Source organism: Microtus oregoni, unplaced genomic scaffold, assembly GCF_018167655.1.
Source record: "Microtus oregoni isolate MIOR12 unplaced genomic scaffold, Mior012 000012F_ref0000307, whole genome shotgun sequence".
Taxonomy (NCBI): domain Eukaryota; kingdom Metazoa; phylum Chordata; class Mammalia; order Rodentia; family Cricetidae; genus Microtus; species Microtus oregoni.
This window is the reverse complement of record NW_024543071.1, coordinates 23,243,835-23,532,192: the sequence shown is the minus strand read 5'-3', so window position 1 is coordinate 23,532,192 and position 288,358 is coordinate 23,243,835. Positions and strand designations below refer to the sequence as shown.

Sequence of the window (288,358 nt, the reverse complement as noted above, 5' to 3'; positions counted from 1 at the left end):
GACTGTCCTGGAACTCACTGTAGTTCAAGCTGGCCTTGAACTCTAAGATCCCCTTGCCTCTGGCTCCTGAGTACCGAGTACCGAGATTAAAGAAAGGCATTGCTCCACCATGCTGAATTTAGTGACTTTAAATTCTTAACTTCCTGCAGTACATGACTGTGTAGTTTCAGTCTCTTTGGACCTCCACTTACCGACCTGTAAAATGGGTTGGGAATGGTTGCTGTGTGTGTGCTGAAGAGAGGGTATATGGAGGAACGATGCATGTAGCGAAGGGACAGATAGGGAAGACAGGCTTTATGGGAAACTTTCTAAGGTGTTGAAACTGCCGGGATCTAATGGAAGCTGACCACCTGCCACGAAGGTGAAAGCTGCTCTCTCAAATACAAAAGGAAAAATTAGTTTCTTGTGTTTGTCCTTCCTCATGTGGGGTGCCTGCTAAGGGCTTGCCACTTCGAAAGTGTCATTCAAGACCACTAGTTCTCAACCTTCCTTCCTAATGCTGTGACCCTTTAATACAGTTCTTCACGGTGTGGTGATCCCCACCCATAAATTATTTCTGTTGCTACTTCACAACTGTAATCTGCCTCTGTTAAGGATTGTAATGTAAATACGATCTGATATGCAGGATGGCCTTAGGTGACCCCTGTGAAAAGGTAGTTTGATCCCAAACCGCTGCTCTCGCCTGCATATTTTTGTTTGTTTGTTTGTTTTTGTTTTTTTTTTTTGAGGCAGGGTTCTCTGTAGCTTTGGAGCCTGTCCTGGAACTAGCTCTTGTAGACCAGGTTGGTCTCGAACTCACAGAGATCAGCCTACCTCTGCCTCCCGAGTCCTAGGATTAAAGACAGTAGACAAACACACACCTCACTTTGAAATAGGAAGGACCATTGTAGGGACCAACTTATTTCACCCGCTAGTTCATATCCACTGATCATCTAGGAGAAAACTGGCTACAGAGAGCTGGAGGTGCTCTCACCCTGGTCGGCAGAGCATTGGCAGTTGCTCTGGCTGCTTTAGAGAAGGCTGTCCCTCTCACTGGAGTGACTGGGGTGGGTAAACGGACATGGGGAAACCCTGCATGGTATTTTCTTTCTTGGCTCTCTAAGGCCTGGAATCCGCTCTTCCCGGACAGAACTACCGAGGGCGCCCTCTAGAGGTCTATTCCCTGCCATTACTACGTGAGGCTCTGCTTTTAGCAGTGACAAGCCGCTGCACACATACTACAGTATGTGGTGAGTGCAACCTGGGCTTGCAATATTATATTTTAAATGTGTCACAAGATTTGACGCAGGCCTTTCCTGAGCCAGTGGTGTGTGAGGGAAATGCTTCGTAGATAGGACTCACAATAGGGATATCCTCTCTGGAATATCGACTGGGCCAGCAACGTTTAGGGGAGGGTAGAGCTTTGGTATTTTCAAAGAGATTAACACTTATTGTAGAAGCGCTAATCACCGAGTGAAATAATCAAAGGCCAAGCTACGAGGTGTTAACAAGAAAGATTAGAGAATTGGGGTGTGAATATTCAAAACTGGGGCTGAGAAACCTGGGTACACAAAAGGGAAGAAAAGAAGTACAAGCAGAAGTGACCAGTTTCCCTGAAGCAGGGCTCAGGAATCGTCCTTAAAACTATTAAAGCCCCAATGCTGGCGCGCTGCTTCATTTGTATCAGGAACACGATAAATATTAGATAGGGCCACTTCTCTATTAAAGTCCCTTGTTTAAGATATTTAAGAGGACCATAGAGAGGAAGAAACAAAGCAAAACACTTCTTTAAAAAGAAAGTAGAGGCAAGCTTGGCTCGCTTATTTCTTTTAAAAATGGAGGGCTAATTTGCCTGCAGGAATTGATCACCCTTGAGTACATAGTTGCAAGAACTTTTGCAGTCAAGGATGGGGGTTGCTCAGATAATTTTTGTTTTCTTTCTGGAACGAGACAGAGTACCGGATAACCAAGGACTGAGAACTTGAAAATGAAATTAGAGCACAGGAGGAAATGGTTTGATGTCCAAGTCACCAGTGCCTACGAGAAGGTTTTCTAGGAAGCGGGTGTTTGCAGAGACACAATGAGAGGGTGGTGGGGAGGGCGGGCTCTGGAGGAGGCTTCTCTGAGCGCAGGGATATCCGAGAATGAAGTGCTAATTTGAAAAGGGTGAAAACAAAAACTGAATAAGTCCCAAGGAGAGGCTTAAATAATAATAAAAAAAGTAAATATTGTATTCAGCATAGTTAATGTGGGGGGAAAAAGGTCATTTAAATTGGCCAGAGCAGTTGGATAGTTGAGTGCTTGTCTTTTCTGTGCTGAATTGAGGAAGAAGAGGACAGGAACATTTGCTGGGCTTTCCTAGGGCTATTGGAGGGCAGGGAGGGGTAATTGCTGACCACGAGAGGAGAAGTTTCTTTGGCCAAGATTGAGAGCGGCACTAATCTATGGGTATAAACCTAAATTTTTAGAAAGCACACGGATAACATATCCTCGTAGTAAGACAACAGTAGAAGGTTCTCTCGAGGGCCAATGACCTTCCCAGCCACGGGCTTTTGACTAGGTTTACAGTTCCAACCATGAGTTCCCTGGAGTGGAGCTGGCCTCAAATCCAGTGCCAAGTGGTTGGTTGTCCCCATAACCGCCATACCGCTATGTTGTCATCCCTCCTGGACGGTCCCTCTTGTAGCGTTTGGGATTTGCTGTCGGACACCACTAAGGTTTTTCTCCCCCAGCAGCCCACACAGCACGTGGTGCTGTGAGGACCAGCCGCAGTGAGGAAGTCAGAAGCCCTTTGGACTCCTTTGTCTTTATTCTTCTCCTTAGAAGTGGCTACTGCTGTCACTGGACTGTGGCTAGGTCTGCCTGGCATATGAATGACTATGGATATCCAGAAAAGTAACTTTGGTATTTCAAAACCAGTAAAGCGAGTGCTGGGGATTTAGCTCAGGGAAGAGAGTTTACCTCGCATACTTAGTACTGCAGCAAAAGCAGCAACAACAGATCAGCCACATGTATTTTTTTTTTTTTTTTGGTTTTTCGAGACAGGGTTTCTCTGTGGCTTTGGAGCCTGTCCTGGAACTAGCTCTGTAGACCAGGCTGGTCTCAAACTCACAGAGATCCGCCTGCCTCTGCCTGAGTGCTGGGATTACAGGCATGTGCCACCATCGCCCGGCCCACATGTATTTCTTTCAGTCTGATTTTCTCGCTAACATTAGGACTTTGTGGACAGATTTGTCAGACTCATTAAAAACAAACAAACAAACCAACTTATCCTTAGCCTATCTAACCATTTCCCTATTGATGAAGATTTAGGATGCTTTTAACTTACTGCCATTATTGTGGGAAAAAAATGATCTAAGAAAGTCTTTTTCTAATGACCAAAATATCGTCATTATATCATTTTCAGAGAGGAGATGGCATGCCTGTCAGAGTTTGGAAAATTAAACAAGTTGTTGAACTGTACGACTCAGGGTTAGCGCTGCCCACTTCCCTTACTTCCTGGGAGCCACACCAAATCCCCCTGGGGTTCTTAAAGTCAATCATCATAAGTTTTCTTCACTAGGAGACACATTCGCTTTTCACAGACCCGAAACTAGAGTGGAGGCCGAATAGAAAAAGAAGAGTTTTCTGTGGCTGGAGAGAGAGAAGCTCTAGAATGAGTAATGGTGGCGTGGGGGTGGGGCTGTCGCTCACCTGGGAGACTGCTTGCTGCTTGCCTAGCTTACTCGAACACCCCCCCTCCCCCACACTGCATAAACTGGGCTGAGTGACCCAGGTGGGTAATCTCTGCATTTGGTAAGGAAAATCTGAAAATCAAGGTCTGGCTATAGAGTGAGTTCAAGGCCAGCCTGGGCTACAGGAGAATGAGATGAGAGAAGTGGGAGAGGGGGTAGGGAGGGAGGAAGTGTGTGTATGTAGGGGGGTGGGCAGGACAATACTGTGATTCCCATTTGGAAAATGCACTGGAATTTTCGTGCTTTTTAAGTCCTTGAGGTGTTTGGAAGCCTCACGATACATCCTGGCAGCTCCTTGTTGTCCTGAACCAGGTCTGTCCTCTTATCTCCTTTCTGGCTGTGTCCCATGCTGCATAGTTGCTCAATAATCCAGTCCCCCTCAGAGGAAAGCTGTCTGATAGCTCATACGTGTTGTGTTAGTCCTCTCCGGATCACTATACCGAAATTACATTATTTTAACTCAAACAAAGGTTATTTTCATCCACGCTCAGAGACCAGATCTCCACATAGGACTGTCTATTGCTTTCTGCCTCTGAAGACTACATATGGTAGTAGGAGTGAATGGTAGGAAAAAAGAAACTCTCAAGATATGAGCAAGGAAGCAAAAGGAAGAGTACTATAGTCTCTTAATCCCTCTTTGGTGGCTCCCATCACCTAAGGACCTCTTAGTAGGCTCTGCCTCTTAACAGCTCACAGCATGCCCCAGTATCTCTACTCTGGAGCTGGGGCTTCATTTGTGTGACTGTGAAATAACACTCTGACCAAAACCAACTTCGGTAGGAAAGTGTTTATTTGCCGTAGACTCTCGGGTCACAGCCCACCACTGAAGGATGTCAACAAGAAGACAAGTGTGCTTACTATTTCTTGACACAACCCCCATGACCAGGAAACTCATTCGTAGCTAGGAAGTACAGCAGAAGCCATGGAGCAGTGCTGCTTGGTGGCCCCCTCCTTACACAGCCCAGGACCACCTGCTCAGGGAATGTCACTGCCAACCGTGGGCTGGGCCTTTCTGTATCAATTGGCAATGAAGACAGCCCCTCACCGACTTGCTCAACAGACCAATCTGCCCCGGGCTGTCCTTCAGTTGAGACAGTCGTCTCAGGTAACACTAGACTGTATCAAGTAGATGACAGTTAAAGCAGACTAGGATACCTGGGGACCAAGCTTCCAAGGCAGGGACCTTTGAGGGATCCTACTCATATTCAGGCCATTGTGCCACTGATGACAGTAACCAACAGTCCTGACACTTGTGATGAAGAGCTGCACTTTAAACAGTGTATCAAATTGATAATTCTTGACTCTCTCTGCCCCTGCATTTAACAATCGTCTAAAACATTTATTACCTGGGTCACTGGGATATCTCAGTGACTAAAAGTGCTTGTTGTACAAACAAGAAGACCTGAGTTCGGGGGCTGGAGAGGTGGCTCAGCAGTTAAGAGCACTGATTGTTTTTCCAGAGGTGCTGAGTTCAATTCCCAGCAACCACATGGTGGCTCACAACCATCTGTAATGAGATCTGGCGCCCTCTTCTGGGGTGCAGGTACACATGCAGGCAGAACACAATACATAAGAAAGAAAGAACTTAGCTCAGTTCCCACATCCTATGGTTGAGGAATTGGACTGAATTTTTACCTCTACATGTACACACTATGGCACCTGCATGCCTGTACACACACACACAAAAAAAAATTAAAAACAAATTTAGTGAACAGCGTACTGTAGGTTATACATGGCGTTAGGCTCTGGGCATGCCAAGGTGAATTTGAGCACATGATGTCTGAGGATTATTCTAGAAGGTTTTTACAAAGTCCTTCTTTTGAGCTATTATACAGGCATGGCAGTAGTCATTGGGGTGATGCTAAGAGAAAAACATTGTGGGGCTGGAGAGATGGCTCAGAGGTTAAGATCACTGGCTGCTCTTCCAGAGGTCCTGAGTTCAATTCCCAGCAACAACATGGTGGCTCAGAACCATCTATAATGAGATCTGGTGCCCTCTTCTGGCTTGCAGGTATACATGCAGACAGAACACTGTATACATAATAAATAAATAAATCTTTAAAAAAAAAGAACTAAAAAAAGATGGAGGCAGAGTGAGCACAACAGGAAAGCCTGATATATATATGCATTGTGAAAAGGAGGCGTTTCAGGGTCTACTTATCATAGTATTTAAAGACTGTCCAGTGTAAAATCTTACTGAAAGGTGCAAGCCCACCGGAAGGCAATCAGAAATGAAACATGCACCTTTCCTCCAAATTTTAGCCCTAAGCCTTTTTTTTTTAAACTAAACAATTAGTGTTTATTTTTAAGACAAGGTGTGTCACCCAGGTTGGTCTCAGCCTTCTAAGCTCTGGGACTACAGGTGTGCACCACTGTACCTGACATTGTCTCTAGAATTTTCCCCCTTCTCTGCTGCTTCTGTTCTCTGTGACCAGTCCAGGCCATGGGAATTTTTCTCAGATCACAACACACTGCCTTCCATTTCAGTTGGGAGACAAACCCTGCACATCGGAGCCTGATGGTCCAGCACATGGAGAACTAAGCCTCATAGAAGGAAACATCGCATCTTTGTGAGTCAGGGCTCAAGTAGAGCAGAGCACATGACTGACAACTCTTCCAGTCCAATACTTGGTAAAACTATGTGCAGAATAGATATTATAGCACTGTAGGCAGGGTGGCATCACACTACCCCAAGACATTCTGAAATAGATTTCCCCTCCTTCCCCTCCACGTGGAGCAGACAAGCCCAGCACCTACCCAGAAAGCACTTTAAGTTAGTGAGTCATTAGGCTATGTTAAGAGGACTAATCTTGTGTAAATCTGCTCCTGCCAACAAAACAGAAAGGCTTCCATGACCGCAACTCATTTCAAGGAAAGGGTAAACATTTTAGCCAGGGCAGGGCCCTAATTCAGCAAATTTTATTTATGTCCAAATGCAGTGGTATTGGCAATGAAGAGCAATTCAGAAGTCATAACCAAGAAGATCATTGTGCAGGGCCCTTAAAGCTCCCTATAAATTTCTGCCGGTGACCTTAGAGCCGCTGCTTGACCACATAGCCAAATATTTGTATTAGGTGTTCCTGTGTTTAGCACATAATTAAAAAGATGGCATTCTTTGACTCCCTCTCAAATCATTCGGCTTCTCATCTCTCTCTGGAAAAGGCTGCAGGGACTCAGAGTGTGTTTTCTAAAGAGAAACTTTACTGTGTTGCAATAAATCCAGGGGCCAGGGCATTAATGCACCTGAAGGGCTCTTAACGTGTCTGTGGTGGAGATCATCCTTCAGGTCTGTTGCAAGGAACTTTACCTTGAGGGTTATAAATCCTTTGATAAATGGCTATAATGGAAAAAGCTTCACAAAGGAAACATGGACTTCAAACATAGTTAAATGCATTGGCTAGAACGGAGGCTGCAGGACAGGTGGGGAGGCCAGGACACCTTGGGGGATTCCCTCAGAGCACTTGTCTCTGGTGGGGTCGAAAGACTGCCCCAGAAAAGTGTACAGTGGAAAATGAGATGCCAGAGGCAATCTCTCCCCAGCTGCTAACACAATGTGTTTCTCTTTCTCCTTTCTGTTTGTAATCCAGGGAGTAGTAGGGGTGCTAGGGATAGAAAGCTCCTATCTAACGTGTATTCTGAGGGCTGGTGATGAAACTCGCACACACAAATCTGTGGGTTTGATCCCCAGCACCATATAAGCTGACCATGGTGGCATAAGCCTTTATCTAAATATATGGGGACACAAAGTAAGAGGGTCAAGGATGCTGCTGAGATCATTCTTGACTATACAGTGAGTTTGAGGCCAGCCTGGGCTACATGAAACCACATCTTAACAAAGTACAGTCTGAGGATTCCAGCATGGTAATAGCAAGAAGTCAGGGTAAACAAACCCTTCCAGGGTTTATGTCATTCCTACTGAACCAGAGTCTTTGGTGGTGGTGACAGGGGCAGGGAGGTGAGTGGGTTCAGGATTTGTATCTTAATTTTTTTGATATTATTTATTAGCCCATTTTAAAATAGCAGCAGTAAGATTATTACAGGTTAACAAAGATATCTTGTATAACATGGGTATAGTTTCCAAAATAGCAAATAATTAGTGAGAATAGTGGTGTCATTTATATAGAGAGTTTCCAAGTATCTTTAGTGTGTGTCCTAACACACAACAGGTGACCCCTCTTGTTTAATGTCGGTTCTGCATTGAACCTGCTGAGACATGCTGTTTTGGTAAAGTCCTCTTTTAGACAAATATATAGTTAGGAAAAAGAATGTTGTTTTAATGTCACTTTCAGGCAGTTGTGATTTGAGGAAGGAGACTTTTTAAATCAAAACTTGATAAGTGGAAACTTGGGACAGGGTGAGAGCATCATGGAATCTCAAGTCATACTGTTGGAATTTACATAATGTCCCGTTAAAACATAGCCACCTTCCTGGAATCTACATTTCTAAGACTGGCTGCTTATTGCGGTGCTTACATAGGGCAGAGTTGCCTAAATGTTTTCCAGGTGCCCAATGGATGGGATGGATAGCTGCTCAGTAGTGAAGCCACCATGGCTTCTGGGTGCTGACCGTAGCGGCTCGTCTCCGTCTTCAGTTCTGTATACCTTCTTACCGTCTGCCTTTTCTGTTTTCTCCCACACCTCTCTCTGTCTCAAATCTCCTTTCTCCTTGGCTTTCATAATTAAATGCTGCTTTTGTCCAATCACAGCCTCTCACATGCTTGTTTCTGTCTCTTGTTGCTTCTTCTTCTCTTCCGTGGCCTTAACTGTGGATAGTGCAGGGTGTGGACCTTGAACTCATTTCTTCATTTTCTGCCTGATTTTACTAAAACCATCACAGTGTCAACCTTCTGTGAGAGCCAAAGTTACATTTTAAGCTTTAATTACTATGCCTTAGCGATCCATGAAACAAAATGAGTCCGATCTACAAGTCCCAAGGACGGAGAGTCCCTGAAATGCTAGAGGCCACGTGTTTTCACTCCCCTAAGCACTGGATGCACTTGGTCACATGTGGGCAGGAGGTAGGTAGGCAGGAAATGTGTCAGGATGTATGCTTGCCCCTGATTGGACCTGATGGGAAATGCAATGAACTATGGGTTTTCCTTAAGTCCTTGCCATACTTGATTCTTGGCCATTTCCTGGGAACCTGGGTATGGACCTAGCCAGAGCCCATCCACCTGACCAGTATTTTATTAAAGCTTGCTTCAGATTTGGTTTTAAACTGTGGTAGTGTTCTTAGTTTGATCGGTGGGAACAACACTTCACCTTCATGCAGATAACCCCGGAATCCATATCTCTAACCCTGACCTCTCACCTGAGTTCCTGCCTCTTATCTCTGCCTGTCTGCCACTGGAGATTTCTGCCTGAATTTCCCACCATCCCACACCCAGAGCTGGCTTTCCCAGACTCCTGTCAATGGGGAAGGAGTGTGTGCGTACGCGCATGTGTGCACATGCATGTGTGTGAGTGTATGCGGGCATGCATGTGCGTATGAAACTTGTTCTTACTTCCACTGAAAACAGCCGTGAGCGTGGTAGCTAGAACACCATAACTACCTACTCCGTGTCAGGCAGTTCACATCCCCGCCTCAATTCATCCTCACCACAGTCTCATAGGAGGGGAATTGCACTTTTACATTGCAGGAAACAGAGACAGAAAGAAATTTAACACCTTGGCTCATATGACACGGTTATGAAGTGTACGGAACATGACTGCCTATCCCAAAGCTCGTGTGCTTGCCATTATGCCCACAGCTACCGAAATAATTTAATTCACAGTTACATGAAAGACAGAGAGGGAGCAGCAGTTACCTCTGAGTCTTTAGCGTTTGGTGTGAGCTATTTGTATAGGCAAGGTTTGCTAAATAGCAGGCGGTGACTGAATATGGAAGTTTTGAGGCAAGCAGACCTGGGCTCACTCTGACTGCCATTTTCAATGGAGTGGGAGAATTGGCCATCAGGGTCTTATCTGTAGAGTGAAGATACACACACACACACACACACACACACACACACACACACACACCTTACTTTCAGGAGTATTGGAAAGAAAAATGAGATACCATTTGTCAAGAATCAGCCCTGGTAGTCAGATGTGGTTGTATACTCTTGTAACTCCAACACTCAGAAAGTAGAGGCAGGAGGATCAGAAGTTCAAGGCCAGCTTCAGAAAGCAGCCTTGGCCGCATGAAACCCACTTTCAGAATGAAAGCACAGGACTTATCCTAAGTGTTTGGAAAGAGGAAACAACCAGAGGGAAGCGGGAGGGAGAGTCTGTGGGAGCTGACTGTCAAAATACTTTGTGTGTGTGTATGTGTGTGTGTATGAAAATGGCATGATTCTGCATAACTAATGCATGCTAATAAAAAATTGAAATGTACCCTAAATACCCATCCACTGATAAGTGCATTTATGGGACATGATACATCCATAGGATGGAACATTATCTGATGATAAAAGGGACTGAGTTCTGCAGCAGGCTATGATATGCATGAGCCATGAGAATATGCTAAAAGAAAGAAGCTAGGCATAAGGAGCCATATTTTATTCCATTTCATATCAAGTTTTCAGAGCAGGAATAATCAGTAAAATCAGAAAGTAGGTTAGTGGCTGATTTGTTACAGCTGGGACTGCTAACTGGGGATGGAGGTGTTAAGCAGGGTATAAAGTCCTATGGGATGTTGGCTGTACAACACTGTGTATCTACTAAGTTCACTGAAGCCTGTACTGTAATTAGGTGAGGTACACAGTATATGAATTACATCTCAATGGAATGGTTAAGAAGCAGAAAGAACCTCAAATGCTCTGTGCATCATTGGGGCTTAGCCAATTCTCATTGATGACTTCACCTCCTTTGCCTAGTTTGCTCCAGTGACAACTGAACATTTGTCTTCTCTTAGGATGTCCTGACCGAAGTGCCGCCATTGTCCTCTGCCTGCCTCTGGCAAACATCTAGTGAGCTTTGTTTGTCTTTTCTTTGGAGGTGTTTGAAGACTGGGGGGCTGTCTGCCTGCTGCTCCTTAGGGTTTGGCTTCTGTTTGTGCCTGGATAGTCCTGGATGTGCTGCCATTCACAGAGCTGGCCAGACCACCTTCCCTCCCTTTCTAACCAACAGTCACTTGGTAGGTGACAACCCTGAAGAGATGCCTTGAGGCATTGTGGGTGAAGCAGGGGACTGAAGCCAACTCAGCCTGTGGACATGGGACTCTTTGATTTGATTGTGATACATAGGACATAGATATAAAACCACAGAGACATGACTCAAGTCTGCTAAGTGTGCAGGTCTCACTGAGATGCCCACAGAGCACAATTGGCCCCTGAGGATGTAAGAACATTTTAATGATGAGAAGGAGAGGTGTGTGAGCCAAGGCTAAAAACGGGTCTTCCTTCTTCCTGCTGGGGCATTAAGAATGTATTTATACGCTAACCTCTGCTTTGTTATGTCTTAAATCATTAAGACTGGGCCAGGTTGGTGGTGCGTGCCTTTCACCCCAGCACTGGGGAAGTAGAGGCCCGTAGGTCTCTGTAAATTCAATGCCAGCCTGGATTCCAACCAGGGCTAAGTAGTGAGACCCTGTCTAGAAACAAATAAAAAACACAAGATTAAGTCCAGCCCTGCAAGAGTTTACAGGTGTGGGAGGCTGAACACAGGAATTCCTAGGAATCCATGAATAAAATACAGTTTGGATGAAGGAGTTTGAAAGGCCCACGGAGAGCCATCCTGTGGACTCACAGGGTTCAGGACAGTCTTCTGTCAGGAGGTAAGGAAACAGACAACAGGAAGTTTCAAGGCCAGCCTCAGGAGCGTGTGTTGGAGAAGGGCAGGTGGTTCTGAGCCCTGTCCATCTGAGCTAGGAACTGAGAACGTTTGAAGGGAGGAAAGTCTTCATGGCAAAGGTTTTTTGTTTTGTATTGAGCAACTTGTACTCTGAATGGAAGCAATCAAAGCTGAAGGCAGGGCATCCTTTCCATCTGTCTCAGATAAAACTGCCTAATTTCACATCTATTTTGCTGCCTTCTCTTGAACACTAGCCCTCTCTCTTCCGGTAACTCCTGCTGCAAAGTCCCTTCTCGCTTTGGTTACACTGTGGAAGCCATGTTTCCTGGAATCCTTGCCATGTGTGTCGGGAAAGATGGGATACTTTTTCCCCTCTGTCACTCAGGGAAGGAAGCTGAATGGCACAGAACCCTCCCCCCTCAGCAGAGACCACCAAAATCAGAATCAATACAACAGAATGTTGGTCCCATGGATCAAAAACACCTACTGAGCACTAATCAAAATTTGTATTTTGATTATAGCATTTGAAAACACAGACCTCTAAGTCGGGAGGTAGTGTTTGCCAAGCCTACAGAAGGATCCTTGATTTCAGCACCAAAAACCAAACCAAACCAAAATAAGCCAAAACAAAAACAAAAACCAATTTAGGTCTGAATCCCCTAGCAAATTTTTAGAATGTTCCCAAAGTACATCCCCAGAATTTGTCTCTATGTGTCCTGAAAGATTTAACGTGGTCTTCCTGGGGAAGCATAAACCCCTTTGCTGGTCATCGAAAGAGCAGCAGGAAAGTGCATGGAATATTCACACGGACTTGCATGCTTTTCACTGAGTGCTGTACATGTAATTACTTCTACAATCTACAGGTGCAGACCAGGGATTGTAGCCCCCAAACAAAATGGCACGTTCATGGACTGAATTCTTATTCATTTATCATCCTTTTCAGTACTGTATTAGTATCTTTAACTGGTCAGTCAATCATAAAAAAAAATTTCAACTCTCAGTAAATCTTATCAGTAGCACAGAGATAATGGGATCTCTGTTTACACGCCGTCGATTGTGTTCGCTCTTTGATAAAGACTGCAGACAGTCAATAAATGAGGAGACATTTACATGGCCAGGAGGAGTCTAACTAAACTATCTAATCTTTCAAAAGACAGTCAACACAATGAGCTCCAAACGAAATCCCTTCAAATACTAGAGAGACAGTTTAGTGCTTAAACCCAAGCTGCCATTAAAGAACCATTAAAGCTTTCCCCTTTACCTCCCAGAAAAGCATTCCTGCTTGCAGTTTATGCTCTGAAGGTGGGTCTTTATCACCCATGTTCAATGATTTCTAGGACCTGGGCTTGGGCAGGGGGACAGCTATTTAAGTACTGATTAGGAGGAATAAAACCAGCAAGTTTGGTGTTTCGCTTTTGTGAAATCCAAGAGAGATGTTCCTGTCACATTTACAGTGTTAAATACTATTGAGGTCAGCCGTCCAGTACTTCATAGCTGTCCCCCTGCCCAAGCCCAGGCCCTAATCAAAAGCGAAACACCAAACTTGCTGGTTTTATTCCTCCTAATCAAGTAAGGAAATCTCCCTTCGTTCAGAACTCCCAGATACTAGTACTTTACATGTTGTTGGGACCATTTGGAGTCCTGGCCTCCAGCTGCTCTTCCCTGCTAGAGATCTTTACTTTCCTTCTGACTTGAGTTACTGAAAGCTGTGTCAAAGTTGTTTACCAGCTCTGCTCCACGAGCACGTGTTGCCTGGCCTTGAGGATCAGAGGATAAAGTTTTCACTTATTGGCACCTGACTGTTGGGTATATAAGCCTCCGTGGTGCTTGAATAAAGGGCTTCTTACCAGTGCCTAGAGGTCCGTGTCTCTGTCTCTCTGTGTGTTTCAATCTCCAGCCCCTTGCCCGAAGCTCACAAACTGTATGGTAGCGCATAGAGTACAGACAGGCATTGTGTGCTGCAACATGTTACTTGGAGATTCTTAAAACAGAGGTTGCACAAAGACTAGGAGTTGACCCAGTGTTCCTTATCACCCAATGAAGGAGCAAAGTTTTAAAGCTCTGAGATCCTGGCCAAACACTTTGGAGAAGACAGGTTGTAAGTACTTGGGTACAGAGACATCAATTTAGATACTAAAAGAAAATTTGGGTTTTCTGTGCTGAGAGACCGAGAGAAAGAAAAAGGGAAATTGACCATGATTTGTCTATGTGCTATTCTGGCTCTCCAGAGCTCTGGGATGCCCATTAAACAATGCTATTGGCTGGAGGAACCAGGCCCGGCATCTCAAGGCTTCCAATGGGATTCTTGACTTGAGGCCACTTTGTTCCTTCTGGGTCCTCCCTGTACCCTGTTTAAGAAGCCCGACTAAGGAAGTGTGGGTTTTGTTTCATTCTCCACCCAGGGTATAGAGGCAGTCCCGCTGAGCTTGGAAATTCTGGGCCTGAGAGCAGACCCACATAGTGGCCTGCAGAGTGCCGGCTTTCCATTTTCCACAGGTAATGAGATTTTCACTGGCCTGGCACTTAGCCAAGCCAGGAAGCCCACTGGAATCTCGACTTTGTGGATTAAGAAGTGGCAGGAAGCTTACCAACACAGTCAGTCCAGGAACATGGCCTCACCCTTCAGGTAGGCAGTGGGAAGTCTTGGAAGAAGGCTGCCCTGCTTATTTTTTTTTGTTTTGTTTTTATTTTTTTTCCCTGCTTATTTTTGAATTAAGCTTTAACTCACATCGGTAGGATTCAGTAAGGGGTAGAGTACGAGGAGGGACTGTTTAGGGGACACATATGTATTCTAGGCACTGACACTCCTTCACCTTTAGAACCCCACATCTGTTGACCCCTCTACTGTTACAGTCCCTCAAGCCATGACCTGTTCCCGCAGCTGGACAAAGCTGGAGCGTGGCGCACAGCCAAGCTGATCTGACTTTGTTCGATTTTCTCGTCTTTTGTTCCTTCTCGTTCTGTGTCTCTATCTCTCCTTCCGTTCATTGGCAGGTTCTCATGTAGGTGAGGCCAGCTTCAAACTCTGTGCTCCGGGCTGCCTCCAGCCCCAGGGTGGGGCTTACAGGCAGCACACCTGGCTTCATTCTTAGCCTGACCTCTGGTGGCCCAGCTAGCCGCCCAGCACTTCCATTGTGTGTTTCTTAGGCCCTTCATTCTTTGCTCTGCTGGGAGGGGATTATTTTATACCTTTGTTTGTTTGTTTGTTTCAAAACTTTACCCTCTTCCTACCTCATTGTCACAACGACCTTGCTTGCTGTCCACTGAGGAAATACAGCCAGTAGAAGGAAACTTCCACAAACTTCCAGATTGCTCTTTCTCCCCTCTCTTCCCTCTTTTCATCCTCTCTCTTTCTCAAGTTTTAAACTACATTTATTTAATGTCTGTCTGTGTATATGTTCACGTTTGTTCATGTCTAGGCACAAGTACCGCAGCACAAGCGTGGCGGTCAGAAGACAACCTGATTCAGGCCCTGACCTACCTAGCCGATCAAGCATGACACCAACCGCCCTTCCCACTCTCCTGCGTTGCCAGTCTTTGTCAGTATCACAAACGTATCTCTCACCATAAAAAACTAAACACAACACACTGGACTCTCTTAACCCACTTTCTCCTCTAGCTTACCGCCCGCCCAGTTCTCAGCTTCCTGATTACACCTTCTCCCGTGTCCTGACTTCTCCCCTCCACTAACTGCTGCTCATTTTCCTGTCTGTTTTTTCAGATCATCTCCTTCTTCCTCCTCCTCTTCTTTTTCTTGCCTCCTCCTTCCTCTACATCTCTGTCTCTCTCCTTTCTCCCCTCCTTCCTTCCTTTTTTGGTGCTGGGGATGGCCTCCGAGACTCCTACACGGTAGACACATAGTCTCCCCTGAGCTACCCCTTCCAAAGCCTCCCTGCTTTTCCTCTCCAAGTTGCTCTAGGATGGAGTGAGTACTCCAAGACTCAGTTCTGAGCTGTTTTCTGTTGTTGACTTATACCCACCACTTTCCTATTTTATCCCTTCTAGCATATTATCTCCATATTGACGGCTTGTAAACTTGTCTACTTCCAGCCTGTACCACGCCTCTGTGTTCTAGACTATATCCAACTCAAGACCTCCCTGAGGTGTCCAATACACATTCCCAGCCTGAGTTTATCCTTCCCACCCTAACTCTTTTAAGGGAGTGTCAGCTCTAATCTTTCAGTACCCAAGCAAGCAAACAAACTCTTGGTATCACCCTTGACTTCAGTTTTCCCTCGTATTCTATCCATTAGCAAGTCTTAGCTGTTGAACCATTACTCAGTCCTCAAATACAGTCTTAAAACCTGAGAGGCTACTAACTGTAAGCCTGGTTATGAAGAGAGAATCGGTGTGGGAAGTTAGTTGCAAGATATTTGTCCTGTGAAATCCAGGCCAGGACATGTGGACATGGCTCACCTCAAGATGACTTCTGATTAGTGGAAGGAGCATGTTCCCTCAAGTGCTGCCACTGCACTAGTTTAAAAATATTGTTTTCTGGGGGCTGGAGAGATGACTCAGAGGTTAAGAGCACTGGCTGCTGCTCTTCCAGAGGTCCTGAGTTCAATTCCCAGCAACCACATGGTGGCTCACAACCATCTGTAATGAGATCTGGCGCCCTCCTCTGGCGTGCGGGCATACATGGAGGTAGAATGTTGTATACATAATAAATAAATAAATCTTTAAAAAAATATTGTTTTCTGGGAGGTGGTGGCATACACTTTTAATTCCAGCACTCGGGAGGCAGAGGTAGGCAGATCTCTGTGAGTTCGAGGCCAGCCTGGCCTACAGAGAGAGCTCCAGGACAGTCAGAACTACACACAGAGAAATCGTATCTCAAACAAAACAAAACAACTATATAACTATATATATGTTTTTATTATTGAAGAATTTCATACAAGGTATATGATCATATTCACCCCAACTTCTTAATTCTTCCCAAATCTTCCCATCTCTATACCCCCCAAACTTTCTGTTCTTGTATATGTATGTATTTATTTATTTAATAATCCATCAAATCAGATACGTGCTGTTCATATGTCCTTCTGGGTGTGGGGCCAGTCATGGGACTGTCACGTTTGTTTTTTGAAAGTCATTTAAACTTATTTATCGATAGAATGGGAACGCTATGGCAAGTGGGCATTAGGGCTCTTGAGATGGCAGAATGAGGGCTGAGCAACGGGCTTAGCTCGCATTTTGCAAACGCTTGAGCATTTTGGAATTCGTTCACGTACTGCAAAAGTTACTGTCAAAGCACCACACTTCCTTCAAGAGTCTTTGGATGCCTGTTCTTTAATTGTTTTAGGATGTGACCAACTCTTGTGGAGTTGAGCTAGTTGGCTCCATTATTCCCCTGCAACATTTCCTCTGCACTCACTGATTTCCATGGCTACATGATGATTGCTTCCTGAGAAACAAAGGAACACATGTGTTTAGGAGTCAAGAGGAAGCATACAGATCACCTATTGAACTGCAGCCCTGTAGAAGCCCGGATACATGGAAACTTTTCTTTCTTTCGTCGTGTGTTGGGAATGAAGGAATTCACATCAGTTATTCTCTTAGGATTTACTCTGGAATTATTGTACTTGCAAGGGGCCAGATGGTGTCAGGGACTGTAAACCAAGCTTACTCCCCAGAGCTGTCAGACAGGCTGTTTGCTACATCAATATTTCTAAGTAGTGACCAATCCAGAGATATGAGGTAATGGGAAATTTGAAGAGATTATGGGTAGTGAAACCTAGTGTGGTGAGACATGTCTGTAATTCGAGCATGCATAGGGCTGAAGTGAAAGGTTCATATTCAAAACCAACCTGAGCTACAGTGAGACTATCCAAATACAAACAAACAACAATCAACCAAACAATCACCAGACAACCAACGAACCAAAAAACAAAAAGATAAAAGAATGAGTACAGGAAGAAGGAACATCTCACTGATTCTATTTTATTTATTTCAATAATTCATGAATGATATCAACAAACATTCACTAAGACTTCCATGTATGAGATCCTGTACTAAAGACTCTGAGAACAAAGGTAAAAACCCCAGAGATGAAAAAATTTTGCAGGTCATGGTGGCACACGCCTTTAATCCCAGCACACAGGAGGCAGAGACAGGTGAATCTCTGTGAGTTTGAGGCCAACCTAGACTATAGGTTGAATTTCAGGACAGTCAGGACTACATAGAGAAATCCTATCTCGAAAAATCAAAACAACAAACAAAAAAGGAAGGAAGAAAGAAAAACTCCTTAGTTTAGTGTTCCATATACAGCATCTAAATCTTGTCCAAATCTTTCCTGCACAAATTGGAACCTATGGTGGCTTTTGGTGAGGGCTGGGCTGTGCGTGTTGATTCTTGAACACATAGAAATTCACTGAATAGCCAGGCGATGGTGGCGCATGCCTTTAATCCCAGCACTCAGGAGGCAGAGGCAGGCGGATCTCTGTGAGTTCGAGACCAGCCTGGTCTACAAGAGCTAGTTCCAGGACAGGCTCCAAAGCCACAGAGAAACCCTGTCTTGAAAAACCAAAATAAACAAACAAATAAACAAATAAATAAATAAAAAGAAATTCACTGAATAGAGCCGGGTGGTGGTGGCTCATGCCTTTAATCCCAGCACTTGGAAGGTAGAGGAAGGCAGATCTCTGAGTTCAAGGCCAGCCTGGTCTACAAGAGCTAGTTCAGGACAGACTCCAAAGCTACACAGAGAAACCCTGTCTCGAAATACAAAAACAAGCAAAAAGAAATTCACTGAATAAACAGACATCTAGAAGTCCATTCCAAATAATAGGAACAGCATCTAGTGTTGTGGAATAATCTTTTTGTACCCTATAAAAATGTGTCTTTTCCAAGGCACCTTCTGATTGGTCTAATAAAGAGCTGGATGGCCAATAACTATGCAAGAAGAGGTTAGGCAAAACTTCCGGGCAGAGAGAGAAGAAGAGGAGGTGAATTGTGGTGAGAGAGACGCCAGAGTACACAGAGAAGAAACAGGAGGCACGAAGTGGACGAAAGGTAAAAAACCACAAGATAAAACTTAGATTAATATAAATGGGTTAATTTAAGTTGTAAGAGCTAATGGGACAAACCTAAGCTATAGGCTGATTTTTCATAATTAATAAGAAGTATCTGCATCTTTTTTTTTTGTGACCTGGTGGCCCAAAGAAAAATCTGTCTATAATCTACCGATGTCCAGAGATGCTCTGGTCAGAGCTGGAGATCAGAGCTTGGCAGAGACCTCTTTGGAGAACAAGAATCCAGTGAGGATGTTTGTGTTGGGGCATTATCATTTGTAAGTGTGTGTTCATTGCATGGAGGGAGCTGTGCAAATTGAGGAGAGTTGATGAGTCCAGCTTTAGATCTTTCTGGTGGGGTGGGGGGTATGGTAATGGAAATATTATGTAGTTTTTAGCAACGAAGTTTGGAGCTTAAGGGAGAAGTGCAACTGAGGACTTATACAGAAGGAACCTGAGCACACAGGAATCTAGAGTAAGAAGAAAAGAAAATTAAAGAAAGAATTTGTAAATTCTGGGGGAGACAAGTACATTTATAAAACAAGCTAACAAGAGGTAACCCAGGGAGGAAACTAAAGAGAAGCCAGGGTGCCATGACGAAAACGGCAGACGAAGGCTGCCCTAGTGAGGCCCTTCAGTGGCTGTTGAGAGAATGCCACAGCAAACAGCAAAGGGACTGCTAACTGGACCCTTTCTCTACTGGTTCCTTGACTCCATGAATTTGTGGCTGTCTTTCAAATGTTGAAAAAATGACCCTACCCTTTTTTCCCAAAAATAAGTTCCAGAAGTCTGGCAGAGCAAATGGGTTCTTTCCTCTGGATTGCATAGTGAAAGCTCTCGAGTCGGGTGAGAAGGGATTGCACTGTGCTTCTGCCTTTCCAGTTGTCTGGAAGAGTCAAGAGTCTGTTTCCAGCCGTCAGCAATAACCATAGAGACGCGTGTGTTCAAAGTACAGAGAAGCCGTGATCGCTGAAAGCCCGGCCATCAAGGAGACATCTATATCACCTCCTCCAAGGCTCAGCGGAAGCTATGGAGGATGGTGGAGAGAATGCAAGAGCCAGAGGTAGTGGGGGGGGGGGGGAGGAAGAGTTGTAAAAGTCCATATTCTGGGTGTGACGTGTCTGCTACTGTCTTGAACTCAAGCAGCTGAGATCACTTGTGCAAAAATCTCCACAGGATTGGATCCATCGATACTCAAGCACAGAGGGAGAGGCTCCTGGGACACCCCTTCCGCTCGAGGATTTATATGCAGTTAATGGTTGACAGGGGAGGGAGAGACATTTTCTTAGGTGGTGTAGCCACTGGTAAGGGGTTCATGCTCCTGTAAGCAAATTCTTATCCACATTTCTATAAAGAGTTCTAATGCAACTGATTGGAGGTGCACACACACACACACACGCACACATGCATGCACATGTGTGCACACACACAAATATGAGAAGAAAGATTAGTGAGAGTGGGAAAGGGGGGCAATAGTGGGTGATGGAGGGGTGTGAACACGATCAAAATATATTACACATAGCCGGGCGGTGGTGGCGCACGCCTTTAATCCCAGCACTCGGGAGGCAGAGGCAGGCAGATCTCTGTGAGTTTGAGACCAGCCTGGTCTACAGAGCTAGTTCCAGGACAGGTTCCAAAACCACAGAGAAACCCTGTCTCGAAAAACCAAAAAAAAAAAAAAATTACACATGTATGAAGATGTCATAATGAAATCCATTATTATGCATAATTACTGTATGATAATAAAAGCAGTTTTTAAAAGGATGTTCCAAGTTGTAGCCCTCCAATGAGCAGGGAGCAGTGTCCTATGCAGTAGAGATGAGTAGAGCATCAGAGAGATCTGTGTTCAGATTCTGCTTTGGGGTTTAGAGATGGATTCTTCCAGCTAGCGTGAGCGTGGACAGCCCTAGTGTTGACTGCAGCCCGACCTCAGCCCTCATTTTCAGGCTGAAATGGCAGAGAACTTGTCCTGCTGACCTCTGGGCTCCTCAAGGGCTTGAAACACAGTGGAGTTTTCAATTATGTTTTACTTTTTGTTATTTTTTTAAAGCTTTATTTATTTAGTATGTATACAATATTTTTTTTCTGCATGTATGCCTGCAGGCTAGAAGAGGGCACCAGATCTCATTACAGATGTGGCTGCTGGGAACTGAACTCATCCTCTGGGAGAGCAGCCAGTGCTCTTAACCTGTGAGCCATCTCTCCAGCCCTACTTTTTGTTATTTTGCTGTGTAGTTCAGGCTAGTCTTGAACTTGTGGTGATCCTCCTGCCTTGGTCCTTGGGACGCTGGGAATATAGGCATGCGTCACTATCCTCTATAGTCTTAGGTATGTAGCTTTACTTTGAAAGATGAGTGATTACATTTACAAGTCAGAGAATCAGCACATAGGAAATAATTTTATGAGCACCTGAAATTTAGTCTCTTGATATTTCTAATATCATTTATAGTTTCCTGATATTTCAAAACTCTGACCATTGGGCTTTAAAGAAACACCTATGGGTACTCATTTGAGGAAAAAGAAACAAACAAACAAAGGAATAATTCTACTCACCAGAACAAAAATAAAAATGTTTCTTGGAACTGGGAGCTTATAAGCACACGGGGATCCGATTCCCATCCTACTTCCTCAGCTCAGGGACAGATAGCTTCGCATCCTTGTCACAGCTCCTCATTCCTAAACTGGGAGAGTTCCGCCTGTGGGAAAGCCCCAAAGGGAGCATCCAGGAATTCACAGACCTTATCTGGCTTCACTTGTCCTGCTGGGGAGTTTTCTGCGGGGCTCCCTAGGAGGTCACACTTCAGTGGTAACTGAGAAATAGCTCAAACTGTCTGAAAGCCTGTGGAGGCACAGGGCTTGTGGTCCCAGCTCTTGAGAGGTGGAAGCAGGAGGATCAGGAGTCCAACATCATCCTCAGCAATACATCCTGGATTATAAATAACCCTGTCTGGTCAGGCAGTGGTGGCGCATGTCTTTAATCCCAGCACTTGGGAGGCAGAGACAGGTGGATCTTTGTGAGTTTGAGGCCAGCCTGGTCTACAGAGTGAGTTCTAGGAAAGACTCCAAAGTACAGAGAAACCCTGTCTGGGGGGTGGGGGTGGGGGTAGAAGTGGGGAACACAACCCTGTCACACACACATACACATACAAAAGAAATAAAATAAAATACAAAGCAAAAAATAAGTCCCCATCAACAAAAATGATGGGAATTAAGCAGAAGGATTGGAAACACGCTGCTGCCTTGAAGAAAACTGGAATTCAAAGTGATACAGTCACTCTAAGGAATATATCCAGTGTGTCACAGCATACACAGCATCTATGTAGCTCTCTCTATACCTTCCTAAAGACAGATACAGGTGCAGACACATATATACGTTTAAAGTTCAGGGTAGGGTTGTAGTTGAATAGTAGCAAGGCCACTGCAAAAAAAAAAATCTGAAAAAAAATATTTCCAGATGTTATATTTTCTGAATGAGGGTATTTTGCAATTACTAACTCTTATTTAATTATATTAAATATCACTTACTGAAGAAAAGAATTCCAAATGTATAAAAATAAACCTGATTAGGCTTTGTGTTCTGATTAATGTTTTTTTTTCCACCCAACAGGAAAACATTTATTAACAAAAGTTTTGAGAACAATAAGGCAACTGGAGGTTATTAATATGAAAATAGCGTTGATTGTTTCTGCTGTAGAAATCTCCCCGGGCAGCCCATTTCCTGAAAAATGACTCAGCAAAATCACCAAGAGGAGCTGCTGGTGTTCAGTACGATTGTTAGGCCAGGGCTTGGCTCTTATCTATAAAGTCGCCTTTTCATTGATGGCTTGTGCTTCTTTTCAATAAGGGGCTTTGGATGGAAACGACTTCTAAATGTAAACAAATAGCTTTGGTATTAAAAGCAAAACATTTCCGTTTGTTTGGTACTATTTCCTGATTTAATGCTTGAAACTCTATTTTTGCCGGAATTGTTTGGTTTCAAAAGATGGGAAAAGAGAATGATTGTTTAGAAGAAAGTGTGCAAAGGGAGGGGTACCTTGGCTCTGGGCAAATGGCCCAGAGAAACAGGTGTCCTGAGCTGGGCCTCCATGCAGAGCTCCCTCTCCTCTAATGGGAGGAAGGGAGGTTTTTGGCACATTGTGCTATTATAGGTCCTGCAGCACGTCCTTAAATTCCAGGCTCTGCTGGTGAGGCCTAGCGTAGGTAAAGGGAGGGTAAGTGATGCGGAGAGCGGCGGCTTAAAACACTCAAGGTCTGAAGTGATTTCTGACTACTGCAAATGTCAGCAGTAAAATGAGTGGGCCGTGGTGGGGCAAATCCGCAATCCTAGGGTTAGTTAGGAGCCTGAGGCAGGAGGATTCTCAAAAGTTCCAGGCTAGTCCTGGCTACATAGCAAGTTCTGCCAGTCTGAGAGACGTGGGACTCGTTCTCAAACGTAAATAAATACAGGGCCAGAGAGATAAGAGCGCTTTCTGCTCTTGCAGAGGACACCGGTTTGATTCCCAGCACCCGCGTGACTGCTGGCAGCCATCTGTAACTCCGTTCCCTGGGGATCCAAAGCCCTCCTCTGACACACCAGGCATGCGTGTGGTGCACATATGCACACAGCTGAAACACTCATACACGTAAAATAAACAAACACATGAACCAGACGGATCAACCCTTCCATAGGGGTCACCTAAGATTGCCGAAAACCACAGATATTTGCACAGCAAAATTACAGTTACTAAGTAGCAATGGAAATAATTTTATGGCTGGGGTCATCACAGCATGAGGAACTGGGTTAAAGGTCACAGCATTTTAAGGGTGGAGAACCACTGCATTATATGCAAGCATGAAATTCTCAAACAATAAAACAATGTAAAGTTTAGATGCATTTAAAAAGTGCTGAGGCATGGCCACTAGGTGGTGCTGTAACCACGCTCTGTGACCACAGAGTTATCTGTCAGCTGTCTGTATTGGCTGTTCAAAAGGAGACTCAGGAGAAGACGGACCACCAAGGCTGGCTTGAAATTTTTCATTAAGAAGACCCTAAAATAGACTGAAGCTGTATAAAGCTCAAATATTTATTTCGTGAAACTATTCCTACTCTGGCCATTATTTTCTTTGAAAATTCAGATAGGATATTGTAGAAAAGATTTGAACTGTCTTTCCAAAAACGTTTTATTTTATTATTTATGTGTGTGTGAGTGCCTTGTGTGCACATGTGTATGTGTGTCTGCACAGGCCAGAAGAAGGCTTTGGATCCCCCGGAGCTGGGGTTGCAGTTGGCTGTGAACCACCTGGCATGGGCCCTGGTATCCGAGCTTTGGTCCCCGTCTCCCCCTCCCCCCCCATCTTCCACAAGAGCAGTAGGGAGGTGCTCTTAACCACCAGGCCATGTCTCCAGCCTTGAGTCATCTTTTAAGGGAACCCAGATTTGCATGGAAATAGACAAAAAGAATTGTCATAATTAGTTTGGACATTTCAAAATTTTCTTGTCAGATTAGAAAAAAATATCAACCTAATTGAGGAGCCAGCACCGCTCATGTGTGTTTTGAGTCTTCCAGCCAGCAATGGTTCAATGCAGCATGCCTGCTGCAGGCCTGATAGCATGGGGAGGGCTCTGAACCTGAAGAAGAACGGAGACAGCTGACTAAGGCTGGCGGCAACCAACCCTATGAAAAACAAAAGGCTTTAATAGCCTTAAAAGACAGGAAGGGGCTGGAGAGGTGGAACGGTGGTCAAGAGCGATTTCTGCTATTCTAGAGGATCCAGGTTGTGTTTCCAGCACCCATATCTGGTGGCTCAGAACCTACAGCAGCTCTGGTTCCAGGGAATACAACTAATTGGCTGGCCTCTTCTGGCCTCTTCAGGCACACGAACACACCTGGCACACATTTGTACACACACGCGTAAATGAAAACAAACCTTTTAAAACAACGACAATGAAAAGATGAGTAAGAACGTCTGGTGTTGATGCTTACTCTATGCCTAGCCTTCCCAGACGCACTTCTAATCAAATGCTTGAAGCTGAGTCATCACGAGAGCTGTAAGAGGAAGGGGCATTGCTGTTGCTCACATTACAGGTACGAAAGGCTGTTTGGGAGCGGCAGGCAGCTAGACAAAGGAAGCTGTATGTACAAAGGCTCAGAGATACACGAAACCATAGCCTACCCCAAGGAGAGGGTAGGCTGAGCTAGCAAGAGCGTGGGCACATTCACAGAGATGCGCAGATTCATAGCATCTCTGTGGATGTTCCTCTGTGATTTAATGAACGGGAAAATCTGAGGAGTGATGTCAGACATTCAGAATAAAACTTTACGAAATTCTTATTACTTAGAAATTTCATTTATCTTAGCTGACATGTAAAGTTGTATGCAGTTTTGGCATAGCATGTGATATTTTTGAAGTATTTGACTCTTTAAAGAACTGTAGGCATATTACTAATTGGGAAAACAGACTCATTGAACCATCACAAAACTCTTGTTGTGAAATATTATATCCCAAATTCTCTGAAGATGATATAAAACCATACAATGGCTCTGTGGGAACACATTTTTATGCCATAGCTCTTTGCTCAAAGAATAGACTTCCAAATAACAAACCAAATAGTTAACCCATTCTCCTAACGTAATAAAGCTATGTGGGTTTTGAAAACCCCAAATAATACCTTGAAAGATCTCCTAATGTTGAAATCATATCAGTACCATGCAACTTTTTTTTTTCTAGACAGGGTTTCTCTGTGGTTTTGGTTCCTGTCCTGGAACTAGCTCTTGTAGACCAGGCTGGTCTCGAACTCACAGAGATCCTCCTGCCTCTGCCTCCTGAGTGCTGGGATTAAAGGCGTGCGCCACCACCGCCCGGCCATGTAACTTTTAAATATTTTATTTTAGATAGCATTTGTAAGACAAACTGTGATACCACAATTAAATATTTATTAGTTATCCATTACTTACAAAGCACTGTGCTTCTGTGTCAAGATTATTTATTGAACAAATATTTATCGAGAACCCGATTTTTGCTAGTCACTTTGCTGACTGCTGAGACAGCAAAACAGTAGGGCCTGGTCTCCATGGCTAGCATCCCCTTGGCTACCCCTGTGGGCACATTCGCTTCCCAGATGTGTCCTCTCTTCACAGTAACGATCCTTGTGTCCACCAGCTTCTTCGGATATGACATGTCTGTGAACCCCTGTAGTATCCAAATTAGCTCCATGGTAACTGGCAGGGCCAGTGACCCAACTATTCCTCTATGCACACTGGGTCTCACTTGAGCCCTTTAGGCACTAAAGAAAACAAGCCCCCCCTTAACCAATTTGGAGTGTACGGTTCAGAGGGCTGAGTGCAGTCGTTGTTTTGCAAGAGACCTGCAGACGCTTTTCCTCTTGAAAAATCGAACTTGTATCTCCATTAAACAGCTTCCGGTCCCACCCTTTCCTCTCTCACCTCAGCACCTGCTGTCCTACTTCCTATTTCTACGGATTGGCCTTTGGGTGCCCCATCTGGGTGGAGGGGACGGGGTTTGCCTTTTTGTGACTACTCATTCAGTTTTAGCATGATACCTGCAAAGGGCTCCATTTGGGAGGATTGCTGTCCTTCCCCGGGCTGACCTCTGCCTGTTTGTAGCACATGGCTCTTAGGATGCACTCATAATTGGGGAGCTGCTCTTTCTGCTATTTTTCTTTTTCTTTTTTTAACCGTTCATTTCTTGTCTCCAGGGGAAACCATCTGGGCATGGATTTTTCTCGTCTCATCTCCGTGTCTCTTCATTTATCCATCCAACAAATATTTGCTGAGGGCCCTCTTCTTGCCACGCACATGCACATCACAAATGAACAAAAAAAAGAAACAAAGCTTCACCTTCATGTATCTAACATTGAAAGAGGGAAGACAAGTGATGACTGGGTAAAGTCAGCAGTGTGCCTAAAGCTGGAGAGCCTGGAGCGAGGGAGTCGGGAAGAGGAGAGTCCTATCAAGGGAACATGTTTATGCCCAGGAATGATGAGCTCGGAAAGAGTGTGCCTGCTGAGTGTCAGAAGCCTTGAGAAGAGAAGCAGAAGCCCAGCAAGTCAGACCCACATGGGAGGCTAGGCACAGAGGCCAAGGGAGTAGACCAGCAGAGGATGGCAGGTACCAAGGTTGGGATGGAGGATGGGGGAGGGTGTTGGGGGCCTGAAGTTAGGGGTAAGGGCGGAAGATGAGTCAGGCGGGCAATCAGCAGGGAACTCTGCGATCATTCTGAAAGGCGCCATAGGCGTTTCCCTCAGAAATAGCACTTGGAAGAATATTTGAACAAATACTCATTTCCTCTATGCATTTGTAGGTCGCATCTGCCTTCAAGGGGGATGTGATACTAAGAGAAAAACTGCCATATTGAGTTTCGTCAGTCCTAGATATAAAGGGACTGTCGCCTTCCTTGTTCTGACCTCTGTGCTGATTGCTATTGTGATTGTTGGTGTTGTTACTGTTACTAAGACAAGGCTTCATGTACCTCAGGCTCTCCTTTAACTCTTTGTTTGTTTGTTTCTTTGAGACAGGGTTTCTCTGTGTAACAGCTGTGACTGTCCTGGAACTTACTCTGTAGACCAGGCTGGCCTCAAACTCACAGAGATCTGCCCGCCTCTCCCTCTGGAGTGCTGGGATTAAAGGTGTGTGCCACCATCGCCCAGCTTTAAAGTCTTTCTGTAGCTCAAGAATGAGCTTGAATTTCTGATCCTCCTGCCTCCACACTCCTGAACAGTGTCACCACACTGCGTTTATGCATTGTTGAGAATCAAACTAGTGTGAGCACATGCTAGACCCATCCACCAAGCACAGGCTAGACCCGTCCACCAAGCACAGGCTAGACCCGTCCACCAAGCACAGGCTAGACCCGTCCACCAAGCACAGGCTAGACCCATCCACCAAGAAAGCTACACTCCCAGTCTGTCATTTTGCCCAGGTGAGTCTGGAACTCTTGTCAAACTGCCGGCCTCTGTGTCTCTAGGGCCAGGATTACAGGGGCTCTCCGTGCTATGCTGATTGCAGCTAAGCCTGCAGTGACTACAGAAGAGGAGGGGAGGTGGTCTGAGATGTTATTCCCCCCGCCCCACCCAGACAGGGTTTCTCTGTGTATAGCACTGGCTGTCCTGGAACCGGCCTCAAACTCAGAGATTTGTCTGCCTCTGCCCCCTGAGTGCCGGGATTAGAACACGCCACCACCGCCCTGCCCTGAAATGTTATTCTTTAAGGAAGTCTCCTATGTGCTTCCAAGACTGGCTAAGCCAGTCCTTTGAGCTCCCTTAGAAGTGCTGGGGAGTCTCTCTCATAGCCCTGACCATGTTGCATAAAACAACATGGCTCCCAGAAAGGACTGAAAGTTCCCAGAGAAAAAGAAGTTATTAATGTCTAACTGTCCCCAGGTAGGTATCTGATAATGGAAATAATGAATGTTCTCAGGTTTTAGTTAAACCTAGGGACTTGATATTTCTCCCTTCTAAATATTGTTAGGTTAGAGTTTTTTTTCTTTGCTAGCCGTTGTCCCTGCTTCTTAGTGAATTGGAATAGTGACTGAAGCGGTGGTGGCGCACACCTTTAATCCCAGCACTCGGGAGCAGAGGCAGGTGAACCTCTGTGAGTTCAAGGCCAACTAGGTCTACAGAGCGAGTTCCAGGAGTGCCAGGGCTGTCCTGTCTTGGAAAAAAAATAGTGACTAAAATAATTTCTGAAGCCGTTTCTTCCACTTATTGACTCAGCAGCCTGGGGCAGTTACCCAGTTTCTCTCTGTTCATTATTTTAAATGCTCTGAAATGAAGTTAGTAATCTCTACCTCTTGGCGCTAGAGAGATGGCTCAGCAGTTAAGAGCACTTACTGCTTCTGCAGAGGACCGAGATTCGGTGACACACATGGTGGTGGCTCACAGCCACCTGTAACTTCAGGTCCAGGGGAACCCAGTGCCCTCTTCTGACCTCTGTGGGCACCAGACACACATGTGCTGCCCTTCCATACATGTAGAGAAAAATACTCATGCACACAGAATAAATAAATCTAAAAACAAATTTATTTAAACAAAAACTGATCCCACTATTAAAAACAAAACAAAGCAAAACAGCAACACAACCCTAAGATTTTAGGGAAAGTGTGTTCAAATGTTTACATAGGTTTGTACGTGGTGGTTGGTGACTATTTGGATAGAAGACAATAAAAGCAAGTAGGGGTGCAAATACTTGATGTCTCTGAAGACTTAAATAGACTGAAGGAAGGAGGAGGTGGAGAGGTGTGATTGTCAACTAGACCAGCTTTTGAAATGATTCTGGCCCAGGGGAGCTTGCTTGTTAGCCAGGGGAGATGCCAGGTAGGCTGCCGAGGGCCCATCTGGCACATGTTCATGTTATTAGAAGTTCATATGCTAGCCAGGTGGTGGTGCATACCATCAATCCCAGTACGAAGGAGGCAGAGGCAGGCAGATCTCCGTGAGTTCAAGGCCAGGCCTGGTCTACAGAGTGAGTTCCAGGACAACAGGGGTTGTTTGAAACTCTGTCTCAAAAAACAAAACAAAACAAAAATTTCATAAGCTGAGTTTTATGGGGAGGAAGTAGGGAACAGCAGGGCACATGCTAAGCAGAGGTCCGTGTGTCAGGGTGGGGTGTCCGGGGCATGGTGTGGCAGCATGTTAGAGGTCAGAGATGATGCTTTGTGACATATGAACAGCTGCTGTTTGCTGTAGCATGGCCCCATCCTTAAAGCTAGATCATATACCCTCAACCAAGTGAGTCTAGAAAAGTAAATCGCACAAGCTGAAAGTCAGGACTCTAGAACCTTACTTGTTCTAGATTTTCTTGACTTTTTCTCCCTTGATAGGCCCTCTGGACAGCTGGATTTAAAACCTTTCACTGGGCCCTTCTGAATGGACCTTGTCATTTTTTACTGTTTTAGGCCTCTGTTAGCTCTTTCTGTAATGATCCGAAGTATCCCAATCTTAGCCAAGTAGTATATCATATCCCTAGGTATTTGGCATATTTTAATCACATTGTATATGGTATTGATTTTGTATTTCATTTCTTAATTACCACCAATACACAAACATATATTTGAAATTTACCTAAAAATCTTCCCGTTTTCATTTATTATTTGTGCCTCTATTTTTTTTTTTAATATAGAGAAGCATTTGTATATGGTTCTCTCAATGTCACTTTTTCTTACAATTCCACGTCGTTTACTGCCTTGCCATGTTGTGCCGGGATAGTTTGGAATAGAACTAGGGATTATTGTTTCCATGAACAGAGAAGCTAATGTTTGGTGTTTCTTCTGCAAACGTCATCACTAGGCTTTTGCATAGACTTGTAAAGTGGCTGTTTCTATTTTTTTTAATGGAATCATAAAAACATATAAAGATCAGAATTATACAGAATCAAGCTCAGATTCCACAAGACCAAGTAGAACTGAATTCCAGGTGATACTTGCTAAAGCTGGGCCTCCTTTGGGGACCCCCTCTTCTTTCTAGGACACCCTCGCTTTATCCTCAGTCCCTAGATGTTCCCTAAAGGCTACAAACTCTAGGTGCAGCACCCGTAGCCATGGAACCAAGACAGCACTGGAGTCTAGAACTGATGGGAACCAAGGGCCAATGGGATTTCATTCGAAGAACCTTTCTTTCTTTGTTTCTTTTTTTTTTTTTAAGCTAATTTTTAGATCCTTCCAGAGGGTCGAGGAGAGCTCCTAGCTGTTTAACAGGACAGAAGCTTAGTTTCAGAGAAGAAAGAAAAAATCCAAAGCAGTCCCAGGAACAGACACGGGTCAAGAGCCTCACACCCTGATCATAGGGCCACTTCAGCTTCCCTCAAGCACCAGGCTTCATCCTAGGAAGCGGTGAGTCTGGTCTGTAGCTAGGAGGAGAGATCGAAGGTGGAGGCATACAAACTGTGCTTAAGGGCAGGTCCCGTGTCCAGCGAGAGGTTTTGCAGGGGTTTTGTCTCATAATGCTTTGTCTGGGCGTTTTTCTTTTTTACCATATAGATCTTTTGCTTATATATTTTGTTTTTTTTTAAATATTTATTTTTTTTATGTATACAATATTCTTTCTGCATGTATGCCTGAAGGCCAGAAGAGGGTACAAAACCTCATTACAGATGGTTGTGAGCCACCATGTAGTTGCTGGGAATTGAACTCAGGACCTTTGGAAGAGCAGGCAATGCTCTTAACCGCTGAGCCATCTCACCAGCCCCTATATTTTGGTTTTAACTTTGCATTTTTCGGGGATTTCTATGTGTGCATCTGTTTGTATATTTTTCTTCTCATTTCTTCTTTTTCTCTGGTTCTCATGCCCTCTCCCTCTCTCCCCCATTGTGTTTTGTCCTAGTCTATTTTTTCTTGGTTTTGCTTTTGTTTGTTTGCCTGTTTGTTTTCTAACGAGAGAGAAAGGGTCTGTGGATTTGGGTGTTTGGGTGGGTGGGGAGATGGGGGAAGATCTGGAAGGGTTGGGGAAGGGAAAATCATGATCAGAATACATTGTGTGGAAAGAATCTATTTTCAATAAAAATTTAAAATTTTAAAACTATCTATAAATGCTGAGGCTGGAGAGATGGTTCAGTGGTTAAGAACAGGGACTGCTCTTTGAAACGTTCTGAGTTCAATTCCCAGCAACCACATGGTGGCTTACAGCCATCTGTAATGGGATCCAATGCCCTCTTCTGGTGTGCAGGTGGGTGTTCAGGCAGACTAAGCATTCATATACATAAAAATATAAACAAATAAGCCTTTGAAAATTCTTTTTTTTTTTTTTTTTTTTTTTTTTTTTTTTTTTTTTTTTTTGGTTTTTCGAGACAGGGTTTCTCTGTGGCTTTGGAACCTGTCCTGGAACTAGCTCTGTAGACCAGGCTGGTCTCGAACTGAAAATTCTTTTAAAAAAAGAATGAAAAAGAAATTGCAAGTGTTGATGGCACACACCTTTAATCCCAGCATTGGGGAGGCCAGCCTGGTCCAGGATGACTAGAGCTACAAAGAGAAACCCTGTCTCCAAAAACCAAAACGAAAGAAAGAAAGAAAGAAAGAAAGAAAGAAAGAAAGAGAAAATGCAATGAACAGTTATGGATGTCTTGGAATATGGCTGCTGAAAACTTTCTATTTTCTCCCTTTCCTTTCCTTATTTGGTGAATTTGACATCAGGGCATCACCCACCTAGGAGATTGTTTTTCTTACTGACTTGTGGGAGGAGAGCCTCTCCTATTGTTTGAGTGTGTGTGTGTGTGTGTGTGTGTGTGTGCACTGGCAGGAAGCGAACTCAAAGAAAGTTCTAAATAAAAGGAAGATGCCAACTGAGCTGGTGGAAACAGGAAGTCATTGCTTGTGTCTTCTGCAGAGTGGAGGAAAGTAAAAGCCTGAGCAAACATTCACTTTACAGAGTGGGAGGAGCAGCGGAAGGGAGTGGAGTCGGAGGGGAGGGATGGTGGGGAGCACTCGGGAGCAGAAAGTGGTGAGCAAGCCACTGGCTTAGAAGATCATGGCTCTTCTGGTGGGGCTGGCTGTTCCGGAAGAGCAGGCCAGGGTTGCCCCGTAGTCATAACTGGTAATAATAGTGGTTACTACAGTATAGTGGTCTAGTAAATGAACTGTGTGACATTGTTTCCCTAAGTACTATATTTAAATCAATAGGATTCTATATTAAGGACCTGTGTGTCCTAAAAATTCCTTCTAGAAAATGTAGCAAAGTGTAACAACCAAATGAAGGGCATGTGACTTTTCATTGTTTCTTCTTAGAACTCTTCTGTACTGTTGAAAATGTCAGGTAATTGTTTTTTAGACAAGGTCTTGCTACATAATCAAGCTGGCCTCAGACTTCTGCTTCTGCCTTCCAAGTTCTGGGGTCCAGGCCTGCCCCATCAGGGCTGGTCAAAACCAAAATTCTACCTATGCTTGGGAGAAGAAGCGATTTTAAAACCATGTGCTATGTAAGGCAGGATCTGTCTACTCAGGTCTTTGTAGGTGGCATTACCCATGTAGTTCATCTTTGATATTTGATCTATTGTGCCCATGAATCATAAGAGTGGCTTCTTGTCTTATGCATTTTCAGGTTTTAATATGTTTTATTTGAAGTTATCAGATGTTTGCATCATTTAGATCAACCCTTCGCTACAGAGCAAGAGTAACTTCTAGGTTTGACGTTCATTCATTTGGTGGGCATTTCCTGAGCATCTAAAGAGGGTAGACAAATATAAATCCAACAATAGCCTGTTCATAAATAGTCTATAATCTGGTTCAGGTTAAAAGCCTTGCCTATAGATGACACTGACAGATGATAGGGGCATTGTTTTCTGTGACATCTCTGGAGGACACTATTACAGCAGGCTATGCATGCTATAGGCCAGACGGTGGTAAGCACATTCTGTTTGTCCTGCTGTGGAGGGAAATCAGGACTGGGTTGGAGCTATTGGTGGTGTTGGGGAAAGCACTGCATCAGGTTGCTATTGCTGGTCATCCCCCTGTGACTGAGGACAATTCAGTTTTACTCTCGTGGGTCTGGCTGATCCAGTCTGGGTCTGTGTGGGCAGCTTCCACGATGTGGAAGGTGGGGAGGGCTCTATTGCATGTATCGAGAAGTATTTTTCTCAGATGACTGAGAAATATGGGAGGTTTGGGGGCTGGAGAGGTGGCTCAGCAGTTAACAGCACTTGCTGTTCTTCCAAAAGTCTCAAGTTCCACTCCCAGAACCTTCAAGGTGGCTCACAACCATTTCTTACTCCAGTTCCAGGGGATCCAATGCTCTCTCCTGGCTTCCGTAGGTCTGGTCATGCACGTAGTGCACAGATAAACATGCAGGTGAAAAACCCATACACATAAATAACTAAATAGGTGAGGCCTCATAAAACCTAAACTCAGGACTCAGTGTTTCTGTCATTGTCATTGGCCAGCAGAAGTCACCAATTGTCCAGGAGTAGAAATAGTACCTGCAGTGAGATCCTGACCCTCGTATGCACGAGGTCAGGAGTGACAACTTGCTACAATCTGTGGTAAATGCTTCATGATTATAGAATGTGTTGGTTTTTGTTTTAGTTAGGTTTTAAAAAATGTATTCTCTCGGGGCTGGAGAGATGGCTCAGTGGTTAAGAGCATCCCCTGCTCTTCCAAAGGTTCTGAGTTCAATTCCCAGCAACCACATGGTGGCTCACAACCATCTGTAAAGTGGTCTGGTGCCCTCTTCTGGCCTACAGGCATACACACAACAGAATATTGTATATATAATAAATAAATAAATAAATAAATATTTTTTTTAAAAAAATGTATTCTCTCATACACTACATCCCGATTGGAGTTTTCCCTTTCTGTATTCCACCCGATCCCCACCACTACCTCCTTTCTCCCCCAGATCCACTGCTCTTCCATTTCTCTTCAGAAAAGAGCAGCCAGGGATAGCATCTGAACATGGCATAACAAGATGCAATAAGACTTGGCACAAGTCTTCATAGCAAAGCTGGATGAGAAAGCCCAATAGGAGGAAAAGGGTTCCAAGAGCAGGCAAAAGAGTCAGAGACACCCCCACTCCCACTGTTAGGAATCTCACAACAAAACTCCAAGCTAACAACCATAACATGTATGCAGAGGACCTAGTGCAGACCCGAGCAGGTTCAGTGATTGCTGGTTCAGTCTCTGTGAGGCCCAAGGAACCTTAATTAGTTGATTTCTCCTTGTGTCCTCAGCTCCTCTAATCTTTCTACAATCTTTCCTCCCCCTCTCCTATGGGGTTCCCTGAGATCCACGTAATATTTGGCTGTGGGTCTCTGCATCTGCTCCCATCAGCTGCCAGAAGAAGCATCTCTGATGACAATTGGGCTAGACACCCATGAGTATAGTAGAATATTTGGAGTCACTTCATTGCAATTTTTTTCCAGTTGTGTTTGGTTCTACTCTAGGTCTTTAGGCCATCCAGTTTCTGGTTCCTGGCCATCTAGGCAGTGTCCGGCATGGACTCCCTTTTGTAGCATGGGTCTCAAGTTAGACCAGTCACTAGGTGTCCAGTCTCACAAGGTCTGAGCCACCATTGCCCCAACACATCTTGCAGGCAGGATAGGTTGTAGGTTGAAGGTTTGTGGTTGGGTTGAAGTCCCAGTCCCACCACTGGGAGCCTGGCCTGGTTACAGAAGAAGGCTGGTTCATGCTCCATATCCTCCATTGCTAGGAGTCTTCGCTAGGGTCACCCTCATAGGCACCAGGAAGTTTCCACCACATAGCTTTCCATTACTTAGGGTTTCTATTGCTGTGATAAGGCACCATGAACAAAAGCAACTGTGGAGGTGTCATTTCTGATTACACTCAGACTACTCTCCATCACTGAGGGAAGTCCAGGCCAGAGCCCAAGGTTGGAACCTAGAGGCAGAAACTGAAGTAGAGGCCATGGAGGGGTGCTGCTTACTGACTTGCTCCCCATGGCTTTGCTCAGCCTGCTTCCTCACACAACCAGGACCACGTGCCTAAGGGTGGTACTGCCCACTGTGTGCTAGGTCCTCCCATATTAATCATTAATCAAGAAAACGCTCTGTAGGTATATAGGACATTCTTGTGGAGGCATTTTCTCAACTGAGGTTCTTTTTTTCCCAAATGACTCTAGTTTGGATCAAGTTGACATAAAACTAACCAGGATAACTATTATGCTTATTTTTTTATGAGAAAGAACTTTAGTTTTTCATAGCAATTAAAATATTACAAAATTTAAAACTGATAGCTTCATATGAGAAAATGTCACTCTCCAGCTCTTTAAATGCCCACCTTCTGCAAGCTGGAGGTGAAACCTGGAGTTGGGGGAAGATCAAGTACGAAGGTCTGTGTAGCCCTTCAGATCTACGTTGGTTACACTTTCCCTGGGTATTTTTTTTATTTATTTATTTTTTTTCGAGACAGGGTTTCTCCGTAGCTTTTGGTTCCTGTCCTGGAACTAGCTCTTATAGACCAGGCTAGTCTCGAACTCACAAAGATCCGCCTGCCTCTGCCTCCCGAGTGCTGGGATTAAAGACGTGCGCCACCACCACCCGGCTTCCCTGGGTATTTTTTAATATCTCGTCCCAGCTCTCTTTCTCTCTCTCTGTGACAGCCAGCCTCCTAAAAATCTTGGCATCTTCAAGTTCTTTATTCTCCTTATTGAAGCTAATTCTGCAGAGAGGATTGGCCCACTCACCCACAGTGGGGAGTAAGCGTAGGAGCAGGATTAAGATCTAGGCACCTCTAGGAGCATCTGCCCTGGAACATGAGGGCAAAGAGCCAATACCGCTAGAAGGGAGACAATTAGTATGCAGAGAGTAGAGTAGGGAAGGACCAAGGAACTATCCCAGAGACCCCCAAATCACATTTCCTGGGATATCACCTTCTTCCTAGACAAGTTGCCTCCTGGGGTTCATCAGCAAGGGCAGAGTTTTCTTGAATAGCGTGAAATTTGCACTATATATGTTAGCATAAATATTATTGTATTGCAAATAAAACTAGCAGCATAAGTAAAATTAAAACAGAGGCCAGAGTAGATCAAGTGGATATGATTATCTGATTCCGTCTCAGAGTGGCTGTCTGTGAGAACTAAGAGAGTAAAGAGAGCCGGCAGTAGGCAGGAGCTTTCTGAACTGTGTCAAGGTTAAGAATAAGTAAAATGTTGTAAGTAGAGACGAGACAGTAACAGCTGTGCAGCATTCTCGGAAGCAAGGACGCTGATAGCATGAGGGCAGACAGAGAGCTTGCTTTTTGTCGCTTTTTTTTTGGGTGACCAGAGAAGACTTACGATTGGAGAGAAAACATCATTTGTTGTATCGAATACAATCATCCTCATATAAAATCGAATGGCTGCTGCAGCTGGGACGTCGGGGGCATGCGGGATCATGTTAGAAGAAGACACAGAGCAAGCCTATGAGAACGTCCTGGCTGAGATACAGTCTTTTGAGCTCCCCATTGAAGCTACTTTAAGGTAGGATGCCTTTATATTTTGCAGTGTATTTATTTTAACTTCATTTCTCTCTTTTCCTTTTTTGTTTTTGGTATCCTGAGACAATTTTACTCCATAGCCTAAGCTGACCTCAAATTCACAGCTATCCTTTTGCCTCAGCCTCCTGAATCCTAGGATTACAAACGTGCACAACTCGGTTTTAAATTCTATAGGTTTTTAGTGGCTCTAAAATGATCTGTGTATACCTTCCTTGCCCCCTCCCTTTGTTTTGACTTTTTGAGACAGAGTGTCTCTGTGTAACAGCCCCCCGGTTGTCCTGGAACTCACTTTGTAGACCAGGCTGGACTGGATCTCTCAGAGATCCACCTGCCTCTGTCTCCCAAGTGCTAGGATTAAACATGTGTGCCACTACGCTCTCCTAATAGATACTCCATTTCTGTTCAACTCTTCTCTACAATATCTCGGTGAAAAAGGAGCAGAAACATTAGACATAGCATTGGAATCGGCTTATATCTGGGTTACAGAACAACACAGGAGAATGCTTGTTTGGTATTGTTCTCTTGAGCGGCCTCTTAGCTAAATGCTTCTTATTTCCATGTGAGACCTAAAAAAAGCCCCTTTGGTAATGTGGGCAGTCACTTGCACAGCTCAGGCCTGGATTAAAATGAAAAACCATGTCTCTGTGTCAGGAGGGTAGCTTTAAACAGTTCATCCTCTCGGACTGTCCGTCTGTGTAGGGCATTCGTCAGTGTGGGGAACAAGATGCCAACTGCTGCATGTGGCAGCGACGGGAGGTGATTATGTGTTGACTGATGTTTAAAGAGTAAGAGGGAGGACATTTTCAGTGTCTTTACTCTCAGAGAGTCTGCTGCTTAAGCTTGCATTCATTTCTGCTGTTTGTTTACATTTTATTTGCACCACATAGTCTGAACCTCTTTAAAGAGTTTGAGACAGTGTTGGGCCCACAGAAAACCACTGTGTCTTCCTACCTGGTTTTTTGATTGGCAGCATATGGTCATAGATACAAAAGAATCTTCTTTGTGTGGATTGTACTGTGGACGGTACCAGCCAGCGCCTTCTGAGTGTGTGCCTCTGCTCAGTGGCTAGTTTAGGAGTCTAAAGTGAAACAAGAAAGGGAGTCAAGGCCCCTAAACATATCCAGTTCCTATGGTCTATGCTCCGATGCTGCTCAGAGTCCTCGACCTCCAACCACTGATCCTGTCCACTTCCTCTCTAGTATTACAGTCCCGAGCCAAATCTATAGACCATGACTATGTTCTTGTGGGACAAAAGAAAATAGACAGTCAAGAGAAAATGCCATTATTTCAATGGAAGAAAGAAGCAAGTCTCATCATGGTGGTAGATGCCTATAACCCCAGCACTCAGACAGAGGCTAAGCCTAGAGGCTCACAAAGTCAAGACCAATCTGAGCTACACAGTGAGACCCTGTATCACACACACAAAAAAATCCCTCAAAAATGCCAAAGCAACCTAAAAATAATAACAAAAAACCTTCAAATTTAAAACAAATGCAAAAGAAAAAACAAACACTTAAGGGATGGGGGCAAAACTGGTTTCAAATGACAAGCTCTAAGGGCAGAGAGGAAGGATTTAAAAGGAAGTAGATTGCCAGGGAGAGACAAAAGGTCTTGCTGTGAGGTCCTGGAATGGACGGTAGGGAAGGGCTAGGACACTGAGATGATCAGACTAGGAATCTAAGATGCCTTCCTGGGGAAATCCCTGTGCATGGGAACTGAGGCAGGGGAATCCCTGAGAGTTATGCTACTCACTTCCTACCGTGAGGGAGACAAAGCCCAGCCCTTTGAACCAACATCCTAAACACTGTCTTCTCCCTGCCTTCTTTGGTTTCCAGGCAGGAGTTTGAGGTTCCCCGTTAAAGAGCAGGGTTAACAATCAGGGCCAGATGGGAAATGAAGTCCTAGCAAGGTGAATTCGGAGACCTCCTTGGCTTGGAGCTCACATGACTTCTAACAATGTCACTTAAGGATGACTCAGTGGCTCTTTTTTGCACACCAAACCTACATTCCTGGCACACTCACTTCCCCCACCACGTCAGATGGGAAAATGAGCCTGGTCTATCTGGAGAGTCATGAGCTGGTCCTTGAGACCAGGAAACATGCAGGCAGGAATCACAGACGACCTGTGGTCTCCTGTGCCCTGCTAAGGCTGTATTCCTCCCACGTCTTGATTTCAAGCCGTTCCCAGAGCAAGTTACTCCCCTTCCTGCTGCCCTCAATAGACCCTTGGACCAGCATCCTTGCTTCCTTTTCGGAAGATGACCAAGAACCACATGGTTCTGAGGCCTTTTGTTAATTTTCATTCTATTTGTGAAATATGGCACCGTTGGCTGCTGTAATGTTTGAAGGAGAAAGAGAGAGGGGGGGAGGAAGGGAGGGAGGGAGGGAGGGAGGGAGAGAGAGAGAGAGAGAGAGAGAGAGAATTTGAGAGCTGAGACTCTCTGCTAGCCCCAGATTTGATTTACCTAAGAAACATCCATTACAGCTGTACAAATTGAATTGGAGAAGAAAATTCCAGGGTGGAAAAGTAGAATCTCATATTAGCCATGGTGGCAGTTAGTTTTAATTATCCAGTTGACAGAATGGAGAGTCACCTGGGAAGGGAGTCTCAGTAAAGAACTATCTAGAGGGCTGGAGAGATGGCTCAGTGGTTAAGAGCATTGCCTGCTCTTCCAAAGGTCCTGAGTTCAATTCCCAGCAACCACATGGTGGCTCACAACCATCTGTAAAGAGGTCTGGCACCCTCTTCTGGCCTTTAGGCATACACACAGAATATTGTATACATAATAAATAAATAAATATTAAAAAAAGAACTATCTATCTAGATCAGCATGTGAGTGTCTTGATTGCCTTAATTGATGGCATGTACCCAGCCTAAAAGTGTGTGCTTCCATCCCCTGGTTTAGGGCCCTGGGCTGTATGAAAAACCAGAAAGCTAGCTGAGCACTACGAATTCATACATTCCTTTCTCTTGGTTCTTGACTGTGGCAAGCTGCTTCAAGCTCCTGCCACTGTAACTATCTGAAATGATACACTGTAACTTGGAGGTGTGAGCTAAGAGAACCCCTTTCTCCCAGAGTTGTTTTTCCGCTATCTCCGCAACAGAATCAAACCTACAACAGCCCCAGGGCTGGTGACGGAAGAGCAAAGGGAGAGATGGAAAGGAAAATCTGCTGCCACTAGGGCACTGTCCTAGCACAAGTCAGCTTTGAACACTGAGCATCTCCTAGCCAGCAGCAATACTGGAGGGTGCAGCTCACCACCAGATGGGGCCTGGAATTGCTTTTGCTGTCCCTGTCCTTTTGTTCTGTTTGCACCATGCTACATCCAGACACTTATATATACCCACAGGATTATTTTCACGCTGTCCATGTGCCTTGATTTTTTTACTCCTGTCTCTATTTGGCTTAGACCCACCTGGTACTATGCCAGCTTCTCCCTCTAGGGGTCGTGATCCCCTCTGTCCACAGGACACTCGATGACTGTCTCTGGGAGGCTTAACGTCTTAGCCCTATTGAGAAAACTTGGTGCCTATTTTTCTAAGCCTTAATAGCCTCCTCAAGCAAGGAAGTCAATAGATTTCAACTAGCATATCATTTGTGCCAATGGTTGCCCGAATCATCTTGAGGATGCTCTTGGTAAACTAGCGATGGTACTATGGTTTTAGGAGAGAGCAGTTGCTACGTTTACCATCTTCACACTAAAACTTCCCGACACTAGGCCTCAACCACTGGACATGCCCTGCACGGGCCAGATGTTGCCTAGGGTTTCCTTAAGCCTCCTGGGATCTTGCAGGTGTGTTGTCAGCTCTTTAGTCCAGGCTCTGACCTGTGTTTGTCGCTGGAACAGAGTCTCCCTGATAAGAAAGTCAGGACTGATTGCGGCCTTGCAAAGCCAGTGGGAGGTGGAGGGGTGGAGAAGGTGGGGGCATAGCCACAAAGGGGCCTGCAGAAGGCTGGGAAAAAATAGGAGGAAAAGGGAATTGTACAGGATGACGTACCAGAAGAAATTCTTGTAATTGTTCTGTGATAACATAATTGTTTCACACTTGTGTTCACAGACTCCCTTGGGCACATTTCCAAAACCTAAGCGTGAAACTCTACCAGTTTGAGAGCAAACAGGATACCGTGTTTCTTTGACTTGTGTGTTTTTAGGAATAAAGATAACAAATGCGATTTCAGAAAAGGAAAGAAGAGGGTTTTGTTTGTTTAAGCTTTACATTAATATATGTCCTCAAATCTTAACCTATAAAAGTTAGCTGATTAAGTTCAACTTCAGAATGCTCTCCCTGTTTGTGTTTTCAGAAATGTAAGACTCCTACTTTATTTCATTCTGGTAAGTATGATGTTGATGGAGGTTTTAATGGGGGCTATAGACACTCATTGCTTGTCTGATTTCAGCTTCAGTTTCTGGAACTATGAGGCAGAAAGAACAATGCAGCTTGCTGCAAGGGTGCTCAGCTAATGCTTGCTTGACTCATAGCAAATGCTTAGTGAACGCTAGGCCTTACAACTACTGTTTCCATCTGAGGTATATGTTTCAATATATACATCTATGTCACATACACACTTTATTTTTAATATGTAATCTAGAGTCACAATAAGCAAGCACTCACAGCATCTTGAAACACTGAGTAGCTGTACTTTTTATGTGTATGAGTGTTTGGTTTGCACGTATGTCTGTGCACCATGAACATTCCTGGTGTCTGCAGAGGTCAGAAGAGGACATCAGACTCCCCTGGAACTGGAGTTATGGTCAGTAGCTGTGACCTCGTGTGTGGGTGCTGGGAACGGAACGCCGGTGCTCTGCAAGAACAGAGCCATCTCTCTGGCCCCATGTGATGAAAAATTTTAAAAAGAATTTTGTAGTTCTTAAAAATTTTTAGTCACAAGACAGGTCAGCGTAAATGCCAGCATCTTGATATTATGAATTGACCATAGAGCCTTATAAAAATGTCTTTATGATGGGGGAGAGTCTTCTGTTTTGTGTTAATTTCATTGGTTAAATAAAGAGACTGCCTTGGCCCTTTAATAGCACAGAAAATTAGGTAGGCGGAGTAGACAGAACAGAATGCTGGGAGAAAGAAGCAGATTCAGGCAGTTGCCATGATTCTCACTCCCGACACAGCCACAGGTTAAGATCTTCCCTGGTAAGCCACCTTGTGGGCAACACAGATTATTAGAAATGGGTTAGGTCAATATGTAAGAGCTAGCCAATAAGAGGCTGGAACTAATGGGCCAGGCAGTGTTTAAAAGAATACAGTTTCTGTGTAATTATTTCGGTTAAAGCTAGCCTGGTGGCGGGACGCAGCCCAGCTCACCAATCTTATTACAACATCTTTAAATGGCTCATTATCAGGCTCAGAAAGATGGTTTCCTTGTGTTTCTGAAGTTTGTACTTTCTTTTTTAAGATTTGTTTTTATTCATGTGTAGATGTGTGTATCTGTATATCACATGAATGTGGGTACCCACAGAGGCCAAACAAAGGTGTCAGACACCCGAGAGTTGGAGTTACAGACAATTCGTGAGCTGTCTGATATGGGTGCTGGGCAGTGATCTCAGTTCTTCTGGAAGAGCAGCAAGTGCTCTTAACCACCGAGCCCTCTCTTCAGCTCCCAAGTGACTGTTTTAAAAGGAATTGCTGGGCTCAGAGGTTCAGAGCACTGGCTGCACTTCCAGAGGCCCAGGTTTGATTTCCAGAACCCACATCATCTGTAAGGCTTGTCTCACAGGATCCAAGGCCCTCTTCTGGCTTCTATGGGTAGCAAGCATGTACATGGTGCATAAGACATACATGCAGACCAAATGTTCATACACATAAAAAAAAGTTTCACTTATATCTGGGTATTCCAACACTCAGAGGCTTGCAGTAATGAAACTTTTATTTTGGCTGCATATATTCAGGGAAGAGAGGTGTCCCATTCAAAAATCATATTCACTAATACCTAATACCTAGGACAATATTATAATCTCATTTATTCTCTAATCAGAGTTGTATATTGTACTACATTTTTTATGGGTGTAAGAATTTAGAAAAACTATTCAGAAAAGAATGTCAATAGGTCAGTGATATAGCTCCATTGGTAGAACTTGCCCAGCATCCATGAAGCTCAGCACTCTGTTCCCAGCACTGGGTAAGACTGGATGTGCTGAGGGATGCCTGTAATCCATGTGTTCTGCTATACGGGAAAATGACACCGTCTCTCTCAAAGAAACAAATAAACCTGGGGTACAGTTCAGTGGTTAAGCACTGAAATGTGTGGCCCTGGGTTTAATACATAGAACTATAATAAATAAAGCAGTTAGTAATAAGCATTTGGAAGGAAGGAAGAAAGGGGGCCTGGAAAGATGACTCAGAGGTTAAGGGCACTGGCTGCTCTTACCGAGGCCCCAAGTTCAATGACTATTACTGACATGGTAGTTCCTAACTGTCTGTAAGTTCAGTTCTAGGGTATCCAATGCCCTCTTCTGGCCTCCTTGGGTACCAGTCACATATGGTGAACAGACATACATTCAGGCAAAAAACCTACACATGTAACTTTTTAAAAAGGAAGGGAGGGAGGACACACACACACACACACACACATGCACGCACAGGCTGCCCATTCTTTTCCAGACACCCAGACCTGAAATAATCACACAGAAACTATATCAATTAAAACACACTGCTTGGCCAATCACTTAGGTGTATTGCTAGCTAGGTCTTATATTTTAAACTAACCCATTTTTATTAATCTGTGCATCTCCATGAGGTTGTGGCCTACTGGCAAGGCTTTGGCGAGCTCTCATGGGTATCTTTCTCTTTCAGCAGCAACATGGCATCTCTCTGATTCTGCCTTTTTTTTTTTTTGTTTCTCTATCTGCTTGGAATTTCCACGTTGTTCTATTCTGCTAAGCCACTGGCCAAAACAGCTTTATTCATTAACTAATAAAAGCAAAGCAACACATAGACAGAAGGACTTCCCACACCATTTTCCTTTTTTGTTTAAATAAAAAGGAATTACATATAACAAAGTGGAATTACATATAACAAAGCAGGTATTAAGCAAGCATTACAGTTACAATATTTATATCTACTTTATCTTTTATCATAACTAAGGAAAACTATAACTATCTGTTTTTTAACTCCATCAAAGACTCCAGAAGGATATAATATTACCTAAATAAACAGGAAGTGCATTTGATGGAGGAAGGTCATTGGCTAATAAAGGAACTGCCTTGGCCCATTTTATTGGTTGAAAGATAGGTGGGAGGAGTAGGCAGAACAGGATGCTGGGAGGAAGAGGAAGTGAGCTCAGTCTCGACAGCTCTCCTCTCGGGGGCAGACGCCTCAGAGAGACGCCATGCCCCACTCCCGGGATGAAGCTCCGACCCAGGATGGACATAGGCTAGAATCTTCCTGGTAAGCGCACCTTGGGGTGCCATACACAGATAATTAGAAATGGGCTAAATTAATATGTGAGAATTAGCCTAGAAGAGAATGGGCCAAGCAGTGTTTAAATGAATACAGTTTGCGTGTTGTTATTTCGGGCATAAGCTAGCCGAGCAGGCGGCTGGGGTGTTGGGGACGCAGCCCCGCCGCTTTTATTACTACATGCATTGTAAGCAACTTCCAAAACTCTAGAATTGACAGAGACAGACATCTTGCTGCCTGGATAGTCACCCAAAGTTCTTTTGTAACACTGGGGCATCCATCTTCAACCTTCAGGTCCATAGTATTTGGTAGATTTTTTTCATGAAGCAGGAAATTTTAAAGACAGTTCCACCTATATTGGCAGTGTATCAGTTACTTTTTTTGTGTGTCCTGCAGAATGTCAGGCAGATTCTTTCATGAAGCAGGAACCCTGAAGGACCATCTCACCTTTAGGCAAGTTTAACAGTCATTTTTCTATGGTCCTACATGTCTAGTTCATACAGCATAACATCAAGTAGTCCAGGCAAGAACAGTTTATTGTCCAAATGGCTAGCAAACTCCATAAGGAACCTCTTTGATGCCCATTTTCTTTCTTTCTTTTTTTCTTTTAAATTTATTTATTTATTTATGCAGTATCCTGCCTTGTAGGACAGAAGAGGGCACCAGATCTCATTATAGGTGGTTGTGAGCCACCACGTGGTTGCTGGGAATTGAACTCAGGACCTCCAGAAGAGCAATCAGTGCTCTTAACCGCTGAGCCATCTCTCCAGCCCCTGATGCCCATTTTCTTATTGAAGTAATTGGTGCTGCCAGGAGCAGATATGACTTATTGTCATGAAAAGTCCTAAGTTTTTAAAACATTTTAAATGCCATATTCTGTTAGTCTTTGAAAGGTTTGAAGAATACATATCTAACTGAAATATATCTCTATATATTTAGAAAACCTAACATGACTACAAGCTTGACTATTATAGATGATTATCTATTAATATATATTTTTAATTATACATTACATTTTTAATGAGTCTCACAAACACAATACCTTAATCAAGAGCAGAAATACACATATAATAAAATTGATCTTAAATTTGTATCAATAAACCAAGATCTATACCAATGCAAAGTATTTATCTCTATATCATTATCTCCTTTTAAATGTAAACAAGCATTTATAAACAATATTTGGGAAATTTGGCATAGTACTCTTTAAATTACTTCTTGCTTTTTGTTGGGTAATTTTAGGGGTTTATGGAGATCTTTTAGGGGGTCTTGTTCCACAAAACCACATCATTCTGGAAAGAATCTACAGGTTTTCATCCTCTGTGAAAACAAAAGCAGAACCTTTTTTTCAAAGCAACAAATCCTTAACCCAAATTTTGAAGTCAAGATACCTTTAAAATATATATGTCGACTTAGCTTAGCAACACATACAATCAAATGTCTCTCTGTAATTAGCTTATTTACAGCCAAAAGTGAAAAGAAAACACAATAATATACATAATCCAGACTCTCTGTGTATATTTCATCTTTACGTGAGACAGTCTGTACTCTTTTATATTATAAGTGTCTATACTCTTTTTTTCTCTCTCTCAAGTCTATGTACATTGCTTCAACATTGTGACCCATTTAGAAGTCTTTTTTATTTAGATTTGTTTTTATTGTGTGTGTATCTGTAATTATTTTTTGACCAGGATTGCTTTTTAAAAATGTTAAGTAGCATGGCTAAGACTGAGTCTGTTTTGCCTTTTGACCCTGACCACATGACCACATGGCAGAGGTCTGTTTAGTGTCAGCTCTGTGAGTCATGCTCACAGCCCCATTTTTAGGCACACAGAGGGTCTTTGCTGCCATTAAGTAAGTTGTAGCACTCTACTCACAAATCCCATTCAAATACTCTGTCCCTGGACCTCCAGAAAGAGTCAGAGTTGTTGGTGTAGGTGACCAGGAAGCTGGCTTCTAAGGAAGTCACACAGCCATTTTTGTCACCGTTGAGTCAGGAAGACCTCTCTTAAAGGAGGTGTGGTACTCTTGTTCACCCACCAGCAAACAAAAAATGCAGCTACCAAGAAGCTGCATTACTTCTCTGTGTGTGTGTGTGTGTGTGTGTGTGTGTGTGTCTAGAATATTTTTTAAAGCTCTCTCAGGTTTTATGTGAATGTACTCAGCCCCACACTTGATGCCAATTTGTAGGCAGAAGTTGCTTGTTCTTATCTGGTCACCCAGACCTAAAATAATCACACAGAAACTGTATTAATTAAAACATTGGTCAACTAATCACTTAGGCATATTGCTAGCTAGCTCTTTTATCTTAAATTAACCCATTTTTATTCATTGGTGAATTACCAGAAAGTTGTGGCCTACCGGCAAGGTTTCAACAACCTACCACAGGCATCTTTCTCCTTTGGTGGCTACCTGACTTCTCCCTGACTCTGCCTCCTTTCCTCCTCTATCTGCTTGGAATTCCCACCTTGCTCTATTCTGCTAAGTCACTGGCCGAAACAGCTTTATTCATTAAGCAATAGAAGCAACACATATACAGAAGGACTTCCCACACCATTCACACACACACACACACACACACACACACAGAGAGAGAGAGAGAGAGAGAGAGAGAGAGAGAGAGATGGAGGGAAGGAAGATTATGATAATGACAGTGGCTTATTGCACTTATAGTACCTTGACAACTTGATGGCTCAGTGGTCAAGCATTTGCCCAGCACTGTAGAAAATACAACAATAATAGCAAAACCCATGCAATAAAAACAGTTGATGTATGAACAAACTTGGGGCTGATTACTTCTGAACTTCTTTGAGAACTGTTCCTTATTTCATGAAAAACTAATTTTATTTGGCTGCAATACCAAATTTCCTTCTATTGTTCTCCACGGTGGGGTCCTGAGCTTAATGGGACTGCAGCTTCCTGTACAGGGGTTTGCCGCAGGGATCCACCCTGTCCCTCTTCTTTGTTTATTCTCATGCACTTACAATATATGGTCACTTGGGGTCACTGCACTAAGAAAGAAGAAGATGGAGTTACCCTTGGGACTGGCTATCTGGAATCATCTAGAAGCCAGCCGGAACACTTAATTTATTATAGCCAGTAGGGTTTATATTTTGTTGCAGTTCTATAATCACATATCTTTAAGAAGCAACTGAATGAGATTAGCAAATCTTGAGAGCATAAAAATCATTACTATTAAAGGATTCTCTACTGCAGGAAGGGGTTTTCAATAGAAATATACCTATACCATCATGGAACAGGTTTTTGTAGCATTAATCTGAATCACCCACGTAACAAATGCTTAGTACTCACAAGGCCCTGCCTGGGCAGTGAGTGTGGTCCTGGTATCTGCTTTAGGAGCATTGCCTAGAAGTGGAGCCAGATGCCTTGTTTTGCTTACCACCATGTTTGTGCCTCAAGGAATGGGCGCTGACCTGGAGGACAGGAAGAGATGTGTGTCTGTCTAATACTAGATCCAGAGGGCTTGCTGAAGTGGTTCTGGAACCATGAGATTAAGGCAAAGATGTATTCCATTTTCCTCCTCTATGACAGCAGGAAACAGGTTTTATGTGGTTTCCACCGACTGAACTTTCAGAAATATCAAGGAACGGGATCTGAGAGCCCCTATGCCCAGCCATGTTATTGTAGCAGTGGTTAGAAAAAAGAACAATTACGACTTGCTTTTTATTTTTATTTTATCAAAGAGGAAATTAAACTGTTATATAGTTTACTGACAATCCCTGGTAATTTTAGCCCCCAGTGCCAATGTTGGTCGAACTCTAAGAGCTAAACATAACACATTTATTATCTCTAATCCACACACAATTTGATGCACTATGTGTTATGGTAAAACTAAAATGCCACAGGTCCCCGAGTGGCAGCAGTGGGCAGTGGGCAGTGGGCACGAGACGTCCCAGGCAGGGAGCCAGGCAGCAGATGAGAGACAGAGATCTATTAGGCACACCATGCAAAGAAAGTGGGTATTTATTTTGTGGGTTATGGAGGGGAAAGGGAAAGGGGGGAAGGGGAAAAAGGAGAAGAGCAGAGAGAGAGAGAGAGGGAGAGAGAAACAGAGAAGAAGGGGAGAAGGAAGAGAGGTAGAAGCTGCCTCTTCAGGAGAAAGATGGAAAGGAAGGGACTCAGGCTAGAAGCAGAAGCAGAAAGGCTTGCCTCAGAGGATGGGAGGGAGTGGGCAGGGCTTGTCTTTTAAAGGGACAGGACAGACCATTATATTCCCATCTCTTTTTTATTAATAGAAAGGTGGGAGGTTAGGCACAATGGGTTAAAGGAATTGGGATGGTGGATTCTCAAGACTGCTTCCTACTTATTTGTGGACATTGTCTTTGTGGGGGGGAACCTGAGAAAGTTGGGTGCTAGTCACATCCTGGGGTAGCTGATTTCTTTGTTCCTGTCTGGTGTTTGTGGTATGGAAACGTCTGGTGTCTCTTACACCTGTTTAAGGTATTGGCAGAACAGAGGACAAAGTTCAGTTTAGGAAAAAAAAATTTTGGGACCAGGGAATTGAGAGGGGTGTACCTGACCTGTTTAAGGTGGCTCCTTCAATTCGGCTCCCTGGAACTCACAAGATTTTTGGGGGGTTTATGAAACATAAGTTCTAAACAGCAGCATATTTATATCAGAATGATTGTGACAGATGTTTTTTGCACAATGAAAAGTATTGTTAAGACTATGAAAGGCAGTGTGAGAGAGAATTTTGTTAACTTGTATTTGTTTTCACACCTTTATAACTTGCAGGTACACACCTTAATAACTTGTATTTGTATTTTACTGAAATATTTTTGGTGAAGTTGTCCTTTTAAACTGAGGAAACTCTCAGGTGTCAAACTGCAATAGAGATCTTTGAGAAGGATAAAATTTTACTTGAGGAGTTATTGATTAAAGAACAATTGAGAACTTACTTGGTTGGCACCTAGAGCTACTCCTCAGGGTCTTCCATCGTTGCTGAGGGTCATATTTTTCTTTTGTTGTTTAGCGCAGGGCCTGCCAGGCTCCAGAAGATCCTGTGGGCTAAGAAATCTGTAGAAAGACAAGCCTACCTTGACCTGAGCAGCTAGGATGTCAATTCCAGCGGATGTCGATTCCAGCGATTGTGTCCACTGTCTGGAGATCTTCAGTTTAGATGAAAGGCAGTTTTTGCCCAGTGGTCAGTGCTTGGCAGTTGAAGCAAATTGTAGATGGATGTTTTTCTGTGCCCATTTGTCTTCTTTGGAGAAAATAGAATGCTGCTGCTAGAAGCTTTTTGTTATAATTTTTTTTAATAATTAAGTATTTAAATGTCATATTCCCCAGATCTCTGAGCAGATGAGGACTGTTTACTGGGTATAGGTGAATTATAACAACAGTATAGAATCTGCCTGGAGGGCTGAGTCTTAGCTTGACTGTACTGGCTGTCAACTTAACAGGTAAAGCAGGGTTGGATTAAGAGACTTAAAAGTACATACCAATTTAAAACATGAGACTTACTGTTTTTGTAGTCTGGAATGAGATACAATGAACAGACAATTATAACATTTAACAGTAAACATAGGTGCATTTAGGTTTAATGTATGCACAAAGAGTGAACAGGAATTGGGCGAAGTGGATGCTTTGGTGGGCCCTACCAAAGGCATGCCACTGCACAAAACACACACACAACAGAGTCAGCATGGGGAGCACACATGGACTACCTCAGAAAAAGATGGTGGGACTTGGTCACCTGACCTGGCCATCAGTTGAGATGGCGTGGAAGTCACCTGACCTCAGTCAAAATGGCAGCAGACACATGTAGTATGGAAAAGCCATGTTTTTTTTTTTTTTTTTTTTTTTTTTTTGAGCAGTGGGAGCTTTAAACATAGTAACAAGAGAGACCTATTGAGTAACATAGGAACAAGAGAGACCTATTGAGTTGCCCTGTTGTTGAGCGGCTGCACCGTAAGCGGCAGTGGGGAGCAAAGGCTGGAATTAAAAACAGATGCCTCGTGGATCCAACTAATCTTATTGTTCCTGCAGGACCAGCAATAGTGGTGGAGCAAAGAGACCAGCTATGCCAGGATGTGACCAGCATCCAGCTTTCTCAGGGCCCCCCCACAAGATGATGCCCACAAATAAGCAGGAACTAGTCTTGAGAATCCACCGTACTATTCCTTTAACCTCTTGTGCCTAACCCCCCACCTTTTTATTATAAAAAAAGAGATGGGAATATAATGGTCATTCCTGTCCCTTTAAGAGACAAGCCCTGTCCGCTCCCTTCCCCGACCACTGAGGCATCTTTTTTCTGCTTCTGCTTCTAGCCTGAGTCCCTTCCTTTCCATCTTTCTCCTGAAGAGGCAACTTCTGACTCACTTCCTTCTCCTCACTTCTCCCCTTCACACCCCCCTCCCCCCCCTCTTGCTTCTCTCTCTCTCTTTCTGTTCTTCTCCCTTCTCCCCTTCCCCCCTTTCCCTTTCTCCTCCATAATCCCCAAAATAAGTACCCACTTTCTCTGCATGGTGTGCCTAATAGGTCTCTGTCTCTCACCCACTGCCCAGTTCCTTGCCTGGGACCAGCTGCCTTCATAGCCCGCTGTGGTCTTGTGCCCACTGCCCACTGATGCCACTTGGGGACCTGTGGCATTTTAGTTTTTTTTTTTTTTTTGAGACAGGGTTTTTCTGTAGCTTTGGAGCCTGTCCTGGAACTAGCTCTTGTAGACCAGGATGGTCTCGAACTCAGAGAGATCCGCCTGCCTCTGCCTCCCAAGTGCTGGGATTAAAGGCATGCACTTAAAGAGGTTTTTCTTTTCTTTTATTTATTTACTATGTATACAATATTCTGTCTACATGTACACCTGCAGGCCAGAAGAGGGCACCAAACCTCATTACAGATGGTTGTGAGCCATCATGTGGTTGCTGGGAATTGAACTGAGGACCTTTGGAAGAGCAGGCAATGCTCTTAATCACTGAGCCATCTCTCCAGTCCCTGGCATTTTAGTTTTACCATAACACTGGGGACCTTTATTTTTGTGACTAATCCTTGCTTGAAGAAATTAAGGCTTAGACAAGTTAAGAAATCCCTGAAGCCTAACATTTACTAAGAGGTGACTTGGAATTTGACCCCAAGCAGTTAAAATGTCAGACTAGGTCACCTGCTTCCTGTATTCCTCCTAAAATGCACATCTTCTTAAGCCAGGCTGTTAGTCCAGAGGCAAGTGGTTAAAGTGTAAGTTTTTAATGACTACAGATTTTCCAAGTCAAATCTGTACTTTGCTGGTTACTTTCATGCTCGACAGAGAATGGATCCCACTGTGACAGACTTCCTGGCATATCTTGTCTATCTTTCGAGATCTTTGGGTGGGCCTTGGGCAGTTACTGTCCATTGCCCAAACATATCAGTGTGCATGTGAAATCTGCCCGTGTGCCTTACCATCTGCACCCCCGGAACAGTGCTCCCCTTAGACAGGCCCCCCACCCTTTTCTCCCTATTCGTTATACTTACGTGTGATTAAAGTGTGCAGATAAAATAGTGGGCTAAGGATGTAGCTCGGTGGTAGCATAGCCAGACAACTCAGGTCTGTGGCTGTAACTATACTCTCAGGTTCATTATACACAGGAAGAAATGATAGCTATGTGAGGTCCTAGGCTTGCTCTCCAGTGCTGGGGAAAAAAGATAAAGACCCTGGAGCTGGTCTGGGAAGATAGCAAGGGGGTAAGGATTTACTGTGAGAGCATAAGACTCTAAATTCAAATCCCCCAAACAGATGGAAAGCTGGGCCCAGTCGGGTGGCTGTAACCTCAGTGGTTCTGTTGTGAGATGGTAGGAAAAGACAGTTTGGAAGCTCCCAAGCCAGCTGACCAGTGTATACAATAGTGAAAGACAAAGAGACTGTTTTAAAACAAGGTGCAAGATGAGGACCAACACCCCAGGCTGTCCTATGACCTTCACACTCACATGAACACACTCACATGCATGTGCTCACACATGCATGCACACACACACACACACACACACACACACACACGAAGAACAATTAATAAAACTCAGACAGAAATTGGGGTTCAACCTGAAGATCAGAAAAGCAAAGCAGCCAGCCATTGACTCTTACCTCTACCTCAGTCCGAAAATGGTGATCCTGACTCCAGGAATCTCAGAATGAGGCTTTGTCTGTGAGCTGTCTCCTCCCATTTTATATTCCTCTCTAGGGCTGGGATTAAAGGCATGCAGCATTGGGATTAAAAGCATGCACCTCCCGGTTTCTATGGCAAACTACTGTGGCTACTGGGATTAAAGGTGCGTGTTACCACTGCCTAGTCTGCAAGGCTGACCAGTGGGGCTGTTTTACTCTCTGATCTTCAGGCAAGCTTTATTTTTTAAAATACAAACAAAATGCCACCACACACACACACTCTTTCTCTCTCTCACATACTCTCACATACACACACATACACACACACTCATACACATAGACATACACACAAACTCTCTATATACATAAACGCACACACATATAAACTCTCTCATACACAAACTCCTCTCTATACACACACACACACACACACACACACACACACACACACACACACACACAGAGAGAGAGAGAGAGAGAGAGAGAGAGAGAGAGAGAGAGAGAGAGAGAGAGAGAAGAACCAGAAGAGACCATGAATCAGTAAAAGAAACTGGGTTTATCATAGTTTGGCCAAACCAGGGAGATATGAAAACCCAAACTTCCTAATTTTTCCGGGGCAGTCTTACAACTTACAGAAAAAGTAAACAAAGTTTAGGAAATATATGGACAAGTTTAGCTTTGAGACATGTTACCAGTCCTCTGGGGGGGGGGGGGGGGGGGGAAGGGGCTGGGCAGGGGTAGGAGGTGGGGAGCTCAGCCGCAGCCTCCATTTTCAGTATGCAAATTCTGTTATATGGTTAAGAGTGGCACTTGCCTTGCATCCTCAAGGCCCTTAATTTAATAAAAACCAAAGAACAAACCAATCAACGGACCAACCAATCAGACAACCAAAACAAAAATCAAAGACAGAAAACTTAGTTGTAAACACATTTAGTTTTAAGTTCTTAGCTAAAAAACCCACAAAAACCATCTAGGTACTAACAGAACTGTCAAAAGTCACAGAGAGGAAACAACAAAAACTGCTTTCAAAGGAGAAGTGGCAAGAGGACTGACTTCCCTTCTTCCTGATTTGTGCAGAAGAAGGCAGGGTACCGAAGGTGATGCAACTTCTCTGGGCAGGGGCTGAAAGGGGCCCAGTAAGAGAAGCCTTCCAGCAGTCCTGACTTCCCAAGGAGAGAGAGCATTTGGAAGTAGGTTTAGACAGATGGTGTCAAGATTTCGAAGAGAAGGGAATAGCGGATGCTTAGGAGAGGAATACCTCCGCAGGAGACAGCTGCTAACAGCAAGCTGGCCTGGCCAACATGCCGGTTCTCCTTGCATTCACAGCCTGGCTTTACTCTATGGAGAGTCTGGTCACGCTTACTTTCTGAGTCAAGATGCTCTGGAATTTGCTGTAGCAGGAACTAGATTTTTACTTTTTTGTAAGAAAGAAAAAAAATTGTTCTCTTTCTTTTTGTGATTTAGTTTTTAGGTTTCTTTTCCCTTCTCAAGAGTGGAACCTGAAAATAGGGACTCTAACACCAGACAGGGGTGCCTCAGTAGTTGAAGAAGCAGTCAGCAGAAGAAAGTCTAATTTATTTTTAATAAAGACTCATTTGTATGAATAGCCATGAGATTTATATCCTGTGACAGAAGTTCATAAATACTGTTTCTCACATTGGAACTCTTGTTAGACCCAGGCATCAGGGAATTTGCACTGTGCCGCAGGCTTCTATCAAGATGACTACACAGCAGCATTATGGTATCTTTAATGTCAATGCACAAAGAGCAACTGTGAAGGAACTACTAACAATTTTATAGTTTAAGTCAGGCACCCGGGAGACAGAGACAGACAGATCTCTGAGTTCGAGGCCAGTCAGGTCTACAGAGCGAGTTCCAGGACAACCAGAGCTACACAGAGAAACCTTGTCTCAGAGTAAGTTCCAGGACAACCAGAGCTACACAGAGAAACCTTGTCTCAAAGAACAAACAAACAACAAACACAAAACAAAACAAAAACAAAAAGCAAATTATTTCATTGTTTAAATTTCTAATGGGTACCAATCGTAGGGTAGCTACCTTCTGCCCTTTGCTTAGACTTGTTTGGACCAGTTTCTTTCTACCTTATCCTAAATTTTCCACTTAGTTCAAACTTCAGCATTGTTTGGTTTTAAGAAAAAAAAAAATCCCTCAGCTTTCTCTGCCGTGTTTCAGATTCCTATGAGGAACTATCAGTGGTTATCAGTGGTTGAGAAGAAAAGTTATCTGAACTCTAGGAGCTTAACCTGGTTTGACAATTTTGGTCGTTCTGAGAAGAGATTTTTTTTTTCCCCGTCATTCATATTCTGGGAGCACAAGGAGAAGAGATTTTCCAGAGAAGGCTGTATTTCCTTTGTACTATCAAGGCCGTGGGAAGAGGAGTGGGGCTTTGGTGGCTTCACTTTGACTTGCAGTGGGGCTTGGTTTCGGGAATGCGCTGTCAGATGGAGCCGACTCTGTCTTTATAAGCCAGCGTGCACTCACGTTTCTGGGACTCAGGTATGCTGGAGAGGTGGTTTGGCGGTTAAAAGCACTTGCTGCGGTAGCAAAGGACTTGGCTTTGGTTCTTAGCACTCGTGTGGTGAGTAACAACTGTCTGCAATTCCTGTGGCGGAGGATCTGGCGTTCTCTTCTGGCCTCAGTGAGCACTGTATGTGGTACACAGATACGCATGTAGGCAAAACAACAGTGCACGTAAAATAAATAAACCTTTAAAGGAAAAGGCTGGACATGGCAGCTCACGCCTTTAACCCCAGTACTTGTGAGGTGGAGGCAGTCAGTATCTGTGAGTTCAAAGCCAGCCTGGTCTATGTCGTGAGTTCCAGGCTATCAGAGCCACAAGGTGAGAAAGACACAAGCAAAGGGTGTAATGGCATTTAGAAGCTGGCAAAGCAAAGGGACAAATTCTTGCCTAGAGTCCGGAGAGAAAAGCAGTAGTGCTGGCACCCTGATAATAACTTAGTGAGAATTCTAAGGGAATCCGTGAGGCAATTCAAGCCCTGGCTTTTGTGGTAATTTGTTCTAGAAAGGACAGCCTCTAATATAATATAGAATAGCAGTATAAGGTAGATATTGCTGCTATTGGTGTTGATAGGTGGGGAAGTTGAGATAGTGTCACAAGCTGTGGAGTGATATCAATCCAGGAATGTAGTTTGGGACACTTGTCGTCAGAGTTCATATTCTTAACGATGACTCAATCCCACTTCCCAGGATTCCCTATGGGGAGGAGGAAGGAGAAAGGCTTGTAGTCGAGACCCAGGGAAGCGAGCGAGCCTGGCAGCTGGCTAGTGCAAAGCCTGCTTGGCTCAGAGGGAAGCTCAGAGCTCCTGGATTAATGGAAACCAGAAAAGAATTGTCCCTCAGGGTAGGTTTGCACGCTTTTCTGATTAATCTTCAGTCATTGCTTTGATCATGACAAGCTGGTTTACATGGTGTCCTAGATACAGGTTGTTAAGCAAGACTCTTTTTCTACCTGGATTCCTTTGCTCAAGCACCTGCCATTTCTTTCCACCTCTATGTTATGCAACCCCCCCCCCCCCCCCCCGCCATGTTCTTTCTCCCACCCCATCCCAGCTACCACTGCCTGGAAGCACGTAGGTTCAAGAGCTTTGCCATTAAATGAGTCATCGCCTTAGGCCTCTTTTTTATCCTGTCAGCAAGTGCCTTTGTCTCATTCTCTTTTTTTCCTGATGTTTAATAGTTTATGTACAATATGACTAACCTCGGTGAACTTGCATCAGGCAGAGGACACGATCTATTCAGAACAGTCATGATATAGAATTTTGTTCGTTTCTAAAATAAATCTCAACGACCCACTCAGTTTTGATTTTCATGAGAGTATTTGCCTTTCTCTGACTCCCCACTATTTTAAAGCCCATCAGGCGCTCTGGTAGCTTCTATTACAGAGTATGACTAAGGGACACCTCTGCATTGATACATACGGTCCCTGCAGCGTTCAGCTGGGGATCTGGAAAGTACTACACTAATATATGTCTCTAGCTAACCAGGGGCGGGTCGCGAGGAAAACTGGAGGCGGTGGTCTGGTCCCCCAGGGTCAGCGCTACCTCTCTAGGGGCAGGCCCCACCCTCTGCGCCCCACCCGGCCAGGCTCCGCCCCCTCACCCTAAGCCCCGCCCCTCAGCGTCTCGCCGCGCTTGCGCCACCTGCCGCTCGCTCCTGTGGTGCGCGACTCCGCGCCTGGCCGGCGCCTCCGCTTCCAGCCAAGATGGCGGAGAGCGGCGAGGCTCTGGGCACGGTCCCGGAGCACGAGCGGATCCTGCAGGAGATCGAAAGCACAGACACCGCCTGCGTAGGGCCCACCCTCCGGTAAAGCTTTCGTCCGCCCGGGCTTTCGTGTCGCCCTGGTCAAGGGACTCCTTAGGAGCAGGGCGGGGCGTCTGCTGCCGGGTGCGCGCGCGCGTCGGCCCGACAGGTGGTGCGCGCGGGGGCGGGCGCTCGCGGGCTGCGGGACCCGGAGGGCCCGGGCACCTGTCACCGCGCCGCCTGTGGGTGTGGCTGCTGGGGTGTCTGTGACCCGGGGAGCCGCCCCAGCCTGGGGCCTTGAGGCGCCGAGGCCCTGACCCCGAGCGCTGTGTCGGCGGCGATGCTGTCGGCTCTGCTGGGGACGAAGGTCACCTGCCGGCGGCCGGCGTGACTGGCCCGGGTGCCAACCTGCGCTCTGGAGGAAACCCAGGCGCCCTGACTACCCCAGGCGTGGGAGAACTGAAATCGAGCGGGAGACGCCAGCATTTTCTCCCGGTTGCAGCACCCTTCTCCTCGGGCGAGACGCGAGCGTGGGCTGCAGGGGAGGAGCCGAAGGCTAGGGTTCACGCTGGGGTGATGATGTTCTTGGGACAGGAAGCTTTTACTTATTGACAAGCAAATATTTGGTTAATTTTGCATTAAATTTTCGGTTTGTTTTAAAATGGGTCCTAAGCCATCCTCTTTAGGAATAGTACCAGGTAATGAATATTCCGTACCAGACGGGATGCTTGCTGTCCCAATAGAATGTTAGCTGGTACCGATACAGAAGCATTAACACTGGGCTACACACTCTCCAAGAATTAAAGTCTCTTCTTTCGCAGTTAGGATGAATGAACTTGTTCATTTAGGGAATTTGAGACGGATTGTGCCTTTTCAGTAGTCTTTCTTCAGGATATACTTCCTGGAAATAGAACTCTGTTTTCTCGACGTTAAGTGTCGATAAAACGAAGTCAGTTTGAGTTGCAAATTCACTTTACCCCAATGAGCCAGTTCATCTGGTGTATTTTCTTTCCCGTAGACCTGCCACTATGACAGCAAAAATCATTTAACCCCCTTGGCCTTGTTTCCATGTTTGTAGAGTGGAAGGAGTGTTGAGATGCCCAGAAAGCCAGAACATGAGAGACCGTGCCTGTTCTCTGCTGTGTCACTACCTCCAAGCTTTTATTATACAAAGTTATGCCATGCTATGGGAAGGCCTCATCAGTACCTTCTCTTTATTTATTTATATGAATGCTTTCACCAAACTTTACATATAGTAAAATATGAATCAGACTCCAAGAAAAGTTGGTGATATCTAGATTCTACTGAAGGACCTCTTTAGTCTCATAGAGGGACAGCCATTCCTTAACATGTTCATGAAGCAATTGATTTGTGATTCAGTACTGCTTTTATTTGCCACGGACCAGAAAATTTCCTTTTGATTTTGGTAGTTGCCCAGCCAATGAAGGTGGAATGGACAGTGAGTCCTTATATTGTTGTATTACTCCTGGTCTTCAGGAGGCTGCAAACCAAGGAATGACTCAGACACCAGGACTGGCCATCACCCCATAACAGAGGCTGTAAAAGTCAGCAGCTTTAAAAAATTTTTTGAGACTGTATCACTATATTGTGCTGGCTATCCTAGGACTCGCGGTGTAGACCAGGCTGGCCTTGAACGCATAAAGATCTATCTCTTATGTGTTGACATTAAAGGTTTGTGCCACCATTCCTGGTCAAGTTTTAAATTATATTTTGTCTAACTCAGATTAGGAGATTTTTGTTGTTGTTGCTGATTTGAGACGAAATGACTGGGTAGCTTGAGTGTGTATTGAGCTTGTAAATAGACCAGGCCAGTCCTGAATTTGTAGGATGTTTTGCCTATTTCCCAACTGCTGGGGTTATAGGCTTGCACCACCCAAACAATGGTTTTAACTCAAAACAAATGAAACACTAGTGTCCAGTTCTCTTCTTTCCCACGTTTACCCACTTAGGATGGTTGGGGGAGATACTCAAACACCTTGACGTACACTAGAGAATAATCTCGTGACGGCAAGGGCCTACCGTATGGCTTTACTGGATGTCAATGTTGCTTCAGATTTTCTCTTATTTAAGAACTGGATTATTGATAGGGTTGTGATTCCTGCTGTAGCCTCCCTCAGTTCTTTCTACCTCACCGATATGTGTATACCTCATCTAGTGATCTGAGGAGGGTCTAACAGGATGAGATAGCAGAGAAAACCTGAGTTCTCCCTCTCTTTTGAAGTTATTTTAATTTTATTTTATGTGAATGAGTGTTTTTCCTACGTGCACTAAATGTGAGCCTGGTGCTGAGGGTGTCGATTCTTCTGGAGCTGGAGTTACAGACAGTTGTGAGTCATTGTGTGGGTTCTGAGAATTGAACCTAGGAAAAGCAGCTGGTGCTCTTAGCAACAGAGCTTTCTCTCCAGCCCCTGAATTCCTTCTTCTTGTGCTGGGGCATGGATCCTCTGTCTTTGGATACTGGAGCTTCTGGAATCCTTCTGTACTCTTGGACTCATAGGCGTCCCTGGGGTTCCCAGGCCTGATTTCCCCAGAATTGTGTTCCTGGTTCTGGTTCTCCAGCTTACACAGAGCCTGTCATGGCAGTTCTTACTTTTCAGAATAAATGATCCAATTCTATAAAAAGTTCTTTTTCTATTTGATTTCATCTCCCTCCTTCCTTCCCCTCCCCCTCTTTCTTTCCCTTTGATGAGGGTGTCTCACTGTGTTACTGAGGATAGTCTCCAACTTCTTGGGCTCAAGTAATTATTCTGTTCCTGTCTTCTGAATGCTGGGATTACAGTGTGTGTTAGCATGTCCTGACATGGCTTGATTTTTTTAAAACTTAAGTGTAACTTATTATTATGCTTCTGTGTGTATATGATGTGCCCCCATGTGTGAACGTGTGTATGTGTGTGTGTGAATGTGTGTGTGTGTTTGCTTGGCGTGCATGGGCACATGCCATGGTGTACATGTGAAACTCACAGAGTTTATTTGGATTCCTGTTAGGCTTGTGCAGCAAGTACTTTTACATACTGAGCCATCTTGTTGCTCCTCATTTTAATTTTTAATGCAGTAATATTGTCAGCTGTAATCCATATAAGCAAAAGCTTTGTGGACTTTTCTGTAAGTTTTTAGAGTGTGAACGAGAACAAAAAAAAAATTGAGAATTCTTTTTATTTTCCCTCCCTCATACTTACTATGCAGCCCAGACCAGCCTGGAACTCACTATAGTCCTCTTCCATCAGCTTTCTGAATGTTGAGATTACAAAGATTGGCCATCAACTCTGGAAAAAACACATTAAAAAGCCGGGCGGTGGTGGTGTACTCCTTTAATCCCAGCACTCAGGAGGCAGAGGCAGGTGGATCTCTGTGAGTTCGAGGCCAGCCTGGTCTACAAGAGCTAGTTCCAGGACAGGCACCAAAAACTACAGAGAAACCCTGTCTCGAAAATAAAAAAAAAAAAACAACACGTTAAAAACACACAAAAGCACAGTTGTATTCTCTGTCACTATTTTTCTAGTATGCTTTTAAACGACTGGTTATAATTTCAACTTTTGCCCAATGAATATGTTTCATATGAAAACTACTGGGGTAATGCTACAGTCGGGCAGTAGAGCTGATGAGCACATGGGCTCCTGTAGCTACAAACATCCTTCACACTCTTCACAAAGCGGAGACATGAACACTTGCATGAGCTGTACAGAAATAAAGCCTCTGCAGGACATAGGAAAAGGAGACAAAAATATATAATTTAGTTGTGTTTGGTAGTTAGTCTTCTAGGATTCTGTTGTACTTAACAACCAGATGATTGAATGATTATTAATTAAATATCTAGCTTTTAAAGTTACTTGAAGATCTTGGCAATTATTTTTAGACATATTAAAAAGAAATGACTCATTTATTTGAGCATAAACTTGCCTTTTTCATCATCTTAATACTGTTAGAGTAATGCTAACTTATTTGGTCAGCAAGTAAATTGATAGGAAAATCTTAGTTGAATAAAATGATCAAAAATAAGAAATAGCCAATTTTATAAATAAATTGTCAAACTAGGGTTGTTTGCCAAAGTTCTACTGTCGTGTAAGATTGAGCATTTAGGCATTTTTGAGTTAATTTTGGGTAGGAAAAATTTTTGATTTTTTTTTTTTACAACCAGTACATTTAATGTAGTTAAAGTCCAATTTTCTTATTTTCTTGGAATTTCAAATAGTCCAGTAAGTGACTTACTTTTTTTTTGTTTTTTTTTTTTGAGATATTTATGGTCAGGCTAGTTCTGAACTTCTATGGTGCCTGCTATGTAAGTCTTCTGAATGCTGGGGTTAAAGGTGTTGACTGGTGAGCATGGCTTTCCACTTGTTTTAACACTTGCTTATATCAGTAAGCAAGCTAGAACAGTGCTCCTTAGGTCTGGGACTTTATAAATTATCAGTGCCCTCTAAGATAAGCCATTTTACAGACACAGTGAGAGGTAAAACCTATCTGATGATAAACTTGTTTCAGTAACTTCATTCAAGAGACACGAGAGAAATAGAGAGAAGAAGTTATTGGTCCAGGGGTTGAAGAGATGGCTTAGCAAAGTGCTTGTCGGATAAGCATGGGGACTTGAGTTTATATTACGAAATTGTTCAACTCCAGGTTCAGGACAGATAAAGTCTCAGAAACTAAGGTGGAGAACAATTAAGGAAGACACATGACGTTGATCTCCAGAATCCACACAGGTGTGTACACACACACACACACACACACACACCAGTGTATACATTATCCCCCCCCCCTCCATATACATCATATATACATGGAGCAAACAGAGTACTGATTCAGACAGACATCAGACCTGGGCCCTTGGTGGATAGAAAATCTTTAACCAAATTCTGAGAAGTATCTGCTCCTTCTCAGAAACGGCATGATTGCTCTTTCCTTTTATTAGGCAGCCCATTCTCTTTACTCCTTCCCCCCGTTTCTCCTGACTCCCAACATGCTGAGAAACCGACTTTCAAGTCTGTTTCCTGTGTCTCCCATTCTTGATCAAGAATAAAATCTCTTTTGCTTCTCAGTTGGTGCTTGGTCTTGTTACTGGTTCTATAATTCTGAGAGGAAAAAGGACCCAATTTGGTTAAAAGCAAGCAAGTAAACAAACAAACAAACAAACAAACAAAAACTCCATAGTAACACTTTCAAAATTTTCCAGAAACTTTTGTGTGTGACTATGTTTACAGTACCACACATGTATCCATTCCCTCCTGTGAAGCAGCCCCAAATCCAAGCTGAGAGCAGTTGGTTACCCCCACAACACTGTGCCACCACTGCACCATAGGGACATTTATGGCAGGTTGGCATTGCAGTTTGCAGGGTTCTGGTAGAGACTATCAATGTTTTATATTCCCTAGCAGCCTGCATTGCGCCTTCTGGCAGGGAGGAATCTTCCAATTCAGTTCCAGGTTGTAGTCTATATAGTTTGTACCCAGGGTGTCTTAAGCAGCACAGTCTTATTGTCTAGGTCTGATGGGAACTCAAGAGGAATGGGAATAGCCTGTGTTGTTTTGGGGTCTTCTGGGGCCTCCCTGACTATATAGAGACACCCCATCTCTAGTATTGGGGTTTTCTCTGATAAACAGTGGATTCTAGGAACAGTGTTATCTAGCCATACAGACTTCTCTCTTAAACTGTTTTTATTCATTTTTAAAAATTGGCTTAGATATGGCTTTTCATGTATCCTTCAGTTCACCTAACCCTCTTTCCCTGTTCCCTCTTCTCCCCTGTCTCTCAACCCCCATTCATAATTGAACCCATCCACCCTCAGTGTTCCCTCTCTTTTCAAACCATCTATGTTCTACTGGCTGCTCTCCCTTTGACCCCCCCCCCCAACACACAGTGGGGCCTTTCTAGTTTTTTTTTTATTTTTAAATTTTTTATTTTTTGGTTTGTACAAGCACTTCAAGTTAAATGCATACTAAAGATCCAAAGCTAGGATCCATTTATCAGAGACTGTGGGTTTGTTCTCTTGGTCTGGGTCACCTTACTTAGTAAAACTTCCTGCTGGGAACTTCACTACAGTGGCTGAGCTAAATTGACATGGCCCCAAGGTGCATCCTAAGTATGCTGACAGACACACGCTCCCCTCATCCTTCATCAGAGAAGCTTCTCTCAGGAGTGACTGTTGGTGAATGATGAGTGCTCACGACGCTTAGAATGATCGATAGTTTCGTGCTCGGCCCTGAATGGGGCACATGTACTACCCATTCTAAAGCTCAGGAAACATTGTGGAGGATGGAGTGGAAAGACTGTCAGAGCCTGAAGTTAGGGAGAAGAATTGGGAGGAGATGCTGCCTCGAGGACTTGACACAGCTGATGCAAGCACGATCTTATAGCAGCTGTGGTTGGACCTGCACGAGGCTGGGCGCATCAACAGCCAGTCATGGATGGGGACGGGATAGTGGAACTCTGACCTATCCCTGCTGTACTGTTAGCTACTGATAGATTCTGGGAGAAGGACAGTCAGAACCTTCAGTATGTGCCAGATGGGGAGCCCACCAGGCTTCAGTGGATAGTTCCAAACCTGTGGCCACAGAGACCATACTGGGTGAAGTCAGAGAGTCACAGAACAAAACAAAGAGGCATAGCTGTGGGAAAGGGACCTGAAAAGAGGAGCGGGAATAACAGTGTTAAGACTAACTAAGGTGGGGGTTTCTATTGCTGTGAAGAGACACCATGCCCGTGGCAGCTCTTATAAAGGAAAACATTTTATTGGGTGTCTTACAGTTTCAGAGGTTTAGTCCATTATCGTCATGGTGGAACATGGTAGCATGTAGACAGACATGTGCTGGAGAGGGAGCTGAGAGTTCTGTATCTTGCACAGGCAACAGGAAGTGATCTGAGACTGTTGGCGTGGTTTGAACATATATAATACCTCAAAGCTCACTCCCATAGTGACACATTTCCTCCAACAAGACCACACCTACTCCAACAGGGCTACAACTCCTAATAGTGCCACTCTCTTTGGGGGCCATTTTCTTTCAACCTGCCACAAACAGAGAAATAAGAATTATATATACATATATATATATATGTATGTATATGTATGTGTGTGTATGTATATATAAACTTGTCAAAGAAAAAAATTACTAAATATTAAAAAGAAATCATAAACAAAACTAAACTTAAGCCAAAGTCAAGAAAATTTATTACATTAGTTGGGAACATTTTTTGTTGTTGTTGTTTGCTTATGGTTAATTTTTTCCCTATGTATTTTTTTATTAAAATACAAATAATTTTTTCCCCTTTTTGCTTCTGGATTTTGTAATAGTATAAAAGTCTATCCTCTTGTAAGGAACTTCATCTCTGTTTTCTTTTGATACTTATATGATTTTATTTTTACTTTTACATTTGATTCTTGTAGCATATTCCTGAGATATGGTATAAGGATTTTATCCCTTTTTATATGTAATCCAGATAGCTTAATATTAATTATTTAAAAAGTAGATTTTCTTTTCCACATTGACTTTTCCACATTGTCGAGATCAAGTACTGAATTTTTATAGCTGCATTCAGTGGGACCAACTGTGGTTTCTCTGTTCTGTTAATGTTTTATGTCTGGTCCCATCCTGTAACAGACCCTTTAATTATGGAGCCTTTGTTGTTTGTTCAATCTGATTGGGCTATCTCTACCTTGTTACTCATTTTTTCTTTTAAAGGTGTTTCCTGGTACTTCTAGTTTATTCTTCAAGTGAACTTTGTAATGAACTTGTCTAACTCTTAAAAAAAAACTTGAAAGTGCCAGGTAGTGGTGGCGCACACCTTTAATCCCAGCATTCTGGAGGCAGAGGCAGATGGATCTCTGTGAGTTTGAGGCCAGCCTGGTCCACAAGAGCTAGTTCCAAAACAGTTACCAAAGCTACAGAGAAACCCTGTCTCCAACCCCCCTCCAAAGGAAAAAAAAAAACCCCAAAATCTTGAAGGTGTTTTATTACAGTTTAGTTTATAGATTAGTTAGGGAGAACATACATCTTGGTAACTTTAAGACTGTCTAGCCAAGAACATAATACTATTTGAAAGTATTCCATTAATAAATTTTAGAACTCTTAAGATTAGGTGGGTAATTGTAGTCTTGTACCTTTTAGAGACATTTTGATCAATGATAGATTTCATATATGATGGTGGTCCCATAAGATTGTAGTGGAGTTGGAAAATTTCTGTTAGTTATGTCATAGTTGTGGTGACGTCATAGCACATGTCATAGCACGTGTACCAATGTCATATTTGTGGTGCGCCTGTGGTGAAGAGATCTGCTATGCTGCTGCCCATATAAAAGTAAAGCTTGTACAATTGTATGCTTTTTGTTTTGTTTTTTCAAGACAGGGTTTTTCTGTGTAACAGCCAATCTTGACTGTCCTGAACCTTGCTCTGTAGACTTGGCTGGCCTCCATCTCACAGAAATCTGCCTGCCTCGGTCTCCTCTAAGTGTTGATATTAAAGGTGTGAGCCACCACACCCGGCCAACTGTATACTTTTTAAGAGGGTGTTTAGTGGTTTATTGTTTATACTTTTGAAAATTATTTTATTTTAAAAAATATTTTTTATTTATGTGTATGTGTATGCCTCAGTTTAATGTACCACATGAATGCAGGTGCTTGTCGGCCCTAGGCCAGAAGAGGGTGTTAGATCCCCAGGAACGGGAGTTACTAGGCTATTGTGAGGAACTGAACCTGGGTCCTCTGGATGAGCCATAAACACTCATAACCCCTGAGCCATATCTCTGGCCCCCAAATCACCATTTTAGATTCTGCTTTTTCTGTGTAAAGTTAGCTGTAAGACAGTTTTAGGTCCTGAAGGCCTTGTTGCCTTGTTGTGTAGGAGATCACCGCTCTGTGCATATTATTGCTCCCTAAGACCTTCCAGTGGGACAAGATCTATATAGCTAGAGGTGTAGTAGGCTCTGACACCTGGTTTTGTGTAAATACAGTCTGCAGTGTTCACTCAATGTCTAACAGTGCATTTCTTAGAACATAGCCTGTGAATTGGGGATGTAACCCAATGATAGAGTATTTGTTTAATATGCATTGAGGCCCTGAGTTTGGTCCCTAGTACCACCAGAAAAGAAAACAAGCAAGGGAGGGAGAGAGTGTTGGAAAGGGTGAGAAGGAGGGATAGAGGGGTAGAGAGATGAAGAACATAGTCCCATCATTAAGTAGCATTATGACTGGATTTGATTTTTTTTCTTATTTTAATTGATTCTTATGTTTTGTAATTGGTCTTATACACATACAAATATGCACATATTACTGTGGTTTAGCTTCTTTGTAGAAGGCTTTATTCTTAGGCTGGTTCTTTTGGAAAGTGGTGTTCTTTAGGAGGTGGGGTGTGTTAGGGTTCTCTCCAGGAACAGAACTTACAAAATAAATCTATATGTAGAGAGAAAGGGATTTTTTGCAGTGACTTACGGGCTGTCCTCCAGCTGGTCCAACAGTGCTTGTCTGCCAGTGGAGATGCAAGAATCTAGTATTTAGTTAGTACACTAGACTGGATGTCTCAGCTAGTCTGCATTATACTTTGGATCTTAAAGAAGTAGGCTCTAATGCCAGTGAAGGAATGGACTTGCTAGGGAGAATAAGTGTGAAAAGAGAGAGCAGGCAAGCCTCTTTCTTCCAGCAGGCTGTCAGCAGGAGGTGTGGCCCGAATTAGAGGTGGATGGATCTTCCCATCTCAAAGATCCGGTTTAGAAGTGATTCTTCCCACTTCAAATGATTAAGAAAGAATCCCTCACAGGTGTGCCCAGGCACTTGGGTTTTTGTTAATTCCAGATGTAGTTGTGTTCACAACCAAGAATAGCCATCATAGGGCTGTAGTGAGCGGTTCTTGGGTCACTGGGGACATGCCCTCGGAGGGTGCTGTGGGTCTTCAGCCTCTTCCTCTTTGCTGTCTGGCTGAGGAGGAGAGGAGTTGTGCTCTTCCATGTTTCCTGGCAGTGTGCTGCTTTGCCACAAGCCCAAACAGTGGCCTCCTTTATTCAGTGAGCCAGAATAAACCTTTTTATTCTGATAGTTCTTTATAGTGACACCTGAGTAACACGTGTACACACACACTCCCTCTACAAATACTGGTGGTCTTTCTCGCTACCCAGTGCCTTGTGCAAGCTTGGCAAATGCTCTGTCAGTGAGCTACACCCTCAGCCCCGGATGCCAACTTTTTGACTATTACCTTAAAGTTTTATCATTTGCAGTTAAATTGTTAAGTTTTCCCCATTAATTCTATTGGGTTTTGTATTAGTTTTTTCTATTCCTGTGATAAAATAAATCAATTTAAGGAAGAAAGGCTTTATTTTAGCTTATGGTTCCAGAGGGATAGAGTCCTCATGGCAGGGAAGGCACGGATTGGCTGTGAGCGCAGGAAGCTGGGTGATCATGCTTTACCCACTCACAGGAAACAAAGACAGAGAATAGTAAGTAGTACAAGGCTGTAGCCCCCAGACCCCCCCCCCCCCCATGTACTTCCTCCAGCAAGGCTGCTCCTCCCCGAACAACACCATCAACGGGGATCAAATATTCAAATGCAGAAGTCAATGGAGGATATTTCTCATTTAAACCACCACAGGCTTTGGGGTGTGTGTGTGTATGTTAGTTTTGTGTTGCTATAACCAACACACACACATTATTGAAAACAACTAATGGGAAGATTGATTTTAGCTCATGGTTTTGGGGATTTTAGGGCATTATGGCAAGGAAGGCAAGGCAGAGCTGCTCAGTTCACTACTGCAGGAGTGTGTACAGGCTCCTCCCATCCTGCAGGACCAGAAAGTGAGGTGGGAAGCAGATATCCCCTAGAAGGCCAATTAGGCCCCGCCCCTATAAACTGCTGTTGTTTACTATTGGGCATGGGAGGTGGGTGCATGTGCTGTGGCATGTGTGGAGGTCAGAGGACATGGTGGTTGTCTCTCCTGCCTTTATGTGGGCGTCAGGGATGGAGTCCAGACTGTCAGGCTTTTGCAGCAAGCACCTTACTCACAGAGCCATCTCACCAGCCATCTAGGGAATACTGCTCAAAACGTTGGCCTGTGGGGGACATTTCAGATTCAACCCATAATAAATAATGCATTTCGAAAAACTTTTACTTTTTTCTTCTCATTTCTTAAAACTTAAGTTCATTTTTTTCTTTTCTGACTTAAGTGTAATGCACAAGTTGAACACAGTACAGGGTGAGTATTTCTAATCGGAAACATCTGTCTCCAAAATGCCCCCAAGTCAGAGACTTTTTGAGCACCAACATAATGCCACAAGGGGGAAATCCCACACCATGATTTGTTTTATGTTCAGTTACCAAAAATAGTGTGCCAAATTACGGTTCGGCTCTGTGTAGGCAGTGTAAAGAAGTCTAAATGCATTTCACGTCTCCTTCCCTAAGCTGCATTGTCTGTGTATGTGCAAGCTTCTCAAACTCTGAAGGATGCAGATAGCAGATGCCTTTGGTCCTGAGCGCTTTGGGTTGGAGCCTCCTTACATGCAGTGTCAGCACCTCTTTTGTCCCCTGCGCCCGCCCGAGGAAAGCTGCTAGTGGCCCTCCCCAGGGCAGCTCTGGCTTTGGGGCTAGGGGAATGTTTAACAAAAAGACTAACTTTCGTTCTGTGCTTTTCTGCACCTTTGGGAATAGTCATCTGACTTTTGTCTTGCTTCAACAGTGGCTGCATTGATGGTGAATTTCCCATTAAGGAAACATTCCTGCCATTGCAGAATAATTAACTGCTCGATGGTGGTGGTCTTCACTCCCTGTTTGGGAGTTGTTGTGTTGTGTGCTTTTCAGAATGTTTTGTCTTTGTAAGGTGAGGTTGGTCTGCTTGCTTTCTTGGGACTGTCTTACAGGCAATGCAGTGTCTGTTTCATAAAACAAAACTGAAGCTCTCCTTCAGTTTCTGTGCTTTGCATAAACATTAACTAACCCTCACCTCCACAGGTCGAGCAAGACCTTGAAAGGATCAGCTCGGGTCTGATGCTTTCATGAAGCCATTTTTTCCTTCTTTCTGTTTCTTTGCAGTAATCAATCTGAGACTTTCTGTTCCTAAGTGGTCAATTAGTTATATTTTATTAAATTATCCATCTATTCAAGTTTATCAAATACTTCGGAGTTAAATATAATTTTATGATTTAATAATTTGTTTTGTTTTGATGGCATTTCGTCAGCTCTAGTTTTGGGTAGTTGTAACTTCAATCACTGACACTCCCTCATACACACACATACACACAAACACATACACACTCAGGGTAATGGCCTGCTTGCCATTGATTTATGTGTGTGCATTTTGCATGTTTGTATGTATGTGTGCATGTGCATATGGAGGTCAGAGGACAACGTTGGCTCTTGTTCTTCAGGCTCTGTACCTTTTTCCTGTGACTTGTCAATCAGGCTGACGTGGGTGGCCAGCTAGCCCCAGGAATGCACCTGTCCTGCCTTCTGCCCCTAGATTACAAGAGTGCACCCACATGCCGGCTTTTTAAACATGGCTTCTGAGGAGCAAACTCAGGTTGCAGTGTTTTCAAGGCAAGCACTTGACCAATAGAGTACTCCCTAGCCTCAATCTGTTAATTTTGAAGCCTGCCTTTGGTTTTGTTAGTGCCACTGATTTCCTGACGTTCCTTTCTACTCTTCTGCTTGATGAGTCCTTCTTTCTTTACCTTGGGACGTTTTGAATTTGGACCCTCTGCTTAGTTGGTACAATTATCTGCTGCTATAGGTTTTTCTCCAGTGGTTTTATTTCATGGCTGATCTTGCCCTAGCTGTGTCCGTATGTCTGGATCTCTCCTTATTACTGTTTCAGAGAAATTTTGCTATTTGAACTTTGTATTTTCTCTATTGACACAACAGTTTTAAATAGTGGGGTTTAAAGAGATTCTAGTCTTTGTTTTGTGAAAATTTGTTCCTGTTTAGGGGTATGTAGATATCAGTATTACATTTTTGTTTTGAAAAATAAATATACTACTCCACTTGCAATTTTTAGCATTACAAAGTGACTTATTTTTTTTTTTTGTCCTGTCTTGGGTTTATGTGTTCTTTTGCTGTTGTGCTGAGAAGCCAGCTCTTTCTTAGTTGCAGCACAATTCTTCTTAATTATAAAATAGTGTTCCTGTGAGGGATTTTGGCAAAGCATTAAGTTCAACCATTGGCAAAGTTCATATTAGGTCTGTCTGCCCCAGACAGCCTGATATTTTTGATAAATTTCTAAACTGTTCTAGAGCCATCTCTATCCACATGCATTAATCTACTTAATTGCTGCAAGATTTTAAAATAAAACATGATTTTAGCAATTGTTTATTTTCGAGGACCAATAAAATGGTACCTGTTGGTGCTTGCATTTCTCACCCTTTGTATTTTACCAGGTACTCCAAAAGTCAACAGGAAGGGACATCTTTTGGTCAGGAATGTGAAAACAGGAAGGAGGAAGTCTATTGGAAGTCTGCTTTGGCTGATTACACCCTCAGCTCTCCCATAGAGGATGTTCATTAGTGCGCGTACTGCGCTATTAGCCAGCGTTAGAGAGTGCTAATGCCAGGCCTATGAGTGTCAACTCATTACAGGAAGTAATGTTAACTAATGTTAACTAATGTTTCCTATACACGGGATGGGATACTGTTAGCGAGAACAAATTACAAGTGGAATTACACGCGGTGGAAAACATGGCAAATCAAATTCAACATCAGAAACTTAGGAAAATACTCCTTCATTTTTGGCCTTTGCTTCTTCATAGTGCTTAGGCAAGCCAGATAATCCCTTATGATGTGTGTCCATATTCCAGTGCTATAGGGGACAAACCCAGCACCTCTTACCCTTAAAGAGGGTGAGGTGTGTTAGCTCTATTATAAAAAAATATTTGAATATTTTTGAATATTTCAAATTTTAACTGAACTTGAATCACATTGCTGTTATCTTATAAAGCATTAAATTATTTTATTAGATTTATTAATTTTATCTTTGTGTGTTTAGCCTGTGTGTTTGTATGTGCACCATGTGTATGCTTGGTGCTGCGAGGTTCAGAAAAGGGTCTGGGATTTTGTAGGACTGGAGTTATGGGTAGTTGTGAGCTACCATGAGGTGCTGGGAGTCAAACCTGGGTCCTCTGTAAGAGCAGCAAGGGCTCTTAACCTTTGAGCTGTGGCACTAGCCCCCTTAGGAAGCTTTTAAGAGCACTGTAGCAAACTAGATATACCATTTCGTGGGTAAATATACAAAGAATGGGTGTTTTGTAAACAACAGGTCTTTTCCAGGATTCTCTGACAAAGAAATTTGGTCTTGTGTTTTCTCGCCCCAGCCCCCTAAAGTTCTAAGGGACTCTCAGTGACTCTGAAGCCAGAGGATACCCCATTGGGTCTGGATACCCAATCGATTGTAGGATGCCTTAATCTTGATTATTATTGTTGTTGTTATATTGTAGCAGTGCAATATTACAGATGATCTGGGGGGAAAGCAAGTGGAAAGCTTGATGGCATCGTCATCAGCATTGCAGTCCTGGGCATTTGGAGCACTGTTCTCCTGTAGTCTACCCATTTCATCTGGGCTTTAGGGCCTTATTTCTACATTACCACGTGGTGCTTCCTGATGTCGTTGTACAAATTGGCTAACAAGATGGCTCAGCTGGATAAGGAGCTTGCTGCCAAACCTTCTGACCTGAGTTCAGTTCCTGGAATCCACATGGTTCCTGGAGAGAACCCGCTCCCCCAGCTTGTTCTCTGGCCTCTGCGTGTACACCATGGCGCAGGTGCATGTGAGTGCACACACACACATCACAGTAAATACATAAAGATGAAGTACACTGGCTAACTTACTTTACTAATCCATGATTTTAGCATCATCTGCACACAACACTAACATGAATACATCATAAAGTAATCTATTTGTAGGTATTGAATGTTGATGTAGAAAATAAGGAGTAGTTTGATATTCAGTTAGTTTAATTAAAGAGTTACTGTTGACTTCGTATCAGCTTTTGGTATATATAATACACATACTTTATGTATTTTAACTCAAATACTGACTTTGATAGTAAAATTATTTTTATTAATTTATTCTTCTCTCATAAATTACATCCCAACTGCAATAAAATTGTTTTTATGTGTATTCTTTCAGTACATTAATGATCATGAAAGTTCAGGTAGTGTGTAAGTGTGTAATAGATAAAGGTTTATCCTGTGCCGTGCTGATCACTCATAGAAGCTTGAGATTGGAGAGTTTTTGTTGTTTTATAGTTCTGTTTCACTATTTTAAATACTTATTTTAAAGTAATGAGTAACAAGATAAAATAGCTTTAAAAAGAAAAATAACCGGTTATGGTATATACCTTTAATCCAGCATTCCAGAGGAAGGTAGATCTATGTTAGTTTGAGGTCATTTTTGTCTACATAGCTCTAGGACAGCCAGGGTTACAAAGAGAGACCCTGTATTGAAAAACCAAAAAAAAATCCAAACAAAGGAAAAAGCTTATTTTTATTTTATTTTGGTTTTATACTACTCACATGTTAGGTTGCATGAGATGCACTTATATTGATGCAGTTTTAAGATTGCTGAGAGCTGTTGTTGGTGAAGAGTGCCCTCTAGTGACTGTTCTTTTTTTTTTTTGAGACAGGTTTCTCTGTGTAACAGCCCTGGCTGTCCTGAACTAGATCTGTTGACCACGCTCACCTGGAACTCACAGAGGTGCACTCACCTCTGCCTCCCAGGTGCTAGGATTAAAGGTGTGCGCTACCACTCTCTGGCTTAGTGACTGATTCTTTTTTTTTTTTTTTTTTTTTGGTTTTTCGAGACAGGGTTTCTCTGTGGTTTTGGAGCCTGTCCTGGAACTAGCTCTTGTAGACCAGGCTGGTCTCGAACTCACAGAGATCCACCTGCCTCTGCCTCACAAGTGCTGGGATTAAAGGCGTGCGCCACCACCGCCCGGCTTAGTGACTGATTCTTATCTGCACACTTGTGGGTAAACATGAAATACATCATCAGTTCTCAAGGAACTGAGAAAATAAAAATATACTAAATAGGCTGGGAGGTGGTGGTGTTCTCTGGAGGCAGACGCAGGCAAATCTCTGAGTTCGAGGCCTGTAGTGATATTTTGTTTATGTTTTAACAAATAAAGCTTGCCTTATCAGAGTGCAGAGCTAAGCCACTAGAGGCCAGGGAGTGGTAGACACACCTTTAATCCCAGCACTCAGGAGACAGAACAGAGAAATCTCTGTTAGTTCGTGGCTACCCTGAGCTACACAAGATTGAATCTGTCTAAAAGAGAAACAGAGCTCACACAAAGGTGATCCCAGAACTTGGGTTCTCATGCCTTTAATCCCAGCACTAGGGAGGTGGAGACAGGAGTGATATGGCTGGGCTGAGAGAGGAATATAAAGTGGGAGGAGACAGGAGACAGTGCAGTCTGAGGTTTGGTGGAGACAGTGCAGTCTGAGGTTTGGGAGATGCAGTCTGAGGACAAGATCTCATCTTCGGTCTTAGCATTGGTAGAGGTAAAAGAACACTCTGGTGGCTGGCCGTTCTGCTTCTCTGATCTTCAGCATTAACCCCTATATCTGACTCTGGGTTTTTTATTATTACTACCAATTAGAATTCATGCTATAGAGGCCAGTTTGGTCTACAGAGTGAGACAGACAGACAGAGCTGTTACATGGAGAAACCCTTACTTGAAAAACAAAACAAACCAAACAACAGAAACATACTAAATAAATTTGATGTGATATATGAATAAAAAGATAGTATAGACTTTGTGTAGAAGGCCTGGGGAAGTTCCATGTAATTGGAGAGTTATCTAGTATAGCCATCTTGAGCTGAAACTGAAAAGAACTGTAAGATATGAATCGAAGCTTGTGTAGGATAAGGCATCCTTGGAATGGAATTTTCCCCAAAATTAAGTTGTTTCTTGAGCAAATGTTTTATTCATCTAAGTTAGTTGGAATCTATTTTGTTTAAAAGAAAATAATTATGAATTATGTAATTTTTTTTAAAAATAAAGGGCCTTTCTCCCACATGGCATCTCCTTCAGTATCTTTGAGTAATGTTTTACCTCACTGTTCCTTACAAGTTGTTTTGGAAATCCAGAGCTTTAAGCATATCTAAAAAGGTCTGTAGTTCTCAGGTCCATCTCTGGCCCCAGCTGCAGGGTCTCAGGTGGATTTTGAACTGCTTCTGAAGAGATAGCATCACTGGAAGACCGAATTATATCCTCAATCTGTAATAGCCAAGAATGAAAAATGTAACTAGAAACAAAATGGTCACTCAGGTTGTAACAAATAGAATACCAGAATGTAGCTTCCTGCATGCACTCATGCACGCATGCACACGCACACACCTTAGCTCACATTTTGCTATGCAACTGTGCCCATTTACTGACTGGATACTTAATGTATGTCCCATTCTGCAAGAGCTGTCATAATTATGGTCTTTTGTTTAAGGAAGTATCTTAAAATCTTGCCTTTTCAGTTGCCATATGATTATTGATAACAGCTTCGCGAGTTTTTAAACTTACTGACTTAAAACTCCTTTTTAAATCTTTTTTGAATCTGTTGTTAATATATATTGGATAGGTTGAAGGATGGTTTAATAGATTTTGGAAATTTTTAATCAGTATTTTTGTAGTTACATTTAAAATAGTCTTCATAGGAACATTTTAAAGAGGCAAGATTTTAATGAAGCATTCTGGAATAGAGGGAAAATGCTTATTTTATTTGGAAAAGAAACTATAGTTTTTTCAGTAAAAATAGGAAATATGTGAAGTCGAGAATTAAAAGCTTTGAGATTACATCAATTTTTCTCAAAGTTTAAATGTTTTAGAGAAAAAATACGTTTTGGGAACCAATATATTTTATTTTATTCTCAGATATTGTGGTGTATATTATACTCTTTATAATGAAGACACAGTGAAAGAAAAAGTGTTGAAATAGTTATGAAGATATGTGCTCTTTGATTAAAAAATTCTAATTACCAGAGATGAAAGTTCTTTTTTACATTTCTTGGGAATTAATTTTTTTATCAGAAATACTTTTTCATTACCAAAATAAAGCTATGAAATATGCCAGGCAGTGGTGGTGTTTGCCTTTAATCCAGTGCTTGAGGGCCAGCTTGGCCTACAAAGCTAGTTCTAGGACAGCCAGGGCTGTTCCACAGAAAAACCCTGTCTCGAAAAACCAAAGCAAAAAAAAAAAAAAAAAACTATGAAATATTACTAACTCCGTTCATTTGCAGAATGAAATGTGTGTATCTATCAGAACACTGGTCTCTTGATTTAGCAGAGTACAGTTGATAATAAACGCATCAGTTTCTACTTCATCCATTTTAACATTTAGAATCTTCACGATGTACCAGCATCATTACCTCCCCAGAGTCGTATTTTCCGCCACTAGGTGGAGCCCTATACAAGTAATTTAAAAAGGCATCTGTTTAAATCCAAAAGCCTCATAATATTAGATAACCAGATGTGCCAGACTAGCTTATAACTGAACACTCAGCTTTGTTGTATGAGATATGAGAAGATAAGATGGACTGTAGCTTTAAATAGTTAAGTCATGTTTAAGAGGCTTTGTGCATTCTTAGTTGCTAAAATTAAAATATGGGAATAAGATGTTCAGTGTAGTTTATGTTATGTGTTTTTGTTGCAAATCACGTGCTTTCATTGTTGTTATGTAGCATAGAATCTTGTCAGAAGACTTTTGTGCTAAGCATTTGGAACGGTGGCTGAACTTTTTTTAAACATATTTTTTTTTTTTAAAAAATTGATTCTTTGGAAATTTCCCATGATGCACCCCAGGTCTTCTCATTTCCCAGTTCCCCCATTTCTGCCTTCTACCCTTGTAGCCTCCCTCCTAAAAAAAGAAAAGAAAAGAAAAATAGTCAAAAAAGCAAAATAAAACCCAAGGCTGGGCAATGGTAGTGCACACCTTTAATTCCAGCACTCAGGACACTCAGGAGGCAGGGACTTGTGGATCTCTGTGAGTTCAAGGCCAGCCTGGTCTACAGAGTGAGTTCCAGGAAAGGCTCCAAAGCTACACAGAAAAACCCTGTTTCAAACAAAACAAACCAAACAAACAAAAACCAAAAACCAAAAACAACAACAGCCAAACCCCCACTTGCTCCTCTGTTTGGCCGCCTTCCATCACACATTAGTTCACCTTAGTGGCATTGGGAGCTGTGGTGTGCCGCACAGTGGACCCTTTTGCCCAGACAGCTTTAGTTACAGATGTTCCTTGCAGTGAGTTGTTGGTCTGGTTCAAGACCTCTGGCTTCTGCTACGCTATCAATACTGGACCCTCACTGAAACTACTCTTGCTAGTTGCCTTGAGTCATGGAGATAGATCCTACAGTTATGGTTCTGCAGGACCAGCCCCATCATGTGCCCCTGCAGCTCATAGATGGGGTGGCTGTTGGGGAGTAGATATAGGGGTAGATACTAGGGACTCAGAACCTTGGATGTGGGCCTGGTTGGTAGCTGGGTTGGTCAGCCTGGGCCTCCTCTAGGACCATCCCCTCAGGTGAGCTGCAGGGCCAGCTCTCCCATTCTGCCCTCCCCCTCCACCATCAAGGCTAACTCTCCTGCTCCTGTGCCACCACCTCATACTACAAATGACAAGGGCCAGGGTCAGCTTTTCTGAGTGTGGTGACCAGCGAGGGCAGGACCCCCTCTCCCTTTCTGCCCCCTTCTGCCTCCTCTCTCATCTCCCCACCCAGGCAGGTGAGAGGGTGGGGCTAACCCTCCCAGGGCCAGTGAGGTGTGGGCCTGCTTAATAAGGTCCTCAGACATCAACATGGGCTTAGGCCGCAGTCCAGACCATGTCATCCAGACATGGTCATGAACTTCAACACAGTCCCCAGTTGCAGTAGGGCCGTGGACTCAGACATGGCCCTCAGTGGCAGCACAGACACAGACATCACGTGGCCTCAGGTGGCAGCGCAGGCCACTCCCATCGTCCTGTTCCTCACCACCAGTTCCACTTTTCTCCATAGCACATGAACCACTCTGCTTCTCTTCCTCTCCCATTTCTCCACCATAACATGCTTGCTCATCATGATGTGGCCCGTTGGCCACAGAGGCAGGCAGGCCACTGGCCACTGTCTTCTGCCTTCCTGTTCCCTGACTAAACTTTTACCTTGACATTGCTGTTAGTGTGTGGAGGACTAAGGTACCACCTTAATGGGCAGGAGAGATGGCTCAGGGATTAAGAGCAGGGGCTGTTCTTCTGGGGACCTCGGTTCGGTTCCTACCACTCACATGGCAGCTTATAACTGTCTGTAACTTGAGTTCCAGGGAGTCTGATGTCATCTTCTGGACTCTAGGGCCTCTGCGTTCACATGGTGCACAAACATACGTGCAAGTAAAACACAGCTCACATAAAAGTCTTTTTGAAAAGGTACCACCTTAGTTCACGTGGAGTAGTATAGCATTTACCAGTTTTTTCAGGTTCTGTCTTGCTAGTCTGTCATATTTATGAATAAGTGTGTTTGTAGGAGCTTGGTTAGGCTTTTCACTAGATATTAGAAATCCTGGGGAAAATAAAAAAAATTTTGTTAAACTGTATGTCACTTAAAACTTTAGAATAGTAATATAACTTCTACTAATATTTTAAGGCAACATAGTAATCGACCTAGGGTTAGAGGCTTTCCTTCCCTGTAAATCAGTTTCAAAGAGTAACCTTGATTGTTCAAGGAAAATTGCGTTTCAGAGAAGCACAGAGGGACGTCAGTGTTTCCCCCTCATGTCTTGCTCCTCATTTTGTTGCATTTGTAACTTACTGCCTAACGATTAGCCATGCCTCAGTTCCCATCCCTCTTCCTGCCCATCTTGATTTCACCTGCTGGGTGCAGCAGTGCACATAGGGATCCCCTGCTGAGTCATTATCAATCACTGGCCTCCAAAGGTGATCTATGTGACTGCTCGGGCCAGTGCTCCCATCCACAGTCCATGTGCTGCTTACTGCTGCTCACTGGAAACTCTCATAATGCAATATTTTTTAAATTATTCTAGATCAGGTAGATTTGGGATTAAATCTTAACTGTGTTATTTATGTGACTTTAGACTTATGTGTTAATCTTCCCCAAGTGCATTTGAAAACTGGGCTGCTAGCAGAGTGTGCTATGGATGTGTGGCGAATACTTAATGAGGGCCTGTGTGAGAAGCACTGACCATGTAGTAAGCGCTCGGTATTTTTATTACCACCATCACTAACTAAGACATAAGCAGCTCTCCCGACTGTACTGCATACCCCCAGCATCTTACATGGGTTCTGGGGATCCCAACTCCAGTCCTTGTGCTTTTATGACAAGTGCTTTGACGACTGAGCCGTCTCCTCAGTTCCTGCAGTCTGAACTGTGAACTCTCCTACATGAGACTAACTATACAACATTGAACTCAAATGCATCTCTCATAGCCCATGAACCTTGAATCAAAATAGGTGGCCGATTGTTTTGGTTGCTTGTACCAAAGGGGTTTCTTAAGATGTGAGATTTTCAATTAAACCCAGAGAGAGCAGTCTTTGACAGACTTGGGTGACCTAATACCCTCTTCTACTTCCTGTCCTTCCTCTTGCACTTCCCTTTCCCCACTCCTTCCCCCTTCTCCTTCAGTTCTTCTCCCCCCTCCTTTTCCCCAGAAACCTGGAGGAGGTGAGGGAGACAGATTGTATGGGAACACACATTTGCAGGGCACAGGGCAGGAATGGACTTGATGTGTTTAAGAATTTACAAAGATGGGACTGGAGAAGAAGGCTCAGCAGTTAAGAGCACTGGCTGCTCTTCCAAAGGTTCTGAGTTCAGTCCCCAGCAACCACATGGTGGCTCACAACCATCTGTAATGGAATCCTTAGCTCTCTCTGGCCTGCTTGCAGACAGAACACTCATACCTAAAAAAGTACATAAATAATTTTTTTTGAAAAAGAAAAAAAACCAGTGTTGCCGGCACAGAATATAGTAAAATGGAGATTAGATAGTAGGAAGTGAGGGCAGGGAGGTAACATGCAGCAGAACTGTATAGAGCTTTACAGGGCTGTTGCAAGAATAAATGATTTGAATATGAGATCTCTTATGTTAATAAGATCATCTCCATTATGCATCATGTGTCTACAGTTGGGAAGATGCTGGAAGGTGGAGGCAAGGCAGGGTCATACCAGTAGGAAGCAGTTGGCAATAATTTAAAGCAGAGCGTGTTGCTGGCTTAGACTAGGGTGATATCAGTGCATGTATTAGGCTTGCTAGATCAGAGGTGGCCAACTTAAACAAAACAAAACATTATTTATTTTTATGTGTATGTATGTAAATACACATGCTGTGTGTGTGCATGTATGTATGTGCTCCATGGCATAGTCGGGGAGGTCAGAGAACAGTTTGTGGGAATTGGTTCTATTCTTCTGCCATTTGGGTTCTGGGGATCCAACTCAGTTTGTCAGGCTTGGTCGCAGACAGAGTCACCTGCTGAGCATCTCAGCAGCCTGTCAGCCTTTTGACACTGTGATACGATGCTGTCATTTACACATTTGTTGGGCTGCATTCATCACTGTCCTGGACCATAGATCTGATATACCTGTGCTAAATCATCTGTGGTTAGAAGCGGGAGAAAAAAAGCCAGGAACAATTTCAGGGTTTTTTTGTCTGAGAAATAATTAAGTGGAGTTTACTAAGATGAGGAAGAGTATGGAAAAAGCAGCTTTGGGGGAAGTGGGTTAGGAATTCTCTTTTGAATAAAGTGAAGATTAATGCCCATCACACTTTCATCTGGGCAGATATGAGTCTGAAGTTTGAGGAGAAGTTAGGGGTGGAAATGTAAATTTGGAAGATGTTTGTGTGTTTGTAGAGTCAGACTGAAATCGAGTATATGAATGAAAAAGGTGACCAAGACCAGAGTCTCATTCTAGCCAAGCACTCAAAGAGCCCAGCTTTTTAATTATCGTCCTATAATGTGTCTACTGCTAGTAGTACTTAACTCATTAAAGACTGAGGCTTGCAGCTGCCCTCAGAGGCTTTGGTGTGTTTGGGGAAACAAGATATATAGCATATATTAATATTTAAGTTACAATACAAAGTAGTGTATGAGTAGATGTCAGAGTAACTGTCAAGGACAACAACTTTATCTGTCCTAAAGAGGAAAATATTACTTCATATAGAAATGATTGACAAAGACCTGGTGGAAGAAAACGGAACTTGCACTGAACCTTGAACAAGAGGTAGTGGCTGGTGCAATGTCCTCCAGGTTCAACACTATGTAGAAACAACTGCTAGATTCTATCAGAGGTGCTATGCACACAGTTCTGCTTGATAGAGCATGTGGATGCTTCCTGCAGTTAGCAGTGGGAAAGGCACTTGGGCAGGGTGAAGGAGAGGTCCAGGAATGAGTGTCCATTTGTCTTTCCTTAGTGGCATTGTGTGGGCAACTCTTCCACTGTTATCAGTGAAGTCACTCTCGTTGATGTCCAAAGATCTTTATTAGGGTACAGTCATGTGTGGGACTAATTGCCCATGTAAGTCTGGCTCACTGCCCACCATGCTAACCTTAGTTTTTAGCCTCTAGAAAGCTGAGGCCCCCACTTTCATAAATCGTACTGTTATGGCCTCCATGTAAACAGACAAGACATTACACAAAGTGTTCACTTCCAGAGCCAAGGACAAGCTTACTGCATAGTAAAGGGGTTGACGTATCACTCATTCTGTGGAGTTAGCATGAGCTGAACTTTGTACCCTGTTTTCAAATGTGGTAACCACAATATGATTCTATACTTGAGGATCTAAATCTTGGGACCAGATGGTCAAGATGCATATTCCAGTCATAAATTTTGAATTGTGGAATTTATGGCAGTTATAATGAATAATGTATACAAAAAGCAAGGATAATAACAATATCTACCTTGTAGCCTTATTGTGAAGATGAGTTACTATATTATAGCTTTCAGAACATGTTCTGACACATAGTAAATGTCATAAAATTCATGAGTTTCTTCATGTATTTTACTCACACTATTGATTCAGTTTTGAGCCTTAGTATGTTAAGGAGTAATATTTGACCCCCATATCCTAAGCCTTAAGACTTTTATTTCTGGACACCTAGGAATATATTTAGAGGGCTTCTCAGTCTTTGAATATTAACATACTGAAAAAGAAATGAAACATTTTCCTTTAAAATTGTTTCTAATGAAGGTCGTAACTGTCCAATTCATTTACTTACTTAGAGGTTAAATCTCTAGTTGCTGCAAAGACTATGCTTAATAGGAAAGGCTTTTGGTGAACTGAGAAGTTAATTTCAGGTTTTTTTTTTTTACATACAGGTCTGTGTATGATGATCAACCAAATGCACACAAGAAGTTTATGGAAAAGCTAGATGCTTGTATCCGCAGCCACGACAAGGAGATTGAAAAGATGTGCAACTTCCACCACCAGGGCTTTGTAGACGCTATCACGGAGCTCCTTAAAGTGAGGGCCGGTGCAGAAAAACTGAAGGTAGGGAGTGTGCTCAGCTTCTCTTTGCTTTACACTCATTAAGTTATGCAGTACTGTAACACACTGGCCATTGACTGCACTTTTAGGAAGTAAATAGTGTACATACTGGAGAATGTTCCTGGTGCTCCACTAACACAGCTGTCAACATTACAACAGGAAAAACTGAAGGTAGGAAGTGTGTGCAGCTTCTCTTTGCTTTACACTCATTAAGTTATGCAGTACTGTAACACACTGGCCATTGACTGCACTTTTAGGAAGTAAATAGTATACATACTGGAGAACGTTCCTGGTGCTCCACTAACACAGCTGTCAACATTACAACAGGAATGCTTCTTACCTAATAGGATGTCTGCATGCAGGAAGTCTGCTAAAACACACAGACAGGGAAAGGCCTAATTACAGTTTTAGAAACAGTGACAACAATAGTCCTAAAAGTCTTAAAAAGCTGTCCTCACAAGGTGGTGGAGGCACACTTTTTTAACCCCAGCACTTGGGAGGCAGAGACAGGTGGATCTCTGTGAGTTCAAGGCCAGCCTAGTTTACACAGTGAGCTCCAGGATAGCCAGACCTGTTACACAGAGAGACTCTGTCTTGAAATAAAAAAAAAAAAAAGCTATCCTCTAAAGTCATGAAAATTTACTATAAATGATTCTATGCTGTCATTTAATTTTGTTAAAGAAAGTTGCTCACATATTCTTCCATATTGGAGACATTATTTATTAAACTAGGCCTGGATTTGTTCAGTAAGAATATAAAAACTTAATTATAGGAATTGTTTTATCTTTTCATTCAAAGTGCTTATCAGGCAGAATACAAAGATTCTGATTAGAAGAAGCATCATATAAAGGCTATTCAGATAACAAGAGACCAGACACACCATCATGAGGTCACTGAGCACCTCTGCTGTGCAGCTAATGAGATCTTTAATAAACGAGAATGTGCTTCCTCATACGATGACCTAATGAGTCACTTCATCTGTGGGAAAATCCAGGCTGAGCTTTGGTTGCACCTGCAGCTTGAACATGTTGCTGTGGGTTGAGATTTCTGTGTTTGATGTTAATCAACCTCCCAGGGTTTGCATTCCGAAAGTATGAATGTTTAATTACCGTAAAATGCAATCGTCATTTCCTTCGGACAGTGAATGGCACATAGAGCTCATTGAAGTTATCAAAAAGGGACCAGTGGTCAATTGGGTCAGTGGTTTGAATTGTTTGACAGACTCAGAAAAGCAAGTAAAGTTCAAAAATCCTGAGTAAATTTGAGAAGTTTGCCACAGAATCTGTTAAAAAGAACTGTCACAATCAATTGAAGTTAACAAAAGTCCTTTTCAATCAAAAGTTCAAGTTCAAACTGTAGAGTTAATTTGAATTTGCATTTCTTTGTTCTGAGTTTCTCATGAAGCATGATCTGATTACAAGGGTGAGCAGTTGCATCAGGGCAACTTTATGCACGTTTGTCTAACTAAGGCGAAATTATTTTTAAGGTGCAAGTTACTGATACCAACCGAAGGTTTCAAGATGCTGGAAAAGAGGTAAGAAAAGGATGGATGGATAGCTGGGTGGATGGATGGGAAGAGGGAGGGAGTGAGGGAGAGAGAGAACTTGGTATATATGGATGCCATTTAACCTTAAAATTGTCAACACTTTATTTTCCAAGGTGATAGTACAAACAGAAGATATTATTCGATGTAGAATTCAGCAGAGAAATATTATAACTGTAGTAGAGAAATTGCAGTTATGCCTCCCAGGTGAGTCAAATGACATACCGTATGTTTGGTGTGGTAAAATTGTAATTCAATGGTACTGCATAGTCATCTTCCCTATGGGGATTACAGATTATTGTGATTGCTCCCTAGCATTGCCTCTGGTTGCTTTTCATGCTTGCTCCTTCTTTGGATTTCTGTGAGTTTTACAAAGTAAATGTTTCCATTTCACCTGTTTCCTAAACATCTTTGCATTTCCTCTCTGTCTAGCTGGCTTTTGGGTGACCTCTCCACCATCACCCCACCTCCATGCTTGTCTGTTTTCCCTCTGGAGAGTGTCTTTTAGCTATGTTTTTCTGGGCTTTATCTAATCTGCCTATTTTTTTTTTTTACCTCTAGTTTTCCCATTGTTTTATGTTTGTCACCTACCAGGTTGACTTTTTTCCCAACCTCATTTTCGATAAAGTAAAGAAACACTGTAAATGCTAGGCCTCCCTTCTTTTGCCTCTCCAATTGCTTTTTGGAAAGACTAGTTCTTGGTCTGGCTCAGATATTACTGGGATATTACATAAATTCTCAAGAACTAGCCAGTATTTCTTCACCTGGACTTACTATGTTGTAAATTGGATGCGTCCTGTTCAAACAGAGGAGGTATATGCCATTTCTTTGTTTTCATGTTGTCAGTGAAATCCATCTCAGGATCTGCTTTAACTTAGCTCCTCTTTAGGACGAGACCTAACCCTCCATATAATACCATGCATACTAGTTATGTGATAGAAAATTAGCTTAGAATATAAATGATATTGTGTTAACCTTGAAGACACTTTTTCACGGATGCTTTGCCATTAGTCACCTTGGACAATAAGCCTACATGTGTGTACTGGTGGAGAGCTGGGTTCAGCACACACCTTAGTGGGCCGTGAAACTGAGATGCTGGACAGTGCTCTGAGCACGTGTGAATACTTACTCTTCATTGCCACACCCAGAGCCTCCCCTCCCCAAATCCACCCTTTTGATGAACAACACATACATTTCCCCATGTGTCAATCATTATGGAAGATATTGGGATTATACAGTTCAAAGTTTATTATTTTATTGAATAATTATGTTTCTGAGGCTTTGTGGAAGCGTTGAAATAATATTCTTTGCTGGATTTATTTCGACTGTTGTTAGAACTCACTGTGCCATTAGCATTTGACAGTGTTTTTTCTTTGTAGATTCAGTGTGAATTTTCTTGTAGTCAGTTATATTACAGTCATGCTATTTATGTTGAGTCAGATGAATCTCACTGTCACTCAGTTTTCTTTCTCAAGTACCTAAAATAGAAACTTCTAATTCTGGAAAGAGATATTAGTAGTTTCTGAATAAAATAATTATTAATAGGTTCCTGTCTCATTGCAGGTATCAGTATATATAAGCGTTCCAACTTTAATATGTTAATGTATATAATGTTCAATATGTGCAAATTAAATCATTTCCATTAACAACACATATAACTTTTATTCAAGAATATTAACTCACCACGTTGTAGTATAGAGAAGACTAACAAGTTTGTTGTGTCAATGTCCTTTTCTTACAAAACTCAACTGTTGTTTTTACTGCAGTGCTGGAAATGTACAGCAAGCTGAAAGAGCAGATGAGCATGAAAAGGTGAGCCCACTTCTCTGCAGTCTTATGAGCATAGGGCACCTCTGTCTTCAGCCTTTTCATGCAGCGTGCTTGTCATATCACCCAGTAAAGCAGACTGTAGCCGTGTACTTACAAGTGCCTGTCCTTTAGAGGTGACATGAAAGATTGATAGCACTGATAAAGAATAAACAGACAACTCAACAGGAGTCAGGATTTTGTTAACTTACTGATGTATTTTGCGATAATGAAGGGCCGAGTGTGGGATGTGGGCTGGAGGCAGAGTACAGGTGGTTATAAGCTGACAGCCAGGTCAGTGTTCTTCACCTTCTGCCTCGTAATAAAGACGAAAATGATGTTGACTGAGGTTTCTGTCCTACCTGGTCCTGCAGCCGATCAATCCCAAAGAATCGCACAGAGGTCTACATTAATCGTAAACTTATTTGCCTATTAGCTCAGGATTCTTATTAACTCATAACTTACATTAATCATAATTCTTGTCTGTGTTAGCCAGGTAGTTTGGTACCTTTTTTGGCGAGGCAGTCACATCTTGCTTCCTCTGTGTCAAGGTGATGACTGCAGACTGAATCTTTCTTCTTTCCAGAATTCTCCTGTTCTCCTTGCCTGCCTATACTTCCTGCATAGCTACTGGCCAATCAGCATTTTATTAAAATACAATTGGCAGGGTACAGACCATTGTTCCACAGCAAAATGACTCTTACTGTTTTACAGTCTAGGGACTTATCTGTTTTTTCAGTGATATAATCTAATAGTTATAATCAGATTTTCTCTACCATGCCCCAAATATTATCTTCTTTCCTGCCTGAAAATTTAGTTCTTATGTGCTTTTTTTGTCCATTTTATTTTATTAATAAAATCCAATAATAATGATTTTAGAGACAGGTCTCACTCATTTTGCAGCCTCAGACTTGCAGTGGCCCTGCCTTCCAGCCTCTCCAGTGCTGGACTGAAGGTGCCAGGCTTCGCACTTCTGATGATGCTGCCCTCCCCTCCAGCTGTTCTTTTGCTATTCATGAAAAGGCCAGGTCAACTCTTGTAACTCTTTTTTTTTTTTTTTTGGAGACAGGGCTTTTCTGTATAACCCTGGCTGTCATGAACTCAATTTGTAGACCAAGGTGGCCTCGAATTTACAGAGCTCCGCCTGCTTCTGCCTCCTGAGTGCTGGGATTAAAGGTGTGTGCCATCACTGTCTGACTGGGATTACCACTTTTAATCTGTTTTCTTTGCTCCTTTTTTCTGATTATTATTTTTATTTATTTATTTATTATGTATACAATATTCTGTCTGTATACCTGAAGGCCAGAAGAGGGCGCCAGACCTCTTTACAGATGGTTGTGAGCCACCATGTGGTTGCTGGGAATTGAACTCAGGACCTTTGGAAGAGCAGGCAATGCTCTTAACCACTGAGCCATCTCTCCAGCCCCTTTTTTCTGATTATTGCTGTAGAGTCATGAATATTTTAAAAATAAATGCATTAGTTTATTATTATCTTTATTCTATTTGATGTACAGATTGTTCCAGTTTAGTGTAGAGATTTTCAAGCCAGTTTGTGTCCTCTTTGTGTGCTTTCCTGCTGTACAGTATGATGTCCCTGGCTCTCACTGCGCTCTTCTGCCCACGCCTGTGTTTCTTTAATAGTTCTATTAGAAATAGTATTGTTACCAGACAGCAGCACTATTTAGAAACTAAGATTTGCCTGCAACCTGGGCTCATCACACTCTCACTCCCATGTGCACACACTTACACACACACACATGCACACATACACTCACACATAGGTATATACACACACACACACACACACACACACACACACACACTCATGGGGTCAGGGTGGCACATGTGTGAGCAAACTTATGAGCTTTCTTCTCTGTAGGTGTGTTTTCTTATGACCTCTATCTTCCATGGTTGCCATTGGGAAGTCTGAAGTCATTCTCATTTCTTTTTCTTTTGTTGTTTTTTTTCTTTGCTTTTGTTTTTTGTTTTGTTTTGGTTTGTTTGTTTGTTTTTGAGACAGGGTTTCTTTGTGTAGCCCTGGTTGTCCTGGAACTCACTATGTAGACCAGGGTGTCCCCAAACTCACAGAGATCCATCTGCTTCTGCCTGCCTCCCAAGTGCTGGGATTAGAGGTGTGCAAAACCAGCATCCGGCTTCGTTTCTTAACTTTGTCCTTAAAAAACAAACAAAGAAAAACTTTGTCCTCTGTGTTCTGTAAATTTTTAATGATAAGTTTTAATGGCTTGTTTGTTTTCAGTGTGCCTAATGGGTTCTTGGGGAACCACCTTTTAAAATAGTCTGTATTTATTTTACGTACTTGAGTATTTTGCCTGCATGTTTGTATGTGTACTGTGTGTGTGCTTGGTGCCTGCAGAAGCCAGAAGTAGATATTGAATTCCCTGGGCCTGGAGTTACAGTTGGTTGTGAACTGCCATATGGATGCTGGAAACCAAACTGTGGTCCTGGTCCTCTGCAGAAGGAGCAAGTTTCCTTAATTGCAGATTCATTTCTTCAACCCTGGGAGCCACACTTTAACTTGGAAACTAATCTTTAATCTGATAATGCACTAGGAAATTTTCTTGATATAAATTTTCGTAAGAGTACTGACCTATTCCCTCCCCCTCCCTCCTTACTTCTTCCCTCTCTCCTTCATTTTCTTTCTTCCTTCAGAAACCGCATCTTACTATATCCCACCATATGCTTGAACTTATGACTGCTCTGCCTCAGGCATCCAAATACTGGCATGTGGCAAGCTTTCTTGTCAGACTCTCTTTGGACCTTCAGTCCACAAATAATGATCTAGAGACTTATTATTAATTTTGAAATCTCAGCTTTAGCTTAGGCTTTTCCCCAACTAGCTCTTATAACTTAATTAACCCATAGTTTTTAAAAGTCTGCATTCTGCCACATGGCTTGGTTACCTTTCCTCAGTATGGTATGTCTGACTTGCAGTCAGACCTAGATTCCTCACACCTAGATTCCTCCTCCCCTTTCTCTCTCTCCCTGGAAACCCCACCTATCCTCTCCTGCCTAACTATTGACCATTCAACTCTTTAGTAAACCAATTAGAAGGTGTCTTAAGCAGAGACACATTTTTACAATATACACAAATATTCTGCAATACTGGTGTGACAGACATGAGCCATGCCTTGTCACAAGTTTTGATTTGTTCTTTTTTTCTATTATCTTTCAGTTTAAAGTATTTTCTGGTTTTCCTTGGATCTTTGAAACTTAGGATATTTATATGTTTATATGCTGGATCCTGGAACCATTTCACTATGACATCTTGACCAAGTTACATACTGTTTTAGTTTTCTTATCATAACATATAAATAGCATTGGTTGCCAATAGATTATACCTCAGAGGGTTGAAAGAAAGAATTAGCCCATGAAGGTCTGTGTCAGTTTCTCTGGGGCACGAGCTCTGGTTTACTAATTACTGCACACCTGACATGTCCAATAGTGCCTCATAAATAGTGGGCATGCAGAAAGTGTTTGTTGAATTGGAAGAAATCACTCAGCAAGTGATTTTCCTCTTAGACTTGAGGCACTTAGTAATATTTCTAATTAAATAGTAGTATGACATTTTCTTAAAACAGTTAAATAAATTTAACATTTATTTAGAATGAAACATGTGCTATAATTTTTGATGGTACCATTGTGTGGATGGATATAATGTAGGAGAGATAGTAAGAAATTGTATAGTGAATAATTTAGCATTGTGTTGTGATTTGTAAATTTGTTTAGAGTTAAGACATTGCAACAACTATGATAGTTTTCCTCATGTTATAGATTTTGTTGGAATTAAGTTTATGTTAGTAGAAGCCCTGAATGTTAGCTGCAAATGTGTGTATAGTATATATGGTTGTGTTTAGTAATGGGGCTAAATGTTATTTTCTCACTGGGGCTGTATGTGGAGCCCAGGGCCTTGTGTAGCTAGGCAAAGGTCCCAGCACTGAGAGCCCAGATGCAGTCACTCCTCTTTGAGGGGAGCATCAGACTGATTATTTGGGTCTCCTTATGTAGTTAATTAACATGAACTTTTTACAATTCCCTTTAACCTCTCTCAGGTATTATTCTGCACTTCAAACGATGGAACAGTTGGAGACCGTGTACTTCCCCCGGGTCAGTCAGTATCGCTTCTGCCAGCTAATGATAGACACGCTCCCTAAACTCCGGGAGGATATCAAAGAGATCTCCATGTCCGATCTCAAGGACTTTCTGGAAAGCATTCGAAAGCATTCTGACAAAATAGGTGAAACAGCCATGAAACAGGTGAGTCTAACATTTCAGATTAATATTCTTGATGTCTGGGATGTAAAACATGTCCAGGGCTTCCCTCTCAGCATGCTTCCTTGTGCGTAAGCTTAACGTTTTCTAATCATCCCTGGTTCTGTTTTAGAATGGTTTTTCCTAGCATTTTCTTTGGAATTACAGATATTTTAAAAATTTAAGTAAAGTCTGTTTAGCTGATTTCTTCAGACATTCACCAGCTGAACTCCCAGCAGTCTGTTTTTTCCTTCACATGGTTTTCCGCTGTCAGATCTGCCTTAACAATAGGTGCCAGCCACAGAGTGGAAACAGCTTTATGGTGTTACCTTTTTAAAGATAGATCTGTATTATTTTTATTACGAGTATGTGCACGTGTCTGGGTGTAGGTATGTGTATGTGAGTGCAGGTGCTAGAGGCAGTCAGAGATATTGGATCTCCTGAAGATGTGGTTACAGGTGTGTGTGAGCTGCCAGAGATGGATGCTGAGAACTGAACTCTCAGCCTCTGCAAGGGCAACAAGTGCTCTTAGCTGCTGAGCTTTCTTTCTACTTCCCATAAATTGTTCCTTTTAAATAAGATTGATAATCCTTTATAACAGAATTTGAAAGAGAAGAAAGTACAAATCAGGAATTAAAAAGAGGACATTGTTTCAGATCTTACACCTACATTTAAATAATTAGTGGAGTTTTGGAGATGGCTTGGTTGGTTAAAGTGCTTGCTTCTCAAGCATGAGGAGCTGAGTTTGATCCCCAGAACCCACATAAAAGAGTCAGACATAATGTGTGCTTGTAATCTCAGCCCTGAAGAGGCAGATATGGACAGATCACTTGGTCAGCCCCAGGTCTCAGTGAGAGATCTCATTTCAAATCAATCAATCAATCAATCATGATCCCGAAGAATGGGGCTTGACTTTGACCCCACATGCACATGCTTCCCCAGGCCCTGAAACAGGTTTATAAGAAACAGTTTTATAAGAAACAACTTAAAAAAGGGATATGTTATGAATAATTTTGAGGCAGGGAGCACTGTACATGGACTCACAACTACAAATCTAACACTTGGGAGGCTGAAGCAGGAAGACCTCAAGTTTGTGGTCAGACTGAGATACGTAATGAGTTCCAGTTCAGCCTGGTTATATAGCAGGAGCCTGTATCAAATGTATAAGTGGGTAGTTAGGTAAATGGATGAGTGGGTGGATGAGTGGGTGGATGGATAGTAAACGGTGGTTTTGACTAGAATCAATTTTGAAGTAATTTGAACTTTGTCCTCCTTAAAATAGGCACAACAGCAGAAAAGCTTCAGTGTTCCTCTGCAGAAGCAAAATCATGCGAGGTTTGGGAAAAATATGCATGCAAATAATGACAGAATTCTAGAAGAAAAGAATGACATTGTATTGAAACATGTACTTGAAGAGGAGGCTGAGAATGATGAGGAGGTAATGGGTTTCTTCCTTCCCTTATTATTGAATTTATAAAGCACTGTGTTTTCCATGTCCAATTGATTTATGTCCATCAGTTCATAGTGGACAGCGAATGATCTGAAATATTAGACAACATAATTGATAGACAAACAGGATATTGGAGACTGTATTTTTGTAGACAGTAGAGTGTAGCTGTTTGGTATAATTAGTAGTAAAAATAAATTTAATCTTTTTTGTAGTAACCATATTTGAACTAGCTGAGACAAATTTTTATTTCATAATTTTTGACTCTGTTATTTGGCCCGACTCTGGATAGCCTACCATTTTATTTTATATCATATTTTATTTTAGTTTATGTGTGCATATGTGTAGTGTCGTATGGTATATGTGCATGTGAATGTACAGGTACATCTGGATGTGTGTGCATGTTTGTGTTGAGGCCAGAGGTGAACATCAGGGGTTTTCTCTAATCACTCTCAGTGTGTGTGTGTGTGTAAGAATGTATGTGCCACAGTGGATGTATGGAGGTCAAGGAACAACTAAGTGGGGTTGTTTTTTCTTTCCATCTTTTAGATAGGTTCCAGGGATCACCCAGGTGGCCAGGCTTGTGTAGCAAACACAGAGCCATCTCATTGATGCCACCTCAGTTTTTCGGAGACTGGGTCTCATTGGGCCTGGAGCTCTCTGATTGGCTAGGCTGACTGGGGCATGAGCTGCAGACCCTCACTTGTTCCCCATCCTGCAGTGCTGGGGTTATAGTTGGATGTTGCTATTCCCTCAAGTTTATGTGGTTCTGGGGATCCAAAGTCACTTCCTTATACCTTTGTGGTAAGCACTTTATGGACTGAACTGTCTCCCCAGCCTTCTGCCACTTTATTTCAATTTGTGTTGAGGGTTGTAGCTTCTGTTAAGCTTTACATTTTTTAAATTAAATATTTGAAAATTCTGTACAGTATATTTTGAGTATACCCGCCATCCCAGCTCCCCCTGTTGTCACCCTTTTAACCTTCCCATCCCTTCCCACTAACTTTGAGGTTACCTCTTCTTCCTCCTCTTCCCTCCTCTTCCTCTTTTCCCTCCTCCTCTTTATTCTCCTCTTCCTTCGTCTTCCTTCTATCCTCATTGAGTTCAATGTGTGCTGCCCAGCTTGTGTTGGGGATGGGGCCTTCCCTGGCCTGTGGTTGACCTATCAGAGGTCACATCATTAAAAAAATGACTTTCCCTTTCCCAGCAGCTGTCAAATTCTAATAGGCTCAGCTAGAGCAGGGTTATGTGTCCACCTCCCACTCCGTGCTGGGATGTTGCCTGGCTGGGTCTTGCACAGGTATTTTGCATGCTGCCACAACTGCTGTGAGTTCATATTACGTCTACCCTGTTACTTCTGGACAACACTGCTTCCTTGAAGTTGTCTACCACTTCTGGCCCTTACAGTCTTTCAGCAGCTCCTCCACAGGACCCCTGAGCCTTTGGGTGAGGAGTTTGATGTGGATGTCCAACTTAGGTTTGGGCACTCACAGCCTTTTGTTGTCTGCATGTTGAACAATTAGGGTCTCTGTGACTGTCATCTCTTTTTAAAAATTATTTATTTATTTTTTTATTCTATGTGCATTGGTGTTTTGCTCACATGTATTTCTAGGTGAAGGTCTCAAATTCCCTGGGACTGGAGTTATAGACAGTTGTGAGCTGCCAAGTGAATCCTGGGATTTGAACCTTGTCCTCTGGAGGAACAATGAGTGCTCTTAACCACTGAGCCATCTCTCCAGCCTTGTTAATTGTTTTTTTTTAATCATATCTGTAAACCTTGAAATTATTTTAAATTTATTTTTTCTATCCAAATTTATTATTTCATCCTATTGTTTTTTTTTTAAACCTTCACCATGGCACAGTCATCTGTTGAGTCTGTCTTGTATTATTACTAATATTTTGAAATATTTATATTTTTATTATTTATTTATGTGTGTGTATCTGTGTATGATTGCCCACAGAATTCAAATGAGGTCATTGGATTCTCTGGAGCTAGAGTTTCAGGCTGTGTATGTTGAGGCTGACCACAGAAATATCCTTGACACTGTCCACTTTAGCCTCTCAGTTGACTCAGAACTGCTTAGCCAGCCAGCTAGTTCTGGAGGCCGCCTGTCTCCACAGTTTGGGAGGAGTGCTGGGATGACAAGGGGACAACACACCTGCCTGACCTTTACGTGGGTCTGGGGTCTGAACTCTGTCCTTCACTGGGTAACAGGGTGAGCAGTTTACCCCCTGAGCCATCTCTCCAGTTCCCGTCTTTTATTCCAAACCAGTGTCTTTAGAGGTAGGGATAAGGACACACAGCTCAGTGACACAGTACTCTAAGAGGTTAAGGGAGATGGACAGCACGTGTTGCTTTTCATTCTGATAAATCCCTGCATACCTGAGGCTGAAGTTGTTTCCTATAATAGTTGTAATTGGAGACATAGAATTGGATCTTTTTAGGTTAAATTTCGAGATAGTGTACAAATTGCAAACATAGTTTCAGTATGAGACACTTTCTAAAATTGATGTCTTTGTTCTTAATATTTAGAGGATTTTTTATTCTTTTTTTCCCTTTGAAAACGTGGATGATAAGAAGTCAATTCTTAACTAATTTCCCCTGTCTGTTTTGCACATCTCTACCTGTTGGTGATATTAGAATCATATGTTAGCTCTAAGGTCATTGCTTAAGGTACTTTGTTTGTTTCCTATTCTTTTGGATCTCTTTTACTATTTCTATATTTTGTTTTCATAATTTTCCCTAATATGTAAGAGCATAATCTGTTCAGGATTTGTGAGAATAGAAATGTGCTCCTTTTTTAGAAAAATTCACAGATTTCTCAGTTTGAGAGACTTTATATTTTTTGTTTTCTGTTTGTTTGTTTTTGTTTGCTCTTATAGCCCAGGCTGGCCTCAAACTCACAGAGATGTCTCTGCCTCTGCCTCCCAAGTGCTGGGATTACAGATGTGTGTAGCTGGAGGCTTTTCTCTGTCTCACCTGGGCCCATTGGACCAGTTTCTCTCCCAGTCCCCACAACTGCTTATAGAATAATCAATTGCTCAGAGGCTAATATTAATATAATTGGTTAGCCAATGGCTTAGGCTATTACTGACTAGCCTTCACTTGTAAGTTAACCTGTTTCTAATAGTCTGTATAGCTCTGTGTGACAATGGCATTACGTTAGGTATTCTGGCATCCTGTTCTATGGGTGGCTCACTGACATCTCTCTCAACCTACCTTTTTTCTTCCTCTCTCTGCTTGGATTTCCCACCTAGCTATATTCTATCCTGTCACAGGCCAAATGAGGTTATTTATTAACCAGTGGGAGGAATGCATGTTCACAGCCTACAGAAGGACATTCCACATCAGGCATGCACCACCACTGCCTGGTTTCTTTATGCTATTTTAAAACAGTTCTAAAGAATACTTTTTTTTAACACTGTAACATAATGTGAATAATTTTTGTATTATATATTCTAGAAGCTGGCACGCATCTTAAAATTGATACACCAATTTTAAGTAGCTATGCATTTTTTTAAAAAAAGGTCCATGAGATAATAGTGACAGTTTCTAATTTGAAACAATGGTTTTGCTTTAAATGGAACTTTGTTTAAAGCCAGAAAGTAAATTAATGAATTACCTCAAACAAGGCTGTAATGAATATGTACTTATTATAGCAATTTTCTGATACTCTGCTAAGCATGATACAGATATGTTTTCTACTCAATGGTAGAGTGCTTACTTAGCAAGTGCAAGGCCCTGGGGTCAGTCCACAGTATAGGAAAAAATTATTTTTCTCTATAATCCATAACAGTCAACAATAATAATAAACATATAAGGAATAAGCTACAAAACCACCAGAGTGAAATGACATGGGAGGATTGCATTTATATTGTATGCCTGGGAGAATTAAATAAATATTTTAACAGTCCGTGAGTTGATGTTTAATTTTAACTTTGTATTATCTAATAGTATAACCTATCGTTTTTAAAAATATATTTATTTTTTAGGTCTTAACTGTTCAAGATCTCGTTGATTTTTCACCTGTTTACCGATGCTTACACATTTATTCTGCTTTGGTGAGTATTTTTGTCAATTCTGACCGTATGGAGTCCCATGGTGATGTACTTTTGATATGCTGTATGTATCATAGTCTTTGTCACTGGGGAATGTGTAAGTGCACCCTGGGACGTCGCAGAATAATGGCTTTGGTACTTTCTGAGGACAGGAGGAGATTGTACTTCCATCTCCCTTTCTTCCTGAGGTTGACTCATAGTTACTTTTTAGTATTTATTTCAGTGTGTGCTTGTTCCACATTATATTGTTAGTACTTTAGAGTAAGCAGTCAGTTACCCATTTTTAAATAATTTCTTTATCAAAATGTAATTCAGGACTGGGGATGTAGTTCCATTGTAGAAAGTGTCCTTGTAGCATGTATGAAACTCAGGGTTCTAGCCCCAGCACTACCACCAAAAAGAGAGGAAGGAAGAAAGGAATAAACTCGTGTATGTGTGTGTGTGCACATGTGTGTTTATATGTGTGCTTGTATATGTAAGGATACATAAGTGTGCATGCATGTGTATGTGTGTGTTTGTATGTATGTTGAGACCAGAGGTCAACTTTAGGAATCATTAGGTGTTTTCTACCTTGTTTGTGTGTGTGTGTGTGTGTGTGTGTGAATTTAGAGGCCAGAGGACCTTGAGTGTCATTCATTCCTCAGGTACTGTGTACTTTGGGCATTGTAAAAACATAATACTTTGTCTAGGTCATGATGAAGTAATTCTTCCTCTCAGTCTTTCAAAGCTGCTATTTTCTTTTTTTATAATGTCAGGTGATAGTTATGCATTTAACTGTATTTGCACCTAAGACAAGTGGAGGCTAAGCTGGAATGTTACATAACACTGGGAATAGGGTTCCTGTTGCCCTGCCTATGGGCTTTGGGCGTTGGTTGTTTTGTTTTTAACTCAGTCTCATTGACTTTGAATCAAACTGAATATATTAGCCTTCTAAGTTCACTATACTGTGGTTTAATTCTTTGACTGTTCCTTCCAATCTTATTGAGTTTGGTAGAGAACGATTTTGTGTTTGGTAGTACTTAGTTTTTCTATCCCTCCTTCTCTTTCTCCTGTTTCTCCCCCTTCTCCCTTTCTTCCTCTCTTTCTTCACTTCTCCTCCCCTTCATTTTTGACTGGATCTTGTATAGCCCAGCCTGGCCTTGAATTTACTGTGTGGTCAAGGATGACCTTGAACTTGATTCTCCTCTCCACCACTGGCTGGTTCACGTGGTTCTGGAGATTTAACCCAGGGCTGTGTGCATGCAATCCCTCTACCACCTGAGATACGTCCCCAGCGCCTTAGCTTTCTTTACTTTTATTTTGAGACAGGGTCTCACTAAGTTGTCCAGGTTGACCTGGATTTGTGATCCTTCTGTCTCAGCCTCTCGAGTAGCTGGGCTCACATGTCTGTGCCATCAAGTCTGGTTGATGTTTTACATTCCATGTCTTTTATTATAACCAAAGTTGAATTATGTTATACACTACTACTACTTCTTTTATTTTTTCTAACATATTGACTTTTGTGATTAGTTCTTTTCTGACAAGGTTATTTCTTTTTTAAAAAATTCCATTTCTTTCCTTTTTTTAAAACTTCTATTCTCTTATACATTATGTCCTGGCCACAGTTTCCCCTTCCTCCTTTCCTCCCAGTCCAGTCCTGCCTTCTACCTACCCTCTCTGCCAGATCAACTTCTCCATTTCCCTTCAAAAGGACGGAAAGAAGGAAGAAAGCAAGCAAGTAGGCCTCCCAGGGCTATCTACCAAACATGACCTAACATGATACTATAAGGCTAGGCACAGACCCTCATATTAAAGGCTAGATGAGGCAACCCAGTAGAGGAAAAGGTTCCAAGCACAGGCAAGAGGGTCAGAGACACCCCCTTCACCCCCTTCACCACTTCTGTTGTTAGGAGTCCCACAGGAGCATCAAGCTACACACTCACAGCATATATACAAAGGTTTAGCTTAGACCCATACAGGGTACATCAGTCTATGGTTTTGTGGGCCATGTTCTCTAGACCTAGACCCCTCTGGCTCCTACAGTCCTTCCTCCATCTTTTCTTCCAGGTTCCCCTGGCTCCTCATAGTGATTGACTGTGGGTCTCTGTATCTGCTCCCATAAGTTGCTGGATGATGCCCCTCTGATGACAACTGGGCTAGGCACTGATCTATGAGTATAGCAGAATATCATAAGGAATCATTTCGTTGATTTTTTTTTTGCAATTGTATTTGGTTCTATCCTGGGTCTCTGAGCTGTCCAGTTCCTGGTTCTCGGTCATCTAGGTATGTTAGGCTGGAGCTCCTCTTGTGGTGTGGGCCTCAAGTTGGACCAGTCATTAATTGGTCACTCCCACAAGTTATGCACCGTTGCCCCAGCACATCTTGCAGGCAGGACGGATTGTAGGTTGAAGGGTTTGTATGGCTGGGTTGATGTGCCAGTCCCACTGCTAGAAAGCCCTGGTTATAGAAGATGACCAATTTGGGCTCTTTATCGCGCATTACTAGGAGACGTTAAAGGCAAGGCTCACAACCTCCCTCAAGAAAAAATTCCCACACCTCCCTTTACTGCTGAATCTAGTGTAGCTTACTTGTAATTCTAGCCTGAGGAGGAGGCTGAGGCAGGAGGATTACAAGTTGGAAGACAGCCTGGACTGCATAGGGGAATCTGTCTCAAAAAAGACTAGCATTTTGAAAAGTGTCTGTTTTTTTTTTTTTCTTCCTCCCTGGTTCATCTTAATGGCACTCTGCTTTACTGATTTGGATATATTTGCTTCTCTTGTGTTTCTCACAGACATATATTTCTCTTGCATGTGTGCAGTGCTAGATTAGTGGTCATGGATTGCTTTTATTTGTGCTTATTTTGGTTGTTTCTATTTCTCAGTTTTCAAAGAAAAAGAATAAATGGGTAGAGAACGTCAGGACTTAGTTTTTGATAGCAATAAACAATAAATATTAAAAACCATTGAATTAATAATAAAATGTTAATCCAAAAAATGAACAAACAAAACAAAATATTCTATTATATAAAAATTTAAAAGATATTGGCTTCACAACAAATTTATCTTTTATTTACTTGTCATTAGAATATAGCACATGTTTATGCTGTTTGGATCAGTTAAGTACTAATTAGAATAATTTATACCTGAAGTGAAATAGTAATTTTAACATCAAGATTCTTGTAAGTAAGTTCAAAAAAATGATCACTAAAACATTTTAATTAGAAAATACAACATTTAAACAAAACACATTAAATCAGTTAAATTGTGTTAGGATAGTGTAATGCTAGTGGGAGTTCAAAAGTAGAGGGATGCATGTGAGCCATACACGTGAGAACTGTCCATGTATCTTAAGTAAATGATGTTTGGCTCTGCTTCAATGAGGTTATATTTTATATTATGCCTAATGTCCTATTTCTGCATTTGCTCAAACTCTTAGTAAAATTTTTTTCAGTTAATGTACTACAATTGCATAATCAGTAGCATAGTTATTTTGGAGTTTTTGGTAGCTGGACCACAAGAACATTAGAAGGCTTTACGTAGGAGATACTTAAGTTTTTGTTTTTATTTTTTGCATTATGAGTTTATTTTAGGTTACATTTAGGAAAGTAATGGTTTATAGCTACTTAATATAAAGAAAATAAATCAATTTTTTGTTGAAAATTTTTTTATTGTTAAATTTCCCTTTTTACCCCCTGTGGAGTCTTAGATGAAGAGGAGAATGTGATTCCCAACTTTTTCTTTGTTTCTGAAAGGATTCTTACTGAGCAGACGGGATGGAGATGTATCTGAGTTTGACATCATCCATTTATTTGTTGGATGGTGCTGTGGTTGGAAGTGTGAATTGTGATAGAATAGCTGAATGGCACACTACGGAAAGCTCTCTTAGGGCCTTGACATCCAGGAGGAGTCCCAAAGCTGAGTAACAGTGTCACAGAGAGAATGAGAACTGGGAACCGCCCACCAGGAAGAGTGTGTGTGAAAGCCTGAAAGTGGAAGAGGACGGTGTAGTGGATGCACTGACGGTGTGAATGGTGAAGTGGACGGGGTGACGGTGCGGACGGTGAAGTGGATGCACCGACACGGTGTGAATGGTGAAGTGGACGGGGTGACGGTGTGGCTGGTGTGGAGAGAGAGGCCAGCTAATAGTTTGACAACTTTTTTTCTTATTTAGCATTATCATCAAGACCTCCATTTTTAGTTTGGTCACAGAAAAGCTTGTAAAGTTTAAGTGGTAAAGTAGGAAAATGTATAATTGCTTGAACTTTATTTTAGGTAAATTTGAAATAAAGTTGCTGGTTTTGTGTGTGTATTTGAGCTATAATGCCTTTGTCTTACTGTCAGTGTGAAATGCCATTTGTCATTTATGTTCCAGTTTGGAAAATGATCATGACTCCCAGAGGATGAAGAAGGCTCTCTCAGCAGGGAGGGCAAGGGAAGGAGGGAGGTTGGAGATGGCAGTCTTGACCATCATTCTCCTGACATTTTTTAGGGTGATGAAGAAACGTTTGAAAATTACTACCGGAAGCAAAGGAAGAAGCAAGCACGCCTGGTTCTGCAGCCACAGTCGAGTGTGGTGAGTGCGAGCCCCTGTGCCGTGACCTGTGCCATCAGCCTGTTCCTGACTGTAGTTTTCCTGTGCCGTGACCTGTGCCATCAGCCTGTTCCTGACTGTAGTTTTCCTGTGCCGTGACCTGTGCCATCAGCTTGTCCCTGGCTGTAGTTTTCCTGTGCCGTGACCTGTGCCATCAGCCTGTCCCTGGCTGTAGTTTTCAGAGCATGTAAATATTTATTGAGCACCTACCATTTCTAGTAATTGATTTAGGTGCTCACAATAGTGAGCAAAGCTGGGTCAGTCCCTTCTTTCATGAGTTTATATTCTATTAGGAAAGATAGACGTTGAATTAAATACAGACGAACAAATACAGTGTCAGGCAGCGGTAATTTGTTTCTCACACTATGGTAAATTATGTGCTATGATTCTTTGTCACACTGAACAAAACAACTGAAGACAGTAGATAGACTTTTTTTTGTATTTTTATTTTTAAATATGTGTATGTGGCTGGGGTAGGTTTGTTTATGTGATTAGGGTTACCTTCAGAGGCCAGGAGAGCATGAGATCCCCTGAAACTGGAATTACAGGTGGTTGTCAGCCTCCTCATGGGTGGTAGGAACTGAACTTTGGTCCTCTGTAAGAGCAGCTAGGGCTCCTAACCACTAAGCCATTTTTCTAGCCTCTGAATAGATTTTTTTAAATTAGATTTTTCTTAAATATATTAGGGATCTGCCAGGAAATATAATTAAGTCAAAACTTTTGATTGTGGTGACATTTACATGACTAAATGTGTTTGTGAAAGTTCATAGATAATACACATGAAAAACACCTCAAAATACTGACTATAACCTAAGTGAAGGCAGAAACCCAGGTAGGTTTAATGAGGCATTGAGTGTAGCTTTTATCCTAAAAGGATCTCTGGGATAGGAAAGAATGATTTTGAGTGATACAGAGCCAAATCTAGAGCCCTTCAAGCAGATGCCCTGAACGAGATCTCCTTTCTTATAGTCAGGGGCTTTAGGGAGTGTAAAGCCCATTATTAAGATAATCAATTGATAAAGCTATCTAAAAGCCTCTCTCAACAATTAATGACAAATAAACTAGCCTTAAAAACAGACAAGAGATTTAAATAGACGTCTTATTACAGATACACAAATGTTCATTATAACTTTTCATCAGGAAAATGTAAGCAAAAACTACAATGAATTACTGCCATGTTATGGTGCCTTACATTAAAAAGGTTGACAGTATAAAGTGCTGGTCAGGATGTGGGACTCAACAACTGGATTCTCTTATACTTCTGGTGGGTATAAAATAATATTACTGGGAAATGGTTTGACAATTTGTAATAATAAATTATTGTGCAATTCTACAGTCCCCCTAGGTAGTTATTTATGAGAAATGATAACATAACTTTCCATAGTGACTCACATATGACTGATTATAGTAGCTTTATTCATAAATACCAGAATCTAGAACCATCCTCAATGTCTGTGAACTCATTAGTAGACAAATTACATCATTATGAATAAACATATTATTGTGCTTGGATATATAGAGAAACACACAAATATGGCTACATTTTTTAAGCACCATTCTATATGAAAACATTCAGATATATGAAATTGGTACAGTGTGGCTTATGTAACTGAAATTTTTATTTTATTTTATTTTATTTTTTATTTTTTTTGGTTTTTCGAGACAGGGTTTCTCTGTGGTTTTGGAGCCTGTCCTGGAACTAGCTCTTGTAGACCAGGCTGGTCTCGAACTCACAGAGATCCGCCTGTCTCTGCCTCCTGAGTGCGAAACTGAAATTTTTGAAAAGACAAAAACCATAGGACAAAGTGGGTCAGTGGGGGTCAAAGACTGGGAGTCTGGCAGAATAGTTTACTGCAGAGGCGTGAGGGAGCTTTGTGAGGTATATCTAGAGATATGTGCATATCTTTGTATCTTGGATGGTAATTGTAGAGCACATAATTTTATCAGAACTCATTGGTAGAGTGCTGGCTTAGCATGCTTGAAGTTTTGAGTTCAATCCTAGGCAGCACACCAACAGACAAGGACAAAAATAAATAGATCCTAGAAGATCTTAGAGGGATGAGATGCTCTAATAAGCCTGCAGCATCCTCAGCTCTGAAGGAAAGTTTCTGTAAGGCTAGGGTTCAGTGTCTAGTGAACACTGATGTTGTGTGGTAACTTAGGATGTTTCATGAGCTTTGTGGAGTAACTTCTTGAAGAATAAAAACCATTTAGTGGGGTTAAAAATAAAACAAGCCTGGAGTAATGAAATAAAATATCTATCTATCTAAGTGTTGATTATTGTAAACCTATAAATGTTTGATAACATTAACTCAGACATACAAAACAGAATTGCCATGACTCCAAGGAGAAATGGAAAGAACCCACAAGCATAGTAGATGACTTATAAACCAAGTAGACAGAATTCCATTAAGATGCAGGATATGCTTAGTGGGTTTAATTTATTGGGGTATAGGGAACCTCGTTTTTATAGTTGAAAAAGCACACTTTACTCAAGCATATATGTAATGTTTGAATTTTTTGTCATAATACTATATGCTATATAGCAACTATCAGAAAATAACAAAACTTTATGTTATGTAGAGTACATTTTCTTTTCGCAGTGTTAGAGACTGAACCTAGCTCCTCACAAACATTAGACAATTAGTACTATGTCACTGAATAATTCTATCCCTTTGCATTTTTTTTTTAAATCAGTGGTTAAAAGTTACTCTTCTGGAGGAACTGACACCTTCTTATGTCCTCCTTGACACCACATGCACATGATACAGAGTTGCGCACTGAAGCAAATATTCATACCCATAAAATGAAAATAAATATTCCTTCCCCCCTGCCCCGTGTGTGTATATGAGTGCTACTGTACATTTGTGAGATCAGGGGACAACTTGAAGGAGTTGGTTCTTTTTACCATTTGATTCCTGGTGACTGAACTCATATTGTAGGCTTAGTGGCAAGTGGTCTTCACCTGTGAGCCTTTTGGTCAGCACTTGTCCTGTTTTTAAGTTAAAAAGTATTAACGAGGCAGGTGAGATGGCTCAGAGGATAAGGGCACCTGCCTCCAATCCTGAGACCTGAGTTCAGTGCATGGGACCCGCAGGGTGGAATAAAGAACAGGGTTCCTGCAAGCTGTTCTCCATACATGTAAACAGATACACCTAAATAAATGTAATACAAATAATTAACACAAAATATTAATGATCTCACTTCCTTCAACTGAAAGAGACCCTGATGTTTGAAAATCTTACCACATTTATGGGATCCACTGTCTTAGTTTCTTTTCCAGTTGCTGAGATAAAATAACCTGACAAACTCACCTTGGTGTGGGGGAAGACTTTGTTAGCTCACAAGTCCAGGCCACTGTCCTTCGAAGCAGGAAGACCACAGCTTCAGGAATGAGAGCTGGCCACATTAAACCCACATTTAGAAGAGCGCAGGGGCTCCAGGCATGCTTCTGCTCCGCTCTTTCTTTTAAACTGCATGAATGAATGAATAAACGAATAAACAGATGAAAATTCAGGCCTCAAGTGCAGAAAATAGTGCTGCCCACTTTTAGAGTAGGTCTTCCCAAAATGAAGTAATCAAAGTAAATCCTCCCAGAAATGCCCATAAACCAACTTAACCTAGATAATCTCCTACTGAGGCTCCAGACTGTGCTGACAAGTAAAATCAGCCGTCATCTAGAACTTACTTGGGATATAAGGTGGTTCATATAAACAAATTTATGGATAAAAATCAGATAGAGTTTTCCTCTATGTTTTTGTTACAGGTTTATCAGACAATTGCTCATGGTTTTTCAGTGTCTGTGAATGTTCATGTGTGTGCAGGTGCACGTGGTGGGTGAGTGTGTGGCGGGCAGAGGACAACCTTGACTGTTCCTTAAGTGCTGTCCACCTTGTATTTTAGAAAAATAAATTTTTAAATTTAAATATAATTGTGTCACTTTTCTTCCTTTCAACTCTTCCCATGCCCCACCTCCTTCTCAAATCAATAGCCTCATTTTCTTTGATTATTATTGCTATGTATACATCAATATGACCTGTTGAGTTTATTTTTGTTGTTTATGTATATGTGATTTCAGAACGGACCACTTTGTACTGGATTTTTTTTTAGAGATACAGAGTTATCCATTGGCCTGGATCTTGCCAAGTTGACTAAGCTGGCTGTCTCCCAAGCACTGGGACTACAAGCATGTGCTACAATACCTGACTTTATTTGATATGTTTTTTAGAATTTTTAATTACATGTGTATGAGTATGTGAATGTGGGGTGCAGGTGCCCATAGAGGCCAGAAGAGGGCATCAGATCTGGAACTGGTTGTGGGCCATCTGACATGCAAGCTGGAAACTGAACTTGGATATTCTGCAAGAGCAGTAAGCATGTTAATTGCTATACCATCCCTCCAGCCCTACATCTGGCTCTTTGAACATAGCTTTTAGGGACCTAAACTCAGGTTCTCAGGCTTGTAAACAGCCACTTTACCAGCTGAGTTATTATCCTGGCCCACATTTTTTTTCCACGTTTTCATGTTTGTATGTGTTGCGTATTTCACGGTTTCATGTGTCTCTACACATTTTTTAATGTGTGTATGTGTGTGTGTGTGTGTGAATGCGTGTGTGTACATTGTCAGTGTTGTGGAGGCTGGAGGTTAACGTAGGGATATTATCCTCAATCTCACTTTCACTTTATTCTTTGAGGGAGAGTCTCTAATCAAACCCAGAGCTCACTGATAGCCTTACTAGCCAGCGTACTCTGGGGATCCCCTTCCTCTTCTACTGAGTCTAGAATTCCTGGTAGGCTGCCACGTTCACCGAGCATTTACATGAGTTCTGACCCTCACACCTGCCAAGCAAGACTTCAGCTATCTCCCTAGCCATACCCTGGCCCATTTGTTAGCTAATTGACTTTAATTATAGATGATATAAAAGTGTTATGGGTGGTACTTAAAAGGTTTTGGGCCTGGCAATGGTGACGCACACCTTTAACCCCAGTACTTAGGAGGCAGAAGCAGGCAGATCTCTGTGAGTTCGAGGCCAGTTGTGGACGACAGAGTGAGTTCTAGGATAGCAAGGCTATTACAGAGAAACCCTGTTTCAACCCCTCCCCCCAAGTTTTTTGTAGAGGATATAATGTTCTCATAGCTAATTGCAGTCTATCACCTGATAGCTGTGTGAGAATAGATCATAATGGGAAGCCTAGAATCTGAGACTATGTAGGATGGTGAGGTATTAGCTCAAGTGAAAGACAGAAGTAGCCTCTGAAATCCCACTTACCTTTAGACTTATTTAATATCTCTCTCCTTTGGAATGTACATTCCATGAGGGCCTGCAAGATGGCTTAGTGAGCAGGATGGCTCAGTAGGCAGAGCTGCTTGTCTGCTTTTGTTTGATTCCTGGATCCCAAGTGAAAGCGGAAGGAGACAGCTAACTCCATACAGTTGTCTTCTGACCACCCCATGTACTGTGGCGTATGTGTCCATATATACACACATACAATAATAAAATTGTTTTTGAATGTACAATCCATGAGAGAGATTTTTGTTAATTTGAAGTATCTGTGGTACCTTATTAGTAAGTAGAACTTAGTAGGCTCTCAATAAATATTTATCAGTCAAGTTATAGTGACTTGAAACTTTTGTTACTGTATTTATTGTTTTAAATTGATTTTTATTTTTCATTTTCAGCATGAAACAGTTGATGGCTATAGAAGATATTTCACTCAAATTGTAGGGTATGTATATAATATGGAAAAAAACTATTACTAATTTTATTAAAGTTTGTTAAATGTCAAAAATAATTATTTTCTACTTGAACTTTCTCCCTTTCTTCCCTAAATACATGCTATGTTGGTAATTGCCATTGTAGGTTCTTTGTGGTGGAGGACCATATTTTACACGTGACCCAGGGACTAGTAACCAGGGCATACACTGATGAGCTGTGGAACATGGCCCTTGCGAAGATAATTGCTGTCCTTAGAGCTCACTCCGTAAGTCAGACCATTTACATTAACAGTTACGATTCAGCTTGATTTGTATAGTGTGGAAAGCTGCATCTTTATCATCCTCCCTCTCTAGGCAATTGCTCAGATTTGTAAGGAATAACATCAAGGCGTCTGCCTGGTTATATCAGGATGCAGTTCTAGAACTGCCTGGGGCTTCTCAAGATGCTTTTATTTGAGCCTTACAGAAAGGGAAGAATTAGGCTAGTCCATTAGTCTCAACCGACCTCTTCATTAGACCACCGAGCAACACTGTGAAGAAAGGGGGTTTAATTATTTCAGATTTTTGGTTTCCAAAATCAACTCTACCATAAAACTCAGTAAAGCTTGTTTGAGAATATTTATAGATTTTAAAATCTACAGTTTTTACAACTTGAACTCACTTGAAATAATAAACTTTCATGAGAGATTATTTTTTAATGGCTTAAAATTAAATGACCAACTATTTTCTTAATGCCCTTTGTGGAAACAGCTAACATGCTAGAGCTGTAAGCATTATTAGGTTCATAATTGGTCAGTGTGACTTTAACTGAAGATAGTTTTAGTAGTTTATCTCCAGTAAAGTAGCCTTATATTTAAAATTTTGTAATCAATTACTATAATTGGTAATTAAGATTTAAAAGAGGTGAAAGAAAATTTTATCATATTTAGATTACTAATATACTTTATGTTTATTAGAAGTATAGAATTATGATAAGAAGTATAGATTTGTGAAACATTGCAATAAAACTTTAAAAAATATTTTAGTGAATAAAGTATTTTGGGGCTGTTGGGCACGAAATCCAGGGCCTCATGTATACTAGCAGGTGTCCTGCCCCTGAGCTAACCCCTGAATGCTGCATTTTATCATGGGTTATATTGAAATCAGCTCTAAATAGTACATTTATGCTATAGTCCTCTTAATTCCATGACATTAAATATGAAATTATAACATAGTAAATATAAATCATGTTCAAAATCTTTTTGTTGTTGTTGGCTTTTTGGTTGTTTTTCCAAATAGGGTTTCTCTGTGTAGCCCTGGTTGTCCTGGAACTCACTCTGGAGATCAGGCTGACTCACAGAGATCCATCTGCCTCCCGAGTGCTGGGATTAAAGGCATGTGCCATGACCACCTGGCTCACATTCAAAATCTTAAGTGTTATTAAGAGGCAGTGTATTGCTCTGTTCTTTTAAAAGTATTAATTTTCTTTCAGCTAGTTACTAAGAAATACCTAAATTGCCATCTTATATTGGAAAAGGTAATATCTATGTCTTTTGTTAGATGGAGTAGAAGTGTATGGTGTATATGGAGACCACGGCTAGCATTTGTAACTAGTTTCTCAGCAGTCTAAAGATTTGCAGAGACACAGCATCCCTTCTTTCACATGACCTTTTACACAGCATGCTCCGTTCTCTTAAACATGTAACTGAGGCGAGGCAAGCACCTTGGATCTAAGGAATCCAGATTTTAATTTTATTCTCAGACTCCCAGATTGAAGGAAAAGTTTCAGGTTCTTACTTTTTAATTTTAACTTGTTTCTATTTTTCTATGTGCCTCCCCTGCCCTCCCCCTCCCCCCCAACCCCACAGTCTTATTGCACTGACCCTGACCTTGTTCTGGAGTTGAAGAATCTCATTGTCATTTTTGCGGATACTTTGCAGGTGGGTGTTAATCTAATGTGATTGGTGGCAATTTCAGGTGTGCAAAGACATAAAAAATATAGGCTATATTTTATTGTATTGTAGATTAATGGTAGTAAGTCAATAGTAAAAAAAGTTTACTTATAGATTTACATTCTCTTACCCAAAACTATATGCAATGCTTCCTTTGCAGTTTTGAAGCTTGGACAAAGCTCAGGAGACACTGGCACCTTTTAAAATACGAGCCATTTCAGTAAGAATATAGTCTTTTTTTTAACTTTAAAAAAGGCCAGGTATGGTGGTGCCTGTCTGTAACCTCTGCTTTCAGGAGACTATCGGGAAAATCTTGAATTTGACCCAGCTTAGGCTAAATAGTGAGATCTCAGGGTCAGGGTAGGTAATTACCCACTACATAGGGAGATCTCATATTGCTTGCTGTTGGTGAGGTGGCTCAGAAGTAAAGGCAGCTGCTACCAAGTCTAAGGACCCGAGTCCCATCACTATGACCCACATAACGGAAGGAGAGAACTGACTCCCACAAGATGTCCTCTGACCTCCATGTATGCACCCCTCACACACAGGTAAATAAATAAGTACAATAAAAAATTTCAAGGTACCAGTAGTTTAAAAATATTTCAGAGCCGGGCGGTGGTGGCGCACGCCTTTAATCCCAGCACTCGGGAGGCAGAGGCAGGTGGATCTCTGTGAGTTCGAGACCAGCCTGGTCTACAGAGCTAGTTCCAGGACAGGCTCCAAAGCCACAGAGAAACCCTGTCTCGAAAAAAACCAAAAAAAAAGAAAAAAAAAAAAAAAAAAAAAAAAAAAATATTTCAGAAATGCTAAATGAAATAAAACAGGTTTTTCTGTCAGTTCTCAGAACAAATGTATACCTTAGTCTTCCAAAGGGACATGGTTTTTTAGTATTTCCCAGTATATGTGACTATGTAGTGTTCCTTAATCATGTGATTGACTATGCAGTGTTCCCTAGTATAAGTCACAATGCAGCATTCCCCAGTCATGTGACTATGCATTATCTCTGGTACATGTGACTATGCAGTGTTCCCCAGTACATGTGACTATGCAATATCCCCAGTACATGTGTCTATTCATTATTCCTGGTACATGTGACTATGCAGTATTCCCCGTACATGTGACCTTTGAACCTTTTTCTTTCTCTTAGAGTATTTTTTTAAATCTGTAATTTTAAAAACTATGCTTTTGGGGCTTGAGAGATCCATCATCAGTTAAGAGTCCACTTTGTCCTTCTAGAGGACATGAGTTTGGATTCCAGCACCCTTGTCAGGCGGCTACAACGATCTGTAAGTGTAGCTCTAGGGAATCTGATGCCTCTGGCTTCTGGGTACACATGTGGCATACACAGACAGACATACAAATATGCTTTTTATGGTTTGGAAAATGGTGGTATGAACTATTTGCTTCATTATAAGAGTCTTTGAATAGTGGTTTTCTTCTTAAAGAAAAGAAAATATTTAACCAGCTTCTTTGTAAATTATTTTATTACCTATTGATTAATTTGAAATTTGATATCCCCAGAGTAATGCAGAATGTCCCATAAATTTTGTGATATGTGTATCCATCATACTGATCTCCTTGCATTGATAAGTTTTGTTTGGGGCTTTCTTAATTTTAGGGGCTTCTCTGTGAGCAACTCAGCTCAGCTTTCCTTAATGAATGAAACATTCAGAGTATGCTGTAGGGCCGTGGTTCTTTAAGCTGTCATCAGTCTGTCAACTGCTTGTTAGGTTCATGACAAAATAAAGTGATGGGATCATGAAGCACAAAGTTTAGCTCTGTTGGCATCTTTCTGGGATATGCAAGATTTACTCCAGTCTAAGTAGGATCATGGGTTTATATTGTAGCCCAAATGCCTCATCTCCTTGTAAGACTATTGCAAACAGTTCTAAGACCAGTGTTTTGAAAACAATTGGATCTAGAGTATTTGATAGATTCTACGCTACAGAGAACCAAATAAAATTAAGGAGGTTTAAGTAATGGAGACATTAGAAAAACAACAATGTTGTTATGTAAACTTTTAAAAGCACAGTTTTTCGTTGAGACCACGTCTTGTGTCTTGTTATGTACCCCAGGCTAGCCTTGAATTCCTTGTTTCCTATCTCCACCTCTTGATAAGCTCCACCTGCCTAGGTCTTCCTAAACTTAACTACTGCTTTGAAATAAGACACTAGTGATTTTTAGTTATTTAGAAATTCTTCATTATTTTCATATTTCTTGAAAACTGATAGGTTCATTATTAGGTACTTTTTATGCTACATTAATGAATGCTATCTTTTTAATTTATATCTTCTCATTGAAGAGTCAGTATCTTTTCATAAAGACAAAAGAATGTTTCCTAATTTTTAGTTTTTTAAATTGACACTTTTATCACCTTAAAGAACTTTTACTTAAAAAAAAAGTGTAGGGCTGGAGAGAGAGCTCAGAGGTTAAGAGCACTGTTGCTCTTGGAGAAGACCTAGGTAAACGTTCGATTTTTAAGGAAAAATAATGTTTTAATACATTTTGAGTTTATATTTTGGCGATTTCATCATAAATATAATGTATTTAGAACATTCTACCCCCAACTTCCATATTTCAACTCCTCCTGGTGTCCTTTCCACATCCTCCTCCCAGCTCCATTGTGATGGTGGTCATAGTCATTGATGTCAGCGTCATCCTCCTCAGCCTTTTCTTTGCAAAGAAGAAATCATGTTTTATCATGTAAGACAAAGCTGATAAAATCATACCATGAGCACATTTAGAGTTCTGTTTTCCTTTTGTCAAGTCAAAGGCAGGTGTTTGTTTCATTCATTGATATTTTTCTGAGCAAATGTAACATACTAGAAGATAGTTGATGTGTAAAATAGTAGAGAAGTGTGGTGTGGATATGAGAGAATGAGTTCCCTGAGGGTGTGGAAAACTGTCGTGTATGAGTGTAAAAAAGTTCAGTAGTAAACAAGTTCAGATTGTAGTGGTGAAACCTTATTGAAGGTAGTTTTATTTAGGTCAGTGAGCGTTTTAAACATACTTGATTTACCTTTTTTTTTTTTCTCTGTGTCTTAGGGTTATGGTTTTCCAGTCAACCGGCTTTTTGACCTTTTATTTGAAATAAGAGATCAATACAATGAAACGTTGCTGAAGAAATGGGCTGGTATTTTCAGGTGGGTCTGCACCATGGTTCCTTAGTATAATGAATAAGTTCGTCGAACACTTAACCAGTTGGTTTTGCATATAGTAATAAGAATGCTTGTGTTCAGTTTCTGTTGTGGTAAAATGCACACTTTGATAGCTGAATCGTGTGTAAGTTTACAGGGCCATGGCTAACATTCACACTTCCTCTCTAGAACCCTTGCAGGTTCCCAAACAGAAAGGAACTCGGATCCTCCTTCCTATAGCCTCCACAACCACCGTCCTTCCTATTTTGTCTCTAAACTTCTTTACTCTAGAATCCCATGTAAGTGGGATTGTGGAATATTTGCTCTTTTGTGTCGGCATGGGTTCACCTAGCATGCCCTTGTGCTTTGTTTATGCTGTTCATCCGCCAGAAGTCTAGGCCGTACGCATGTGTCTGCACATTTTCTCTGCTCATATTGATAGGTATCTAGGTTGTTTTATTGGCTGTTTTAATATTCTCATAAGCACGAGTATGCCAGTATCTCAGTTCCTGTTTTAGATATTTAGGGGTTTTTACTCAAGTGGAATACTGGATCATATGATAATATATTTTTTATTTTTTTTTTTAAAAAAACTGCCATATTGTTTTCCATAGTGAATGAACCATTTATAATCAATTTATTTGTACCTTAGTTTTAGTATCTATAATTTTTCCAGTAAATACTTATAAGGTTGTATTTCAAGATATTTTACATTGGAGACAGAAATTTATGCCTTTTAAGTCTGGCTTGGGGAAGGTGCTGTTTATACAACTTAGCTGTCTTAAAGTCTCTAAGAAAAATGAATGCATTTTTCACAATCACTTGCCCCAGCTTTACCCACTGGACTCTCACTGCCCCTCTTACTCACTGGACTCTCACTGCCCCTCTTACTCACTGGACTCTCACTGCCCCCCCTTACCCACTGGACTCTCACTGCCCCTCTTACTCACTGGACTCTCACTGCCCCTCTTACTCACTGGACTCTCACTGCCCCCACTCTTACCCACTGGACTCTCACTGCCCCCACTCTTACCCACTGGTCTCTCACTGCCCCCCTTACACACTGGACTCTCACTGCCCCCCTTACACACTGGACTCTCACTGCCCCCCCCTTATCCACTGGACTCTCACTGCCCCCACTCTTACCCACTGGTCTCTCACTGCCCCCCCTTACACACTGGACTCTCACTGCCCCCCCCCTTATCCACTGGACTCTCACTGCCCCCCCTTACACACTGGACTCTCACTGCCCCCCTTACACACTGGACTCTCACTGCCCCCCCTTATCCACTGGACTCTCACTGCCCCCCCTTACCCACTGGACTCTCACTGCCCCCCTTACCCACTGGACTCTCACTGCCCCCCCTTACCCACTGGACTCTCACTGCCCCCCTTACCCACTGGACTCTCACTGCCCCCCTTACCCACTGGACTCTCACTGCCCCCACTCTTACCCACTGGACTCTCTCTGGCCCAGACCTTTTTATTTTACAGTGAGGTCATGTAAGTTTCCCAGGATGAGCTCACTCTATGGCCCACACAGGCCTTGAACTTGTTTGCTGCCCCTGCCTTCTGTGTTGCTGGAGTTGTAGGTGAGCTAAATGAGATTTAGGAGTTTTCTTTGTCAGGGTCCTGGTACAGATGGGTAATGGACAATATTTGTATATAACTGTCATCAGTTTTATAGCAACTATTTTAGAGGTAGAATTTATGGCTAGAGGCAGTGATTTATGACATAGTCCTAAAATTTAATATGATATATCTTTTTACATATAAAATCTTAGAGTTCATGCTTTGTAATCGAAGGCCTCTTTAGTAGTTTTTCTAACTCTGATCAGCTGTCTTAAGACTGCTAGCAGGGTCATTGCTCCCCAAAACTAGGGGCTGTGAAATATGTTTTCTCACCGGAAAGCTAAAGTGTTTGTTCACATAGAGATAGAACAGACAGAAGTAGAGTAGAATAGATTTCATCATTCATAGCAGTTGTGGAGGAAAACAACATTTCAGTTGTAATACTTAATTCCCAAATACATTTCAATTTCTACTTTTGATACCATTCTAAGTAGTGCTTTTTGCCTAAAATGGATTTAAGCTGTCCTTACCCCCTACTGGTGTCTTCAAATGCCTTACAAGTAGTGAACTGTCAATTAATAGTAAGATGGGAGAAGTAAATGTTCACCAATACTGATATTTACAGTTTGGCTACTTCCATGACAAAACTTATCATCTCATTAATATTGTAGTACTTTCTCTATGTGTAGTTTCAATTGTAAGCATTAATGGTTTTTTAAAGTTTTTTAAAACTTTATAGTTTGTTTATTTATTTATTTTCCAGGCAGGGTTTCTCTGTGTGTCCTTGAACTCACTTCTTAGACCAGGCTGGCCTCAAACTCAGAGAGATCCACTTGCCTCTGCCTCCCGGGTGCTGAAATTTAAGGCACGTTTTTATTTTTAATAGACAACTATGAAGTAATATATTCATATAAATATATTTAATACATAAATATGTTTATAGAGTACATATTTTAATATAGCTATGCATTATTGGTAGCAAAACCAAAAGAATATACTCATTATCTTACATTTAAAAAATATTTTATTGATTTTTTTTTATTATTGAAAGGAATAAAAGGGTAGGAAAGTATTGACAGTTTCATAATGATCCTAAGTTCATCAGTCATCTCTGTGTGACTTCTTATAATATCAGGCATCACATAGAGCACTGAAGGAGAAGAAATCTGTATTATTGTGAGCTGGGTGAGGTGGTAACACGCCTTTAATCCCAGCACTTGGGAGGCAGAGGCAGTGGAGCTCTGTGTGTTTGAGGCCAGCCTGGTCTACAGAGCAAATTCCAGGAAAGCCAAAGCTACACAAGAGAAACTCCATGTTGATTGTTTGTTTTTGTTTTTTGAGATGGGGGTTTCTCTGTAGCTTTGGACCTGACTTGGAACTAGCTCTTGTAGACCAGGCTGGCCTTGAACTCACAGAGATCCGCCTGCCTCTGCCCCCTGAGTACTGGGATTAAAGGCATGCATCACCACTGAAACTCCGTGTTGAAAAGCAAATAAAAAGAAAGAGAGAAATCTGTATGGCAGAAAGTGGAGTAAGAGTCTGTGAAGTGCCTTCAGCATCACCCTGTCTTGTGTGGCAGAGAGTGGAGTAAGAGTCTGTGAAGTGCCTTCAGCATCACCCTGTCTTGCCTTGTTTATTTTTTGTCACCACTAAGCCCTTAAGTCTGGGAGCAAATTGGTAAATTTTCGTTAGATTTTCTCTCTCTGCAATAAATAGTCTGTCTGTTTTTGAAGTAAACCTTGTGAATTGCAGTCAGTCATCCTGCTGTGTGACTGTTCTCAAAAGCTATGTCCCCTGTCTGGTACTTCATCTATTTCACCCAGCATTTCCCTTTGCCTTTACTCCTCTGTTAACTTCCAGTCCTTTCTGCTTCCATGAGTTTGGCTTTTTTAGATTCCATATGTAAGTAAAGCCATGCAGTATTTGTCTTCTAAACCAGGACTTATTTCATTTAGCATGATGTCCTAAAAGTTCTTATGTGTCAGTGCAGATGATAGAATTTCTTAATTTTTAAGGCAGCATAAACCATTGCATTCATAAAACATATTTCTGTGAGTTCATGATCATCCTAGTATACGTAGTGAGTTCCAGGCCAGCCAGGGCTACACAGTGAAACCCTGCCTCAAAAAAACAAAAAACTAAAAACTAAAAAACAAAATAAAAGTCAGTTGATTGGTACAAGCCAAGTGGGTTATAATAGTCCTTCAAGGCTCAGTGGTGCAGGTTGCTTATTTCTCACACCAGAGTCGAGATCTGAGCCACTTCGGTTGTGATTACAACTTCTGAACCCATTGTCTCCCAGGAGAGTAAGGTCAGCTCAGAGCAGTGGGCATCACTTCCACAGTGGCTAAAACCAGTTAGTCATGTCTACCATAGCCCTGTCTAACTGCAGGACGTCTGCCTAGGTGAGCACACAGTAACTAGGAGGTGCCCTTTCCATCCACGGTGGGCGGAGACTGAGTAATAGACACAGTATTTTGATCTTCAGAACTTCAGCTTTTCCAGAAGGCACCATCTTGAGAGATAGCCTGGGCAGGAAAGGTAAAAATGAAGTTCCGCGAGGATGTGAAACTAAAACCAGGACTCTGGAAACGAATTGCAAGACAAGAGCTATACTGGATTTTAGAATTCTGGTGATGAGTGTTTTTCTGTTGTGACTTTTAATTGGCAAAATAAACAAAACTGTCAGAGCTGCTTTTGGTTTTGTAAAGATACAGTAGTCTAATGACACAATAATAAGATTTGAACTTTTCTTATTTAACAGGGACATTTTTGAAGAAGATAATTACAGCCCCATCCCTATTGGCAGCGAAGAAGAATATAAAGTAGTTATCAGTAAATTTCCCTTTCAAGATCCTGACCTGGAAAAGGTACAAGCTAGTTTTTCACTTAAGGATTAAGAAAAAAAAAACAAATCATTATATTTATTTCTTATATGGCTGTTCCTCGTGGCTTGTTCAGCCTGCTTTCTTTTTATTTATTTATTTTTAAATATTTATTTATTTATTATGTATACAATATTCTGTCAGTGTGTATGCCTGCAGGCCAGAAGACCTCATTACAGATGGTTGTGAGCCACCATGTGGTTGCTGGGAATTGAACTCAGGACCTTTGGAAGAGCAGGCAATGCTCTTAACCTCTGAGCCATCTCTCCTGCATCAGCCTGCTTTCTTAAAGAACTCAGAATAACCAGCCCAGAAGTGCGTGTGCACACATACACACACTTTCTATGAAAGATATGTGATGGTAGTAGCTGCCTGTAGATTTCTTCTGGAAGAAGGAATATGTGTTCAGAGTCAAAATAGCAATGTAATTTTTTTATAATTGTGCACACAATCATGTGTACACACATGCATAGTCAGACATATCCATTATCTCTGAGTAGAACTAGTTCTTAGAGGAAAAAAATATTATACTTTGCAACCAAGGTGGAAGGTGAGGATTGACACCGAGGCTGTCCTATGGCCTTCACACAATCACTGTGGAATGCATTGTCCCCATACTGATGCAAAAACTGTCCACATGAACATGCACTCATGTTCAACTCTCATGAACAACTCTCAGACACATACAAAATCCAAAGTGAATATTATATTTTGCATAGTAATCACCTTTTAAATTTTTATTTTCTCTTATTTTTGTTTTTCTAGCTCTTTGAAATTTATTTAGGACAAAGCTGTAAGTCATAGCAATAATAAAAAGATAGCTGAGTAAGAGAAATAGAGCCGGTAGAGAAGCTGAAGGAGAGAAAGCCAGGCTTGGGCAGGATCTCAGGGAGGGAGGAGAGTTTGTTTCAGAAGAAGAGGCCACTGCACCAGGTCTTCAGAGAGGCCAAATGGACTTAGCTGGGGAGCTGGTGGTGGTCTAGTAGGGCGTACTCACAGCCATAGCAAGGGTGCAGTCAGTATGAAGGTAGACGTCTAGTTAGACTAAAGAATAAATGAGGGGCTTTGGGGTTAAGATCTTGGAAGATTTTCCCTTTTTGGCGATTGAGAATTTTCAAGTGACTGTTGGCTGATAAAATAGTTTAGAATTAAATCATGGCAAGGTGATCAGAAAAACTAAGATATGTTCTGAAACTTGGACTATACTGGATGCCATCTTAAGTGGCCTCACACCTTCAGTGACACTTACATGAAGGGTTGTTACTGCTGCTAAGAAGGCTGAGGAGATAGCACAGTAGGTAAGAGCGTTTGCTGCATGAATGTGAGGACCTGAACTCGGATCCCCAAGCGCCCACATAAAAGCCAGATTAAGCTATATCTGCCTATGATCCCTGTGCCACCATGGTGCAGAGACAGGAGAATGACTGACTGCTGGCCTCCTCCAGACTCAGCAAGAGACTCTTCAACGGAGTAAGGTGAAGAGCAATAGAGCAGAACTTGGTTTACTCTTTTGGCCTCTGTGTATGCAGACACGTCTGCATACATATGTGCATACATCATGTGGACACTTCATATCATATGCAAATACATACTTATTAAAAATAAACAACTCCCCCAAAACAACCCCAAACAAAAGCCCTCTAAGTCAGGAAACGTGTCTGTTCTTTTCATGGCCACCCGTCTCTTGTGACTAGAAAGAAGCAAACAGCTAAGCATAGCCAGTGTAGTGCTCGAGCTATTATGACACAAAGTAACATTGACATGTGAAGTCTGTGCTCAGCAGAGTCTGACTATGATCTAATCTAAGGATTAAATGGCTGTACTTTTTTGTTTTGCTTTGTTCAGACAGGGTTTCTCCGTGTAAACCTGGATGTCCTGAAACTTGCTCTATAGTCCAGACTGGCCTTGAACTCAGATCCACCTGCCTCTGCCTCTCAAGTGCTGGGATTAAAAGTGCATGACATCACCGAAGGCAATGGCTGTGCTTTAAAAATAGATAAATAAATAAAATAAAGGATTTGTTTAAAATTAAAAGTAGGTTAGACATGGCAGTACATGCCTGTAATCCTAGCCTTTGGGAAACAAAATCAGGAGAACCACAGGTTCAAGACCAGCCAAGAGGCTACCTAGTGAGATCCTGTCTCAAAACAACTAGCTAACTAACTAAATAAATAGATGAAAGTTAAAGCAGAACAGATAAGAATAATGTAAAATATAACCATAGAATTTTATGCAACTATTTACATCAATTGTGAAATCATCTTAACTTTTTACCTTTATAGAGGCTAGAATTTAAAAAAAAAAAGTCTCAGAAACATTATTCACTTTCTCTTTTTACAGCAATCTTTCCCAAAGAAGTTTCCCATGTCCCAGTCAGTGCCTCTTATTTATATTCAAGTTAAAGAATTTATTTATGCCAGCCTTAAATTTTCAGAGTCCCTACACCGAAGGTAAGCTCATTAACATGAAACCTGCTTTGTCGTATGCTTTTAGGAAGTGCCAGTACTTTCTTTCCAAACCATGACTCTTTAGTGACCTGTCATCTGGTTGGAAAGGCTTCCTTATTTGAGTTATATTCAGGTTAGGTTGCTGTAACTATCTTATTTAACTCTCTGTTATTTTGGTGTTGAGACACATTTGATGGGGAAAGCTTTTTGCCTTAAGCATCTAGATTTAACTGTAATAAATATTTTGCCACATATCCTTTGCCTATATATTATTGTTAGTAGTATTTTATTCTGTGGGTATAGATGTTTTGCCTGCATGTATGTATGCATGCCTGGTGCCCAAGAAGACCAGAAGGGGGCATCAGATCCCTAGAGTTACATTTGGTTGTGAGCCACAGTGTGGGAGCTGGAAATTGAACTTGAGTCCTCTGGAAGAACAGCTATTGATCTTAACTGCTGAGCCATCTCTCTAGCCCCTTCATCTCTTTTAAAAGACATTTGAAGGAAGATTTCATCAGTAATGATCTTTTACCTTTAAATAGTTAGCATTTATTCAGTTGCATTCCCCTCCAGGTCTACAAATTACTCCTAAAACTACAGAGCTAAATCTAAAACATTAACTGCTTTAAGATTTTATAAATTGGTAATGTATACAATTTGACTGTTCTTACAAGTACTTATGTCTAAGCGAAATGTTGATTCTTGTAATGCTGAAGTTCATACTTGATTAACCTACTGTTAAATTTGGAGAAGTATAGAAATTTGAATTTTGGAATTAGCTTTATATAAAGGCTGATAAAATTTTACTCATATTTAAGGCACGAGTCCTAATGGGATAGTTTTGATTTTCCCCGCTGAAAACTATTTCCCTGTCTAGCCTAGAGGCATTTTTGGTTGTCACACTGTAGGTAGGAGTGCTACATGGATAATTCAGGTAGGGACCAGAGATGCATCAGAGCACACCATTGCCTACTGCTCTGGTATTACATGGCCTCGTATATGCCAGGCAAGCACTTTACCACCCAACTATACCCCCAGTCTCGCAATTTGTATTTAGAAGTAATTTTTAGCTCTTATCGTGTATAAAGTGACTTACAAACTGACTGCTTTACAGGAGAATTAGAATATACTTTGTACAAAGTAGCTCTTGATTTTTTTTATCTTGATTGATTTGGTACATTTAAATTATAATGAACATTTAAGTTATAAATGAACATTCTGCTTTTAAAATTAAATTGAAGTTTGTAGCTCAATAAGTTATTGCTGTTTATATAATATATATGCATATAAAAATAAGGATATATGATTTTATATGATATAAAAGATAGGACATAGAAAAAATAACTTTAGTAAGTTATATTACATTATTGAGAATGTTAACTAATTATGGTCTTGGAAAATTTTATCAATATTAACGTTTGTTTTTAGCTCAACAGAAATAGATGATATGCTTAGGAAATCAACAAATCTGCTGCTGACCAGAATTCTGAGTAGCTGTTTACTGAACCTTATTAGAAAACCTCATATAGGTTTGACAGAGGTAAGAAGAAATAATAATCAGATGTTCTATTTGAAAAAATTGGGGCCAGAGAAATAGCTCAGAGAAAGAGCATATAATTGCTCTTGCAGAGGACCTGGGCTAGATTTCCACTGCACACATGGCAGCTCATAGCCATCTGCAATTTCAGTTTCAGGGGACCTGATGCCTTCTTCTGGCCTCTGTGAGCCCCAGGCACGCATGTGTTACACAGACACACATGCAGGCAAAACACCCATACACATACAATAACAACAAAAAATGTGAAATGTTATCCTGTAGCTTTGCATTTAAAATTTATTAATGTAAGTATTCTTTAAAAAAATAAAAAACATCAGTACAATTCAGAATGTGAGAGAGGAGCTAGAGAGATGGCACATCAGTTAAGAGCACTGTCTGTTCATCTAGAGGGCCTGGGTTCAATTCCCAGCACCCACATAGCAGCTGGCAGCATCTGTAGCTCAGATCCAGGGGCTCTGACACCCTCTTCTGGCCTCCACCACCGCATGCACATGCTGTGCAAATGTGTGTGCAAATAAGACACACATTGAAATTTAAAAAAAAAACTTTAAAAAAAGGAAATAGGAGGGAAGAGTTTACTTGGGGGAGTAGTAGACAGTTGGAGGTGTGAAGAGAATAGACTTCAGCCTTTACATAGACAGTCACAATCCTCATTTTGTACTTGTTAAGTGTATGGGATCTGCAAATTGCTATTGAAAGTTATTTCAAAGTAATTGGCTGTGAACTCCTAATATGCCTATTTTTAAAACAACATTAATTCTTGTAAGAAGTATTTAGGATATACTTTGGAAGTCAGATAACCAGTTGTATCCTGTTTTGCTGGAATTATGCAGACACAGTACAAAGGAAGACTGGAAGTAATGATTGTGCTTTTTGAAAACCAATTAGTCCTGCACAGGCATGATCTGTATTTACTGTGGCTTTCGTGTGTTTTAGTTGGTGCAAATCATCATAAACACAACACACCTGGAGCAAGCTTGCAAATACCTGGAGGACTTTATAACTAATATAACGAATATTTCTCAAGAAACTGTTCACACCACAAGGCTTTATGGACTTTCTACTTTTAAGGTATATAAAATCTGACCAAAATAATTTTGCTAAATTATTATATGAAAACTTTGAGAAATTAAAGATAATTTTTATTATATTCTAAACACTGAGAATATATTAGAGATAATCACTGCTCATAATGATGATCAGTTGTGTGAGTTCCTCTTAGCAACTTAAGCATCTTAATGAAATATTAAAAATAGTTTTGATTTTCTATAATATAGTTTGTTCATGTTTTGATAATAAATGGTAGTACTGAATTAGACTAACTGAATATCCATTAATGTTTCATAGTTTAATAAAGGTACATGTTTGTGTGTATTTGGAAATTAAAAATGAAGTATGAGGTTTGCTTTCTATCCTTGTTCTGATCTGAAGAAAAATAGATTCAAATTCCTATGTCAGGATGAAAAGAGTTCAGATTGTGTGAGACCATGGACTGTGCTGAGAGACTCACCAATTAATGGTGTTTAAGCAGAATACGAGATTAATTTCACGTGTTTTTTATAATTTGATTTTCTTTATTCTCTTTCTTTCAGTTATTATTATTATTATTGTTTTTTCAAGACAGGGTTTCTCTGTGTAACAGCCCTGGCTGTCCTGGAACTGAGTTTGTAGACCAGGCTGTTCTTGAACTCAGAGATCTGCCTTCTCTACTTCCCGAGTGCTTGGATTAAAGGTGTGCACTACCACGCGCGACATAGCCCGTTTTCTTACTCTATTACTCCTGAGCTGTAGATGAGCTGCTGACCGCGGCAGCTCTCTGTTGCTGTGATAGAATCCAAGAAACAGAGTGGCAAAGCCTACTTTTGGCTGGCAGTTCTACAAGTTTCAGTCCAGAGTTCCTTATCTTTATTGCTTTGGGTTTAGGATGAGGCCAGGCATTATACTGGTGAATACATGGTGGTGCAGAGTGCCTCACCCCATGGCATCTAGAGTGCAGTCTTGTACTGGCCAGCTTGTATCCCTTCTGTGTTCCAGGTTGTTGACACTGCCACCCCCCCTTCACTCAGGGCATTTCTTCCCCAACTGAGTTGCAGTTCCGTATGCTAGATGACATCACCAAGCACAAGGACTTGAGCAGAGATCCCCAGAACCCCCCAGAAGCTGGGTACAGCTGTGTCTGTCATCCCAGCACTCCTAGAGAGAGGAGACAGGGAGAAGAATCCTCACAAGCTCCTGGGCCGGCCTCTCCTTTGAGACTGTGCTGTTGCTGTGAACACCAGGCTCGCTGTCTCTGCTGCCCATGCCAGTGTAGGAATGCTGGGACTGCAGGTGCCTGCTGTGGCACCCACTCTTATGTGGGTTCTGGGGACTTGAACTCAGGTCCTCATGCTTGTGTATCAAAGAAAGGCATCTTCCTAGCTTTTAAAGTACACAATTTCTGTTCATCTTATTGTTAAGTTCCTTCTCATGAGTGAATATTAGGTTTTCTTGTGTTAATCTGTTTTCTGTCTGTCTTTAGCATCAGTGGTGCCATTCGACAATGAATTGAATGCTGTATGCCGTGTAATTCAAACCAGAAAGTTCAGTGTTCAGAATGGTTTATTGGCTTATTGTTTCTCGAGTCAGAATAAAAACTAGCTAAGGAGAACACATTTGTTGAGGTGGTTTCAACTTTCCCTCTCATTTCTATTTTTAAGGCCTCCAAAAGGTTTAAATTTTAATCTAAATTAATTTTAATTTTAATCTAAATAATCTAAATGATTAAAATTAACCCTTTTTGTCCCTAAGTGTTCAGAAAGTGTTTCAAATGAGATACTTGTATTAATCAGTGATATCAGCAAAAAAAAAACGGTAAGAAAAACAACTTAAACTTTCTTAAACAATAAGGGGTCTGGGTGTTATGGCTATGTGGGATGCTTAGGCAGCAGGATCACTTGTGCCCAGAAATTGAAGACTAACTTGGACAACAAATCAAGGCCCATTGGAAAATTACAATAGTGGGAAAAATGTTTGCCCATTGTGACTGAAAGGTCCAAGGATAGGCAGATTTCAGGAGAGGGTGAAGTTGACTGACCCAGAATCTCTTCCTCTAATCTGTGTTACCTCTAATCTATACAAGCTTGGCTTTATCACCACACTCTACAGTGTACAGAGTCTACACGGTGACCACGCAGCTCTTCCTCATGGTAAAATGCTCCCTGGTCACATCTCCAAACCTCATGCCTAGCTATTACAGGATTCTTTGCTCGTAAGATGGGAATTACCAATCAACTTGACCTCATCAGGACCCATCCTTGGGACTAGATCTGGGTTCAGCTCTGTCCAAACCCATAACTGTGATTTTTCCAAAACTATACTTGGGTGATTTTTAAAGAAGGAACCATAGATAACCGGAAGTTGTAGGTGTTTACTAACAGTGTTGATCTGTTAGCCTTTATTCAGGACACGTGTGCTTCCAGTCCGGGAGGTGCAGAAGCTTGAGTATGTTAAACACACCTTTGGCTGAGAAGCACTGCTAATGGTAGGAGAGCATTTTCATACCTTGGAAGCAGAGGTTGGCACTTTTTCCTAGATACGTTTCTGCCCCTAGAGGGCACCGTTTCTTTAACGAGGAAAGGAAGAGTATTATTTTATAAGCTGAATTTTACGTTTTAATTAAGAGAATATAGCAGTGTGTCAGTTCATGCAGGCCAAGGGCACATGCACTTCCCAGTGATTGTATTTGGAGCCTGGTGCTTAGTGAAGTCCTTTGAAATGTTTACTGCTCCTGTTCAGAAGTACTAGCTGATTGATTATTTTTCTACCTTGTTTGAAATGTTTACTGCTCCTGTTCAGAAGTACTAGCTGATTATTTTTCTACCTTGTGTAGTCACTAAAGTTTTTACTTAGAGTTCTTTGCTTGCTATTATAGTCTATGGAAGGCATTAATATGTCCTAAAATAAGCTCTCTCTTAATTTAAAAGACGTTAACCCAGTATGTAGGAAAAGCAGAACTTCTTGATGTTACCTTAGAAAAGTAGGTTAATCACCAAAGTTCTTGATAGAACAGTGACAAAAAAATGAATTGTTATATTCTCCACTTCAGTTTTGCTTAATTCCTTTACCAAACAAAACTAAACAAGCTAGTGTAATCTGAATCACTTTTTCTCTGAACATTAAGTCCAGAAAACACACACTATTTTTATTTGAGACAAAGTTTCACTGTGTAGCCCTAGTTGGCCTGGAAGTCACGGGTTGACTTCACAGATCCACCTCCCTCTGCCTCCCTAGCATGGGATTAAAGGTGTGCAACTCTATGCCCAGACCTAGAAAACACAATTGTTTTATTTGAGTAGAATGTAAGTGATTTTATTGTCATTTTACATTTTCTGCCTTCAGATTCAAACTTATTTTTTTCCCACATGGCTTCAAAATGCCTAAGTATTTGGTTCTTTGACTTGTGGTTAGTGTTTTAATCATCTCATACTTAAGCTCTTTCAAGAGATTGTGAACTAATAACATTCTTTGCTTTACCATAATACAACTATGCGGCTATAAAATGGGAATGCAGGCAGTTGGGGAAGGGAGCACACACCTTTAATTCCACCACTGGGGGCAGGCAGATCTTTGAGTTCAAGGCCAGCCTGGTCTACGTAGTGAGTTCCAGGACAGCCAGGGCAACACAGAAAACCTGTCTCTAAAAAGCCAAAAATAAATAAGTAAACCAATAAATAAAATGGAAATACAGCATTGTTTTTAAGGCTAGAGTTAAAATAGACCCATAAAAGAGTAAGATTTATATAAATTTATATAAAATTTTGTTTGGAGGGGTATCTTAGGGACTAGCTTTAAGTTTTTGTGGATAGAGTTAGTGCTCAAAGGCAGATTACTGGCTTCTTATGGCCAAGAGTAAAAGACAAACTTGCTGTGCATCTCTCTCTCTCTTCTTGCCTGCATTAGGTGCAGCCCAAGAAAGGAGGAGCAGTCATGGATAGCTGTGTGTGTGTGTAGAGGACATAATAGATGACAGGAAGAGCCAGTGTCTCGGATTCCTTTGCCTGGTGATCCTGGAAGCGAATTGAGTGTTAGTGAGCTCTGGAGTGTTGAGCTTCTGTCAGTCTGTGCTCTGGCAGTGCTTCCTCACTGCAGTTCTGCAGGGACCTGTATCAGTATGCTTAGATCAGTAAGAGAATGAGACATGAAAGAAAGGGCTGACCGTGAACACTGGACGAAATGCAAAGTGATAAATATGTTTATGTTGCTCTGAGAAATTGACCTACAGGTGGTGTCATTAAGGTGTGGTGTAGTTCTGTGGGCCACAAGCACGTGATAGCCTATTACTCCCTAATGTAACAAGAGGGGTGTGTATTACTTATGGTTAATACACATTAAAGATGACTCCACTGTTCAATTACTAGTGCACAATTCCAAAATGTTATTTTGCAATTGTTCAATTGCAAATGGTGCCAATAAGTTAAATTGTGTAATTGTGTGATTTGGAGATCTTGATATTGTGATGAGCAAAACAGATGAAAACTTCTGTCCTTAATGAAGCTTACATTTTGGTGGATATTCTTTTTTAAATTTATTTATTTATTTATTTTATTTATTAAAGATTTCTGTCTCTTCCCCGCCACTGCCTCCCATTTCCCTCCCCCTCCCCCAATCAAGTCCCCCTCCCTCGTCAGCCCAAAGAATAATCAGGGTTCCCTGCCTTGTGGGAAGTCCAAGGACCACCCACCTCCATCCAGGTGGATATTCTTTTTTCTTTCTTTGTTTTTGAGCCATGGCCTTAATATGTAGCTCTGGTTGGCCTGGAACTCACTGAGAGCTGTCTGCCTCTGCCTTCTAGGTGTGGGGATTAAAGGTATGTGTCCCCATGCCCTTTGGTGGACGATTTTTACTCAGGGTCCTGGATATATACTGATAATACTGATTCGGTCATTGATAAGATGTAATATTAGCTCTTCAGTCTTAAGACTTTTCTGATCTTGCATTAGAATTAGAGCCTGGTCCCACTGCCAGTGGCTGCACACACTGTCCAAGATACATCATTGTCACCTGCATTCAGGGGCCTAGTTCAGTGCTATGCAGGTTTCCCAGTGGTCAGTTCAGAGTCGCTGAGCTCCCACTAGCTCAGGACAGCTGATTCTCTGGGTTTCCCCATCATGGTCTTGACCCCTTTGCTCATATTATCATTCCTCCCCCTCTTGGATTGTACTGTGGGAGCTTGGCTCAGTGTTTAGTTGTGGATCTCTGCATCTGCTTCTATTTGTTGGAGGAGGGAACTGCTTGTTGGTTCCTGGCCACCCAGCTAGCTTAGACCTGAAATAATCACACAAAAACTGTATTAATTAAATCACTACTTGATCTATTAGCTCTGGCTTCTTATTGGCCAGCTCTTACATATTAATTTAACCCATCTCCATTGATGTGTGTATTTCCACGTGGCAGTGGCTTACCAGCAAAGTTTCAGCATGTCTGACTCTGGCAGCTCCGTGGCATCTGCCTTCTTCCTCCCAGCATTCCGTTTAGTTTTCCCTGCCTAGCTCTGTTCCCCTATAGCTCTGCTATAGGCCCAGAGCAGTTCCTTTTTTCATTATTTAATAAAAGCAATACATAGACAGAAGGACCTCCCACACCATCTATCTGTTTCTGGATGAGGGTTCTAGCTTCTCTGGGGTTGTGGACTGTAGGTTGGTTATCCTTTACTTTATGTCTGGTATCCACTTATTAGCAAGTACATATTATATTTGTCTTTCTGGGTCTGGGTTTACCTCACTCAGGATGTTTTTTTTTTTCTAGTTCTGTTCATTTGCCTGCAAATTTCAAGATTTTTTTTACTGCTGAGTAGTACTCCATTGTGTAAATGTACCACATTTTCTTTATCCAATCTTCAGTTGAGGGGCATCTAGGTTATTTCCAGGTTCTTACTATTACAAATAATGCTGCTATGAACATAGTTGAGCAAATGTCCTTGTGGTGTGAGTGTGCCTCCTTTGGGTATATGCCCAAAAGTGGTATTGCTGAGGTAGATTGATTCCTAATTTCCTGGGAAATTATCATATTGATTTCCATAGCAGGTGTGTAAGCCCATTCCCTATGGAGAATTCCCTATGAGAACCTTGCTCAGACTAGACATGGGGGTAGGGGTGGGTGGATCTTGGTTCTGCCTCAGCAAGGTGATGTACAGACCTCTGAATAGAGAGAGAAGAAGATCCTTGTTGCAGTTCCTGTTCCAGTCCTACTGTGAAGCCTACAGATGGAGAAGCTGCCCAGGGCGTGGCTTTCCTTGCCCTGCCAGGTGTGGCAGAGAAAAGAAATGGTTGGGCAGTGTGAAAAGTGGAATGGGCCCCACAAACACACTGAAGCTAGACATGGCACATTTTAATCATTCAGATTTGCCTTTTTGTCTAGTATCTATTTGGAAGAAGTTTTTAAGGGCATATAAACAAAAAATGGTAAGGGTTCATGATTATATTTTCTGCATTTAATTTATTTAGTATGTATATTTTTATTTTTTATTTGCATCCTAAATACTTTCTTTTAAAAATATTTTTGTTAATTCTTTGATAATTTCAAGCCTGTACACAGTGAATTTTGGTCATATTCACTCTCTGCTCCTCCCTAACACCTCTCATATCCACTCTCCCTCCTAACTTCACGTCTTCTTTTTATTTTTATTTCTATCCCACTGAGTCTAGTGTGTGCTACCCATATACTGAGAGGTGTAGGGCTACCTGCTGAAGCTTAGTGAGAACCTACCAGGGTAACACCTTTAAAGAAAACTTCCTCTTAATTCCAGCAGCCGTCAGTTGTCAGTAGCTCCTCAGTTAGGGGCGGGGGCTCATGAATGCCTCTTCACTCCGTGCTGGAATACTGACTGGCGTGATCTTGTACAAGTCTTGTGAAGGCAGTCACAGCTGCTCTGAGCCCATGTGTACAAGGGTCCTGTTGTGTCCAAGAGACAGATTTTTACTTGTCTTCTCCCAAAACTTGTCCTCTTTTTAGACCCTTCTGCGCCTTCTTTTGAGATAGATAGCCCCTGAGCTTTGAGGGAAGGGGGTATGGTATAAATGTCTCATTGCTGCTGAACACTTCCCAGGCACTTATTTCCTACACTTGGACAAGTTGTCAGTTTCTGTGTTAACTGCCAATTGCTGCATAAAGAACCTGCCCAGATGAGGTCAGAGTCCTGTGCTCATCCAGGCTTGTGTCCTTATTCTGAATGCCATGTCTACATTTGTCCCTTCCAGGTACCCTTCCCTATCTCCAGAAGTCAACACAGCTGTGAAATCTGTGTTTAGCCTTTAAGTTCATCTTTTTCTATTTTTAGGAAATAATATATGGCCAGCAATTGCTGAGTGGAATGTGCTGCAGATTTGTGTAAGGTCTAGTTGCTTTATATTGCTCATCATCTGTTTCTTCCATCAGATACTGAACCTAATGATTCTTTCCCATTTAACTTAATACATCTTAGCAATTTGGCTGTTTATAGTTTTTACTTACTGAGGTATTTTCCTTGTTTCTTAAAAGAGTTTTTTTGTTATTTTGTTTTGTCTTTTCAAGAGAGGATTTCTCAGTAGCTTTGGAGCCTATCCTGGAACTAGCTCTTGTAGACCAGGCTGGCCTCAAGCTCACAGAGATCCTCCTGCCTCTTCCTCCCGAATGCTGGGATTAAAGACGTGTGCCACCACTACCTGACAAGAGTTTTTAAAGGTTTCCTTTTGCTCTTTGGTCATGTTTTGATAGTTTATGTGAAGTTTTGTCTTGTAGTCTAGTAACTGGGCTTCCTCAAAGATTCTTCTATTGGTTCTCTCTTCCTTAGAGGGGCCATGTTTTCCTATCTGTTATATGGTTTGTAATTTTTATTGATACCAGGCATTTAAAATGAAGTAATAAGGCAGTTTTGGACATGAGTATTCATTCATCCTTGGGTTTGTTGGTCCTCCTGTTGGCACTTTATTGTTTTTCTGGACTGAATTTATGAAGTCTGTTTTCTTTGTATGGCACTGGTCTACTTGCTTAGCTTAATGGTCAGCTAGTGATTAGATTGAGATTGCCCCTGGAAGCCTAGGACCATTAAATCCATGTCTTTTAAGAGACTCTGTGTGTGCTGAGGCATGCCTTAAAAACCTACATAGAAGTTAATGATTCTGTTTAGCTTTCATTTCCTGCTTGTACAAGCCTCAAGGGGGTCATAATGAGAGATAAGACCCTCTCAGGCCTTTTCTGGACATGAACCCTGCCCCAGAGGAAAACTCTTCCAGTTTTCCAGGAAAATGTTTTGTTGTTGTTGTGTGTTTGTGTTGTTGTTTTGTTTTCAGACAAGGTTTCACTGTGTATTCTTGGTTGACCTGGAGCTCACTACATAGACGAGGCTAGCATTGAACTCACAGAGGTCTGTCTTCCTGTCTCCTGATTGCTGGATGTTGTAATATGAGTGGCGGGGCTGCGTCCCCAGCACCCCGGCTGCCAGCATGGCTAGCTTATGCCCCGAAATAATTACACGGAAACTGTATTCTTTTAAACACTGCCTGGCCCAGCCTGTTCCAGCCTCTTATTGGCTAGCTCTTACATATTGACCTAACCCATTTCTAATAATCTGTGTAGCCCACGAGCTGGCTTACCAGGAATGATCTTAACCTGCGTCTGCCTGGAGTGGGAGAATCATGGCGACTCCCTGACTCAGCTTCTTTCTCCCAGCATTCTGTTCTGTTTTCTCCACCTACCTAAGGGTTGGCCTATCAAATGGGTCTAGGCAGTTTCTTTATTAATAAGAAATCACTCCCACATCAGCTGGAATTAAAGTATGGGCCATTACACTCACTATATGTTGGAGTTTTTTTTTTTCCCCAAGGAATGCAGTCATTTTCTGTTTATTAGATTCTTTTTTTTCCTTTTTTTTCTTTTTTTTTATTGAGAAAAAAAAAATTCCACCTCCTCCCAGCCTCCCACTCCTCTCCCCGTTCCCCACTCCTCTCCCCCTCCCTCTCAAGTCTGAAGAGCAGTCAGGGTTCCCTGCCCTGTGGAAAGTCCAAAGTTCTCCCCCCTCCATCCTGGTCTAGGAAGGTGAACATCCAAACTGGCTAGGCTCCCACAAAGCCAGAACATGAAGTAGGATCAAAACCCAGTGCCATTGTCCTTGGCTTCTCAGCAGCCCTCATTGTCCGCCATATTCAGAGAGTCCGGTTTTATCCCCTGCTTTTTCAGCGGAGTTTTTAAGATGTCTCTGGACGTGTTATTTTCCAGTGCTTACTCTTTAGCTCTTGGTTAACCATTTATGAATCAAAACTATAATGCCATAGGTATCCTCTTTATTAAAAAAAATTCCCCTAATTGTTTTGACAATACCCATGGGGAAAGGCATTTTTGCACCAGAGAACCCTGATTTAGGTCATATAAAGATATCCCTGAAAATGTGGCTGGAGTTGATTTGCATGCATTTACATTCAATTAGGAGTCAGTTTGCATGAATTTACAATTTGTGTGCACACCTTTAATCCCAGCATTTGGGAGGCAGAGGTGGATCTATGTGAGTTCAGGGCCAGCCTTGTCTACAAGAGGTAGTTCCAGGATAGGCTTCAAAATCCCAGAGAAACCCTGTTTCGAAAAAAAAAAAAAGAGAGAGAGAGATGACAAAATATACAGGAACATGTACTTAAATTATAAGTGAATGCTATACCATTTTATAAGGGACCTTAATTTATTGTTTGTAATGGGAGGAAGATTCTGAAACCAGCCATCTGTGAAGACAACTATCTTCTGTTTTCTCTGTGATATCCAACTTACTTTCCCTTAGTGACTCTGTGTGGTGTCTGCATCATCAACAACCTCTGTTTTCTGGCTTCTGTTCTTCCTAAGGGCCGTTCTCATAGGCTGTTAGGAGAACAAGTCAGGGGGTCATATGTGATGGTTAGTATTGTCAGCTGAACGAATCTGGAATCATCCAGGAGATGAACCACTGGGCATGCTTGTAGGGGACTATCTCGTTTGTTAATTGAGGAAGGAAGGAAGGCACTGTGAGTGGCACCTTCTTCTGGCTGGGGTCTGGGGTTTCTGTAAGTAAAGAAAGGTTACTGAGCAGCAGCTGGCATCCGTGTGTGATGAATGGAATAAACAGGGTCTCCCTTAAGTTGGTTTGTCAGGGTGTTTCATCAGAGCAGTAGGAAAGGAAACGAAGACAGGCCTCTTAAGACCAAAAGGTTGACAGTAGAATTGGGAAGGAAAGCAAACATGACATCATTCAGATCAGCTTTGAGGTGTCAGAAAACACCTTTACTGTATAAAACAAAACACTTAAAATTTAAAAATTTAAGGACACTTGCTTCTGTAACTGTGTTTTACTGCTGTCTTTTGTCTCAGGATGCTCGACATGCAGCAGAAGGGGAAATATATACCAAACTCAATCAAAAAATTGATGAATTTGTTCAGCTGGCTGATTATGACTGGACAATGGCTGAGTCAGATGGAAGAGCAAGTGGTTATTTAATGGATCTTATTAATTTTTTGAGAAGCATCTTTCAAGTGTTTACTCATTTGCCTGTAAGTATAAACCATTTCTGATATTGTAAGTTTGCTTTCTAAAATCCATTTTAAGATTTAATATTGGGTGCTTTGCTGTTTAAAGCAACCTCTTAGTTTGTGCATTTATTTTTCTATTATTATAAATCACTTGATAAAGAATCTAGCTGAAGTTGTCTGAGGTTTTAATTTATAATTGAAATAACTATAGCTTCCTGTTAAAAGCAAAACAAACCCATGAAATCAACAGTATAGATTTAAATAGAAATAATCTTTAATAGGAGTTTGTATGAAAGTCAGTATAATCAATAGTTTTTTTCTAGCTTACAGGGTACAAGAAAATATTAGATATTTTAAATTGTCTGTCTGTCTACCTATCTATCTATCTATCTATCTATCTATCCATCCATCCATTCATTCATCCCAGATGACTCTAGCTTGTGTCAAGTTGACAGAAAACTAACCAGCACATCCTATTGCATAAGATATAGCTGAATTTAAAAATAAAATATTTATGTAGAACCTAAAGAAATACTACGAGCTATTTCCTTTGTTTGAAATGAGAAAGCATCCCCAGTATTTCCAATATCAATTGCTCTTTTGTTGTAAATAGTTAAATAGAATAGTTTAAAGAAAATATTCAGGAAGAAAAAAACCTTTAAATTATTTTCATTCTATAAAATAATGGGTTTCATTATGACATAGTTATACATATATCATGTATTTAAAATATACTTATCCTGCCTTTATCTAGCTCAAACAATGCCCCTTTCGAGGTTGTGCCTGGCTGTAGCACAAGTTATAGAGAGTGACTGTCTTAGGGTTTTTATTGCCGTGAAGGGACACCATGACCAGGAGAACACTTACAAAGAAGGCATTTAATTGGGATGGCTCCCTTGCAGTTGCAGAGGTTTAGTCCGATATCATGACGGGGAGCATGGTGATGGGCAGGCAGATGTGGTGCTAGAGAAATAGCTGAGAGTGCTGTATCTTGCAAGGCAACAGGAAGTTAACTGACTGCCACACTGAGGGAAGCTTGAACAAAAGAGACGTCAAAGCCCACCCCCATAGTGACACAGGTCTTCCAACAGGGCCACACCTTCTAATAGTGCCACTGCCTTTGGGGGTCACTTTCTTTCACACCACCACAGTGACAGAAATGAATTCTCCCCCGCCGAGCTATCACTGTCACACCAAATTTCCCCATTTGCTCATCTGACAATTGGGTTCAACGAACGTGGCAACTGTGGGTGTGTCCTGTTTCCAGGACTGCTTGTCTTCCCTGGACTGCCTGTTTTCCCTGGACTGCCTGGCTTACCTTGTGCTTTTGGCTTTGGGTCCTCATATCCAGAAAGCCAGGGTTGGAACTACAGCCTGTTACCCATTTTTCTTTGCATAACCTTTATGTTTTTCATTCTTTTCAGGTCCTCTGCCTCCCCTTTCATGATTTCTGTTGCTCTTCTGTGTCTGTCTTTGGAATACAGTATGTTCCTTGTGTTCCTTAAATCTTCTTATTCACAGACTTCATGGAGGAAGCTGTTCCACCATGCTGTGAAAATCCCATAGTTTCTTTTTTTTTTAGCAAGGAACAGTTGCTGAATTGACATGACTTTACTTTACTGTTGTATATAAATACTGTGTGTTTGCACTGTGTGCATGTTTACATGCATGCATTTGCTAAACCTTTTCCCCTGAGTAGGAGTCTGATTGGGTTATTTATATATACTTTTTTGTTTGTTTAGCATTTTGCTTAGGGCTCTTCTCCTTAGAACAAGCAGGAATGGAGCTAGTCATGAGGTTATGTTTTCAGGACTGATTTCTTTTTTAAAGATTTGTTATTTTTTTATTTAGGTGTTATGTGTGTACATTTGTGTGTATGTGTGTGGGTGCCCATAGAGGACAGAAGAGAGCATCTGATCTCCTGGAGCTGGAGTTAGAGGCTGTAACTGGCTGTAAGCTGGCTGCTGTGGGCCATCTCTTCAGCCCCTGGAGCCACTCTCTTCGGCATGTGACCTGTGCAGTTGTAGTCTTCCCCACATCGGAGACTTCTGAATAGGATTTAATATTCTGCTGTTTTTAGCTTCAAGTTCATACATTTTTGAATAAAGGACTACATATTTTCATTTTTTACTGATTTCCACAAAATTACCTCCTGCCTTCTCTATTTCTTATACCTACCATCCTCCCTCTCATCCCCTCCCTGCCTTTCTTCTCTTTACCCCTTTCCCTCTTTTTACTTTCTGCTTCCTTTCTTCTCCCTATATCTACAGCTTCAGCTGTCCTCAAGTTGTTCTCCAGTTTATTTTCCCTGTTCTCCACTCTCATGTCCATCGCTCTCATATTTGCCTTCTCTGTGCCTGTACAGCTGGCTTCCAGCTGCTCTGTGGTTCTCCGGCAGTGTGCAATGGACAGTGGCTTTCTCTGTTTTTGAATAATTTATCATTTTAAAAGCTAATTCAGTACTTTATATTTTGCTTCTATATTTGGATGCAAAACATGTTATCTACCATATTGATTTTTATGTGCATGAGTGTTTTGCCTACATGTATGTAAGTGCATCACATGTGTTCAGTGCAGGCAGAGACCAGCAAAGAGTGTACAAGTCCCTGGAACGAGAGTTACAAGTAGTTCTGACTCTCCATGTGGGTGCTGGAAAGCAGACTCGGGACTTTCTTTTCCTTTGTTGGTTCAGTTTTTGTGAGTTACACCTGTTCTCTTGACTGTAAACTGTAGAGGGAACTTTAAAATCAAGAGTAGAACCATTGGCTTTATATTATATTTTTTATGTGACCAGAAAGAATTATATTAAAAATGCAAGAATATATTTTTACAACTTTTCTTATTAATGTTAATTTTTAAATGTGGACTGTTTATGCAATATTTGTGTGCTTCATTGAATATAATTCATAGCCAGTTGTGGTGGCACATGCCTTTAATCCCGGCACTCAGGAGGCAGAGGCATGTGGATCTCTGTGAGTTTGAAGCCAGCCTGTTCTAAAAAGCAAGTTCCAGGACAGCCAGAGCTACATAGAGAAACCCTGTCTTGAAACCTCCCCCTCAGATCCTATAAAAGTAGTATAATATGAGCAGTGATGAAAGGAGCACAGCTCCGATGATTGATAGGATTGTCTTGCTGGTGACTGACTTTTCTTAACAAAGTTGCTAAAGTTTTAACTACATTTTGCCTTGATTCTGTGACATATATATTTCCCATTATATCTATATATATTTAAAGATTATGGAAAACAGTTAAGTAAGTATGATGGCATAATTAATCAGAAAAGTTACTGAAAGTTAAATCTAGGAAGGACTTAGTGGCTATCTCAAGTCCAGCCCAGTCTGCTTGAAGAATGAATCTCGTAGCCAGCAGTTGTCAGCTTGCTAAGTACAAGCTTCATTAGCTTAGGTGGCTGGGTTTTCCTGAGTTTACATTTGTGTATTTGATGTCTGGTCTCATCTCTACTAGAAGCTCAACTTCCACTAATGAGCAGGCTCTGAGCTCAGCTGTGCTAACAAAAGCTTGACCCACGCTTCTAAGTTAGTACCTTTCTCTGCAAAGTTTTTATGATACCTAAACATTATGCATTTATTCCTAATTATAATGGATGGTGGATGGTACATGTCTGTAGTCCTAGCTCTCAGGAGGATCATAAACTGGAGAAAATTTGATTACTATGCCACATAGACTATTATCTCCAAAAAAAAAAGTAAGAAAAATAAAGAAGGTAATTTAAAAAATAAGCAGTTTTAATTCAATCCTTTAACTTAAGAAATTGATATTTTGTTAATCATTGATATTTTAAAAGAAGAAGCCAGCAGAGGCTTATATGTAGTTAAATTGTGACCAGTAATTTGGTTTTTACTTTGGCTTACTATTCACTTCTTAGGGAACAAAATATATTTAATTAGCTGTAAGATGCAAGCCTTCATTCTTTAAAGAATTGAGTTTAAGCTACATGAAGTATGTTGGAACATAGTGATTTACCCTTTCAGAGCACCCTTAGAACTTTGTATTCTCCATAATGTTGTTACTTAGGAAGAAATAGACATTTTATGTCTTTTTGAATTAGAATCATCTGTGGAAAACTCTACTTGCTAAATGTTCAAGTTCAATGCATGTTGTAGACCTAACATAATTTCTGTAGCTCAAACTCTGCATTTTTGACTTATTACTTAATTCTTAATATTATTATTGTTAATTAAAGTTTGAGAGCCACTGCTCTAGAGCAAAGAATTTGTTAAATTTGCCAGTTCAATACACATTTAGTAACTGCTGGAGCTCATTATGTTAATGATGACAGTTCAACTTCATTAAGTGTTCAAATGTTTGGAGAAAAACTTATCTGATTAATGTGTATGTAAAAACTCACCTACAAATCTTCACAATGAAACGACCATCACATGCCTGTGGTCTATAATGCCTTCCTGACGTAGCAGCGCACAGACTCGTCTTGTTTTATTGTGTATTTAGTTTTGCTGCTTTCGCTGTCTTCTGTTGTAATTAGAATACGTTTCCCCTTTTCATTTGATTGCCTCCTTACTTCCTTCTCAGACTAAGACAAACACCAATGATTGTGGAGCCTTGTCGGTAAGTAGATACAGGCTAAAGTTAGCATGTAAATTAGAAAATGATAAACTTCCCGCAGGCTTATTTTTCCAAGAGAAAAATAAGATTTACTTTATTTTGACATTGCCCTTAATATATTTGTAGGCTGTGGAAACATAAGTTTGAAGGTAATGTTAGCTGTTTTGGTAAGACGGGATTTTCTGGAATTTATTACGAAAGGCAATAGGAAATATCTACGGGCATGGCAATGCTTTGGGAACCTCTCTGAGGTCTTTCCCCCATAAAGTGATGCTAATGAGAATATGCTTGCCATGGTTCTCTTGTGAGGATTGAATGAAATAGGATGCACAAGATGTTTAGAAGAATGCCTGGCATCTAACTGATGCTCAGAAAGTATTAGTTGTTAGAACCATCTCCTTTGAAGACTTTGTACTTCTCCTGAATGCTCTTTATCTACGACAGTTTACCACAGTACATTTGGGGGGAATTAGCCAAGTACAAAGTCAGAGCAGCTCATGAGCCCATGCTATTCATGGATCTATGTGATCCATGAGTCCACGCTGTTTGTGAGTCTCTTTGATTCATGAGTCCATGCATTATGTGACAGAGCTTTTCCTGGGGAGATGCAACACACAGCAGCATCTCCTCACCACAGATAGGGAACCACACAGACCAAAGTATGGATTGTTGTGGGTCTGAACTGTTTAGAGATCTCACCAATATGACCGTGAATACATTTTAACAAAGAAGAGGTTTTATTTATGTATTGGTGCCAGGCCTATCCAGGACTCAGGATTCCTGAACATAGCACCCAGCCATTTCAGTCAGGGGTTTACAAAGGCAATAACCACAAAGTTACATTCTGTTTAAGTGCAAGCAGTAGGTTCTCTCATGCAAATAAACTTTTGTCTACAGAGGCAGAGACAGCAGTAAGAAATTAACCCTTAATAGCCCTTAACCTCTGGCGGTCTAATTTTGCTTTATTTTCTTAAGAACAAAGATTTTAAACTTTTTTTTTTTTGGTTTTTTTTTTTGAGACAGGGTTTCTCTGTGGTTTTGGAGCCTGTCCTGGAACTAGCTCTTGTAGACCAGGCTGGTCTCGAACTCACAGAGATCGGCCTGCCTCTGCCTCCCGAGTGCTGGGATTAAAGGCGTGCGCCACCACCGCCCGGCAAGATTTTAAACTTTTAAACACCAAGTTAGCCATCAATATAATGTTAACCATCACAAGATACCACCAGAGTTCAACAGTGGGGTTACTTATAGGACTTAAAGGAATATGGGTAAAGAGTTACTTACAGGATCATAAATGACTCAAAGACAGCTGTACCACCAAGGCCCACCCCATCGTGGGTGACAGCTCACAAAAGCTGGGGTTCTGGAGCACATTGCACAAACTGCAGGCAGCTCAACAAGTTAGAGAGTGTCTCTCTTCTAAGTGACTCTAGGCTGCTTGGCTGGTTTCTACTTCTTCTAGGCAGGTGACCTGGTCTCAGTGTCTTCTTTGCTCCTTGATTTGTCTGGGAGTGACCTTCAACAGCTTGGCCTGTCTGCTCTTGCAGGGAGGGGCCTAGTGAATCTGGTCAGTTTCAGGAACTTCCTGAAGCTATTTTGAATTGTGTACTTCCTGTCTAAAGAACTTGTCTGCAAGATGAAATGTTTTAATCTTGAAGGAAAATGTTATACAACACAACTTACCTGAGCCATGTGATCATGACCCAGTGCAAATATTTCTTTCTCATTCCAGCCCAGGACTGCTCTTCTGAATCACCTTAACTCCTACTTTTAAAAAATGACTTTATTGAAGTTTTTGTTTACTTTTACTGTATTTGTCCTTTCTGTCTCTAGTTGTGTGTCCTTAACAGCCAGAATAAAAGCTAATACATGATTAGATACTGAAATTTCTTCTTATGGGGTCAACCTAATTTAGCATGTAAAATTTAAATGTTTCTATCATGTATTCTCCCTTTTCTATTGTCCCTGTCTTCTGATTGGTCTGCACCAGCTCTCTTACTTTACTTCTGTTTGTGTATCCCACAAGTACAGGTTGTGTTTTCTAAAGCATGGCCTAATCTTACTTTCCATTCAAAACTTAAGAGTTTTTAATTGTGCTAAATTAAATAAAAATTCCATGGGCTAGTAAAAATAGCCTTTCTTGATACATTTCTGAATACATTACTCAACTTGTGCTTTATCCAAACTGGCATATTTATTGTGTCCTGAATCTGTCTATCTTAGCTTCATTTATAGCTATAAAATGCTTGGATCTTCTTCCAGAGTTCTCTCTGATGCGGCCTCTTTCACACAGCTTTTGTTGATCACACTACATGAGGTTACTTTCCCCTTCTACCCTTTCTTTTCATATTTTGCCTTCTATGCATGCTGTTTTTGGATTCCTCCTTCTCTCATTAGAATTTTGTCCCCTTATAGAAAATGTATCTACTCATCTTTGTATTTTCTGTAGTATAATACAGAGTACTTGGTAATCATTTTTAAGTAACTGTAAGAGAAATAGTGAAAACAGGGATTACATTAAGTTCTTTCTGCAGGTCAGCCATGACTAGAGTGAGACCCTGTGTCAAGAGAACATACCTAAACAGAAAATGCCTTTCAAAACTGCACATACAGAATACATTTTCCTTTATGTGAAGAACATGAATGGCCTATGTGTTGGTATTTAAAGCATTTAATTGCCCAAACATGCAAAACCCCACGAGTATAACAAAGTCTTTTTTAAGAATGTGCCTTGAGGTTTATTATTATTTTTTTTTTTAATTTTTCGAGACAGGGTTTCTCCGTAGCTTTTGGTTCCTGTCCTGGAACTAGCTCTTGCAGACCAGGATGGCCTCGAACTCACAGAGATCCGCCTGCCTCTGCCTCCCGAGTGCTCGGATTAAAGGTGTGCGCCACCAACGCCCGGCTCTTGAGTTTTATTATGTAAATTCTTCATATTTATTCATCTTTCTGACTGTGTCTGTGCCCTCAACGCTTTCACTTTTCAATGATTTTTCTGCTCCTCAGGAGGGAAGCACACCTATCCTGTCACAGACACACTTAGTACACATGGCTCCACCCTAGGCCTGATGACTGCCTCTTTGTTTTAGACAGTCTCGTAAGGACTTAGGTCTTAGAGCATGAGCCCCTCAAAGTCTACCTGGGCACACACCACATGCGAATTTTGGTGCTTTCCCAATCTTCTTGGTATAAAGGCAGTCAGTCCTATTACCAGGAGTTGGAGACCACATAGTTTTGTTAGAGACTGTATTGCAGAAAAGCCTACAGTGGATGTCAAACGTGGACCATTTTGAGTGTCTGCATGCCATCCCTGGAAGACACATAACAAGTTCTAAGCACACTAAGATCATGTAGCTATTTCAGTATTTTCGGGAATGGTAAGCTGGCCTTCTGTCCATAGCTACAATCTGCCCCTTGAGCTACTCTCTCTGAGGGGCTTATTTTGTTGTTGTTCGATCATTTCCATTGTTTGATGAAGTTCATGGATGGTACATGATGGACATGAAACTGTTTCCATCCCAAATCCTGTGCATCTTCATTACTTTCTTAATATGCGAAAGGTATTCTGTTTCCCAGAGCCGGTGGGTCCTTTAATTTCTCATGCCTGCCTCGATAATGCTGGACCTCTTTTGCCAAAACATGTTCTGAGAGATTTTTTTCTTATTTGTTTTGCTTGAAAAGAATACTTTTACATTCAGCAATTTTTTCGTGTATTCCAGAAATATTCTGTTTCTATAAGTTTTTCATAATTTTTATTTCTCTAAGATGCATATAACATATCAGCAAAGTTTTGCCCATTGAGGATTCACATTGAGACCGTAAACTTGGTGTGCACTGGTTGTTGATGTCTCAGTTAACTAAATGCTGGCTAATCTTGAAAAGAAGTTTTAGTTCTAAGTGAATGTAACAGCATTCTCAAGTTCTCTCCCAGTGTTAAACATTGTACAAAGTACTATTCTGAATTGCTCCTGGTCAGGACTTTATTAGAAGAAGTAATAGCAATAATGGAAAGGCTCTTAGAATCAAATAACCATGGGAGTTTTGTAGGAAGCCACTGGATTAGGACAGGTCTCGAGGCCTGGCTGTAAGTTACCAGGGAGAGGAATGCATGTGGATGTCATTAGAACAGATTCAGTTTGTGGACCAATGTGCACGTGTACTAGAGATGCTGTAGTACTCTGTAGCAAAGTAGTTTTAGTTTAGCTTTGTGAGATAGGATGTTGCTCTGTAGCACAGACTGGCCTTGAACTTGCAGTATCCTCTTGCCCTCTCTGCCTTCTGTAGGGACATGCATTTAATCAGTGCCAAAATAAGAAATAAAAAAAGCTTTTTGGCTGGGAGTGAGATATGCATACAATCTCAACAATTGGGAGGTAAAAGACAGGACAACCAAGGTTATCACAGACACACATGCACGCACACACGTACACATACAATTGAGTTCCACGCTAGCTTGGGCTATAGTCTTATAAAACAAATGACAAGTTTAGACCATGGGGTCACTCCTTTAGTCACTGTTTTAGTTAGGGTTTTATTGCTGTGAAGAGACACCGTGACCATGGCAACTCTTATAAAGGAAAACATTTAATTGGGGTGACTTACTGTTTCAGAGGTTCAGTCCATTGCAGGGCGTATAGTGGCATATAGGCAGACATGGTGCTGGAGAAAAAGCTGAGAGTTCTACATCTTGATCCATGGGCAGCAGAAGGAGACTGTGAGCCAGGCTGTGCATAACATGACCATGTAAGACCTCTACAAGGACACATTTCCTTCAACAAGGCCACATCTACTCCAACAAGGCCATGCCTCCTACTAGTGACACTCCCTATGGGCCAAACATTCAAACATATGAGTCTTTGGGGCCCAGTACAATTCAAACCACCACAGTCACTCCCTTTTGTTGTCCAGGAAACCTGAGGTGGTGTAGGGAAATTGTTATATAGTTGTAGTCCCTACTTTTATGGATATCAGTGTCATAGACAGTAGTATCAAGGATAAATGCTTCTTTGGAAGCAAAAAAAGGAGCAATTGGGGGATCTACTGGAAACCTGTAAGGACTTAGTACTCATTCAGAACATCATTCCATATTGTTCTGAAGACTGTTCCTAGGGGGAACAAAAGTAAATTATCTTGATCACCCTACTTGACTTGGGTGTGCATGCACATATGTATGTGTAATAGAATGTGTGTGTGTTTGTTTATCAGTGGTTGAACTTAGGGCATTGCCTGTGCTAGAGAAATGCTCTGCTATTGATATTCTATTTTGAGGCACAGTCTTGCCATCTTGCCCAAGCAGGCCTTGATCCTCCTCCTATTCAGCCTCTGAATAGCAAGGATTCTAGGCTTGTACCACCAGGCCCAGCTTTCTTCATGTTTTTGTTTTTGTTGTTGTTTTAAAACATATTCACTCTTCTTTTAATACAGTCTACTTATTTATTTGTTTATGCGTGTGTTTTTACCTGCATGTATGTCTGTGCCCCACATGAGTGCCTCTCTAGCCCAATCTTCGATAGTCAGATTTGCTCAGCTGCAAGTAACTGGTAGTTAGTATCCACATTAGCACTGTTCCCCTAATCTGGGGCTTAGACTAGTGATGTTATCTGTCTGGAAAGCTCTTGTTATCTGGAATAAGCAGATGCCAGGACTTTGAGAATCCTCAATTTGAGGATACTATTATGCAATATAAATTGCTCCCCCCCCCCCCCCCATCCTCAGACAGGGTTTCTCTGTGTAGTCCCGGCTATCCTGGAACTCACTCTCTAGACCAGGCTTGAACTCAAAGATCACCTGCTTCTGCCTCCCTAGGATTAAAGGCTTTTTTTTTCTTTTCAATACTGGGATTAAAGGCTCCACCCCCCCCCCCCCAATACTGCAAAATGTAATTAAAAACCGTAGACCTTACTGGGAGTCACTTTGTGTCAACTGCAGCAGAGTCACATTGTTTATGGAGAAGTTGGGGCTCTGACTACATAATTCACTGGTGTGACTTTCTCCGTATTATACCATTTCAGAGAATATGTCATTGAAGTGTATTCCTTAGCAAATGAAGCCTCTCAGTAAATTCTTAAAACGTTGAAACTTAGTGAGCATGGTGGTTGATGCCTGAATCCTCAACATAGGTGGCGGTAAGAGGATCAAAAGGTCAGGGTCATCCTCAGCTACATAGTGAATTCAAGGCTGATGTGGGCTGTGTAAAACCCTGATTTTAAAAACCAAACACAAAGTGAGAGGAGTGGGAGGGCGGGTCATAAAACTTTAGGGAAAAGAAAGAAAAGTTGATGGAGAGGAGGAAGGAAGGGTTGAACCCCAAATAGAAATCTTTGAATGACAACTGTGTGCCTTTTTTATTTTATTTTTTTATTTTTTTTGGTTTTTCGAGACAGGGTTTCTCTGTGGTTTTGGAGCCTGTCCTGGAACTAGCTCTTGTAGACCAGGCTGGTCTCGAACTCACAGAGATCCGCCTGCCTCTGCCTCCCGAGTGCTGGGATTAAAGGCGTGCGCCACCACCGCCCGGCCTTTGTTTTATTTTTTTGAGACAGGGTTTTATGTAGCCCAGCTTAGAACTTGTTAGCTAGCTGAGGATGGCCTTGAACTCCAGATTTTCCTGCCTCTACCTCCCAAGTACTCATATTATCGTCATGCACCAAGACACTCAGCTTGAATTGTATTTTCAGTTAGGACTGTGCCTATACCAGCTACCACATCTATTAGTAAGTTGCCATGGACTGACATTTGTCAAATTTACTAATATCGTATGGGAGTTACATTTACAATATAACCTGTTAGTGACTCTGGCAACTTATTTGGGAATTTTAAATTATAGCATCAATGTTGAATATCGAATTTTCATTGCTGTATGTTTCTGGAACCCTGAGCTGTATGCTGACCCAAAGAAATGTGGAAATTGCCCTTTTCTCAGTGAGTTTCTGCTTTGATAATGGTTTCTGGTATGTTTTACTTTTTCAACCTAAGTTCCCTATGTCAGTCATACTACTCAGTGTCAACTACTGGGAAAAATTAAATGAATCTTTAACTTCTCTTGTTTGGTTGATGTTTTTGTTTGTTTGTTTGATTTTTTTTAAGTATTTGTCAAAGGATAAGAGTGTTAGGACCTCAGTAATTAAGCAAGTTAACCGGGGACTGGGGTATGTGATGTAGCCAGTTCTTCCAGGGATGAAGGGAGATGGAGACAGAAAGTGAGCATGATAGAAACACAGCTGTGCAGGGATTGAGGGTGCTGGCTGTGTTAGATGGGTGTATTTTGATAAACTGTGGGTGTTTTGGCACAATCTCAAAAATCTGTCTTCAAGGTACTATTAAAGTCATTATTAAAACATACTAAAGAAAGTTATCTCGATATTTAAACCTTTATAACTCACCCATTCTTTATTATTGGGAATTTGAGACATTTTAGTGTGTTCGTTTAGGAAATGCACTAAACCTAGCTTGATGGTTAAAAGGACTTTGTGCATTGTGATGTCATCCTGAGGGGGTTTCCCTATTCTGTACTGTTTCAGGACCTTTTCATTTAATAACATTTTTTTTTTTTTACAGTTGAGCAAAGATACACTTTCATGTAGCAAAACTTTAGGTCAGTGTTTTTTTTTTTTTTTTTTTTTTTTTTTTTTTTTTTTAAGGCAGGGTTTCTCTGTGTAGCTCTGGCTGTCTTGGAACTCGCTCTATATACTAGGCTGGCCTCAAACTCAGAAACACAGAGTTCCCCCTGCCTCTGCCTCTAGAGTGCTGGGATTAAAGCTGTGTGCCAGCACTGCCCAATCAGATTGGGTCAGTGGTTCTTGATGTACAAACAGAAGGAAGAATTGCAGAGTTATCAAAGTAAACTGTTTCCTTTTTAATTACCTCTTTATATTTAAACTAAAAATTTTATTTCTACTTTTAATATTTAGTTCACATTTGATAAAAGGCCTGATTCTCTTGGTCTATATATTTTAAAATATTATGTATTGTGGCTCTTTAAGAAACTGCCCAATTCATCAAAACCCTTTTCCTTTCTTTTTGTTTACAGTCTCATAACTCAAGTCTCTATATCAAACTAAGAGATATTGCATTTGTATATAATAGAAATTTGCTGTTCGAACTTAATGACTTTAAAGAACAAGGCCAGAATGGATAGGTTCACTTAACAGTGTTGGATTCAAATTCACTGCTCTTTTGTTCTTTATTTTTTCTCCTAACTTTTGAAAACAAAACCTGATGCTAACATAAAGAATAACACAGTGTACAGTATATTTCTCTGTGTGTATTTTTTATGTAAGTTTAAAAAATAGTTTGTTCTTCAAAATTGTGTGTGTGTGTGTGTGTGTGTGTGTGTGTAAAAGGAAAATGAGTCCTTCTGGGGTTATTAAGGAAGAGTAGGTAATTATAGAAAGAATGGTTGTGATTTCAAGAGGGTATTTTTACATCATATGTATTTATGATAATGAAAGCAGCCTTAAAAATGCTTTCCAATAATTACTGTTGAAATAAAAATTTTCTTACTAGATATGTGAAATAAGAGAATGGTGAGACAAATACAAACTTCAAATGAAAATTTAAAGTTCCAAATTAGTTTTTAAGTTTTCTGTATTTCATCCACTATGATCTTAGACATATGAAAACATCACTTTGAAACCAAAACAGTTTGGGCCATAATCTAATAAGATGTGTTGTATTTGTGTTGCCATGTTATTTTATATTTCAAAAGAAACAGTATCTGTAGCCTAGTCTACAATAGTAAATTATTTTGGAAATGTGGCTTGACACACAAACAGATGTGTTTTCTTGATTTCTTTCGACTGAAGTTGGTGGTTAGTGGCTCATTGTTCTGTGATTGGCACCAAAAGCTTCATTTCACAGCTTGCAGTAGGAATCTATTGGGTAAAGAGTGGTTGTGTTCCACAAACGAAATTCAGAAAGTGTCAATCAACCTCACATGGGTTACTCAGAGAATGAGTTTTCTTACTGATTTCACTAAATGTCGCCTCATGCTGTCTTTGATTGGCATAGCCTGGCAGGGAGGATGGATGAATCTGTCACCAGCTAGTTAATTGTGTTGCTGGCCTCAGTCTGACATCAGGTCTTTGACTCTTAAATGGCTCAATACAAAACAAATTAGCAGATTGTAGTCATATTTCTCATTCTATATGCTCTGACTTTGGTGAATGCAGTCCATAAATCATATTGACTGACACACAAGCAAATGATGAAAGCTGCTTTTGAGACGAATGTCCAGAAAGCAGCGCTGTGAAGGTGCCATGGAAGGATGCATGTGGTTGACCCTGTGGGAATTTCCTAGGAGCCAAATGTCTCTTTGCCACAATTGTTCTTAGAAGAAAAGCTTTGGGGTAATGCAAAAAGGATCTAATATGTCAGCAGATTCTCTTTTACAAGTCCCTTTGAAATATAAGAAGTTTGTCTAAGGGTTTTCTCTCTTGGCAAGTTGTTTTTCAGAAAAAAAATGTTAAAGCAGGGTGAAAAAAGCATAGTTACCTTTTTAAGAGTTTGACAGGTGTTTTTACTTACTGAACTTTGTGTTGTTAAAGAGAAAGAAAATGCTAGTAAAGTTGCAAGTAATTTTTCAAATGAGGGCAGGAAATGTTTGATTGCTTAAAATATATTAAATGTACACTGCTCTGTTGATTATTTTGGCTTTGCCATATGTTCTTGTCCATTAAAAGCTAGTTTTTAAAAGACAACTATAAAAGTGTTTAAATTTTTTGTTTTAGGATGATGCATTATTGTAAGAATCAATGTTACTAGTTATAATAGTGTTCAGGGAGTCAATGTTACTAGTTATAACAGTGTTCAAGGAGTCAATGTTACTGGTTATAACAGTGTTCAGGGAGTCAATGTTACTAGTTATAAAAGTGTTCAGGGAGTCAATGTTACTAGTTATAACGGTGTTCAGGGAGTCAATGTTACTGGTTATAACGGTGTTCAGGGAGTCAATGTTACTGGTTATAATAGTGTTCAGGGAGTCAATGTTACTAGTTATAATAGTGTTCAGGGAGTCATTGTTACTAGTTATAACAGTATTCAGGGAGTCAAATGTTACTAGCTAAAACAGTATTCAGAGAGTCAATGTTACCAGTTATAATAGTGTTCAGGGAGGTGTATTTGGGTTATTAAAATAGCCAAGAGTCTAAGGCATGAAATATCAGTTGCAAATATGTTTTTGAGTGCAAAAATATTAAAGACATTAAAATTTTTCTATATAAAATAAGTAGATAAAATTTAAAAATTGTTCTTTATTTTCTGAAATCAAAGTGGATATCTAGAAAATAGTGTGTATCTTATAAAATATAAGCTTTTAAAAATTTCAACAATCTGAATCTTTGATAACATTAACTTAAATTTTAATGTATAAAAGGAATAATTTATTTTATTTAAAAAATTTATAAAATTTTGTACTTCGTACTTTAAAACTTTTATCTTTGAGAACAGTAAGCCTGTATCCATTATGCCTAATCAAAAGAAGTTTAATATTAAGATTTTACTGTTATAAATAAATATTATTTAACTACAAAGCAAACTTACTTTTGTATTTCCATTGTCTGATTCCACCAGATTTATGGAATTGCTTATAATCTTGTCATCATTTTTGACTCTAGAACTATTGTACTGTTATTTTTGCCTCTGAACCTATGTTAAAATAATGCCACTTAAAAATGTGTAGAATGTTTATTAACAAAGTGAGTTAAATAATTTTTGGACAATTTATTAGTGTGCTTTTTCAAACTAGTTGCTAGTACTTTGTCATGTAACAATAGGCCATAGAGCTAAACTGATGGAGAAGTACATTAAGCTAAAAATGTAGTTGTGTTCCATTAAGTCAAAATAACGTTTCTATGAAGTGTTTGCAAACATACAACACCGAAATTAAATGACATGCCATTGATTTCTCTTTTTTCTGCTTTTATTCCCCTCCCATTCATATTGATATCATTCTGCTTGGAGAATGGAGCTGCATGTCTCTGAGACTAATTCCGCCTGGGTGTGGAGCCTTTTGAGCATGCTGGGTTTTTTATTGTTTGTTGCATTCTTTTTTTGGCAATTCATCAGTATCTGTCAAATATATTGTTTGCGTTGGCTTTTATCTCTGAGGTTTTTGATTGAGAAATTGACACTGCATGTCAGATATTTAGTTTTCTGCTATGCATGGTGCCTAACTGCTAAGCACCCATCCATAAGCAGTTTGGTTCTAGTCTGAGTTTTAATATGTAATTTAAAGAACAAGTATTCTGAAATGTATTTATTTTCCTTATGACTTTTTATATCAACTTTATGTAAACATTTTCTTTTAGTATATTGTAGCATCTATGTTTGAAAGATGGTTTTTTTTGGTTTGTTGCTCTGTTTGCCTTTGTGATTAGTAGGAAGAAAACACAATTATCAGATATCACTGGGTAAATATTTGTTGATTGAAATGATGCAAACATGTCATGTCCCCTGAAAATCATTATTTTCCTAACCCTAATCCTAGTCTTTGACTCCCATCAAAGCAGTTAGCCCATCACCTAATCATGGAATCATTTGAAGGCAGCCACCCTAGGAGGCTCACACTGGAAAACTTTGACCTAAATGACTTTATACTGTTAAACATCTGCTTCAAATGCAAGTACTGCCTAAAGAAGCGAGTTATACATGGGATATGTCTTTAATCCCAATGCTCAGGAAGCAGAAATGGACAAATCTCTGGGTGTTTAATGCTAGCCATAGTGAATTTCAGGCCTATCTCCTCCGCCCCTCTGAAAAAGGCAATTTATACTCATTGTGATCCAACTGTGCAATCTATACAGCAAACCTAAAAAACTCGTATTTTAAGAAAATTCAAGTGAGACTGTCAATGAAAGTTATCTAGAACCTCTAGAGCTTAAAGTGAGTCGTGTATCATACTGAAAGAGTGCCATGAGTATTAGTTCCTGTAATTACATGCTGACTAGAAGTGAAGCTGAAGTCAGAGGAGCAAGCCGCTTTTCCCCACTGGTAACTGGGGTAACTCTGTGCTGAGGAGAGGTGAAGACTGTCTTGAAGTGTGCTTTGATTTATAGGTACAGTTTAAGTAGCAGTAACAAGAGCAGCTTATGTTACACAGTTGACTTCCTTTGTTCTTAGACATATAAAGGAGAGCTCAGTGAGCATCATATGGATAAGCTCTTTTGTCAGTATGGTAATTTAATGTAACAAATGCCATATTTTCTTGTGCATTTAAAGTGTTACATTATTTCAAGAGATCTGAAATATATCTTCAAAATGTATAATTTTCATTTGTGTAGTTAGCATTTTAATAATATTGTATTCTGAGAAAGATGAATTTTAATTCTTAGGATACAAGTGCTCAGCCTTGTAGAATAGAAGCTGAAAGACCAACAATCAGTATTGTACCAACAAGAGTGCCCGGTGTACAATCTTGTGCTATTTTATGATGTATTTCCAGGCTTACTTTTGTTTACTTTTGATTTGGTTGTTTGTTTTACATAGGGGAAAGTTGCCCAAACAGCTTGCATGTCAGCCTGCCAGCATCTGTCAACATCCTTAATGCAGATGCTACTGGACAGCGAGTTAAAACAGATAAGCATGGGAGCCGTTCAGCAGTTTAACCTAGATGTCATACAGTGTGAATGTAAGTACATATTGGCCAACTCTCATGCTTTCTCTAGAAACCTACATTTAATTATTATGGAAAGTTGTATATAGTAGGACAGCTTGACAAGGAAGAAGAACCAATTTAACTACATTTTTGGCAGATTTAGAAGGATAGTTAACTCCTTCCAGGATGAAAAATTATCTCAGTTATATACATTAATAGCCTCAAAGAGCTTCACTGAAGTGGTGATTTGTATCAAGGTAGCAAAAGAAATAATCTCCTCCCTCTGGTCCTTCTTGCTGCCTCTCTGGAACTCTCCTAGGATGCCTGCTCTAAATGAAACAACCCCAAGCTTGTCATTTTTACTTTTCCTGAACATCTTAAGACCTTCTGCAGCAAATGGTGCTTCTACAGTTTTGTTCCTCATTCCTAAAGTGTTTTCCAGCCTTGATAGCTGCAGGTTTTTTTCTACATCATTTTGTTTATATCGCAGGGTTTGCATCTGTGGTCTAGTATTGACATTGACTAATGAGCTTTAGAGCTCCTGCTGTTAGTAGCCTTGTTACACACACCTCAGAAATGGGTTTGTATCAGACCTCCAGCCCTAACTAGCTAGCCAGGAACTTTGAGTCATTTTCCAACAGTATTCTCAGATGAATGGTTCCCTGATTAAATGATGAAAGGTTGACAGAGGGGTCAGACACCTCCACTGATAGTTGAAAGTCAGTAGGGCACTGGAAAGATTGCAGAAAATTTTCTGGATGGGGGGGGGGCAGAGTTTACAATAATACATTATTTGAAAGACCAAAAAAATTAATATCAGCAGCCTTCAACTAAACCAGAAATAATATGGGTTTTTTCCCTGGTAACAAATATAAAATATTTGTGTACCTGTGTATAATGTATTTTGCTAGGGGGAAAACATTTGCCTTTTCCTAGAAAGTGATTCTAACTTTATTTTACCAGAAAACTTTTATTTTTCTCAAAGTAAAATTCTCATTTGTAAAATATTTGTTTTGTATTGATAAAAATATTTGATCTAAAAATGTACCATTTAAAATTTTCTAAGCTCGGATCAATTATTATTCTCCATCTACAGATTGTTTGGCCCTCCTCTCCGTCCTCCTTTCTTTCCCCCTTTATCTCTCCATCCCTTCTCTTTTGTTTTTAATTTGCAGATTTAATTTAATTAGCAGATGTCCTTACAGGTCCACACATACAGAGTCTTGGTGGACCATCCCCACAGTATCCTCCACTTCCTGCCTTCCCTCTCTCCTGTACTTTTCCACCCCAACATTACATTTTCCACCTCCTTTTCTGGTGCTGGGAATTGAACCCTAGATCTGGCACAATTCTAAGCCACTCTCCTACCACTGAGCAGTACCCCTAACTTAACTGGTTTCTTTAAGAAGTTGTGTTTTGAGATCATTACAGTTTGCTATTGCTTATGTCAATATTTCACACAAATATTGCTTGATTCATTTTGTATTATTTTGTCTTTAGTGTGGCTTCAAAATAACTAGGTATTTGGCTAACTGGCTGGTTCATTTGGTAAAGGCACTTTCTGCCACGCCTAGTGACCTGAGTTCATCTGCAGAACTCACATGGTAGATGAAGAAAACTCCCACAAGTTGCTCTCTGACCTCTACATGCATGCTGTGGTGTGAGCCTGTGCTCACCTTTGTCTACACACAAAAAATAAATAAATACAACGAAACTTTAGTAATAATTGGTAGTTAGACCCCTCCCATTGAGTTCAGTTGTGTCTTCTTTGGTTACACGTGTTGCTAAGTGATAGACATTGTGATCTGCATAGGCAGCTTTCTGGTGTCCAGCTCTTGTTCTCCTTCTTCCCTGTGAAGGACTAGAGAGAAGCACGTACTACAACCCCACCAGGCATTGCCTCTCACCCTCTCTAGGATGCTTCCTTCTTCTAGTCATTCCTTTGGCCGTTACTAAGGCACCTTGTTATTTTCCCAGAGAAGACCAAGAAAGGAAATGCAGTCTGGTGCCAGGTGCACGTGGGGCAAATCTTCCTCTGTTGAACTGAGTCTGGGCCCAGAGACGTGGAAGGAGACGACTGAAGCTCAGCACCATTTCTTCTTCCTTTGTGGTTTTACCTTCGGTTGGCTCTGCTCTTTAAGATTATCATGCAGAACTGCTCTAATCATTACTTTTAATGGTTTTTTTGGCTATGTTTATTTTTCCTTTTTGACAATATTTTTGTAAATTTAGTGTGTTTTGTAAATTTAGTTTATAAATTTATGTGTGTTCACGCATTTGTCATGGCATGTATGTAGAGGTCAGAAGACAACATGTAGGAATCAGTTCTTTTATAGAATCATGTGGATTCCAGGGATCAAACTCAGGCCATGAGGCTTGGTTGCAAGCACCTTTGCCTACTAAACCATTCCACTGATGCCCTGTAATCATTATTTCTTAATATAGTATCACATATTCTGTTCTTACTGAACAAATATGAATTTTTGTATGTTTATTTTACTACCTCCCATGTTGAATATTTTCCAAAAGGTATCTTTTAATTTCAACAGTGAGTTTATAGTATAGATAATGATGAACTCTCCTGTACTCTTTCTAAAAGAAAAAATATGTACTCCCATCCATTCGCAACTTTTAGTGATTGCTATATGTATTGTGTGAACATGAAACTGTCTTTAATATTATAAGTATTTAAAAATATGTCAAAAATAAGTTTTTATCATGTTTTAAACAATCATATTTAAATCTAGGGGAGAACTTTTAAAATATAAAGCTTGTTTTCCAACATTAATGCAATATATACATTTTCTACATGTTAGGACAGGGAAAGAAGAAAGGTATTCAGGAAGAGGAATTTGACTAGATGGGGGAAGGCTGGAATTCTTAATAAGTAGGTGGCAATCTTAGCATCTTGTCATTCACCTGGGATATGCAGAAGAAATGTAAGCAGCCCAGATAAAGAATCTTAGAAGCTAAACAATCATTGAATCCCCCTACACACACATGGTCATGGCACACCTGCTCTCATACTCCTCCATGATGAGGTCGTCTGGCACTGGATACAGGAGCAGACTTGGAGCTGCATACTGTGCTGTGGAATAGCCGTGCTGTGTAGTTGTCCAGCCCTACCTTGAGCACCTGATTGGAAGGATTAACTATACTTCAGAAAATGTGTTCCGTGAGATACACTTTGCTCTGTTGGATTGTATTGACCTGAAACTACTTGCTCTCTGAGTAAGTTCTTTTAAGTGAGAAGTTCTGCTATAGCCTGGAGTTACCACTAGTCTAGATTGTGCCTTTTTGTTAAAGATGTTCTGACCAAAAGGGAAATGCCCTGTAGAGCTGTCTTCTTTATATGCATTAGAGAAAGTTTGCCCTTTTCTAGTTGAACTCAACTGCTCCCACAACACATGACTGTTCAGATAAAATACAAACTGATTTCAGCTACCCACATCCTCCTGCTACTCATTTGGTCATGTGTGCATCTGACATAGACTGACAACTCTGTACCTACTTAGAGCAACGCTCCAGACACAAACCTTCATTCCTGAGTTAACGCTCTGAAAACTGCTCGTTATCCTCGAAGTGTTCTCCCCGTTAATTTGACTGTCTTCACTGACGTTGTCTGATGCCTTGATCTAAGGGTACCACTATAATATGCAGTTGGACTGCCAAATACACTGTTCTGTTTTCTGCACTCTATTAACAAAGCCCAGACTGAAGGGCATGGTGGCACTTGGAAGACTGAGGCAGGAGGATTGCCACAGTTCAAGTGTTTTAAAGCAGCAATGAAGAAAGCTCAAACTATCCTTTCTTAGTGGCCAGGATGTACTTTGAAATAATTGAAGCTTTGGCTTTCTGAAATCCGTATATAATGGGACTGAGAAGCTGGCACGGTCTGTAAGCATGAGGACCCAGGGTCTTATTGCCAGCACCCATGTAAAAAACTGGGCATGGTGGCACACATCTGCAAGTGCCAGCTAGTAGCCAGAGACAGGTAGATTCTGTAGCTCAATTTGTAGCCAGTCTAGCAGAATCACAAGCTCCAAGTTCCTTGAGAAACCAACCATGTCTTAAAAATAAAGTGGAAAATATGTGCTTGTCTGTGTGTGTGTGGGGGGGGTGTCAAAGGAAAATGCATGGTGTTAGTTCTGTCCTTCCTCCACGTGGGTCCTAGGGATCCACCTCAGCTTTCCAGATGTGGTGGCAAGTCCTTCACCACTGAACCATCTCTCCACTCTTACTGAGGCTTTTAAATCAAGACTTGATGCTAAGTTTGCACATAAAAGATACACGTGAAGCCGGGCGGTGGTGGCGCACGCCTTTAATCCCAGCACTTGGGAGGCAGAGGCAGGTGGATTTCTGTGAGTTCGAGACCAGCCTGGTCTACAAGAGCTAGTTCCAGGACAGGCTCCAAAACCACAGAGAAACCCTGTCTCGAAAAACCAAAAAAAAAAGATACACGTGAGCAACCAGGGAAAGACAATCAGTAGCACTCGATAGAAAAACAGGTGGAAAGACACTGGGCTTAGGAATAATGGAAATCTAGGCTCAAATGAAGCATCTTCTTTCTGTGAGTGATTGGGACAGGTCACACAGCTTTGTGAGATTTGTCATGACAGTGAGACAGAATGCAATACGTCTGTGGTAAGCCATGATCAAACCAGAAATGTTTAAAATAGGGACGATTTAGTTCATAAAAAAGCAATTTATATGTTTATTTTAGATTGAAGAGAAGATACTGTTCTCAGGTAGTCTTGTCTCACATGGGCAGCTGATATTATTAAAAGAGATTAGGACACACACAAGAGTGAAGAAAATACAGTCCACTCATAGTGTGGACTGTTTAAGCCTGGAAAGCTGGAAGCTTTAAGTGAGCAAGTAGGCCCTTTCAGCCAGTAGCTCTGTAGTTCTGTTCCTTTGTTCCTGAAGGATGCCTGCATGGTCCAGACAGATTTTGAAAGAAAGGCTCTTATCTGCTTTACTTACTGTGGTGTCAGCTCATAGAGGTGCCATGGTGTGTATGTGGGGAAGGGAGGGAGGAGGATGTGTGTGTATAGACTTAGGCACCTCGGGCACGTGTGTATAATTGGACATGGAGGCCACAAATCTATGTTTGTTTTCTTCAGTTGCTCTCTACCTTATGTTTTGAGTCAGGGTCTCTCATCGAACCTGGAAATTGCTCATTTAGCTAGGCTGATAGAGTGAGCTCCAGGGACGTGCCTATCTCCACGTTCCCAGAGCTGGGAATATAGACACATGTTGTCACACTAGCTTTTTGCATGGGTGCTGGACATCCAGACTCAGGTCCTCATGCATGCAAAGCAAGGACTTTCCCGACTAAGAGCTCCCCAGCCGTGAGATTTATCTTTATATGTCTGGCTTACTTTACTTAACATAATATCTTCCATCTTAATATTGTTGCAAAATAAATTTATTTTTAACTTGGAAAAAAATCAAGACTTTATGAAATCTGTATCATGAGAAGCTATCCTGAGCTTCACATGGAAATTAAATTGGATCAAGGGAGAGGCAGAAAGCAGGAAGATGTGCTAAAAGACTTAAGCTTTTCCTTTTCAAAAATAAACAGAACCTGGTATTAGGAAGTGGAAATACAAAGGAGAAATTGGTTGCAGACATTTTGGAAGAGGAAATATATGAAATTAGTGAATTCTTTGAATATGATATGATTAAGATGACAGAATTAGAAACTCACACAATGAGAGAGACCTAAAGAATATATCCTATAATTAAGGGAGGGTGTGAAGGGGGACAAAAAGAGATTTTCAGCCATATGGGACAGATTAATTAAATTCCACACCTTCCCCAAATGGAAAGACTAGGAAGACTGTGTCCATAGAGAAATGCCTATAAGTTTTTATTTGTTGAAGAGAGAAACAAATGAATAAACTAGAAAGTCTCTGTGATACTGTCACTTCTGGAGTTCTACTGTGAAAAGAGTTAAGGCCACCTGGCCTGCTGTGCTTCCGGTCAGGACCATTTCACTCTTTGCTGTGAACAAAGCTGACAGTTATGCCCTTTGAAAACTTGATATAGTAGATAACTGTGCATAAATGACCTTTATTTGTTCTGAGCTAAATAACCAAGGTTTCTTTGTTTCCTTGTGAAATTAATTTTCCTCCCCATTCTGTCATTTTACTTTGGAACTTGTTCTAGGTTTTTGTTTTTGTTTTTTAGTACTTTAAACCAATACAGGGTCAAACTTGGTTTTAAAATGTTTGTACCCAGAAATGTGGACTCATACGAACTCATGAAGAACTTTTGTGTGTTTGGAGTGCCTCACTCCCTCTTCTCAGTGGTCTTAGTATGTAGCCCAGGCAGGCTTCTCAGTTCTAGTTTGCGTGTTTGGAGCGCCTCACTCCCTCTTTTTGGTGGTCTTAGTATGTAGCCCAGGCAAGCTTCTCAGTTCTAGTTTGGGTTCTGTCTCTAATTTGGCATATCATTCGAGTATCAAGAAACCTCAGAATTTTCCCTAAAACACAGGACTTAGAGTTTAGGATTTCCCTGATTATCTTACTTCGAAGAATGAGAGACCATGAATTTTAAGGCAAATGAAGAGTGTGGAACATTGAGGCCACATGTTAATTGAATCCTTCATATTTAGTCAGTATGTGGCATTTAGAAGCTACAATGGTAAACAAAATAGAATAGGGACATTGTTACCCTCTTGGGATTGAAACCCAGTGAGGAGTCAGTAACAGATATTGAAAATTGTTTAATTCTGTAAAAAAAATAAATATTTTGAGAATATAGATTTAAAGTATCAAGTAGGGTCAGTGCATGACTGTGTGGACACATTTGCTTGCCTTGATTACAACCGCAGTTCTAGTGTATCTGCATGTTTAGAAAAAGGAAGATGTGTACTTGGGAAGTGTAGAGCTAAGTTCTTTTGATCCACATTAAACATCTGAACCTATTATAGAACAAGATAAAGTTCTTGATTGAGGGTGATTTGCCATGCTTGTCATAGGCTGATATTCTAAATCTGCACATATGTTTTGTTTCATGTTTATTAATGTGTTATATGCCAATGTAGGTACCTTGCAGATAGAAGTATATTGAAAAGATAAATCTTCTTACTAAATTATTATAAAAGTGTCTCAGAAATCCTTCACACTACTGACAAAATGCAGGATATTTCCAAAGCATCAAGAAATCATATTCTACTCTGTATTTAAAATAGTCCAGACTAGGTCTAGAATATATATATTCTAGTTATATATTTATATCTTTCATGCATTCTATATATATATATATCATGAGGTTATGATCTACTAAGAGTTTAATATCTGAAATCCATAGGTATTAGAAAAGCACTATATCATATATACAAAAGTTTGAGGTGGTCATGCACGCCTTTAATCCCAGCACTCTGGAGGCAGAGGCAGGCAGATCTCTGTGAGTTCAAGGCCAGCCTGGTCTACAGAGTGAATTCCAGAACAGCCAGGGCTACACAAAAAAGAGAGGTGAGTGAAAAGAAGGAAAAGGAAGGAACAAAAGAAGGAAGGGAAGGAAGGATAAAGGGAAAAGGAAGGAAGGAAGGGAAGGAAGGAAAAGCTAAGCACTGTATAAAAGGGAGCTGGTGCCTGCTTGTCTATCCTGGGGATTGGACCCACCTTGTGCACAGTCAGCAAATTCTCTACCTCTGAGCTACATCCTGGCTTTTCTACTTTGAGACAGAGTGTCACTAAATTGTCAGATTGACCTCAAACTTTCAGTCCTTCTGCTGGGATTACAGGGGTGGCAGGCAGCACAATGCCTAGCTTGACGTCTGTTTTGATGGTTAGTTATTGGGGCATTGATAAATCTGCAGGTTGGATAAAGGCTTAACATACCTAAAGGCTAAACAGAACAAAGCAAGCAAACAAAACTCACTAGCAACAAAAATCTTCGTAGGTTTTTATTGTTACTGGTGATAGTCATGATCTCATCTCTTGTTTTAACCTTGGTGCAGATCTGTGTCTCCAAATAAGAATACTGAGAAAAAATCATGGGGATGGTCATATTTCCATGTCATGTTTAAAAGGAGCTGAATGTTGGTTTCTTTGTTTGGGTACCCAGAGTTCTTCCACACTTAATGGTGTCCCAGCTGTTTGACTGAGGGTCCTTTGCTGAGGTTTACTTCCAAGAAATGGAGAGAACTAGATATTACTTTGTGTCAAAATGGAACAGTAAATATTCTTAAGACTTGCATTTCTTTCCTGAGATCTCATACATGTCAGAAGCAAGAATGCTGACTCCTGACAGCCCCACATCAGCTTCTCTATATCACCAGGGAAACCACTAGATGGTGCCGTTAGTCATTCCTTCTTACAATGCGTCTTTGGTACTTGCCTACCAAAACTGAGTTACAACTAGCTATTTTAATTTCAAATTTACCTAGAAATTTGTGCATGCGCATGTGTGCATACACACAAATAAATGAATAAAAGTTTAAAACATTTTTTCACAAAATTTTAAAAAGAGAGAACAGTAAAAGAAACTGGGGTTGGCAAGTTGACCTGCAAGTTAGCTTACATGCATGCATATGTATCACACACAGAGACACACATACACGGGGGGGGGGGGGGGGGAAGAGATGCATGCACAAATGAATGTAAAAATAGCCAACAGTGTTGGTACATGCCTTTAATCCCAGTACCCTGAAGACAGAGGCAGGCTAGTCAACAGAGCAAGTGCCAAAATAGACAGGGTTACACAGAGGAACCCTGTCTCAAAAAAAAAAAAAAAATCCAAAATTAGTAATAATGATGATGATGATAATAACAAAATAATAATAATAAACAATAATAAAGTCAAATTAGAGACAACAAAGCTTGTGTTTGGTTTTTTGTTGTTGTTGTTTTGTTTTTTGAGACAGGACTTCTCTGTGTAGCCCTGACTGTCCTGGAACTTGCTCTGTAGACTAGGTTGGCCTTAAACTCAGAGATCTGCCTGCCTCTGCCACCCAAGTGCTGGGATTAAAGGCATGTGCCACCACTCCCTGGTTTAAGATTATAAACATGATATTTAGAATAGCCTTCTTAAGTTTTTAAAAATTTATTTCTTTATTTTATATCTCATCCACAGTTTCCCCTCCCTCCTCTCCTCTCATCCCCCCACACCCACTTCAATCCACTCCTTTCTATTTCTATTCAGAAAAGGGCAGGCTTCCCATGGATATTGACAAAATATGGAATATCAACTTGTAGTATTGTATTAAGATTGGGCAAGGCAACCCAGTAATTTTTAAAGTTTAGAAACTATATTAAAATATTTTTGATGACCAAAATCATTATATGTCTCTTGAAAACATCTTTAAAGACATAGCTGAGTAACAAAGATGATATCATAGTAGAGACCCTTCATAGAGTCATGAGTCAGTATTGACAGCAAAGAATTATCTTTTACTATGTGTTTCTTCATTTGACACACATTTGCTTACTATTTCCTGTATGCCAGACTTGGGAGATATAAAGATTAAAAAAAAGAAACACTGCTTCCTAGGAGCTTTCTGTTCAGGGGAAGAGCTTATTTCAGTTTGTTGAAGAATGTGTTAGGAATATTCTCACCCACTCAGTTATTCTGATATAAATACCTAAATATGTACACAGTATTTTGTATTTACACTACCCAGTAGCCATATGTGACTATTAAATTAAATTAATATGGAATAAAACTATCAATCCTGAAGCACAGTTACAGATTCTTTCCATCATCGCAGGAGGGTCTGTTGAACCATTGCCATTCTAGAGTTAATCAACAAACTAGATAATATGTTCACTACAGGCTGTGCCCTGCTAGAATTTCTTGCTTGTTCTTTTCTCTCTGTTACCTTATTAAACTTTCAATGCACATTTATTATTTAGGTGGTAGGAATTAGGAACAAAAGTATAATTCTTACAACTGGGGAGTTCATATTTTCATGGGAAAACTCAGGCAGATAAACAATTAGAAGGCAACAGAATGGGCACCGTGGTAGGATTTGTACAGGAAGTTCCAGCGAGAACACAGGAAACAGCTTACAATCTCCAGGGATAATGGAAGACTTCCACAGAGGTGATGATTGAACTAAAGGATAAGTAAGAGTTACACAGGTGGGAGGGAAGAAGAACGCTGCAGGCAGGAGGATCAAAGGCATTATGAAAAGAGACTGGTGTGCAAGGAAGCTAGGCAACCTTGTTTGGAAAGAGTTTAAGGAAAGTCTTAAGAGATCAGGCCAGAGAGATAGGCAAAGGCCACTTTTAAAAGACCTTAGTCTTGTTTTACTGTGAGGGTGATGGTAAACCATTAAAGGATGCTAAACTCTGAAATGCCCAAGTAACAATTATATCTGACATTAATCACTGGAAGAAGAGGAAAGAGAAGCAGCCAATAGAGCGGACTGGAGCGTTCATTAATCTAAACAAGAAATGCTGATGGCTTCAGAGAAGAGAGAGAGCGGAAAACAGGAGAGACTGTAGAACAGGAGAGACTGTATTTGAGTTTTAAAGATATAAAGGGAAAATATAAAGTTGCCAGTCAAATTGAGTAGCCTGTTATTACAAATACTCTCTGTGCTGCATGATTGGAGATTGTTAAGTTACCTTCCATACCTAAAAAATATTTGAGAGAAAGCCCTGAGAGTTATAAACTGCTGCTTTGTCTGAAAAGGAGACAGTATGAGAGATTGAACACTTAATCAGATTCTGGATCAATGGATCAAGTGCCAGGATGCCAGATTTAGCTATGTGGTCCTGGGCAAGTCACTTCACTCTTAATTTTTCTATGCCAAAAAACAAAGAGCTGGGCACCTTCAAACTGGATATTCTTTGCTTGGAAGATTTTATAAGCTGTTCGCCAAAATAAATTGTTACAGTGATCAAAGCAGATGGTATATAAGAAAGTGTTTTATGATCTGGAAGATGCTGTACAAATTTATATTATAATTTTGACACTAAACTCTTGGGTTTAATGCCAAGCCAATGAACTTTTAACTATTGTATCTTAAGAATCGAGGAGGAAGAAAAATGATAGTTTTCTTTTTAAGACTTCTGGTGCCAGGCATTTTACCATGGCCTGGTACACTCCAGAAAATTGTTCCACCATTGGTCTCTTTCTGAAGTCAGAGATGGTGGCACACACCCATGATCCTACCATGGGAGGCTGAGACAGAAGGACCATATGTTTGGGAATTAAGAATATTACAATTACAAGCATGGTTGAATTTGAGCTGCTTTCTGTGTCTTACAGATAAAATTAACCTGTCTTGTAGGAAGGCCTTATGTGATCCTAGGGTTTTTTTTTTTTTAATTTTAAAGATTTTTATTTTTGGTGTATGTAGAAGTATTTTGTCTACAGGTATGTGTGCACACCGTGTGCATGCCTGTACCATGGAGAACAGCAGCTGGGGCAGATCCCTGGAACTGGAGTTAGAGATGGTTGTGAGACACCATGGAGGTTATGGAAACTGAACCTTGGCGTCTGTAAGAACAAGTACTCCTAACTTGTGGGCTATCACCCTCTAGAAGACCCTTATTTTTAACAGACTGTTATAATTGTTCTTATCATTCTTCAATTAAAGTCTAATAGGAATAGAGAAAGTTGGTTATCTAGAACATAGTAAGGACAGGTAGAGTTGCCACTGTAGGACGCCTGCCATTTTTCATTGTGGACAGTACCATTGAGAAGTCAATTAGCTATCAGGTGAGAAGTGGTTAGATCTTCTTGTTAAAAACTTGTCTTCTGGTTCTAGAGGACCCAGCAAAGGTGAGCTTAATCATCTGTTTCATGTCTTTACCTGGACCCCAGCAGAGACCCAAAAAGTGTGTTTGTGTGGTGGGAGTGATGGCACCTCTTAGTTAATTATATTTGAAAGGTACACATCAACGTGACTTATCACCCATTAGCTAGGTTCTTTTGCACTGTAGTACACTCGATTGCTCGGGAGGCTGAGGCAGGAAGACTATTTGAACACTCAAATGTGAACCCAGTGTGGACAATTTATGGAAAGGCTATCTAGAAAAAGAAAAAAAAAAAAGGAAGGTGCAGGCAAGAGAGGCAGACACACACACACACACACACACACACACAGAGAGAGAGAGAGAGAGAGAGAGAGAGAGAGAGAGAGAGAGACTCGCTCTTGAGTGAGCCTGATTTGAGGAGAGGCTCTTGTCTACACGGGCTCCCTCTTTTTTTTTTTAAGTTTTAAATTATTATAAAAAGGTTTTCTTTTTTTTAAACTGATTTTTATTGAGATCTACATTTTTCTCTGCTCCCTCCCTGCCTCTCTCCTCCCCTTCAAACCTCTTTCAAGGTCCCCATGCTCCAAATTTACTCAGGAGATCTTGTCTTTTTCTACTTCCCATGTAGATTAGATCCACATATGTCCCTCTTAGGGTTTTCATTGTTGTCTGGGTTCTCTGGGATTGTGATTTGTGAGCTGGTTTTCTTTGTTTTATGTTTAAAAACCATTTATGAGTGAGTTGCGTTCTTAACTGTGACCCCCCTCCTCCGGTAGTTGGTCAGCTGACCCCCCAGCTCAGGAAGAACAAAGGAGAATGTTAAGCAGAGAGATGGGGAGAGAACAAGAAGTGAGGACAGAGTATTTAGAAAAGGTAGACAATCAACCGAATAATTCTGAACGTTGTAGCACAAAGAGAAATAAAAGATTTTAGTGGTGAACTATGAAAAAATATTGGGAGTAGTCTATTCAAAAATTAAAAGACTAATACACTTCACAAAGTGCTGAAACAGAAAATTGATGCTTGAGGTGAAGTTATTATCTCCAGAAAGTAGGAAGTTACTCTAAACTTTGTAGTCCCCTAAGAGGGGAGGCCAGGTAAATTAGGCTGTGGTAAGTTTTCATTTGTTTTTAATTATGTTAGGTCTTTCTAAACTACTGTTTTATACAAAATCAACTAACCTTAAGATTTAGTTTTATTTCAAGAGCAACATAGAATTATACATAACCTCTAAATACTGACTTGGTTAAGTTCACATGTGAACTTTATACAATGTTTCTATGAAAACTGAGATATTAGCAGGAGGAAGAATCAGAGACACTGTGTAAAAATGGTGGTGTTGGGCAGGCGAGATGACTCTGCAGGTAAAGGCAGTTGCTGCCACACCTGACAACCCAGGTTCCATCCCTGGGACCTACATGGTGCAAGGATGGAGAGAATTGACTCTGGAGTTGTTCTCTGACTTCCACATGTAAGCGTGGCATGTATGTATGAACCCATGAACATGTACACACAAAGTATTTTTTTTTTTTAATGATGGAGCTGGAGAGAACTAGATCCAGTAGTTAAGAGCACTGGTTGCTTTCAGGAGAACCTGATTCCAGGTGCCAGCACCCACATGGCGGCTCACAACTGTTTGTAACTCTATTTCCAGGGGGCCTGACACCCTCTTCTCGTCTCAGTGGGCACCAGACACACATGTAGTGTGCATAGACATACATGCATGCGAAATCCCATACACATAAATAAATTTCTAAAAAATTTAAATGGTAGATTCTTGTATCTGGGAGGCAGCTCAGTAAAGAAAGTGTCAGTCATACAGGCACAAGAACCTAAATTTAGCTCTCCATCCCCACAAAAAGGCCAGGTGTGGCAGCAAGTTCCTGTAATCCTCAAAATAGTGAAGCAGAGATGGGTGGATCTTGGAGCTTGCTGGTCAGCCATTATCAACGAATTGATGATTTCCAGTCTCACCAGAGCTCCTGTCTCAGAAATTAAGTGTAGCACAATTAAAGAAGACATTCCACGTTGATCTCTAGCTTCCACATGTACACACATGCACACCAACTTATTCACACTCATACAGTATGTTTGCATACTTGCGTGCGCGCACACACACACACTATGAAGTCCTTTTAAACTAATCTTCTTTCATTTAAAATAAAGTAGAACGGAAATGCTCTTTTCTGGTGCTGAAACTGAACTGAGGGCGTTGTGCTTGCTTTGTAAACACGCTGCCAAGGAAGCTATGTTAGCCCCCTTCCCTTTTATTTAATTTGAGACAGGATCTCCCTAGGTTGTCCAGGCTGACTTTGAACTCTGGCCTTGATTGGTCGTCAGTTCTCCTGCTTCAGCTACCTAAGCAGCTGGGGTTGTAGGCCTGACCCAGCAGTCAATGCTGTTAGGATTAAAATTCTTAAAATACAAAAAAATATTGAAAAAAATCTTGAATTAAAAAAAAACATCTTGTCTTAAGATATTCTTTCATGCCGGGTGTTGGTGGCACACCCTCTTAATCCCAGCACTCTGGAGGCAAAGGCAGGTGGATCTCTGTGAGTTCAATGCCATACTGGTCTACAGAGTGAGTTCCAGGACAGCCAAAGATGTTACACAGTGAAATCCTGTCTTTAAAAAAAAAAAAAATTCTCTCCTTTTGAAGACAAAAATTCCTTTATGAAAAACAAAAGTGGCTAAGTGACATGGTCAGACGTTCTTGAATTCATCAAATGTTTTACCTGTGGTCTGCATGTAAAGCTCACCTCCTACCTTGGTATCTGCCTCTTGTTGCTGTTAGCTAGAGGTATTTTATAGTGCATGCCATGTAACTAAGCTGACGTTTTGAGCTTCGTTGACAGCCATGGAATCAGTAGTTTCAAAGTGCTTCTGTGGTTGTTCACCTAAGGCCAAAAGAGTCAGACAACTTCACTTTGATTGAAGTCTGTTACTCCTGAACTTGTGTACGACAGACAGTCCTTCGAAATCTATTGTGATTAAAGGTTGTAGATTAAATAACAGTTTAAAAGTTTTATATTATTAAGTATTTGTGGTAATGGGTCTGGAGAACATATCAGTAGAAACTGAAGTTTGTAAGCAGTCTTTGTTTACAGTGATTGTGTATAAATATTACATTTGTAATGAGTCTTCTCCTAATTCCCTTTTATTTTCTAAATTTTTGAAACAGTGTTTGCCAGCTCTGAGCCTGTGCCGGGATTTCAAGGGGACACCCTGCAGTTGGCATTCATTGACCTCAGACAAGTAAGATGTGATGATGCTCTCCACTTACTGTTCTGTCTGCCTCATTAGTTTATTCTTAATGGTACCAGAGTGTTTGTTTGCCCTGAAAAACCCATCTTTCTCTAAACTCGTGTTCATTACAGTGTCTCGGCTTTCTCATAACGAGAATTTGATTTATTCATTTCTTGCAAATATTTTTTATAACTTTGTGGTCATATAAAAATCAGTAGTAGTAACGTTGTTAGAGCTCTGGAAATTATTACTAGAAAGTCACCCCTTGTTTAGCATTTTATTAATGGTAATTTTTATAAATTTTTGTATGCCTCCAGAAAAAGGGATGAAACTAAGTTTTAAAAAAATAATTATTTATTCTCATATATTTTTTGGTAAGAATGTTCAAAGTTTAGTAACAAATGTGAACTCTTTTTTCTGCTTTATATTTTTTATTTTATTTTTATTCACTTTTAAATTTTGACATTTCTGCTCTGTTGTATTCTTTATTTTTCTTTCTTTTTTCTATCTCCTATTTTTTCTTCTAAGTCTTCCTCTTTCTTCTTCTTTTTCTTTTTCTTTCTTAATCCTAGGATTAAGGAGCTTAGTAAAGCGGGGAGTGAGAGTGTGTGGAGGAGGGGCGATCCCTGAGAGGGTTCAGGAGTGCTAGATTGACAGCAGGCCTGACTGCTGTCCTTGGCAGGAAGCCTCGTGGAGACTGATTAAAACAAAGGCACTGTGGTCAGTCTCCCCTGAGGACGGAGGTGACCTGTGGTGAAACTCCACCCTTGTTATGAGCAGAACCTCAGCACACTCTTGTCGACAGTAAGACTAATTTGAGCATTTAAGAAACTCTGATTTCAGTAAATGTTTGGGATTAGAGCTCTTTTTGCTATTCCTGTACAGCCAAAGTGGAGTAAGTACTTATTGGCACCTGTGTATTCATTTGGTGAGGAAGTGTGATTGAAGTAGATACAAAATAGTATAAGGTGATTTCATTCTGTGGTGTTTGAACACCCTTTAGAGCAGACTGGAACCCGAGTAAAACCATGGAAATGAATGCTGTTCCAAGTCAGGTTTCCAGGGATGCTGAGAAAGCCGTTTCTGTAAGGTACTCACTTCTTGTGCACACAGTCAATATTTAGGATACTAAATAACAACAAGATGGGCCAACAGAGACCATCTTCTGGGTAATGTGGGCCTATAGTCAGCTAGCCATGCTAAGTTGGGAAGGGTAGCCGAGGAAGTCACTCCGCTTTGCTCTCGTGTGCTGAGGAGGTTATTGCAGTAGCTCCTTTCAGAGGACTTTGTTTTATTTGTTCTTGGAGGAAGATGATCTAATACAGAAAGCTGAATCTGTAGCAAGTTGGAAACAGGGTTAACTGAGTTTTCGTTTCTCAGGCAGTTTATGACCCTGTATTAATTAATGTTCTCCAACTCAGAGGAAATGACTGAGGGTACATCCCTTACTTGTGAGTGATCTATTCACAGAGATTTTCTGTTTTGCACTCTGTAGGATTATGAATAATACCACATAGTTCATGAAGATGTCCCTAGGGGGATGAGCATGTAGCTCAGCTGATAGAGCATGTCCTAGCACACCTGAGGTCCTAAGTTTAAGAAACAAACAGCAACAACAACAAAAAACCAGGCAAGGGGGTGAGGTGACACACTCTGGTAATCATAGCTACAACCTGGCCCAGCAACCACCACTAACAAACACAGGCCTCTCTTATTACTGCCCAGTATGCTGCCCTTTGCATTGTAGTAAGCAAACCTTACTTTGCATTTTAAAAAAGAATCCTTTTTTTTTTTTTTTGTATAGATGTATTTGACCCCAGTTGCCTTCCTTCACAGAGTCAATGTAGACAGCATAGATGGCCAGTTTATAAACTGAGTGGTGGTGGTACACACCTTTAATCCTAGCACTTGGGAGGCAGAGGCAGGTGGAGCTCTGTGAGTTTGAGGCCAGCCTGGTCTACAGAGCTAGTTCTAGGACAGAAAAGCCCTGTCTTGAGGAAAAAAAATAAAAAAAGGAAAGAAAAAGATAGCTATTTTGTAAGGCATGTATCTCTCTAGGGGATTTTATTATTTATTAAAGTACACTTATAAATATTAACATCTTGAGTCGGGACTGAAAATATGTGCACTTAGAAGATGTTAAGTTCTGGTTGACTTCTCTTTTAAGTGTAAGCTGTTTGAGAGACTTTCAAGTGGACTTCAGACACCATCTATGAATGTGCGTAATTATGAAACCTCTATGTGTAGGGAAAATGCCATTTTACAGGGATAGTTGGAAGCATTAACACCACTGTGCCATATGGTGGTCAGTAGAAGTGGAAGAGACTCTTGAAAGAAAAACTCTGAGGAACTAGTTGATTATGTTAATTTTTTTCTAGTCTTAAAAGGGGCTTAAATTTTGTTTTTTATTAATGTTGAAATTTAGTGATTCACTGTCCCTAGACTCTCACACTCTTGCTTTTGGCTGCTATGTCACTTTGGCCATAAGTTAAGTTTTATGAGTTTAATGGTATAGATTTAACCAGTTCAGAAAGGTAGCTGTATTTCACTGCATCTGCTTTTAAAATAATTTGCAATCACATTATGAAATATACAGTATAAGAATAGGCAAAAATCAAAATTGATCTTGAAAATGAAAGTCTTGCATGAAATCATCCAAGTTCATTCTGTCCAGTGTTACTGATTATTTAAATACTGATGCTTTAAAGTTTTGGTAGTGTTTTTACGTCTGACTTCATCAATAGATATTATAGTGTCTTTACCTTTTTGTGAAGGAGTTTATTGTCAGACATAAATGGTGCTTGCACATTTATTTACATTTCAGTTAAGTTTCTGCACTTTTCCTTCTTTTTTTCCCTCTGCTCTGTGATCCATTTCTGTCTTAATAGGGTGGCTGACAGTTCTTTTCAAGTGTACTTAGAAAGGCAGGCAGCTCTTTTCATAGTGTGTATAAGGGTCGCGCTTCTGGTTTTTAGTTTGAATTTGATACTGCTTCATGAATCGCTGGGTATGAAAGATTAGGAAGTAGGTCCAATGGTCAGATTTTACCTGCCCACCCGGACTTTGCCCTGAGGTCAAACTCCTGATATTTGCTGCACTGAATAGAGGAGCTGATGACAAGTGTGAGTTGGTACAAAAGGAAAGTTAGAACCATATCAAAGCTGAAGGCAGAGAACTGGGACTCAGTGAGAGACTGTGGTTAAAAGATAGAGCATCAGGAATGCCCTCCTCTAAAGAAAAGGAAATAGCTGACCTGTGAGTGAAAAGACTTTATCATCCTGCCAATCACAGACTTGCTAATGGAAGCCAGTTATCTCAACAACATCTTAAGACCTACTAGCCTAACAGACAGTGTGGAGGATTAGCAGTCCTGGTGCTGCTGCCTGGCCAATTTAAACAAGCCATTTAAACACAATTTGTACGTGTAAGGTTTTCTTACAAATAAGAGTGATCATCTTCCTGTATGAAATTTAGTCACAAAATGATGGTATTTTATATACTTATTGGTCTTGCCTTTTTTTTTTTAATTCAAAGGCATTTAAAAAAAACCAAGTGAACTTAAATATATGACATTCTTTTGATAATATACAAAAACCTTATAGTTTGAAGACTATTTTACTGTAAGATAGTGTGTTTAATATACAGTGTTCAGAGGTAACCCATTTCTAATACAGTAGCAATATTTCACTAAATATCACTGGAAATGGAATATCACATACAAATACCTTTTTCTGGTTAGCTAACATTGTATTTTAACCACAGAAACTTTAACATTTTGCCATTTTGATGAAAAAGTTGAAAGTATAGCTTTTCAGTGTGGTTCTTACAGCTGAGCATCCCTGGCTTCCCTGATGCTGGCATTAAATCTTATTTAGTGGTGCTGTGTAGCGTTGTGGTGCGTTTCTTCAGCTGACAAAATACTGCTTCATTTGAACCTTCTTTGGATAATATGTAGAGTTTTAAAATGATTGAGAGATTGAGTAATAACACCTTATTACTTATTACTTATTATTGGAGTTATAGCTAACCAAACAATCTCTTGCTTCAGAAAAAAAAAAAAAAACTGTTAGCTGAAGTTTTCTTATCACCCTTGAACAGTATTTGCTGAAGTATCTTTCTGGGAACACTGATTTCTTATGATGAAAAATGTTTCTTCAAAAAAGGTTTCCAAACTGGGAGTATAGCTCAGTTGTAGAACACTTGCCTAGGAATAGGTGAGGCCCTGGGCTGGGTACCAGCACTAGGAAACAAAAAGATGTCCAACCCATATCAGCTTGAGAAATATAAGAAACACTTTATCTTTTATTTAATCTTTCAGAGACTAACTCGGTACATTAGAATTTTAAACATAAAAATTCTGCAGCAGCCTAGCATTTTCTAAGCACCCCACAGAACTTTTTGCCTTGCTCATTTTGGGATGCATTATGTAAAACATCTGTCTGAAATGCTGTCTTAAGGATGGCTCTGTAGATGTCTATCTCTGATGGGGGCCAACATATTTTAAACTAATGACTTTGGTGAAAATATGAATTAGATTTATTGTTGTATAAAGCTAGACAAGTTACTAATGACAGAGAAGACAAAATCAAAAGGCCCTGAGAACTTTAGAGTCCCCCCCCCCCCCCCAAATGATACAGGCTATTGTCATTGTTTTGGGTTACCCACCAGAGCTAGATGGGAAGACCCTGTTGCTGAATGTGTGACACCACATGCTTTGGTTGCAGGACTGGAGAAATCCAGAAAGCTGGAACTGAGCCGGAAGCTTCCTCTCTGCAGGTATCTTCATATCACCTGCAGGTGCTGTGCATGTGGGCTACTGGGAGAGAAAACTGCTCGGCTGTTTTCCCTATGGACCCTGTGAGCTACTAAACCAACCTTCCAGACAAAGATGTGTCCACTAGTGCAGTAGTCTAGAACATTAGGGGGTAGCTAACTTCTTTCTTTCTTTATTTCTTTCTTTCTTTTTCTTTCTTTCTTTTAAAGGATTTATTTTTATTCTCTCTCTGTGTGTCTGTATAAGGGTGTCAGGTCCCCTGGAATTGGAGTTACAGAGTTATGAGCTGTCACGTGGGTGCTGGGAATTGAACCTGGGTCCTCTGGAAAAGTATTCAGTGCTCTTAACTGCTAAGCTATCTCTTCAGCCCTCACTAACCACTTTCTGATTGGAATTTTGGCTTTCTGATTGGAATTTTGGCTGTTCTTCTAGAGGACTTGGGTTTGGCTTCCAGCATCTACATGGAAGTTTACAGTCATCTGTAATTCCAGTTTCATGGGTCCAGTGCCCTCTTCTGACCTCGGTGGCTAGCTAAAGATTGTATTTTAATCACAAAATCTTTAATAATTTTCCATTTTGTTGAAAATGTTAAAAATTTCCAGATTGTAGCTTCTGAGCATTTTTCTCACAGTAAATGGCTTACCCCTATGTGCCAGAAGATGGCCTTAGACTCCTGAAGCTCTTTATTATTATTATTATTATTATTAATTATTATTATTATCTTAAAGCATTTTATTAGCATCAAATGTGTGATTCTTTTTTTCCTTTTTTAAATTTTTTTTATTGTTTTTATTGAGCTATATATTTTTCTCCCCTCCCTTCCCTTCCTCTCCCCTCCCCTTCTACCATCTCCCATGGTCCCCAGGCTCCCAGTTTACTCAAGGGATCTTGTCTTTTACTACTTCCCGTGTAGATTATATCCATGTATGTCTCTCTTTACTATTGGTCGAATAGATATATGGCCTCAATTATTATGATTTTCTTTATCTCTTCTAGGATTAGGTCCTGTTTTTAAGTACTTGATTTGGGACAACAAGAGAAAAGTATTGGCCATTTCTTTAAACTAGATATAGAGATTTCAGAGAGAGTACAAATTGTATAAAATATATTTATATCTCTTAGATCTTTCTTTTTAATCATTGCTAGTATTAGTATTGGTGTTTTGCCTTCTTATATGTATGTGCACCACATGTGCTTGGTGCCCACAGAGGCCAGAAGGGAGCATTTGACTCCTGAAAAACTGAACTTAAGGTGGTTGTGAGATGCCATGTTGGTGTTGGGAATGGAACACAGGTTTTGTGGAAGAGCAGCCAAAGTTTTTAACCAGCCCTTAACAGCATCTTTCAAATGTCTACTGCTAGGTTGTCTTAGCTAAGGGATCTATCACTATGATAAAGCACCATAACCAAGACAGCTTACGGAGGAAAAGGTTTATTTCACTTAGACCTCCATATCATAGTTCATCACTGAAGAAAGTCATGGCAGGAACTCAAAAGAGAGCAGGAACCTAGAGGCAGAAGCTGATGCAGAAGCTGATGCAGAAGTGATGGAGGAATGCTACATACTGGCTTGCTCTTCATGGCTTCTTCAGCCAGCTTTCTTCTAACACCCAGGATCACCAGCCTAGGGTTGGCAGCACCCACAGTAAGCTGCGCCATCCAGTATCAATCATTGGTCAAGAAAATGCATCCAGGATTGCCTATCTGACGGGGGCATTTTCTCAGCTGAGGTTCCTACTTCTAGAATGACTCCAGCTTGACTCAAGTTTCATGAATCTAGGTAGCACACAAGGACAGTATATCTTTAGGAAAATCATGGTTCTGCTGACTTTTCACAAAGTGACTATTTCTGTAATGCTCAGGTCATGAATGAAGACTTGACCCCTAAGCCTCACTCACTGCCTCTTGCCAGTCACAACCCTTTCCTCTCAAGCCCCTGTCGTTTCTGTTGCTGTAGAACTTGAACCTGATTTTGAGGTTTGCATGCTTTAAACTGTGCAATGTAACTTTGTGATTTTGCCTTCTTCCCTTCAGTGTTGTGTTTGTGCAGTGTATGTATGTTGTTATGTGCAGCTGTGGCTCATTCATTCTCTTTGCTGTGTAGTTTATCCTTGTACAAATATAGCTGCCAATTCATATATTCTACTATTGGCAGACATGCGAATTGATTCCATACTTGCTTTCATAAATAGTACAAACACATAGATTTTTGTATGCCATGTAGTGAACATATACATACATTTCTGGGCAGGCATTTGTCTAGGAATTACTGAGCCGGGGAATGTATGTATGTAAACAGTTTTAGTAGAGACTGTAGAGCAGCTTTCCTAAGCAGTTGTGCTAGTTTATATTTCGTTCAAGAGCATAGAAAAGTTGCTCACCTGTCATCACTTGGTATAGTCTACTTCTTCCTTTTTAACCACTCCCTGGACTGGACAGTTTGACCACCAAATTCTTCTCAAACTATTCCATAAAACAGAAAAAAGAAGAATATACTAAACTCATTTTATGAAGCCAGCATTGTTCTGATACTGTACTGGCTAGTTTTATGTCAACTTGACACAAACTGGAGTCCTCTGAGAGGAGGGAACCCCAAATGAGAAAATGCCTCCATAAGATTGGGCTGTAGGCAGGCTGGTAGGGCATTTTCTTAATTAGTGATGAATATGAGAGGACAGGTGGTGCTACCCCTGGGCCTGTCCTGGCTTCTGTAAGTCTGAGCAAGCCAGTAAGCAACACCGCCCCCATGGCCTCTGTATCTCAGCTCCTGCCTCCCAGTTCCTGCCTTATTTGAGTTCCTGCCTTGACTGCCTTAATGATGAACCATAATATAGAAATACAAGCAAAATAAACTCTTTCTCCCCAAGTTGCTTTTGGTTACAGTGTTTCATCATAATGGTAGAAACCATAAGACAGTACCAAAATTAGATGAGGACATACCAAAAACAAAGGAAACTGCAGACCAATTTCCCTGATAAGCATAGATGTAAAACTGCCCAGTAAAATGTTTGAAAATTGAATTTGAAAACATACTCAGATGATCATACCTATGACAAGATAGTTTCCTTCTGATGATGCAAGATTAGTCCAGCATCTACAAATATATAATTTAGCACATAAATAGACTTAAAGACAGAAAGCATGTGTGCATCTCAGTCATTAAAGAAAAAGCCATCAACAGAGTTCAACATCCTTTCATGATAAAAATCCTGAATAAACTAGGAATAAAAGGATCATACCTCAACATAATAAAGGCTGTATATGACAATCTGCAGCCAACCTTACACTAATTGGGGGAGCTGGGTGTTGTATTTCCCCTAAAATCTGCAAGGAAACAGGATGTCCATTCTTTCTACTCCTTCAGTCTAGTTCTTGAAGTTTTAGCCAGAGTGATAAGACAAGAGGAAGAAATAAAGGGAAGAACTCAAATGACCTTGTTTGTAGATGACATTATTCTTTATTTAAAAGACACTAAAAGCGCCATCAGAAAACTAGTAGACCTGATAAATCCTTTCAGCAAAGTAGCAGATTATACAATCAACACACAGAAATTAGTAACATTTTAGTAGGTTTTCTATATTCCAATAATGAGCTTACCAGACAATACATTAGAAGAAAGAAAGAAGGAGTGGGCAGGGGAAGACAAACTCACACACCTAAGGAGTAAGCTTAATTAAAGAGGTAACACTCCTGCAGTGAGAATGTCAGATACTGAGGAAAGAAATTGAAGAAGGCATAGAAAGACCTTGAGTACTCATGGATAGGCAAAATTAATTTTGTGATAATATTACCAAAAACTGATCTATAGATTCAGTGCAATCCACACCAAAATTCTAGTGGTATTCTTTATAGAGGTAGAGAACAATCCTAAAATCATATGGAAGCACCAAAAAAATCCCAGAATAGCCAAGATAATCCTTAGCAAACAGAGTGGTGCCAGAGATATGCCAATAACCAATCTTGAATTATATCACAGAGGTACAGTAACAAAACAGCATAGCACTGGCATAAAAGACATGTAGACCAATGGGATAGGAAAGAGGATCCAGCATGCTAAAGGCTTGGGAAAGCTTACTGAGCGCTCTCTTGCGCTCTCTCTCTCTCTCTCTCTCTCTCTCTCTCTCTTTCTCTCTCTCTCTCTCTCTCTCTTTCTCTCTCTCTCTCTCTCTCTCTCTCTCTCTCTCTCTCTCTCTCTCTGCCAAACTAATTTGGATACAAATTTATTAATATGCTGCAAAGCAGTGTTTTCTGTGGCACAGCTTGGAAACAGACTTACCAAAGCCACTGTCACATTACATATAGGACCTTAGAATTGTCTCTTACAACTGAGAGCTGTGGTGGCGCACACCTTTAATCCCAACACTCAGGCAGAGGCAGGCAGATCTCTCTTAGTTCAAGGCTAGCCTGGTACATAGTGAGTTCCAGGACAACAAGGGTTATGTTTTAAAAGAAAACAACAATAACAAAAAACTCCACACAGTTATAATTGTAAGTAGATATATTTTAAGATCGATATGAACTCTTTAAGTATTAAAATGCAAATAACACAAAATGGTTTTCAAAAACAATTTGTTGAACTTTCTTTTTCTAAGCATTCAGATGACTTTACGAAAGATGATAATTGCTAGAGGATTAATGCTGCTTAGAAGCAGCAAACCAGGCAGTCAGTTACACAGAATAACTTGTTTTTAAGAAGCATGAAATGGCAACACGGGATTGCTTGTGAAGAATGAAGGGATTTAAGCGGGAAATTAAAATCCTAGTTCATGTACCTTTCAAATCCCAGTAGATATCATATTTCTCACTGAATCATCAGCCTGTGGTTATTAAAGTACATTATGCATGCTTGGAGAGAAATAATGAATATGTTCAGAAGTATATGTCTTTCCTTACTAATATTCCTCTTATAAATGAAATGGGAAAAATGGGAGGGATAGATATTTTTTATAAAATGATCAAAGTGATTTTTATATTTTTCTCATTGTTAAAAATGTCTTACACTGTTAAAAAGGAAATGGAGTTTGAAGTGATTTTTTTTTTGCGTGTAATGACTTATTTCCTTAAGACAAACCACCTAGTAATTGCCAAATTTAAATCCTTAAAACAAAACCAGAACTTCCAGAAATAAATAGTATTGCTATTTAAGGGTATTATAAATATGATGAAAAAGCAGTTAAACTTTTTTTAGTGCTTACAGAATTTCTTTGCCCAGGTGGCTTATTTTGCACGTTAACTTAGTCACAGACACCTATGTATGGAGAAAGAAGAAACATAGAGCTTTATTTAGTGGATCTCTTTACCTGGTCCCAGCTCCTCCTGCCATGTCAGCAAGCAACCCTCTCAAAACCCACCAAATCCCAAAATAATTGTAGTATGCTATAGTTCATGCTAGTCGTCACAGAGGAAATATAAGGCTTTTCCTCACTTCACACCTTGGTGTTGTTCACACATCAGTGATGTACATACAGTTTTGTTTTTTTGTTTGGGTTTTTATTTATTTATTTATTTTTGAGATAGGGTTTCTCTATATAGTCCTGGCTATCCTAGAACTTGTTCTGTACACTAGTCTGTCCTTGAACTCACAGAGATCCACCTGCCTCTGCTTCCCGAGTGCTGGGATTAAAGGCATGTGCCGCTACACCTGGCAAGTTTATTTGTATATTCATTTATCTACTTAAATTTCTGTTGTTTTGAGAGTATCTGGTATGTAGTGCTTACTATGTAGCCTGTGCTGGCCTCAGCCTTCAAAGTGCTGGCATTATAGTCTTGCACCACCGTGCCAGAGGCTTCTCTCATCTGACCACTTTATCTTACTACTTTACAAAACTCCATTGGGGTGATCTGTGGATTTTTATCGCTTTACTTTCTTTAGATTTTAGCTCACAGAGAGATCAGTTACATATCGATCCTGTTGCAGAGTACTTTAGTCGTAGATTCTAACCTGGGATGATAAGCTGTTCTCAGTTCATGCAGAGTTGTGTGTGGCTCTTTCTGAGAAGAAAGTCTAGTGTTTGCATTTCAGAGGAAACACGGCCCACCTAAAAATGGTAGCTAACCACTACTACTGTAGAGGAACTAAACGCTGGTCAGATTGACCCAGCTCACCGAGAGCTGCTTGAGCGTCAGATGTTTCTTTGTGTGTTTACAGATGTTTGAGCACATGCTCTGCCTGCTGTTGTAGTGCTGGGAAACCATGGTGCCTGAGACAGGCAGAGATGCTGTTCCTACAGTTTCATTCTGTTTTCAGAATCCCATGTTAGAAGGTGATCCACATCAGGCAGTGATGATTTCAAATCGCCTTAGATGGAACTTCAGAGCTGCCAGATGGTATGAGAAAAGTAAAACACGTCCATGCCATCGTGGCTGGGAGTGTTTGGGCAGTTCAAACCCATTGATCACGAGCTCCTCTTTAAGGAAATGACTTTGGAGCAGATCCCTGAATGAACTGGGAAGACGTGAGGGTATAGAAAGTGCAGTTTCAAGGTGTGCCAAAGGACAGAAAATTGGTAGTTTGTAGCTGTTATGTAGTGAGCCAGGGAAGAGGTACAGATGACACAGGAAGATTATCACACAGAATATCCACGGAGGACTTTGGAAAGGCGTTTGGGTAAGTGTGATGGGAATTAGGCAAGGTGCTTGAATGAGTATCTTTCTTTTCTTTGTTATTTTTTGGGGGTTATTTGTTTGTTTTCTTGAGAGACGGTTTCTCTGTGTAGCCCTGGCTATCCTGGAACTCACTCTGTAGACCAGGCTGACCTCCAACTCACAGAGATCCACCTGCCTCCGCCTCCCAAGTGCTGGGATTAAAGGCATGCACCACCATTGCTGGCTTCAATAGTTATTGTTCTAACTTACATTTTGAAAGATTATTCTGATTGCTTTAAGGAGAATAGATGTTTAAAAAGACAAAATTAGAATAAAAAGTAACAATAAAGTTACTTTGATATTCTCAGATAAAGATGATTGAGTCAGTGTTGCATATCAATAATGTGATGGACTATTTCACAGTGATCTCATCACATAGACTCACAATTTCTATTTTTTAATATTTGTTTATTTATTATGTATACAATATTCTGTCTGTAGTGGAGGCCAGAAGAGGGCACCAGACCTCATTACAGATGGTTGTGAGCCACCATGTGGTTGCTGGGAATTGAACTCAGGACCTTTCGAAGAGCAGGCAATGAATGCTCTTAACCTCTGAGCCATCTCTCCAGCCCCTCACAATTTCTATTTTAAGTATTGCATATAGTTTAGTTTGTCCTCAACAACTTGTTTGTTTTTATCTCAGGAATAGTATATTTTCTAATTAACTCTACTTTTGAGCAGAAAACACGGTGTGTAGTACAGCATCACTTACATTCTGAACACTCCCATTATCTTCTCTCCAGCGCTCACCTTCCCCTGGCCCTGGGTTTTCTTGGTTACTCTGTTGTGTAGAGTTTGCACTATGTTGGTAATTTGCTATAAGGCCCTTTTGGAACAGTGATTTATAAATAAACATTTGTTGGGGGAATCCTAAAACTGCAGTCGGAAGCTCTAGATATAGATGGATTTTCTCTACCTTTTTATTGAATAAATCTTTCTTGAGTTCCTCAAATAGTCAAATAATAAAGAAGTACAAGTAGGTCGTAGACAAAAGCTGGGCCGGTGGTAGATGGTGTATACCTGAAACCTGAGCCCTTGATAGGCAAACTGGAGGGCTGTAAGTTTGAGGCCAGCCTGGGCTGTACTCTCAGGTACAAAAAAGACTAGGCTATCTGAGAGATGCGTTAGTTGGTGTCAGTGAAGACAGTATTATCTTAGTGAAAGGACAGATACTTGAAAAGTGTGAACAGAAAGCCACTGGAGTGCATGCGAGTAAGAGCGCTATTGGATAGGACAGCAGAAGCTGCGTGGGCTCCTGTCTCTCTCATTAAGTGCGTCACAACCTTGGAAAACAGTTTCCTGAACTATGTCAACTGTTTGTTTAACAGAAAAAAAGGTGTACAGTTTACTTCTGGGAGAGATTTCTTTCCTGACATGCTTACTTGTCACTACTAAAGTCAGTGATTTGTGTGACACTTACAGCTGCCCTCACCCTGTACCTAACAGATTTCATCAAAGCGATGGCGGGGTGTTGGCCTTGGTGAAGATAATGGTGAACTATTTGGATCTGGCATTTCTCCCCACCAATGCTGCTTGAGAGAGGAAATACTGTGGACATCCACTTCCTTCTCTTTATACCCCTCACCTCTTCTCTTCTACCTTCCTATGCACAGACCATACCCCGAAATAATTACAGGCTGCACATTTTAGGAAAGAGGTTCTGTCCATCACCAGGGAAAAATAGGAGACTCCTGTAAGTTTACAGGACTCGAATCGCATTTGACACGAATAACCTTGGATTCTTTCTCTGGGGACATGAACAAGTGTTGGAGGTTGTGAAGGACGTGTTTGGCCAGAACTCTTGCCATGGAGACTGGGTGTCTGCCAAGACTTCACTTTGAAATCTCTGTCTTCTGTTTCTAGTCTTAAGGCATCATAACATACCATTCTTTTGCCGCTAGTCTATTTTATTCTGTTATGAAGAAGTTACTTTTAAATAACAATTATTTCCACTATAATTAAATAAATCTTCCTTTGTTTGCATTGTATTTGTTACTATATTGTATATACACCCTGCTTGCTTAAACTTGCCCACATAACTCCTTCACAGGAACTTGCTTTAGAAGTTTGAAGTCTTTGACTTCTAATGAGATTTGCCCAAGTTGTAATATCTAAATGCTTGACTAGCTACAGCAGCGGGACCGTAAGCTGTATACACAGCTCCTCCAGCAAGCTTTTTATTCTTAGACAATTCTAAAGTCATCTGAAGTGCCAGAGAATTAAAGGTAGAGGCATTGGAGTTTACTCCTGAGTATAACAAGACCAGACATCTCACAGAGTTTACCTTAAGGTCCAGATATTAGAAAAGTATGCTGCCCTTGGGAAAGCTTAGATGATGAAGGATTAGTTTAAACCTAAATGGCTTTTGCCCTTTCTCTTCTTTGTGTTCCAATGTTGTTACTGTAGAAGATCGTGGTTTATGTTTAAATATATAGGTGACTTATACTCATACCTTCAGCTATTAATATGCATTTTGAACTCAGGTTTGTAACTGTTATTTTAATAACTAAGTTCAAGCTACTGTATTGTATGGGCAATTATTTTTTGAGGTAAAACATATTTTCTCTCTCTGCTGAGAACTGAACCAAGGACTTTATCATACTAGGTATATGATTTACCACTGAACTATGTCTCTAACCTAGTTTCTCATTTTAAAACAATTACGCACCCATAAGTTACAAGGAGTTTCCTGCTCACTTCCCTTGTCTTTCTCCAGTGATCAGTACAGTGTGATTATAAAGACCAGGGAACTGTTCAAAAGCTCTCATTTCTCCCCTTCTCTTTAGTCTCTTAGAGTAATTGGTTTGTTTTCTTTCTCACCCTTTATAATTCACACATACTTGTGAACACACTTAAGTGCATGCTCATAGTTAAACTTTGCTTTGAGATAGGCTGTCACTGTATGTAGCCCAAGCTGGCCTTAGATATGACTTTCCTACCCACAGCTCCTGAGTGTTGGGATTACAGCCATGTGCCGTCACATCTGTCTATGCTTGCGGTATGACTGGGCTCATTTATGTTATATAATAATTAACATTTTAAATGCAGTATTCTGTTATTTTATGTTGATAAATATAAATCGATTTCATTCTCTTTGATCTATTCTTGCTGTCCTGTAATAAGAACACAACATAATTTATTGAAGTATGTGTCCTTGTTTTTAGGCATCATAGGGTCTCAAGATTTTCACTATGAGAAATGTTGTAGATAATATCCTTATATAGTGGGCCACTGTGACTATTTCAGTAAGCCGTCAGATGTAATATTTCTATATACTGTCAAAAGTGCACCAATCATTTCAAAGAGTTACTAAGCAATATGACAATAGAATTAATAGATATGTGGAAAAATATACACTGTGTAAGTATACAGTTTGGAAGTCATAGACTGTTCCTTATTTATGATGTAAACATTATCATTCTGCATGTTTGCAGGACTTTGGGGGAACACAGTGCTGGGGATCCAATACAGGCAAGCACTCTACTACTGAACCACACTCCCTGATAGTTAGATTGATTTTTAGATAAATTTTCAGCATGCCCCTATAGACCAAAAATTATAAGCCAGTACTGCCATAAGCCACATTTTTGGGTAGCATTTGTCACAGTACAGCCATGACAGGTTCATACATTCCAGGGTAGGGGCATGTGGATTAGAAACATTAGGTAGGAGGAACAGAGATATGAAAGAAATACAGAGACATAGGATAGAACCAGGAGGGCTATGCAGTGAATACTGACTCCACCCACGTTTTTTTTTTCATATGCGTTTGTACTCCAGTACAAGGGGGGGGAGGGTAAAAGACTACTTTAACATGACACAAAGGACAACCAGAACAATTACTTTTTTCAAAGCTTGAAACATTCAAACCATTATTTCCTGAGTAAAGCATTTTATGTTTTTGTTAGGACATGCAGCAAACACACCCTAGACCGAGTATCCTGTAGGCAGCCATTCTTATGCCTCTCTGGGCCATCTTAATGTCCAAAACACCAAGTGACCACACCCTAGGTCAGGGTTTCTTGTTTGTAGCCACACCTGTTGTCAACAACTTTGAAAGAGTAAAAATAAACTCAAACTCTCTGTCCTTTAGTCAAGGTGGACCAGGCTCACATCTGTGTTCCTCCACACAGTACATAAAATACAGTCCCATATGTAAGTGTTCTTAAGATTATCAATATCTTGTTAATTCGTTTTCATTAGTTAGGGCTGGAGAGATGGCTCAGAGGTTAAGAGCACTAACTGCTCTTCCAGCGGTACTGAGTTCAATTCCCAACAACCACATGATGGCTCACAACCATCTGTAATGAGGTTCTGGTGCCCTCTTCTGGCATATAGGCATATATGCTGGCAGAACACTGTATACATAATAAATAAATAAATCTTTAAAAAAGAAAGGACGAGCCAGCACTTGATAGGCAGAGGCAGGGTGGATCATGCATCGCTGTGAGTTCAAGGCCAGCCTGGTCTACAAGAGCTAGTTCCAGGATAGGGCTCCAAAGCTACAGAGAAACCCTGTCTTGAAAAACCAAAAAAAAAAAAAAAAAAGGAAAGAAAGAAATAGGCTAAAGTTCCTAGAACAGCCTGTCACAGTAGGGGTAAAGGTATTCTGGACTTGAATGAATATTATACATGCTATCATAATTATTAAATATTAGTTAACCCAGAGTGACAGTATTTAACAAGAAATTCTTTTAGAAATCAGTTCACTTTGGGACCAAAATTCCTAGTATTCATCTATAAGTATTTTCTCAGATCAGTGAGATAATCATTGTCTTCACATTTGGGTGACCCAGAGAACTGCTCATACACAACTAGTGTTTTGTTTTGTTTGAGCCAGGATCCCACTGTGGAGCCCTGGCTGGTCTGGAACTTGATTTGCAGACCACACTGGTCTCCCACTCCCAGAGATCTGCCTGCCTCTCCTTCCCAAGTCCTGCTGGGATTAAAGGTGTGCGCCTCTATGACTGGCCCACTGCTAGGACTTGGAAAGGATACATTCCTTCGCATCTGTGGTGTGTGCTATGTGGGGGAGGCACATTGTAAAAGAGCTTTTAATTAATGATTTAGGGGTGGTGTGGGGGGAGTAAGATGAAGGCCAGGTTAACCACAAACTCGGCAGTCTTCCTGCCTCAGTGCATTCAGACACACACACTTTAGAAAATCTTGTGGCAGCCTTTGCCATTTCTCTGTGGGATGTGGTTAGACAGCCTTTCCAGACACTCACTGTCAGCTCATCCTCACTGATTGAAATTCCTGATTACTCAGTAGTTTCTCTTCTCACTCGGGTGTCCTCTCCTTTTCACCTCCTGGTCTTTTTCTTTTTTTCTTGTTTCATTTTCATTGTGTGTAGTAGGTATTATTTCCTTTGATTTCTTGTGCCCTTGCCATCTGACCCCCCCCCCCCCCCAATTCTGATGTAAAATGACCCTAGCCTTCCACAATTTGGCAGAAAGATTTCTTTCCCCCCTCTTCCTGTTGTTCTGGGGGCACCGTCTCCTGCAGCTCTCTCTAGCAGAGTGCATTCTTTCATGAGCCACATAGAGAGAAGGATGAGTGGTGGCTCCCCTAGCTCTTCCCGTCCATTCCCCTCTGCCTCTAGCAGTCTCTCACTGTTAACTTGCGCAGTGCCTCTCCCTGTTCACACACGTGCCCTTCTTTTCTTCATTTTCAGCTGATAGCCATTTTTAATGAGTGCATGGCACTCTTGGGAGTGCAACTGAGTACCTCTCTTGTGTGGTCCCAATCTGCTTAAAATTCCTCCACCCTTCCTTGATCAACTCCTGACACTACACACTCAGTTTGGATACTGTTAAGAGTGTACTACACTAGAAACGCAGATGGACTTGTCTGTGTCTTTCCATGATGTCACGATTCATCGAATAAGTTCAAAAGCTATGTCAGTTTTGTTGGTTGCAATTTTCCAGGTCGTTGGTTGCTCAGTTTCCATGGATAGTAGCTATTGGCAAGCACAGATTCTTTGATTCCATTCCTAATTACTAACATGAATGCAGGTGACACATATTACACAGTAGTGTGTGTGTGTGTGTGTGTGTGTGCGCACGCGCACAGAGTTCAAAGAGCCCTTCCTGGAGGTAGGCAGAGGCAGAACACTATATGGACGCAAAGAGAATGTGTGCAAGGGTTAGATAAGGTAGTACCAAACTCAGGTGGGGAGCTCCTGGAAGCCCACAGAGCCAGGGATTAGGGTTCAGTTGAGCTACAGAGTTGAAGTACAAGACATGAAGGACACAGAAGTGAGGATGGGGTCTGAATGGATGGATAGACAGAGTAGCCTGTGTTAGCAAGCTGTGAAGTCACCCCGCCCCCACATTAGTTCCCTACCAGTTGGTCATATGGGTGGTCAGATGACAGTCAGAGAGGGTCTTTCCTTCACAGCGTTAGCTGCTCTCCTCTCCATATATGGGGCTCCAGGTAAGGGTGTTGTACCATCCTTAGTCTAGTGTGTTCTACAAGTTTTCCAGCTTGCTTTTTTGGCTATTAAATATGCCCTTATGTTCATGTATTTTCTATAAATTATCAAAGTAGACAGGAAGTACATGATTCCTTTATTACAGAAGAGGAGGTTGAGACCTGTCTTAGTTAGGGTTCTTATTGCTGTGAAGAGACACCAGGGTAACGCTTATAAAGGAAGGCATTTAAATGGGGTGGCTTGCTTATAGTTTCAGAGGTTTAGTCCATTATTGTTGTGGTGAAGAGCATGGCAGGGTGCAGATGCTGGAGGAATGGCTGAGAGTCCTACATCTGCAGGCAACACGAAGTCAGCTGGCTGTCACACTGAGGGAAGCTTGTGCAAAAGAGACTTCAGAGCCTCCGCACAGTGACACACTTGCCACACAAGGCCACACCGTCTAATAGTGCCACTCCCTTTGGGGGCCATTTTCTTTCACAGCACCACAAGACCCAGGTTATAATGCCTCTAAATGGTTAATTCAAGATGCAGGTATCTTTAGTTTTTGCAACTTGGTTGGATAGAAATTTAATAAGGCATAAACAATTGGTAAACAATATTGGTGCTTATTACAGAATGTTTCCAGAGCTATGAGCAGTAAATGTCTGTTGTTTGTTTGTTGAGAGAGTTTATATGTGTAGCCCTAGCTGTCTTGAAATTCATTCTGTAGACCAGTATGGCCTGGAACTCAGAGATCCACCTGCCTGTCTCACAGTGCTGGGATTAAAGGCATGTGCCACTATGTCTGGCAAAGCCTTATTTCTTAAGCGTTATCTTATTCAAGTGAAGTAATCAAATTGTTACTAGTAAGCGGGGAGACACAACTACATGTTGTGCCCCTCAGCAGCCTGAGGAGTTCTTTAGACAAACTGGGATTCCATTGCTTTGACGGAGAGAAGAATTTTAGGACTATCCAGTATGGTGAAGCAGAGTTAGAGATTATATCAAAGGCATTTTATATTTGATATAGACATGAGCATGAGGGTTGGAGAAAGAGAGGCACTCAGAAAGAAAGACATGTCCAAGGATAGGCTTCCCAGAGAATAGGGGAAGTAAGATACGCTCAGCTGTGGGTGTGGCGCCTCAAGAATAGTAATCAACGGATTTAATATTACCCAGATGTGCTGTTTCTGTGGCTCAAGTTACATCTCAAAAAGTTGCTGTGAACCTGCATGGGGCTGACTTAGGCCCTCTGCTTGTATCTTGCAGTCGTGTAGCTTGGTCTTGTGTGACTCCTAAGAGTGGGAGCAGGGACTCTCTCTGACTCTGTTGCCTGCTTTTGGCACCCTTTCCTCCTACCAGATTGCCTTGTCCAGCCTTAATAGGAGAGGAGGTGCCTGGTCTCACTGCAATTTGATATGCCATGGCTGGTCTATATCCATGGGAAGTTCTATTCTGAAAAGAAATGGAGGAGGAGTAGGTAGGTGGGGGGAGAGGAGGGAGAAGGGACTAGAAGGAAAAGAGGGAGGGGAAACTGTAGTCAGGATGTAAAAACAAACAAGCAAATGAATAAATGAATAAATAAATAAAAAGTTGTTTAAAAAATCTTCCTCATCCTTCTCTCACTTTCAGTAAGATCCTAAGGTGGCCTTGGATGTCATTGGACGGAAAATAATCTGATAGAGTGATACTAAGAAGCCACTGGGCTTCACAAGGGCCTCCCAAATTGCACATCTTTCCTGGACTGGGGTTTGTGGTGGGAGTCCTAGAAAATTGTAAATTTGTAACTGGGGAGAGAGAAAGACCTTGTGTTGTGATTCTTGCTTCTCTGCTGGCTGAGGAGCTCCTTTCTGCTTCTCATGTCTCCTAATTTCCCTCTTTCTGTCCTGCCTTAAGATAAGTACATAGAGTTTTATTAGGTAAGAAAATGGAGGGCTTGAGATTGTAAAAACTTTTTTAACTTCTACCATTCTGGTGCACCATAACTAAGTATGAGATACTTAAAGATTATTCCTTAAAAAATGCTGCCTTGTTTTAAGTTGTAATGTTCATCAGTTTTTTCCTTAAATCATAGTCTCTTAATTACCCCAGACTCTTGCCAGGAAGTTTTACTTTTAATATTTTATGATTTTTTTCAGACAATCTTTAAAATACTTAGAAGATAACTTCCAAATTCTTTCATGTCTCTTCTGTTCTTTGTTCTCTTCTTAATTATCAAGAACCAGGCCTTAGCTCCTCACCTGTGTTGAGGGCACTGAGCCAGGCATTGTTTCTGTTCTTACAAACAAGAGACTGGGGCTTGAGTGTTTTCTGATGGCCTAGTGTGAGCTATTTATGCAAGGTAGCAATGGAAACAATTATCCTAACAGGATGACACAGCCTATTAGGCTTAGAATGTCCTGATTTCCTGTTTAGGTTATCCAGAGGTCAGATGCAGGCTTATCTTCCCACTCTGTAGTCCACGTGGTAGAGTGTGGTAGAACTTGGATCACAATCCATTGATCTGCATTTATTCTCCCAAGAAAGTAAGTCCTTCCCTTTCTGTTGTTGGTATCTTTAAGCTGCAGCCCTTAGTGAGGGTGCGGTGCCAGTAGCTGCTTCCTAGCCCAGCTTTTTGTCTCAGTGTTGCAGAGTTGTCTCTTACCTCTCTGGAATCTGTTACTAAGGACTGGGCCTAACATAAGCCTTGTCTCCATGCTGTGAACACTGCCTTAATGAATCAGACTTAGTAATTTGCCTTCTGCCTTTTTACCCTTTGTATTTCATCATGCTCAAGGGTATGGAAAGACATTTCTCTTTAAAACAGATCAAGCAGCAAGTGTTCTGACATGTTTTTCAAGCAAATCATTATACCTGACAAAAGATAGTTACATATACAATCAGATCTGGAAGTAAACGGTTAATTTGGGTTTATAAATAAGTGTCTTTTAGATTCAAGAAAAGTAAATACATATTTTAAATTGCTTGAGTAAAGATAATAAAATCTATTACAGAAAAGAAGAAATGGCTGAGGATTCAGGTCCCTTAAGTATAAAATAGTGGACTATTCACTGTGTGTGTGCAAGTAGCCTACTGTTGTGCTTTCGCGCCAGCTGTAATATACTCTTTCTGTTACACAGGGGCCATGAAGGGCCTGTTTTGTTAATGTCCATTATCCTTTCTTTGGTAGTCAGCTCACCTTGCATTCGTTCTGGACTCCAGCACAAATGGTAAAGTCTGGCCGCAGCTGAAGCATAGCATGGATAGTCTGAGCTTTGCCTTTCGCTGAGGAGCTCTCCCAAGGGTTAGTTAGAACTGAGTCTCCCACTGCAGGTGTGCACCCTCTTCTTCCTACGGCAGTGGGGATGGCTTTACTTAGTTTCATCTGTAAACGCCTTCAGTTCCATTTTTTGATTTGTTTTTTTTTAAGACAGGGTCTCATATAGCCCAGGCTTGTCTCAGAGTTGCTATGTAGCTGAGGGTGGCCTTGGCCTCCTCATCCTTCCTCATCTACCTCCCCTGTGCTGGGATTATAGGCATGTGCTACCATGCCTTGACTCTGAGTTCTATTTTAAACAAGGAAATGACAAGATGCCATTCAGATATTTCGATGTCTAAAGTATTTAGTTTTAATTTTAGTTTAGTTTATTTCCTTAAGCCAGAACCAGCACTCATATGACAAATTATAAGTTTTATTAGACTTACTAAAATTTTAGAGTAAAACATATGTGACTCATTTTATTGGAGATTAAATTAACCCAGGTATTAGATTCTCCACATTTTCTTGTACTTTTTTGTAAATCACAGTCATTATCTCACATGGGGAGTGGGGATTAATGGAACACCCACCTAGATTCTTTTAGATGTGGAAAAATAGTTGTTCCCGTTAGCCCTTGTTTCTTAGCACTCACTGTGAAGAAGCACACAGAGCACAGGAACATCAGCCGTCTCCCTCTCAGATGGTCCAGAGGGTCTTCTTCCACTGCTCGAGTTCTTCCAGGCCCAGTTCACACCGTTTATCGGAGTTCTTCAGCGCTGCAGTGAATCCAAATGATTCATCAGAAAGAATTGCAAGTCTAGCAAGCGCCTCTTGTGGTTCGAGGTTTGATCTTTTAGAACCAGACTCTTTGAGCTTCGTGTAACTGCCTCACATAAGTGCAGCAGATGATGTAATGAATCTGGACAGAAAATGAAATGTATGACCAGCAGTGCTTGTTTGGCATGTGAAGTGGTGCCATCATGGGTTTGCAGAGGGGAATCTCAGAAGCAGAGCTTTGGCTTCGAAATGCTCTTCACATCTGTAGCACATGTTAGACCAGTACTCTCGCAGTCTAACTTTCAGAATGAGAATGTATTAATAGAATTTCAGAGTTAAATAACTGTTTTGGTAGTTTTTACTCAGTGTGTAGAGGTACACATTTAAAAGAAACAAAATTTTTAATCTTCAAAAAATTGTACATAAATGGTTATTGATGATAGCTAAACCGTGAAAAGAGCTGAATGGTCTTCAGCTGATTATTAGAGAAAGTGTGATACATGGGATAGAATTCACCAACAACAGATAGGAAGTGCTAATCGTTGCTACAATATGAGAACATACTAAGTAAAAAGCCAGTTAAGAGAGACCGCATCGCAGTGACTGCTGATAGCTGTGGATATACTGTGGATATACTGAAAGCCACTGATTTTAAGCAGATGAATTCTACAGTACAGCTCAAAACTACTTTTTTAATTTTTTAAATGATGTATTTTTAAATATATTAAAGTTATAAAAGTTAAAAGAGGAAATTTTTGAAATAGCTGTTATAAATAGAAAGGTTGCCTAAGTAAGGTAAGCTGTTCATGTGATATCAGTATATGTCTGAAATTAGCAAGGCGAGTCTGAGTTAGTGTTGTTTTTCTGAGAGCAGGCGCAGGGGCAGTAAACTCTTAGTGCTATGATATGCTCCGTATCCAATCTATGATACAATCTTAGTACTATGATATGTTCCGTATCCAATCTATGATACAATCTTAGCACTATGATATGCTCTGTATCCAATCTATGATACAATTATTTGCTGGTATTATTTTGAAAAAAAAATAATACGTCAACATAGAAGCTTATACATGTTTCTGATGTTGTTATTTTTTTCTGCTGTGTAGTACTCCACTGTTTAAATGTACCACTTTTCTTATCCATTCTTCGGACAAGGGGCATTTAGGTTGTTTCCAGGTTCTGGAAACAATGCTGCTGTGAACATAGTTGAGCACATGTCCTTGTGGCACGATTAAGTATACATTTTCTGTATGTTACTTTAGCTATGACAGCCACAGGAATTTTGGCAAGTGTAAGAGTTTATAAATCTGATTGTGTTCACTTCCATTATTCACCTCTTTCTTTGAAATTCTAAACTCACCTAATGATGGAGGAAGGTCATTGGCTAATAAAGGCACTGCCCTGGCCCATTTTATTGGTTAGAGGATAGGTGGGAGGAGTAGGCAGAACAGGACGCTGGGAGGAAGAGGAAGTGAGCTCAGAGACTCCACAGCTCTCTCGGGAGCAGACACCTCAGAGAGAGACGCCCTCCCGGGATGAAGCTCCGACCCAGGATGGACTAGGCTAGAATCTTCCCGGTAAGACCGGTTCTCACAGATTATTAGAGATGGGTTGATCGGGATGTGAGAATTAGCCTGTAAGTGCTAGAGCTAAAGGGCCAAGCAGTGCTTAAAAGAATACAGTGTCTGTGTAATTATTTTGGGGCATAAGCTAGCCATGTGGGCGGCCGGGTGTGGGGGACGCAGCCCTGCCGCCCCATATTACTACATTTGGCGCCCAGACGTGTGAACAACTAAACCCACTTAAAAAACCTGAGAAGGCTTAAAAATAAGGGAAAGAGAGTTTAACACAGATTTTTGCTGTTTGTTGGTGGCGTGCTGTAGAGAGATTTCCTGATTCAGCAACAGTAGCAGAAAAAAGGCTGTGTCATTTTAAAGCGCGACTTCCTGGGGCTGTGCCGCCATTGTGATCTCTGTCTGGCTCCTGCGGGAGACAGAGCTTTTGAATAGAGCATTTGGAGTAAAGTGCTACGATTTGTTTGATGGCAACTAGACTCGCTGTGTTCTCGGGTCTACTCTGCTTGCCAGAGGCAAGCAAGCGCCTCATCTAAGAGAGGCTTCCCGACTCAGCTTTAGCTGCAAAGTCTGCAGCTCATTAAGAGGTCCTGCCACGAAACACTTAAACGGTGTTGATGAAAAGCTGAATGCATGCTTTTCGGTTTTCAGCCGTAGCAGGAAAAAAGCTGCACCGTTTAAAAATGCCAGCTTTCTGGGCTGTCCTGCCAGGGCAAACTCTGACTATTTGAGGCAGGAGGGCCGGCTACCAGTGTTGTAGCTCACTTGCTGGCAGGGACCTTGAAATGCCATACAGTTGTTGCAGTAAACATGGCTACAGCCTGTATATCCGCCATGAGGCTGGAAAGCTAAGGAATGGACTGGATCTAGCTGGCAAAGCCACGCCTTTAATCCTACTGATATTGCTTGGTAAATTAAAGACTCATGTGGTCAGAAAAAGAGAGATATACAGTAAAGAGAGATTCAAAGACAAAGAAAATTTTTAAATGGTTTACAGTGTGTTAAAAATATATGCAGACTAAAAGTTGAAGTTCTTAAAGTAAAAAACATAAAAAAAGGAAGAGAGTTGTTGTGTGTGGTAGCACACGCCTTTAATCCCAGTGCCTAGAAGGCAGAGGCAAACAGATCTCTGTGAGTTCAAGGTGTACTAGTTTACACCTTTAATCTTAATGCCTGGGAGGCAGAGACAGGCGGATCTCTGAGAGTTCAAAGACAGCCTGGTCTACAGAGTTACTTCAGGTCAAAGATACAGAGAACCTGTCTCAAAAAGCAAAGAGTTAAAAGTAAAAATAAACGAAATAGAGGTTAAAACAAAGCTGTACAAAGATGGAAAATAAACAGAGAATTTTGATACTGTATGCTATTATGCTCTCTTTGAATTGTTTGAATGCTGAGGAAGGACAAACAACTGCTAAAAGATATTTGTTTATAAATGCTGCTGAACTAATCCAACATAGATACTTTGAAAATGCCTTAAATTTGAAATTTGGATCTAAAGACATGATACTTTGGAAAGGAGTTTCTTATTTTGTTTTCACAGAGGATGAGACGCTGTTCATTTCTTCTATTCCGATTTGGTATGATGGACCACGCCCTCCTGAAGGGTTGGTGTGAACGCCTTCAAAAAATTGCTTCGCTCAACTGCCAACTGAGATGAAACTAGCACACAGGTTATACCATGAAAGACCAAATTAACGACGCCCCCATTCAGCAGGAAGCAGTTTGGAGAGAAATACCTGCGCCCAAATTCCCAAAAAATGTTTATAAATGTTCTTTTACATTTAAAGGGGGATATGATATAGATATGAATAATTTACATTAGTATAGATTTTGCTTTATTGATAGAGATTTAAGGTCAATTTTGTTATATGTATAAGTGTTTCTGATTTTGATTAAGGTATTGTGATTGTGTAGTTCATTTAAATATGTACTGTATAATTAAGAAATATAGGTTGTTAATGGATAATCATCGATAATAGTAAAGCTTGTAGTCATGTTAGTTAGATTTTCTAGATATATAGAGATGTATTTCAGTTAGATAGACATTCTTCATGTCTTTCAAAGATTACAGAATAGGACATTTAATGTTTTAATAACTGAGGACTTTTCATGACAATGAGACACTCTGCTCCTGGCAGCACCAATCTACTTCAAGAGGAAGATGGGCATCGAAGAGGCTCGTTATGGATTTTGATAGCCATTTGGGCAAGAAACTGCTCTTGCCTGGACTATTGCATAAACTGGACACAGAGAACCCGCAGAGAGAGGACTACTGAACTTGCCTAAGGTGAGATGATCTTTCCGGGTTCCTGATTCATGAAAGAGTCTGCGAGACATTCTGCAGGACACAACAGATAGTGACTGAACTGACTTTGAATTTTCCTGCTTTATGGAAATGTCTGCTGGATACCATGGGCCTGAAGGCTGAAGATGGATGCCCCAACGGTACAAAAGAACTTTGGGTGACTGTCCAGGCAGCGAGATGTCTTTGTCATTTCTAGAGTTTGAAGTTTCTTAGTTCTTGTTTACTTAGGTAATATTATATCTTTCTGGTGTCTTTGATGGAGTTAAGAATAGTTAGTTATAGTTTTCCTTAGTTATGATAAAGATTATTGTAACTTTTACTTGATAACTGTTTTGTTATATGTAATTTTGCTATGTTAAAGTTAAAGCCTTTTTTTTTTGTTTAAACCGAAAAAGGGGAAATGATGGAGGAAGGTCATTGGCTAATAAAGGCACTGCCCTGGCCCATTTTATTGGTTAGAGGATAGGTGGGAGGAGTAGGCAGAACAGGATCCTGGGAGGAAGAGGAAGTGAGCTCAGAGACTCCACAGCTCTCTCGGGAGCAGACACCTCAGAGAGAGACGCCATGCCCCGCTCCCGGGATGAAGCTCCGACCCAGGATGGACTAGGCTAGAATCTTCCCGGTAAGACCGGTTCTCACAGATTATTAGAGATGGGTTGATCGGGATGTGAGAATTAGCCTGTAAGTGCTAGAGCTAAAGGGCCAAGCAGTGCTTAAAAGAATACAGTGTCTGTGTAATTATTTTGGGGCATAAGCTAGCCATGTGGGCGGCCGGGTGTGGGGGACGCAGCCCTGCCGCCCCATATTACTACAACCTAATGGCTGCCTAGCAATATCATACAGCATAGCTTAGCATTGAAAATACTCTAAAAAAGGCCTGGGGTGGGAGTCTACACTTTTAATCCCAGCACTTGGGAGGCAGGGGCAGGTGGATAGCTTTGAGTTTGAGACTGGCCTGTCTTAACATAGAGAGTTCCAGGCCAGCCAGGGCTACATAGTGAGACCCTGTCTCAAAAGAAAGAGGGGATGGGGAAGAAGAAAGGAAGGTGGTTGAAATAATAAAAGAAGAAGAAAGAAAAATTAAAAATTCATTTCAAGAACTCTTCGCTTCTGTAGTGAAGTGAGTTAAAGGGAACTGCAGTCCATGGCACCCTGAGCCCACCCTGAGCTTACACTGAGCCCACCCTGAGCCCACCCTGATCTCACCCTGAGTCCACCCTCATCTCACCCTGAGCCCACCCTCATCTCACCCTGAGCCCACCCTCATCTCACCCTGAGCCCACCCTGATCTCACCCTGAGCCCACCCTGAGCCCACCCTGAGCTCACCCTGAGCCCACCCTGAGCTCACCCATACTCCTCATAGAGGGAACCCAGAAGACATTGGCTGAAAGCAGGCTTGAAAAATGGATGTTTAGCTGGGCAGTGGTGGTACACACCTTTAATCCCAGCACTTGGGAGGCAGAGGCAATCTCTGTGAGTTCGAGGCCAGCCTGGTATACAAGAGCTAGTTCCGGGACAGGTTCCAAAGCTACACAGAGCACAGAGAAACCCTGTCTTGAAAAACAAAACAAAAAATAAAACAAACAAAAAGAAAAAGAAAAAGAAAAGAAAGAAAAAAGAAAGATGGATGTCTGAAGAGAAAAGGCTTGGGTGAAGACAGCTTGAAGGCCTTTAACCCCAGGAGGCAAGAAAAAGAGACTGAATTTCATGTTTTTAAACAAAGTCTGTAAAGGCTAATGCTAACCTTATAAGCCCCACTTGCCTAAGGACAGATAACTTCCTGGAATGCTGGGAGCTGGTGTTCTTGTAAGTTAACAAGTCACATGATTTTGCTTCAGTAAGCAAGGTTGGTTGCCCCAACTGTGCAGGATGTACTTGATCACTTGTATATAGGAACTACATCAGGATGTATGCCTGCCCCGGATTGGACGAAGATGGGAAGTGCCATAGCCTTGAGGATTTGGTCTTTAGAGATAGGCACCTGGTCAACATAGCTTGTGGCTTTTCTCTGGGAGTTCCCAGTATGGAGCTGGTCAGTGTCCCATTGTCCTGGCCAGTATTAAATAAAGCTTGCTTCAATTTGACAGCTATAGATTTGGTCTTTGTTCTCAGAGTTTTCAGATTTAATGGTTTTGTGGTCTAGGCTGACCTTGAACTCATGCCTTTGCTTGAGATTACAGATTGCACCACCATGCCAGGTTTTCTGAAGTATTGGAGATTGAATCTAAGACCTCAAGCATGCTAGGCAAGCCTCTACCGATTGAACTACACCCATTGCCCCTTGTATGGAGTTCGACTAAATTCATATTGGCTTATCTAAAATTATCCCCTCAGCTTCCTCTAGAGTTTTCTGAATGTGGTATTTGCACAGAAAGGGGAAAGTCTATGCTTGAAAAAGCAGATGGTGCTCATTTGATACCATTGTCTGGAAAAGACAAGAATTCTCCAAGAAAGGGCAATAAGATCTTTCTTCTTCAATTCCCAGTAGCCAATTATGGAGGATTTGTTTGAAGGGCAAGTGTTTCGGCCTCAGCGTTGTACTGGGCTTAGGAGTTTTGTTGTCCTTAAGTCTCTGAAGCACACTAGGAACCTTGCGTCAGCTTTGTTTCTTGAAGGCTAAGGAAAAACGATCTTCTGGTTTACTTTTGGAATTTGCAAAGCGACCCTGAAGTCCCAGGTGGATTTAGTGTTTGGAAAAGGGAATTTGGGGGAGTAAGGCTGCCCCTGAGCCCCCAGGTCAGCGTTTACAAAAGCAAACCTGGTGTCCCCAGTTGCTTCTCTCTTGAGGTTGGCTTGGCTTTATTTTTCTTCTGTCTTGGGTCACTGCCCCTGAGGTGCTTCAAAAGCAAAATCCGAAAGACACAAAACAAAACTAAACCAGATTCAAGGGAAAATGAACCGACACTGTGGGTTCAGTTTTACAAAGGCAAAAGGCATTCTTCAGAGCTCCACAGAATGGTTTAAGTCTGCCCACATTCACTGTGTCATTTGCATAAATAATCTCAACAGATTTGAGACCCCAAAAATCTACAGATTCAGAACCAATCTATAGGGTAGGGAACTGGCAGCCAGCTAAATGGAGCAGCGTGAAGGATTCCTCAGTGATTCTGAAGTGACTCCACTTTCGAGCGTACGAGAGGGGCCACCCATGCTACCATTTTATTCCTTAAGCTGATCTTCTTGTTCGCTGAACACACAGGAAGCACTAAGGAAGTAAACCTTAGAACTTACAGATATAAATCCCCTTGATGTGTTAACAGTTGTTCTGGAGGGGAACTGGGTCCTTACTAAGAGAGGGTACTAATTTCAAATGATCTTTTAGGCCGTGATGAGATGGAACGGAAGCACCACTGTTTCGCTGCTTGCTTTTGTGTGATCCATACTTCCCCAAAAAACTTGAAGATTCGTTTTACTTGGCTATTGGGACAAACCCACTTACAGAACTTAATACCGAGTCTCATTATCATGTGCCCTACTTTATCCTTTAATAAGCGTTTGGGAAGTTGCTTTTGGATAATGTGGTGGTGTTTTGTTTTTGTTCATGTTCCATCTATCTTTGAACTCTGTGTATCTGTGTTAACTAATGTTTCATCTGTTGAGACCATGCCTTACTGTTTTGTTTTTACAAGACTAAAGCATTTTTTAAGTTTAAACTTTTTAATTTTATTTGGTTTTTCAAGACAGGATTTTGCTGTAGCTTTGGAGCTTGTCCTAGCTCTTATAGACCAGGCTGGCCTTGAACTCACAGAGATCCACCTGCCTCTGCCTCCCGAGTGCTGGGATTAAAGGTGTGCACCACCACTGCCCGGCTGAGGCTAAAGCATTTTATGTGATTACTACAAACTTATTGTTTGTTCACTGCCTTCTGAAGGGACCAAAACTTGAAACATTACTGTCTGTAATGGGGGCTTTAATATTAACAGTGCAGCATCCTGGGAAACCTGGACAGTTCTAAGGGGAAGTCCCCAGGGCAATGGCAGGATGTGGAGTAAAGCTGAGTACTGGTGTTTCCCGACGAGCCCTCCACCTCCCTCCCCTTACCATCATATTCTGACAGCAGGGCATCCCCAGGGGTCATGCTGTTCCAGTCAGAGCCAGCTGTGTGAAAACCTGTGGGACCCTGGCGTAAAGTCCAGAGGTGGATTAATCTGTTCAAACCAGACTGATCTACATAGCAAGTTTCAAGTCAGCCAAGGCTACATGTTGAGATGTTTAAAAGTAAACAAAACAAATCAGAAAGGTAAAAATGGACTTGATGTTAGGGATGAGACCTCATTTCTCAATGAGACCGTGAGAGAATACACCCGCTCTACCAAATAGCCCAGTGAAGCCTGGGAGAGATGATGCGGACAGTTGCCAGCATTGTCAAGGTGTTTTGATGTTGTTGTTTTGTGTTTACTTAGTCCAGCAGCATTATGGGTTTGAAAAATCCATATGCACATGGAAAGGAGAGATTTGAGTATGAAATCAGCATGACTTCTGGCTCCATTCTTCCTCCTTATCCATACCCATTTTCTTTTAAGACATAGACTCTGAAGTGCTGCTCCAATGGACAACCATTTATTCAGGAACCGAGAGTGACGGCAAGAGAGTAGCAGGCAATCGTGGTTTCCACCGTTTTACATATTAAGCTGACAGTAGTTTCCTCCTGTGTTAATAGAGTTCACATTACTAGGGTTTGTGTGAATAATTTTTTAAAATAATTTCTTTATGTGAGCTTCAAAATATAACTGTTTCTTTGTTAATTTATCACCACTTAATAATGTTCACTCCTTGAGGAAAGGAACAGTGTCTAGTTGTTATACTGTCTTCTGGTGTCTAATATTAGGTATGTAGCACATTGTAGGTGGGCCATAAACATTTGCTGAATGATTAAGTAAATTTTCTCTAGATATCTGGCATTGGTGTTGAATTCCTTAAACTTTAACCACAGGTTTCCATAAATATCTACAAATTACACATGGTACATGTTTTATAAAATATTTATGTTAATGTGAGTATATAGATTAGAATCTGGTAGGTACATTAAATTTTATACTTTCTATAATCATAGTGATTTGCAGTGAATATCTGCGTATGATGTCTGGTCTTGTGTACAAATTACAATCACAGTATTTCTATTGAGGAAAGACTTTCTTTGCTGGAAAAGGGCCATGGTCTTCACAGCTGTGGTTGGTTGGTTCAGTAGACGGGCTCTTTCTCCCCACCTGGAGGTGGTAGTGCAGCCTAAGAGAGAAGCAGCCTCGCTGACAGACTCTTCCTTTCCCAAAGGTCACTGGATAATGCCCTTGAAGAAAGGCCTGTCACAGCCAGTGTGTAGTGGTTACTTTCTGCAGACTGTGGGAATGACCCCATTCACATGAAGAATTACACATAGACAGACAGAGGAGCCTTCCCAGTGAGACTGCTAACATTTTAACAGAAGTATGATGCTATCTTTAGTTCTAGCAGTAAAGCATGTTTACTATAGAATATTAGGACAATAAAGAAAATAAGTTATTTGTAACCCCACTATAAAAATGATACCATTTTGGCATATTTTCAAATTTTCTTCTATTTATGGGGTTTTCTGTAATTAAGTAGCAATATACATTATAACCATCTTCCTAAGCCATTTAAATTTTATGTAGATGCTTTTATGAAGCATGTGGTAGTCTCTGTACGTTCTACCTTACTGTTAGCAGTTTATCTTTTTTCCCTTATGGTGGTGCTGGGCATTGAACCTAGACCTTGCGCACACTAGGTATGTGTTTCTTCATATGGAGTAGACTATTCTAATTTGTTCTGTAACCTAATAAAAATGTTGGAGCTTACTATCTCTGTGCATGGCTTTTTGCCATCCCTTATTATTTTTCCTATAATTCCTCTCTTATAAGTATTATTACCAATCCAAAGAAAATCACTGCTTTCTGGTTCTTAAGCCCATTGTAGATGATAGTCTGTCAAGCAAATTATCATCAAGTATATGAAATTAATGTCCCTTGGGAAAATGTGTTACCAAACAACAATGAAAAATCATGCATACACTCTCTTTTTATTATCAGACAGTACCCTTTTCTATTATTTTATTAGAGTTTCTATAACAGTGTTTCACTTTCTGTTGTGGGAATGTTCTCTTGTCTAAAAAGAAACAGAGCAACCATTAGTCGTTAATATTTTCATTATTGCACTTCCAACCTTTACAAGTGTCTGCATAACAGTTGCAAACTGATGGAGAAAATCAGAGTCAAACAGCCCCTCACTTTCCCAAGAAAAAGTTGGTTTCTCCTAATCTTTTTTCTTTTTGGTGGCTTTAATTACCTTAAATGCTTTTATTCGTCTTCTAGTTACTGGTTCCACGCACACATCCTGTAAGTAAATATAAGTGCTTCCTTCGTGTGAAAGCAAAACCAAGAGAACCCTTATTTATGAAGTGTGTTTTTAAAAGAATATAAAAAAACTGAGAAGATAGTTAAGTAAAGCATCCAGCTTCCTGAAACAGTTCAGATGGGGAGAATAGGAAGTGGGCTTTAACCAGCTTAAAGGGATTAGGGCCTTTAAAGGTGGTTAAGGATTGGATGCTTTGGGTTAGGCCTGGCGTTGCTTTTAAAAGATTATAACAATATTTGACAATGATTCTAAATGGAGTTTATAAAGCAAATTGTCAGTTTTGAGACACACTATGGAAAACAGAGAATGTCTTTTGTTGTTGTTGTTTGTTTACACAAAATGATTGGCTAGAGTTAAGAAGCCGAGTCCTGAAGCCCAGATTCCATCACGGTATCTCTCACCGAGGAGAATCCAGCAGAGGTTGTGTAATGCACTTCACTGAGATTATCTGAGCTTTTGCTCTAAATTACTTTAGGAAAGTCAGGCTGTAAACAGCTTCTTTGAAAGGTAAACACAGTTCTTTCCAATTCTACACACAGTGGCACGAGCCTTGCCGCCCGAGTCGCGGATAGTACACAAAGATAAAAGCTGTGAGCATCAGTACAGGTGTGAACATGATTGTGAGAGTGTGCCGTACAGTTACATGGAAGTGTCATAAATCTTTAGAGCAGCAGCCACTGATGATTTTAGCAATTCCAAAATAAAAAATATGAACATGATTTTGGTTGTGAAGTACACTAGTAGTGTTCTTAAAATGAATTTCCTTATTTTATTGTAGAAAGAAAATCATGCGGACATGACAATAGCATATTCTTCATTTATATGTGGGTCGCTGTCCAAACGCTGACATGATGTTTCCACTCTCTTCCTCAGCTCCTTGACTTGTTTATGGTTTGGGACTGGTCCACTTACCTAGCTGACTATGGACAGCCAGCCTCCAAGTACCTTCGTGTGAATCCTCACACGGCCCTTACGCTTTTGGAGAAGTGAGTATGTTCCCAAAAGTTGTTTTTGTTTTTATTTTATGTAGCATTTTACATAGGGTTTGATTGCATGATAAAGAACTAGAAATTTCTCTAAAAACAAAAATGTCTCGATGGAGTTTTTAAAAAGCCAGTACAGCCAGGTATGAGGTGTGTGCCGACCCTGAGGCGGGGATCATGAGTTTGGGGGAGCTGAGGCTGTAGTGAGGATCGTGAGTGAAACATGGGGGAGGGGGGGAGAAATTCAGTCCGTTTGATGAACAAAAGATGTCTCTTTCTTGCCTTTCAGAATTATTTTGATTATGTATGTGAGGAAAACATTCTTCCTAATGTATTTCATACATCTCAGGCTCAGTTTGCTTTATAAATATGTTACTGGAAGCCTGGACTATTTAGCACAGTTGTTCAGTGCTTTGTGCTAGGGCCTGAATCCATCCCTCGACTGGAGAGAAAATGGGGCTCCTTAAAAATAAAATAAAATAAAATAGGGCCACGGAATGGAATGTTTGCCTCAGTAGTATCTAAGTCTTGGATTCTTTGAAGGTAGAGAAAGACGTGATTTGAGAAAATGATACTGTAAAAGGTGAGACAGCCAAACACAGTGCTCCTTTTCCTGTGCTCAGTCAGAGCTTGTTTAAAATGTACAGTTTTGTGTTAACATTGTCTGTTTTCCCAAATTTCAAAGTGTCTGTGGTTATTTTATTTGAAAGGATGTAAGAAACTATACACAATTTATATAAAGTGATTTTATAATGCCATGAAATGCTACTGAGGCAAAAACATTACATTTTAAAATGTCCCACTTCTGCCCTCACGTGGTCTTGCTGTGAATGTGTGCTACAGCCCATGCAGGGCATTCGAATAGATATTTGAAAACAACACGGTGTTTGACAGCTGCGTGTCTTAGATTTGTGTGCTAGTGCAAGACCATCATTTTCTGTCTCTGCCTGGTTCCTGTGTTCGGAAGTTTGATAGCACAGGTTTTCCTTTCAAGCACTGAGCTGGTGTTGGATAAGGCAGATCATGTTAAAAAAAAAAAAAAAAAAGAAAGAAAATAGAGAGGAGAGAGAGAGAGAACTCATCGGCAGCAGCTTTTCTTTTTCAGCATTTATGTCTGTATGTGTTTGTAGGATGAAGGACACCAGCAAGAAGAATAACATATTTGCCCAGTTCCGGAAGAACGACCGAGACAGGCAGAAGCTGATAGAGACGGTCGTGAGACAGCTCCGAGCCTTGGTGACTGGTATGTCCCAGCACGTGTAGACACACCAGGTCCACAGCTGAGTGCGTCTCTGTGGCCAGCACTGCTCATGAGACAAGAATTTGTTTACAGAAGTAAAAACACAGTAGAGGAAATACACTGATGAGGGCTTAAACAAGCAATGGTGACAAACATCATTTGTATGGATTTTTAAATAATTGAATACTATTTTATATATAAAATGTAAGATTAATTTTTTCAATTTCAGAGGAAAAGTCAAAAGTGTAATATATAAATCCAATAAATTGTATATGAAACTGATTGCAAATATTAGAAAAACCCGTGTCTCTGCTTGTAAGTGTTCTTTCTGTAAGCTTGAAAGCGCTCCTGTTATGCCATCACAGCTTGGGCTGCAGCCGCTGCTGAGAAGGGAGTACTTGGCTGTCATTGTTGGACTTTTAGCTCTTATTTTCACCTCAGTTTGACTCATGTGCCTAAAATTTTTATTTCTGCCGATTCTGAGGAGGAAATACACAAATCTTGAAAGTTCCTGAAATCAAACACAGTTCACCAGGAACATAAACTTGGGTAGCTTAACCACTCGTAATATGAAGAAAGAGTTTGGGTTTTCCAAAGATGTTGTATTTCTTGCAGTTGACCCGTTTTTAAAGTTTTAGTTTGGTTTAGATGAAAAGAGCAGGCAGTTAAAGGGCTGTTTCCATCAGGTGTGGCTGTGCTATCTAGTTAGAGAGCAGATCTCAAGGCTGTGGACCGTGGAAACTAACCAGACCAACTGAAGTCTGAAGCCTACAGCCAGTGTACACTTTCCTTTGGATAAATCACAGTGGCACAATGACAATGTAAACCTGACCTTTGTTTTCTCCCCAATGTAATTATGCTCAACCCCCTCCCCTTTGCATTTTCAGGATTTATGCTTGTAGACTCCCTGACTCTGTAAAATAAGTATGAAGAGTTATGCTTACATGTATGGATTTTGTGATAAAACATTAAAAAGGTTGAGAGCTGTTGAAGATGCTATTTCAAATATTCAGAGTTTCTTATTTAAAATAGCCTCCTCCAGAAAAGGTCTGTTATTTCCTAATGATCAGATTGCACATGGCACAAAATGAAATAGATTTGTTCTCTTGACAAAAATACTCCAAGTATTTAACATTTTAAAATCATTACATGAAAATACAATAATTCCTCAGACACAGTTCATTCTATACTTGAGTTAGATATGGGGAGCAGGGCGCTCTGAAGATGTTGGAGTACCCTCACTCTCTGGGTACTTGGGAAGGCTCTGGCTTTGACCCAGAAAGAGGAACCTCCACATCCCCTGGAGCAGACTTCCCCTCCCTTATAAGGGCTTCTCTGTACCCTTTCCAGAAAACTAGGTCACCTCCATACCTCTACACACACACGCCCCCCCCACACACATGCACACACACACACACACACACGCGCGCACACACACACGGCAAGATTGCATTGTTATCAGGCGGATAGACCTATAGGCATTGCAGCCTGGAGTGAGATACAAAGCTCAAGATGTTAGCTGGTGGGGAAGGGGCAGGGTCTGGCAGACTGGGGAGATGGGCAATGCAATGAAAAAGAAGCGAGAATTTGGGTTGGTTCTGAGACCAGAGCTGTGCCAAGATAATGGAAGACTTTGGGCACCCGCCCCTGTGAATTTTAGGGGCAGTGAAATGACCATCTCCTGAAGGTTCCCTAAAGTGACTGATGGAAGAACTTGGAGCAGAGGTCAGAGAACTGGGCCCCAGCTATCCCTCTGGAACGCTAGTGTCAAAACCCACATTCCCTGAAAGAGATCAAGCAAAGGGAAGCAAAACTCCAGGATTCTTGAGACTCCAAGGTAGGGGACCAGAGAGGAAGCAGATGGCTGGGGACAGGTGGGCCAAGAGCATGTCCTAGAGCATGCAGAGTGTCTACTTCATGTGGGTTTCTCACGCTGACTGTACTCTTGCACCAAGAGCAGGGAAGTTACAGTGCAAAACCGCAGGCCCCGCCCGAGGATGCTCCTGGGGCACGGCCCCCGCCCAGATAAGACTCCCTATTTGGCTCACGAGGTGAGCCCGCCACTGCCCACTGCTTCCAATCATTACTCCGAATGGGACACTTTAAATATGCGTAGGTGCGTCACATTGTGTGACTCAGGACCAGTCCGTAGGGAGGGAGGCAGTATCTATATAAAGTGTGGAGGGTAGGCGGAGAAGGGTAGTGGAGGAGAGAAGGTGGTGGGCAGGGGTCAGCAGCCCCGGGTTGGCAGCGCGGTGAGTTGTTTCTCTCAGGCTCTCCCGCAGCTTCTGCACTAGGAGTGCAGATCCGAGAATGTAGGGGCATTCCGGAGGCAAAGGGCCCACCATGAAGAGGCTGGCACTTTTTGACTGAAATAGGGAAAATGCCCTGGGCCTCCAGTCTTGAGGAAGGCGAATTCTCTTAAGTGCCTCAGGGTCACTGCCGCCTTCCACTGACAGTCTTGTTTTAAGAGCGGAAGTCTTGTCTGAATTTATTAACCTCCGGCTTGGTCCCTAACCCCCGGACTTTTCTGAACGGGATAGGTGAGCTCTGCACAGTTATTGAGCCCTCTCTGCTCGCCATGTTTTCTTGGGGGTTGAACTGTTTATCCGTGCTGGGGGCTGCGGGCACCGCTCTCTTATGTGCCGGTCTGCTGCTTGTTCTGGCCCAACACCTCTGGACCCTCCGCTGGACTCTGAGCCGGGATCCGGCCTCCACCTTGCCCCTACCCAAGGGCTCCATGGGCTGGCCATTCTTCGGTGAAACGCTGCACTGGTTGGTTCAGGTGAGCAGTTTTATCATTCAGCAATGCCCCCCTTTCTGCATCTCTCACCCGAAGGGCACTCTTGGTTCTCAGGGCACTTCATAAGCATTCCCTTGCCCAGGATTCTGATGAGTACTAAAACGCTTGCCATTGCCTAGCTATTCTGTTCCTTCTAAGAGACCCAATGTCCCCGATTTAAACCCTTCTGATAAACCGTGGATGTAAACTAGGGGCTTAGGGGGCGTTTGAGGAACGTGGTACCTACAGTCTTGCAAGCACAGACCGAAAAGCCGAGCCACAATCCAGCCTTGCTCTCTTGGGCACTCATTTCCAATCTAAGCCTCAATCTTATTTTACCAGTGGGCGTCTACTTTCCTCGTAGTGTAGCTGAGAGGCCCATTTGGAATTTGGGGTTTTTTTTGTAATGTGACCGCCTGGGACAGGGGAGTTGTTAGGAAGAAGCAGTTGGGATGTCCGGGACGGATCTTCAGCCCTGCTGGCACAGGGGCCCTTCAAGTTCCGCCTTGCTCGCAGGGCCCTCGTTTCCACAGTTCCCGCCGCGAGCGCTACGGGACAGTGTTTAAGACGCACCTTCTGGGCAGGCCAGTGATCCGCGTGAGCGGCGCGGAGAACGTGCGCACCATCTTGCTGGGCGAGCACCGCCTGGTGCGTAGCCAGTGGCCACAGAGCGCGCACATTCTGCTAGGTTCGAACACACTCCTCGGCGCGGTTGGCGAGCCCCATCGGCAACGGCGGAAGGTGAGGGGAAAACCAAAGAATTAAGATCCGTGGTGCCTGGTTGCCTGCGGTGAGCCAGACCAGGGTCTCCGCTATAAAGGAACAGGTGGCCCGAGGCAAATCTCGTTAAATTTCCGGGTTTTGAATTGTGAAGTAAGGGCAGGGCTACGAGTCCTTTATTCCAGATCTTCTGTAACAGGTGCTAACAGTTTTGGGGATTCAGATTTAAGAGGGTTCAGGGACGACTTTGTGGAACTGCTAACATTTGGAGCCTAGATGGATGGGAGGGACTCTGTACATCAAAGTGGAGGAAACTAGGCCAGCAAGTTTAGGCCTGTGCGTCTCAGAAGAGGAAAAAGGGACCGGACTTTCCCTTCAGGCTGCGGAGTCGCTGAGCTCAACAGGCCAGCCTGCCTTGCGCTCATCTGCGCTCCCTACAGGTCCTGGCGCGCGTGTTCAGCCGCCCGGCTCTGGAACAATTCGTGCCACGGCTGCAGGGGGCGCTGCGGCGAGAGGTGCGCTCCTGGTGCACAGCCCGAGGACCGGTAGCTGTCTACGGGGCGGCCAAAGCGCTCACCTTCCGTATGGCCGCTCGCATCCTCCTGGGTCTGCAACTGGACGAAGCGCGATGCACCGAGCTGGCCCAGACCTTTGAGCAGCTGGTGGAGAACCTCTTCTCACTGCCTTTGGACGTGCCCTTCAGCGGCCTGCGCAAGGTAATGCTGTTCCAGACCTCAGCCCAGGGCTCCCGAGGGTCTCCCAAACCAGACGGGGTACTCTGGACCCAGGGCGTGGCCCAGCGTACGGTGGGGTGGTGGTTGGTGGAGATCAGGGCAACATCTTTTCGAACACACTGTGACACGGGGCAGGCCCCAAGTCGTTTATGGGATGCCCCTGACTCACGCTTTCATGCCAGTGTATGTGTATCCTTCTTGAGTTTGGGTCTAGTGGCAGGCATCCAGGCAGGCGGTTCATCCTTTCTCAAAGTGCCTAGAGTCTCTTTGGAAGTTCTACGGAAGGTTGGCACTGCGGAACGCGCGGGAGCCGGAGGGCCGAGACAAGCCCGGCGCCGGGTCTGATCTAGGGGGATGATCCTGGCCGGCGGCCCTGGGCCGGCTGGTTTCCGGACCAGAAAAGAAAGGCCTTTTCCGAGTGATGGGCGGGGCCCTAGAACTAAAGGAAGCTGGGTCCTGCCTTCTCTCTCCCTCTGCCGTAGAGCACCCAGTCACTTGAATAAAAATAATAATCTGAAAAGAATCTTGTTGCGTGCTGGTCACCTTGCATACATTTTCTGGTTTAGTCCTTGCAACCCGCAAAGTGTTATTCTCATTTTATTGGCAAGCAGGCCTCCTTGAAGTCACAAGACAAGCAAGAACACAGTCGAGATCTGAACAAGATTCTTCTGGCTACAAAACTCAAGCGTTCGCTTTCAATGCTTCCCCAGCGGGATGTTTTGATTGGTCTTGCTTCCTGAACTCTGGAGAGTCATCCCTGACCCCTTTGTCCAAACCCCTGACAGCAGCTAATGTTTAGAACATACAATAGTGTCCTCAGTGGAGTTTTCCTGGTGCCTCCTTTTCTTAGCACTGATGCTCACTGCCTTACCTGAGTTCAGGGAAGGGGAGTGGCTAAGTGCAGCTTGCGGTTCTGTGCCAGGTTTGGGCACTGCCACTGTGTGAGGGTACAAGTGTTTGACCCCTCAGTGCTTTGTGTTCTGCCCTCGGGGTGACATTAACTGCCTTGCCAGAGGGGGCTGGTGATAATTATCAAGACAGGGTAGTGTTTGTAGACAGTGAATAAATCTATGACAATTTATTGAGCCATGCTTACCACGGGCTATGTGTGTAGCTAAGCTGAGACTAACACCAAAATCTAGGTGAATCGAGATAGCCAAGTCTGGCTCTTGAGTCTTCCCACCCCATCTGCCCTCTCTCCCTGTACGTCAGGGCATCCGGGCCAGGGACCAGTTGTATCGGCACCTGGATGAGGCCATTGCTGGGAAGCTTCATGAGGAACAGGCAGCAGAGCCGGGTGATGCCCTGCACCTGATCATTACCAGCGCCAGGGAGCTGGGCCATGAGCTCTCTGTGCAGGAGTTGAAGGTAGGTGATGGGAGGCCACTCCTCCTTCTCCCCACTTTCCTTCCCCAGAGATTCCAGTCATGTCCTGTTTAACACCACTTGGAGGCACAGACACACTTCAGGGTGAAAAAGAAGGGCCTGGGTTCCAGTCATGACTCTGCCACATCTGCCAGCTGTGATGCCTTGGACTATAGCCATTTTTCCAGCAGCACCAAAACCTAAGTCTGGCCTTACAGGTTCTGGATCTAGATAGCTCTCCTCTTGGCCCCTCCGAAACCCCCATCTCTTCCTGCGCCTCTACTGTCTTCCTACCTATGAATTGTGCTTTCCCCTCTGCACTCTGAGGTTCACAATCAAACTCTGCATCCTTGTAACTACATTTCCCCCTTGCCAAATCAATACTCCTTTTTTTATTTGGCACCTGGCACCTCGACCTGCCCGTTTTGCCCCTGCTGCAGAGCCCTCGTAGAATTAGAATCCCTTCCCACATAAGCAGAGCATGCGTAGTGGGTGACTGGAGGCCCTGCTTCAGAAGGCCAGAAGCAGTGGGGTAGAGGGTCAGGGACGTTCAGAAATGTGAAGACTTCAGTTCCCCGTGAGTTACTCTCCCGTGCTCTGAGCCTCAGTTTCCTCCACACTTCTTCAGCTAGACACTAGAAAACAGGAGCCCAGTTTTAGCTCTTGTACTGAGAAGGGAATGCTCTCCATTCTTCTTGAGGGGTGTGACGTTCAAAGACACCAAATGCTCCAGGGGAAAGTGTTCTACAGACGTTGAGCCCTGGGGAGCTGAGTACCTGAGACAGTCCTGGCCTATGAAGGGAAGTAGCACAGACGGAAGTGGGTAGTTCATGCCAACTAGGAGTAACAAGACCCTGGAGAAGGGGCTCATTGGCTAAGCTGGGCAGGGATGATGTCTGGGCTCTGTGGTCTCCATCTCAGCCTCATTTTGTCCAAGGTAGGACCAGCAGTTGCTCTCCAAGCAGGTCAGATTTCAGTCCACAAAGATTATCATGGACGTGTTCAGTGCCAGATTCTGAGCTGGGGTGCAGAATGGGTGCCTTCTGTTTCAGGGTCTAGGCTGAGTGGGTGGGTAACTCTCACCTTGTGGTCTCAGAAAACGCATGCACAACAAGCCCTGGTGCTGCGCTGAAGAAAGGTACTTAGGTAGGTTGTGGCGCCTGCGAATGCCCTTCAGCAAAGCAGAACAGAAAAGGTAAGCAAGAAGGTAAAGCTCCTCCGGGCTTTGGAGCTGGTGCCGGACTGCAGGTGCCTCTGTTTGAAGCTTCACGGGGTGGGGGCGGTGAGGGAACAGCGAGAGAACGGGGTGGGGGTGGGGGATCAAGCCACAGACTCCCTGCTGGAACTCTGAGCTCTAGGGACCTGGAGCCTGCCCAGAACCTCAGTTTTCAATCTCCTAAAACAAGAGCAGCAATTGCTCCCCACGGGCGCGAGGTGAGAGTCTAACAAGTTAATATGTTTAAAGTGCTAAAAATAATGCACAGAATAACATCCCTGTATCGCTTCTGAGAACTCGTCCAAAGCGGGTGTGTGTAGATGCTCGGCTTTGCCTATTGCTCAACAGGACTTTTCCAAGTGATAGACCTGAGTTTTGACTGATTTCAGAGCCCTGAGCATAGCCGCCCGGGGCAGGGCATCAAGGCGCTAGTCTGAGCACACGAGATCAGTTTGGACGCATTTCACAGTGGGTTCAGAATCGTCCGGCTGTCTTGCAGGAGTCGGCTGTAGAGCTCCTCTTCGCGGCCTTCTTCACCACGGCCAGCGCAAGCACGTCGCTCATCCTGCTGCTTCTGCAGCACCCGGCGGCCATCGCCAAGATCCAGCAGGAGCTGTCAGCGCAGGGGCTGGGGCACGCATGCGGCTGTGCATCCCAGGCCACAGGGCCCAGACTGGACTGCAACTGTGAGCCGGACCTTAGCCTGGCGGCGCTGGGCCGTCTGCGCTACGTCGACTGCGTGGTCAAGGAGGTGCTTCGCCTCCTACCGCCGGTGTCCGGGGGCTACCGCACTGCGCTGCGAACCTTTGAGTTGGACGTAAGTGCGCCGCGCCGCGGGCCTCTGGATGCTTGCAGCGACGCTGGGCTGGGAGAAGGGCAGGGAGATTAGCGCAGAGATCTCTTTCCCTTACCAGGGCCTCGGTTTTCCCTCCTGTAACTGTAAAATGGGCGGAGCCCTATTCTATTCCCCCGGACTCTCCTTCCTCCAACCCCACTAGAGAGATGCAAAGCCTGGTGCCTGAAGGACTGGAGAAGTTAGAAATATTATATATAGTATACAGAAGTAGGAATACTTATATAAAGTATACTTCAGCTTTTGTTAGCGATCCAGCTAGAACGGAATTTTAGAACGCTGACATTTTTACCTGAGCACCTCCCTCGCAGCCAGTGTGTGTAGCTGGGAAGCAAAGAACTATTTCTCTAGTTTCCCCAAGAGACTAAAGAACCAGCCACTGTTACCTGTCCAGGACTCGCGCTTAGGCAATATACCTGCGAAATGCAACTGCCTTAACACAAAGAACAGAATCTTAATGGTTTCATCAGGCTGCCCTTGACTGGACAAGGTTAAGAACTAGACCTGACTGCATCTTAGAACAATGGGGACAGTTCTCCCTTTATTGGGGGTCTCAGTTTAGCTTCTGGGAGGGCGTTATTTTTTTTTCCAGCTCCGTTACTCCTGGGAATGTTTGATGAACTGACAGCTTTGAGGATTGGGGAGTTCACACTGTAGAGCTTGAGGATCTCTGTCTGAATGGCTTTGCTGCAGTATTGGGGGGCACTGAAAAAGGAGGGGCTCCATGAAGAGAGGAGGTACCAAAGACCAAGGAGTGAAGCTAGGAGATCTCTAGTGTTGGGTGATCCCAGCCACAGGGCTGGAACAAGGAGAGTGTGCCACAGCGGGGGAGCTGCCAGCCAAGGGCTGGTGCTCAGAAGTGTCTGGTGTGTTTAAACTTGATCCCGCTGTGCTGGTGTGCCCAGTGAACAGCGAGGGCAGCAGAGGACCCGGCAGTTTCCAGGGCTGTAGGTGGAGCACAGGGCAGGTCCTCCTCCTCCTCCTCCTCCTCCTCCTCCTCCTCCTCCTCCGTTGTACAGACGGGGAAACAGGAAACAGAACTGGAGAGGAAAGAACTTTCTTTGGGTGATTCTGGTGTGTTCTGTCCCACTAGCGAGAACCTGAATAGTAATGACCTTCCACAGGCTTCAGAAAACTGCCATCTTTGGAGGGACAGTTGACATTGTCGTTCAGGGATTGGAAGACCCAGAAAAAACCCAAGGGGCTGGGAATGTCGGTCAATGTTCCTAGTGTGAGCCTGGGCCTGAGTTGACAATACCTAGCAGGTGGCCAGAGAAGGTCAGGATGGATGGGAGGGTGGAGTGGACAAAGAGGTGTGCATCTTCTAAAGTGTAAAGCAGGGTCGCGTTATTGTGTCGGGGTGAAGTGGAAAGGCGGGAAGTCTTCAGTTAAATGCAGGGAAGAGTTTTCTAATTTAGCTGTCCCAGGGGAGCAACGGTTCCCTGCTTCAGCCCAGGCAACTGGTAGCTACAGTCTTACAGTGTAAATCTCCTGTGTCAGAAGAAAACAGAGAAAGACAACAAACTCATAATATTCAAATTCATGGGCACTACTGTGTGTCAGCCTCCTTTTGAAATTTTCTTAACAACGTGGTTATTTTTTTATTCTTACTTTCTCAACTAAGCACAAGCATTCCAAGATCTTACAGTTAATTAGGAAGGCATAGAAACTGCAAAGCAGATATTTTGCCTTCGGGGTTAGTTCATCACAGGCCCCTGGAGGTTTACTTGGCACGTCTGGGGAAGAGAGGTGGGGCGGGGGTTGGCTCTGGCGATTTCCCGGTGCCTAGCGATCAAGTCGGGTCCCCTCACTTCTCAGGGCTACCAGATCCCCAAAGGTTGGAGCGTGATGTATAGCATCCGAGACACGCACGAGACAGCTGCTGTGTACCGTAGCCCGCCCGAGGGCTTCGATCCGGAGCGCTTTGGCGTGGAGGGTAAGGACGCGCCGGGCTCCGGCGGCCGCTTCCATTACATCCCGTTCGGCGGCGGCGCGCGCAGCTGCCTGGGCCAAGAGTTAGCGCAAGCGGTGCTGCAGTTGCTCGCCGTGGAATTGGTGCGCACGGCGCGCTGGGAGCTGGCTACACCTGCCTTTCCGGTCATGCAGACTGTGCCCATTGTGCACCCAGTGGACGGGCTGCGACTATTTTTTCACCCTCTCACGACTTTGGGTGCGGGGGATGGGTTGCACCTCTGATTCGCTGCTCCTCTAGCCTTAGCTTGCCCCTTGGCTGCCGCGCACACCCAGCGCTGGCCATCTTCAGCGCCCTAGGGCCTCATCGCACGCACATTTAAGTAGTCTTGGGTTTAACAAATGCTCACCAGACAATTCTGTGCTAGATTGGAATGAGTATTAGACTGAGTCACGCCTCTACCCACCCACCCCCTCCCTGCATTGGAGAAGCCCTGGGCTTGGGGAAGGAGAGCAGCCAGGCGAGCGCGGGAAGCCTGCTTCACACCGTAGGCGCTTCCAGGATCTCAAGGAGCCAGCGGTGGAGAGAACCTATCTCCACTAGATGAAACCTGGCTTCACCTTCCTGTGGCAAGTTTGGCAAGAAACTTGAGGCCCTGGAGGCGGCAGCAGCAGTGGTGATGGTTGGGTGTTCATATCAAACCAGAGGAGAATTTACAATTTATTTTTAAATTAGCAGAGATACCAGGGTATCCCTGACACTCTCAGCAATTGCCCTCAGGCTTCTAGAGCCTTGGCAGAAATTAAGTACTGTGGGTGCTTCCAGGGCTCCAACTAGCTCAACATCAGCAGATTCTGTTAGAGACTTCTGAAGAGAGAAATTCCTACCTCAAGATTACAGGAGAGAATATGTTCTCTGGAGATGTCTCTAAGTCTGGTTTATGTGAGGTTGAGACATAATCCCTTCATTTGAGATAAACAAGAGATTTGAGATATTTGTACTGAAACAGGAAGGCCAAGAAAAAACATTTCCTGCCAGTGGTTGAGTAAGGAGGCTGGGGTGGCGAGGGGTGCGGGGGTGTATGGTACAGAGCCTTACCTGAAGGACCGACCCATTGTAGCCTATACCCGGAGGGTCTGGAAGCTTGGCAGCCCCAGCCCATGCTTCCCTCTGGGCCACGGATCTGGATTCTGGGTTTTAGATTATCTCTGCAACATCCGGCTTGCAGAGTTGCTCTGCTGCTGCTTCTCTCTCCTCACTGTTACCAAGGAGAAACTGCCAATCAAAGAACCTGGGGCCTCTACCACCGAGGAGCCACTGTGGTCCTGCACCCCCTCTTCCATCACTCAACGCTCCGCCCTCCCTCTGAGCCTGTGGAACTCAGCCCTTGCGCTTTTCACAGCCATCCCTAGCCTGCCTGTCCTTTACAGTTCAGAGATTTCCACCACCGTTTAAATCAAAGCCACTATCATCCTGCCATTGTTCCCAAACCCCTCCTTCAACCTGCCACCCACATTCCCACACTCCTGGGCAAGAGGACATAACTGATGAGCCAGGGAGCCTGCAACCTGGCCCAGGCTGCCTCTGTAATGAATCAGGAGGAAATTGGTGGCCTCCCGACCTTATGCTTAAAGTGGATCCTGGGGCCTGAAGTCAAGGGGGACATAAGTAGGTACTTGAAGGTGAGCAGCTGTTGGGATTCACACCACCATACCCCCTATACAGGCTAGTCAATCACCTGCAGCTGCTCAGAGTAAAGGCCAGGGCCTGAGCTCTACGGCACCAGGGGGAGCAAAGGCATTACGGTGCAGGCCTACAACCTTGGGCATCTAAGAAATCTGCGTCTGGATGAGGAGGCCAAAAGACCCTGCTTCAAAGCTGATTCTGATGTGGGGAGAAAAAGACAGGGGAGGTGCCTTTCAGAAGCCTGTGGCCAAACTGGTTGGAAGAGACTTGTTGACTGGCTTTGGGGTACGGACCGACTATAACCACATGGAAGGGGCTCCAGTTTTTCTGTTTCCCTGTCATTTTGTTATACTATTGAGGGATACGTAGGTTCATAGGGAAAGACCAGATGTAGTTCTTGCCCCTTGGACTTCCGATGTTTACAGAAGGAGGCAGACAATAAATAAACCAGCAAAACAAAACAAGAATGCTCAGTGGTGCAAAATATAGAGAAATCACCACCACCACCAAACCCCCAAACAAAACAGGCCTTTAACTCAGAGTGAATCTAAATGCTGACAGTTGGGCAAAGAACCCAGTCTGAGGTGACATAGGCGTTCGTCCACTTTGGCCTCAGCCCCCAAGCAGCATTGGGGACAGCAGCAGGCATAGATGCCAGAGACCAGAGGAGAAGCTAAAGGGGGCTGAAGGGAAAGTCCAGGAGGAGTGTGATGGTCGTTTCCTGTAGCAAAAGCAAAGCAACAGAAAGGAGGACCACCACAAACCTGATCCCACAACTCCCAACCCTTAGCAATAGGAAAACTGGCCAACATTTGGTTTCTCAGCGAGCCAACCTCTCCTTCCCCACCCACCACCATCTAATAAAGTCTGGGGTAGTTCCTAGATCAAAGTTCCTATTGGGCTGGTAATTTATTGATTCCCCCTCTTCCTTGAAGAAGTTTTTAAACGATCTTGCATTCTAACATTTAATGTTTTCCTGCCAGGAGCCCCCGCAGGTCTTGATGACCAGGTAAATTTTTTTTCAATTTATTTTTTTAAGTACTAGGTTTTTACCCTGTAGTCATTTCCAGCCCGCGCGAGCGGGGCTCCTCTTTTGACCTAGCGTGCGCTGAACTTGGTGGGGTGGCCCGGCAGAGTTCACAGGGATGTCACGGTCCGGCCTGCAGGGGTCACAGGCGGGTCAGGCTAAAGGATTGGGAACGGGCCCCAGGTCACGCCCCCGCTGGCCGATTTTTGCACACCGGCTGGAGGCGCTCTCCAGAAAGGGGCGGGCGGAGATTTCTGAGAATTACCTCCAGCACAGTCTGTCCGCGTTCCTGCCAGTGCAGAAGCTGGGACGCAGTCCTTACAATAACCAAATCATTACAAGATATGACAGCGGCAGCGCCCGCCTCTCGAGAGCCTCTGAAACACTGAACAGAGTTATGGGGAGCCATAGAATCTCCGAAACACAACCCGTAGGCATCCTGGCTTAGAGAGTCGCTAGGTTTGTACAGGCCCTCACGACGTTTGCGGATATTTTGCAACTCTCCCCAGGGGCGGGGGGGGGGGGGCGGGTGTCATTTGGGGACCACCACTGGCAGGCCACATATTATAGAACAGCTTTAGTTTTTCATCTTCAATGGGCTCTTACCAAGGGGTGCGGGTGTGCTTTTGCTAGATCCCATGTTCAGGTCTAAACAAACACGCGTCATTCTGTTTGTTTTCCACGCCGCTGGTAAGTTTAGTGCCCAAACCAAGGCAGTGTATGGCACTGGCTGAAGCGATGCGGCTGGCAGGAGATCACAGGAAGCCCGGAGTGTGTGTGCGTGAGTCCCACAGCTCAGTATTGGCTGCAGGAACTGTGACTTGCTCCCCAATACCGATTCCCTTTAAGTTCCCTATGGCTGGTGGCAGAAGCATAGGGTCAAATAGCCGTCTTACCAGGGTCTCTGGCTTTTCTTTGGGTGGGATCTGGGAGACTGGAGAAAGGTTCTGAAGTCTTGAAGCCCGACCGGTCTATAAATGCAGCTCAAACGAGCCATTTGGAAGCAGAAGCCCTCTTTGTGAACTCACAGCTGCCTTGAGGTGTAGACAGAGTGAAAACAGTGGAAATGATAGCCTTCTTCCTAAGGAAGGGACACAGACAGGAGGAAGCCTGCTAGCTTGCCCAAGAGTCAGGCACTCCGAGGTGGAACGGGACTCCTGGGTTTCCTCCCTCTGTCTTCCTCCCCTTATCTGCCTGAACCAGGGGCCCTCTTCCCGGCTGCCTGGCTGGGTTTGCTAGCCCCAGGGCCATAGGATTTGAGCCAGCTTGGCGGTATCACCACAGCTGGGCACCGACTTTGGAGCCGCTGGGCTCTTTAGTACACCACTGGGCTGCAGAGTAGGGAAATCGGGCTTGTGCAAGGCTGCTCCTGGGGTCCCAGAGACCCGAAGGCTTTCTTGCAATTGAATCCTAAAGCACCTCTTCCGAAGACTTCATGCGCTGGCTCACTTGCGGGTTCCACGATCTGTCAGTCGTACTTGACCTCCGATGCTCTGGCTTGGACCCTAGCCCTGGGATCTTCTTAGGATTTTCACAGATCAGGAAGTGTTTGGGATCTCATTTACCCAACCTGTGGGTCAAGTCCACTGAATGGTGATTTCTGAACATGCTCTCCAAGCCGTGCGGCGCCATTGAATGGAAAGTCAGGAAGGCTGCTTTGAGCTGGGACAGCCCGTAGGACAACCAAAAGACAGCTAGAAAGCCTAGGACTCCAAAGTCCCAGATCCACAACCCGCTCCCTCCAGCTCCCGACCGCTCCCTGCTGACTCGGAGCTCCGCACACCCGGGATAGGGAAGGCGGTGTTCCTAGCCCCGCACCCCAGGAGGCGCGCTCCCGGGGAAGCCGCCAGTGCGCCGCCTCTGCCTGGGCGCGGAACAAACGGTTAAAGATTTTGGGCAGCGCCTCGCGGGGGGAGGAGCTAGGGGCCCGATCCGCAATTAAAGATGAACTTTGGGTGAACTAATTTGTCTGACCAAGGTAACGTGGGCAGTAACCTGGGCGGCCTATAAAGAGGGCGCGCGGCGGGGTTCGGAGCGAGGGCGGCGGCGGCAGGTGGCGCGGAGGCTGCAGCGTGCCATGGGGCTCCCGGCGCTGCTGGCCAGTGCTCTCTGCACCTTCGTGCTGCCGCTGCTGCTCTTCCTGGCAGCGACTAAACTCTGGTACTTGTACTGTGTGAGCAGCCGCGACCGCAGCTGCGCCCTCCCTTTGCCCCCCGGGACCATGGGCTTCCCATTCTTTGGGGAAACCTTGCAGATGGTGCTGCAGGTAAGGGAACTCGGGAAGGAACCTGAGGATTTCCCGGAGGATTTTCCGCCTCAGCTCTGGGCCTGGGCTGAAGCTGGGATAAGTGTCCTTGCGAGGGAGGCGACTAAGGCTAAAACAGGGGCTAGACGGAGGCCAGATGCTCCCCGGCGCCCCCTCACGCGGTTTGCCGGTCTCTCTCTTCCACCTCACTCTCAGCGGAGGAAGTTTCTGCAGATGAAGCGCAGAAAATACGGCTTCATCTACAAGACGCATCTGTTTGGGCGGCCCACAGTGCGGGTGATGGGCGCGGATAACGTGCGGCGCATCTTGCTAGGGGAGCACCGGCTGGTGGCGGTGCAGTGGCCTGCGTCCGTGCGCACCATCCTGGGCTCCGGATGCCTCTCCAACCTGCACGATTCGTCTCACAAGCAGCGAAAGAAGGTGAGGGTGAGGTGACAACGCCTTGGATAGCAGGGAGATCTCAGTCTTTGGCTTGGCTCAAATAGATGCTGATGAGGGTTAGCCTTAGGAGGTGGGGACCAGGACCCTTTCTGAGATTTAGGTTTCCACGCCAGCACAAGTGTAGGACTGGAGGCTCTGGATGTCCTGGAAGGGTACTCGGGAAGGCGGGATGGGGTGTGTGAAGGGGAAGAGGTTTGTAATCTCTCTACTACTGGGGGATCAGGTGATTATGCAGGCCTTCAACCGCGAGGCACTCCAGTGCTATGTGCCGGTGATCGCCGAGGAGGTGGGCAGTTGTCTGGAGCAGTGGCTAAGCTGTGGCGAGCGCGGCCTCCTGGTCTACCCCGAGGTGAAGCGCCTCATGTTTCGCATAGCCATGCGCATCCTGCTGGGCTGCGAGCCTGGTCCGGCAAGCGGCGGCGGGGAGGACGAGCAGCAGCTAGTGGAAGCCTTCGAGGAGATGACCCGCAATCTCTTCTCTCTCCCCATTGATGTGCCCTTCAGCGGGCTGTACCGGGTAAGGGCAGTTGGCGGAGTTGGAGCGAGGGGCGCGCAAGACTGGCGTCCGCTCACCGCCATGCTGTCTCCGCGCTCAGGGCGTGAAGGCGAGGAACCTTATTCACGCGCGGATCGAGGAGAACATTCGTGCCAAGATCCACCGACTTCGGGCTGACGAGCCCCAAGAGGACTCGTGCAAGGACGCACTGCAGCTCCTGATTGAACACTCATGGAAGAGCGGAGAGCGGCTGGATATGCAGGTGACTAGCTATTTCAGAAAGTGCCAAGGTTGGGGGGGGGGGTGTCTCCGACTTTCCAGAACATTTCCTGAGGGGGGTGCGGTTCAAAAGCGCTGTCAGGAGCCCAGGTTCTCCAGGGTGGACAGCTGAGGAATCCTGAGGGTTAACGCTAGATCTGGAGAGCTGTGGAAGAAAAGGAGTGGCTGTACAACTAGAATAGTCCCTAGGTTCAAAGGGAAAGTCTCATTTGCAAAGTTTGAAAGAACATTGGGAGGCATTAATAAAACCAAGGTCAAGGAAGAGTAAAATTAAGGGAGTTTTTGCATTTTGTTTGCCTTCTTTGACTTTCTATGAGCAAAGCGTTTTTTTCCCTGCAATCTTCCGTTCAGTATTCTCAGTTCGGTCCTTTGTAACGGTGCTGTAAAACTGCGCGCAGATCTGAATAAACTTCCGTTTTTATCCCTAGGCACTAAAGCAGTCTTCAACAGAGCTCCTCTTTGGTGGCCATGAAACTACAGCCAGTGCAGCCACATCGCTGATTGCTTACCTAGGACTCTACCCACCCGTTCTCCGGAAAGTCCGAGAGGAGATAAGGAGTAAGGTAAGAGGATTCTAGAGGTTCCCTACTGCCCTAGCCCCCCACTTCCCATTAAGTAAGTTTGCTCCCTAAACCTGGTACTATGAAAGGGAAGGACCAAGGGCAAGGGGGCTTGTAGTTTTAAAAGGGCAGTTCTTTGTGCTAAGATCTCTCTTGGGCAGAGTTTGACCCTGTATTCCTGCACCTCCTCCACCTTTCGCAGAACTGTAGAGATTACTAGGCTCTCCTTTCGTGGATATTTGCCCACTCAAGAAAATGAATAGCGTGACAGCCGATCAGGGTGGGCAGTGTTGGTGAGGGGACACCTGGTGAGCAACATTCCCAGGCTGAAACGAGGTGGTGGGTTTGGGCTGAGGAAGTGTGGAAGTGATTGGTCATCAGCTGCCATTTCCCTGGTATCCTCTCCCATCCAGACGCCTTAGGGTTCAGGCAACAGTTAATCCTGTTGACATCACTGGCCTGGTTTCACTGGGGTGCCCAAGAGTCATTCCCCCTCTGTATCTGTTTTTGATAGGGCTTACTTTGCAAAAGCAATGAAGACAGCAAGCTAGACATGGAAACTTTGGAGCAGCTTAAATACACTGGGTGTGTTATTAAGGAGACCCTTCGGTTGAATCCCCCAGTTCCAGGAGGGTTTCGGGTTGCTCTGAAGACTTTTGAGTTGAATGTGAGTTCTCCTCCTTCCCATCCCCCACCCTGTCTGCCCTGCTGTGGTTCTGAGCCTCAGCTTCCCAGAGCAGAGTATCCCTGGGCTTACTGCCTTTGATACTGTCCTGCACCATTCAGTTATGCAAATCAGGCCTTCCACTCGCCCTCCTCTCAACCCCAACCATATCCCTGATGACTTTTTGTTCTTGCAAGCTCGTCTGGCTTGCCGGTTCTTAGGACTTCCTAATTTTTTCCAGGGATACCAGATTCCCAAGGGCTGGAATGTTATTTATAGTATCTGCGACACACACGACGTGGCAGATAACTTCGCTAACAAGGAGGAATTTAACCCTGACCGCTTTATACCACCTCATCCCGAGGACGCGTCCAGGTTCAGCTTCATTCCGTTTGGAGGAGGCCTTCGGAGCTGTGTAGGCAAAGAGTTTGCAAAAATTCTTCTTAAGATATTTACAGTGGAGCTGGCCAGGCATTGTGACTGGCAGCTTCTAAATGGACCTCCTACAATGAAAACCAGCCCCACTGTATACCCTGTGGACAATCTCCCCGCAAGATTCACCCACTTCCGGGGTGATGTCTGATGGGTATTTCAACTCTTGGACTTCTTTGAAGTATACGTGTTTTTTTTTTATAGTGTCATGTTGCCTTTATTTAATTTCTAAATGTATAGTCTAATATTTATGTGTCTCTACTACAGCCCCATGGTCTTTAAATATTAAAATAATGAATTTGTATGAGTTCCAAATAAAGTAAAATTAAAAAGTACTTTTCTTGCTTCTAAGATTCTTGTTGGCAAGCTGGCCATGTGGTACATGGCTGTAATCCCAGTACTTGGAAGGTAAAGGCAGGAAGACCAGACATTCAAGGCCAACTTGGGCTACAGAGATACTGTCTCTAAAGAACAAAACACACCAACAGAAATCCCCGTTAGGAAGAATTGATGTAGTTTGTACATTTACAATGATTTAGAATGAAGCCATAGTTCCCCCTCCATGCTAGAAAACAAGCATTTCGTGTGTGCTGCTCCAAGGGTATTTTTGCAAATTCTTGTAAGATAGTTGATATTCCACATTTTGAAACTTTACCAAGGCTAATTAAGTTAAATTTATTTATTTACATTTTTATAGTGCTAGGGTTGGATCAAAGGCCTCACTTGTGTAGGGGAAGTGCGTTACCACTGAGGTACATCTCCCCTTTGCCAGCTCAAAGTTAATTTTAGATTCTTTTCCTTTTGTGCTTTTGGGAGTTGAACCTGGGACTGTTTTAGTTCTGTGGTGTTGGTCGTTTGCTCTACTGTAGAGAAGGATGGTTCTGGGAAGGCAACAATGCTGGTGCATAGGGAAGCTCCTCCTAGTGTACCAGGGTCAGCAATCTAACATCTCAGTTAGCATAGTTAATCCATGTCGTAGAAAGGCAGAACCCTCGTTTGAAGCTGATGTTTTAGATAAGACAGAGCCAGTCACTCTGATTATGGACAGTTCTTGACCAAAATGAAACAAGAAAACTCCTGGCATGTCACCTTTCCTTAGAATTTGCTTCTGGAAACTGTGCCGGGAAAGACAAGGCTGCTTTAGATAAGCTGAGCCCAGGTTTTCTTTATTCAAGACCAGGCAGTAGGAGCAGATTTAGCTCAGTGACAGATAAAGTTTTTATCTATCTCTGGCAATAGGGTGTGAGCCTGACGTGACTGATAAAATGGCCCAGTCATGACCCTGTGAACTTTGGCTAACCTCCTGGAAAGCACAGGTTTGTCACAGCTCTGACCCTGGCGTGGCCACGTTTCTAAACTGAAGGCCGGACTCAATCCAGAAAGGTTAGCCACGGTGACTTGCTTATGCAAGCACATTCTCCGTTTTGAAATGGCACAACCTGCTCATTGAACCTCCGACTGTTTGTAGGTTTTGGACTTTAAAATTGTCTTTACAATTTGAGAATTTGGCAATGCCACAGAAGCTGGGTGGTCTGACCTAGGTGTTTGAACAGCGTTCTGTCGACGATTAGACGTGCGTGTTCTACCTGACTTCAGTGTTTGGGCAGAACTTCTTATCGTTGGAGTCCTCTGATATTTAGAGAACTTATTGAATAACCCACAATGCCTTACTGTAGCCTTACATTGCACCGTGGAGAAATGAGATGGGCTGCCAATAGCTTCAGTATTCTCTAGTGTGACAAGACGGTCCATCCTCTCCGTAACGTTTGCCCTAGATCTTTGCAGGTAGATTGAGCTAGCTCAAGGGCATCACGATTACAGATCATTTATACAAGACCATTTTTAGGAAGATTTCAATGTGGCATTTTCCTGGCAGGCGACTGCCTTTAACAGTGGTGTCTTTTGGCGACTTGAGGATGTTGAACCCCCACAGCTGAATTCTAAAAAGGACTTGAACCATATAATTCAAATTCTTAAAATTCCCCCCCCCCCCCCCCCCCCCCGGAGAACTTTGAGGATGGGAGGGGCTTGTGATTTCTCAAGACTACCTTTAGCTCAGTTATATTGTCCAGAATCCACCTCAGAGGGACACCTCCAGTGCAGTCTCTGGTGATGCTGTGGGCGCCGAGTGAAGGTTAGGTGTGTGGTGTGAGCTTTGTATAAAGGACGTGAAGTGAGCCTAGCTCACACCTCTCTGGACAAGCATGCGTATGGTACAAGTACGCGTGGGTTGGTGCCCAGGTGATGGCGAAAGAATGAAGACTTGGCCAAGACTGTGGGATGAGGGCAATGACTACAGGAAATGGCCCTTGGGGCTCCTAGGGCTCCGTACAGCGACGTCACTGTAGCCGTAGGTGGGCCTACCACCTCCTTCCGGCAGGGTTTGCCCTTGTCATTTCCGGTCTTTGGTCTTCAGTCAGAGATGGGGTGCCACCGACCACAGATCATTATCAGGTCAGGGATGTAAAGGGGAGGGCACCTATGTTCTGCACAACTATAGTTACCTCTTTCTACTAGAGACCCAGAGAAGGAGATACACCAGGAGTTTGGGAATCAGGAAAGAGTTCTTGATGCTTCTCCCGCTGGCCCCTACCCTTTACCTAACAGCTAGTAACATTTGCCTATTAGCTTTCCGATTTTCTGTAGCCAACTGAGGGATCACCATCTTCTAACTTCCTTTCCTGTATTCCTGCCACCCCTTCTGTCCCTGCTACCAACTCCTTCACAAGCGACAGGTGAATTGGGGCTCTACGTCCCCCCAATGCCGTGTGGGTTCAGGGCATTGCACTTTGCAAACCCCCAGAGGTCCACAAGGGGGCGGTCTTCTCCCTTCTATGCCAAGCTCTGTGGCTTTTCCACCAGTGTCCACGAAATCCAAAGTTGATACATTCTGGTTCAAGGCTGCTTTGAACCCTAGACAGCGAGAAGCTGAAAAGCACCCGATGACTTAGCAAGGGCTCACGTACTCAAGGTTTACCCAACCCTGCCCGTCGTTTGTTTCTGGAGGGAGCCACCAACAATCTGTAGACTCTGGTTGCAGTATTTCCCATGCTGTCCATATTTTGATCTATGCTATGTTACCCCAGTTTTCCAAAAACATAGGCAACCTAGTCAGTGACATGAATTCAATTCTGGAACCATCCCTTGAGAAAGAGCCCTGTGGGGGCTGTAGTCATTAAGAGTCCTTTCTGCCCTTGCAGAGGACCTGAGTGTGGTCCCCAGCACCCACACCGGGTAGCTCACCCACACCGGGTAGCTCACCCACACCGGGTAGCTCACGCTGCCTCTAGCTGCAGCTCCAGGAGATCTGATGACCTCTTCTGACCTTTTCGGCCTCCACGAGCGCACACACAGCACCCAATACACATAATAAAAATAAAATAAATCTGTTTGCTTTGAAACAGGATCTCATCGTGAATCCCTGGCTGGCCTGGAGCTCGCTGTGTAGACCAGGCTGGCATCCAACTCAGAGATCTGCCTGCCTCTGCCTCTGGAATGGTAGGATTAAAGGTGGGCCCCACACCTGGCAAAATAAAACCAAATCAAAAAAAAAAAGAGCTCTGGGGATGTTAGAGAGTTTGTGGTGGTTCCTACAAAGTGAGTCCAAACTCTTGTAAATACAGGTCCAGACCGGTTCTTCTGAACAGAGCACGTTTAGGTTGACCAGGGGAGGAGGGTGTCCAAGGCCGCTATGTGAAGAAACAGCTAGAGTCCTTTGGTGATAAAATCTGCGGTCTGGTGAGGGAGCAAGCTCCCTGTCAGCAGGCGCATTCAAATGGAAGCTGGGTGGGGAAGTTGTCTTAAATGGCTCCCCTATCCTCTTCCAAAGCTGAACTGTTGCAAAGCCCTGAACTTCCATTCCTGCTGTTCAGGTCTTCCAACGCCGTCTTTACTTTGAAATACACATTAAGAACAATCCAGGGAGACAGCCTTCGCCTTGAGCCTTAGGACCAGATGAGGTGGAGGCACAGAGGCACTGAGGACCCTGTGATATGTCTCTTCTGCCCGCAGTTTCTGTGTCTGCTCCAATACCCAGCAACTTCCTCCAGCTGCCCCATGGTGACCATTCATTCAGGCCACAATCCCAGGTGTGGAGCATCCTTCTCTCTCCATGGCCTTCCTACAGAGCCGTGCACTGATACAGGACTCTGCTCGGCCCACCATTCCCTCTGCTCTACAGCCTGAAATGCTACTCAAGGTTAGGAAACGCTTTTCAGCATTCTAATCACGTACATTTACTCTGTTTACATAATTTATTGCTGTCCTCCAGAACATGCTCACACATAGTAGGCATTCTCCGAGAAAGAATGTTTCTGGACACCATCTACCTTGTGTTTCTTTGACTTACATGGTGCCATGGTTTTTTTTGAAAAGTGAAACTTTCATCCTTGGGAAATCTCAGTGGCCGCAAGCTTACATGGTGTGGTTTAACAGCATGTCACATTCCTGAAACCAATGCTCCATGGGTATTTGGCCAAACAAGCTTTCCTTTCTTTGAAGTAGAGTCAACTCCAGTTAGAACCCTGGGACGGGGTGGAGGCTTCGCTCTGGACTGCGTGGTGGGTTTTCTGGGTGAGAGTTATCGTGTTGCAGTGTTCGTAACCACACCGCTTCAGTACAAAAACTGCTCCACACTGTAAGGGCTCTCGCTGCCGCCAAACTCTTAGTCCACTGAGGGGTTAGAGATCTCTGTTTACTTAGCAATAGTAGATGCTTCCAGGCTGTTAGCCTGAAGTTACCAGTAGATTCATTTGAATTGGGAAAGGAGGATAAGCGCGTTGCTTATAATGTGACAAAATCAAGTCACTAAGAACAGACCAGTCGGTTCACTAAGAACAAACAAGCCACCCAATGCTACAGTGACCTGTAGATGAGGGGACTTGGTATTCTGAAATGGAAAGTTCACTTAATATCAGCCAGTCACTGACTTTTAGGGTTGGAGGAAGAGCTGTGGGTGCATCATCTGAGCACCTCAGGCTCCAGATTGGGAAATTCAGGGTTCCGACTTGTTTTCGGTTCTAACAAGAACAGCAACAAAGAATAAAGCCCCGTGCGTTGGTTATTTGTGGACACGTCAAAGAAACTCTTAAGACTGCACCGTGCTGATTCTTGATCCTTGCACACCTCTGAGGAGAGAGACTCACGGTGTTGCTGTTAGAACTTGGGGTTTTATAGCCACAGTGGACTTTCCAGCAAGCCTGGCAGAAGGTCCAGCTCGCTGGTGTTTCTGCTGGGGCTAGTGGCTGGCTCTGCTCGTTTGTAGAGCTGTGCCCTCACACGTTTTGGAGCTGAGCATGGTGGTGTGAATGAGAACAGCTCCCATAGGCTCACGTATTTGAATGGTTGGTCCCTAGTTGGCGGAACTGTTTGGGAAGGATTAGAAGGGTGGCCTTGTTGGAGGAGGTGTGTCACTGGGGGTTGGCTATTCCAGTCAGTTCTCTCTCTGCCTGATGGTTGAGGTTTCAGCATGTAAGCTCTCAGCTCCTCTCCATCTCCATGCCTGCTGCCATACTCCCCACCATGGTCATCAGGGACTCACCCTCCGAAACAGTAAGCAAGCCCCCAGCAAACTCTTTGTTGCCTTGGTCATGGCGTCTCTTCATGACAATAGAAAAGTAGCTAAGACTCTGAGGCAAGAAAACTTGCTTGGGAGATGTGAGTGTGCAGCAGGATGCATGCCCACAGAGGGCTTGTTGAGATACAAATTGGCTCCATCCTAGGTTTTCTGTATTAACTCAAGAATTTGCATTTACAGATAGTCCTGGGGTGATGCTGATGCTGGTGGTCCAGGGACCACACTGAGCACCACCAGTGACAGCATTTCTGATCTGTGATTGCAAACGTCACAGGGTTGGTAAGTGATGTGCTGTACCTAGAGCCAGGTGTGCAGACCTGGGGGGGGGGCATAGGTACCCTCTAGAGTAGGCCTGATCTACTCTTTAATTGTAGGAATGAAGATCTTGGTGTCTCAAAGTCTTTCAATTATTTCAGGTGTTGGGCATCTTGATTTGTTTGGGAACAGTCTCTTGGATATTGGAGACAATCCTTTTTTTTTTTCTTTTTAAACATTTAAGAAAAATGAAATTTGTGGCCTTATTGACTGTTAGTTTGAAACTTCTTGGTTTTTTGGTCTTGGAGGAGTTTTTAGAGGACTCTGTCAAGAGTTCATCTGAGGGGCTGGAGAGATGGCTCAGAGGTTAAGAGCATTGCCTGCTCTTCCAAAGGTCCTGAGTTCAATTCCCAGCAACCACATGGTGGCTCACAACCATCTGTAGAGGGGTCTGGTGCCCTCTTCTGGCCTGCAGGCATATACAAAGACAGAATATTGTATACATAATAAATAAATATTTTTTAAAAAAAGAGTTCATCTGAGAGACTGGAGAGGTGGCTCAGTGCGTAAGAGTACAGACTGCTCTTCCTGAGGCTCCAGGTTCAATCTCTAGACCCCAGATGGCAGCTCACTGTCTGTGACTCTAGTTTCAGGACACCTAACACCCACTTTTCACCTCTGATGGCACCAGGCACTCGTGTGGTGTGTTCTGTGTGCAAACAAACACCTACATATACAAAGCAAAGAAAGTTAAAATTTTAAATTATATTTAAGAAAAAGAACCAAAACCAGTTCATCTGAGTGGATCTGCTGTCTGCTGTTGGATAGGAATGAAGCTACCCAAAACCTTGAGTAGCACTTCAGGGGTTTGCTTCCTGGATGACACACTCATGTGACTGGTGACAGGAAGGCTTTGTTCCTCACTATGTGATTCTCTCTACAGAGTGGCTCAAGGATCCCTGACACATGGCACCTGGCCTTGCTCAGAACAAATGATCCAAAACCAGGAGCAGGAGCAAAGCCTTAATGTCTTTTGTCACCTAGCATTGGAAATCGTACTTTAGTCTACTGATGACTAAAATCCTTTGAGCTGTCCTTGTGGGGGATTCTAGAACTGAGAAGGACCAGCACCATTTAGAGGTTGGCTACCACAGTGCGTTCAAATGAAGGTGTAGATGCTTTTTCCTACCTTCTTCTTGTTTCTGAGGAATCCTGGATTTTTTGTATTTTTGCTGTCACCCATTGCCCCCTGCTGCTGCTGACACAAAGAAACCCTTATCTGGATGGTCTCAGGAGGCATCTCCTCCAGCATCGCAGACTGGACAATGTTGGGTGAAGCCCTAGTGAATAGACGCTTAAACCCTTCATTTTGCCAGTGTTTCCAGCAAGTGAACTTCACTCAACTACGTTTTCAGGCCTCTGTGTTACTGGACCCCGTTTTAGTTAATTTAGTCATTGGGGTGACAAGTTGTCCTGGTCTGTCTAGTACTTATGGATTTCTTGGGGCTCAGGACTTTCTGCAAATACTTGGACAATCCTAAGCAGATGGATAGATCAATCCCTTCTTTTAGAAAAGTGTTTTGTTTTATTTACTATTGTTGTTATGTGTGATATGTGCTTGCTACAGTGTGTGTGTGTGTGTGTGTGTGTGTGTGTGTGTGTGTAGGAGAGAGGACAACTTTGATGACAACTCTCACCGACCCTAGGGATTCAGCTCAGGTCTTCTGCCTTATGCGGCAAGTGCCTTTTTCTCACTGAGCCCTCTCAAAGGCTCTGACCCCATCCCTTTAGTAAGTCTCTTTTGTGGACCAGCAGCTTCTGCTTCTTTTGGTCACTTGGTGATGCAGCAGCAGTGTCTCAGGTGTCACCTCAGACTTCCTGAATCCATGCACATTGAGTGAGAGTCCAAGGCAAACTGATGCACATTAAGGCTTTGGGATTTCTAGGGATGAACCAAACTTGACGAGTTCTCTGAGTATTCAGGTTTGCTGGTTGCGTGGGTGAAATAATGATCCCCTTATGCTTCAGTTAGTTTGACTTTGATACATCTTTTATTTCTAGTTCCTGCTTCTCTTCCATCACTGAAGGGAAGACAGCTAAAATTTCACTGTTGGAAGGAACCTAAAAGTCCCAACTCTCACCTGCACTTGAGTAGTGGTTTTCATAAAGTACCTTTTGATCATTGAAATCCCCAGCCCCTCCTCTGCCCACAAGATGCCATAAACAACAGAGATAAGGGGAGATTGCTGAACATTTAGGTTGTTTCCAGCTTCAGACACTCTGAGCACTGTGTTCTAAAGTATCTTTGTACATAGAGCATTATGGAAAAATCAATGCTTCACTTCTGAAGGTGTGGTTCAGAAAAAGGAGTTTGCAACACCAAAGAAGATGCTTATTTGAGACTACCATGGATCTCTGAAAACATGCCTGTCCAATGAGTGTTTGCAAAAAAAAAAAATAGTATCACCTTTATTTTATGGGAAGTTGTGAAGCTTTAGTAGGGTTGATACAAGGACATCTGCTCGCCTGGAAGGATCGCTTTGAAGGCCTGTCTGATAAGGAGAACGAGGGGTGGAAGGACTTTGCTAAGTTGTGTGAGAATATCTAGCAAAGAGATCATTCACACTTCCAGAATACATTCTGGATGTTTCTTCTGGTTGTAAAGTATCTCTATTGATTTTGTAATTAAGAATTTGAGGATCTAGGACTCTAGATCAGTTGCAGAAGCCTTATTTGCCCTGGACTTGGCACCTAGAATGCAGGGTGCGGGGTGGGTCTTAGTCAGTGTTCTGTTGTGGTGAAGAGACACCATGGCTGTAACAACTTTTTTTTTTTTATTATTGAGCTATACATTTTTCTCACTCCCCTTACTTCCTCCCCTCTTCCCTTCCACCTTCCCTCTGCCCCCCATACTCCCAATTTACTCAGGAGATCTCGTCTTTTCCACCTTCCTAGGTGGATCCATTTTTGACTTTCTTAGAGTCCTCTTTGTTATCTAGGTTCTCTGGGCCTGTGGACTGTAGGGTGTTTATCTTTTACTTTATGTTTAATATCTGTTTATGAGTCAGTAATATTATATTTGTCTTTCTGGTTTTGGGTTCCTGGTGTGGGACAATTCTATATTCTGTCAATTATATTTTAAATAAACGCTGATTGGTTGTTTGGATTGTTTGGATTTAACAGCATGTCAAACCTCACAGGAGAGAGAGACTTGTGGAATAATTATAGCCAATAGTCAATCTCCGTGAAGCCTGGGAAGCCTTCTCTGTGGATATGAACTAAGATTAATCACCAGGTATAAAGGGGTGCTACCAGGAAGAGAATTTTAGAAAGGGATCAATGGCCATGTGGGTATGTCTTCCTTAAAGACCAAAGGGCCCAACATAACTCACAAGGCTGAAAGACCCTCGGTAAGAATTAAAACTAAGCAAAGAGAGAGCAGGAGAACTGAGCTAGCCGGCACACACTTCATTGTGGTGATATTTTGTTTGTGTGCTAACAAATAGAGCTTGCCTGAAAATCAGAGGGTGAAGCTAGTCGCTAGTCAACCATAGAGGTCTGTACAGATAGATAGGGAGTGATATGGCTGGGAGGAGGAGTTCAGCCCTTTTGAGGCTGAGGAGTTAGCAAGGTAAAACCTGATTGTGGCTTCCTACTTTGTCTGTCTGATCTTTCAGCATTTGCCCCGATATCTTGCTCTGGGTTTTTATTATTAAGACTAATTAGAACTATTGTAACACTTCACACCTGGTATTCTGGTCTGGTGTGGGAGAATTGTCTGTGTTCTGTCAATCATGTTTTAAATAAATGCTGATTGGCCAGACAGTATAGGTGGGAAAACAAGACAGGAAGTAGAGGTGGGACAAAGAAAACAGGAGTATTCTGGGAAGAAGGAAGCTCTTTCCCAGTCCTGTCCACATCATGGAAGAAGCAGGATATGACCTTCCCTGCTGAAAAAGGTACTGAACCATGTGGCTAACATATATAAGAATAATGGGCTAATATATGTTATAAGAGCTAATACAAAGCCTGAGCTAATGGGCCAATCAGTTTATGATTAATGTAGGCTTCTGCATATTTTCTTTGGGACCTAAACACTGTGGGAACTGGGCAGGATAGAAACACCAACTAGCAGGCCCTCATGTTACAGGTTTCCTCACTCAGTATGTTTTTTTTTTCTAGTTTCGTCCATTTGCCTGCAAATTTCAAGATGTCATTATTTTTTACTGCTGAGTAATAGTCTATTGTGTAAATGTACCACATTTTTCTTATCCATGCTTCAGTAATAACTTTCCTTATTCATTCTTCTGGCATCTAGGTTGTTTCTAGGTTCTGGCTATTATGAATAATGCTGCTATGAACATAGTTGAGCAAATGCCCTTGTGAGCATCCTTTGAGTATATACCCAACAATTGATTGATTGTTTCCTAATTTTCTGAGAAACCACCATACTGATTTCCAAAGCAGCTGTACAAGTTTACACTCCCACCAGCAATGGAGAAGTGTTTTCCTTACTGCACATCTTCTCCAGTATAAGCTGTCATCAGTGTTTTTGATCTTGGTCATTCTAACAGGTGTAAGATAGTATCAAAACAGAGTTGTTTTGATTTGCATTTCTCTGATAGCTAAGGAAGTTGATCAATTCCTTAAATGTCTTTCAGCCATTTGAGTTTCTTCTGTTGAGAGTTCTCTCTTTAGGTCTGTAGCCCATTTTTTTTATTGCATTATTTGTTCTTTTGATGTCTAGTTTCTTTTTTTTTTTAAAGATTTATTTATTTATTATGTATACAGTATTCTCAGTACTCTGCCTGCAGGCCAGAAGAGGGCACAGATCTCATTACAGATGGTTGTGAGCCACCATGTGGTTGCTGGGAATTGAACTCGGGACCTTTGGAAGAGCAGGCAGTGCTCTTAACCACTGAGCCATCTCTCCAGCCCTGATGTCTAGTTTCTTGAGTTCTTTGTGTATTTTGGAGTTCAGTCCTCTGTCAGATGTAGGGTTGGTGAAGATCTTTTCCTGTTCTGTAGGCTGCCATTTTCCCACTTTCTCTTCTATGAGGTTCAGTGTGGTTGGTTTTATTTTGAAGTCTTTTGTCCATTTGGACTTCAATTTTCTGCATAACAATAAAATAGATCTATTTGCATTCTTTTATATGTCTACATCCACTTATGCTGAAAACCATTTATTGAATATCCTTTCTTTTTTCCATTTTATAATTTTGGCTTCTTTGTCAAAAATCAGGTGATCATAGGAGTGTAGATTGATATCTGGATGTTCGATTTGATTCCATTGGTCCTCCTGTTTTTATGCCAATACCAAGCTGTAGCTCTATAGTATAGTTTGAAGTCAAGGATGGTGATGCCTCCAGAAGTTCCTTCATTCTACAGGATTGTTTTGGGTATCCTGGGTTTTTTGTTTTGTTTTGTTTTTCATATAAAGTTGAGCATTGTTTTTTCAAGGTTTGTGAAGAATTTTGCTGGGATTTTGATGGGCATTGCATTGAATCTGTAGATTGCTTTTGGTAAGATTGTCATTTTTACTATGTTAATCTGATCTGTCTAAGAGCATGGGAGATCTTTCCATTTTCTGGTGTCATATTCAATCTCTTTCTTTAAAGATTTAAAGTTCTTGTCATATAGGTCTTTCACGTGTTTGATTAGAGTTACCCCAAGATATATTGTAAAGGGTGACATTTCTTTGATTACTTTCTCAGCCCATTCATCATCTGCATATAAGAGGGTTACTGATTTTTTTTTAAGTTAATCTTGTATCCTGCTAGATTACTAAAGGTGTTTATCAGTTGTAGGAGTTCCCTGGTAGAATTTTTGGGATCACTTATGTATACTATCATATCACCAACAAGTAGAGAAAGTATGACTTCTTCTTTCCAATTTGTATCCCCTTGATCTCCTTTTGTTGTCTTATTGCTCTAGCTAAAACCTTAAGTACTATATTGAATAGATATGAAGAGAGTGGGCAACCTTGTCTTGTTCCTGATTTCAGTGGGATCCCTGGGAGTTCCTCTCCATTTAGTTTGATGTTGGCTGGTGGCTTGTTGTATATTGCCTTTATTATATTTGGGTATGTTTCTTATATCTCTGCTCTCTCCAAGACCTTTATCATGAAGGGATGTTGAATTTTGTCGAAGGCTTTTCAGCATCTAATGAGATGATCATGTGGTTTTTTTTCTTTGAATTTGTTTATATGATGGATTACACTGGTGGATTTTTTTTAATATTTGTTTATTTATTATGTATAAAACATTCTGTCTGTGTGTATGACTGCAGGCCAGAAGAGAAGGGCACCAGACCTCATTACAGATGGTTGTGAGCCACCATGTGGTTGCTGGGAATTGAACTCAGGACCTTTGGAAGAGCAGGCAATGCTCTTAACCGCTGAGCCATCTCTCCAGCCCACTGGTGGATTTTTTTATGTGTTGAGCCATTCCTGCATCTCTGGGATGAAGCTGACTTGGTCATGATGGATGATTTTTCTGATGTGTTCTTGGATTGGTTTGCCAGTATTTTATTGATTATTTTTGCAACAATGTTCATGAGGGAAATTGGCCTGTAACTCTCTTTCTTAGTTGTGTCTTTATGTGGTTTGGGTATCAGGGTAACTATAGTCTTGTAAAAAGAGTTAGGCAATATTCTTTCTGTTTCTATTGTGAACAATTTGAGGAGTACTGGTATTTTGTTGTTGTTGTTGAGAAACTTTTGATGACTGTTTCTATTTCTTTAGCAGTTATAGATCTGTTTAATTTGCTTATCTGGTTTTGATTTAATTTTGCTATGTGGTACTTATACAGAAAATTGTCCATTTCGTTTAAGTTTTCCAATTTTGTGGAGTACAGGTTTTTGAAGCATGACCTGAAGATTCTCTAGATTTTCTTCATGTCTGTTGTTATGTCCCCCTTCTCATTTCTGATTTTGTTAATTGGGACATTCTCTTTCTGTCTTTTGGTTAGTTTGGATAAAGCTTTGCCTATCTTGTTGATTTTCTCAAAGAACTAACTCTGTCTCATTGATTCTTTGTATTGTTTGCTTTGTTTCTATTTTGTTGATTTCAGCTCTCAATTTGATTATTTCCTGTCTTCTAGTTCGCTTGGGTGAGTATGCTTCTTTTTGTCTAGAGTTTTCAGGCATTCTGTTAATTCACTAGTGTGGGATTTTTCCAGCTTCTTTGTGTAGGCATTTATTTCTAAGAACTTTCCTCTTAGCACTGCTTTCATTGCATCCTATAAATTTGGGTATGTTGTGTGGTCATTTTCATTGAATTTTTTTTTTTTTTTTTGTGATTTTTCGAGACAGGGTTTCTCCGTAGCTTTTGGTTCCTGTCCTGGAACTAGCTCTTGTAGACCAGGCTGGCCTCGAACTCACAGAGATCCGCCTGCCTCTGCCTCCCGAGTTCTGGGATTAAAGGCGTGCACCACCACCGCCCGGCTTCATTGAATTTTAAAAAGCCTTTAATTTCTTTATTTCTTCTTTGGTGATTCAGTTGAGCATTGTTCAGTTTCCATGAGTTTGTGGATTTGTGAATAGGTATTGATTAAATCTGGTTTTGTCATGGAATATCTTGTTTTCTCCATCTATATTGATTGAAAGCCTTGCTGGATATAATAGTCTGGGCTGGCAACCATGGTCTCTCAATGTCTGCATAACACCTGATGAGGACCTTCTGGCTTTCATTGTTTGCATTGAGAAGTCAGCTGTAATTCTGATAGGTCCGCCTTTATATGTTACTTGGCCATTTGCCTTCGTAGCTCTTAATAGTCTTTCTTTATTTGTATGTTACTGTTTTGATTATTATGTGGTGAGGGGACTTTTTTTTGGTACAGTCTGTTTAGTGTTTGGTAAGCTTCTTGTATTTTCATAGCCATGTTCTTCTTTAGGTTGGGAAAGTTTTCTTCTATGATTTTGTTGTATATATTTTCTGTATCTTTGAGCTGGACTTCTCCTTCTTCAATTTCTATTATTCTTAGGTTCAAGTTTTTCATGGTGTCCCAGATTCTCTGGATATTTTGTGTTAAGAATTAACATTTTCTTGATGAATGAATCTGTTTCCTCTATCATATCTTCAACACCTGAGATTCTCACTTCCATCTCTTGTATTTTGTTGTGTATGCTTGCTTCTGTAGTTACTGATTGTTTAACCCAGATTTTCTATTTTCAGATTTCTCTCTGTTTGTGTTATTTTTTATTGCCTCTATTTCAATTTTTATGTCTTGAACCATTTCTTTCACCTGTTTGATTGCTTTTTCTTTAAGGGATTTGTTGATTTCTTCCTTTTTTTGTTTGTCTTTTCCTCCACTTTAAGGGAATTTGTTTTTATTTCCTCTTTAAGATCCTCAATCATCTTTATAAAGTTATTTTTAAGGTCGTTTTCTTCTGTTTCATCTGTGTTGGGATGCTCAGGTCTTGCTGTTGTAGAACCATCAGTTTCTGGTGGTGCTGTAATTGCTCTTGATGTTGTCTAGTGTATTCTTATCCTGTTGTCTACCCATCTCTTCCTCCAATCGGAACAGGTGGAGCCTGTGTTTCAGGGGGATTCCTTTCCCTTTAATAGGTGTAGTTGGGAGCTGTGGCTCTGTTGAACTCTCCTTCAGGTGCAAACAGGGATGAGGCTGAGTTTTTGATGGTCAGATAATTTCTGGAGGCTACTGCTGTCAAGATGCTCCTGGCAGCCTGGCCTGCCCGCTGTGCTGCTGAGGCTTCTCCTAGTGCCATCCTCTGCCTGCTGCTGACTATAACAACTTTTACAAAAGAAAACATTTAATTGGGGCTTGCTTACAGTTTCAGAAGTTATTCATCACGGCGGGGAGCAAGGCAGCAGTCAAGCTGACGTGGTGCTGGAGAGTTAGCTGGGAGTTCTACATCTGGAGCCAGGAAGGGAGAGAGCCACTGGACCTGACTTGGGCTTCTGAAATCTCAAAACCCACCTCCAGTGACAAACCTTCTCCAACAAGGCCAACCTCCTAAACCTTTCAAATGGTGATGCCCCCGGTGACCAAACATTCAAATCTATAAAATGAGGCCATTGTCATTCAAACCATCACAGGGTGGGCCAGGCCCATTAATAGCTCAGGTGCTGCAGGGGTGGAGACTCCAGCCCTTCCTGTCTCTGCCTTCTACTTCCTAACCTTTCTTCTCTGTTTTCAAAGGCAGGCAATACTCTTGCTGCCATGTATGAGCACTTGGTTGGCAGATCCCAGGTCATGGGCTCTAGCAGTCAACTGTGGGAAAGGGATGTTTGACTTCCTGTCCAAGGAGCCTGCGTCTCATGGTGGTGCAGACAGTTGCCATCTGGCCAGTGAGTGTGTGATGTTATTTTGTCCCTAGTCAACAACTTGAATAGAAAAATTCTAAGCTGGGCGGTGGTGGCGCGCGCCTTTAATCCCAGCACTCAGGAGGCAGAGGCAGGCGGATCTCTGTGAGTTCGAGACCAGCCTGGTCTACAGAGCTAGTTCCAGGACAGGCTCCAAAGCCGCAGAGAAACCCTGTCTCAAAAATCAAAAGAAAGAAAAAAAAAAGAAAAAATTCTACAGCTCTACCCTTTGAAAACCTCTATGTGCTTGTGGATACAGTTCTGAGATAATCCACTTTAGTGTTCTGGCATTCTAGGGAAAACAGCTAACATACTGAATGGCTGCTCCAAGCGATATTCCGGCTTGCCTCGCTTCTGATTCAGGTAGAACTAACAGGGTCTTCCGTCCTGAAATAATGGGTTCAAGTGATTCTGCTGCCTGACCTTGATTCTTAGTGGTTGGCTCTGCAACTTTTTAAAAAAAGATTTATTTAAAAAAAGTTATGTGTATTTTTGTGTGTCTGTATGAAAGTGTGTGTACATGTGAGTATAGCTGTCTGAAGAGAGGCCAGTGGTGTTCAGTGCCCTGCAGATAGAGTTACAGGGCCTTATTGGCTGTCAGATGTGTGTGCTGGGAATTATAATCAGGTCCTCTGCAAGAGTAATACTGGCTCTTAACACTGAGCCATCTCTCCAGATCCATCAGGAATTGTTTTTTTTTTAAATATTTATTTGTTTATTATGTATACAATATTCTGTCTATGTGTATGCCCGCAGGCCAGAAGAGGGCACTAGACCTCATTACAGATGGTTGTGAGCACCATGTGGTTGCTGGGAATTGAACTCAGGACCTTTGGAAGAGCAGGCAATGCTCTTAACCTCTGAGCCATCTCTCCAGCCCCAGGAATTGTTTTTATGTAAATAAAATGTCACCAATAATTTTTTTTAAATGAAAAAATATTTTATGGGTGTGGATGTTTTGTCTGCATCTGTGTCTGTGCCTCACAGGCATGCCTGGTGTCCTCAGAGGCCAGAAGAGTGTGTTGATCCCCTGGAACTGGAGTTATAGATAGCTGTGAGCTGCCATGTGGGTGCTAGGAATCGAACCTGGGTCCTCTGGAATAGTCTCCCCCCCACCCCACCCCTGCACCAGGCATTGTTTTTAATATTGGTTTTACAAATGGAACTGCTGAAGCACACAACAGTTAAGTCACCTCGCTAGTAAGTAAATGCTGGAGAGATTTAAACCAAATCTATTCAAGTAAAAGATCTGAATCATTTTTTTATGTGGTATTTGCTAGAGAGATCTGAATGAACTAATGTCAGATAGGGTATCAAAAACACACCAGAGAAACAATTCCCTCAGCCCAGTGTGCTGGATTGTTTTATGTCAACTCGACACAAGCTCGACTCATCCGAGAGAAGGGAGCCTCAGTTGAAAAAATGCCTCCCTAAGATCCAGCTGAAGGGTATTTCTTAAATCAGTGGCTGATGGGAAGGGCCCAGTCCGTTGTGGGCAGTGCTAGGTTCTATAAGAAAGCAAGCCAAGCAAGCCCGTTAGCAGCCTTCCTCCATGGTCTCTGCATCAGCTCCTTCACAGGTCTAGTCTGAGTTCCTGCTGTGACTTCCTCCACCGATGGGCTACGACATCAATTCTCAACCTGTGGGTCAAGACCCCTTTGGCAAACCTCTGTCTCCAGAAATATTTATGATTCGTGACAGGAACAAAATTACAGTTATGCAGTAGCAATGAAAAGAGTTTTATGGTCGGGGGTCACCGCAACATGAGGCACTGCATTAAAGGGTCATAACCTTAGGGAGACCGAGAACCACAGGACTATGGTGCAGAAGTGTAAGCCCAATAATCCCTTTCCTTCTCCATCTTGCCTTTAGTCATGGTGTTTCATCACAGCAATGAAAACCCCAACTAAGACATCCAGCTAGATGAACCAAGGAGTTTAATCACCTACAGAGTGTGAGGCTACTCATAGGAATTTACAGGCGTCTATCCCGTGGAATAAACATCACCCCAGCATTTGGGAAGAGCTTATGTGTCCTCATGGAGGAGTGTGGCTTTCTGCATTGTCTCTTGGGTATTTTGTAGGCCAGGCAGGGCCTTGGGCACCTTCCCACTAACAAACAGCGTTTCCTGCCTTAGTGACTGTTAACTATGTATCTTCAGGAGGGCTGTCTGCTGTAAGGAACATTAAATAGGAGTCTTTTCTATCAAATGCTATAAAACTTGTATTTATGATAAGGAATTCAATTTTTTTTTAATATCCCTGATCTTCTAAGACTTTCATGCAAATGCCCCCATGACCAGTAAAGCTTTTGTTTATACAAAGGCTCTGCTACATTCTTGGATTAAATGGTTGGCCCTTCCACTTTCATTTCCTTTCAACAAGTTTTTTTTTTTTTTTTTTTTTTAAACTAGCCAGTCTGGCAGGGTGGTGGTGGTGGTGCATGCCTTTAATACCAGCACTAGGGAGGAAGAGGCAGACAGGTTTCTGTGAGTTTGAGGCTAGCCTGGTCTATAGAGTTCCAGGACAACAGAGGCTACATAGAGAAACCCTGTCTCAAAAAACCAAAACCAACCAAACGAATAAATAAAATAACTAACTAATTAAAAAAAAAACAACAAAAAACTAGCCAATCTAATAAGACTGTGCGGTTGGTCCCCGGGCAGTGAGGAGAAGACACAGTCACCGCTTGAGTTAGAATAGAGAGCAAGCACACTTCCTGCCTCTGTGCGCTTGCTGTTCTGAGTGCACCTTCTAGATCAAAAGTAACGTTTTGCCCTGTCCAACACTCCAACTAGAGCAGTGATCGCTTTTTTCCAGAGCCCTGGCTGGCCTGGAATTTACATGTAGACCAGGCTGGCCTGGATTTGATCCCTCTCCCTTCAGAAGGCACAGGCAGGTGGATCATGATTTCCAGGCCAGCCTGGAATTAAGGACGTGTGCGCGTGCCATCGCGTCCTGTTGGAGCGGTGGTCTCTTTCTTTGTGAACGGGAGCTTGTTTCTAGCACTCCGGATCTGTCTCATGAACTCTGTGAGCCATCTGCCCTGTTCACAAGGGAATGCTAGTGTCTTATGTCTTGTGTAGGTAATCATAGCTGCTCCAATTTCAAAATGGCAGTGGCCGTATTATACCCAGAGGAGTGTTCTCCAGCACAACCCTAAGCTGTCTCAGGCTTGTTGTGTTTGGATCCGGTGCTGGTTCTGCCCAGGGTAATGATGACTCCTATTTTTGCTGAGCGCTTAGTGGGCACTATGAATTGATTCGCTGAATCCACACAACAATACCAAACCAGAAAATGGAATAACAGCTGTTCACCCAGGTGTGTCCCTTGGTAAGGGACAGAACAGCCAGGGTTCACACCTAGATAGAGCCCCACACACTGAATGTGAGCTTTCCAGAAACATCTGTCCACCTACCAACACAGGAATTCTCTCTTGACCCCACACTGTTCCACCGGGAGAGCTAGAAATCCAGAAGTCATCGTGATAACGTAGCCACAGTTAGAGATCTGATTTCAGCTCTCTGGACCAGAGCTGGTGTCCCGTAAAAGAACGGAAACTTAACCCCATCCCTGACATTGACGGAGCTCGGTTAGGAAGAATTCTAAGAGATGGAGGAGGTATGTGCATGTGTGTGTGGTGAGCTTCACAGCTCTAAGTTTGTCCTTGTAGAGATCCTGGAGAGGACTCAGAGGGAAGAGAGATCAGTAGCATTCTCTTGTTCACATCCAAAGTATGGAACTGTGACTCTTTTCCAGGGGAAGTACTCAACAAAAAGGAGTTTCATTGCTGGGGGAAATGTGTTTTTCAAAGTGAAAAACAGAGTTTAGCTTCAATTTGAATTGCAAATCCTTTCTCAAGCAGAGTGGAAGGACAGAGCAGGCAGGAATCAGTTTTTTCCTACTTTGTTTTATAAAAACTTCCTGAGACAAGCTTTAAAAACAACAACAACAAAACCCTAATTATTTTTTTTTTTAAATTCCAGTGTCTTACTGATATGAATATTTTAGGTAAGCTAAAACAACCAGATAATTTTATACAATACCAACTTGGTTTAAGATGAAACAAAACAAAACGCTCATTACCATTGCTGCTGGATTATTGGAAGCAGAAAATTACAGGGTGTGTTTGGCAAACTGTGATTCTAAGAGCCGGCGTCGGCCCTGGAGGATAAAGCACATGGCAGGGAGAGAGATGAGAAGTGGGGCGGGACAGTCAGGTCTGTGTGGTGGGGACTGAGCTGTGGGTTTTGAACTCATCACACCCTGTGCAGCGAGCATCATCCTGCCTAGTTGTCAGCTGAGAGTAACTGATGCTCAAGGAAGTAAACTGACATGGCCCATGTGCTCAGCTGGTCCCTAACTGTGAGAATAAACTTGGAAAAGCCAGGGCATGAGCTGGTGTGTTAAGGAGACAGAAATCAGAGGCTCCTTGGAGGTGGATACCTGGGACTCCATTAAATTAGGTCCTCTAGAATTCAGAGGATCCATCTGATAGGAGAGCAATGAAAGGGGGTGATGCCCAGTTTTGGAGCTGGGATGATCAGGTACTCGGCGAAGTCCTGGGGGTGGGGGACGGGCAACCAGAGCAGAGGCAAGGAGAAGGATGTTGAGGTCTATGCAGACCTGTGGCGTGGGGACCCAGGGCAGGAAGTGAGAGGGGGCGGGTAGGTCAGCATAGCTTCTGGAGATAGGTTGACTAGAACGAGTGATGCTCAGATGTAACTGGGCGAAGTGTGGAAGGGAGGAGTGTGGAGGCTCCAAGAGAAGGGGACAAGGCCACACCACACACACCATACACACCACGCACACCACACACACCACACACACCATACACACCACACACCATACACACCACACACACCATACACACCACACACCATACACACCACACACACCATACACCATACACACCACACACACCATACACACCATACACACCACACACACCACACACACCACACACCATACACACCACACACACCACACACACTATACACACCTCACACACCACACACACCATACACACCACACACACCATACACACCATACACACCACACACCATACACACCACACACACCATGCACACCACACACACCATACACCATACACACCACACACACCATACACACCATACACACCACACACCATACACACCACACACACCATACACCATACACACCACGCACACCATACACACCACACACACTATACACACCACACACACCACACACACTATACACACCACACACACCACACACCATACACGCCACATATATGCACACACACCACACACACTATACACACCATACACACCATACACAGCATACACACCACACACCATACACACCACACACCACACACACTACACACACCACACACACCACACACACCACACACACCACACACACCATACACACCATACACACCACACACACCACACACACCATACACACCATACACGCCACATATATGCACACACCACCATATATACCATATATACACACCACATACACACATTATACACCCACCATATACAGAACATACCATAACACCACATATACATACACCACACCATATACACCACACAGCATACACAACACATAGCATACACACCACATATACAATCCACTACATACTTACGCACCAAAACATATACCACGTATCATTCTCTCTCCCCCTCTCTCTCTATCTCTTTCTCTCTCTAACACACACCACATAGATACACACATACACACATACATATGCATATCTACATACCATTCTCTCTCACACACACCTCACACAACATAACACACACACACATAGGACACAGAAAGAGGGGGGTGGGGGTGCCTGTGTGATTGGTAAGAGAGGAGCCCGTTGGGGGAAGTCTTGGCCAGTCCTCAGCCCTCTCCAGGGTCCTGTCTGGCACTTACCTCACCTCAGAGCCGGAGTGCCTCAGAGTAGGGGTTGAGAGCCAGTACCCTTGGCCAGGCAGGGCCTCTGGCATCAAAGGGGCCCATTTGCCCCAGCAGGGTGGCGGTGGGGGACTTCCTCTGATGCTGGAAAGCCACAGGGACCCGGAGGCTGAGCTCTGCCCAAACTGTCCGGCAGAGTTCTGTCAGCTCCCTGATCTTGATAGTTGGGGGGCTGTGAGGCTTGGGGGCTTCTGGGAGAACGCCATAGGCACACCTCTTGCAGTGCTGGTGGCCACTATCAGCTACTCAGCACTGCATGAGCTTCAGGGCTGATCAAGGACTTCAGTAGGGCCTCTCACCAACCCCTGGCTGACCATCTGCAGAACGGTCTTCCTAGCCTTCCCAGCTCTGTTCTCCAGGCCACGCTAACACCACAGTATATACCACATAATTCACGTCCTTGCCTCATCTCCCCATTCAGCGTCAAGTTTTTGAGAACGAGAACTTATTTTTGTATTTCTTGGTTTTTATATTCACGCACATGTACATTTTCATGTGTGTGCACATGTGCCGTGTCTGTGTGTGCATTTGTGTGTGCGCACGCGTGTGTGGGTATTTGTCATGGGTGCATATGTGCACGTGGAAGGCAGAGATGCACTTTAGCATCTCCAATTGCTCTCCACCTTATGTTTTGAGACAGGGTTTCTCACTGAATCTAGAGCTCACTCTGTGGCTAAACTAGGTGGCCAGTGGGATTCAGAGATCCATCGGTCGCCCCCCAGCCCCCTCCAGGGGTGGGTCTGCCCCTCTGATGTCCCCAGCTTTTTATGTAGGTGCTTGAGGAACTGAACTCAGACCTTCATGCTGTGGGCAAGCCCTTTACTAACTTAGCCATCCTCCCAGCCTCTGTCTTTATTTTTGACACTACTGTACCCTAGCACTTAGGCCAAAATACTCTGGCCCCTCCTAGGTCTTTGCTAGACCGTTGCGAAAATGAGTTCACATTCGGGCTGAAAGAGCTCAGACAGAGCCGGAACCTTCTGTGGCCGTGAGAGCTGGCTCTGGTGAGAGAGGTGATGTTTCTCCAGCTGGCATGATTCTTTTCTTGGCAGATCAGGGAAATGTGTGACTTACATACAGAGGGGCCCAGCAGGACCACTTCAGGCTGGAAGGTGACTTAGCTTTTCTCACTGGGGATGGCCTTCATAGGGTTCAGTCCCTGTTCCAAGGCTCTGGCCCACAAAATATCCAAGAGTCACAGGGAGTGACAAGGGTGGATTTACAGGCTGGGGGGGTGGGGCTGAGAGCCACCTCCTCCCTCTAGGATCTAGCTCAGCATGCAGTGGCCTGGGAGAGAGCCCCTGGATGCTGGCTTCAGTGGCTTTCTCAGCTGGATTCTCTATGGGCAGATGTTCTGCGGACAGGATGATGTCAAAACACCATGAGGTGAGAGAAGGGGCAAGAAGAAGGAAATGGGATGCAGAATAAGGTTGCTGTCCCACAAAGAGCAAGGGATTGTGGCTTTGCATCCTCTCTTTAGCCGCGCTATAGTTCCTGGTTCCCGCTCTGTGATTCAGGCGGCAGCCCATGCCCTCCACCTCTGGATGGTGAGACGTGGGGAGAAAGGTCAGCCTTGCCTTCTGCCCTTACAGAGTGATGGTGACTCTGGGGTCTGTCAAACCCAGCTTCTTGGTCTATGCAGTGATGCTGCACGTTCATTCCACCACTCCCTCCCATCTGCACAGGGGAGCACTGTGCTCCACCACCCCCCTCTCATCTGCCCATGTTCCTGTCGCAGGCAGAGTTCTAGCAACACCCATGATCCCCATTTCCAGCTCATTCATCTCTTAAAGTCCAGCACTGGAATGCCAGAGGGGATGCCTGCCTGTGGGCTCTCACTGTCATGATAGGTTACAATGCATGACAGGAAGGATGTCACAGCTAAATCAGAGTTACTCTAAGGGGGAGTGTCCCGAGCGGGCCCAGCTCAGGGAATAAGGTTTAAGGAGGGGACCACACAGCCAGGACGTGAGGGCAGGGCTGTAGGTGCTGAGAAGAGCTCTGGAGTACTTGGGTTTTGTTTTGTTTTGTTTTTTGAGGCAGAGTTTCTCTGTGTAACAACCCTAGCTGTCCTGGAACTCACTGTGTAGACCAGGCTGGCCTTGAACTCACCGAGATCTTCCTGCCTCTGCCTCCCGAGTGCTAGGATTAAAGGCGTGCGCCACCACCGCCCGGCAACCTTGGCCTGAGAAGGGCACTGAGCCCTGACATCGACGTGAGTGACCAGGGAAGAGGATCTAAGCTCCATTTGAGAACCCCTTTGGACCAAGGGCCAAAGAGATTCTGGGACACTAGCGGTGTGCTTGGCATGTCAGGAGCAAAGCATGCACTAGTGGGGGGCGATTGATGTCTTAGTCTGCTGCAGGAGATTGTAACCATTTTACACGGAGCATCAACAGGAAAGGCTACGAGACCACCGGGCATGTCTTGCTTCTGTTCATGTGCAATGTCAGGGCTGAGCTGTGCACCCCAATCCCAATCCCAACGCTGCATACCCGGTTCTCTTCCTTCTCCACCCTGCCACTCACTGGCGTCAGCAGCTGAGGGACCCAGGGACACCCTTCCCACACACTGTTCCCCTTCTTCACTGATTGGGGCTGACTATTCAGCTACAATGATGGAAGCAAAGGGATTTCTGAGAAGCATGTCTACGGTCTGATGAGGGAATCGTGTCTACTGTCTGGTGAGGTAGTCGTACTGCTGAGACCTGGTTGAGCTAGGGGCTGCAAGAAGCCGGGACCATGGGCACCCTGGAGCCATTTCTGAGAGCATTGGCAAACGGAACATGGGTCTAGCACTCTGCTCCAGACGCCATTCTGCTCAGCGTCTGGCTCCCTGGTACCTGCTGTTGGGTGTGCCATTTCCACTAGAAAAGGTTGGGCTGCTCAAAACCCCTAATTAGTGCCAATTTCATTATTCATGTGGCAGAACTCAAGCTGCCTGTAATCACTTGGATAAAAAAATTCTTCGGCTTGCCTGTAATCCTAGCACTTAGAGGCAGAGACAACAGGTTCAGGAATTCAAGGTCATTTTCAGACCTAGTGAATCTGAGGCCAGCGGACCGATGAGACCCTTTCTCAAAATCTAAAAATACAAGCGCACAAAACTCCTTGTATTCCAGGGTAGGTGAGGATGTAGGGAGTATAATATGGCCGACTCTTGGCATCATGTGTCAAAAACCTAAAATTATGGATGTGTTATGAACCAAGAATTCCAGCTCGCTGCTGTGACCCACATTAGCCTGGGACCCTCCTGTTTCTTAACAGTGAGTTACCGTGCTTGGCAGGATTTTACTCTTAGTGCATATGCCTTGACCCAAGAGTTCCAAACTTAGACGTGTTTTTCTTTTTCTCTATGAGGACAGCCTTTAAAAATTATTAGTAGTAATCAAATTTATTCTTTGACAATTTCACACGTAAGCACACCGACCGCATTCACTCACCTATCTCCAAACACCCCACCTACCTCTACTGCTTCCGGCAAATCCTCCACACTCCGCCTACTCGTTTGAGTTTGCCATCCACTAAGTTTGAGCAGAGCCAGCTGTGTGAGCATGAGTTTGGAGTTGTTTGTTAGAGCTAGCAGACTGAACAGGGGGTACGCAGCTGAAAACAATGGCGCCTCCTTGCCCGGAGTCTATCGGTAGCCAAAAGTTCAGCAGGAAGAAATCAAGAGTCCTTTGACATCCTCCCTTTTCTAGGACGGATTGCACACAGGGTCTGTGCATGTAACTGCATTGTTCATGGTTGCCATGAATCTAAAGCGGTGGTTCTCAACCCTGGAGGTTGCTACCGGGTCAAATATCGGATATCCTGCATATCAGATATCTGCATTACGATTCATAACACTAGCAAAGTTACAGTTAGGAAGTGGCAGCAAAATAGTTTTGTGGTTGGGGGGAGGTCACCACGACACGAGGAACTGTAGTAAGGGGATTGAGAAGCTCTGAGCTAAAGACTCCCAGTTTCCACACTAGTTTCTGACTCTCACACGCCTCCCCCTCCCTCTTCCACCATGTTCTTTGGGCCATACAGGAGGCGGTGTAGGTTAGGTTGAGCACCTAAACGAGACATTTATAGCATATGTAAGATATTTTAAGCAAATCTCTCCTTGGAAAGCTGATTATTGGACAATGTATTACAGAAGGCAGTGTAAACCGTCTACTGTTGGTTACTGATGGGGACTGAGGAAACCTTGAAGCACCTGGACAGTAAAGAGTTCGGGGGTCACTAAAAGTAACTGAAAGCTAAGAACTGAGACAGGGGCCAGCAAGATGGCTCTATGGGTAAAGGCTTTCCCCATGAGAACCCGACTACCTGAGCTCCATCCCAGCAACTCCCATAAAGGTGGAAGATGAAGTCCACAAAGTTGACATCTGATCTCCTCATGCATGCTGTAACATGTGGGTCACCTTCCCATCACACACACACACACACACACACACACACACACACACACACACACTACAATAATAAAGAAAAAGAAAGAAAGGTCTTTATAAATATACGCTCTTTGGTTTCAGAACACTAAGAGCGAGAGTCGTTCTGGGATGCCACCATGTAACTTTTCAGTGACTTGGACAATGTAATGAACTTCTTTAAGCCTTAGTTTCTACTACGTCTTTCAAATGGGGCTGCTAATCACATGACCTCCCAGGGTTAGTTACGGTGAGCAGGAGAGCAGATAATTCGGGTGAGGTACTTAGTCTAACTCAGTGCAGTGTGGACACTTGCCGGGCATTTCTGCATTCTGCTGGTCTCACGCTGGCTTTGGAGAACAGGGAACGGATGGAGGAGAAAGGAAAAGTTGTCTCGGGTGATGAGGCTTAATGCAGGGCTTTTTTTCCCCTTTTCAGCATAATGCTATAAAACACAAGACCAATTTTCTTTTCTTTTTCTTTCTTTTCTTTCTATTTTTATTTTTTCAAGAAGGAAAAGGTGTCACCAAGAAGACAGTGGCCTTAATTGGCTGATGCCTCTTGGGAACTTCAAGACCCTCTTGCTCGCTCTGCTTTGTCCCCCCTAAAGTCATCTGAAGTTGGACCTGTGAAGAGAGCCAATCGTCCTGCCGCATGCCTTCCCTTCCAGGCCTGCTTCTTCCCTGAGAAAACTCACCAGTGGGGATGGGCGTGTCCGTGCGTGCGTGAGTCCATCCATCCGTGTGTGTGTGTGTGTGTGTGTGTGTGTGTGTGTGTGTGTGTAGTGAACACTTAAGTCTGGAAGAAGCCTGGGGAGTGAAACCAATACCCTCCTCCACACTTCAGGAGCTGCCTGTGGTGTGAAACCCAGCCCCACCCCAGGAGATGCCTGGGGAGAGACCACTCAGTGGAGCCCAGGGGACGGAACTGCTCTCATTGATTAGTCGACCTTTATCAGCCCAGCAGCAGGGAGAGTTCTTTTGTGTCTACCTCTTCCCCTTCCGTCTTTGTCTTTGTGTCTGCTCTGTCACAGACTGTTCGTTAGCACTTGTGACAAATGTCTCAAGGCAAACGGAAGGACTGAGTGAGGACCAAACTGTTTCAATATCCTGGGAGGGACGGCAGAGATGGGTGGGTACATCATTTCCAGAACTGAATGGCTGGGGTTCCAGCTCCTGCCAGGAAGGTGCGTGCGGGACCTGGAGCAGCAGGGAGGTTTCCGTTTCCCAGTCTCTGGCATTGCTTGAGGATGGCTCATAAGCCTTGGGCCAGGTAGATAGCGCCCTGCACTTAGGGGCAGTGAGCAATGATGCAAAGGGAGAACGTGGAAGTGTTTCCTCCCAGGAGAACGCTCAGAGGCTATGGGGTGTGAACCTGGAGCCAGATGTTCGCTCATCAGATCCAACAGAACCCCAGAGTCCACACGCTATACAGTTTTGCTGAAAAGAAGCCTATAGATTTATTTTTATTTATTACTATCTCTTTGTAGTTCTGGTTGTACCATAACTTGTTATGTTACACCAGACTGGCCTCGAACTCACAGTGATCCACCTGCCTCTGCCTTCTGGAGTGCTGGGGCTTGCACCACCACTCTTGACCTCAGATTTAATTTTTTAAAGAAGATTTATTTTATTACATATGCAAATATCATATGTGTATATATAGTATGAGTGTTTGCCTGTATGTGTAATTGTGTACCATGTATATATGCCTGGTGCTCTAGGAGTCAGAAGAGGTTGCTGGAGCCCCTGGGACTAGAGTTGTGATGGTTGTGACCCATGTCGTGGGTGCTGAGAACCAAACCTAAGTCCTCTGCCAGAGCAACAAGTTCTCTTAACCACTGAGTCAAATCTCTGGCCCTAGATATTTTAAAATTGATTTGTTTTTATTTCATGTGTGCTGATGTTTGCCTGCACGTATGGCTGTGTGAGGATGCTGGATCACCTAGAACTGGAGTTACAGACAGTAGTGAGCTGCCTGATGAATGCTGGGAACTGAACCTGGTCCTCTAGAAGGGCATCCAGTACTCTTAACCACTGAGGCATCTCTCCAGCCCTGATATTTTTTTCTTAATTGTAGCACAAATAATAAAAACCCAGAGACAGATACTGGGGTTCAAGATGAAGATTAGAAAAGCAAAGCAGCTAGCCACTAGAGAGATCTCTACCAAAGTTTAGACAAACAAAAGGGTGATCCTACAATGGTCTCCACCAACTTCAGATTCCACATGCCACTGAGTTCCTGTCTCTTCCCTTTTATACTCCTCTCTCCGCCCAGCCATATCGCTTCTGTCTCCACCTCCCTAGGGCTGGGATTAAAGGCATGAGATCCCAAGTGCTGGAGTCACTTTTGTGTGAGCTCTATTTCTCTTTCAGACAGATTTAATCTTGTGTAGTCCAGGACAGCCTTGAACTCACGGAGCTCTGTCTTCTTCTGTCTTCCGAGTCCTGGGATTAAACATTTGTACCACCACTCCCTGGCCTGTGTGGCTGCCTTGCCTTCTGATTTCAGGTAAGCTTTATTTATTAAAACACAAATAATATACCACTATACTTAATGGATCATATTTTTGAGTCATATTAATTATATTGGTTTGTCGTGTGTGTGTGTGTGGGGGGGAATGTTAGAGAGAAAGAGAGAGACTGAAAGTAGAACTTCACCTGTCCCTAGAATATATTCTACCCTATCAGAAACACCCCTAAAACTAGAAACCTTTGCCTAATGCACAGTCACCAAAGTTTTCCCCAGAGACTTGACTTTATTTTAATTAATTAATTTTTGAGACAAAGACTCACAAAGCTTAGGTTGGCCTTGAACTGAATTTGTAATGAAGGATGACCCGGAACTCCTGATCTTCCTGCCTCTGTCTCTGAGTGCTAGGATTACAGGCATGCATGACACGTCTGGTTTTATGCAGCGCCAGGGACTGAACTTGGGGCTTCACGAATGTTAGGCAGGCCCTGTACCAACTGAGCTACATCCCAATCTTCCCAGACGTTTTAGTATCTGCATTTCATACAAGTTTAAAGTATGAATCAAATTTACCCGCCCTCAATGCTAGAGACAGAGCCCAGAGTCTCATGCATGCTAGGCAAGCCCTCTACCACTGAGCCCACAGGGTCAGCACCTGTGCACAGATTCATGGATCAACCGTCTCCTTCCTGCTTGATAGAGTATACCTGATTTACATTCATGGGAGGCTTCAGAAATGAAGATCCAAGCTCAGGAAGAACTCTATTTTTATGTTTGAGTTCAGTGAGGAGTGGACAGCTCTGAGAGATGTCATGGGGCCTCCCAGGTCTCATGATACATACTAGAAATCCCAGAGCTTGGGAGGCCGAGGCAGGAGGATCATGAGTTCCAGACCAGTCCAAGTCAAGGGCATCTCTCAAAAATACCAATCAATCAACCAACCAACCAACCAATAAACTAAACAAATAAAAACCAAAAGATACAAACTAATCAAAATAAAAGCTTTATTATTCTGCCTTCGATGCTTTTTCATTCAGTCGCCCATCTGAAAGGGAAAACCTTTCACTGGTGAATTCGGTTTACGTCTCTGTCAAAAGTCAGTTGTCACCCTTGAGTCTTTGGGGGTACACTTGTAATACCAGTACTCAGAAGCCTGTAAGGCAGGGGATGATGAGTCTCAGGGGAGCTGGGCTACATGGTAAGATCCTATGTCAAAAGAAAAAAACAATAAAAAATGATCCCTAAACACAATCAAACTAACAACAAAAATACCACCCAAACAAAGTAAAACAAACAAGAACACACCAGAACAGTAAAACCAAGCAAATGAAAGAAAGGATAGATCAGGAGTGTGTGTGTGTGTGTGTCCTTTAGGACTTTATTCTGCTCCTTTGGTTGAGTTGTGTTTTTATCATTTCCACACTATTTGAATTATTTCATACAAATCTTGGAATGAGTATAGTATAGGTTAGTATAGATTCTCAAATATCATTTAAAAGAATTTCAAAGTTTCCTGGGTTATTTCAGTCCCCTCATATTTGTATATGACTTTTAGAACCACCTTGTCAACATCTATGAAAGCCCAGTGGTTCTTGACTTCCTTACTGAGTCCAGGTTGATCTGCAACATAATGACATTGTGTCTCCCTAAGAACGTAGACTGTTCCTTCCTGTCAGTTTCCCTTAGGAGTGTCTGTAATGGTCAGGACTCAGGCCTGGCAGAGTTTTTCTTTATCAGATCTATCTTAAGTAGTTCTGTGTGCTGCTACTGATGCTATTGCTTGAATCTTAACTTCCAATGGCTCCTTGCTGGCATATAAATACAAAACAAGACTGTATTTGCTTTATCATCATAATTATTATTTGTACACTGATCTTGGATGCTGCAGTACAGAGGATTATGACATCTGCAAATAAAGATAGTTTTCCTTCTTGACAATTACTATGCCTTTTATCCATTGCTCTTTGTTTTTCAAACCTCCAAAACAATCCTGACTAGAGGCAGGGAGAAATAACCTCTCTGCTTTGTCCTTCGTCTCAGGTGAAAGTATCAAATTTTTCTTTGAGGCACTATTTTTAAAGTCAAGAATAAATGTTGGCTTTTTAAATCAAATACTCTTTCTACTTATATTAAAATGTTTAACTGGGTGATGGTGGCACACCCCTTTAATCTGAGCAGTCAACAGGCAGAGGAAGGAAGATCTCTGAGTTCAAGACCAGCCTGGTCTACAGAGTGAGTTTCAGGACAGCCAGGATTACCAGAGAAACCCTCTCTCAAAAACTAAAAAATTGGGGTATTGGAGGTACGGCTGGAGCAATGACTCAGCAGTCAAGGGCATGGGCTGCCTGGTGGGATTCCTTTTATAGCTTGTGTAGTATGTGTCAATGTCACTTTAATTTTCTCATTTTGGAGTGTATTTTAGGTATTCTTTTCATCTCTGATCATTTCTGACTGGTTGTCAAACATTCCAAACTACCTCTTCTTTGGTGTGAGATAACCCTGTCTTCCTGTGCAATTACTGTGGGCCTCGACTGCCTTGGTCTTTTTAGTCTCTTAGCTGTGTTTCTTCAAATCTAGGCGCTTGCTGGGTTCTGCCTGCATCCCCCCATTTTCTGTGCTGTGCCTGGAAATGTGGAACCGCCATTCCTCTTCCATTCTCCGCCCATGAGGAAATCTGTGAGCAGTCCCCCCCCCCTCCCGTCCCTCTCCCGCAGGTCCCTGGAGAGCAGATGCTGCCCTTCTGTCTCTGAGTTCATCTCATCTGATCAATCTGTTGGCTATACATGGGGATTTTGTGCTTGGTTTCTTCCACTTAGCAGAAAGCCTTTGGGACTCATCTACTGTATAGAGCATCTTTCGTTTCTTTTCATTGCTTCTCCATGATATGCATTCATCGGATGTTGGGTGGCTTTCGTCCTTTGACTACCATGAGTGGTTTGTGACCAGCAGTTTTCCACACGTGTTTCAGTGCCCATTCTCAATTCTTTTGATTATCTTCCTGTCAGTGGAGATTTCTGGGCTATGTGGTAACTGGAGCTTTTTTAGTAACCACCAAGCTGTTTTACACAGCCGTGGAGCTATCTTCTATCCCCATCCTCCTTTTACTTTTGTTTTTTGTTCTTTTGAGACAGGGCCTCTCTATATAGCCTTGGCTATCCTAGAACTCACTACATAGAGCAGGCTGGCCTCCAACTTGTAGAGATCCGCCTGCCTCTGCCCCTTAAGTGCTGGGATTGAAGGCGTGTGTCACCATGCCTGGCTCCATCCACTTTTAAAAAATGTTTTCTAGGAACAGATCTCATGATGCTCAGGCTGATCTCTATGTCTGGGCCCAGGTGATCCTCCTGCCTCGGCTTCTCCATTGAGATTGTAGTATGTGTCATCGCATTCCACCCCTTTGTGTTTCTGGTTCTGGGGTCAAACCCAAGGCCTTATGTGTGTGATAGGCAAGTATTCCATTGATGAACTCTGGCTTCCTCTGTCTAATTTCTTTTTCTTAAGCTTTATGTTTTAAATTGTTATTATTAATGTGTATGTATTATGTGCTCATGTGCAGATTTGCATGTTGCACAGAGTGCTTCCGAAGGTCAGAGGTCACCTTTGTGGAGTAAGGTCCATCTTTCCATCTTTGTGTAGACTTCTCTGATCAAACTCAAATCATTAGGTTTTTCAAACACCTTTACTCACTGAGTTATATTCCTGGCCCTCTATTTTTTGAAGGTTTTATTGTTCTTATTTCATGTGTACGTGCGTTTTCCACGAATATATGTATCTGTGCCACATGTGTGCAATGACCAAAGAGGTCAGAAGGGGGCATTGGATCCCACGGAACTGCGGTTGTTAGCTGCCAGGTGAAGCCGGAAACTGAACCCCGGTCCTCTGTAAGAACAAATGGTTTTCACCAGTGAGCCATCTCTCCAGCCCCCCTGCTTTACTTTTAAATAATCCCTTTTTCGAGGTAGAATGCACATAATAAATCTTTAATAAATATTTTTAGAATATAGTTCAATTTTGTCAAATATTCACTTTTGTGTAATTGACATCACATTCTTGAAATAAAATTTTCAATAAAATAATAAAATAAAGTAAGATTTTAAAAAGTCGTCTCCTCTATTTGGAATCTATTCCTCCTTTCCTACCAGCCATTGATAAGCTTCCTGTTAATGCAGATGATTTCTGCTTATTCTAGAGCTTCATATAAATGGAATCTGGTACCAGGTGCTGCTTTGGAACTGATGAACTTGCTCAGCATAAATGCTGAGGAAAATGCCTATAATTTGTTTATCCATCCATTGTCTCATTCAGTATCTTAGCTTGCTTTTTGTTGCTCGTAACACTGGGTAAATTATAGAGAAAACAGGCGTTCTGAATTCATGGCTCTCACCCAGGATTAAGGGGCCACATCTAGCAATGGTCTTGCTGGCAGCATAGGACGCCAATTGACATTAACCATCCATTACTGTATCAGTTCCATGAGTGGATTAGCCAGTCCACAGGTAGAGTCTCCATCAGTATGAGCTACTTTTCTGTTATTATGATAAAACAGATGACCAAGGCCACTCACAGAAGGAAGGGATGATTTGGTGTTTTTAGTTCCAGGGAATAGGAGTCCTCACCATCACATGGCCTGGAAGCATGGCAGCAGGCAGGCATGGTGACGGGAGCAGCGAGCCGAGAGCTGAGTGCTCACATCCTAAATCTCCAGCAGGAAACAGGAGGTTCATTCCAAATGGCGCACGTCTGTAGCGCTTCAAAAGCCACTTCTGGGGGCGTCTTTCCACCAACCCCGTCAGAGCCTGCGCAGAGTCATCCTACCACCTTGTGATTCTCGCGCCGCTCTTCCTAACATGCCACTCTGCGACTTCTTCACATCTGGAACAACTTCGGAGCAGTCTGGTTCCATTTATCCAGCCCCATTTTCGGAGCCCCTCTCTCTTCCGGAAAACATGCAAAATGAAGATAAGCTGGTGTCCTTTAGCGAAGCCGGATATGTAAGGAAACAATTGCACTGTGGGAGTGTAAGACGAGGGAACCCCTCCAAGGTTCCAAAGTGGCCCCCAGGAGGACTTATCAAGTCTGATAAAGAGGTCTGGGATCCAGAAGAGTTCCTGAGGTGCTACAATTGGTGACCAGGTCCAAAAAGAGAAAACCGGTGTGTTCTTCATCTCCAGAGCAGAGCAGGTAGGACACAAGCAGTGACTGTTACAAGGAGGTCATCAGCTGGGCTTATGGGATTGGTGAACACTTGCTCCCTTTAAGCCGGAGAGCCAAGGGAAGGATAGCTATTTGGTTCAAAGGTTAGAAGCCTCAAGACACAGGGGACTAGTGGTGCAACCAGAAGACCTGAAAGCCCCCTGGAGAGCTGCTGGCACAAGTGATTATGGGAAAGCTGGAGAATCTGTGTCTAATATCTGAGGGTGAGAGAAACAGCAGAACAATCAGCCTACTCACTCATGTGTGCATGAGCTTCGTCTCAGTCTATGTGGCCTCCAGTTTATTGGATGGTGCTACCCACATTGATGCAAGATCCTCCCCATCCACTCTGCAGATCCAACTACCAGTCTTCCATAGAGACGTCTTTAGAGACACGCCCAGAAGCGCGCTTTACCAATGTTCCACGTACCCCTCCTTCTAGTAAAGCTGACAACCAAAGCTAATGATGGTACAGAGGCTTAGGCAGAAGGAAGCAGACAGTAGCAGCAGGCCAGGATGGATGGGACAGGCGACAGGTAGTGCACAGTGAACACACACACAAGGCTGGCACTCAGGGCAGCATCTCTGATTATGGAAAGCCAAGTGTGTCCTGCCAAATTTTAACTTTGACAGTGGGGTAGGTGGTAGCCAATGAGCAGAGCTTTAATGCGGGGAAGGCTGGACTTGGGGATGGGGCAAGAGGGCAGAGAGGCAAGTTGGAAGGAGAATGTGGTTGTCTCTAGGGGAAAGAACTGTTCCGTGATGTGCACAGTGAGAAGGGCTGTAGAGGCAACCACCGCCAAGGAGTAGGACCAGGGGCTTTTGTGTTAACCGGGTCTGAGAAATGAGAGCAAAGGAGGTGTCTCGGTGTCCCCAAGGGAAAGTAACATTATTAGAGAATGCACGCTGTGGCTAATGTCCAAGAAGGGGCAGACGAGAGTCGGAGATGAGAAATGTAGAGTGCGTGCAGGGTGTTGGGGTTTGGGAGGCTCAGCTGGGGAAGGGGAAAGACAGCTGCGAATGTGAGCCGGTGTTCAGGACAGATGGGGGTGGGACTGGAATCCATCGGCGGATGGTGGGGAGGTGTGTGACACTTGTGGTCACAAATGAGACTGACCAGGCTGAACATGTAGAGCCAGAATAGAGGCTTGGAAGTGACCAGAGGGGAAGGCATCCAAGGAGACACCAGCTTGCCAAGATTCATGCAATGCAGAAACATTGCTGCTTTTATCCAAGTGCTAAACATTCAATTGCTCCATCTGCTTCACCTGAAAGGACAGTTCGTGTAGCTGAGCTAAAGGGAGTTGTTGTTCCTCTTTAATGTGCTGGTATCTGCTTCTCAAAACCCAGGGTCATGTGACCTAATTCTTTTGACCTTCTCAAGGCTGAGGCCTTACGGGGATGCCTGGCCAGTGCTGCCTGCTGTCTCAGAGCCTGTCTCCAGTTGCTATTCTTGTCTTTCCGTGGGCCTATGAAGAATATTACTGCTGACCATGCACACAGTAGCCATGGCGTGCATCCTTATACCCCACCTCTGTCTGCACTCCAATCCACATTTCTTTGGTATAACCAATGTGTTAAGGGTCTAAATTTTACACTAAGATTCTGTATATAACCACTTAATTATGTCACGGAGGCGAGAGCTGGTGAGGGAGGCAAAGGGGAGGGCGGCAAAGGGAAGGGCGGCAAAGGGGAGGACGGCAAAGGGGAGGGCGGCAAAGGGGAGGGCGGCAAAGGGGAGGGCGGCAAAGGGGAGGGTGGCAAAGGGGAGGGCGGCAAAGGGGAGGGCGGCAAAGGGGAGGGCGGCAAAGGGGAGGGCGGCAAAGGGGAGGGCGGCAAAGGGGAGGGCGGCAAAGGGGAGAGTGGCAAAGGGGAGGGTGGCAAAGGGGAGGGCGGCAAAGGGGAGGGCGGCAAAGGGGAGGGTGGCAAAGGGGAGGGCTTCTGTTGTAATTGTGCTGAGTCTCTCTCAACTGTTTGGGCTTTCAGTCCTAAACAATGGCTCACTCCTCACACTTACAGGTGAGTAATTTAGTCACCAGAAGAAAGGCCAGTCTGTAACAGTCATGTCACCATGTCTCTTGGCTGGGCCTGTGGTGGACATCACCAATTTGCCCAAAGACTTTTCCTGCTGAGCCTAATGTCTCGATGACACTTCCAGAGAGTTACAGTTAGAGGCTGAAGATGGCTGGGTTGGGAGGGAGCCCAAATATGTCTCTAATCTTCAAACTGGCCTTTCTTTGCTGGCCTGTGGTGGTAGGGCTGAGACTCTGGCCAGAGGGAAGCAGCCAGACTGGAGCAGAAGCAGGTGAAGGGTCTTCCCCTTTCCTGTCTGCTGGTAACTGTTGCGTGGACCACCGTTACCAGGCAACCCCTGTGTGCTCTGCTAGCAGAAGCATCTCTGGCAGCAAAACTTGAATCCAGCTATAGGTTTTCTACCATCTATAAAACCAGCCTCTGTCTGGCCCAGTGCCACGGTACAGCTACTTCCTCTGTTCTTTGAGCTTTGTCTTTGGGGGCCTTCTTCCAAACTCCCATGTCTTAATAATTCCTTCTGGGTCCCAGTAGTGTGGCTGACAGCTGGTACCTGTGGTTGCTGATTTCCTGGTGTCCTTGGGTTCTCTTTCTGTCTGTTCCTTTCCTAGTTAGCAACTCTTTACCTTCAACTCTTTAGCTAAAATGATTGGCGTGCTACCCATCCCCACCTGTACCCTTATGATGCAATACACAAAAGGTCAAACTCACTTTCCTCCCGTGACCAGGTGGCAACCGTGAGGCTGGTGGCGAAGGCTTTGCCTACACAAAGTCTGAGGTTTTAGTAGTGTGAGAGAGAGAGTGTGGCCCAGCTCCACAGACACAAGGAGGCAGATGAATCAGAAGGACCTGAATGACCTAGCCCCTTAGGGATCTGCTCTGTGAGGCTAGGCTAGGCGTCCTGCAGGCTGCTCTGTATTACTCCCGTTAAAACCCCAAATTTAGTGCAGCAGTGGAGGAGTCCTGAGAAATTAGCCACCTCTGGGCCTCTTGAGCCACTGGGCCCCTTTAGTTCACCCAGTGAGACAATCACTTAACATTCCCCATTTGGGAAATTATCTAAGTTTGAGATAGATGGTGGTTGGGCCATCAGATTTTGTGGTTATATCCAAGAAAATAAAAGAAAGGTATTCCCCCCCCCCCCCAAATGCATATGCTTGGGTAAAAAAAAAATAAAAAGAATGGTTCTTTATTTTTTATGTTTAAAAATACTCTGTCACTAAGGGTAAGCACCCCACCTCCAATTCATAATATACATAAAAGTGGCCAGGAAAGACGTATTATAAAAGAGCGTGTGCATATAGGTGCAACTAACCAAGAGGTTGTTGCCTGTTCCTCAGCCCATTTCCTGTAAAATGGCAGCTAAAATAGTACTTCCTTATTAAGATGTATCATGGCAGGGCTTCCTCTAGGTTCTCTCTCTCTCTCTCTCTCTCTCTCTCTCTCTCTCTCTCTCTCAGCAGTACTGTTCCTGGCATGAAACCCAAACTCCACACGTGTGAGTGATTGGTCAGAATCAGCTTATAGCATCTTCTCTCATTACTACTCAAATGGATAGTTGAGCCTGTTTCTTCCAAGGAGTTAGGGACTCCTCTGTCACCTCTTTTTAACCTTAGGAGAGGGTCCCTTCTGGTGACTGAACAGGCGGGCTGGTCTCACACCCCTGATGACCTATCCATGGGGTCACGGAGTGGGGGGCCTTCAGGGCTTGGCCCCTAGGAGAAAGGGCCCCAAGTAGGCTATCACCCAGCCCAGCTGGCTTATACCCAGTGATTTACCGAGCATTGAGGCGACTGACACCTTTTATGCCCCTCCCTCTAGGCCAAAGGGACAAAGCTGGTGACGAGGTGCCTGGAACCCATCCCTGGGTCAGCTCCATGGAACTTTCTCATCATCGAAGGTATTTGTCCCTTTGCCCTGGGAAACAAAATCCAGGCCCCTTGACTTTGGGTTACCCACACTTTGGCATTACCTCTGATGCACTGGTCTGAATTTACGACACCATTAGTGAAAGCCGTTTGAGGCTCTGCCTTCTTTCCCAGCCACTGAACTTCATGTGGTCCAGAGTAAATCACTGTAATGGCCGCTGGGTCCTCATTGTTGCGCGGGGATGTTTTACGCCCTCGCTGTCAGTTGTTTGAGGTGGTTAAGCTGAATTGCTAAGGGTCGAGTTACAGTTGTTACTTTTCTTTGCCTTGCGCATAATTAGAAAGGGCTAAACCAGCCAAAGTTAGCTAAGTTCACAAAGGAGGGCCAAATCAATACGCGACAAGGTGCGGGACTCACGAAGGGACACGGACGGTGCGGAGGTAGCTTGGACTGTCAAGTAGTTTCCCAGGCTTGCTGCCCTAACGATCTGGATCCCTCAGGTAGCTGCAAATGGAGCCCCGCCTGATTCCGGATTCCTGGGGTGCTAAGGTGGGCCAAGGAAAGCTACAACCAGAAAATTGCTCAGCTGCCCTCCACTGCCATCTGAATGCATCTTTAGGGTGAAGGAGCGGTGTTACAGAGGACAGGCAATTCACACCTGAGTCCTGGGAGGCCCCAGGAGGAGTCCAGCTGCTCCAAGTCCCCGGGGTCATCATTCATGAGTTTGTCACCTTTCTGTCGTCTTATTGGGTCCTATCTGGAATGTTTTCTTGGGTCAGGAAGACTGAGTTGGCAGTTCCGAATATTCACTGAGTTTCCTGGTGGCCATGTCTGCTTGTTCATCCAGGGATGGAGGCTAAGGGAGGTCAGAGAGCATGAGGAAGCAGGCAGTGTTGAGAGGAGCTTCAGCACTGGCTTCCCAGGTGAGGTGGCCCTGTCCTCTTCACCTGTTCCCTGAGATCCTGCAACGGCCTTTCTTAGGGTTTCTGTCCTTCGTGTAGATTTTTTTATTAACTATTTTATTATTGCAAAATAAGCACAAAACAGATATGCTTTCATTGATAAATTCAAGAAGTTTCCTTCCCTCCTCAGACCCCATGTTTTCTCTGCTGGTCCCACAAGTAGAAGCCATTAGTTTTTAGTGTTGAATGTACATTTCTGCTATTACTTTTGTTTATATGAAAGTGTTGGTGGACGGTGGACTTCTGACTTGCCTGGGCCCGTGACTGTGAATGATCAGGACAAGGCTGTACAGATCTACGCTCAACACCTTATCTAAAGGCAGATGAGTTACAAGTCTGTAAGCCTTTAAAGGCTGGAACAGAAAAAAGAACCCTCAAAAAGCAGAGGCTCTGGGTGTAAATCCCAGGTCCCACACAGTAAATTGTTTCAGCATCAGAGAGGATTTTGAATTTGAGGGGATAGTCTGCTTGTTAGTCAAGGAAGTGGGCAGATAATTCAAGTTCATGGTAAAGTATGGGTGCAATAATGAAAGTTCAGAGGGAACAGAGGGAAGTTGGAGAATAACTTTGTACTGATGGGTTGGTGAATGGATTACTAAAAGTGGCAAGATCTGAGCTGGGCCCTGAAGCACTAATCATCTTAACTGGGCCCATAGGAGAGCTAGAGAGGAAACCCTTCTTGCAAGTTTGGTACTTGGGGAATTGTAGTCAGGTTGGCATTGATGAATCTGAAATGTCTGTGCCAGTATTGTGGTAGGTGGTGTGGTGTAGTGTGGTGGTGGTGGTGGTATGTGTGTGTGTCTGTGTGTATATAGGCTATGTGTGTGCATAGCAGTAAATCGGGAGATGAAGCTTGTTTTGTTTTTATTTTTTATCTTGTATGTATGGGTATTTTGCCTTCTTGTATGTCTGTGCACCATATGTGTGCCTGGTGTCCACAAAGGCCAGAAGAGGGTGTTGGATCCACTGGAACTGGATGTGCAGATGGTTATAAACTATCGTGTGGGTCCTGGGAATTGAACCCAGGTCCTCTGCAAGAGCAGCCAGTGGTCTTATTACTTAGCCATCTCTGCAGACCCATGGAGAGGAATAGAGGCAGGCCAGAGTTATAAAGGGAACTCTCTGATGGGTGCAACAAAGTGTCTTTCTTTCCTTTTCCTTTTTGGTTTTTACAGGGTTTCTCTGTATAACAGTCCTAGCTGTCCTGGAACTAGCTCTTGTAGAGCAGGTTGTCCTGGAACTCATGGAGATCCGCCTGCGTCTGCCTCCTGAGTGCTGGGATTAAAGGCGTGCACCACCATCACGCGGCAGGTATAAAGAGTTCTAAGAAGGTAAGCCTTCCGGACCCGGAGACCCTTTTCTAGGAATTCGTCTCAAAGAAATATTCAGACAGATACAAAAGATTTCTGATAAAAAAAAATTGTTATATTAGGAACCGGGGAGATGGCTCAGTGGTTAAAAGCATTTGGCAGTTTTTCCAGAGGACCCAGGTTCAAGTCCCAGCACCCACATAGCAGCTCACTGTCTGTAACTTCAGTGCCAGGAGATCCAACACCCTCAGACATACATGCAGGCAAAAAAACACCAATTCACATTTTTTTAAAAAATGTAAAAAAAAAAAGAGGCTATTTTAGAATTGTCTAAATTGGAAATAGTAGCATATGCAAACAATTATGGTACAGTTACAAGACAGATTGTGTGACACAGTCGTTAAAAGAAAGAGTGTGTGTGCAAAAGCTTCTAAGTGGGTGCTGGTAACTGAAACCAGGTCTCGCTAGAAGAGCAGCAGGTGTTCCTAATCACTGAGGGTCTTAGTTACTGTTCTGTTGCTGTGACAAAACACCATGACCAAGGAAACATAAAATCAAGCATTTAGGGGGCTGGAAACAGTGCAGCAGTTTAAAGCATTAGTTGCTCTTGCAGAGGACTAAGGTTGGATTCCTGGCACCCACACCACCAGGAACTCCAGATCTAGGGAGCCTGATGCCCTCCTCTGACCTCCAAGGGCATCACACTCACAGGTGATACACGTACATATATACATCTGTGTAGGCAAAACACCCACAAAATAAAATGAATGAATTTCAAAAGAAGGCATTCAGGTGGGTGCTTGGTTCCAGTTTCAGAGAGAGGGTTTATGATCTTGACAGTGGGGAGCATGGTAGCAGGTGGGCAGGAGAAACAGCCAAGAGCTTCCTTTGATCTGCAAGTTGAAGGCAGAGAGAGAGTCTGGGCCTGGCACAGGCTTTTGAAGACTCAAAGTTCTATTTCTGTAGGGAACCTGGCTTAGACAGCATAATACAGGTATAAGGACATGAGTTCTCTGCTTAGCGTCTGTGTAAAAAGCCAGGCACGGTGGTACATACTTGTAATCCTAGGCTGGGAAGGCAGAGGCAGACAGATCCCCAGGGCCAGTCAGCCCAGCCTAGCCTAATGGGCAGGACTCAGGCCAACGAAAGGCCTGGTCTCACAAACAAGGCATGCTCGGCATGTACACCTTTAATCCCAGCACTTGGAAGGCAAAGACAGGCAGATCTCTGTGAGTTTCGGCCAGCCTGGTCTACACAATGAGTTTCAGTCCAGCTAGAGTTACACAGTGAGATCCTGTCTGAACAACAGCAACAACAAACAGGTAGACAGCTCTCGAGGAATGATACCAGAAGCTATCCTCTAGTGACACGGACTTGACACATGCACACGTAGGTACTCCTGCACACATGCAAACAGACACACAGGTACACACACACACACACACACACACACACACACACACACACACTGAGGAGGGAAAAATACCCAGTGTGGGTGGGTATGAGCAGGACACCAGTCGCCATAGGTCTTTCTGAACTCAGCACAGCATAGCTGAGCAGGAGACCAAGAAACAGTGTGTTGAAGAGGTAAGATGTCTGTCTTCATGTTGTGGGTATTGTACTCTTTGGAAGTTCACCTCCAAGGACTTGGATAATGTTTCTTCCTTTCCAGAACAGCAAAAAATAATTAGGAACTAAATGGCATACAACTGATCATGAGCGCAGGTATGTGATAAAGATTTTCTTGAAGGTTAAGAAAGGGGCAAGGGGTGGTGCTGGTGAAAGCTTGGGGCTGTAGACAAAACTATTTTAATTAATAAAGGTGAATCCAGTTAAATTAGTTCACTTAACTCTGAGGGAGAGAAACCTGGCAGGATGCCTCAAGAAAAATGATTTGAAAGCAAGAATAAGAGCCCCAAGGAAGAGGGTGAATCCCTTCCATATTTTTGTGACAATTTTTGTGATCGTATTTCAAAATAAAATGTGGGGGCCTGGAGAGATGGCTCAGTGGCTAAGAGCACTTGTTGCTCCTACAGAGGACATGAGTTCTATTCCCACAACCACCTGAAACTCCAGCTCCAGGGGATCCTTCTTCTGGACTTGGAGGACACTGCACTCACACATGCATGTAATTAAAAGTAAAATAAAGAATAAAAATGTTTAAAGTGTGAAGTAAAAGCTATTGGTATTATACTTGCTCAGATACAAATGTCATGGGATATTGGTAGAAAATTGGTATCGAAGACCCCAAGGCTTAATTAATTTAGTTTGTCATAAGAATTAGAACACATTTTCCAAATGTGTTTAATTCCAAGATTAAACAAAGCATATTATGATAGACTATTATGTCTACTAGATCCTGTCACTATTTATTACATCATTGCTTGCTACAGTCTTTCAGGCTTTGTTTAGAGTATGGGAATCAAGTGTGTTATCCCATGTAAAGTGCCCGTAAGAGTGATGAAGTTATACTAAGTATGTCAGCAGTTTAGTGATTGTTGTTCTAATCGTTTATCCAGCACCAGATATGAGGGCAGTGTCCTTAACACACGATATTGACAACGACCATTATGGCTCACTGCGTACTATTTGCCAGGCACAATTCACGTATGATCTCATTTGATTCTTCCAATCTCTGCTTTGGTCCCACTATCGTAAGAAAACTGACAACTCGGAGCCTCACAGCAGGCAAGGAGAGGAGTCAAGACCTGACTCCAGGTTGGAGCCAAAGCCCAAAATCTCCTTTCCTTTTTTTTCTTTGCTTACCCCTGTCTTCCCTTCGACATGTTCATTGTACAGCTCAAACATACACAAGATGGCCAGACAGTAAGATGAACCGGCTTTTTCCAGTTCAACAATGCTCATCTTGAGGCATCTTCTTCTATCTTTATCTCAAGATCCCCTCCATTGGGTTATTTCAGGAAAAAACCCAGTCTGTCATTTCAGTAACATGTTACAGCTTACTGAGGAATCGAGGTCTCTTTCATTGTAAATACATCCGCATTGTTATATCTAAAAGAAATCTACAATATTAACTGATCTTCACAGACTTTGTAAAATTTCCTATGTTTTCTCATGAATTCAAAGACAGATTGGACTCCTACTTCACATGCAGTTCACACAGTTCTCAGACCCCCTCTTTATCAGGAGCCTCTTTTTCTACATGCTTCTCTCTCTAAGACTTGTTGAAGGAACCAGTGTTTGTCACTTAAGTCCTGACCAGCCTCCAACTTTTCACGGCAGAAGCCAAGATCAAACCCAGACCCTGGAGCATGCAAAGCAAGCTCTCCACCGCAAACAATCTTTCCGGGCATTGTGTTCAGGTTTTTCCAATTTATGCTTTGCTAATCTCATTCCTTGCGGGGCTGTTTAGATGTTCCTCTGTGAATTGGTTGTTTTCTAATGAATTTTTGTTGCATCTGTACTGTAGGTGGGAGATTCCTACATGGGGCTTGCCATTTTCCCTGGCAGATGCTCCTGAGATTATGACTCACTTGGCCACCAATTGCTCTTGTACAGCATCCTATAAGGCAGGCACCTTACTAGATAGAGATAGCCTTTTCTTTGAGAGTTCCTAAAACATCCTCATACTCGACCTTATTGTCTGGGTGTGGACCACACATATCTTTAAGCCAGTCTTCATGTCTGGGAGAAGTCAGAACACTAATTGACCATCTCAGTCTGCCTAAACCATAGGGAACACAGGATTGCTCAGGGAACATTGAGATGATAATACCAAGAGAATGGGAACTGTCCTCAAAGGGGGCACACTGTCCTTACTGAAATGCTCTAGAAAGTCATTAAAAGTTAGTGGGGCAACAGGTGGAAAATGATGCTATTCTGGGCAAACTGGGATCTATGATGCCTTAACAGAACTTCTCAGGGGCATTAAATGACTTTGTCAAGCTTCACAGACTGCAAAGTCAGAGATCTAGGTGAAAGAACACATTGCCGATTTTTTATAAAAAAGGAAATCTTGGCCATCACTGTCTCTGCAGTAGCCTGTACAGTGGTACCAAATAGGATAGGCACAAAGCAGGGATTACCTAGAAAAAGGCCCAGTGTGGGAAGTCCTCCTGTATATATGTTGCTTTCATTGGTCAATGAATAAAGAAGCTGCTTGGGTCTATGACAGGGCAGAATAAACCTAGCGGGAAAACTAGACTGAATGCTGGGAGAAAGAAGACAGAGAGACACCATGTAGCTGCTGAAGGAGACAGGTACTGGAACTTTACCCAGTAAGCCACAGCCTTGTAGTGATACACAGAATAATAGAAATGGGTAAATTTAAGATGTAAGAGCTAGCTAGAAACACACTCAAGCTATTGGCCAAACACTATTGTAATTAATATAGTTTGGGTCTGGGCAGCTGGGAAATGAATGAGCAGCCTCCATCTACAAAGAACCTCTGATAAAATCAGAACCAAGTGAGGAATCATTTGTAGGGTCATACCAGGAACCATCTGAGACATCTTCCTGTCTTTGCCTAGCTCAGCTAGCCTGCAGCAGTCACACCTCACCCTAGAACGGTATGTGTAGTCAATGTTTCAAAAGTGTGGGTCTGCAGCACTGGGCAGCTGGGTCAGTGGGAAGAGGGCTTGTGTCACAAGCACGAGGACCGGAATTCAGATCCTCAGCACCTGTGACAAAAGCCAGACACAGCAATGTGTTCCCATAGTCCTAGTGCTCGAAGATGAAGACAGGGGAGCCAGTGGGGTTGCTGGCCAGAGAGTCCAGCCAGTTCCTGAGCTCCAAGTTCAGTAAGGTAACTTGTCTCAAAAGCTAAAGATGGAAAACAATAAAGGAAGAGAGCTGATATCAACCTCTGGCCTCTTCATGTGCATACAAGGGTGCATACATGACCCCAACATACATTTACCAACATATAAGACACCACACCCCACACACATACCATCACCCACCTACACACCAGATACCACATACATTAAGATAAGTTAAAAGCAAGAATAGTGTGGGTCTGAAATTAGAGGGGTTTTAACCTAATCCTATACCTTATGAGCCTTTTGACTTTAGGCAAACTATTTAATCTTCCTGAATCTATTTCATTGCCTATAAAATCAAAACTTATCCAGGGGCCCCCTTCAGAAGCTTGGTGCAAGGATAAAAATGAGATTCTATCTGTGAAGTGTTGTGCTGGAACACGGTAATGTTCAATACACGAGTGTGATCGGTTCTCTTAGCAGCATGCATACAGAAACGTGTCCGTGTCTGGCGTGCATTCCAGCATTGCATGGCCAGGGAGACTCGCAGTACTACACGACTGGCTTTGTGAGTCTCTCTTCTCACGCCAGATGTTTCTCCTCTGGAACCAGTGCTTCTGTGGCTTGATCAGCTGGCCATAGCCTGGCCTTACATCTGGTCACCTGGAGAGCGGATCAGTCCCAGTGTGTGGCACCAGCTCTATACTGAGAGAGCTGGTAAATGCCCAGGAAGGATTTTTATTGCCTCTCTGGGGAGCGTTAAAACCACTGGGAAGAAAGCCTTTAGGAAGCACAGTGGAAAATGCAAGGATCTAGGCCGCCATTACTGAGTCCTGGTAGCTCAGGCTGCAACGCTCCGCATTAAAAAGGGAAAAGCGAGCCAAATATTTGCACAAATGTCTCTAGCCTTCAGCACCTGGTTTGGAACCGTACTTGGGTCCTGTGCTGCATCAACCCTTCAGAAAGCCCAGGAAGGAAATACAGTGTGTGAGGCCAGAAAAGGGTGAGCGCCTGGCTTCCTCAGGCCAAACAGCAGGCTGTAAATGACTCCTTTCAAAACACATGACTTCCCAAGATTGTGGCCGGACACAAAAGAAGGTACACACAGCAGTCGTTCCCAGCAAGGATTATACTACATGGCTATTAGGGGGAACAGAAGCGGCCCATGCTCACCAATGGCAGGAAATGAGGTCAAGTAAAGATAACAGGTCTTTGAATTAAAGAGCCTTTAAACACACATCCTGGCTTCACAGCTTTAGTAAGTGAATGAGAATTACCGAAGGGAGCCTTTAAGCTACTCTCCTGAGCACGCACTCTGCCTGGGCAGGGCAGGCTCTAGCTGCCTATACCTTTGCCTCTTTCCTCACGTTGAATTGCTAGTAAGATCTGGGATGGGGTTGGCTCACCAGTTCAGACTCTTACGAGTAACCTGTTTGATAGTCTTGGACATACGTAGCTTTAGTTTTGGGGACCAAGGCTACGTTACCTTTGGGGGCAGAGGAAGGGTGTTTGCAGACTTGGGCCACCATGTTTCCATTTGGTCCTGTTTCCCAAGGACAAGATATCTGAGCAGGCTTGATTAGATTCAACAAGGCAGAGAATGAGTTCAGAGAGAAGGGTAGGAAAAAAAAAAAACCAAACATCAAAAGGGTGCTTGTCACGTGCACAAGCATCTGGCTGTGGGCCTGATTCCTGCTCTGTTGCAGTATCTGCATTTATCAGTACCCAACCTTGTCTTGCCCCCTCCTTGGAGTGGGAGGGAGCAGGGAATATAAGCTAAGCAACCATCAAGACATTTAAAAAACTTAACATGGTTAATTCAATTAGCCAGCTGTCTTTCCTACATATCACCAACTGGCTGACCAGACACAAGAGAGCTGGTTTTTGTTTGTTTTTATCTTATTTTATTTTTAAGGCCTTGACTGGCCCAGAACTCATTACTTAAACCAGGCTTGCCTCAAACCCAGAGAGATCCGCCTAGCTCTGGCTCCCCAGAGCTGGGATAAAGACTTGTACCACCAGCTCGACCTCACTTCATTGCTTGAGTTAGTTCTGGGGCTCATGGCTGTAAACCTAGGCTAGCTATTTTCTCCCATCATAACTTAATAAAAGATAGGATCCTTCTTTGCTTTAACATTGTTTCTTTTCTGACCTCTAAAATAGGAATAAAAAAACCCAACTCACCTGATTTTGACAGATTTAAAAGAGTAAATGAGATAATTTATGTGAAAGACCAACCTGATGCCCGGCACAGAGAAAAGAGGCATTCTAGAGTAGCAACTGTGATCTGTCTATCTATCTATCTATCTATCTATCTATCTATCTATCTATCTAAATGAGACCATGTTTTTCTTAGGGTTTTCTACAACTGTGTTGAAACATTATGACCAGGTCAGGCATGGTGGCACACGCCTTTGATCCCTGCACTCAAAAGGCAGAGACAGGTGACTCTGTGAGGTCAAGGTCTGCATGGTCTACAGGACAGCCAGGGCTACATAGAGAGACTCTGTCTCAAAATGAAAAAAAAAAGAAGAAGAAGAATAAGAAAGAAGACAAAAAGAACCATCATAACCAAAGTAACTTGAGGAGGAAAGGGTTTATTTTATCTTATATTACTGTATCATAGTCATCATCAAAGGAAGTCGGTGTAGGAACTAAAGACAGGAACCTGGAGGCAGGAACTGATGCAGAGACCATGGAGCAGGGCCTCATACTGGCTTGTTCCCTGTAGCTTATCCAGCCTGCTTTCTTACATCACCCAGAACCACCTACCCAGGGAGGGCCCTGTAGGATGGGCCCACCCATATCAAGTGCTAATCAAGAAAATGCCCCACAGGCACCTCTACAGGCCAACGTGGTGGGGGACATTTTCTCAATTATGGGTCGTTTTTCCCAAATGACTCTAGCCGGTGTCAGGTTGGCATTAAAAGCTAACCAGCACAGCGCCTCACCAGGTAGCCTTGGCTGGACTGGAACTCGCTTTATAAATCCGGCTGGCGTCAGGCTCACCTGCCTCCATTAGGACTCAAGGTGTATGCCACCTTGCTCTGTGGTGAGCTGAACGCTAGGGCACAGATGTCCTGCTGGCTCTAGGATCACCTACGGAGTTTTGTGCGTTTACAGTTGGTAGTGATGTTTCTGTTACACGGGTGACGGTCTGCACCCTGCTGTGGTTCCTCAACAGAGAGCTTTACCTGAATTATAAACACAATCACAGGCTCTGACAGCCAAGAGATACCTAAATATTTAAAAATACAGACAGAAGAGTTGTTCTTTTTACAATACAATTCATCTGCATGGTTCTTTGAAAAATAGGTGAACATTTGCAAAAAAAAAAAAAGAATATAATAAGTAGTTGTTCTACCATTCAGAGATTGCCATGTCCAGGTTTTTTGAAAATTCTACTTTGTTTAATGAATTTTCACCTAATTATATAAAACCCCCACAACATTAGTCATCAACGTCACATTTAATGGCACCAGAGGGGCTGTCCGTGGCACCTCATGTTTTTAAACATGGTTGTCTTCTAATATGGACATTAAGAGGCTTCCAGTTTTTTCACTATCTGCTAACATCATTATCAAGAAAATGCAAAATCAGGATTGTCGGCCATGCTTTCTTTCCAGCCTCTGCGACACCGTGCCATCTCTGAGGAAGCTCAGAGGCTCTTCAGAAAACTAGATGTTCCCTGTATCCAGAGCAGGCACCAAAGACACCCCTTCAAAGGTTAAGATGTGAAATTCCTGCCTCATTCCCAGCCAGAAGAGGCAAAATTGGGGTCATTTTCATGACAGCTATTACTGTGTGTGAGGTGCTCCAAACAGACACTCCCACCCTTTCCCCTAATCATAGGCAATTTCCTCAGGCAGCGTCAACCTCACCTTTCATGGGGATGTCAAATGGGCCATCCAATTAGATGGTTCCCGAGACAAGGGACCGTTCACAACACCCCGGCCTGTCCAGGCACGGTCTCCTGCATCGGGGAGAGGTGGTGGGGAAAGTCCTTTCCAGTTACTCGGGATGAATTGAGAGTTATTTATGTACCTTCCTGTGCAGCTGAAGATTCTCATATTTCCAAGAGATTTCAGAGGGGTTTGGAGGTATGGGACGAACTGATACATAGAGATAAGCACCTCAGCAAAGCATACGAGAGGTCCACAGGAAAGCGACTTGACTTTTCTAGCCTAGTTATAGCCTAGGCTAGCTCTTGGAATGACTGTCAGTAAAAGTAAACACTCGTGTGCACTGTGCCCATCCGGTGTGATTCAACACTCATGGGCACTGCGCCCATTCGGTGTGATTCAACACTCATGTGCACTGCGCCCATCCGGTGTGAGCCAACACTCGTGGGCACTGTGTCCTTCCAGGGCCTGCCACTGTGAATTTCCCACAGCGGTCACCCTCTTGATAGTCTTCACTCAACATTCTCACTGGCTGTCACTCAGTCACACATCCTGTCAAATGTGCAGCGTGGTGACCTCCAGGAGCTGAACACCCTAGCCTACTTGGCCTTTCTCAAGGGAACTCACACACCCTGTCATTATGAGTGAGCTCTGCGCCCTTCCAAGGTACAAAGGTGAGCTTTCTCCCAGTGTGGGAGATGGGGGAAAATTGTAAATATAAGATACTATGTGCCCTGGGATTTCCACTTGTGAGAGACACAATCAACATAAAACTTTATTGTTTGTCTGAAATTCGATTCTTTTTTTTCTGCTAGAGATTGAGCCTAGAGCTACGAAAACACCCAGCACTGCCCTACAGCTTCTGCTGTAAAACTCAGCTGTCACTGGGTGTTCCATGCCCGTAGTCTCTCATGATTCTTCTAGGTCCCCTGACCCAATCTCCCTGGAATAGCAATTTTAAACCCAGGGCATTGCTTTGGGACAGCAATAACCTTTGTCCACCTACAGATCTCATCCAATCAGCAGGAAGAAGAGCCTTCCCCTCCTTAGGGACAAAGGTCTGAGCCTACTTCTAGCCTAGGAGAGGGATGTCGCTAAACATTGGTCATAGCAACTGATCCATTGCGAACCCAAGGTCCCCCCTGAAATCAGTGATGCTCCTAAGTGCGTGGAGGCAGTGAAAGAGCTTGAGAAGCCCAGAGGAAAACCCATTAAACAAAGTAGAATTTTCATAAAACCTGGACATGGCAATCTCTGAATGGCAGTTGTGGGAGTTGGTTGTTAAATATCCCAGTAGTGTTGCCACCTGGCTGATGAACATTCCTATTATTAAAAATCAAATTATATATAAATTTATGATTAAATGACAAGCTGTATGCTAGCCATTCGTTTAAGGTCATAAATACTCAAAACTCAGCACTTCTGGTCAGGGGTGCTAGTGCATACCTCTAATCCCAGCACTAGGAAGGCAGAGGCAGGAGGATCGCCACAATTTCTAGGTTAGCCTGGGCTTCTAAGTAATTTCTCGGACAGACAGAATTACACAGGGGGACCTCATTGCAAACACACACACACACACACACACACACACACACACACACACACCTCTCAGTACTTCTGCCCTGTTTTTCCATGCTCTCCCAGTGTCTGGGCTCTGAAGGTCACATGTACCTCTTGTGTGCTCACACTGGAGAGACTGGGAGGTGACACTTCTGCCTGCCCATTGTCAATCCAGTGCTTGGGGCAAGGGCAATGCAAGTGCCCCAGAATTAACCCAGAACTTTCCTCCTAGGAGCTCACTAAAGGAGGATGATTACACCATTGAAACCTAAGGGGTTATGTTTCTGCCCAATGTTAGTTTTTTTTTTTAACATAACTTTTGAGAGGTGAGCTAGCTATGTAGGCGGTGACTGAACTGAACACAGAGTCCATATTTTTCCAGACACTCTCAGCCTGTTTTGAACTATGTTTGAAAAATTTGTTTTTAAGTCCTTCCCTTATGTTCATATTCTAACATCTATTAAATATCTCTCACCAGCCTTCAGTCAAAAGGATCAAAGTGTTTCTAGGCTACCAAGAGTCACAGACCTTCTTCATTCAACAAGGGCTTTTTGAGACCCATTGTATATTAAATATGAGATGATGCAGAAAAGAAAGACACCCTATATCATGGATGACAGTGTTGCTTCAACACTTGTATTAGGTTAAATAATAAATATGAATTTTATGTGAGCATACATGTGCGTGTTCATGCCTGTGGATGTCAGAGACCAACCTCAGATGTCGTTCCTCAGTTTCCCATATTATGTAAAAATATCGTGTTTATCATTTGTATATGTGTGAATATGCCTGTGTGAGTTTATATGCACCATGTGCATATAGGAGCCCGAGGGTGACAGAAGAAGGTGTCAGATCGCCTGGAACTGGAGTTCCAGGTAGTTGTAAGCCTCTATGTAGGGGCTGGGAATTGAACCCAGGTCCTCTGCAAGAGCCATCTCTCCATCATCTTCACTTTGTTTTTTGAGATATGGTTTCTCACTGGCCTGGACCTCTTTAAACAGGCAAGGCTGGCTGTCCCCTGAGTGCCAGGTATTCACCTGTATCTGCCTCTCAGCCCTGGGATTACAGGTCAATGCCACCGTGCTTAGTTTTATGTGGGTTCTAGGGACTGAACTCTGGGCCTCCAGGTTTATGTCAAATACTTTACTGACTGAGCTTTCTCTCCAGCCCCTAAATCTGTATTTTTAGCAAGTTATTTAAGATATAAACTGGGAATATATGTGAATATATATATACTTATATACACACAAAACAATCACTTTTATATTGTGTTATGGTTTATATATAAAATTTTTAGCATGTATGATGGCTCCTATTTGCAACCCCAGTTTTCAGAAGTTCAAGGCCAGCTTGGGCTAAAGAGACAGAAACTGTTTCAAAGCCTAAGTAAACAGGGCCGACAAGATGGCTCCGTGGTCCGTGGTAAGAGCACTTACTACTAAGCCTGCTGTCCCCCGATGAATAATCCCTGAGACCCACATAGTGCCAAGAGAACCAGGAAGTTTGAAATTGGGCCCTCCAGCAGAAAAGCTTAAAGAAAGGCAGTGCGGGGCCGTGACTGAGCTCTGGCTTCCAAGTAAAACCTACTGGAGTTTAAGTCCCGCCTTGACCTCCTGCCAGTTCTGTGGCCCTGGGCAAATGACTATACTTAACGTCTTTAAATGTCGGTTTTTCTTGAGACAATAATAATAATAATTCCCATAGGCTTTATGTGAGGATTAGATGTAGGAATCTGTTCAGAGAGTCAATGCTCAGCATACAAAACCTTAAAAAAAACCCAAAACTTGTAAAAATCTGCCCAGTTCCTTAGAATTGCCATGGCGTGCTGTCATTGCCTTTGGCGGGTCCCGATTTGCTCTGGGATGCGCTACTCTTGAACTTGAAGTGGGGTTTATGCTGGTTCTTGGCAAACACAGGCACTTTTCTTCCTTAGTATATTTTTAATTTTTCACTGGTAGGAAGTACTTGAAACTGTTCTGCTAGCCCCAAGCACTGTTCTTTCCTGTCCTGGTCGTCTGCACCACCTCTGCCTCACCTCTGACTCCTCCCTTTCTGTAATCTCATTTCCAGCTCCAACCATCCTCTGGGAGGCTCTCACTCAGGTCACCCGAGATCTTGGGACTGATCCTTAGAGCTATTGACACGGGGAATTCCTTCTAGCTTTAGACAGGGATTAGCTGGATTTCTTATCAAGGTGTGGTGACTTTTAGCTTGTAGAGAAAGCCCAGGCTGGGGGTTCAAGGAAAGACATTTGGTGGGGAAAAGGTGGATTGGTGAGAGTTATATTTTGCCTTTTATTTTTATTTGTTTGAGATTGAATAGAAGGAATTTTGGTGTGGAGTTTTGTCATGTTTTTGTTTTGTTTTGTTTTCTAAAGTGAAGCATCCTTCGTGACCTATACAGTCAGAGGTTTCGTAACATTGTTCACTCTTCATTGATTCTGGTTTTTTGTTTGTTTGTTTGTTTTAATCCCAAATGTCCCTCTGGGGATAGTTTTCCTGTTAAGGTCTATCCTCTTAAGGGGCTAGAGAGACAGCTCAGTTGGTAGAGTCCCTGCCTAGCATGCACAAACCTTGGAGTTCTATTCCCAGCACCATGTACACTAGGCGTGGTGTCTGTGCTTGCAATCTCAGCACTCTGCAGGCTGAGGCAGGAGAATCAGAAGTTCAAGGTTTTCCCTAGTTCCATAGAACATTTGGGGCCAGCTTGGGCTACAGACAACTCTGTCTGAGAGAGAAGAAGAGGAGAGGAGAGGAGAGGAGAGGAGAGGAGAGGAGAGGAGAGGAGAGGAGAGGAGAGAAGAGAAGAGAAGAGACCTTTTATCTTTATTTTTGGACGTTAGCCTCTAAGCATAGGTTTTAAGGATGGAAATTCTTTTCTCTCAGTGCTCTGAAGACTGTCAGCTGCTGTCTCCTCCTCTGTTGGGAAGTCTTTGGTTAGCATAATTCCCATGCCTTTGAAGGGCTCTGTCGTGTCCTGTACTGGATTACTTCTAGCTCTTCTCTGTGTAAGTTTACCTTGCTTTGAGTTTACTGGAATTCCTGAGTAAACGGTTGGAATTGCATGCCAGTTTTGGAAATTCTCTGCATTCTGTCATCTGGAAAACGCCCCTGGAATAACGTCCAGAAGCCTTTAGGCACTTCCCACTGTCTCTGCTTCTACACCCTCTCTTCATATTGTCCTTTTAATTCTTTCTATGTTGCCTCCTGGGTAATTTTTTCAAATATATTTAGTTTCTTTAGCTGTGATTTGTCCTCCTCTACCTGTGGTTTAATCAGTCCACTGACTGCTTTAGAGTGAATTTTATTTTCCAATCTACTGTTTAAATTTGTAATTTTTAAAAAATAAACTAAATATTTGGAACACTGAAAAGTGTATTTTAAAACCCCACATTTAGAGTTGGAGAGACGGCTGACTAGGTCCTGCAGGGGACCTAGATCTGGTTCCCAGCGTCCACATGGTCGGGTGCACCCACTGGCGAACAGGAAGGTGAACAGCAAGGACTAAGACTGAAGGTTGTCTCCTGACCTCAGCATGTACCATGGCATGTATATACCTGGGCTCATGTACACACTCTTACACACCATATGTACACAAAAGTGCACACCACACATGCATACACACTATTATACACACATAAAACAAATAAAACCACTATCTCCATACCCCAGGGAACAGCCAAGGCTCACTGTTTATTGAATGTGTGCGTTTATTTCTGCTCTCCAAGAAAGCCTCCACAAACTCTCAAGTAGCCGGGTCTGGTGGGAGAGACCTGCAGTCTGAGCACTGGAGAGGTGGAGATGGTGATACTGGCACTGCTAGGGTCAGATCCTGACTTCTGGCAGCCCTAACGAGCTGGGTGCCATCACTGCCCTCAGTAAGCCAGTTAAAGAGATAAAGCAGCGATGCAAAGCAGGGAAGGGAGATTTATTTAATGCAGTCACAATGGAAAGAGGAATAAATGCAGTGGTCAAGCAAGGTTTTGCCTCTTCTGAAAAATCCATCTTTAAGCTGAAATAGAGCAGAAATGTGTGCAGTTAAGCAGTCCCACCCAGGTGTGAGCCACCACCACCCCATCATTGTCTCAGCTTCCGCTTTTCCCCAAGGAAGACTGGCAAATGCTAGACCTGTCACCAGGCTTCAGCCTTCTCCCAGCATGAGAATTCCGGGGAAATTCCTTGGGGAAGGTTGTTTCAATAGCCTGATAGAGAAAGGGAAAAATACAAGGGTCTTTTTAGGATTTCAGTATCTTCATTCTTGCCAGAACAATCACAACAAGGGGACTGCGAGTTCAAGGTCATTCTCAGCTACGTAGTGAGTTCAAAGCTAGCCTGGGCTACTTGAGACCATATCTCAAAGAAGACAAAACAAAGACACTAAAACAACAACAGAACACCAACTAAAACTATAAACCCCCAAGCGCAGGAGCCCAGGGTTCATGAATTTCAAAGCTTACAGCTCCAGACAGGGAGCAGAAACCTGGGCGCGTCACTTAGAAATGGCCTGGACATTGGAAGTGAGCAGCTGATGTGGGTGGTGGTTTGGCCGGCTGGGGAGAGTTTGTGTGAGGTGGTTTGAGGGCTGTGGGTCAGACAGGCTGGGTGCTTCTCTAGGAGGTAGAACCTGCTGTGCCTGGTCACGGAGAGCAACATCCCAGAAGGATCCTACCTGGCCCAAGCTTCCGGCCCAGCTCTGCCCTCTAAGCACAAGTGAGTTTGTTCAGTGAGGAGAGCGAGCAGAACAGATGTGGCAGGCCATGGGCTTGCCCTAGCTTGCCTGTCTTCCTGGCAGGACAAGCGGTTATTAGAGACTGGTGACTACTCCTTGTGTCTGGGGACAAGCTGTCTGCATTTCTAGGCGACGGCTCCTTCCCAAGTGGGGAAGGAAGAGGTGCCAGACTGGAGAAGGGCCCAAGCATTGGCAGCTCGTGCCGTTCAGAATGCCTGCTTTTGAGTGAAGTATGTGCTATTGAATCCAATGCGGCATTTTAAATGAACATAAAATAATTTCAGTTCTTACCTCTAAGTTCACACATACAAGAGGGGATTTTTTTTTTTTTAACTCTCTTGCCAGAGGGTGGCTTCAGCGTTGCTTCGTCACCTTCAGAATTGTTTTGGACGATGTTCCAAGGGCGACGGCAAACACATGGTTTCATAAAAGAGGTCTTCTAATTCAGTGGTATTTTGAATGAAACTGTTATTCAGCTTTCTTAGGAAAAAAGTCCTAACTGTTACTATCACAGGCAGTTCTCTCTGCTAACATCATTGTACTCAGACTTGAGGGCTGGAACAGGCCTGGCACATGTAATCAGGGCCAAATATCTCGGACAGAAGAATTTTCCAAGAGCTTTTGGGATGCAGAGACTCAGCGTTATGCCGGAAGACTGGCAACAGTGTCTCAGGGTCTCAGACTGCTAATGAATCAGGGCTGATTTGACTCTGACCTCTGTGTAAATGGCACCGAACCAGCACCGCCTACAACAGCAGGCTTCTCTGGATTTTGAGATCTGATTTGACTTCTGATCCTAGTTCCGTTACGTATAAATTGTGGGACCTAGTGAGGTCTAAGTTCTCTGAGCCTTATAAAGTGGGAAAATGTGTCCCTCATCCAAGGCTAAGCGAAAGAGGCTGAAGTGAGGTTATTTAATAAGGAATCCAGGAAGGGCTGTGCCGGAAACATGGGTGGACACATTTGTGTCTTTCCGCAAAGTCAGAATTTATTGAGAAACTGTAAATTGTAACTTACCAAGCCATCCCATTTTCCTTTATCGTTGGTCCCAGCGATCACAGGCTCTCTTATTTCAATCTTGATTACTCATACGAAGTCTCACATCACACGTTATAGTTAATGCAGTAACACATACACACACACACACACACGTGTGTGTGCACACAAGTTATAGAATGTCCACAAAAGGACTGAAGAACCCTCAGGGCTTCAAGTGGCCCTAGGGAATGTAGAGAACCCAGGCAGATGCAAAGACAATCGCCGAAGCAGTTGGATAACAGTCCCAGGGATGCATTTGGAGGGTTCTGGAGCCATGGAGAGCCTGGCTGTAGAGCCTGTGCAGGGGCGAGCATGGAGGCCGAGCTGACGAGGGACAGTACTGGATCTGGATGAACAGTGCTTTGAGTGGGTGGCATGGAAGAATGGGGATTACGCAGAGCTGAAGCCTTCTGGACAGTGAAGTGTTCTCTTTCTGCCAGACCCTCAGCTCACACACCACAGCAGGTGGTCGAATGACCAATCAAATTGATGGAGCCCTAATCCTAGTGTCAGGTGTCCTTCCTTTTATGGTGTCCAGGTGAGGTTGCTGCCCCTTTCATTGTTCTGGTGCCACGTGTTTGTTCCCAGCCTACTTTGGTTAAGTTTATAGCTGGTACCTCTTTACATTCAGCTAATTCTTGGTCAGTTTGTTCCTCGTGGGCGGTGCTGGGGATGGATGGTGGTGTCTGCAGGGTTATCTTGCCTCTGTGTTTGTACTTTGTAAAACAGTCACTCAGGGTGAGGCACAGACAGGAAACCATTGTCTCATACTGTAGAGTAACTTAGAACAGCACACGGCCTCATCAGCACAAGTGGTGAGCTACCACACTAAACGTAAAGTGTCCAAACCCAGGATTATCTCTGCCTCTGTCGCCTCTACCAAACAAACACAGAAATGTCAAGAGTCAGAAACTCCACTTCCTTTCCTAATGTCAGCTATCAGCTGCTGACAGAATCTATGATGCTTTCCTGCCCATCAGCATTCAAAGGTTCTACATATCCATAGAAAAATTCTTAGATCTGTCCACCCGATTTCTCTCTGACCCAACTCATAGTCTTTGTTTCAGCCATGTACCTCCATTTACTTCAGTTTTCATTCCCTTCTCCAGCCTACTGTTTTCCTGTTCTAATCAGCCTACCTCTCCCTGTAGTTCCCCAACTATGTTGGGCTTTTCATTCCTTGGTAACTGGTTAGAATCATGGTCCTTCCTAGCATTCTAATACTTCCACCAGTGTCTAGTCCTTCATTAGATTCCCAGGGCTATGCACTATGATCAAGTGAGATAAAACTGTGAGCTGTCCCCAGGACCCTGTAATACTGTGGGTCATTTACTAGGTACATGTCCCAGGTCAGCTCCTTACTTTCTATTACCATCTTACCATTTTTTAAAGCTTGGTAGCAATGCCCTTTGCACACAACTGTTGTCCCTTAAGGCAGAAGCTGCAGAGGTCCCCAGTAAGAGGCAATAAGTAGGTGCGAATATTTTTTTTCTGAGACAGGGTTTCTCTGTGTAGCCTTGGCTGTCCTAGAACTCTCTTTGTAGACCAGGCTGTTCTTGAACTCACAGAGATCCACTTGCCTCTGCCTCCTGAGCACTGGGATTAAAGGCATGTGCCACCACTGCTCAGATGATGCTAGTATCTTTAAATCCCCTTGTTTAGCCTTCTTTCCTTTCCTCTTTTTTTTTTTTTTTGTGTGTGTACTAGAGATTGATCCCAGTTCCTTACATCTGTTGGGTCAGTGCTTGGCCACCATGTTACACTCCCCAGACCCTTTCATTTTTTTTTTTTTTTTTTTTAGTTTGAAACAGCCTCTTGCAAAATTGCCCAGACAGGCCTCAGACTGTATAGCCCAGGGAAGCCTTGAACTTGTGATCCTTCTGCCTCAGCTTCTCAAATATTTGGAATCATGAGAGTGTGTCACCGTACTGTGATTGTTTAAGTTTCCAGGGAAGTTATCAGTAATGAAAATTAACAGTGATACCTAATCTCTTACTTTGGGCCTCGGTACCCGTGAAGCCGTATTTTTGATTAAAAGGTTGATTGGGATTTAGGGTGATGACATAGAGGTTAAAGTACTTGGCATGTAAGCATGAGGACTTGAGTTCAAATTCTCAGAACCCAGTAAAACCAGGCACCAGGCTGTGCATCTGTAACCCCAATGCTCCTATAGTAAGACAGGGGATAGAGACAAATGCATGCTCAGCATCCAGTGGTCCAGGTCACCCAGTGTATGCAGTGGTGCACGACATAGAAACCTGTCTCAGACAAGGTAAAAGGTGAGACTGAACACACAAGGTTGTCCTCTGACATCTGCATTGTAGTCTTGGCCCATAGCCACACACCCCATGCATACACAATACATATATACACACGAAAGAATGAATGAAGGAAGAGAGAGAGAGAGAGAGAGAGAGAGAGAGAAAGGAAGGAAGGAAGGAGAAGAATTGGACATAGTAGTTAACTGGGTCGTAAGGTTTTCAAAGCAGGGATTAATAAGACTTTCATCTCTACATGCTGATGCTCTGGTCTAGAAATGTGGGAAGCAGTAAAATCTGAGTTTAAATCAACTCCATGTTGAGTTACGGAAACTTCAGGGCAGGAATCTCTAGTTAGTTTTCATTTCTATTTGTGGGCCTCTTCAAATAATCAAAGGGAACTTCCAGAAAGCTGGGTATAACTGATTCCTGGCCATTAAAAATCCCAGCACAGTTTATATGTACATGTGTGTATATGTGCTCTCGTGTGCTATAAACATACATACTGTCATTTGAATTCAGGTAAGCATACTATCAGGTGTAATATCACTTATCATCTTGGGTCTTTTTTCTTAGAGGATTGAGGTACCTACCACCTAGGTAGTTAGCAGGATGACGAGCAAACGCTAAGCTGAGTAGCTGAGCTTTTCTTGCCTTACCCCAGCCCCCATCTAGTGAGGAACTCGATGAAGACGATGGCTACTGTCTGTAAGACAAGGGTTTGCCTGTTTGGAGAGGTTGAGGGTGCAGTGCTCCGTGGAGTCTAACTGACCTGAAGGATCAGCTCCTCTCTTCCAGATGGACCGCATCTCAGGGGAGAGGATCAGAATGACAGAAAAGACTGAGGGGTAAGAAGGTTGGAAAGAAAGCCAAGGAACACAGGGAAGGGTTTTTGAGTCATTGCTGTGAGATGGCTGGCCTTCTCAAGGGTTTGGGAAGGGTGGGTTGTGGTTGAAGCATTTGTAAGCCTCATGGCTGGGCTAGAATCCTAGTGTTTGACTTGGGACGATGCTTCGCTGACATCTGAACATGCCATTCTTATCATCCCTCCTTAGCCTGTGATTCGCTAAAGCAACCCTTCCACTCCAGTTATGGGTTCATATGATTTTGTTTAGCTTGATATGCGTAGGGTCCTTTGGATTTCCTTGTCTGGATTCTAGATTGGCAAATAGGCTACTGGCCTGGGCCGAGGGTTCCTGTCCTGGAACTCCGCTCTGTTCTGGCTCTGTTGACTGCTTCCTTCCCACAGAGGCCCCAAAGTTCTACTGGCCTCATCTAATGAGAGCAGACTCATCTGTCCTGGGATATCTCTCTTCTTTGGTAGTGAGCTTTGCAATTAGCCTATCCAGGGCTCGTATTTGTTTTCTGCCAGCTATTGACGTCATGCCCAGTATGGCAAGTGCCAGACAAATAGGAGATATTGTTAGATTGAGAATACTCAACATTTAATGTGATTGTGCACTTAACAGTAAATGTGGGTTCCTCATTAATTCCTGGTGTAACCATGCCATTTTGGCCTGACTCTGGAGAACAAGTTGGATCCTGGGTTTGTGGGGGTAGCTGGGTGAGGGAGATATGCGCTGAGCTCTGGTTGAAGTGGGGCTTTCTGAGAAGGGTCCTCAAACGGGAACTGGCACTTAGGTCCCAGTACCTCTGCTGTGAGAAGCCCAGAGGACATAAGATTCCCAGAAACAGGTGGCCTGAAGTCTGTGGTTCAGAACAATGGCAGATTATTACGTAAGAACAGTCCAGAATACAGAAATACAGACTTAGCGATAGGAACAGTTGGAAGTGAAATCTTGGGGGAAGATAGGGCAATCTGGCAACAGTTCATGTGTTCCCGATTCTCTTACTTGTTGTTCCCGCTTGTATGTATGTATGTGTGTGTGTGTGTGTGTGTGTATGTATGTGTGTGTGTGTGTGTATATATATATATATATATATATATATATATATATACTATCTTGTCCCCATAATGTGATACTTACTGAAACAAAAATGCACTCCCAGAAGCAGGCATTCCCGTTACCCCCATCCTACAGCTGAGGGAGAAGCTTAGAGAGCTAAGTACCATGGCTGAGTGGTGGTGGCTTACACCTTTAATCCCAGCACTAGGGTGGCAGAGGCAGGTAGATCTCTGAGAGTTTGAGACCAGCCTCGTCTACAGAGCAAGTTTCAGGATAGCTAAGACTACACAGAGAAACTTTGTCTCCAAAAATAAACAAACAAACACCAAAATAGTAAATAAATAAACAAAAAGAAAAAAGTTAAGTGCCATGCTCGAGGCTACCTGGCTGGTGGGCGGATGTGCTCAGATCCTAGTAACCCAGAGTCATAAGCTCTGCTGCCCTGCTGGCTTTCCTGCTTGAAACTTAAGTATTTCATAAATTGAATATGGTCCAATTTCCAGACTTGACCAGAACGTTATCTATATTGTGCATTCCTGCCACTTAGGGGTAATTGAATGTTTCCCATTTTTAAGACCATGACCAAATATCTGCAAAAATAGCATCTCTTTGACTTGCTTATCTTTCATGAGAGAGGGAGGGGCAGAAGACTGAAAAGAAAGTATTGTATAGTGTGGTGTGCAGCGCAGACAGGGAAGGCCCTTTGGGATGGCAACATACGTAAGTCATATCTCAAGTTATGAGTCCTTTGGTTTGATAGAATTCGAAACAGGCCTCTTAAGGACAGCACCCGGAAGCATTTTCTTCTACTTTCCATAAGCCAACACGGCAGCTCCTCCAGCTAAGTGACTTGTCCCAGGGCGTGATACATAGGGGAGATTCATGTCTCACTGAAAGGTCCTAGCAATGCAATTTCCTTTTTCTGTTAAAGTCATTGAACTGAATCATACTTTAAATCATACTTCCAATGAAACACTTTTCAGATTCATTTTCCAAGTCATGATGTCAGTGCTTTTACATAGCGTCGGGCTAGCCCCTTAGATTTAAACATTAACTAGGCAAGGAGGAGACACGCTTCCACCTCCTTCTGAGAATCAGTCAAAACCGCCCTGAAGCCCTGTCTTGTCAACAATGTCACATAGCAGCCACGCTTGTCCCCTCCCCTGCTTTTGGGGGTACTGAAGCCAGCCAGCCGAGACCAAGCTACTGTGTAAGGAACAGATTAAACGAGCATACATCAAGGTGAAAGGTAATTATTACTTGTGTCAGACAGCACCTGCTTCTGCAGCATTCCTCAATCGGTTAGAGTGGAGACAGGCTGAACTTTCCAGAGAATTCTCCATCTGACAGTTGCTCCGGGCGGCTCGTCTGCAGAACACCCTCGCTGTGTTTACATTTTTGAGGTAGATTAAAAATGTCACCTGTGAAATATAGCCTGAACATCTCGCACTGCAGCACATTCACATAGACAAATACAGGCCTCGAATGGAAATCAAGCTGGGGGACCGGGCGAGCGCTCAGCTGCTTCTCCGGCAGGGATCTCTCATCATTTTCAAGATGTCAAACTAACAGGTCCTCAGCCTTCAGTTCCAGGCCTCCAGATCATTTTGCACTTCACAGTTTGGAGCGATCCATCATTCCTCAACAGGCGGTGATGTTTTCTTCCCAGTGGAGAGTCAGGAGTCAGGTACAATTAGGAATTAGTTGAGCCCTGGGCCTTCTTGCCCATTGCATTGACCATAGCTTGTCATGACCATCATACCCGAGCGAGGAATCTCTGACCTGGGGCAAAAGTCTAAAGTGTTTTTTAAAATGAAACGTGACACCAACGTGGGGCCACAGACAGGCTGATGTCATTGCCATGTTTGAACCCGGGGTTGTCCCTCAGTGAGATACAGAGATGCAGAAGCACAGGAGAGATGCTGGTACACTTTGAGAGACAGGTGAAGAAGAGGAGGAGGAGGTGTGTAGATCCTGCAGTTTTTCAGGGTGTTAGTCTTATCACTGCTGTCTGTGTTGGCTCCGATCATGATTTCATCTGACATGATCTAAATACACGCTTCAGTGCAGGTGAAGGAAGAGAAAAAGGAGGCACGAGACCCTTTAACACAGGGCTAGGCAACCAAAGGCATTTAAGGTACTGTACTCTTGGGGTTAGAATCATGAGTATGTGTTTTACAATTGCTCCACATCCTCTCAGGTCCCAGGTTCTCTGACAGCACCGGAATATGGCTGAATTTCTCCCAGTCTCTAGCCGCCTACCTCTTTGGTCAACTTTGGAATCCTTTGCCTAGACTGTTTTGACAGCCTCTTTTCTCTCTCTCAATCCAGTCTGTCCCCAGTCCTCTGTGTACCAATAGTCATTTGTCTAAACGCAAGCTAGGTTTCTCACCTCTTGTCATGGCTTTCGTGGGCACGAGAAAACCTTTACCTCCTGCCAGTCCCTTAAAGAGACCTCCGCGACTCTATCGGGCTCACCACAGAATCCAGGACAGTCCTTGTTTCAAGACTGCTAATTTAATCACATTTATATGTAAGTTACTCCCCTACCATGCACAGTAGCTAACTGTTCATAGGTTCCAGAGATGAAGACATGGCTTCTGTTTTTAGCTGGAATGGGGCTCTTGCCTGTAAGCCTAGAATTTGAGAGATGGAGGCAAAAAGGTGAGGCGTTCAAGGCCAAATATGGCTATATAGTGAGTTTGAGGTTAGCGTGGGATACAGGAATCTCTGTCTCAAAAATAAAACAAACACAAAGACACGGGCATCTTTTGGGGAACCTTGTTTGACCTATCATGGTGACTCAGCCACTTTCTCATGATACCTCTTCCTTGACTAAGTTTCAGAAAACTCCCTTTGACCAAAACACCAAGAAAAGATGGAGGGGAGATAATGTTTGACAACCCCAAGGGGCTGGTTTCAGAACCTCTGCTCTCGGCTGGGCAGGGAGGACTGGACCACACCTGCGCTTAGCTCCTCCCTGTGATCTGCTCTCTAGGCATGCCCTCTCACCTCCCTTTCTCTTGTTTTTGACCTGATATTGAACTTCCTCCAGGTCTGAGTCAAAGAGATGTTATACCCAACCCATTGTGGTTTATGGAGGCATTCACTAAAGGAAATAAAGAGAAAATTCTACCCACAGGACTGTGTTGGCTTTATCTGCTTCCAGGTTACAATGATTTGTCCTGAGTGAACCATTCTCTTTTGACAATAAGTTGCCCTGGCTAAGCCTGCGTGCTTCTCCGTGGACAAAGGTGGCTAGGCCATGTCAGAATGTCCCTCTGACTCTGTCCTGTTCTCACCAAATACTTACTGAGCATCTGGGAGAGACACGGTGATGGACACCTTTGCTGGAAGGTGTAGTTTCCCAGATACAAACCCTGAGACATAGATGATCCTAGTAGAGTGATTTATTTGCAGGTATTGTTAGGAAGAATCTGGAAGGACGAGGAGGGAGGATTGTGATTACGGAAAAACTATCCAGTGCAGTCACAATGGGTAGCATTGATTCTGTCCCCCAGGGCACTCTGAGAGTGTAAGCCATACCTTCCATTGTCCTGATCACAGGCAGTAGTCATTGCTTAAAGACTGCCCTAAGGGAACAAATTCCTACTGACATCTGGCACTCCTGGAACCCAGAAAAGGAGACACTAGCAATCTGAGGAAACCCTTCACCCAAAGCTGCAGGTGCTTCTGGGAATGGGGAGCTGGTATGCTAGGAGATGATGGAGAGACTGGAACAGGTCTAACAAGGACTCTAATAGCCTCTACTACACCCTAAGAGGTCCTGGGTTCAGGCCTTTATTCTCCTCATGTGACCTAACCATCTCCACCCAAGCCTGTCCCTGTAAGTTCTATTCTCAGTCAGGACCTGTACCATACACACCTGGCCTATGCAGGAAGCGGGCCTTCACATGAAGACATCTTGAAGAGGCTGCTGGCCACATTCTGCTTCTCAGGTTGTCTGTGTTGGAATTCTGAAGGGAGAATCCCTTTTCTTTTCGGAGTCATTTTGTTGCCCAAGGATGCTGGGTTTGTCTGTCTCCAAAGGACTCCAGAGCTCCCAGCCTCTGTTTATCACTGAGCTGGCAACTGAGACAGTTTCCTACGCACCGTTGCCTGCGCCTAACCATATTGTCTCCTCCCCTGTCTCTCCACTCTTTTGAGGTTGACTTTATTCTTGATAGTCTGCACTTGGCCCATGCCTCCTTGCCATTCAGTAGAGGCCAGCATGCAACGGAATTCACACAAAGCTTGTAGCTCTTTTCCCTCCATGCGCAGGCGGTGAGGTTCAACCTCTTAACATTGTTACATGATGCCATCTGGAGAGTGTATGGTGGAGAACTCTGCCATTAAATTACAAAGGAAATTTAAAAACCACTCATAATATTTGGCCACTTTCATAGCTAACATGAAGCCTACAGGTTGTGGATTGGACACACTTGCTTAGGTGCCAAAGTTGTTTCCTTGGACATTGATAAAGGATGCTGCCTGCTTAGGTAATTCCAATGAAGACTTTCTATTTCATTTTTAAAATACCAAATGCAACTCAATTAAACTGACATGTAAACAGTAGTAACAATGGCAGCTAATATTTGAATGGTGTGTCATTCATTTTATACGTGCTATTTCACTTTATTCTTCCTCAATGACCCTACAAGACAGGGACTATCATAGTCTCCATTTTCTGCTGAGGAAGTTAAGGGTCAGAGTTCAGTAATGTACAAAGTTTAAAGAGCTGAGACTGGAACTCAAGTCTGTTCTAGTTAAATGAAACCCGTCCTCTGTATCAGTGTCCTATGTTCTCCCCTCCATCATAGAGAGAGAAGGAAGGGTCTCCTACTTAGAGTTGAGGGCACAGAACATGGATGGATCTGGCAGGGCATCGTGTTTCTTCAGAACTTTGGATTCTGATGGTATTTAGTCACTCCACTTATTAGGTTCCTTACCCAAGAGTTAAGTAGAAAATGGACTCCTTCGCCCAAATCCCTTTCAGATGTGTTGGCCAGCAAGGCAGCCTTCATCGCCCCAAAGTGAGTCACTGGACAAGCCAGTGGTACTTCACTGTGCTTCTCTGGGAGAGGGGCTTAGACCCTCCACATAGTGTTTTTTTTTTTAAGAGCTTTCCTGGAAGCCCCACCCAGTATCTGCTGTGTTTGTTTCTTTAGCCAGAACCCTATCAAATGACAACCCACCCTTAGTTGCAAAGAAGGCTGGGAAATAAAGTTTGTTCTGTTTGTTTTTTTAAAGCATAGCTTTCCCAACAAAATCACCATCTTATTAGGAAGCAGGGGCTGGTGGGTACTCAGGAGATAGCCAGTCCTGTCTGCGGCACCCCACTCCTGTTCTCACTGTCTTATATAATTTGGTTCACGAACCATGATTTCAACGAACTTTGGACCAATATGCTAAACTCTTTTCTATTTATCCTTTCAACACATTTATGTGTCCCAAAGATATTCAGTCTTGGTATGTCTTTCATAGACCCCGTTTTTTCCCCAAACCCACTCCTGTGTTTTCATCTAAGTGAACATCACCACTGTTCATCTAGCAATTCCAAACAGAGACGTATGTGCCATCCTTGTTTATTTCTTAGCCTTCACCTCTGATCAGTCACAAGCCTGTGCTTTTGCTTCTCATTTACTTGATCTCAGGTATCCTCCGCCTCACTTTCACCCATCAGTGTATGGGAAACATAATGCATCATGACCAGTTAAGGTTTATACCAGGATTAAAAAACAATTTAGTGGTGGAAAGTCTGTGATTGTAATTCAGCATCCTTACAAATTAAAGAGAAAACACATAGGTGTATAGTAAAACACATAGGTGTATAGATTGAGAAACATCATTCAACAAAATTAACATGCTTTACCTGTCTGCAGTTATAAATGAAAAAGAAAAAATACTTATGAATAAATTTATTCAAGAGTTGTGAGACAGGTACATTGTAAACTATAAAATATTGTTGAAAGAAATTAAAGAAGATCTAGGTAATTGGAGAAGCATCCAGCATTCATGGGTTAGAAGACTGAATATCAACAAGATGGCAGTACCATTCCAAGAAAGCTTTGGTTTCAGCACCACATTTCTCAAAATCCCAATTTGAACTTTTTTCTAATTTCCAGAAATGGGAAAGGGGATCCTCAAATTTATGTGAAATTTCAAGGGACTCTGAAAAGTCAAGAAAATTTGGAAGATAAACAGCTGAAGTTGGAACACTGTAAGTATATGGTGATCAAAGCAGTGTGCTCCTGGGATGTGAACAGAGAGGTTTAGACTGATGCAAAAGAATTAAGATTTATTTTGTCAGTTTCAGCTACCATTACAAAATACCACCAAGTGGGGAGCTGGAATAGCAGAAATGTGTTTCTAAAAGTTCTTGGGGCTGGTCATCCAAGGTCAAAGTATTACCTAGTGATAGTCCTAGTGGAAGTTTATTACCTGGCTTGGGGCTTGGGGAAGGATGTGGGATTTCCCTCTGTATGCTGTGAATGTGTTTTGTTAATGAGTAAAACTGCTTTGGTCCTATAGCAGGGCAGAATAGAGCTAGGTGGGAAAACTAAGCTGAATGCTGGGAGAAAGTAGGTGAAGCCACAGAGATACCATGTATCCGCTGCAGGAGACAGACTCACCTTGGAACCTTGCTGGTAAACTGATGGAGGAAGGTCATTGGTTAAATAAAAAGAAACTGCTTGGCTCTCATTGGTTAGAGATAGGTGGGAGGAGTAAACAGAACAGAACGCTGGGAGGAAGAGGAAGTGAGCTCAGACTCCACAGCTCTCCTCTCGGGACCAGACGCCTTAGAGAGATGCCATGCTCCATTCTCCTGGGCAGACGCACGCGATGAAGCAAGCCGCCAGGTTAGACATGCTGAACCTTTCCCGGTAAGACCGGTGCTCACAGATTATTAGAGATGGGTTGATTGGGATGTGAGAATTAGCCTGTAAGGGCTAGAGCTAAAGGGCCAAGCAGTGTTTAAATGAATACAGTTTGTGTGTTGTTATTTCGGAGCATAAGCTAGCCAGGCTGCTGGGGTGCTGGGGATGCAGCCCCGCCACCACTATTACTACAGTAAACCATGAATCTTGTGGCAATACACAGAATAATAGAAACGGGTTAATTTAAGATATAAGAGCTAGGTAGAAATATACTTAAGCTATTGGCTAAAGAGTATTACAATTAATACAGTTTCTGTGTGATTATTTTGGGTCTGGGTGGCCAGAACAAACTAGTAGCCTCCGCCCACAGGGGAGGCTCTACTTCTTTTCATAAACTAACAAATTACATCCTTACCTAATCTAACCTAAATCACTGCCCCAAATCCCATTAAATACCATCACATTGACGATTATGGCTTTAGTATATGATGAGGGGGCTCATCTACTTTTAGTCTATAATAAGAGTCATGAAATAAACCCATTGTCTATGGTCAATTTATTTTTGACATAGTGGCCAAGGCCATTCTGTGGGAAAAGTCGTTTTTTGGACAAGTGGTATTAGAACAACTGATAAGTACATTTAAAAAGATCCAGATTATACACAAATGGATCAAATACTGAAATATAAGAAGTAAAGGGATAACCCAGAAAAACAAACGTTGCATATTTTTCCCTCATTTGTGGAATAACTTTGAATATTCAGATGTGTGTGTTCATTTGGAATATCCATAGAGGTCAGAAAAATCATAAGGGACTATAGAAAGGGGCCCTAGAGGGAAGGGAGATAGAATGTAATAGCAGAAAGAGATAAAAGGAAATGATGGAACAGAAAGATTTAAATTGGGATGGGGAACAGGGTTGAGAAGAAAATACAGAGAAGGGTAAATAATGCCAAAGACCTCAGGAAAAAGTCATATAGGAACCTACTGTTGGAGACACTTCCTAATATATACACAAACACTTCAAAAGAGTTAAAATGGAGTTACCTTATAACAGGGTGATAATGCCCTTCTAGATACCAGAGGCTAGCAAATAAAAAACCTAATATGGGGAATAGGTTACCTCTTTTGGAGTTGTTGGCCAGCCAGGTTCCAGAGACACCCCCCCCCCCACTCCAAGCATTGCAGGCTATTGCTGATGCTATTGGCCTCCCTTTATATCTTGATATTAAACCCTATTGCTGAAGAAACTATATACTTGAGTCATAGGACATGAGAAAACCAAGCTCATTCTGATCTGGAGGTGTCTTCCATCATAGTTAGTTTTCACAGTACTGGAAGGTGCTTTGCACACCCCTAGAGGAGAAAATCAAGTGGTGAGTCTTATGAGTGACAATAGTGACTGGCCAGGAAAGACATTCCCACTGATACAATAGTGGCATGAACATCATGGGAGTAACCAATCACTTTATGATTTTTTTCAAGTGCTACTCTTCAAGATGAAACACATACCTGGCATCTTTTTTTTTTAAAGATTTATTTATTTATTGTGTATTCAACATTCTGTCTCGATGTATGCCTGCATGCCAGAGGAGGGCGCCAGATCTCATTACAGATGGTTGTGAGCCACCATGTGGTTGCTGGGAATTGAACTCAGGACCCCTGGAAAAGCAGCCAGTGCTCTTAACCTCTCAGCCATCTCTCCAGCCCCATACCTGGCATCTTTATCTAGCCAAGAACCCATAGAAATGTAAGTCATGGGTCCTAGGCAAGAACCTACTACATTTGTTCTGCTAGATAGACATAGTTTTTTGTCTGTTTTTTAAGATAGAGTCTCACTATGTAGCCTTTGCTTGTGTGTAACTTTTTATGTAGACCAGATTGGCCCCAAACGCGTAGAGATCCTCCTGTCTCTGCCTCCTGAGCACTGGGTTTAAAGGCATGCATCACTATGCCCATCTTAAATAGACACAGTATTAAATTGATTCCTAGTAACTTATCCTTGTCCCTGTAGACAATGCATTCCTTTCAACCCTCATTAGAGAGGCTTCTACTTTGAGTTGATGGTGATTAACACTGAGACCCACAACTGGCAGAGAAACAGAGGGCAAGAGATTGCAGAATGCCTAGCTCTGAACATGACCCCTATATCGCAGCCCCTTCTTCTAAGGCCCAGGGATCACTTTGGAAGAGGATGTAGATGGTTACAAGGAAAGAGTGTCTTCTGTGCACAGCAGGGCGGCTGCACATAGGAACTCAAAGCAGTTACAACAGCATGCACAAGACCTGTACAAGCTCCAGTCGTACCGAGTCTCAGCACAGGGGACTCAGCAAAAAGGCTCACCCCTTGCCAAGGAATTACTGGCAACTATAGCTGCTGGGAAAGAGTCAGTTTTCTCCAAGAGTATTGTCCCTGATAAGTTGACCATGGTCCAGGGGAAGGTCACATATCCAAGACTATATGAGTGGCACAAATTGGTCTTGATGGGTTCAGAAATATTTTATAAAACAAGCACATAAAGTTGGGTGATTAGAGAAGGAGGGTGGGTGTGGGAGGGGTTGGAAGAGGGAATGAGAATGATTAAAGGACACACAAAATTCTCCAACAATAACAACAAAAATATCGAAAGACATAAAATCTCCTGCTGGGCAGTGGTGGCTCAAGCCTTTAATCCTAGCACTCAGGAGGCAAAGGTAGGCGGATCTCTATGAGTTCAAGGCCAGCCTGGACTACAGAGTGAGTTCCAGGACAGTGAGGCTACCCTGTCTCAAACAACCAAAGTAAGTAAAATAAAATAAAATCTCCTAGGTAAAGAAAAGATTTTAGATTTTAGATTTGGCGGTAGTTATTGTGATTATAACACCAGATATATAAGCAGCAGAGGGGGAAAAAAAACCAGACAGATGAGAATTAAAATGAAAACTTTCATGCGTCAAAAGAGCAGAAACTCAACCCATAGTCTAGGAGACAATATTTGAAAATCATCTGTCTAACACGGGTCTAGTGTCCAGTATACATAAATAACTCTTGATACTGAATAATGTAGAGAGCTGCGTGGAGTCACACCTGATAATCAGCTCCTAATTATGGCTAAGACCTGACTTATGCTATTATCACGCAATGATTGTCAGCTGCTTGCATATGCGTGAACCTATGGGCAGTGCCCACCTGGCAATCCGGGGTTGGCAGCCCGTGCCTTTTTAAGGGCTGGGAGAGGTTTGCCCAAAGAGAGAGAGGAAGAAAGAGAGAGGGGAGAGAGAGAGAGATTCTGTAACAAGGTCCTGAATAAACTGCTAGCAAGAAGAGCTCCGGGTGTCGCGTCATCCTTGCGGGTCGAGGCTGAATGTGACAGAATAACAAAAAGTAAGAGCAAGGGGCCAGAGAGACAGCTGAGTGTGGGAAAGTGCCTGCTGCACAAGCCTGCCGACCTGAATTCAATCCCTGGAAAGGAACGGGAACCCACATAGGAGAAGTCACTATGACTCCAGGTCATCCTCTATCCTCCACTTGTGCTCACCCACATGGCACATTCTCTTTCTCTGTCTCTCTCTAATAATAACAACAATTTAAGAAAGAAAACACAAAAGTAAGTATTGAATAGACATTTCTTCAAAGAAGAGATAGAGATGACTCCCGTCTATAAGATGGTCCTCAGAACCATTAGCCATGAAGAAAATGCTAACAGTAACCAGGAATGTTGCAGACCCTGCAGTCACAGCACTTAGGAAACTGAAGCAGGAGGCTTGCCACAAACTTGAATTCAAAACCAGCTTGGACTACAGATGAGATTGATCTATCTGAAGAAAGGAAGAAGAAAAAGAAAGAATGGGCAAGACCAACACAAGGGGATACCATTTCATATTCCTTAGGATAGATACAATGAAGACCCAGCGTTGGCAAGTCCGTGAGGAAACTGGCACTCTTGTGCATCGTCACTGTGAACGTGAAATGACACAGATAGTGTGTAAAATAATTTGACAGTTCCCAATAAATCAACTGTAGAATTACTGTTTGACCCAATGACTACATTCCTGGTGTCTAGCTGGTATGAATGAAAAGGATGCTCATACAAAATCTGGTACACTGATGTTCACTGCAACCCTACCCACAGCGGCCGAAAGAGAAACAACCCTGGGTCTGTTGACTGACAAACACCATGCGGTAAGTTCAGACCACAGAATACCACGCATCAAGGTGTAGAGCAGCGATGCACACCACGGCCTGGCTGAATCCTCACCGCATCTGCTAAGGGACAGATGACAGGTGCTAATGGTCACACATCGTGTGGTTCTACTTCCACAGTGTGAAACCCACAGAGACTTTAGCAGGTTAGAGAGAACCTGAGAGGAATGTCTTACTGGGCAGAGGGCTTGCTTTCAATGAAATGTATAGGTTCTGGAGCCAGATCGTGGCGGTGTCTGTCTGCACAGCACTAAGAAAGCAAGTCCAAGGTACAATTTGCTATTGGTGACATCCGGTGGGACCAGCACCACTGAAAACCATTTTGACCAACTTGTTTAAGCACATGCCCTTGTCATCATAGTGGGCTTCTACTGCATGGCCTTCGTATGAGATCCAGGGGGTGGAATGGGCTAAAGTTTTCCCTAGGCATTGTAACTGTCTGTCGTCACAAGATCACAAAGCACACTGGACTCAGGTATATTCTTGTGACCAGAAACCAGAAAGAAAAGGAAGATGTTAGCTGAGTGTTTGAGCCTAGAAAAGTTTTTCAGCAGGAAGTATTAGTCTAGATAAGACGAGAGGCAGAAGGACAGGGTTAGGGCCAGAAGCCACCTGGCCCAGAGGCAACAGCATTGGATAAGGGGGTGCCGGAAGAGTTTCTTTAAGCCTCCAAAGAGATTTCTTTAGGTTCATAGAATGGGCTGTTCAATAAAGTTCTTTTTTTTTTTCCTGAGGGCATGTTTGAAAATACAGAATGCTGTGGCCTTTAGAGCAAATGATCCTTGGTCTCCACCTTCTTCCCACTGTGGCCAAGCTGTGCTCTCCCGGTAAGTTTCTTAACTTTGCCAGCTTCCAACTTCCTCCTCCATGAAGTGAGACTAATAACATCTCCCAGGCAGGGTTATTGTGAGGATGGGGATGCTATATGTACAAATATTTAGTAAAGTGCCAGGGAATAATGCAACATTTATCTAATTGTAGGAATTAATTATTCTTGGCCTATATTTTAACCATCTGACTTTTCTAAGACAAAGCACATTGAGGTCTCGGAGAGGAGCTCACTTAGGAATCAGCTATCCCTTCGCCAACCAGAGCTTCCCACAGTGGGCGGGTCATGGTTCTCATGCTGTGTCTTGCCTGCTGAGGACATTCCCGGGGCTCTGCTTCCCACACTTGGAGGCCTCCACACACCGTGGCTGTGGGAGGCCTGGCCTTTGTTTTCATGTGTGCCCAGTGTCTGTCGAGGCTGCTCTTGTTTGTGGCTTGGCCTCTCTTCTTCCCACTCTGCCTATGAGGAGCCGCACTGTCTGTTCTCCAAGCCAAGCCTGTCTGCTACTGCTGATTCCTGGGAATCCGCCACTTCCCTCTTTGGGGGCAGCATATCGTCACAGCATGGATGACAACTGCTGGGAAACCCAGCCTTGCCTGGAACAAAGCCATAGCTTTCAAGACAGCAATGTGAGAGACAGCAAACATGAACTGAAGTAGTCTGCTAATTCTACTGAATGTCACAGCCCAGCTTAGCCATAGCGGATACCCACATGTGGGCAGAGAGCAGAAAAACCATCATCTTGTGCAGAGTCTCCCAAAGAGGTACTTTGGGTCAGGATTCTTGCCGTGGGGGAACAATCTGCACCTACTAGTCACTTCAGTTGAACGCTGGGTGAAAAATAAAACAGCAGACGAGAATACAACTTCTCAGAGAAGAATCTGCTTCAGATGAAGCCCCAGTCATCCTCTCCAGGCAGACATGAGATCTGGAGAACAAGAGTGAGCGAATTCAGAAGAACAATTGTGATAACCAAATTTGATCATCATTGTCAAGAAACAGAGAGAGAGAGAGAGATGGGGGTTAAGAAAGGACAAATACAGGGGTAACCACAGAGCAAATGTAAGAACTAGCAGGGCGGGTGTCAAGGAGACCAAGTACAGCAATGTCCACTATCCAGTTTCATATTTGAGTCATACCATCTGGTCTGTCTTAGAGAACCCTTAATATGCACTTGAAAAGAATGTGCGCTCTGCAGTCATCCAGGGCTCTATGAAAATCATTGCTTAACAATTTGCTTAAATTATCCCATCATTGACATTATCTTATTTCTATCAGTTACCAAGAACAGTACTGCAGTCTCTCAAATAACTGTATTTATCCACACCTTAGTTACGTTTTGCTGCTACCATGAGACACCCTGGCCAAAGCAACTTAAGGAAGAAAGGATCTATTTCAGCTTACGGTTTGAGATGACCCTTCATCATCACTGCAGGAGAATCCCAGCAGCAGGAACTTGGGGCAGTTGGTCACAGTCCATAAGCAGAGAGTGATGGATGCACACTGTGGCTCTGCTCCATCTCTTTCATGCAGTTCAGGATTCCAGCTAGGGAACGGTGCCACCCACAGTGGGCACATCTTCCTACCTCAGTTAACACCATCAAGATAACCCCTCACAGACACACCTAGAGGCCAGGCTCCTATATCCTGTCCAAGTTGACTGCAATAAAAATCATGATCTGTTTCTGTCTTTGATTCCGCCAATTTTCACTCTGTGTATTTTGATGCCCTGTTTCCATGTGTTAACATCTCGTTAGAATTGTTATGCTTTCTTCATTGACCAAGTAAAATCCATCTTTCTAGCTCTGCTAATGCTTCCTATTTTGAAATATTTTTGATGTGACGACATGTCTAGTGTTTCATGATTTATCTTTTTTTCGTTCCCTTTTCAACTTACCGTGTCTTTAAATTGAATGTGTTTTCTGTAAATAGTGTATAGTCCAGTCTGGCCAACCCTGACTTCCAGTAGAGTATTTATAATTGACATAATGATGGCTGTCTACTGGTTCCAGTCTTCAATTTTACTGTTTCTGTTTGTCACTTCTTCTGTTCTTCGTTTCTCTGCTCTTAATTTTCTGCTTTCTTTTGGGTTAAACGGGTTAATTTAACATTCCATTTTATTTCTTGACATTTTAGTTATATCTGCTTTATTGGTTGTTCTAGGCACAACCATACACACCTGAAAATTAAAAAGTCTACCTTTAAGCTCAGTGTGGCAGCTCACGCCTTTAGTCCCAGCATTTGGGAGGCAGAGGCAGAGGACTTTTTGAGTTTGAGGCCAGCCTGACCTACAAAGCAAGTTCCAGGACAGCCAGGACTGTTAAACAAAGAAACCCTGTCTCTAAAAACAAACAAGCAACAAACAAACAAACAAACAGGTCTACCTTAACAGTCTATCATTTGCCTCAAAGAAACTTGCTACAGAATTTATTTGAACTGGCCTCCCCATCCTTTGATTAATCATTTTTCAGCTATTTTTTTATGTGTCTGCAAACCACATGACCACGTGACTGCTTTCAATAATCCACTTATCTTTCAGGGGATCTTCTTAATGAAGCAGAAATATTCTCTTATTCTCACCACGTCGTCACCATGTCCTGTGCTTTTCACGTCTGGTTCGCCTAGATGTGTCTTGTGTGATTCCCATCGCCGTTAAGATGTGGTGCTCTGTCATTTGCTCCTGGAATCCAGTACTCCCAGGAGCAGCCAGCCCCACTTGTTGGCTTTCCCTCTCGACAGCATTCAGCCTTCTTCTCTGGCAGCGTGCGTTTCAGGTGTTGTCAGTAACTTTGGTTTTCAGCAGCTTTCCTATGGCATGGCCAGCTGGAGATTTTCTTTTCTTTCTGTTTGTTGGTTTGTGCATGATGTGTGTGTGTGTGTGTGTGTGTGTGTGTGACATGTGCTGTGTGTGTGTGTGACATGTGCTGTGTGTGTGTGTGTGTGTGTGTGTGTGTGTGAGACATGTGCAGGTGTGCATAGGTCACACTGTGTATGAAGAGGTCAGAGGACAATCTCCAGTGTCCGTCTTTGCCTTCTACTCTGTCTGAGGCAGGTCTCTTGGTGCTGTGTATGCAAATCTAGCTGGCCTGCCATCTTCTGGGGACTCTCCTGTCTCCACCTTCCGCCTTGCTGTAGGAGTATTGGGATTACAGAGGCACTCCAGGTACCTGAACTTGGGCCCTTGCATTGCTCAGCCAACACTTCAGTCACTGATTCATCTCCCCCAGGCAGATTTTCTTTGGTTTTAGGGTAACTTAATACCTTGGGTCCAGCCGTTAATTAAAGGAAGAAAAGAATGGGCATGATTTCAGTGTGTCCCCCACCCTTGAGTCCACCCTCTGCCTTCAATCTTCTCTTACTCTGGTACTTTCTCATGAGCTATTGTGCCTCTCTTCTCCCCACCCCATTCATCTTCCCCCCTCTACATTATTCATTAGAATAATTTTTATTAATCTGTTGTAAAGGTCACAAATCTTTTCTTCCTATCTTATTAAATCTGTTGGGACTCTTCAATGACCTTTTATTTCAAATATTACATTTTCCAGTTATGAAAGTAGCACTTGATTTTTTTCTAGGTTACTTATCTTTTATGAAATTTCCCATTTCTTTACCCATCGCACTAGTCTCTTCTTATAAATCTTCTGTATTTATCTTTTAAAAGACGTCTGTTAATTTCCACCCGCGTGCATGTTTCTGTTGATCGCTGCCCTGCCCCCACGTTATCAGGTCTCCCTGCTTTTTCACACATTTGGTGTTTGCCCGATAAGGATACAACATAGGATTCTAGGTTCTGTATCTCTCTTTAAAGAGTATAGCGTGTAGAGCTGGATATGGTGGCACGTGACTGTAATCCTAGCAACAGGGAAACAGAGGCAGGAGGACCAAGAGTTCAAAGCCAACCTCAATTTCATAACAAGTCAAAGGCCAGCTTGGGCTATGTGAGAACCTATCTCAACCAACCAACCAAAGAATACTGAGCTTAGTTCTAGGAGTAGACCACTTTTTACCATTTT

General features: G+C 42.8%; 3 protein-coding genes across 4 annotated transcripts; all 3 read left to right on the top strand.

Annotated features, from left to right (window-relative positions):
* The first annotated feature begins 56,117 nt into the window (after positions 1-56,117).
* Positions 56,118-196,539, top strand: Exoc6 (exocyst complex component 6). The gene is made up of 22 exons (XM_041661774.1): positions 56,118-56,264; positions 80,471-80,642; positions 82,126-82,173; positions 82,299-82,389; positions 83,949-83,994; positions 88,059-88,263; positions 89,540-89,695; positions 93,698-93,766; positions 98,231-98,314; positions 104,013-104,059; positions 104,194-104,314; positions 105,896-105,967; positions 109,025-109,122; positions 113,453-113,558; positions 115,914-116,023; positions 117,449-117,560; positions 118,515-118,649; positions 128,922-129,101; positions 146,143-146,284; positions 161,153-161,226; positions 194,191-194,303; positions 195,431-196,539. The coding sequence occupies exons 1-22, from the start codon at positions 56,164-56,166 to the stop codon at positions 195,561-195,563; spliced, it is 2,415 nt and encodes an 804-aa protein (XP_041517708.1). The 5' UTR covers positions 56,118-56,163; the 3' UTR covers positions 195,564-196,539.
* Positions 196,540-198,121: 1,582 nt separating this feature from the next.
* LOC121453773 (cytochrome P450 26C1) lies at positions 198,122-205,406 on the top strand. The gene is made up of 6 exons (XM_041660681.1): positions 198,122-198,325; positions 198,839-199,063; positions 199,483-199,758; positions 200,989-201,144; positions 202,857-203,174; positions 205,029-205,406. Exons 1-6 carry the CDS (start codon positions 198,122-198,124, stop codon positions 205,404-205,406), a joined length of 1,557 nt encoding a protein of 518 aa, XP_041516615.1.
* A 4,319-nt stretch (positions 205,407-209,725) lies between these two features.
* Positions 209,726-213,308, top strand: LOC121454425 (cytochrome P450 26A1). 2 transcript variants are annotated; one of them, XM_041661757.1, is made up of 7 exons: positions 209,726-209,813; positions 210,297-210,521; positions 210,766-211,059; positions 211,139-211,300; positions 211,746-211,880; positions 212,392-212,544; positions 212,783-213,308. In XM_041661757.1, exons 2-7 carry the CDS (start codon positions 210,315-210,317, stop codon positions 213,122-213,124), a joined length of 1,293 nt encoding a protein of 430 aa, XP_041517691.1. In that variant the 5' UTR covers positions 209,726-209,813; positions 210,297-210,314; the 3' UTR covers positions 213,125-213,308. The 2 variants fall into 2 exon arrangements, with proteins under 2 accessions (XP_041517691.1, XP_041517690.1); XM_041661756.1 differs by lacking the exon at positions 209,726-209,813 and adding an exon at positions 209,873-210,101.
* Positions 213,309-288,358: the final 75,050 nt, after the last annotated feature.

Coding starts and splice junctions, on each gene's coding strand:
- LOC121454425 (XM_041661756.1), top strand. CDS start 209,913: ATGGGGCTCCCGGCGCTGCTGGCCAGTGCTCTCTGCACCTTCGTGCTG. Junction 211,060..211,138: donor CCTTCAGCGGGCTGTACCGG/GTAAGGGCAGTT, acceptor CTCCGCGCTCAG/GGCGTGAAGGCGAGGAACCT. Junction 211,301..211,745: donor GAGAGCGGCTGGATATGCAG/GTGACTAGCTAT, acceptor TTTTATCCCTAG/GCACTAAAGCAGTCTTCAAC.
- LOC121453773 (XM_041660681.1), top strand. CDS start 198,122: ATGTTTTCTTGGGGGTTGAACTGTTTATCCGTGCTGGGGGCTGCGGGC. Junction 199,064..199,482: donor CCCATCGGCAACGGCGGAAG/GTGAGGGGAAAA, acceptor CGCTCCCTACAG/GTCCTGGCGCGCGTGTTCAG. Junction 203,175..205,028: donor TGCGAACCTTTGAGTTGGAC/GTAAGTGCGCCG, acceptor CTCACTTCTCAG/GGCTACCAGATCCCCAAAGG.
- Exoc6 (XM_041661774.1), top strand. CDS start 56,164: ATGGCGGAGAGCGGCGAGGCTCTGGGCACGGTCCCGGAGCACGAGCGG. Junction 83,995..88,058: donor GAGCAGATGAGCATGAAAAG/GTGAGCCCACTT, acceptor AACCTCTCTCAG/GTATTATTCTGCACTTCAAA. Junction 118,650..128,921: donor ATGGACTTTCTACTTTTAAG/GTATATAAAATC, acceptor CTTTTGTCTCAG/GATGCTCGACATGCAGCAGA.